Below are 288,358 nucleotides of genomic sequence, written 5' to 3' on the forward strand. Positions count from 1 at the left end.
TCTAGAGGGTTCTGCTGTCTTCTCCTCTGGAGTGCTGGGATTAAAGGCAACGTAGCACTGGATTGATTCCCTGTAGCTTTATGTGGTGCTGGGTATCGAACCCAAGGCTTCCTGCACGCCAGGCAGTCACTTACCAACTGGGTCACATCTACCCAACTCACCCCTTTTAAATGTGTGTTTCCCCTAAACCTTAATTCTGCCCCTTCGAGTCACTTCTCCCCGTACTACCCTGGAGGTCAGGGTCACTGTGCAGGGGCAGGGCAGGGAAGGAAAAGGGTTGAGAGGCTGAGGGAAAACATTCATGCACCAGGTTCCACTGGGCTATTTTACCCCCAGCAAACAGGTCCTGTTGGTTTGACATTTGAAGAGGTTGGCACCAGTTTCCCATAGGTTGGTTAAATGGTAACTTGTCTTGGTGGCAAGGAATGTGGCAGCAGCTCGGACACAGTTCAGTGGCCCCAGCTCACGCTATGAGCACAGGTGGTATTTCTTTCTCATCTCGGTTTATTTTGGCTCTCTTTTCTTGTGGTGTGTGTATGCTCGAGTGAGCGTGTGTGTGTGTGTGTGTGTGTGTGTGTGTGTGTGTGTGCGCGCGCGCGTGCGCGCGCGCACGCACGTATACAGGCATGTGCTCATTCCCACACACGCGGAGGTCAATGGAAGATGTTTTGTGCCTGCTCCATCACTCTCAGCTTTTGTCCCCTGTGCAGAGGCTTTTCTAATTTTTTCTGTTTTTCTATCTATCTATCTATCTATCTATCTATCTATCTATCTATCTATCTATCTATCCATCTATCATCTATTTATCTATCATTTATCTATCATCTATTTATCTATCTATCATCTATCTATATATCTATCATCTATTTATCTATCATCTATCTATATCTATCTATCTATCTATCTATCTATCCATCTATCTATCTATCTATCATCTATTTATCTATCATCTATCATCTATTTATCTATCTATCATCTATCTATCTATCTATCATCTATCTATCTATCTATCTATCTATCTATCTATCTATCTATCTAATCTTTTTGGTTTTTCAAGACAGGGTTTCTCTGTGTAACAGCCCTGGCTGTCCTGGAATTCATTTTGTAGACCAGGTTGGCCTTGAGCTCACAGAGATCCACCTGCTTCTGCCTCCTGAGTGCTGGGATTAAAGGCATGCGCCACCACCGTTTGCTCAGACATTTTTCATTTTTATTTATTTATTTACTGTTAGTCCCCAGGCTTTTCCAGCAAGCACATCTCCCCCCCAACCCCAGCCATCTCACCCGTCCCTTCTTTTCTTTATTTGAAGCAGTCTCAGTAAGTACCCTGTGTAGTCCAGGCTGACACTCCTCCTGCCTCTGGGGTTACAGGCGTGAGCCACCAGCATTCTGTATTCTGCCCCTCCCCCAGGGTTTCCCTTTTCATTGCCTTCCTAGCCCAGCGAGGAAGAGCAAGGAATACTGACCACTTAATGACAGAGCACAAGCACCAAAGGCCTTGCCTTGTGTGATTTCTTAACTGAGAGCTGCGATGCCCATTTTACAGGAGGCACAACCGAGGCGGAGAGTTGTGAGATCACTCTCTGAGTCATTCAGGCCTGGCTAAACATGACTGAGCCGGAAACTGAACAGTCTAGGGCAGAACCTGGGGCTTCCCCTGATGTTGGAGACAAGTTCTGGCTTCCAAACAGCAAATGTTCTTGGTGGGGCCTGGGCTATGGTCACGTGCCAAACAAGAGCCAAGTCTCCCTCTGTTCTGCACCCCAGGGCCTCATCGCCTCCCACCCAGTGTCCTAAGAGACAGGACATCCTTTAGTAGACAAAGGATGACAAATATGGGGGGCTTTGTGCCAAGTGTCACAGAAGGTCAGCCCCAGAGACTTGTCTGGACACAAAACCCAAATTTCCTTTTACATATATATTTGTGGCTGGGCAGTGGTGGCGCACACCTTTAATCCCAGGACTAAGGAGGCAGAGGCAGAGGCAGAGGCAGGCAGATCTCTGAGTCTGAGGCTAGCCTGGTCTACAGAGTGAGTTCCAGGACAGCCAGGGCTACACCGGGAAACCCTGTCTTGAAAACCATGCATATATCGTGGGTGTGGGTGCACATGTGCTCATACATGAGTCTCAGTGTACACACATGAGTCTCAGTGTACAACTCTGCGGAGCCAGCTCTCTCCTTCCGCCTTTATGTGGATGCAGGGCAGTAAACTCGGCTTGCCAGGTTTCCTTGGCAAACATTTTACCTGCTGAACCATCTCTCTGACCCCACCCCTGTTTTTTGAGACAGGATGTTGTCCAGCCCGGGCTGTCCTGGAACTCACTGTAGCTGAGGATGACCCTGAGTTAGCTTCTGATCCTCCTGCCTCCACCTCCTCAGGGCTTGGATAATATACTACATGGTGCTGAAAACTGAACCCAGGGCTTCACCCGTGCTAGACCAGGGCTCAACCCAGGGCTTCACGCTTATTAGACAATCATGCTAGGGGCAGTGTTACAATCCCCTCCCACCTCCTCTCCCTTCCTCTCTTTTCTTTTCTTTTCTCTTCTCTTCTCTTCTCTTCTCTTCTCTTCTCTTCTCTTCTCTTCTCTTCTCTTCTCTTCTCTTCTTTTCTTTTCTTTTTGGGGGTGGGGACACATGTGTGAGCCACAGAGCATTTGTGGAAGTCAGAGGACAGCTTGCGGGAGTTGGTTCTCTGCTTCTACCATGCGGGGCCCAGGGTTCAAACTCGTTCCAAGGATCCAGCTTCAAGCATCAACCTCTGTAGCAGATAGCTTAACTTGCTGAGCCAGCTCTCCCGTCCCTCCTTTCCTTTCTTCTCCTTCTTTCCCTTTTTTCTTTTTCTTTTTTTCTTTTTTTCTTCTTCATCCCCATACATCTCAACGTGGACTCAAACTTGAGAGCTTCCTGCCTTGGCCTCTACTCTCCAGAGCTGCGATTATAGGTGTGTGCTGCCATACTAGGCATGGAATGCCTTTTCTGAACTACAGAGCCACTTGGAGAATAAGCAGCCTGTCTGGACCCACGGAAGGTTGGTGTGCTCCGAGGATGAACAGCAGTCTTAGCCTTGCTGGCTGTGATCAAGCAGCCATTTCTCTGGTAGATACGTCCTGTCACCGTGTACCTTCCTGCCCAGCCTCAGTTGGTGCCAGTCCTATAGTGAGGTGAAAGGGAGAAAGGCTGCCATGCCAGGTGAGCAGAGGACTTTATCCCTGGCACCTTGAGACTTAGAGATGAAGGTGCTGACCCCCCCCCCCCAAACCCCCAGACAATGAGCTCTGAGGCACCTGGGAAGGTAATGCTTGTTACGCTCATCAGCTAGGCCTGGGTCACTATGGTTCCCTCAGAGACCCAGCCGTGACTCACTTTCCTTCTTGATTCCCTGACAATACTAACTTCCTCAGTGGGTCTTGAGAAGGAGCAATAACTTAATGTGTGTGAAAGAGCCCTGGGTGGGTCCTGGCACATACTGGGTACTCGGCAGCTCTGCCCATGCCTCTCTGTGATTCTCTGTCAGCCTCAGAGGAGCAGGTGATCCAGGATTCCCCATGAGAGACAGGGCCCGCGGGGCCCCTGGATGCCATACTGGCTGGCGGTGTCTTTACCGAAGAATTTTCAGAGGCCAGTAGGAGGTGGATCCAGGGTCACAGGGAGGTTGAGCCGAGGACAGCTGCCCACAGCAGGCCGCAGCCTGACCTTCACTATCCTGCAAGCTGATTTGGTTGCCATGTGAGACCTTGTTATGGGGTAAGCTCACTCAAGCCTAAGAAATAGGAATTTCTCCACCCATCCCCACCCCGTGGTTTTTAACCAGCTCCAGGTGCATGGTAAGGCCAGAGCAGGTGGCCTGAGAAAGAAATGTTGGGCTCTCCCCCAGATGTGTTCACGGCGAGGCTACCAGGCCCCACACACCTGGAGCCACCTGTCTGAGGGTGGAGACACAAAGTCCATTACACTATGAGTGGAGAGCCTCCCGCCGCCTTTGACCCAATTCCTCCCTCTCTGAGACAAAGGGAAAGAGTCTGTCTTCCAGAGCCCAAGGCTTGACTACCATCTTTCTATGGGTTCAGTTAGTTCTGGGAGGCAGCCAACAACTCCCTTCCGCTGAGAGAGAGTGTGTGTGTCTCAGGTGTGCAAAGTTTGCTTCTGGGGTCTCGGAAGGGACATTCCTGCACACGAGACTTCTAGTTTTACTGTCCTCCTATGACTGCTTCCTCCAGGGCACCCAGTGGGTGACTCTGCCACCTCCAGGACCCTGGACTGGAGCCACCTTTATAAAACCGGTTTGAAACCAAACAATGCCAGCTGAACCAGAGGTCTCCATGGGCCAAGAAGGGCAAAGGCTGAGGTACCAGGGCAGACCATGGTACCTATCTAGGGAGCTCATCCATGCCCAACAGGGGGCTAGTAGATGACCAATGGGCTGTGAAGGATGGGGGAGCTGGTGTCTTTCCTCACCCTGGAGGTAAAGAAGGGGCTCCCGTGTGGGTCCGGTGGAGGGAAAAGAGAACAACTTCTACAACATTCTGGATGTTTGTGTTGGGGCGGGTGTTCTAGAGTAAATGTCTGCCTTCAATCCCATGTATCCTCTCCCCCAGAGGGACCTGAGGAGGGGGTGGCTCTGGGTAGAAACTGAGGAGAAAGGCAGAAAGGGGGTCAGGCCCAGGCTCAGTTGGTAGAGTGCTTGCCTAGCATGCATGAAGCCCTGGGTTCGATTCCCAGCACTGCATACATTGGGTCTAGTGACTCACAGCTGAAATCTTAGTACTGGGGAGGTAGAAGAGAGAGGTCAGGAGTTCAAGGTCACTACCCTTGGCAACACAGTGAGTTCAAGGCCACCCTGAGCTCTAAATAAAACAGAAAGGCAGCAACCAATCTCCTTACAGATGAACAATTTGAAGAGGTCCCAACCCCTATGAGGACAAATCTAAGGGACAAAATCTGGTGGCAGGAGCGAACTGGTCGGCAGACAGCTCGGTGGGCATTTGAATCTATCTAGACTTGACCCCACCTACGTGACTGAGGACTTGGGGACCCTCACCACCGTGTGTACTGAGGTAGGGAGGGATGGGGATCCTAGTCAGAATTTGGGATGGCATATGGATATACATGTGCAGAAGAAGCCGCCTGGCCTCTCTGCTCCCTTTGCCTGGCACACACCTCAGGCAGACTCCAGACTTGCTGACCTCAGAAAGCCCCGCCCCTCCAGCCTTGTGCTTCTGACTACTTATTTCCTACAGAAGACTCAGGGTTTCACCCACTATGGAGGGAGCAGAGGCGACTCCACCCAGGGGCCCACCCAAAGGCCACAGGGCACCCTTGTTCACATTCCTGTGCCCTCGTAGTGTAATGGATGCACTAGAACCCGACACACCTTCCTTCTGGGTCTGGAATCACCATCTTGGAACCAAAGGTGAAAAACCAGAAAAGCTCTGAGCCACCATCCAGCCCCTAAGGTCCTCTATCTTTGGCACTCCACACCACATTCCACCCCTTCTTCCCCGGTAATGGAGAGGCAAGGAGAAGTCCAAGGATAATTGTGACTTCGCCCCCACCAAGGGATAGACCACCAAGGAGCCCAGCAGTCAAGAGCCCAGTCTGCCATCCCATTTCCCTGGAAATCGTTTAAAGTTGCCAGCCCAGGAAAACGTCACAATGCCCCCTCCCCCACACCCTCAAGCTCCCCCCACTCCCTGCTCCCCCCCTCCCCCTCCCCCGCGCCTGCATAGTATGCACGGTTTTAATCCACCCTCACTTAAGCGCCCTTTGTAGGTGGGGAGACTGACGAGCTCTCCTGGTAAACCAAGGGCAAGCCTGGGTTTGGAATCCTGGGCCGGCCCTCCTACTCCAGCATTGCAGAGTCCCGGATTGCCTTTTTCCAGAGCTCTGCTGTGTGAACACCCAGGCGCCTCCATTCAGGGCCTGACTCTGTAGCCAGACGAGTCTAGTGATGTCATCGTTGCCATGGAAACCCTCCCCAGGCGTCAGGCAGGACCAACCTCCCCTGTGCAGTTTCCCTTTGTGTGGACTTTGCAATGCGTTGCCAAGGCAGTGAGGCCTGCTGGGTGAGTTGGCACAGGGCAGGGAAGTCAGACAAAACCCCCACACTGCATCCCAGCAACCACACTCACAACATGAGAGAGGGGGGCTACAGGCGGCGCTTCCCGGTCTGGGTGGGGTGTGCAGTGAGGGGGCGGGAAGGAGACCTGTTCAGAACCCCATTGAGAATTGCTAGTGGGGTCCTGCCACCTGGATCTGCTGGGCCTGGATCTTGTGAAAGGGACAGACCTGCTTGGCAGGGGGTGGGGAGGAATCGGTGGTTTGGCGGTTTGAGTGTGCCAGTCATTCTGAGAAGCACATTAGCTGTGATTGGTCGTCTGGGCTCTCAGACTCCTCACAGCCACTCTGGGGAAGGGGACAGAAGAAATGGGGTGCCTTTTGTGCTTTGGGTTTTGTTTGGGGTGGTGGTTTGGGATTTGGGTGTCTTTAAAAAACACTGTATAGCTGAAGTTGAACTTGAAATCTCCCTGTCTCACCTCCAGTGCGCTAGGGTTGCAGGTGTGCGCTGCTATCCCTGGCTTGTTTATTGATTTGTATTTCTTATTGTTGATAATCCTCCTTTTGCAGTGGAAGACACCAAAATGCACCACAATGCTCCAGCTTGCCCATGGTCGCCAACTTGAGCCTAACACGGTCTAGATTCAAAATGGGGGTGGAGGGTGGAGGTTTTCAAAGTCCTACCCGGTGACTTCCTCCATCTGGATTGGTTCCACAGCCTGGAACCTGTTGGTTTTAAAGAACGAATACTACAGCACCTTTGTAGAGGGATCCTGCTGTCTACCCAGTGTCAAACTACTGAGATCTAAATGAGGCTTTTGCCAAGGAAGAATCACAGTCTGCCCCTCCCTCTTGACGGCCTACATAGGCTCCAGAAACTATTGGCCAGTAAGGACAGCCAGTGTCCTGGCCGAAGTCTACCGGGCCACCTCCACCACAGCCTTCAAGCCACACCCTCTTTTGTCCTTCCTGCACCAGGGGCCTCTTCGTTCCTTCCTCACTTAAAAGGTTCCTTGTTCCTTCCCTCTGACTGTGGCTAGGTGACCCTTGACTTAGAGCATCAAATTTCCCCTCCCCCTGTGCCCCTGTTCTTAGAAGTCTCCAGGAAGAAACTTAATGACCTTTGCTGGCAAACTGGCAAAGCCTTCTGCTTACAGCTGAAGACCGTGGCCTTCCTGGGTCCACCCCCAGCCTTTCTGCTTTCCCTGCCACCTTCAACCTTCAAGGCTACCTTCCTCTTAACTCCCCAGAGGGCCGAAGCTCTTCAATCTTGTGGGCTAGGCTACCTGTTTAGGCTGGGAGGAGACTGAGACCCTGGAAGACCTGCCGTGCTGGGCCTCGGCTCCTCTTTCTCCGCCTGTGTGACTCTGTTGAAGGTCAAGAGAGTCAAGGGACAGAGTCAAACTCACAGCAGGATGCCAGAAATGGTTGTGGGGTGATTGGTTCTTTCCTTGGTTGGCCGACAACCGGACAGCATCTGGCCTAACCATGCCCCACCTCGGCCTGTCATTCTTTCATGAAGTAAGGATTTCCTTTCATCTGTACTATGGAGGCTTCATTTTTTTTTCCTTCCAAAGGTTCCAAACGAGCCAAAAAGGGTGAAGGGGAAGGTATGAAGACTAGACAACTCACCAAGATATCTGCTCACACAATAGCGAGGGACACACCTTCGGAGCTATTGGCAACTGTGGTGGTCAGCGCCAGTCCAGCCCCTGGCACTGGGACAAACACCTTTGTTCCATTTCCCAAACTTCCTGTACTTTAAGACTGTGTTTTGGTAACAGAGAATCCCAAGGAATGCTAGCTCTCCTCTTAAGGGTGCGAGGCTTCCAGCCCAGCCTACAGGAAGGCAGGCTGGTGCAGAGGTCAGGTGACCATCAAGACCAGTGAAAAGTGTCCCAGTGAGGCAATCAGACAGAGCTCAGAGTCCGAGCCCTGCACCCCCTGGAGACTCAGATCCCAGTGAGAAAGTCCAGGCTGATCAATAGGCCTCAGGGTGATGAAGGGAGAGCCTTGGATAGGCCTCTGCACCTCCTCTTTGGCACAGCAAGCCTGGAAAGCCCAGATTGTCCACAAGGGGTGGAGTAGCCTGTGAGCTGGCTTAGCTGGCCCTCAGTTTAGTCGTCTGGAAATGGGGACAGGAAACCCCTTACACAGGTGACTGGGAGGGAGGATGTTTAGTTATTATTATTATTTTTTTAAAGGGTCTTGTTACATAACCCGGATTGGCCTGGAACTCACTCTGCAGCCCAAGCTGGCATTGGGTTTTCAATCCTCCTGCCTCAGCCTGCTGAGATTATAGACATCCACCACCACATCAGGCTCTGTTAAGGGAATTAAATGACATAAGTGCCCTTAAGCCCCTAGAGGATCATGCCCTACACAGACGGGGTTGGGGGAGGGGGCAGGAAAAGCTGTGTAAAGTCAGATGAATGCACAACCCTGGCTCTTACTGACTGGGGAATCCACTCCACACCAACAGGACTTGTAAGATCTCCCGTGTCGGAGCTGTCTCTGATCCAAAGCTTTGGTACTGGAATCCTGTGGCTTTCTGGATTCTGGACTGTGAGGATCCCTCAGGGGCCCAGGCTGTGGAAACTGCCACAATCTGCCCTGCCACAAGCAAGCAGCAGCCTGCGGGAGCAAGATGGATTATGGCTTTATGAGGAATCAGATGGCTAAAAAGCCTGTGAAGGTCACAAGAGATCCATGTGGGTTGCAGTTTCCCTTCTAAATATTAGCACTGACCTTAATAAAATAACACCTGTGCATGTCTATTGGGGACCTTTTTGTAGACCGATTTCTTCAAAGGGTTTAATGGTTGGAACCGGGGACCCTTTGGGTGACCGTAGGTGGCACCAGGCAGGTGGTGCCAGGTACGTGTATTCTGACTAGCTGGATCTGCCCACAGAGGCATTCTCAGGTCCCTCCCAGTGGATCTATCTGAGCTTTCGTCACCATCTGAGGCAAGGGGTCTTGCCAACAATAAGGAGAGAGTCTGCAGGAGGCAGAGGGTATCCACTGGGTCCTGGACTAGAATGGTAAGCATCTGCCTAAAGCTTTGTGTTTGGGATGAGGAGAGCGCTGTGTGGGGCATTTGCAAAGCACCCCCTCCAGGGAAAGTCTGTGGTGATCAGGGCATCTTGTCCTCACTTGCATTTGATTGCTTTTTTTCCAGACAGGGTTTCTCTGTGTAGCCCTAACCGTCCTGGCACTCACTCTGTAGACCAGGCTGGCCTCGTACTCAGAGACCCACCTGCCTCTGCCTCCATGGGCAGCTTTGTCTTTGACCCTTTAACCAATCAGGAGCCAGGCCGGGTAGACAGGGTCATGATTTGCCATTTAGCAAGACGTGGAGCTATGGCTTTCTTAGTCCTGATCCCATGGAGACTAAGCCGCAGCCCTGAGAGCTGGACTCTCCGTAAAAGCAAGTTTCTCCAGGCACTGACTCCTCTGATAGTCTCTCCGAGGAGCTGGTGGAATTTCTTCCTCTGTAATTTGTCTTGCTTGCTTGCTTGCTTGTTTTCAAATAGGGTCTTGCTATGTGACAAATGCAATGTTTATGTTTGTGGATATGGTTAAATTGCTCTCCAATGACAATACATTTATATCCATACCATCATGGGGAACTCTGAGCAGGGTCTCTCACCTGCCTGCAACTGTTTAGCCTGTCTCCCCATCTCCAGCCCTGGGATTACAAACTGAAGTTACCATGCCTGACACCTTTTCTCTCACATGCATTCTGTGGACTGAATTATGGTTTTCATGCTTGCGAAGCACACACTTTACCAACTGAGCCATCTCCCCTGGTCACTAGTCCCCTTTTTACTTTCCGTTTTGCTTGTTTGTTATTTTTTTATTCATTTTGGTTCTTGAGACATGCTCTCATGCAGCTCCCAGGCTAGCTTTGAACTCAGCTTGTTGGCTGAGAATGACCTTAAACGCTTGACCCTCCTTCTTTAGCTTTCCAAGTGGGATTGCAAGCCTGTGCCATCAGGCTTAACTATATTTTTTTATTTTTTATTTTTTTGTTTTTTTGAGATAGGGTTTCTCTGTATAACAGCCTTGACTGTCCTGAAACTCGCTCTGTGGAACAGGGTGGCCTTGAACTCACAGAGATCCACCTGCCTCTGCCTCCCAAAAGCTGGGATTAGGGGCATGCGCCACCATCACCTGGCAACAGAGACATCTTTTAATGGACATATACACATATGAGAATTGATATTGTTTTTCTACTCACTTCAAAAAAAATCTCTTGGCAAGTAAATGATGAAGCCTAGAACCAAGGTAAGGGGACAAACCACATCGCCAAGATGTATTAAATCATCAGCATGATGTCATGCACTGCCCTTTGGAGCTCTGACAATGGGACAGGTGGCCCTAGGATGAGCCACAATAATTCATAATCCCTGAAGCTGGCCACTCCCGTACAGGCGGCCACTGAGGCTAGCTTTAGTCCAAACCAACACAGCAGTAGCGGTTGCTCTAGAGGTCCTGAAAGGAAAGGGGAGGAAAAAAGTAGTTTAGCGAGCACCTGCTGAGCGCTAGCCTTGTGTGATGGGACTTGAGGCCCCAGATTGAAAGGAAAGCCTAGAATTGGGTGGGGAGGTATAGAGCCGTAACTCCAGTAATGAGACAGAGGATTGCCATGAACTTCAGGCCAGCCTGAACTACACAGCGAGTTTGAGGCTAGTCAAGCCTACATAGCAAGGCCATGTCTCAAAAGACCAAGGAGAGGCAAAGGAGAGGAAGAGGGAGAAGAAGAAAGAAAATAAAGGGGAAGTGGGGGGCGGGGAGAAGCACAGTGGCCATATTTCCATTCTCAGATCAGGGAGAGCTTGAGCCCAGGAGACAAGGCTAGCCTGGGCAACCAGATCGGTTTCCTCCACCTCTGCCACTGAGCACTCAGAGGCAAGAGGAGCTTTCCCAAGCTGTGCCTGGAAGAGGGGGAAGGACACTGTGACCTTGTCCCAAGGAAAAGGAGAGGGGTAGGGGTGAGATTATGTTTCATAGCTCTGAATTCAAGGGATGAATTCAAGGGTTTTCAACTGAAGACGTGAAAATGTCCTAACTTGGTTTTTTTGTTTGTTTGGGTTTGTTTGTTTGTTTGTTTGAGACAGGTTTCTCTGTCTCCAGCTGTCCTGGAACTCGATTTGTAGACCAGGCTGGCCTCGAACTCACAGAGATCCACTTGCCTCTATTAATGCCAAATGCTGGGATTAAAGGCGTGCGATACCACTGCCCAGCTCTAACTTGTATGTTTTTGTTTCTTGACTCTTTGTAATGAATAGGCCAGAGTAAGATTTTTAATTTTTATTTCAAGAAGTGTCTAAATTGAAGGTCTCTTATTTTACACCACTGGTCAGATGTCTGGAGTTCCTAGCATCACAGAGATGGTTGCTCAAATGGTACCAGCCTTACAACCTCCCAGAGGGTTGTCAAAACCCCAGATTGGCCCCACCCTAGGGATTCTGATTCAGTCAGTCTCTGGTGGGTGGAGACCTTGCATTCCTAACCAGCTGCCCCGAGATGTGATGTTGGGACTCCCCTGTGCCTTGGAATTACCTGTGTGACTCTCTTGAGAAGGCTGGTACTTAGCTCCTGCCCAGGCTTAATGAGTCTGGTGCAGCCAGAGCATCAGGATTTCTGAAGGTGCTGGCCAGCGTGAGAACGCTTGGGTTTACAGGAAGAGGCACAGATAAGATTAGGGTCCCTTGGAAGTCACGGACAACCTCCTTGGTCTCTTCTACAGGAGCCTGCCAGACAGGGGATCTCAGAATGGAGGGATGCCTCACCCAGCCATCTTTCCACACTGCGACTTGATCTTATTTATATATCTAGAAATGGTCTCATGCAGCACAGGCTGGCCTAGATGTGTACAATGGGCTGGTAACGGGGCAGGCTGCCCCAGCATACAGCAGAGTTATCGCCGGGAAGGCATTTCACACAGAGCCCCATGAGTTGAAGCCACTTGGTGGGGGAGTAGCCAACAGTCACATTGAAGAGGAGACATTAAGTTGTTCATCTTGCCCAGCCCTGACATGCACATCTTGCTAACAAGGACCCCATTACTGAAGTTCCAATGGAGCCCAAGTCCCTTAAAGAGGAAGTCTGGCCTAAGCAGAGTTTACTGAACTAACATGTGCCCCCGGATCAGGCAGCCCTCTGCCCCTTGCAGTGCCGGATACCCTGAGCCAGACGGAAGATCCTCCCCTGCTGGATAACCTTGGGCAAGTTAATCCTCTGAGTTGTGGTAAAATGGGAATAGCTCCACAGTGCTCTAACTTAAGCCATCAGGATTCAGCCGGCATGAAGTACAGCGTTTGGGCATGGAGTCAGCGATGAGGACCCCCGGATGACACTGTGCTCTCTTGGCTCTGACTCTCTGTATGTCTCTGTTTTGTTCCTGTGCTTCCTTGTGGCTTACCTGTTGGGACACACCCCAGGAAACTGAGACCAGGAGTTACCAGGCCTTTCGTCCTCACTCTTGGCTCCCACCCTCACCTCCCCGGACAGTTGCAGCACCAGACTGCGCCAGGGCTTGTCCCACATCCTCAACTGCTTCATCTACCCAGTCACGCAGTCACCCCACCATCCATTGGCGCACTGTAAGGAGTGGCTGCTGTCGTCTGCTCCTCCCCGGGAGCCTGCCCGAGATCTCAGCCCTCCCTCTCATCAGGGCACTGGGATGTTTCTTCCTGGACCACCTTAACGCTGCAGTGGCCAGCGTGCCCCACCTGGACTCACACTGGCTTCTCCATCAAGGCTTTCTAAGTGGCTGCTGCCCCAACCATCCTACTCACCGGAGAAAGATACCCTAGGCTGAAAGTTGCGCATTACACCCCAGCCAGGCACCCACTCTTGACAGTTCCCCAAATGGTCTTCACACCTTGTCCTTCACAGCCCCTGTTCGGGGACACACAGCCCCTTCTGGTTTCTCCCCTGCACTGGTCCACTGCTCCCTCCATATTTCCCCTGCTGCTCCCAGGAGGTTCCATCCCCTGTCCGTACTGATGCCTCCCAACTGCTGTCAATCTAAGCCCTTGGCCGGCACTCAAGGTTCCCATGGTTTGGGGTCCTGCCATCTACCCAGCCTCTTCTCCAGTTCCATTAAGGCCCCCTCCATGCCCTCTTTGCTGTGCTCACCTTCTAGCTTATTCCTTCCACCCAGATAGGTGACCCTCATCCTTTTACCCAGCAAACCCTTACCTTTCAAAGCCAAACCAAGGTCACCTGCTCCAGGAAAGCCACCCACCCAGCCTAGATTACAGACTCTTCAGCCTGCTGCCTATTACCTGGGTGTGACTCCCTTGTTGAGCTTGTCGTGTTATTTTATAATTATTTGCTCTGTGTCGTGTTTCTCCATTAAATTATTAGTTTACTGGGGTCCCTGAGTCCACGCTTCCTCATTGCTGCACCCCCTGCACAAACACTTTTGCTCTGTGAAGCAACTCCTTCACTTAGTGTCATTAGGGACACTAATTCACTTTGTTGGTGGTCTTGTAGCTCTGAAACTGGGGAAAGCCAGGTGCTTCTCTCTTGGGGTCTGCTATGGGCAGCGGTAACCCTGAGTGTAACGTGGCTAGTGCCAGCAGGGCTTGTCACCAAAGCGCTGTGAGAGGCCCCCGTCCAGGCAATCTCAGAGTACTTGGTCTTCTCACAAAGCCGGTCCCCAACCCCAGTGGACCTCCTACAATAGCTAGAAGGAAGCTTTGGGACGTGGCTTCTTTTTTTCATTTTTTTTTTTTTTTTTTGAGCTAGGGTTTCTCTGTGTAGCCCTGACTTTCTTGGAACTCACTCTGTAGCCCAGGCTGGCTTCTGCCTTCTGAGTGCTGGGTTTAAAGGCGTGCACCACCTTTGACACAGTTTCATCTAGCCTCCTGATTCAAAGGGAGAGGTGTTATGGGATATTTGTACACTGTGTGGAGATATATTGCTGTGATCGGTTTAATAAAGAGCGGAATGGCCAATAGCTAGGCAGGGGGTATAGGCAGGACTTCCGGGAAGAGAGAGGAAGTCGAAGGAGACAACTGAGGCACAGAGGAGATGCCGATGAGACATGGAGGGAGTCGGACAAGCAGAATGAAAGAAAGCGTACGTGAATAGAAATGGGTTAATTTAAACTATAAGAGCTAACTAGTTAGGAACAAGCCTGAACTGTAGGGCAAGCTTTCATAATTAATAAGAATTCTTTGTGTTGCTGTTTGTGAGTTGGTGACTCAAAGAAAAATCCGACTACAGAGAGGGACAGAGATGCCAACTTGGATTAGTATTAAAAAAATTTATAGACACTCTTTGAACCCATCCAGAGCTCCCAACATAGGTTTGGTTAGATTGAAAGATCCCCAAGTTGCTCTCTCCGTTCCATGAAGTCCTAATTGTCCCCTCCTGCCTCTCCAGCATCCCTGTGGCAGGACAGAGCGACCTGGTCACAGATGCACCCTGAACAACAAATCACAGCCTCTGTGTCCTTTTGCCTGAAGGTCACTGGTGTGAGGATCTGGGGCAAACCCCTCTCCCCTGGAGGATTTAGGTTCCTTCTATGGATAGCTGGGTCCCCTGTTCTCCACCACCCTCCTTCCTCTGAAGAGTACCCCCAAAATTCCCACTTGATTTCAGCAAAGGTAGAAGTGCTGTCTGGCCCTAGGCTGCCTCTCAAGCTTCCCTCTCTTTTGGTCTCTGCTTCTTATGGACAGGAGTGCACAGACTCACATGTTATCCAGAAGTAGGAAGGCTGGAGCCTGGAAGTTGCCCTCATAGTGTGGTAGTGTGCTCGCCTAGCGTTCATGATGATGCTGTGTTTCGCCTGTCAACACACACACACACACACACACACACACACACACACACAGAGGAGCATAACCTGAAGTCTCTCCTGACCTCCCTTTCAGGCCTTTTCTGAGGCTCCAAAAGTGCGGGGAGAGGGGGGAAGGATGTGTATGTCGGGGAGTCTGCTTCGGGGTAGGATATCTGTTCCGGGAACGTCCTGGGCCTGCTTTTCTACGTCTCTCCTGGCAGGCTTTGCTGGATAGGCATCTTTGTGTTGTCTCTGAACACCAATGACAGTATGTATCCCTGCTGTTCTCAAACTGGCTTTTGTCTAGTGCACCCTTCGGTCCTCGCTCCCTCCCCCATTCCTTTTTTTCTGCTCTATAATATGCCTTACAACGACTGCCTCATGATGTACTAGAGAGCTATCCACACAACGCCAAACATTTTGGTGGCTTCCAATGACGACTTATTTTGTGCAGTCTTGCAACTGAAACCAAACCGTCAGGGCAGTAAGAATGGAGTGCCCTGGGCTCCCCAGGCGGCGCTCCTACTGAGTGTGCGGCCAGGGCGGTGCTGTGTGCCTGCAGCCCACTTGCACCCCGCCCCGTACCCCCCTCCAGTCCTCTGAGAACGGTCGGGACCGAGGCCGCTGGCTCCAGCCGGCTCGCAGCTACAGATTACGTAACTGAGCCCATGGAACCCAAATTAAAAGAGGAAACCATCTTCCTGCCGCTCAACTCGCCTAATCCCTGTCTCTGCCCTGGGGCCCCCTGCTCGCCTCCAAAGGTCTTGAGCGCAGTACAGATTTCTAATTTCGTTTGCTTATGCAACCAAAAATATGATGGCCGAGTTTCCCGGGGGTGATGGAGTCTGTACTCCCCGCTCCAGGAGCGCTAAAAACGGCAGCACCGAGCTGCTCGAGGCGGGGGGCGACGCGGGCGGAGCCGGGAGCCTGTAGACCGGCACCCGCGGTGCTCAGTGGTCTCCAGCCTACTCTTGATTCTCACTGCCCGCTGACCCTTGCGGTGCGGGACGCGGTAGGATGCATCTTTCACCCGCGTGTCCCACCCCCAGCACCTGCTGGAAGACGTGTGTTACAATATGGTACATTTGGAAATAGAAGAAAAAGAAAAAAGGAAAGGAAAGGAAATAGCACGCCTCTCAACAGGGGAGGGAGGTGTAGAACAGACACGGAATACCGAGCGCTGATTTAAAAGAAAGTAGGAGAGATTGAAATGCGTTGACGTGGATCCGATTGTTATTTTTTTTTTTTAAGCAAGCAGAGGAAATACAGAGACTATGACTGTATCTGTGTCTTTTTATTTAAATCTGTATATGGAGCAGGGAATGTGGCCCAGCTGCTAGAGCGCCTGGAGGCCTGGGTTTCATTCCTAGCACCACATAAACCGAAGGTACTCGTCCACACCTGGAATCCCAGCTAGAGGAAGAGGAGGAGGAGGAAGAAAGAGCATCAAGCAGTCCGAGTCGCCTTCAGCTACATAGTGAGCTCGAGGCCAGCCTGGGCTACATGAATGAGATTCTGTCTCAAAAGGAAAAAAAGAATGGGGGGCTACTAAGATAGAGCATTTAGTAACTAGTTTTGCTGCCCAGACTTGTCCTGTGACCTGCACACAGTTCCTTTGGCATGCATGTGTCCAACACCACCAATAAACGTAAAACAAGTCATTTTTTTAGGTTTTATTTCAGTGGTGTGTGTGTGTATGCCAAAGTATTCACGGGGAAGTCAAAGGCCAGCGTTGGGAATCCAGTTCGCTAACGACTGTCGAGAAGCTCCCTGACTGCTTGAGCCGTCTCCCCACCTGTAAACCCTTACACCAAGTGAGGCATGCCTCTAGTCCCAGCAGCTGAGGCCTTCAGCTTGCAAGGCTGCCTGGGCTGCCTAAAGATCAAGGGCAAGACCTTGTCTTAAAACTAAAACAATCGAAAACAAAACACAAAGAAACAAAAACTGCTTTAGTGACAGAGCACTGTCTGGCATTCCCAAGGCCTTGGGCTCCGTTTCCAGTGGTCCCTTCAAAAGAAGCGATAGTGAACTTTTTATTTTTATCTTTATTTTTTTGAGACAAGGTCTCTTTATACAGGATAGGCCTGGCTGTCCAGCCGCTCCCTTTTTAGACCAAGTTGGCCTTAGATCCACAGAGCGATCCATCTGCCTCCACCTCCTGAGCATTAAAGGTGTGTGCCCAAGATGACATAATGAATGATTAACACGGTAAATTATGCTGTGGGAACTAAGGTGAGGGGTGGTGAGGATAAAATAAATCAGTTTTACTCTTCGTATGATTTCCATCAAAGAGCCTGTGTTTGTATGGTGTTTGCTTAATTTTAGAGATTTATTTTTACAGTTAAGGGAGAAGAGGGAACATGGAGCCATCCCAACCTATTTATTCTCTGGAAGCAGTGGTTAGATTAAGAGTTGACTGGCTGATGCTGGGCATAGTGGCATGTGCCTTTAGTCCCAGCACTCAGGAGGCAGAGGCAGGTGGATCTCTCTGAGTTCTAGACCAGCTTGGTCTACAGAGAGAGTTCTGGGACAGCCAGGGCAACACAGAGAAACCCTGTCTCAAAATAAATAAATAATAATAGTGGATTGGCAGGAAGGCACGGGCTCGCCCTACCCCATTCCTATTCAAGGGGTGTTCTGAGGTCTCCTGCCCATGAGGCTGCCTGGGTCCTGGGACTGGCTAATATCTGAGAGGGCAGATACAATGCTGAGGGGCAGAGGTTCTAGTCCTGGGGGGAGGTGCTTCCATCGCCCTCCTACATGCAGCTCTGGGTCTTGAAGCAAAAAGCCAGTGGCATTTCCTCTTTGAGCCCAGAATATCATCTACCCTGGCATGTCGGCCAGGGCCAGTGGGAGGAGGTGCCATGTCATTTCCTGCTTCTTGGAGGCTTGGGGTAGGCTCTCAATGGTGTCCTTGGTATGGCTCCCCAGGATATGGCCAGGATTCCCTGCTGTCCCAGATGTAGGGAGCCAGGGGGAGCTTCCCAAGCTAGAGGTCCCAATGGCTGAGCTGAGCCTGTCTACACAACAGTGACCAACCAGACTTGGGGACACAACCTTATAGCGGAGGGTGGAGGGCATGGGTTACTGGGCCATCTCCCATGACACTACAGACTTCCCTATTCCACCAAAGTGTTATCATTTCAGATCTGGTTCCGATATCAAATAATCCTGGAAGTCCCTTGCTGAGCTAACTTCACCTGGTCTCTTCACATCAGACCTTCTCGGGAGGCTGGCTGTTCTGGGGAACTTCCAAACACTGAGCTAGGGGTATGGGGGCATAGGCACACAGGTGTGAATTCTGGAAAACTTTGGGTGAGCATGAGTAATTCAAGCTATGAGAAAAGCAGAGGCCAGCTCACCTGTGCGATATGGAAGGACCCAGTCATCCTGCCAAAAAGGATGTGGGGTGGGGCGGCAGGCTTGCCAGAGCAGGTGTGTGGGGCCATTGTGACTATGGGTACAGGCATACATGTGCATATGCCTAGGCACATGACCAAGGAGACACACACTCAAGGTCACACGCAAGCAGATGCAAGCGGACCTGCAGGAGCGTGCACGCATCTTGGGGACATCTCTCCCTCACAAAAACAGAAGAGCAGCCACAGCGCATGCAACACACCCACGCAAACCCATACACCATACAAGCTCACACCTTAAATGGCAAGGAGGCAAATCACAAAAAGCCGTGCAAATGGACACACACATGGGCATAGTTTGGTACCCAGGCAGTACATTGCCTGCAACACCGACCTGTGCACACTGGGGCTCCTTCCAGATGCTGGGGCAAGGGGACACGTGTGGAAATTCAGATAACATGGCTGCATCCTCATAGTGTGTCTAAAGCTGTGGAGACAGGACCCTGGAGTGGGGATGCAATCTTGGCTCCTAGGGGAGCTGGGGGACTCAGGAGCACGTGGCACACTTTCCAGGGGCATTTGCCCTTTGATATTTTTATCCTCAGCGCTGGAATATTGCACACTCACTGGGAAGTTTTCGTATTGCCACCACAAAGGGGGACGGGTGGTTGGATTAAGGGTACCCCTTGTTTGCCCCCACCGCAGACACACCAGTGTTTCCTCCTCCAACACATCAAGTCCCCTAGGGGCCTGCCCAGGCCACCAGCAAAACAGATGGGGTAGAGCACCTGGCCTGTGTAAGGCCCTGGGTTCCGTCCTCCACACTCCAAACCAGACAACAGCAGCTGAGAAACAGCTGACAGGCATCTGGACAGAAGGGCTGACTGCTCCCAGCCGACCGTCTGCCTGCCCTTTCTCAGCTTCTGGCTGGTAGAAGACAAGTCATTGGATTTCCAAATCTATTTAATCCCTGGGTTCTGACGCACCTGGTTCACCACCAAGCAGGATCTAGTGCCCACAGGTCTGATGTCAGAGGGAGGGAGTGGCCTCCGCTGGCCCTGGCACCACTCCAGCCCTCCTGCCCATGTGGCAGCCTGGCAGAGCGAGACAGAGGGAGAGACGCCCTTAAGCCTGTGCCTCTTGAATCCCAACCATTTGCTGGCCTGCCAACATCAGCACAGGCTAGAAAATGACAATGGAAAACAGTAACACGGAAAAGCCATCAGGAGCTAACAAAGAGAGCCGAGCACGGAGACACAATCTTGTGTTTATCTTACAACAGTGGCAATGTATTTAGGCACAGAGGGCACTTGGAAAAGCTAACAGACTATCTGTGGAAATTTATCATTCAACAAATATTTCTTGTCAGATTGGCTGAAGTTCTGGGCACACAGGACAGACAGAAACCCTTAGGGGGTTTAAATCCCAGAGAAGGTCCAGGTCATAGAATACGTGAGGTCAATGCACAGCAGTTTAAATGGTGAAAAGATATAAACAGGAAAAGCCACGGAGGAGCAGGGCAGCTTGGGTGATGTGATTATTTTTTTTTAATTTGCTTTAAGAATATTTGTTTTCTTTACAGTTGTTGTGTGTGTATGAGGTATGGGGCATGCCCGTTCCTTGGTGTGCCTTGGAAGGTCAGAGGGCAACTCTATCGAGTTTATCCTTCACCTTCACAGGGGCTCCAGGGAAGGAACTCAGTCTGGCAGGCTGTTGTAAATGCTTCGCCCTCGGAATCATCTAGATTCAGCTTCTTCGAGACAGGCTTTCACGCTGTAGCCCGAGTTGGCCTCAAGCGCATCATCTTCTGGCCTCTGCCTCCTGAGTGCTTGATTATTGGTGTGTTCCACCATGCCCATCTCTGAGAGTGTGATTTACAAACAAACAAACAAACAAACAAACAGATTGTACCTTTAGGGTAGTTATAGATTCATAGATAAAGAAGAACACAGTAAAGACTTCCCCATGCCCCTCCCCCATCATAGTTTTCTCCATCGATGACATCTTTCATTTATTGCTATGGAGATGTAAGCTCTGTAGACCAGACTGACCTCAAACTCACAGAGATCCGCCTGCCTCTGCCTCCCTTGTGCTGGGATTAAAGGTGTATGCCACCACCACCTGACTGATATATTTATATATATCAGAGTCTATGTAGCTTAAGCTGGTCTCAAACTCACCATCCTCCTGCCTCAGCTTCTGAGTTAGGTAGGGTATAGTGTCACCACACCCAGTAGTAATTATTAGCCATGGAAACTTCTAGAGTCCTTTCACTAGACCTTTGTTCTGCTAATCCCTTTATGTCCCAGGACCCTGCCACACACCACATTCCATTTCATGGTCTGTCCTCTAGAGGCTTCTCTGGGCCAAAGCAGTTCTCACTTTGATGATTCTAGTAGTTTTAAGGGATCCCAGTCAGGTATTTTGTAGATGCCCTTAAACCAAAATTTGCCTGCTGAAAGCTGGGTATGGCAGAACACCCCCATAATTCCAGTGTTTCAGAAGTGAAGGCAGGAGAGTCAGAAGTTCAAGGTTATCCTCAGTTACACAGTGAGTTCAAAGCCAGCCAGGGCTACACAAAACCCTGTCTCAAAATATCAAAAAACACAATTAAAAAAAAATTTTTTTTTTGTCTGCTGTTTCTTCACACGACTAAACTGGGGTTGTGAGCCCTGGGGAGCCAGGTGACAAAGGGACAGTACCATTTTCTTCACACCTTGGTGCACAGTGCTAACTTGTTGTTGGCCTCCATCCTGGCTGGTAAACACTGTGAGGCCTCGGCCATTCTGTGCCACGTGACCCTTGGGCTCTTCTCTCCCATTGATTGGTTAATTCACTTACTGTCCCAAGCTGGCGAATGTGTTTCACCTCTGGATACACCCACATTCGGGGGACTCCTGTCTCCAATTCCTCCTTCCTTTCTGAGGCTTTGAGATACTCTGGTTACATCTGGCCTATTTCCCGTCCTAGTCTAAGAAGCAGCCATTTCTCCAAGAAGCCATGGGTCCTCTCAGCACAGAATGGATTAGAAGGCAAGATCTGGGCACTGCGAGCGATCAGCATGGAGGTCCGGGAGGAAGGAAGGCTGTCTGGAGAAGAACCCTCATGAAGAACTGAAGAAGGTGGCACTTGCCGGGAGGAAGCGCCGAGAGAGAACAGCCAGTGCAAAGGCCCTGGGGCCAGTACATGGGTTGTGTCATCACAGAACAAAGCCAGTAGCTGACCCAAATGAGCAGTATCGGAGATGAGACAGGGCAGGTAGAGGTGGGGAAAGGCCGTCACAGAAGACTTCGGCTTTTCCTCTGAAGGACGGGGGACCAGGTGTGAAGCGTGGCTCCTGGGTGGGGGGGGGGGGTGGAGGGATGGCTCAGTGGTAAGAGCATGTACTACTCTTTCAGACTTGAGTTCTGAAACCAACCAGCAACCACATCAGATGTCTCACAACTGCCTGCAACTCCAGTTCTTGGCGGATCCAATGCCTCTGGCCACTTGGCACCTGCACATAATTAACATTAATCAAGATTTTTTTTTTTTTAAAAAAGAGGGGCCTCCATGTGAATATATGCTTTTGTTATTATTTTCTCTTTTGAGACAGGTTGTTGCTCTGTAACCTTGGCTAGCTAGCCTGGAATTCACTGTGTAGACCAGGCTGGCTTTGAAATTGATGACTGTTCTGCTTTTGCCTTCCAGGCGCTGGGATGATAGGCGTGAGCCGCCACTCTGGGCTCCTCTAAATACACACATGTTAAAGGTAGAGCTGAGGGCATTTTCTGGCAGAGACACCGAGTGAGCAATGAATGGATGACTCTAAGGGGTTTGCCTGACTGTGTAGGAGGAGGTGATTGTGGTTAGCCAGGCAGGGAGCCTTGTGAACACACCAAGCAGTTTGGGGGGACTGCCCTCTGAGCACACCAGGCTTAAGAGGCTGATCACTAACCCAACTGGAGATAGTGAGTTGGCAGAGAGAAGTGAGAGGAGCTGGCCCAGGCTGAGCAGGAGAGGGTGGGGCTCAGGCTCTGTACCCCTGGTCGGACATCGCTTTAGGCATGGAGCAGCTGCTCAGCCTGAGTCCAACCCAAGGAGCCCACCTCAGCCGCCAGGGCAGGGAAGTAGTCTGGAGGACAGCCAGTCCTTGACTGTGCTTCATACTCTGACAGGGTTTTGCATGAACACTGGGTGCTCAGGCACGGGAATGTAGCATACTAGGTCTTCCTTCCTAGGAAAACATACGTCAGCGCAGGTCCTTCTACTGCTGGACGAAAAGGTGAATGAATGAACAGCTCTCTCTGCACTCCTAGGGCTCCCAGGACTGGCTCAGTTCTCCTCAAGTCTAACAGACCAAAGCGGACTCATGTGTATGAAAGACGGGAAAGAAATTCCTCAGCCAGACCTCAGCCAATCGCATCTCCTCCTAGGTCTGCAGTTCCACCCTGCTTCCCTACCCTCCATAAGGCAGAAACCTCCACCACGGCACCACTTGCTTATAACCTGGGTCTTTGTTCTTCTTGTCCCCTGTGCCCCAGAACATCCAGAGAGTTTTCTTGCTAGAGAAACACATTAGTGGCTGCCTGTGGGGGCACAGAAGCTGATGCAGAAGGAGCAAAAGTTCCTTGCTGCCTAGCCTGCACAGCAAGTTCAAAGCCAGGCTGGGTAACTTAGCTGAGACTATATACCTCATAGGCAGAGTGCCCACCTTGTATGTGTGAGGCCCCGGGTTCAATGTCTAGCACTGTAATAAGAGGTTAAGTAAAAAGACCAGTCTCCCTTAAGCCCTTGGGACAGAGGGCAAGGGCCTGTGAGGCCTCCCATCTAGGCAGTCTCCTCCAGAGGGTTGATTCTCACCCCACCTCACTACAGCAGCCCCTGACAATGCTTACTGCCTCCCATGCACCCCCTCTACACCTGCCCCTCCCCCAAATGCAACAAACTCTTCAGACCATCATGCTAACCAGTGTTAAATCCTGGGGTGCTGGCTGCCCCGAGGCCTGGCTCTGCCTTGAATGGCAGGTGCACCGTGAGCCCTGTGATCTGGAGCCCTGCGAGATGGAGGCTGTAGGGGCCAGGAGCCGTAATGGAGGTTATGGAACATGCTGAGGGTGCCTAGAGGCTCCCTGGAAGATGCCATTGCTGGCCAGATGCTGGCCAGACTCCGGGCTGCCTGCTGGGGAAACAAGCTTTCTCTGTCCTGAGTTTGACCTACAAGTGAGATTCAGGAAACAGCCAGGCTGGACTAGTTAGATACCTCTAAATGTAGTAATGGTGATTTTTCCTTTCTTTTTTGCATTTTTGTGCCTTCTACTAAGAAAAAAAAAAAAAGAGGCAAGCTCTCTTTTTAGAATGAAAACCAAAACCTAACATTGGGCTGTTCTGAGACCACGTTGGTGAGAAGTCAGCACTCCCTGAATGATCTGCGCTAAAGACACACGCGTGTCCTATGGATCTCATGGCACAGGCTGCAGTGGGCCCAGCCATGCTCGGAACTGTTGCCAGGAACTGGAACCCACACCAGTGTCCGTCAACAGTAAAATGGGTGGCTAAATTATGAGAGTCACACAGTGACAAGCTCCCAGGAGTGGCCTGGGACTGCCCAAGACAGCGGGCTGGACCTCACAGGACACTGAGCAAAACAAACACCACACTGCATAGAAGGTACTGTGTAACGCCATGCCACACGGACGCTTGTTAAAAACTGACCACAGCCTATGGGGCGGCATGGGGCTCACCCTTAGAGCTGTCGGTGGGCTGGCTCCATGGGGCTCATCCTTAGAGCTGTCGGTGAAAGGAAGTTTTGATGAGCTTTTCTGGTGGTGGTGAGTGCTGACTTGAGGAGTCCTTTTTGTTTGTTTTTGAGCCAAGGTTTCATGTAGTCCAGGTAGCCTCAAATTCTATATGTAGTCAAGGATGACCCTGAACTTCAATCTTCTACTTGTTATACTTCCCGAGTGCTAGGATTAAAGGCCAGCTCCATCAATGGTGCCAGAGGTGGAACCCATGGCCTCACAAGCCAGGCCAGGACTCTGCCAGCTGAGCTGCAATCCCATTACTGTATCCTCCGCCCCGTGCTGTGTTTTGGTCTGGGTACTGGCCAAATGGCTATGTCCCTCGCTGTACATTGTCTAACGGAGGCCTGTGGGCTCTAACCCTACCCTCCACCCCCAAAGAAAGTTTTGTTCTTAAAAATAGAAGGAAAAAAAAAAAAAAAAAAAATAGAAGGCATACCTCCCTTACCCTGTGGGTCAAATCTCCCTCCCTTTTCCATCCATGAGGAGGTAGGGAGCCATGCCTACCTCCCTGGTGCATAGCCAGCTGACAGAATGCTGCCACTACAGTCTTCCAGAGTGAGACAGGGACTCTTGTTCCCATCTAGCAGAGAACACATGCCTCAGGGGTCAACTCCATATCAGATCAGGCCTCTGGAGGCTGGGCGGTCCCTCCCAGGCTGGGACATTCTGGGCCTCCCTCTCTCAGCTGGAGCAGTCTGAGGACTGGCTTGCCAGAGCCCGGTGCAGGATCAGGTACCTGCGTTTGGGGGTCGTATGCTCAAAGACCTCCACCTTCTGGTCTCTTCTGACTGGCAGAGGTACAACTGCCTTAATTTAGGATACAGGGAAGCCCAGGAAGCCTGGCCTGACCTTGTGTGCCACCCCCAAAGGTCAGCTCTCTGGGGTTCAAGTTCCCATGGTGGCTGGGAGGCCAGAAATCAATCCGACTGGTCCGCCAGGGAGGGGTGCGGATCCAGCAAGCTGCCCTCAGCAGCCTGGCACGGTTATTTATAACCGTGGGTCGCCTTACCTCTTGACCTTCAGCCCGGAGCAGCAGCAGCAGCAGCAGCAGCAGCGATCTGTGGCGATTAGCATCTCTCCCATCGCCCACTGCGAACAAACACCCCTCTGTGAGGTCTCCAGGAGGAGGGCCTGCCGGAAGCAGGATGTTGACCGTGCGTGGCTCCTCAGGGTGGATCCAGTCCCGTGTGTGTGTGTGTGTGTGTGTGTGTGTGTGTGTGTGTGTGTGTGTGTGTGTGTGAAGGGGGAGGTGCGTCTGCGGGAAGGTGCTTCAGATACTCCTGTTGCCTGGCTTCCAGGGTTGCGAATGTTCTGGACTATTCTGGGCAGCAGCTTTATTTACAATATAGGACTCCCCAGCCTGGGTCTGCTTCTGCTCTGAGCCAGAGAGAATGAAGCCAGCAGTCCTGGTGTCTGGGGTAACTTTGCAGATGCGACCCCCAGTACCATACTGCATGGAAGCCAGGCCACAGCCATCACAGAGAACCCACAGTGGTCTGGGAGAGGGTAGGGCAGGGGACATCATCCGGTGGGGTCTTTCATCCAGCAGTTCTGTTGGGCCTCTACTAAGCGCCTCCCAGAAGAAGTTACTGCCTGTGGGACTGTCGGTGGAAAGTCCACAGGGAAGCCTAAGGTTGGCGGTGGCCTGGAGCTGGACATCAAGACGGAGGAGGGGCAGGAGGGAGGCTGTCTGGGGAGACAAGGCTGAGTATTTGTCAAGGGCAACAAGGCCAAGCTTAACATCACACTCTAAGCCAGCGAAGGCTGTGGCTCAGCAGCAGGGCCTCCCCGGGATTGCTTCCAATGACCTTGCCCCCAGCACAGAGGGTGAGAGTCTCACCCAGTGCCCATCTGGGTGGTGGGCCTGAGAAGGCTGTGGAGAGGCCAGCTGAAGCTGGTTCTGCCTGTGGAGAGGCTTGGGCACAGTGTGATTGGAGGAAGACTGGATACTGTTTTGAGACCCTGTCTCACTGGACTGCTTTGGCTGGCTTGGAGCTCTGCATAAGACCAGGTTTGTCTGAGTGTCTGAAGGAGAAGGGCAGCCACATCCAGCCTCTGGCACATCCTGAAACACTCACAGAACTTCAGCTGTGCCTTGACCTTCTCTGCCTGCCCTCGCAGGGAAGACATCAACTGACGGTGAAGAGCGGTCTCAGCTCTTGCTGCCTGCTTCTGTAACCTAGTCACCTTCTAGACCAGAGGACCTGCACTCGCCTCCCGACACCCTACTCCACCCCCAATACTCCACACCCCTCCCCCATCCCTCCCCCACCCCCTCTACTCCACCCATCCCCCTCCTCATCCCTATCCCACACCCACTACTCCACCCTCACCCCCTTCCCACACTCTTCCCCACGCCCACTACTCTGCCCCTACCCACCTCCCCACATCCCTTCCCCACCCCCACTCCTCCACCCCATCCCCCTCTGGCTCAGCCCACACGTGTCTTTTGATCTAGGGAAGTTCAAGGGGACAGATCAGGGATAGATGCATGAGTGGCTGTGGCTGTGGCCAAGAAATCATTGCACAGCATGAAGAAATGGTATGTGTGCTGGGCGTGTCCTTTGTGGGAGGCGCTGTGCTTGGGGGGCTGAGAGTAGGATCTTTGGGGGGGGGCTCAAAGAGTATGGGTAAGAGTGCAGGGTGTGGGCTGGAGTTAAAGGGATGTCTTGGCAGGCGAGGCTGGGGGCTTTGGGCCCTGCAAGGGCCTCTCCCTCATGACTAGTGTGTGGCAAGTGGGCCCTGACCAGTCAATGAACTCAGGGTCTGGAAGAGTCAGCGGCTTTTCCACCTTTTTTGCCAAATGGGATGTCAGCATTGGGGCGGGGCAGGGCTAGAGAGGGAAGGGGGATGCCGGCAGGCAGGCAGGCAGACCAGGCTGGGAAGGTGGCAATGACTTCATGACAGCTGGCTGCTGAGCAGCTGGCTGAAGGAGTGGGGAGCTAGAGCCTGACCGGGCCAGGAAACCTGCCCCCTTGGCCACTGGTCAAGGCCAAGGTTACTGTTCCTTTCCAGACAGGGATAGGCAGCCTGGCCTCAGTTCCCTTTCTGGGGCCTCCGGACTGCACACCGGCCATCCTGGGTAAGGACACCTGTCCCCACTTTACAGATAAGGAAACTGAGGCTCACTAAAGTTGTGAGACTGGGGGAGGGGCGGCAGACGTCCCCTACTGCGCCACTAAAGACTGAATGCCTATGTGTGTTAGCACCGGGCCTTCTCTGAAACACACCCAAAGCAGCTTCTTTTTGGGGGAGTGCCACCACCTACTTTCTACTGTTTGGGGGCAGGCAATCAACAGCAATGTCCCCCATCCCTGTAAACCGAATCTTGGGCCCCTCCCTACCACAGGCCAGAATGTTGTTTTCCAGCCAAGACTTCATTGACTGCTGGCTCAGACTGGCTTCTCAGCAGGGCTGGTGGGACACCAGACCACAGACCTGGTGGGTGTGAACCTGGCCTTTGTACCCACAAGCTGAGATCAGCTTTGGGGGTGTTCTTTCTTCCCCCATTTACTAGTTTCCCATAAGAATAATAACTACCCTACATAACCTTTGTAGTTCATAAAGGGCTTTCACAGACATTGTCTGGTCCAGTGTTTACCCTTGCCTTGTGCCGAGCAACTCATGCACCCATTTTATAGAATAAGAAACTGAAGTCAAAGAGGGAAGTTCTGGATGAGTCTCAGATCCCAGGGCCAGGAAGGAGCTGGTGCTCAGGCCTCTCTGACCCGGAGCTTGGCAGTCATGTGACTGAGACCGGGTCCTGTAGCCAACAGTGAGGAGTACAGTGGTCCTTGACATCTCCAGTGGGAATGTGTGAACCTACCCCCTCTCCGCTTGTCCTGTGTGGGGTGGGGGGTATGGCACAGGGAGGAGGCACAGTGAGACAAAGGTGGCCCGTGCTGAGAGCGGGCCATGTGCTCAGGAGGGTCACCCAGAACAGCACTGGCCGATGGTGGTACTAAGCTCTGGCCGAGGAGTAGACCAAGAGTCTAGCAACAGCGCCTGGAGCCAGCAGCTGCCTGTGCCACCTGTCTGCAGCTGGAGGAGAAAGGACAGTACAGTGAGGTGTGCAGTTTCTCAAGTGGAGAGAGGATCCGGAAGCCACTTTCCTCAGTGGGACACTGTCAGTCCCTCCTCCGGGCGTGAGTGCACTCAGCAGAAAAAGGGTGGTGCTGGTGGTAGAGCCCACTTGCTTTTTTGGAAATACTAGTGACCAGAGAAACTGCAAACACTGAGAACCAAAAGCCACCATTCCTTCCGGTGGCTCCTGGGAAACCTGTAATGGAGGAAGTTGTTTTACGTATGTGGCGGGATGGTCCCATTTTCACTTATTTTTCAGACAGTCTCATCTTCTGAGACAGCACTGGCTGGCCGGGATCTTAGGATCCTCCTGTCTTAGCCTCCCAAGTTTGGGGACTATTGGTGCATCCTACATAAAGGGATCTGGTTTTTAATTGAGGAATGGTACCTGATTAGCTAGAAAACGTCTAGGCCCTAAGGGATGGGGTTGGGATCATATCCCACCTACCCCTGCCACTGCAGAGAGTAGGCTTCCTTGGGGAACCTGAACAAAAGGAACATTCTAGTAAGCGTACTGGGAATTCTGAGAAAAGTTTCAGGGCCAATTCTCTATGCCATCTACCCTTGACTCCTTTCTGACTGGGGGCTGGGAGAGAATGTTCCCTTAAACCTCTCAGCCCTCCTGGGTTGTGGCTGCCTCCCCCTTCAGAACCCTCAAATAATCCAGATCCTGCAAAGAGACATCATGGGTACGGCTGGCTGGCTGCCCCTCTGAGAGGGCATGTCCGTAATGCTGAAGCCAAATATAGAGGGAACCAGACACCTCACGGACCCAGGGCCCAGGGAGCCCCAAGGACTCCACAGTGCATGCCCCACCCCTGGCTTTTCTGAGCCTTGCAACCACCACCACCCCCAGCCTGGGCAAGCAGCCAGGAGACTGGCATCCCCTTTTCTGGCCCCAGCTCACTTGGGTACATGTCCCAACAAGTCCAAACACAGAGGAGGCTGGCTCAAGGGGGTGGGGGCAAAGTTTGCGCTGGGCGTGAGCGTGGGGACACCTTTCTAAGCCCTTTTACAAGCGTACCTTCCCACAGGGCTCTCGGCACCAGGAGACCAAGAAACCACTCTGCCTTCTGTTCTTTAGCTTCCCCAGGAGACCAAGACCATAAAGTTGGGGTGCGGGAGACCAGAAAGCCAGGCCAAACCCCAATAAACTGCTGGCCAAATCGAACTGCAAATAATTAGTCCCAATTGCCTCCACCCTCCTCTCTGGGGAGGGACAAGTCAAAGGGCAGAGTTGCTGACGCAAATGTCAGGGGAGACATGTGGAGGCTTGAAACAGCTGGGCTCCTGCTCCCAGAGAGGTCACTGGAGCCCTGAACACTGTGTCCCCCAGGGTGCCTGGGAGAATTGTTCTCAGAGCGCTTGAGGTGAGGGGGCTCTGTGGCTTTTCCTTCCCAGTTCCAAGGTCATTAGAGCCAGATGGAGAAGGTTAATCAGACTCTTGGGGGAAGACCTCTGTCTCCTGTGAACGGGATCCTGGCTCTAAACTCTCTTCTAGGCTGTCCGTCCGGTGAGCATGCCTTGGCAGCTCCACCAAGTCTTTGCAAAGTGGTGACCCCCAGCGGCCAGTGCATGACTTGAATTTGGGCCTAGGTGGCTACCATTCAAACACTGCAGCCTCAGCCCCAGGCCAGGGAACCTTGGACACAGCAAGAGTAGCTTTGGGGATTTGGCTTTGGTCAGGGATATTTACCAGGTCTTAATTTTTCCTCACTGAATTGTGGCTAGACCTCAGCTGAAATATCCCACTGTTAGCAGATCAGGGTCAGCATGTCTAAGGATGAACTCATCATCTCCTGGCCCCAATCCTGCTCCTCCTCCGGACTTCCCTGTTTCCATTAATAGCACTGCCACCACCCAGTCCCTGGAGCTCCAAACTTGTCATCTTCAACCCCTCCTCTCTGGATTGGGCACCTGCCCTGCCCTTCCATCCTCTAGTTAGTTGGTCTTTTGCAGAGTCGCTGGCGTGCTCAACAGCGCCACCCAGAGGCCAGGCCTCATCACATGACCCACCACCTGCTGACTGTGTCTGGGGCAAATCTCAGCCTTCTCGGCTATAACCTAGCGAGAATAATCATTTTATAGGGTAATGTGTGACTCAACTGGCAGAAATGACCCCAAAAACCCTATCATCTAAGTTCCTAGACAAGGGAGGATTTTATACATCATGTCCCCCAAAGCCTACACTTTACAAGGAAACTGAGGCCCAGAGAGCCAGGGTAGGAACTAGCAGAGGTGTTAAACACTAAGTGTCTTGACAATCCACTGCAGAGCTATCCACAGACCCCGAAGATTCCTGCTAGTTCTAGTGCTTCTCCCTCCCCCACCATTCCGTTCTAGAACCCTGAACTGAAGGCTGCCTCCGAGTTCACTAGGCCCATCCCCTGCCTTCAGGCACAGTACACCTGGCAGGTGTTGAGGTCATTTAGCTACAGGAAATAATTCTGCGATGTGACAGTCACAGGCCACACACAACAGTCTGAGTCAGGGCAGCCCATCTGCAAGGTTCTAAGCGAGGGTGAGCACACAGCAGCTTGCCTGCGGGGCATGGCCTCATGTCAGATGTCCAAACGGGTAGGGGTCTTCCCCCTGTACTCCTGTTGTCCCTGTCACTCCTACACCAGTGTCCATGTAACTTTTAGAGACAGGAGGCTGACCCAGCTTGCTGCTATCCAGTTCTGGGTCCCCATGGGCAGATGTTTCTTTCATTCACCTTCAAATGAATGGTAGGAGCCACATCCTGGGAAGAGGGTTAAAATCATTACCCCTTTCCCAAAGGGGACTTTTACCCCTGAAGAGGCCACAGCAAGACCATCAGGTGGCACCTGGCGGTGGTGGTGCACGCCTTTATTCCCAGCACTTGGGAGGGCAGAAGCAGATGGATCTCTGTGAGTTCAAGGCCAGCCTGGTCTACAGAGCGAGTTCCAGGACAAGCGCCAAAGCTACACAGAGAAACCCTGTTTCATAAAACCAAAAGAACATCAGGTGGCCTGCAGAGATGGCTCAGAAGTTAAAAACACTGACTGCTCTTCCAGAGGACCTGGGTTCAATTCTCAGCACCTATATGGCAGCTCATAACAGGGGACACAACATCCATGGCAATACACTAATAATAGTAATAAATAATAATAATAATAATAATAATAATAACGATAATGATAAAAGAACATCAGGTGGAAAGGCTTTCAGAATGAGGAGGATGGGCCATCCTAGTGTCCTTGGTCACCTGTCTTCTAACACCATGGTTCTCGAATGGATGGAAGCTTTTGTTCCCAGGGGCCATTTAGAACATCTAGAGAGAGTTTCTGTTGTCATAACTGGGGAGTGGGGACTACTAGATGTTTTTAGTGGGTCAGGACAAAGACGTTGTTATGCAGCCTATTAGTGCTCAGGTCAGGGCACAGGACAACCAGCTGATGGACACAGACCTGACCTTCACAGTTTTTGTAATGATCTCGATGTTCTTGTCCCCCTGCCCAGCCTGGGAAACTTTCTAGAATAGTCCTTGCTGACTTCTCGACTCTTTCAACAAGGACAAATAGGCCCTGGAAGGTCACCCAGGCCTGGGCACTCACAATCCCGTTTCTTGAGCCTTGTGTCCACCGGATTTGCATGTAGTCCTTGCTGCTGAATTCATGAGGGGAAAGATGAGGGCAGTGAAGAGCAAAATAGCTCTCTCAGCTCTCTTCAGAACCAAACTACAACCCCAGGGGGAGATAGACTTGCAGAGGAAGCAGAGGAAGCTTGGCAGGGCCAGGAAGCTTCTGCCACTCAGCCTAGCGGGTCACATGTTCTTCTTCAGCCTCTACAAACACCGTTCCTATATAATAACCACTGCCTTCTCCCTGGGACTGGTTAGTGTTCCCAAATGGAACTTCTTCCCCTGACCCCTAGAGCTCTGCCATCAGGGCTTCTCACACTATCCAAGGATCTGCTCAAGGTAACCGACAGCAAGAGACCCTGAGATTCCATCTGGCACTGATTAACTTATAGGGCAGAAGACTCACCAACATGCCCACCCTCTGTCTCATCTTAACAGAGGACACAACTTTCCCCATCATGGTGTCAAGCTATTGGGTAGTGGCCCTGGGCCTGGCTCTGATAAGCTCAGGCAGGTAGATTTCCAAGAGAGATGCAGCAATGGTGGCAGAGTCCAGCCCTGCAGGAAGGAGTCCTCTGAGTTCCTAAGTGGAGGTGAGGCCCTGAGGGATCCGGGGCTACATAAAAGCCACCACTTGGCTCAGGGGCCTGCTGTGGGAAAATTGTCTTCTATTAGTTTAATAAAGCACTGACTGACAGAAGCCAGGCAGGAAGTATGGGCAGGGTGACCAGAACAGAAAAATTCTAGGAAGAGGAAAGGCTCAATCTGAACTTGTCATCCAGACACAGAGGAAGCAAGATGAGAATGTCTTGCTGATAAAAGGTACCAAGCCATGTGGCTAAACAGACAAGAATTATGGATTAATTTAAGATGTAAGAATTAGTTGAAAAGAAAGCCTGAGCTACTAGGCCAACCAGTTTATAATTAATGCAGACCTTTGTGTGTTTCTTTGGGACTGAAAGGCTGTGGAACTGGGCAGGACAGAAATCTCAGCCAACAGCAGCCACCTCTTTTTGGGATCATGTTCATCTCCTGGAAATCCCTTCCTGCTCCACGACAATGTTTATCTTTCCTTCCAGTATGTTGTTACTCTGGGGAGGGGGTGGCGTGGCTGCCAGCCTGCCCCACTACCCAGCAGGTCACCCTCCCCTTTTAGCATTTGTCTATTGTTTGAGCCCCAGAATTGGGGAGGGGCAGTGATGGCTTGGCCTTCCTGCCCAAAGGTTATTTCTTGCATTCCTGTACTGGGCCAGGACGCCCCAAAGAAGGGCTGGGAATTTGACTGCTGCTTGAAAAGGGTCTTTGCATGAACCCTCAACTCCCTGGCTAATGCAGCCCCTCCCCAGCTTTTCCCAAGGCAACTTTGCCTGCTCTTCCCTTTCTTTACCCACTGTCTAGCCATGTCAGCTGGTGGAGTCTACACTGCAGTGCTGTGCACGATGCTTTCAGTGTGGGGACGCTACCTCCCTAGGAGCACTTCGGCTGGAGTTCGGGGCATTCGTGTCCACCCTTCTGGAGTAGAAGTGAATCCTTGGAAGTATTAAGCCCCCGAGCTAGAGGCTGGCAGTCACCCCTGCTGAGGTGCCCCATCTGTCAGGCCTGTGTCTGCTTTAGGTAGATGTGTGGCTCAGGTGAGCTCTCATTTGGCTGGACTGTGCCCAGACCTCAGGGAGGCTGCAAGTGCTTCACCTACAGTTCCTGATTACTTCACACAGTCTCCACCCTCTGATCCTCTCCTGTGTCAGCATCCTGGATGGGGAGTGTTGGTCAAGCTTGTCTCTCTCCATGGGTCTCATAGTCAGAACCTCACCTGTACTAGCCTTCAGTGACATTTGCTTGTGTTTTTCCTTAGGAAGAGCCACTAACACATAACTGACCCTGGTCACAGATGGTGGAGACCTGCCCCCCACTCCCCAAACTTATATGTACTCCAGCTGCTGAGAATCCTGGGGCAGAAAGCTATCCTATGAACCCATCTGGTCCAGCACTGTTGTGTTTTAGAATGGAAATCAAGACTCAGAGAGAAAACAGCCAGGCTAAAGCTGTGGTCACACAGAACAGCTTGGGAGGGAGTTGTGAGCTTCCTGGAGGCAAGTGCAGTGGACTAGCAGGTCCCTGAGAGTAAGCCGAGGAGGGAGTGTAGAGGAGAGGGGTGTGTAGCCTTGGAGGTTTATTCTGGGCACACAGATGTTCTCCCTCTAATCCTTACCCCCTCCTTTCTTTTCCAGCAGCAGCTATAAAAGCCAGGAAATAGATGTGGATTGATGGCCTATAATGGGCTTAGTTAGTGCTGTGACCTGCTGAGTTATGTAAGTCCTATTTATTATCGGCTTGGATGAAGTGTCCATTGAAACAACTCACTAAGCTGATTCCATGACATTTCCTTTAGCTTGCCCAAAGGCAGCAGCAGAAATTCCTTTGCAACTTCAAAGAACAGAAATTATGGTGTGGACGTTTTCAAAAACCCTTAGGCCGATGTTTCTCTTATCCATCTCAAAATCTTTAGCACCAGTCCCAGTTTGGGTCTCCTGGACTTCTAGGCTATAGACTGCCTTGGTGGAGCTGAACAAGGTATTTTCTGCCCCTAGTGAATGGGTGAGGAGATCCAAGGCAGTGAGAAAGCACAGCAGCCTGGTGGGAAAGGTGCTGAACTAAGAGTTCCAGACTCATCTCTGTTGCTGCTCTTGGTGTTGATGCTTGCCCAGTTTCTGCCCATCTCCAAGGCCCCCAGGAAATGTAAGTGCTGGAGAGCCCCAGAGTCAGAAAAGCATGCTTTTAGTGAAGAATGCTTTATGGTGCTGCTCCTAGTTCTTTGTGAAGAGCCCTAGGTAGCTTCTCCAAGGAGGAAACACAGATGCAGACTAAACCAGAGAGCATGGAAGGCCAGTAGCTGAAAATTCACTCCCAAACTTGGAACTCAAAGCACAGACCTTGTCTGGGATGAGCCAAAGGTAAAAGAAGGCAGGCTTGTTTGAGAAGGGCAGTAGGAAAAGAAACAAGCAGCTGCATGGAAGGACAGGTGTCCTGCTGATTGTTGAGTAATGCATGATATCTCATGAATTGTTGCAACAAAGAATCTGGAGAGCATCACTGTGATGCTGACAGGAAAACCCAGTTTCTGAACAGTTACTCCACTTTGGGTTGTCTGCACCTGCGATGCCCTACTAATATCTCCAAAGATTCAATTTTGGCCCGGTGGTGGTGGCACACACCTTTAATCCCAGCATTTGGGAGGCAGGTAGATCACTGTGATTTCGAGGCCAGCCTGGTCTACAGACCAGGACAGGCTCCAAAGCTACAGAGAAACCCTCTCTCGAAAACACACAAAAAGATGCAATTTGCCTTCTTGCTTGGGAAGAGTAATGCTAAGCTTTACATCCTATCAAAAGCATAGATGACTCCGGGACCCCACTTCCTGCTCTGTTGTGCATTTGATGTTACTGTTTTACTAAGTTCTTTTTCTGTTCTCTGCTCATTTGTAAGTGCTCAGCTTGGTTTTGTTATAAAGCATTATAAGCAACAGGTATCAAGTATGCTTCAATGGTTATTGTCAACTTTACCACTATTTCCATGCTCCTGTCTGTCTTCATAGAAATAAAATTAACTCTTAGATGTAAAACAGTCTTTCTGTGTTTCATTTTCAGGATCAATCTCCTTTTCCTTAAATTGGGGGTGCAAGGCAACAAGAAAAGGTCTTTGACAGGGTCAAGGTACTGCTGCTTCTTTGTGGTCCTAAGATTTAGGTGATTAGGATCACAAAGGCCTCAGAACACTGACGAACAGATGGGAATTCCTGCAGCCAAATGTCCTTATTTTTTTTAAAAAAATATTTATTTATTTATTATGTATACAATATTCTGTCTGTGTGTATGCTTGCAAGCCAGAAGAGGGCACCAGATCTCATTACAGATGGTTGTGAGCCACCATGTGGTTGTCGGGAATTGAACTCAGGACCTGTGGAAGAGCAGGCAATGCTCTTAACCACTGAGCCATCTCTCCAGCCCCTAAATGTTCTTATTTTAAGGGGACAACACTCAAGTGTTCAACCCCTGCTTTGAATGTCCAGTCACAATACTTGATTACATGTCACCATTTCTCAGTCAGCTTTCCCCATCAACCTATATTCCCTGAAGGGGTCTTACTGATCTACATACCTGACCTCTGGGACCCCCAAAAGCTAGCTTCTGAATGTCCTGCAGGGTTAGGGTGTGTTGCACTGTACACATTACCTTATTTGGCAAGTGAAGAATTATGGGGTGTTACAGCAAGGGCACACAGCAGTTATATAACTATTAGAGGGTCATAAATTAGCAACCAGTGGACCAGGATCCAACGCAGGCCTTACCCTACATGTGCAGCTGCCTCCATGTCTGGTTAGACTGGTTTCAGTATTTGCTGAGGTACCCTCTCATCTGTCAGACCTGTCTATCAAAAGGGAAGGTATTTTCTATGGCCAGGCCTCTGGATCACTGGGGTCGGTGATGTTCTCCACAGGGGATCTCCGTAGAGCACTTGTGAATTTATGGGCACACACTTGGAAAGACTAGATGATATGAAAATGACCCTAGGTATAACAAGATAAGCTAATGGGCCGGGCAGTGGTGGTGTTCGTCTTTAACCCCAGCACTTGTGAGGCAGAGGCAGGTGGATCTCTGTGAGTTCAAGGCCAGCCTGGTCTACAGAGCGAGTTCCAAAACACTCAGGACGACAGAGAAACACTAGACAATCAATCAAACAAAAAATAAACAACAAAAAAAGGCTAATAGCCTCTTTCTACGAAAACTAAGAGAAATTGTCTTGCCAAGCAAATACAGGCTCATGAGAGGAAATATCACTTACCCCTTTAAGGTGGCAGTAAGTTTAAAGTACCCTAATTTTCAACTGCCCAAGCCTGAATCAGAAAAGGAGGATTATGAAGCTGAGGTGGGGGTAACCTCACAGTTACCACACAAAGACCACAACAGCCAGTAATGAATGAAACTTTGTCTCCTGGGAAACAAGATGTTTGGGACTGCAGCTGGGCTGCTCTCATTCTTGTAAGTAAATGTTACCAGACTGAAGATCAGAATCACCTGGGTAACTTGAGATGGGCAAAAGAAGGGAAAACCTTACTTTACGGTAGCTCCCAGGGCAAATCATGGCCATAGCTCCCTCTTCTGGTCCGACTGAGAACTATAGTTTATGGCTGAGATTCCTGTTCCCAGAATCAGGGTATATATTGTCCTCCTATATTTTTAGGGCCTAAACTCGGATCATAACAGTTTTATCTCTGTGGGTGGAAGCTATTTTGTTGCTTTTAGCATGCCAAAAAATTAAAAATTTCAGTTATTTGGATTCAGTGTCTTTTTGATAAATTTTTAATTCTAAATATTCCAACATCCACTCCCAAGGATGACCTTGAACAAGTATATCAACACGTCATTAAAATCTACACTCGGCTAGGCGCTGGTGGCACACTCCTTTAATTCCAGCACTTCAGAGTCATTGGCAGCCTGGTCTACAGAGTGAGGTCAGCCTGGTCTACAGCCAAGGCAGTTACACAGAGAAACTCTTGTCTCAAAAAACAAAACAAAAGAAAGAAAGAAACAAACAAAATCCAAACTGCCACATATCTCATCACACTGGGTGTAATCAACTGCAGGAGGCTGAGGGCAGGTTTTACTCAGCACTGCTACCTGTCACCTGAATGCCCTGACACTGCCATGTGTCATCTGTACCGTGAGTCACACTGCTCACTTTTTAGCCAGTGCCAAAAAACAATCTTGGCTCTCAGAAATGACGTTTCATGGGACATATTATTGGACATTCTGATAAAAACCAAGTCCAGAGCCCTAAGAAAGATAAAAACAAAGCACACTGAACCTCACACATGTTTCATATACATATTTATATATATTTCATGTACAAAGTTACATTCTGAATCCCAGGGATTCCGTAATAGAAATAAATACTGAAATAACTACATTGCTAATGAGCTTTTTACTCAGAGAAACGAAGCCTCGGCCTCTAAGAGACAGCAAATGGGACACTCTAGAACCCAATCTTATGAGGCAAGTAAAGTTCTGATGTCTAGGACAAAAAGAAATTTAGGACATAAACAGTTAAAACATATTCAAATATTGAGAAATAAATGACAAAATTATTAATAAAACTTCATTTTTAAGAGAAAAAACACAATTAGTGTTACAGAATAGCACAACCCTGTTAGAAAAGCATTTATGATTTCAACATTTATTTCCTTCTCTTCCCATGCGTCCAAATGGGATACCATCAACCCCTTTCCTAACATGATCAATTAAGAAGAACCCTAAATCTGGTTGAGTCCTTTGGTAATAATCATAATACTTACTAGGAAATAAATACCCATCTCCATGGCATTTGCAAGACACACATTCTTTTTAGGTTAATATGAGGCATTTTGTTTTGTTGCAAAGGCTGCATGTTATGTCTCCTCTCAAATTCATGAAATGAACAATGCTACAACTGAGCCTATACTGTAACCTTTCCACTCACACACATTCCAGCTGAAGAGAGGTGTGCTACGCCCTCTGTGCTGGAATGTTTTACACTCCCAGCAAGCTGCAACTTGTAAGAGATACATTATTATTTTATCAGTTTGGATCTACACCAGTTAGAGAAACATAGTCTCAATACTGACTTTCTAGAAAACAGTTTCCTTTAGCCTCCTAGAGATTTTAACCTGCATTCCTAGTGTCAGGTTGAGACATATGCTCTTTTTATAGACCAGCTATGACTGTGCATTGATAATTTCATATAGTTCACCTTCATATATAACCCAGATGTAACAAAATGAGAACTCTCAGTACTCTGCCTTCTTCCTCTAAGATTCTTACAAGGAAGACTGCCCAGAGGCACTCAACTTCCTCTGCCTTGTAGAAGCTATGATAGCTTATACCCCTTTACTGACTGTGAACAGCTTACATCCTGGTATTTCTTCCAAAGATTACCCCCTTGACCAAAATAAACATCACAAGAATATATGTGTTATGGGGGGAAGAAGAGAGGCAAAACTGTCAATACAAGCACAGCCCTTAAAACAAGCTGCACAGTGCATCTGCTCTCTCCGGTCCCTGAAATGAGTCCACAGGGCCACGGTGATTTGGATCATTAGCTAAAATCACCACACACCTACAGCCTGTGAGTGAAGTCAACCCCACTAAGTTTGAAAGAAGCAATTCTAACCAGGGTACCAACACATTTGCATGTTTCTTCTTAAGCTCCCAGTTTCCTGGTTTCCACTGGACCACACAAACATGTGAAGAGCTTCTGAACAATAATAAGGGTGTCTGACTCTAGGACACTGACTTCGTGGGATTAAAAGTTCCAGAAACTTTGGTGTCTCTTTATAAATTTTTACAACATTTCCAATAAAGGCTAATCATGCTTTTTTAAGTATTTGCCTCAAATGATTCATATTTAAAATAAAGATATAGCAAACAAGTGATGGAAAAGTGGTCAGCTCTGAAGAAAAAATAATATGTAGATCAAACAAAGTATTATCCTCTATACAGCTTTATCAAAACAGGTGTTTTTCTTTTAAAACATACAGGCCACAATTTTAAAGTGTGCCCAATGTGCTTATTAATACAAAAGCCTCCCAGGCTCATTAAGTCTCATGTGTTTTAGGATCTAGCCTAACCACATATATGCAAAAAAATCACTGTTATACTTTTTTACAGATATCTCTGTGTCACAGTCTGGGGAAAAAGTTCCTTGGAGTTCCTTGGTACTTAAGAATGCTTAGACAATTAGAGACTTGTGTCTGATATCTTGTCTATGAAGTGGTCTGGTCCTTCCAAGAAAACCGAAGAACCTGTTTCCTGTATGTTTTTATTTTTAAAATAGCACATAAAATTATGTTTAACTTTGTTTGTAGCAGTGGGTAAGAAATGGTAAATCATACATTTTAGGAATTTCAGGAACTTTCCTTGATAGAGGAAAAAACCATATAGATCACGGTCTTTGAAAACTCAAAAGGTTATTAGTTAAAATTAGATTTAAACCCACTTTTTCAAATGGATACCATGAATAAAAAGATTAATGCTGACTTTGCTGGCTGTGCAGCATTTCCCTTTGAAGATGCCGTGTTAAGCCGACAAGGATGCAAACGCTGAAGCGTTATTGATACCAAGCAAACACTAGCTGCTTGGTAGTCTTATACAGAACAAAATAAACCAATCTTCCTAATCATTCTGCTGTCAGCTAATTAGGTCGACTCCACAGTCACCACAGTGTCCCCTCCTTAACAGTGTAAAAGCAGCCTAATATCTGGCTAACAGGTACATTTTTTTCCATGGAAAAACCTGAATCAACTACCACCATCCTCTAGGACAAGAGTACATAACACAATCTCCTTGGAGAACATCCCCCAGTACTGAAGTGCTCTCTATGCTTCCCAGAATAGTTCCTAAACTTCAAATAATACATTACTTAAATGTCAGTATGAAAATGGGTAAAACCAATCTAAAAAAATGAGAATATTCAGAGAAGCAGGCTTCATAAACTTTAGAGTTCTAATGAGATAGGAACAAGAAATTTTATTTAAATAGTGTAACCTTAATTTCTTTAATATAAAACCCCACCAAACCTGATGAAAACAAAGTATTATATACCATATAAACAAGATTTGTCAGAATTGAAATTGAAAGTTAAAGTAATTTACAGTTAGCTTTTAGCCCTCTTGGGGTTAAAATAGATAAATCCTGATAAATCCTGATAATCCATCTGTTATTAGTGTGTCAATTCTATAATACACTGGGGAAAACTCTATACTCTGTACTTCATGGTACAGTTTCATTTATTAAGTCTTTTCCATTAGTTCCATTATTAGTGACAGCTAAAAAGTGACCTTATCAATTAAGTGAGTGACATTAGACTGTGGCAGAGCAAACCACATCTGGATTGCTTTCTGTAATTCACCAGTTTGCAGAAAGTAAACATCCTTTGATTTGTTCATGATATACTGAAATTGCCTATTAACACTGGTGCAGTAAACTAGCGCGCTCCTCTGTATTGTTACCATAGGACAGATTTTGTAATATAAAGGAAGCAGGGGAAAAAATGCTCACATATTGTGTGGTGAAACGTCTTTCACAAAAAGAGCATTTAAATAAGGGGGAAGGGAAAATAAATCATGCAGAAGAGGCAGCTTCCTCGTCTCCGCCTGTCTCTTATGGACTCATTCATTGCCACACATCACTTGCCACACTATCAGGTGACTCCTTTCTGCTTTGGTGACCGAAGGTTCCAGTGGAAGATCCTCTCCAAGAAGTTCAGATTCTCCACCTTCATCACCTAATGGATCATAAGGAAACTGAAGTTAGCTTAGAAGCAGAAAATACAGAATGATGTGAACTGGACTCACAATTAGCCTATGAAGATGATTTGTTTGACTTCTAGTGCAGAGAACACAGTAAAGAATACCAGGAGGCTGGAGAGGTGGCTAAAAGATTAAGAGCACTTGCTAGTCTTCTGGAGGACCCGAGTTTGGTTCCCAGCACCCATGTTGGGCAGCTCAAAACCATCTGTAACTATAGTTCCTAGGGATCTGACTTCCTTTTCTGGCTTCAGAGGGCATGCATGCATGCAAAAATGAAAAAATAAAAAGTAAAAGAAGAGTTGGGGCCGGTGAGATAGCTTAGTGGGTAAAAACCTTTGCCACCACACGGTGAAAGGATGTAACCTATTCACGCAAACTGCCCTCTGATCTCCACACTGTATACATGCTAAGTGTAATAATGACAAAAAATACCAAAATCTGAATCTTCACTCAAACCACTGCCTGATTTCTGAAATTCCTTTTGCCTTTCATTCATGAAAGCTAGTTCACAATACTATGCTGACAGTCATCACAATATGTCTGTTCACTATGATAACAGAAATGGGAGACAAAAAGAGCGAATGTATCTAGCTCTGTGTTTGTCCAAAACGGATATTCTACTCTTGTTTATTTCAAATTAAGAAAGCATAATAAATATGGAACATACTAAGACCCAGGATGTTGTACTGATTCTTGGAGATCAGGGGTACAGTTCTCCAGCTGAGACACTGAGCACTGAACAGGCACTGCTGTTCCTCTCCACAAGCTTGCAGTAGTCAGCGCTGCTGTGCACAGCAGCGTTATTCTGGTACAATCTAGCTGACAACTTGTTTAGTGGGATGAATTAATTCTTCAGCAGAATCCTAAAAATGTGCACACTAAGAAACAAAGATATTCCACTGATGTACTGGGATTTTGTAAGGTTCCCATTTGATTTTTGCAAAAGGAAATGGCACCACTGACTAGAAACAGAGGAAGGGAGTAACTGAATATATGCACTTTTCTATGCAGTCATTTTCCTTTCCCCCTCCCCGCAATGACTTTTTCACAGCAAAGGCAAAATATGGATAACATGCTCAGGTCAAAAGTCAGTTTCTCCAAAGGCCAGAAGAGGGCATCAGAGCCTATGGAACTGGAGAAAACCTCCATGTGGGTGTCAGGAATAAACAAAGGTTCTCTGGGAGAGCAGTCAGGGCTCTTAGCTACTGAGCTGTTTCTCCCGGCCCATGTTTGTTTGTTTGTTTGTTTGTTTTTTAAAGATTTATTTCCATGTATACAGTGTTCTGCCTGCATGTACATCTGCAGGCCAGAAGAGGGCACCAGATCTAACTATAGATGGCTGAGAGCCACCAAGTGGTTAGTGGGAATTGAACTCAAGACCTCTGGAAGTGCAATCAGCACTCTTAACCTCTGAGCCATCTCCCCAGCCATCTAAGTTTGGATCTTAAATTTAAAAACTTTACAATGAGCCAGGTTTTGTGGAGTTTGCCTTTAATCCTGATACTCTGTGAGCAAAGATGGGCAAAACTTCAGTGAGTTCCAGGCCAACCTAGTCTAGACAATCAATTGCAAGCCAGCAGGGCTACACAATGAAACTGTATTTCAAAAAACAGCAGAAGCAAACTACAATGGTGAAGACTAAGTGGCTGAGACAAAGGCTTCTGGTTTCTTGCTTTCTGAGCTGTTTTGAAAACATAATGTATCTTGTTCCCCAGGATCCCTAAATTGTTTAATTTAACCTAAGTCCTTACTGCTTTGATAAATTCCTTATTGTTAAAACACTATAAAAATGAGGCAGTGGTGGTGGCGCACGCCTTTAATCCCAGCACTTGGGAGGTGCAGGCAGGTGGATCTCAGTGAGTTCACCATGGTCTACAAAGTGAGTTCCAAGACAGCCAGGACTGTTACACAGAGAAACACTGTCTTGAAATACAAACAAACAAATAAAAAACAACAAAACACTATTAAAATGAATAAGAACAACAACATTGAATTCAAGGTGTTTCTGTTGTTATTGTTTTGTTCTTTTAAGACATTGGTTCACTCTGTACCCCTGATGTCCTAGAACTCACTATGCAGCCCAGGCTCTACCTGCCTCTGCCTCCCAGGATGCTGATAGTAAAGGTGTGTGTTACCATGTTTTATTTTTAAAACCAATATATTGACTATTAAAGCTGGCATTTGCTTAAAAACACACACACGCGCACACACACATGCACACACAACCCTCCCATCAAAAAAAAAAAAAAAAAAAAAACAAAGCAAAAAAACACCCAAGTGTATTTTCCAGGCTGGATTGCTAGAGCGGTTGCCAAACCTGGCTAAGCAATTTGTATGCTATTTTCAGAATCTGCAATGGAAAGCATTTAGCGGAGGTGGAAAACTGCAAAAATTTGACTAGAATATCTTCAGTATGATTCCAACTGCCACACAACACTCTGAGAAAAAGCTACAAAAATCACCCTAAGGAGAGTCCCTACAATTCCTTTCCATAAAACATTCCTGTGCCAGTGGTCAATTATTTTAAATGCTTTGAAACTCTGCTGTTTTTGCTGGCAGCAATCACTAAACTTTTCATTAATACCCTGGCCCCACAGAAGTATACTAAGAGCGTTTGACATTATATGTCCTGGTTTATACTGACCACATGCAGCACACCGTCACTGATTAAGACACTACATTTTCTATCATGATAGACATCTTTATTACATTCTCTACAAGCATTTATTAACTTGCGTTTGAGAAATCATTAAATTACTAAGGCTCTTATTAGACTAGCCTTTCTTAGTGGTGGGCAAACATCTATTTTGACAGTACTTCTTTTTCCTTTTCTGTCTTCAGGCTGCTTCCATTTAGGTAGTGCTCTGTGTGAACACAGGACTCTCCACATCTACCAGCTAACAGTTCCTCATCGTGCTGCTTCTGTCTCAGTGGATAGTGATTACCAGCGGACTCAAATATTCCCTTTTTCTAACTTATTTCCATATCTTGTCTTGAACCTAAGTATCTTCTACCCAAACCTAACCGCATTGCTCCTTCATTTCAAGTCCTGCAACCCTCCTTTGCTTGAAGGATAAGCACAAACTTTACTTGGTGTGGTGGTCTGAATGAAAATGGCCCCCATAAATTCATAGGGAGTAGTGTTGGAGGTGCAGCCTTGTTGGAGGGGGTGGGCTCGGAGGTTTCAGATGCTCAAGCCAGGCCCAGTGGTTTATTCTCTCTGGCTCTTGGCTCCTTGTCCAGCAGTGTCATATCTGTTCCCCACCATGACAACAATGGACTAAACCTCTGAACTACAAGACAGTCCCAATTAAGTGTTGCTTCCTTTTTAATAGTTGCCCTGCTCATGGTGTCTCTTCACAGCAATAGAAACCCTACCTAAGGGATACTTAGGAAAATACTTTGTTTCTTTTTTCCTTCTTTCTGTCTAAATACCCACAAGTATATACAGTATATGAAGCTTTTCCTTAACTTATCTTCCTTTCTAGAGAAATTTGTACTCTCTGCTCTCATCTTTTTAAAATATTTTCTTCAACTAAGATGGTTTTACTTTTCTAGATCTTTAGTAGGATGGGGAAATGCTCAGTGTTAAAGCATTTGTTTAAAATGTATAAAGTATTGGTTTCAATACACAACACTGAAAAAAACCAACGAATCTTACACAACAAGCAAATGAAACAAAATCACCTGAATTAAGTCATTTTTTTTTAAAAGCCAGGAGCTGCTAATCTTCACTCTTACCAGTTCCTGTCCCAATGCAACCCTTCAGGCTACCACTATTTGATACTGACTCAGTTCAAGCATTGCTTCTTCTATATTCTCACCATGGGAAGAGCTGACAACTCTCCACCAGAGCATTTGCAACATCTGATCTTGTTAACCGTCTTCGCTCTGTACTGTTCTATAAAACCTATCAGAAGGAGGTGGCCAGTGTGGCACACGCCTTTAGTCCCAGTGCTTGGGAGGCAGAGGCAGGTAGATTCTGTGAGTTTGATTGGGGCCAGCCTAGTCTACATGAGCCAGCTACAGGACAGCATAATAGAGAGACCTTGTCTCAAAAAGACTAACCATCATCATCATCATCATCATCATCATCATCTATTAAAAGGGGACTAGTGACTGATTTGTTTCCACATCTTAAGTTTAAGGCTGATAGACACAAGCTGAGAAGGAGAACAAATAATGTTTTATTAAGTATTGTTATTTCTTCCTTTTGTGGGTGAGAAAAGAGATCCTGGGAGAGTAGACTTGTTCAAAGCCTTATGATTACAATTCTTCAGCTTTTTAGTCAAACCTTAATATATAGCCATTTGCAATTTATAATGCTCTTTCAAATGAATACATCTGATATGAAAGAAACACATACACACACATATACAGTATGTATGTATAGACAGAAAAACATGTGATCCTTTTTCAAGTAAAATATTGAAAGAGAACTTAGAAGTCATTATCAGAGTGCTTTCTTATTCAGTGTGGGTGAAAACCCAACTCACAGAGCACAGTGGAAACTGACCTCCGAGAACCAAAGACTTACCCATCCGGAAGTCAATGTAGCCTTCTCCCCCACTGATGACAAGCATAGACTTCAAGGGTGTCTGGCTATTGGGCTCCTGTGCAGATGACCCTGCTTTGTCAGCTGTTAGATCTGCTCCGCCATTGCCACTCTGTGGGTTAATGACCTGACCTATTTTGTACAGGAATGGAACAGTGAATATTACTTATCACAGACACAGGTAGGGGGTGTTATTTTTTTATTTACCTTTTTGAAGTTAAACAAAAGACAAGGTTGACTCATGCCTGTAATTAATTGCAACACTAGGAAAGGTGTGGCAGGAGGACAGTCATGAGTTTCAGTGTAGACTAACAAAATCTTGATTCAATAAAGTTAAGATGGACAATGTCCTGACTGGGTTTAAAGGCTCAGGAAACAGAGGCAAGATTATCTCTGTGAGTTGAAAGTCAGCCTGATCAATGTAGTGAGTTTGAGGACTTCCAAGGATGCAATAAAAGCCAGCCTCAAAAGTTAGAAAAATAAAAAGGTAAATATTTATTGACACACCCCGCCTTGAGTATCCAGTGTTAGGAACACTGAGACTTTACATTATCAGAAAGCCATTAAATGAAATTTTAATAGACTAATTTAAAAATCTTGCGTAAACTAATTTCATAAGGAACAGATGATCTTCAAAGTCCAATGTGGGACACATGTATGGCAAGGCGGATATTAAATTACCTGCTCCAAACTATATTGTTCTACTTTTTGATCTGAGGGGCAATAGAAAGTTTCCCTCCTAAAGGTAAACATTTGGATTTAAGACAGAAAATCTACACTTAAGCCTAGGAATTGACATATTTGTGGTAGTTTGAATGAAAAATGCTGCTTATAAGGTCAGATTATTTGAATACATGGTTCCCAGTTAGTGGCACTGTTTAGGAAGGGGGTGCAGTCTTGTTAGAGAAAGTCTATCACTAAGGGAAGGAGAGTCCATAGCTTTGCTCTACTTTCAGCTTGTTCTCTCTGCTTCATGGCTGTAGCATGGTGACACATGCCTTTAATCCCAGCCTATTTTATACCACTTCAGGGCAGCTAGTGCCACACAGAAAAACCCTGTCTCAAAAAAGAAAGACAAGCTGTGACTTTCTCAGCTTCCTGATGTCACATTGTCCCTACTGTTATGGTCCCCAATCCTGTAGAACTCTTTCTATAAGTTGTCTTGGTCATGGTATTTTATTACAGCAACAGAAAAATAACATAATATTCATAATATTTTAAATCTATTTCAAACATATGCCCTTTCCTTTACAGTTAAGAAACATTTGTCCTTTTTTTTTTTTTTTTTTTTTTTTTTTTTGTGAGACAGGGTTTCTCTATGTAGCCCTGGCTGTCCTGGAACTAGCTCTTGTAGACCAGACTGACCTCGAACTCACAGAGATCCACCTGCCTCTGCCTCCCTAGTGCTGGGATTAAAGGCATGCACCGCCCAGCGAAAAGTTTGTCTTTTTTTAACTTAAGAGTTTGCAAATAAAATTGCTGCTAAATGGGCCATGTGTTAAATTCAAACTCTAAGGTAGAATGTTTGAGTATCTATTTGTTCTAAAGTTCAAATTCTAAGGTAGAACCTTTGATTATGAAATGGTAGAGGAGAGAGAGACCTTCACATATTATTTATGCTATGAACAACTGAACAATTTCCAAGACATTCCTCTTGGAGAACTTTGACTGTGGGCTGGGAAAGTTCAGAAGCAGAGCGCTTGCCTAGCATGTGTAAGGGCCAATGTCCAATCCCCAGAATTGTGGGTAGTGTGTGCATGTGTGTGAGAGAGGGATAAAGAAAGCTTTGACCAAAGAAAGCCCGCCTACAAACCACAATCCCAGAGAACTTAGACAATAATGCGGACACTAAGAGAGAGTTACATAGATATAATCTACATGGGAACCAGCCTGGTCTACAAGAGCTAGCTCCAGGACAGGCTCTAAAGCTGCAGAGAAACCCTGTCTCGAAAAACAAAACAAAACAAAACAACAACAACAAAAAAAAGAAAGTAGAAAAAGACAAGATCTCCTGAGTAATTTGGGAGCGTGAGGACTTGGGGGAGGGTTGAAAGGGAAGGTGAGAGGCAGGGAGGGGAGCAGAGAAAAACGTAGAGCTCAATAAATACAATAAAAAAAATACAAAAAAAGAGAGAGAGAAAAATCTTTGACTGTGAGATGCTTTTTTTTTCCTTTTCAGAATCTGCTGTCCTTTGGTCAAATCTCAGACCACATGTGTTTGGGAACTAGCAGAACACAGTCATAAGATGACTTTGACTGATATACTGTGACAAAAATATTACCATTGATTTTCAAAAGTAAGCAGTACCCCAAAATATCTGCTTTAGGGAATAGGGAGAGATTGCTAAATCACTCCAAGTAATCTACTTTACTCCAATCACATCTCCATTATAGAACTTCCTGTAACCATAGTTACATGGTTTGTGGGTAACCATAGTAAGTTAGTGTTTGGAAGGGTGGTAAAACACAGAAAGACAGACACAATGACATGGGTGCATCGACGGAAAATCTGACTCACCTGGGACTGCCACAAAGAATTTCACAGCATCCCGGTGTCCATGGAAACAAAGCTGTGCATGTGCCATTGAACAGTAGGGTATAAACGTCCCTGGAGTCACTTTATCACTGTTTTCATCACCATAGACACGGATGACACTTCCAGGACGATTACCTGGAGCCCCTGAGGTTTTATTTGCTGCAACAGAAAAACCAAATACCAAGTATTTTCTTCTAGAAAACAGTACTGATGTAAGAGGTTACTGGTTAATTCTTATGATATTATCTAAGAGCTACAGCCAGTTGAGATAACGTAAGTGCAGCAACGCCAGCTCAAGGCAAAGCTGGAAAGAGATACAGCATGCTAGTTATTTTTAAGTACCTCAGTAATGGAATAGGGGATTTTGCCAGTCTAGCAATAACTAAGCTTTATCAATGTGAGGGAAACCATCATAGTAAACAAAACAGAATTGACTTGTAGTCAAATCTATTTAGTTTTGCTTTTTAGTCCTTATTAAAGGGAACTAGGCATTATATACTAAAGTGTATAAGTATGTTCTTAAATAAGATGTTTACAGTTTATCTTCTGATTTTTTTTTTTTTTTTTTTGCCGTGGGAAGGGGTGGGGAAGCTTTGCTTTGAAGAACCCAGGCATTACCACAAAGAAGCTTGCATTTATGCTAGGCTGACAGTTTGCTGGAGTCCTATAGAATGGCCAGACTTACAAAATGCCCCTGCTTCCATGGGTAAGTGAATGAAAGAAACATGATCGGTAACAAGAGTAAATAATGTAGATTAATGACAGTTTTAAGAGATGTTTCATGTTTTTATTGGAAGGAAAACCAAGTCTGAAAGAAAGTTTAGCTGCAACAAAAGATGATCAATAGACTAAGCTGCTGAGCAGTTGGTGGCTATGTAAGAAACGTTTAAAACAAAACAAAACAAAACAGAACACCTGCTGCAATGCAGTGACTGCAAGTGGTGACACTGGACAACATTCAAGAGGGTGTTCTGGATAGGATAGGAGGAGATAGCCTCACAGTGGCTTCAAGAAGCCAGGAAGGAGAGTTTGGTTCCGGATCTGCACTTACCCCTCAGCCCCAGTAAACGTCCCTGGTGGAGGATTACGGCTAAAGTGAGAGAGGAGGAAAGGGGACATGGGGAGGTGCACGACAGGAAGGAGAAGCGTTACTGTGAGCTGCCACTCAGCTTCTTCTATGTGGCCCTACCGAATCATGGCAACCTGGCAGAACACTAGATAATGTCATGTTCTTGACAAGGCTTCTACAAACGCCTCTATTCAAAAACAATCATTATTTCATGAAGTTATTCCAGTAAAACAGAAAAATGATGTGGAGTGTATACTAAAATTCTCTTTTAGTCTACCCAAAAGAAACCACCTTTAAATAATTATGCTAAAATGCAACTCTCTCTTAAGGCGAGAAGATAATCCAGGCATCTTAGAATGTCTTAAGTTTTAAGAAGGGCTCTGAATATGTAGACCTGTAAGTATCTGCACAAAAACAAGGAGATATTGAGAACATAGATTCTTTAAGGGCTTCAAATCCACCTTCTGGTATTCTTTCTTCTCTTCCACTGAACAAGGGTATTTAATAATGTATTTGATGGACTTAAGGTGCTTTTTTCCCCCAAACTATTCCTTGCCTGTGCAGGTTGCAACACAAAAACACTTAATGGATGATCAGTGTAATGGAACGTCATATGTGGAACATACAAGCTCCAATTTTTTTCTCCGAAATAATAAAGCACATTCCTTTCAAACAGACAACCTGTCTTCAGTATAAGGAAAGGCTCAGTGATCTCCTGAGACTTACACAAGTTAAAACAAAAAATCTCTAATACAACAAATGGGATAGCCATAACTATTAGCCAGAGTGAGTTAAACTATGATGAATGGAATGTAGTGTTTCTGAATATTGGTATAATAAAGCTGAAGAGAAATGGACATTTTACTTTAAAGGTGAAATAGGGCTAACTAACTCCTGACCTGAGAAGAAGAGCTTCCAACAGTGAGAACGCTGAAATATGGGCACTGGTCCAGACACTTATAAGATATACTGTAGTTTGTAAACTGATTTCTGCATTGCCACAGATTTGTCAAAATCTAAATAATTCCTTCAATTATGAATTATGGGCATCACTATTTCTTGCAGTTCTTTGACTTGTGACAGTTATTTTAAAATATACTTACTTTCTGTCAATGGGATGGAGATAATGACACCGTTTCCTGTCCCCACCCACAAACGATTGCAAGACACCATAAGAGCTGTTATCCTCACGAAAGAGAAGCCCAGTTTTCCAGTACCTGTAGGGGAAGGAGAGAAAGAATAGTTTATTGAGAAACTAGAGGGTTTCAGATTCCAAATTCCTAGGAGGCTCTGGCTTAAAAACAACAAAGAAAAAGTTTTCTGGAAAGGTGTACATTAAAGCAGACTCTTTTGTGTGCATGTGTATGACAACTAGGGTGGTTTTGAAAGAACTATGTAGCCAAGGACAACTCTGAACGTGTGATCCTTCTCCCTTTAACTCACAAATGGTGCAATTACAGGTTAGTGCTGGGGCTGTGGGAGGGCACCACTATGCTCAGCGCACAGCAAACTCTTATTTGGCTTTATTATTTGACAAGTCAAGGATAAAGGAAAAAGATGGTTGGCATTACTTTATCGACCAGAAAGAAATACAAAGGAAATAGTGTATCAAAAAATACAGACCAAAGTTTAATTAAGGGAGCTACAGACACAAATCAAACCCAACATAAGACAAAGCAAAGCAACAAGAACCCAAAACTTGGAGTTTGCTAGATTAGGAAATCAAGTCATTTTATAAACGGAAAATTAATTTGCTTTAAATTTCTTTACGTGCATTAAAAAAAAAATCAACCTTTGTTAAAACATACCTTTTCTCTCATTTATATATTTAGGCTCTAATCAGCTTAGAAGTATTAGAATATCATATACAAATTTTAAAAGAATTTTTGCAATTGATTTCATTTTCAGATATTAGAGAAGTATATTGATTAAATAAATAAAACATTTCAGACAAACATCAGTCATTCAAAGAACTAAGGTCCTGATCATACAAATACTGAAGGAAGCAATCTTAACTCCCATTCAGCCTATACTAGGAATCTTTTAAAAAAATTTTTTTAAGATTAATTTTATTTTAGGCATGAGTGTTTTGCCTGCCTGTATATATGTACATCACTCACATGCCTGATACTTGCTGAGGCCAGAGGAGGGTGTCCGAACCCCTAGGACCAGAGTTACAGATGTTTGATGAACTGCTATGTGGGTAGTCCTGGGAATCAAACCCAGGTCCTCTGCAACAGCAGCAAATGCTCTTAACCACTGATTCATCTCTCCAGCTCTAAGCTAGGAATCTTTAACCAATAGTCAAAGTACAACTTTAAAATAAATTGTGCATCTTTCTTTTTGTTGTTGTTTTTGAGACAGGGTTTCTCTGTGTAGAATTGGCTGTCCTGGAACTCACAGAGATCCGCCTGCCTTTGCTTCCTGAGTGCTGGGATAAAGGCGTGTGCCACTACTGCCCGGCTCTGTGCATGTTTCTAACATGCCTGATTCTATGGAGAGAGTATACAGCTAGTCAGCTTCTCTGTGGTCAATGGCCCTATAAGGTTAAAAACTACTGAAAGGAGCCGGGCGGTGGTGGCGCACGCCTTTAATCCCAGCACTCAGGAGGCAGAGGCAGGTGGATCTCTGTGAGTTCGAGACCAGCCTGGTCTACAAGAGCTAGCTCCAGGACAGGCTTGAAAGCTGCAGAGAAACCCTGTCTCGAAAAAACAAACAAAAAAAACCAAAACAAAACAAAAAACCTACTGAAAGGAATAAAACTTTATGACACACCTAGTCATCACACAACACACATTAAGTATTAAAAATACAGAGAGCTAGGCGGTGGTGGCACACGTCTTTAATCCCAGCACTTGGGAGGCAGAGGTAGGCAGATCTCTGTGAGTTCAAGGTCAGCCTGGCTCTAAAGCTACAGAGAAACCCCATCTCAAAAAACAAAACAAAACAAGCCGGGTGGTGGTGGCGCACGCCTTTAATCCCAGCACTCGGGAGGCAGAGGCAGGCGGATCTCTGTGAGTTCGAGGCCAGCCTGGTCTACAAGAGCTAGTTCCAGGCCAGGCTCTAAAAAAGCCGCAGAGAAACCCTGTCTCGAAAAACAAAAAAAAAAAAAAACATGTGAAGGCCCTGAAATGGGAGGAACCTGTCAATGTGGGCAGAAGGATGTAGGCACTGAGATTAGTCTAGACCACGTAAAGTCTCCTGGTGAGATCTAAGTGTCAACTGGCCTAGAGGCTAGAGCCAAAGTACATCAAGATAAATTTTTACATTGTTTACTATGTAGAGAACAGGTTAGTATAGGAACAGGGAGACAATTTAGGAAACAAACGTTATCAAAGGGGAAAAGGACAGTGACCTGGCCTAAGAGGATAGTGATCAAGATAAAGTAATTGACATAAGGCAGTTTCAAACTTGACAGAGTTCTACGTCATCAAAAATGGAAGGAATAAGGAGAAGACAAAACAAAAATTTTCTAGCCGAGAACATTGGAGCATCTGTCTGATACTTCCAGTGATGAACTTATTCAGTGATTTTCTCAGAGCATTAGAAGAGGATGGAGGTGTAAGTCAGTGGTAGCCCATCTGCTCAGCGTATACCACAATACTGCATAAAACAAAAACAGACCATTCTCACTGATTTTCAAAAAGAAAATACTATAGAAGCTTACCTAACATTTTGCTTACATAAGGTTCAATGTCCACATCCTGGAGATGTTGGTATGTGTGTGCATGATAGAGACGGAGTGTGGAATCCAAACGAATGGAGACCCACACACCATCACCCACCCATGCAAGCTGCCGTACTTGGCTCTCCTTCCTGGGGTGTGCATCAAATGATTTCTAGAAGAGATGTTTAATAATGAAATTACTTTTGTTATTGTTTTTAAGACAAGGCTTCTCTGTGCAGCCCTAGCTGTCCTGAAACTCACTTTGTAGACCAGGCTGGCCTCAAATTCAGAATTCCGTCTGCCTCTGCCTCCTAAGTGCTGGGACTAACAGCATGCACCATCACTGCCCAGCAAGTGAAATTACTTTTGTCACACAGGAAGTCACTTAAAAAGTTCATCCACCCAACAAACTGAAGACTGTTTATTAAAGGGCCTAAATTTGCTTATCTTCTATGACTGTTCTTCCCATTAGTTCTTCTACCATAGACTGCAACACACACATATATTCAAATAAGAACAAAAGACCAAACAGTAGTTGGGCATGGTGGCTGACACTTACAATCCCAGCACTTGGAAGTATGGGACAGGAAAGCTGCTGTGAGATCAAGGCCAGAGTGAGATTGTTTCAATAGTGAGACAATAACAACAGAACCAAGTGTTGGTTTTCAGCACTATACAGGACGTTTCCTTATATAAACAATGCTGGCCATGTGCCAGTGTTTAGAAATGATGATTTCAGGATTTGGTGCTGCAGCGAGAAGCAAGATCCTATTGGTAACTAAATGAAAAGGAACCCACACTGTTGTATGAGGAACAGCAGTGAAAATAAATACCAAATGGTTACTTGTGGAATATATTTGGCAGAGGGGGTAGCTATTGAGACAAGGTGTTGTGATATGTAGCCTAGGTTAGTCTCTGATTTGTTGCCATCCTTTTACCTTAGCCTCTCAAGTGCTAGGATTAACAGGGCTGTGCTATCATGTCTAGCTTTAACTGTGAGATTTCTAAGGAAGAAAATGAGACACGGGGCAGGGAGAAATAGAAATTTCACCTTAAAACTTTCCTACTGTAATTTTTTAAATAATCAGAATGGATACATTATGACCAAAATTTAGATTATTTTTTTAACAAAAATTTTCACTATAATGCTATTTCTCAGTTTGTGATACGAATGCAAATGAATCTGAATGTACATGGAGCAGGCAAAGGGAACTAACAGGAATTCTCTCAACCAATCCTTATATAAGTAGACCTATTAAGAACTACATATTCGGGCTGGAGAGATGACTCAGAGGTTAAGAGCACTGACTGCTCTTCCAGAGGTCCTGAGTTCAATTCCCAGCAACCACATGGTGGCTCACAACCCTCTGTAATGAGATCTGGCGCCCTCTTCTGGCGTGTGGGCATATATGCAGGCAGAATGTTGTATACATAATAAAAAATCTTTAAAAAACCCAAACTACATATTTAGGCTGTCATGATATTGCACATCTTTAATTCCAGCACTCAGGAGGAAGAGGCAAGCAGACCTCTGAGTTTCGAGGCCAGTCTGGTCTACATAGTAAGTTCCAGGACAGCTAGCGATATGTAGAAAAATACTCAAAAAACCAAAACCACATCAACAAAAAACATAAATTCAATAAAGTACATACACATATATAAATACATATACAGACACATATAAAACCTTTACATTTGAATCCTGTACTTAAAAACAAAATAAAACCAACAACAACCAAAAAAAAGAAAACAAACAAGCCCCACCATTTCCTACCCTCATAGTCCAAGAGGTAAAGTAACAGAGAAAACTAAGACATCCAAAACTCTATCTGAAGAGCCCTTAAACAGTGATCTGGAAAGCAGTCTCTAAAGAAGCTGGAAATGATTATTTAATCCTGCAGTCTCTGGGAATACCAATTCAGTGTATACACAGAATGGAGATTAACTTGCCTCTATCTTCATAGCCTTTGGCTGAACCACATAGATTTTGTTCCTATAGCCACACCAGACTTTGTCATGCACCACAGTCATGCATCGTATGGAATGGTGAGGACGTCCAAGGTCTAAAAGGTGATAGTTTGACAAGTCCCACTGTCCATCTTTAAAACAAGAAGTAGATGATAGTTAGTCACAGCACTCATTATTGATGCGGCACTCTAGGACCATGTATTAAGGGTGCCTTTACCTGTATAGTATAAGTTACAAACTGGAAGAGATCGCAAGGAATGTCTGCTCCAACTTGCCACCCGCTAACTGGATCCCCTTTCAATCATGTTTTCAAGAGGTAGTGTAGTTTGGTGTGTGTGCACACCTTTAATCCTAGCACTGGGGAGGCAGAGGCAAGCAGATTTTTTTGTGGTTCAAGGTTAGTGTGGTTTATATATTGGTCCAGGCTAACCAAGGTACTTAGTAAGACCTAGCTTGGGGGGGAGGAGGAGGGAAGCCAGGGCCGGGCAGTGATAGTAACTGCCTTTAATCCCAGGTGGATCTCTGTGAGTGTGAGGTCAGTCTGGTCTACAGAGTGAATTCTAGAACAGCCAAGACTGTTTCACAGAGAAACCCTGTCTCGAAAAACAACAAACAAGATAGAATGGTACTATGACAAACTAGTTGTAGGTTATCTGAAAATGACAGTCTTTTTAGAATTAGAATGGATTTAGGGATTGGGGCATAACTTAGAAGTACAGTGCAAATTTTTTCTTAAATGAAGTAGATGAAAATTATTTTTAAAAATAGGATAAGGCTGTGTGTGATGGCCTTTTAATCCCAACTTCCAGGAGGCAAAAAACAGGTGGATTTAAGGCTAGCATGATCTATATAGCAAGTTCTAGGCTAGCCAGGGCTACATAGGGAGACTCTATCTTTAAAAATTAACCAAAAAAAGATAAAAGACAATTATCCTTGCCAAATGTTTTCTAATTAAGTATATGAAAAAAATTGCTGTATTATACTATATAAGGGCACCAAGAGAGTGGGAAGATGGCTCAGTAGACAAAGTGCTTGTTGGTAAGTTTGAGAAACTAAGTTTAGATCCCCAGAATCTATGTAAAACAGGAACTGGAAACAGGAGAATTTCTAGAAACTTGGAGGCCAGCTAGCCTGGCACACACATCAGTAAATAACAAAAGACCCTATCTAAAACAAGGTAAGAAGATAACAACCAACACAAGGTTGGTCTGTCAAACACACACCACATGCATGCCCATATTCACATACATGAACATTTATGTACACGTACCTTAAACATGCACACAAACATGTGTGTTTTTATGTATGAATGTATGTGTGTGTGTGTGTGTGTGTGTGTGTGTGTGTGTAGACACAGAAAATGTTAATTCTTTGCTCATTGTGATAAACACACTTGTCCATTAGGAATACCTAGTGCATACCTCCACAGAGGCATCCATATATTTACTAATGTATATCACCAATATCCCACAACTTCATTCTCATTTTAGGTATCATTTCTTTCAAATATGGTAAGCCAATATACTTCATATGCCCTGCAAAGCAACATGTTGGTGTACAATGTTATAAAAACTCACCAACTCCTCTGTGGAAGATTGCAAGGGTGCCATCAGCTAGGGCCACTAGCACAATTCCTTTCACGTGTCTGCAAACAGAAAAACGAATTTCAGAACCTCCACTCAGGAGCACAGAATGGACCATGTGTTATTGAGCTGGTGCACAGTCTCTTAAAGGGCCGGTTTGTGAGCATCTTGTTATGGAAACATGTCACAGAAGCTAATGCACAGCCTGTGGGTGCTTTGCTTTCTAGCTCAAGGCTCCTCCTCTCATTATACCTTAACCTAACTCTACAGACCAGATACACATCTTAACTGGAACTAACAGAGTCTGTCCTGTAGATTTAGGAACAAACTGTTGGAATTTTGCCAGTCAACATATGAAAAAGGATTAGTAAACCAATGACCTAATCAATGTATTTCCAAGCTATGAGGAATAGTCTGAAACAAATGCAGAACCACTAAAGTGAAGATTCAATCTGTAAAGTTTTCTACTTAAATGTTTTCTAGTCTTCTTTCCATTACTGAATTTCATCCTCAGTTTCTCTAGTTACACTAAAATGGTTGTGGTGGTTTGAACGAGCTGTCTCCCATAGTCATGGGTATTTGAATACTTGGTACCCAGTTAATGGTGGTGTTTGGGTAAGTGTGGTCTTGTTGGAGGAAGTGTATCACTGGAGGCCAGCTTTCGGAGCTTAAACGACTTGCATTGTTGTTAGTTTGCGCTCTCTACTTTCTACTTGCAGTCCAAGGTGTGAGCCCTCAGCATCCTGCTCTAGCCTGCTTGCTGCCATGCTTCCCTGTCATTATGAACTCATTTCTCTGGAACCATAAGCTCAAATGAACCCTTCTTCTGTAAGTTGCCTTGGTCATGGTATTTTATCACAGCAATAGGAAAGTAACTAAGATAATGGTTAAACCAACAAGCAAATAAATCAAGCTTGTATACTGATTTATCATGAGAAACATGTTAACTTTAAAGCCTTAAAATCTATTTTACACCAAAATCAAATCTTTTAAAAGGAATAATTTTAAAAATAAGACTTACACAATACTGAGGATTGAGTCTTTAAGCTTAATTGAATGGAGACATTTCCTCCACTGGGCTACAGATGAATGGACATACAAACTGCAGAAATAAAGTCAGGATTGTTAAGGCACAGGGTATCACCAATGCTTCTATCTAACAATGACTACAGGTACCCCCAAGAAGAAAAATCATTCAATTTTTAGGAAAAGGGTTTGATACTTTTGTATGAAGAGAAAGAACAAGGGGTAGGGAGAGGGAAGGGGGAGAAGGAGAGGGAAAGAGAGATAGAGACAGAGAGGAGGGAGGAAGGGAGGAGAGAGAACAAGTACCTAAGACAGAAGAACAGGCTATTTACATAAACAGAAACATATGAAAACCAAAAATCTAGAATTAGTATTGATACTAGAGTTAACTTTGGCTTCCCCCACACCTTAGCATTTCTGCATAAAACCCTTTACATAAATAATCCAACATCTCCATTACACTAAACTTCTGAATGACAGAGTGATTCACATCAGACAGTGGCTGACTCTACACAGCCTGCAGGCTAAGCCAGAGTCCTAGAGAAAACATACATAAGTGATCCTGCTTAACCTTTGGAAATACTCTGTTCTATAAGAGGCCCCACAGTATTAATAAGTGAATAAACTGTACACGTGTCTTTAATCCTAGCATTTAGGAGGCAGAGGCAGACAGATCTGAGTTCAAGGCCAGCCTCATATTATGGAGAGTGTTCCAGGACAGCCAGGTTACACAGAAAAAAAAAAATCTGTGTAAAAGAGCCCCCCCTCAAAAAAAAGTGAATAAACCATGTAACATAGATCATTCTCTGAGTTTTCAAATCGTGATTTATTCATTTTTAAAAAAGATTTTTAGGGGGCTGGAGAGATGGCTCAGAGGTTAAGAGCATTGCCTGCTCTTCCAAAGGTCCTGAGTTCAATTCCCAGCAACCACATGGTGGCTCACAACCATCTGTAATGAGGTCTGGTGCCCTCTTCTGGCCTGCAGGCATACACACAGACAGAATATTGTATACATAATAAATAAATAAAAAAAACAAAGATTTTTAAAATTTTATGTATTTGCCTGCAAGTATGTCTGTGCACCACGTGTGCACTTGATAACTGTGGAGGCCTGGAACCAGCGCTATAGACAGTTGCTGAGCTGTCACGTGAGTGCTAGGAACTGAACTTGATCTTCTGCAAGAGCAGCAAGCACTCTTAACCAATGAGCCATCTCTGAAGCCCCATTTTTTTTATTTATTCTCTCTCCCTTTTTGTTGGAGAGCCAAGATTTTCTCTGTGTAGTCCTGGCTGTCCAGGAATTTGCTTTGTACACCAGGCTGGCCTGGAACTCAGAGATCTATCTACCTGCCTCTGTCTCCTGAGAGCTAGGATTAAAGGTGTGCACCATCACTGCCCAGCACAATTTATTCTTAATTCTATACCAGATTTAATTTTTTTTTTTTTTTTTAGCTAGGATCTTGTTTTAGTCCAGGCTGTCCTAAAATTTATGATCCTGTCTCAGCATTCTGTGTATTCTAGTACAGGCATACACCACCAGTCTAACTCAGATTTAAAAATCTTATTTACTTTTTCTTTTAAGAATATTACATAAAGAGAACATTCTGTGACAAAGAAAAATAATTTACCATTTAGAACTAATGGAAGTCTAGTTTATGAAAGTTGCAATAAAACTTCAAATTTTGTGTGTATAAAGTCTTTGTATTGATCTACACTTTATGTTTACTACATTTCATTTATCTTTTGCTTAGGGTTTTTGCTTTTGTGAAGAGGGTCTCACTTTGCTGCACAGACAAGGTTAATGTGAAGGTTCCGTGGCCCAAGATAACCTTTAATTTGCAATCCTCCTCCTCAGTTTCCCAAGTGCTGAGATTACAGGCCTGCACTATGATGTCTGCCTCATTTCTTTATTTCAATGCAGACGCAAAATACTAAGGATATTGTCAAATTAGGATGCTAGAACTTACCAGCCATTTTGAGCTCCAAGCCACATGGTTGGTAAAAGACTACTCATTTTCTGAGCTTCTTCTCTCGCCAGGTCTTGCTCATTTGGCAATACTGATATCTGATCTTTGTACACATCTGAGTCATTACTGGGAATGAAGCACAAGGGAAAAACCTGAGTACACCTATTAGCTTTAGTTTTAGTTTTCAGGATTGAACAGTTCTACATTTAAGCTTACCAAAATGAACAAACACCAAGATTCCAGAAAAGCCAATGTTAAATGCTTACACATTAAGTAGTTCACAACTGGACCAGAAATAATAACAAACCAGGAAGTTCAGAGTGGAGAAAGGGGAACAAGATTTAATAATGTTACTCATCAGTTAATAGCCAAGACTTTAATTACAGCTCTCAAAAAGAAGAAAAGCCAAAAACCAACCAAATAAAAACACGATAGAAAAATTTATGGCTTCGTTATTAATTATTTTGAAATTTTTAATAGTTTCTTCTGGGGTGAGATAAAGCAAAATATGTTTATATTCTACCATAAATCCCTTCTTTTGGGTTGTCAGGGCATAAGTAAGTAGACAATAGAACTATCAAATTCAAAATGACTTCATCTGAAGTTAATTGTAAATACTAATAAACACTCGGGAGGCAGAGGCAGGTGGATCTCTGAGTTTGAGGCAGGTCTGGTCTACAGAGAGTTCCAGTACAGCCAGGACAACACAGAGAAACCCTATCTCAAAATCAAATCAAAAGAAAACAAAACAAACAAACAACAACAACAAACAACCAAGACAAAAACAAACAAACAAACAAACATAAATAGAAATGGATGGAAAAAATCTCCAAAGAAAATAAATAGGAGAGAATAAGACTCTCCAAAGTTACTGATTTGGGATGCATACCTTGATTGAAACACTGGGGAGAGGTCTTCTGGGATCTGAACTCCCAAAGGATCTGTAAACACATGCTCTGTGTACACACCAGGTTGGGAGATGTCCACAGCATCTTCAGTAGACCCTGCATTGCCTTCTGTGGCTTCAGTTGCTTCTTCTGCTGTAGGAACATTTTCATCAACCTCACTGTTTTCGGCTTCCATTTCTATAAAAACATAAACACTATGCTGAATGAGTTTTTCGACTCCAATACTTTCGCCACATAAACCTGTCTGGAACTCCACTGACCCCTCCTTGGCACTGCAGTGACATGAAGAACTAGTTCTCACATACAGTCACTACAGAAGAGTCATTCTGGCTCTTTAAGATTGACAAGTCTACAATGTGGCACTTTCAGGATAGGATCAGACTCTCCACACATGTACCTGGTGGCTTTTCTATCACTGGAGAAGCACCGTTGGTACTGGGGGAAGTGGCAGTTCCTGTCACTCCTTCTGTGGAGCACCCAACCACTGTGATGCCTCCCAGTAAGCTGTCCATCTCGGCAGAGCTGTTGCTTGTCATGCTTCCACACAAAGACGCTTTGTCTACCTGACCAGATTCAGAAAGTTCTTCTCCTGCAGGGTAGTCTGTTTCCCGAGCTCCTAAAAAAAGCAACTTTCTCTGAATACCCAGTAAACTAAGAAGTGGCTTTATCTATCCTATTAAAGCAACTCAAGGTATGAAATGCGAGGACACAGGAGAAACATATGGCTACTAGAATATACCAAGAAGGCAGTGTTAAATTTATTTAATCTTGATAAAATGAAAAAGTAAATTTAGAGGTAAAATAATATTTCAATTAGTTCATATTCCAATGACAAAAATGTTAAGAGATAATACCTTTTTTTTTTTTAAATTTTGCTTTGTGTGAGATAGGGCAGGCAACATGGTTAGGAGGTAAAAAGCATCCACTGCACAAACCTGATGACCTAAGTTTGGACCCTGTAACCCACCAGTGAGAAGGTAAAACCTACTCCCAAAAGTTGTCCTCTGGTTTCTATATATGCACTGTGGTATGGGTGCATTCCTACACACAATAATAAATTAATAATATTTATAATATGGGTTTATTAACATTAGACAACAATTAAAAGGTATGTGACTTTTGGAGACAAGGCCTCACTTGATCTACATTGGCCTTGAACTCTATGCAGTCAAGCTGACCTTAGAGATCCTCCTGTCTCCACCTCCCCAAAGCTGGGATTACAGGTATACACCACCACACCTGGCTAAACGATAGTAATACAAAACAGAAAAGATGACAGTGCGATGCTCAGTTGGCAAAGCACCTGCTGCATAAGCTGCTGCCCCAAATCTGATCCTGGTGGAAGAAAAGAATCAATGCTATAATATCTTCTGACCTCTGTACATGTGCCATGACTTATACAGTCTCTCTTACATACCACACACATACACAATAAAAATAAAATTTTTAAAAGACTGAAAAGAGCCTCGTATTTCAGGAATTAGGAACAATTTATACAGTAAGTAAAAAAGAAAACTAAACAGTGGTCAAACAGTCAATATACAATGCAATCAGTTAACAAATAGGACCAAAAAATTAATGTAAATCATGCATCATATTCAACTTAATATCCTGGTTTCACTCCCCACAAACACAAAAAGAGATTGATCCAAATTAACTATTAACTATTTCTATTAATTTATACTTTCATCTGAAAATTTTTCCTTTTTAGGGGGAAGGGTTAGAGACAGAATTTTGCTATATAGTATCAGGCTGGCCTTCAATCAGTTTGCCTCTGCTGCGCAAGGACTAGAATTATAGGAATGTGCCACAACACCTGACCTTCCACCTGAAATGAATATTTAAATAGAAAACATATCACTAGCTCCTATAGTTCTAGTTTTCTACCGACACTTCCAAATTCAGAGCAGTTCTCATATTTGGGCAAAGGTTAAAATTGTAGTGAGCAATATCTTATTAATTGTGTGTGTGGGGGGGTATCGAGACAGGGTTTCCCTAGCTGTGTTCTGGAATTAGCTCTGTAGACCAGGCTGGCCTCAAACTCACAGAGATCTGCCTATCTCGAAAACAAAACAAACAAACAAAAAACATCTTAAGATTATCATGATTACTACTTGAAAGATGGGCTTCTATATACCATCATAAAAAATATAGTGGCTTAAAATACTAGTAAGACATTAAAAAATAAGCATTTACAATGGAAAACCATTATCATTTCTATCACATGAAAAGATATTACGTTTTTCATTATCTTCCCCCCCCCCCCCCCCCCGAGAATATAGCCCTTCTCTATATAGCCCTTGTTGTCCTAGAAGACCTGTAAACCAGCCTGGCCTCAGAGATCCATCTGCCTCTGCTTTTGAGTACTGGATTAAAGGCTTAAAGACATGTGCTACCACCACCTGGCTTTAAAGCTTATTTTAAAGTTGTTTTTTAAGAAGGAGATCAAAGATATCTTCATCCAGTATGATTGCACCCTGCTTGTAGTTGATCCTCATCACTGTGAATCCAAAAAGTTGGGAGGTCCTGATGTCCGTGCTTGATACCAGAAATCCTACTGAAAAGCCCAACTGAAGGATCAGGGTTTACCCTTGTAATAAACATCCTGAGTTCTAATGTTAAAAAAAAAGTAAAAAAATAAAAAGTAGTTTATTTTTTTAAAAAAATAATATAAAAGTTGTCAGTTAAGCCTTTTGTTTCTCTTTTGGAGACAGAATCTCACTATGTAGTTTAGGTTGACTCTGTCTCAATGTCATTTCTTTTATGGCTGACTAATATTTCTGGACTACTGTTTTAATTTTATATATCAATCCCAGAACTTCGGGTGGCCTTCCCATACTAATTAATCTAGGGAGTTCATCAGCCTCTATCAACAAGTTATCTTCTCATACTGCCATTTTTTTATATTCTTTACACTATCTTTCAATAGCTAAAGAACATATGGTTATTCAATGACTTCCGGTTTACTTTAAATCTTCTCTTACTAGGACATAAAATCTGTAACAGCAAGCATGTTAGCATAGTTCTATCGGCCATACCCATTTCTCCCTGGGAGGAGGCAGACACTTGCTTTACCTGGGACACTGGCAATGCACAGAACGTGAGAGTTGCAAGCAGTGAAACTGTCTAGGATGTTGCCAGGCTGAACAGCATCAATGATGATAACCTTTGTAGCTGAATGGGTGCTGGTACAGATCCATACTTGACTGGACAATTCTTCTTGATTTTTTAATTCTTTCTGCTGTTCCTGTGTAGGCAGAGGAGAATGTTTAAAATTATATGAATGTGAAAATATCCCTAAGACTGCGTTCTTAAACTAAAATGAATTATTATTTCAAAATATATTCAGATTGTTTAGAAACTACAATTGTTTATCAGTATTACTACACTAAAACTTAGTTGTTGGGGCTAGAGACATGGCTCAGTGGTTAAGAGCATTGCCTGCTCTTCCAAAGGTCCTGAGTTCAATTTCCAGCAATCACATGGTGGCTGTAAATGAGGTCTGCTGCCCTCTTCTGGCCTGCAGACATACACACAGACAGAATATTGTATGCATAATAAATAAAAAAAAACTTAGTTGTCAAGCACACTGGTGATTAAAAAAAAAGTTGGTATTTTCTTTGTGGTAGTGGTCATACACATTTGGCAATATATTTGAATATATGTAAATAACACTTCAATAAAATGAATGTTAAAGGAACATACGGGGAAAACAGCAAGTTCACAGTAATCCCCACTACAGGATGCCTCAAATAAGTTTTGTATTTAAGAGATGAACTCCTACACTCATAAACCAGAATGTCAAATATTAGTGCGCACTTACCTTGAGTTCCTGATCCAACTTGTCTAAACTACTCTGAGACGCACTTCGTGGTTTACTGCTTTCAGTGTCCAGCCCAGCAACATCCTTGTAAAATACACTTGCTCCAACAACAGAGCCACCGTCTCTAGTCTTGCCACCAGATAAGTTGACTCCTACAGCACACCACAGCTTTTCAGGGGTAGAGGTGGGAAAGAAAGGTATTATGTCACTTTTTATCTCTACACATAAGAAAATTTTCACCTTTTCTTAAAATGGGTGCTTTAATATACTCTAATGTTGTACATTGGTATGGTGGTACACTTAGGAGAATGAGGAAGAGATAAAGGGTTCAAGGCTAAAACAGGGAAGAAAAAAAAGGGAGTTCCAGGCCATCCTGGATTATAATACAGAGATTCTGTCTCAAAATACAAAAAAAGTTTTAAAATGAGTAATCATTTTACTAACAAAACACCTTTTTCCCCTTTTTTTTGAGGGGGGGGGGTCCACCTAGAGTTTAAGAAGTCTGTCCTTCAGTGTCACAATTAGCTTACCTTCATGGATGCATCTTTTTCATCCAGTGGTCTGAGATAAACAGGCACGGGTAGATTTTTCATCTTATTTTCCCCTTGACCATTGGCCACCTAATTCGGGTGGGGGAGGGGAGGGAGAGACACATATTTGCTCCTGAAATCAAGTTCAGCTTGATTCTGTCACTCTGACTAGAAAAATAAGCAAAATCTCAAGTAGCAATTACAGACAATAAGTAGACCAGTTCAAAATGAGGCAGAAGTTCACAATCACACATGCGCACACCTAAGTATGTATTTGTGTACAAAAAATGTTTAGTCATTTAGGAGTGTATAGATCTAGAATATTTTATTTCTATTATAGGGCTTTAGAAAATAGCCTAAAAACCCCTATTCTCTGTATTTCTCTAAATGTGCCAAATCCAATAAAATGAGCAATTTATGATATTTTCAGTTCACATTTTCCAAGCACATGTCACTCAACCTGCATTTTCTGCTGGACGCGCTTTTTTTTGTTTTTGTTTTTGTTTTTCGAGACAGGGTTTCCCTGTAGTTTTTAGAGCCTGTCCTGGAACTAGCTCTTGTAGACCAGGCTGGTCTCAAACTCACAGAGATCCGCCTGCCTCTGCCTCCCTAGTGCTGGGATTAAAGGCATGCGCCACCACCGCCCGGATCTGCTAGACGTTCTTATCACATTCCCAGGTTACCTGTTTATACTTCTGAGGCAGACTCCAGCCAAAAGCTTGCACGCGACCATCTTCCTTCTGAACATGTGCCTTCACCTGCCGATACTGCTCTCTCTTTTGCTCTCTGCGGGAAGCTAAACTAGCCTCAGTTCTAAAAGAAGACATTTGTAGTTTTAATTAAGTGAATGAAACATAGACCTATAATCCCAGCATTTGAGTTGGCCACCCTGGAGTACATGACCCACACACACATACTCCGACACCAGGATTATACCAAAACTGATCTTTCCAGGTTTTTGAAATCAGCCTTCTGTAGGTAGTAAGCATGTTGTATTAAATTATTAGTCACCAAAGTTATGAAATCTCATATGCTATATATAAAAGGGAAAAGTTCTGAAGTAATCAGGGATCTTCTTTTTCTTACTTAACAAATACTAAGAATTTTCTAATGCCAGATATTGTGCTATAGTATGCTTAGGTGAGTGATTAAGTCAAACTTTTAGATTCTACTCTTTCATTTTTAAAAATTTATTTGTTTTAATTTTATGTATTTTGAGTATTTTGTCTACAAGAATGTCTGTGTACCATGTGAATGCCTGGAGCTCTCCGAGGCCAGTAGACAAGAGCCTTGGATTCCCTGGGATAAGAGTTTCATATCATTGCAAGCCACCATGTGGGTGCTGGGAACTAAATCCAGGTCCTTTGGAAGAACATCAGTGTTCTTAACCTCTGAGCCATCTCTTTAGCTCCTAGTCACTTATTTTAGAAGACAAAAAGGCCAACTGACTTAGGTAAGCTTTAAAAATATGGAGTGAAATATAAAAATGATTCTAAAAATAATTTCTCTTTCTTTTGGCCATTTATACTTTGGTGAGGTGACTCTCTGTATAAACCATAGTTTACAAAATTTACTGGTGTGTCAGACACTATACATAGTGTATAATTTTAACCTAACACGTTTGAAATAATCTTTCAGAGAGGAAAAAAATGGGCCCTGAGAGATTAATTTGTTCACATGCAGAGTCAGAAGGGAAAGCCAAGTCCTCCTGACAACCAAAGGAAATGTTAAAACACTTAGGATTAAAGGCTTAAATTAAGTATTCAGTATTTCTGTTGATATTTATCAAAACTGTTGTGTCAATAAAAATTCCCTTTCCTTATGAAAACTATGGAGTGCAGTTTTCTTTCAAAATTGTATTACGTCTTATTTAACATGTGTTTGTGCGTGTGTGTGCATGTGTGTCATTGTGTTCCTAGGAGGTCAGGGGACAACTTGTGGAAGGCAGTCCTCTTCTTCCAACATAGAGGTCCCAGGAATCAATCTCAATTAAGTGCAACTTCAATAAATACTGGCTACAAGTCATTCATTCATTCATTCTTTAATTTTGGGGCAAAGTCTTATGCTGTGACATACGATGTTTTTCAAAAGTGCAATCTGCCTGCCTCAGTTTCCATAGGTTTAGGATTACATTGCTTAGCCCTACAGGTAATTTACTTAAAAGGCATCCACTCATGTTACCCATCCTTCTTTTTTCTTCTCCTCACAACTCCATCCCACAAAATAATTTCCTTTGTTCTTTAAGACGGGATTTAAGTGTGTAGCTGATGCTAGACTGAACTGTCTATTCACATCAGGCTGGCCATGAATTAGGGATGATCCTCTTCTATCAGTATCCTGTGTACTGGGACTACCAGGCTAAGCTATTATGTCTGGCTAGCAATAGTTTCTTTGGAGTTATTAGAAGCCCTGTGAAGTAAGTGGTGAAAGATTCTAACTATGAACTTACTCTGGGCATGACCATTGCTTGGAATACTTACTCCTCACTAAGGAAATCAAATGCCTTGGACTTATCGCCAGGGAGCTGAGATAGGGTGCTGCTCCTTTTCTTTACGGAGGGAGTCACGTGAGAAGTGGGTGCATTGTACTTCAGATTCACAGGGGGTTCAGGCTTCTTTGTTGCATTACTTGAAGAGCTAAAAAGTCGGCTGAAACTAACAAAACAAGCAAACAAAGAAAATCCACAAGTATATCTATTATATGCACTGTTAAAACCAATCCCTGATTTTCTATAAGTTTTTATGCTCAAGAAAACTTCAAAGACTTTACATGGTAGTGAGTTAGACAATAGCAAAACCAGTTTTATAGTTATACTTTAGCCTGAGCAGTCAGTCACAGCTAAACTTGGTCATTCAGGGGAAAGAAACTATTGCTTAGAATGCCAGACACCTAATAAGCAAGTTCCATAATGAAAGAGATGCTCCTGCATATAGAAAGCTTCTACTGAACAAACACAACTAGCTCCTACTGGGGACAATGTCACGGTGGTTGTTAAGCAGCAAGGTAATGACTGTGTGATAACAGCGGAAGCTTAGTGTGCAGCATGTACAACAGTCACTTCATCAGTCAACTCATATCATGAATTTCCTAAGTTCAATTTAAGTAACTATTTTCATGTCCACAGTTTTAAAATATTTATGCTTTCAGTAAACAGACTAATCCTAAAAGAGTAAGTTTTAACTTCGGTAAACACACAGTACTTCTGGTACAAACATAAAATAGCTTAACACACACAGGTAAATAAAGCAGTACAAATACTAAATTTCTCATCTTTTCTTTGATGGGGATTCATGTGACTGTCAATTTTACAAATAATTCCCCACTATTTTATGTAAACTGACAGAAGATTCCACCAAATGCATAGCCAACACAATGCAGCTTACGATAGACAACTTTGGGTCCTCAAGCACAGCCTTACCGAGTTGGCATGCTGTATATTAAAGAGAAGAACTTCTGTTTAGCTATTTCCTCCTAACTGGGAAAAGTCAGTACAATGTCTTGAAGCATCACCTATGCTTACGGTCCTCAGTGTACTTACAACTGCCAGATGCTTGACCTTTTCTTTTCTTGCATGGCTGGATTTTCTCGTGATGCCCTAAATTTTAAAAGTATTATTATTATTACTATTATTATTATTTTATTACATAGGTGTTCTACTCTTTTCTCCAAAGAGCAAAAGACTGACAAAATTCATGGAATATACAGAGTCAACAATTAAATTTAGCAAACAGTTCCTTTGATCTTTCATGAAACAACCTGCTAAATCTAACACTGCTTAAAGCAATTACTAAACCTTCTTAAAACGCTCAGACTCTTGACAAGTTATCCCTATGTTTGATAAATACCCAACAAGCCTCAATGTTGATATAAAAAATGTTTTACTTTTTTGTTGTTAATAAATGAGGTCTCACTATGTTGTATAGACTAGGTCTGAACTCTTGGTCACACACAGTCCCGTTTCAAGTGGCTAGACTACAGGAGCATACCACTATGACTAACAGGATGAAAGTATTTAAGATGGGTATAATGGCACATAACTTTAGTCCCAGAACTCAGGGGGCTGAGGCAGAAGGATCACAAGTTTGGGGCCAATTTGGAGCCAGAACTTCTCTCAAAAAAAAAAGTAAGAAAAAAAGTTGAAAAGATATACTCTAGCTCCTTCTTTACAATACTGTTTTATAAATCCCTGTTCTTACCTGAAGTTTTCTTTCTTTCTTTTCTTTTTTTTTATCTGCACTCTTAACTCACAAAACAGCTTGCAGCCACACTGCAGGCCACATAATAAGTAAGCAGTGCTAAAAATGATATAATTAGAAGGAAGTAAAGTTGGAAGTTAGATTTATAGACTAGTTTATAAATTTGATGTGATAATCCAAACTCAAGAATCTGAGTAAATTAATGGGAAGTCAGGTGGCAAACTTTTCAAGAGCTAGATGCCAGCAATGGATGAGTTTTAAGGCCAATAAAGGAAGGACAGCTATGTGTCCTCTCACAGGGGCAAGTTTAGAAAGGAAGTCAGCTTGAATGCAAAAGAGTAAATTACTAGAGGGTAGCAGTGGGGAGAGTGAATAAAGAGAGGCCGCTGGATTTGATGACTGAACTGTACTGCATGCACACACTGGCACTAAACTCCATCAAATAACATGTTAATGATAAAAACAAGGATCTAATTGGCTGAAAGATGCCAATAGAAGGTACATTTTGCATGAAGAGAAATGAGGGGGAAGTCAAGTGTATTTTATAAGAAGATATTAAATAAAGACAATTTTTTCTATACTGCATGTTAAATTGACAGAAAAAGAAAAAGACACCTAGTCTTTGGGCTATATCTGACCTTGTCCTATGACTAATCTAAATGTTAACTCAGAAAGTTTCTCCTAGTGAACAAATAAAATGGCACGAACCCTCAGGCAGCACTTTAGTTGGCAACAAAGAGTGCATGCATCTAAGGAAACAACAAGAAACATCAGGGAACTCATCATACGGACCGGATCATCTCTGTCCATCGAACAGCTTCTTGAAGCTCCATCAGCCTCTCTTTGTACTGGTTTCTCTCCATGAGAACTCGGGCCATTTCCACTCTAGTAAACCTCTTCCTCTGGGCTGTGGGAATGTCACTCTACGATGATAAGAGGAGGGCAAATCACCCTGAAGTATGTTTTGGTGTTAACCTCATACTGAGACCAAATCTTTAGTTTTTAAACATTTCTTTCAGTTTAATAAAGAAGTGTTTTAACTTAATGACTTTAAAATGTCCTTATAAAATAAGGACACCAGGCACTCAAATTTTTATTTAGGACTAAAAGGAAGTAGGCAATTTAATTTCTGAGTATAAATATTAATACCGGGCATGTAAAAGAATTATTAAAATTACAAATTTTCAGCTAATACCAAATAGATTTAATATGCCCTCATAAATTTTACTTGGAAACATTATTCTAACATTTTAAATTTCTGAATGTGACATTCAGAAAACGGTTACAATTAGTTCCTTCCAAAAGAGGTTCATTTACTTCAAACTATCAATCTATATACATATCCAGAAGTCAACATAAATAGTGAATCTATTATCTATTTGCTAAGGAACCAGACTATAACAGTAAAAATAAAGAACAACGACGAACCACCAGTGGAAACACAAGATTAAGTCAGAATTATTGCTACAGGGAATAGGATATAAATATGGAAGCCATACAGAAGTAAGGTTCCAAAGTGCATATCCAAGTTAACTTCCTTGTGCTGCTAATCTCTCAGTCTTCCTCTGCGGGAGCAGGTAGATTTAATGAAAGGGTTTTGTTTGGTTAAGAGGAGCATGCACATTTTAGATCAAGACTGAAATCTTGGAACATCTCAGCAGTCTTCCACCTTTGTCTTCCTGCCTCAGAACTTAGCCCACTCTTCAAACAAAAACCATCCACAAATAACAAAAGGACTAAATTCTGCCTAGAGGCAGGTGGATCTCTGAGTTCGAGGCCAGCCTGGTCTACAAAGTGAGTTCCAGGACAGCCAGGACTACACAGAGAAACCCTGTCTCTAAAAATAAAACAAAACCCAAAACAAAACAAAACAAAAAAGCAGAAATAAAGAAAGACCCAAATTCAGCAACATAGTAATAATAGTACTACTACATACATACTCTGGGAGGGGAGGGGGTCCACAAGCCTCCATACCAAAGACTTGTGTAGTACAATAAGGTTCTGTTTTCTTTTATTGGAGGGTGTTGGTGTTTAGGTAAGCTCTCACTACATATGTTGAGCCCTGTCTATCCTGGAACTCCCTACGTAGAATAGACTGGATTCAAAGTCACAAAAGACCTCCTGCTTTAAGTGCTGGGATTAAAGGGGTGTACTATTATACCTCGCTGCTTTTTGTTTTAAACAAGATCTCACTATGTAATATAGGCTAGTACAAGTGATCTCCCTAAGCATAGCCCAAACTTCCTACCAGAGTCTTTTGACATGCTGGGATCATTAGTGTAGTAGTTTGAATGTAAACTGGCCCCTATAATCTCAAAGGAAGTGGCACTATTAGGGTGTGTGGCTCTGTTGGAGTGGGTATGGCCTTGAAGAGTGACACTGTGGGGGCGGGCTTTGAAGTTTCCTATGCTCAGGATATCTCCTGTCACCTGCAAGATACAGTACTCTCAGCTCCAGCACCACATCTGCCTGCATGCCACCATGTTCCCTGTGGTGATGAAGATAATGGACTAAACCTCTGAAACTGTAAACGAGCTACCTCAATTAAATGTTTTCTTTAGAAGAGTTGTCGTGGTCATGGTGTCTCTTCACAGCAATAGAAAACCCTAAGACAACAAGCAAATACCGTACCTAGTTTATTATAATGCTTTTTTATAATTTTTTTTTTTTGGTTTTTCGAGACAGGGTTTCTCTGCAGCTTTAGAGCCTGTCCTGGAGCTAGCTCTTGTAGACCAGGCTGGTCTCGAACTCACAGAGATCCGTCTGCCTCTGCCTCCCAAGTGCTGGGATTAAAGGCGTGCGCCACCACCGCCAGGCGCTTTTTTATAATTTATTTTTATTTTATGTTCATTGGTGTTTTGCATGCATGTACGTCTGTGTGAGGGTGTCAGATCCTCTGGAACTGGAATTACAGACAGGTGTGAGCTGCTATGTGAGTGATGGAATTAAACACAGGTCCTTTAGAAGAACAGTCAGTGCTTTTAACTGCTGAACCATCTCTTCATAATGCTTTTAACAACAGCATTATTTGTTGTGATATAATATTTGTTGTGAAATACCCAAATATCCACTAACAAGAAAACAGAAAAACTGTAGCACATTCATATAATGGGATGCTAAGAATGAACTACAGCAGTTATTACAACACAAGAGCATCTCAAAGTATACTTAAAAACCCCAGCAAATCTCCAAGATGGAATATAGTGTTTCTGTGGTCCTAGGGATTAAACCCGGGCCTCAAGCATGCTAGCCAAGTGTTCTACCACAGAGTCAAGCCCTCTGTCCCTAAAGGTGGTATGAAACAAAGCCAGCACCATACTTTGTAGAAATATACAGAAGTAGGTAATAAAATTTCCAAATACAAACATATTATTTTAATTTTTATTAAAGAATTATGATGTTGGGTGTGGTGGTGCAGGTCTTTAATCCCAGAACTCAGGAGGCAAAAAGCGGGCAGATGTCCATGAGTTTAAAGATAGCCTGATCTATACAGTGAGTTCCAAGTCAAACAGGGGCTACAAAGTAGAAATGTTTCAAAAAGGAAAATTAGTGCATTTTTTGGGGAGGAGATAAAAAATTTAGCTGTCATTTACACAGACTTGATATGCTATTTTAAGATCTTCATGGAAATGTCAACTATGTGTGTGTCTCCTCGTTCCCTTCCAGTGCAATGATAAAACAGTGACCAAAGGTAACTTAGGGGAGGAAAGAATTTATTGGGTTCGCTGGGCGGTGGTGGCGCACGCCTTTAATCCCAGGACTCGGGAGGCAGAGGCAGGCGGATCTCTGTGAGTTCAAGGCCAGCCTGGTCTACAAGAACTAGCTCCAGGACAGGCTCTAAAGCTGCAGAGAAACCCTGTCTCGAAAAACCAAAAAAAAAAAAAAGAATTTATTGGGTTTATACTTCCAGGTCAGAGTCCAACAAGGGAATCAAAGGAGAAACATAAGCAGAACTTAAGCAGAAACTATGGAGAAACGTTACTTACTGGCTTGTTTTCTAGTCTATGCTTGGGGAGCTTTCCTATAGAGCCAAGAATCTGCCTAGGGATGGTTCTACCCATGTATTTATTGGCTCTCCTATATCACTTAGCAATCAAGACAATCCCTACAGACCAGCCCAATGAAAACAACCATTCAAGTGAGACCTTTTTTTTTTTTTAGGTGATTGATTATAATCAGCAGCAAGTTGACAGTTCATGAAAACTAGACAAAGGTACACATTTATATGATGAAATTATTTTTTCTTAGTTAAATGAGAAAGGATCATGGATTTCTCAGGGGTGAGGGACATTTCTGGCAACATAACTTAGTGTGCCTATGTGTTTTGTGTGTAATGTGTATCTATGTATGTGTCTATACAAATAGATGCATATATTCTACAACATACATGTAGACAACTTGTGGGAGTCAGATCTTTCTACTATGTGGTCCTGTGGCTTGAACTCAAGTCATCAGGCTTGGCAACAAGTACCTTTACATGCTGAGCCATCTTGTAAGTCCATCTAAAAAATTTAATTAATGCCTTCTGCTGGATTCTAGGGATCAGGTACACATGTGGTATACATACATGTATATATATGTACAAAAACTTAATTTGTGTGTGTGTGCATATGTGTGTATAAACATATGTGTGTCATAGTATGTGTGATGTGTGTGATTAGAGGATTTTAAGTTTGAGACCTGTCTGGGCTACCTAACAAAACCTTACTTATTAAAATCAGAAACAATAGCATGCTAACACAGGTCAGAGCACTGAACCACTGAGGAAAAGCGAGCACAGAGCTCTAGAAAAGACAGCATATAGATATCATATAGAAATGAGAGCCAATTTATTCATGACCCATAATATTAAATATTAGCAAGAAACTCCCAAATATCAAAGAGCTGTAAGAAAAACACCCTAAATCATAAACTTACATCATCATCGTCTTTTGCTTTTTGCCTTGCATCTTCAGCTTCTGCACGAGCTCTAGTAGGGGGACAAACAAAACAAAACATGTTACTAGAATTGAATTAATCTTTAAAAATAATGAGAGAAAATGTAAATAGCTTTAGTTACCACTAAAGAAGTTTTTCCTTTTCTTTTTTTTTAAAGATTTATTTATTTATTATCTATTCAGTGTTCTGCCTGCATGTATCCCTGCAGGCCAGAAGAGGGCACTAAATCTCATTACAGATGGTTGTGAACATATGTGGTTGCTGGGAATTGAACTCAGGACCTTTGGAAGAGCAGGCAAAGCTCTTAACCACTGAGCCATCTCTCCAGCCCCAGGATTATTTTCTCTTTTGCCCAAAGGTTAGCAGACTGCTACCTTTAATTTGGAAAACATTATCATAGCACTTTTTTTTAAAAAGATTTATTTATTTATTATGTATACAGCACTCTGCCTCCATGTATGCCTGCACACCAGAGGAGGGTGCCAGGTCTTATTACAGATGGTTGTGAGCCACCATGTGGCTGCTGGGAATTGAACTCAGGACCTCTGGAAGAGCACCCAGTGCTCTTAACCACTGAGCCATCTCTCTAGCCCCCATCATAGCACTTCTTAAAACAAAATCAGGTTGGCCCAGGTGTGGTGGTGCACATGTATAGGAGGTTCAGACAGGAAGATCAGGAGTTAAAGGTCATTCTCAGTTACACAATAAGTTTAAAGCCAGCCTCGGCTTATATGACCCTGTCTCAAAAAATAAACTAAAAAATACAAACCCAACAAGGTTAGCCATGGCAGCATAGGCCTATAATCTTAGCTTCTTGGAGTCAGAGAACAGGTATTCAAGGCCATTCTCTGCTACACACAATGAATTAGAGGCCAGCCTGAGTTACCTCAAGAACAAGAAACAACAACAAAAACAAATTAAGTAGAGGAAAATAGTGAATTTTAATGTTAATTGGAGATTTAAGGGGTGTTTTTTTTTTGGTTGTTTGATTTTTAAAGATTTATTTCTTTGTATGTGAGCATATGAGTGTACACCAAGTAGTGTGTATCAGGCCATTGTAAGGTGACTAATGTGTATGCTGGGGACTGAACTCTGGTCCTCTGGAAGAGCAGCAAATGCTCTTAACCATTGGAGAAGTCTTTCCAGCCCCAATTTTTTTTTTAAAGATTTACCCTATCCTTTGTTTATCTATTTATTTGAATATGTGTGTGGATGGGACAGATATCTGCAGAGGTTAGAAAAGGGTGTTGTATCCCCGATGCTGGGGTTACAGGCAATTGAGAGCTACTGGTGTGGGTGGTTTCTGGTCCTCTGCAAGAGCAAATAAGTGCTTTTAACTGCTTAGTCATCTCTCCAGTCCAAAGTTACAATTTTTGACACTAAGATGACTAGGAAAAAGAAAAAGAAAAACAAAAACAAAAGCCAAAAAAAAAAAAAAAACCCATAGGACATTTGCGGGGTGGTGGTGGTACATGCCTTTAATCCTAACACTCGGGAGGCAGAGGCAGGTGGATCTCTGTGAGTTCAAGACCAGCCTGGTCTACAAGAGCTAGTTCCAGGTCAGGCTCCAAAGCTACAGAGAAACTCTGTCTCAAAAAACAAACAAAACAACAACAACAACAACAACAACAACAACAACAAAGGTACACAGGGAAACTCTGTATTGAAAAACAAACAAACAAAAAACACCAAAAAACAAAACTAGGCCATTTTTGTTAAGGTACTGGTAAATAGAGAGGCAGCTCATAGCAGAGGTAAATGGCTGAGACACTTTACTTTCTCCAGGTAGCTCTTGGCCCTTCCTGGTTTGTGAGCTGAAGGCCTCAGTCTCAGGGTTATACCTACAATTCTTTGTTGCGCCTTGGCAAGGTGTTTGGTTTACAGCAGAAGTTGTCCCAGGGTAGGCAGCCATACTCTCCCTCCCCCTCCCCACAGATGACAGCTTCAGTGTCAAAGGCTAGAAGTGTCTGGCTTCCAGCAACTGTTGAAACTTACTTCCTGAGCTCCTCCTCCAGCTCTTTGTTCTTTTCTTCTAGCTTCAGCTTGGCCTGTTTCACAGCCTCCAATTCTCCCTGCAGCACATCTTTCTCACAGGTCAGCTCATCCACTTTTGCTATTAAATCATTCTTTACTACATTCAAAGCATTTCTAAAAAAACACATATTTCAAATGTATCATTACAAATAACTTTTCTGTCTTTGAGACTAAAGTAACTGTCAATCATAAAGCTGGACAACTGAGAACTTAACATTCTTCCTGACAGCTTTTTATAGACAAGGCTATAAAACAATAGCTTAATGTTTGCTCTTCATACTTACCAAGCTAATAGTTGATAAAACAAGACATACCACTAATAAATAAAATCAGCATTAAGAAATATTAAACCTAGGAAGGCAGTGGTGGCACATGCCTTTAATTCCAGCACTTGGGAGGCAGAGGCAGGTGGATCTCTGTGATTATGAGATCCTTGCAGTAGCCTTTAGTAACTACTGAGAAAGTAATTTAAGTAGAAATAAACAAAGAAAAGAGTGGAGATATAGTGCATTCAGATATGTTGGGTGTGACCTCATTTACAGTTATTGGCATTCTGCATGGATAGACATTATAAACTGACAAGTGGACCCTATCTGCTTCTTCACATGACAAAGAACCTGCCTGTCCTATTTGCTTGAGGGCCTTAAAATCCCACAAACTACTGAAGAATATACAACTATGAAGAAGAGATCTAAATAAGTGTCTGCGCAGATGCTAAAACCATTCATTACATTCATGCAGAAATATAAAAAATTCGAAAGAGAATTGTGGTGTTATTTGTTTGTAATCTAACAAATAAAGCTTGCCTGAAGATCAGAGCGCAGAGCTAAAACACTAGTTAGCCACAGAGGCCAGGCAGTGGTGAGGCACACCTCTAATCCCAGCACTCAGGAGAGAGAGGCAGACAGATCTCTGTGAGCTCAAGGCCAGCTAATCCAGTCTAAAAGAGAAATAGAGCCTGGCAGTGGTGGCTCACATCTTTAATCCCAGTACTTGTGAGTCACATGCCTTTAATCCCAGCAGTAGGGAGGTAGAGACAGGAAGGCATAGGCCTGGGAGAAGAGAGCAATGTAAGGTGGGAGGAGATAAGAGTGGAGATGCAGTCTGAGGATTAGTAGAAAAAGGATCACGCCTTCAGTCTGAGCATTGATAGAGGTAAGAGCTCTCTAATGGCTGGCCACTTTGTTTCTCTGATCTTTCAGCATTAATCCCTATATTTGACTATGAGTTTTTATTATTAAGAACAATTAGAACTTGTAATACAGAAAATAAAAAAAGGCACCTCTTAGAGGGAAAAATGAGTGCACAACACATCCAGAATATTGAAATGTGTATGGTGGAAAAGAAATAAAAATTACATTTCTACAGAAATACCACAGTAGCCGGGCAGTGGTGGTGCATGCCTTTAATCCCAGCACTTGGGAGGCAGAGGCAAGCAGATCTCTGAGTTTGAGGCCAGCCTGGTCTACAAGAGCAAGTTCCAGGACAGGCTCCAAAACTACAGAGAAACCCTGTTTCAAATGAATGAATGAATGAATGAATGAATAAGTAAATTTCAGAGTAATAAAACCTATCAGGACAATGAAGGGTTCATTACCCATTTCTCTATGTATACAGAGATGTTGAGAAGAGAATGAAATTGGGTAGGGAGACAGCACAAAGCTGTGTTAGATTAACATAAAATCACTGACTTGGACATAAGAAAATATATTTCTTTTATTCCAAGTTAAACTTTCATACTTACTTGGTTTCCAGCAGCTGTGTATTCTCTAGTATGAGATTCTCCACTTCACGACCCATTCCTATCAAAAGAAAAATGATAAAACTTTGAAAATAAGTGTATTAAGAATTACATATAATGCCGGATAGTTGTGGCACACGCCTTTAATCCCAACACTTGGGAGACAGAGGCAGGAGAATCTCTGTGAGTTTGAGGCCAGCCTGGTCTACAGAGCTAGTTCCAGGACAGCTAAGGCTATTACACAAAGAAACCCTGTCTCAAAAAACCAACCCCCCCCCCCCCCGGCCAAAAAAACCCACATAACCTATGGCCCTAAGCTTTATTATTTTTAATCTTTCCTTTAATCATATTTTGCCTGTCATTTATGTATTATTGAAAGGATTATAAATAACTAGTCATTACAGAACAAAGCTGAGGAATTTATCGGCTAAGTCTCTTTGCTAATGTCACTTTTGTTTTTGAGATGTGTCTTGCTCTGTTAGTTTGTTCAGACTGTCTTAATTTCCATTGCTGAAATGATCTTCCTTCCTCAACTTCCCAACAGCTGGTGTTGCAGAAGCAAGCCACCATCTCTGGGCTCTTCTTACCCAGTTCTTTATCTCTGTCAATTACATTTTGTTTTGCATGGATAGGATTTAAGAAGGATCAAGACTTTTCTGCCCAATTTTTGTTTTGTTTTGTTTTGATTTGAGACAAGGTTTCTCTGTGTAACTTGGAACTTGGTTTGTAGAGCAGGCTGGCTTAGAACTCACAGAGATACACCTACCTCTGTCCTGAGTGCTAGGATCAAAGGCATGTGCCACCACCACCCTAGATGTTCTTTAAAAGTATCATTATTTAGGGAGAAAAATGAGCAATGATAGGGATCAAAAATTATTTTTAAATCACAGCTGCTGTTGTAGGCTTCTGCCTATAAAATTATATTTGACTAATAGAGGATAAGCAGAAGTAAGACCAAAGATAGAACCCCAAGGCAGATGAAACCTTACCAAAGAAATTATGGTCTTAAAGCCCATGCATTCCATGTAAAGCAAAAACAAAGAACAAGAAATGTTTTATGTAAAAAACAGCATGAAAACATATCATTAATCTATAAAGTTCTATGCATGATATGAAAAACATCTGGACTCACATGTTAGGACTCAAAGTATAATGATGTACAAAAGGCAGAAATAAAGGTGATTTCCTTCAATCACAAGGATGGTCTCTGATATACTAAAAAATGCTTCACCAATTCTTCCCCACAATAATTTGAATATAATTATAATGAAAACTCCAAGTCAGCACAACTAAGTATTCTACAAAGTGCCACATATCAAATAATTTTCAGTTACCACTTTATAGAATTGTGCTTAATATTTTAACGAGTACTATAAGATACGTAGAGTATTTAATGTAAGATTCGATATAGTCATCCTTCAGAAATTAAGCTATTTGTTTCTCATAAGAGATTGAAGAAATAAAACAGTTCATTGGAGAATGTTGGCAGAAAACAAAACAAAACAAAATACCCCAAGCAAAACAAAGCAAAAAACCCTCTGCTCACTCACCCCAAGATTCATGAGATAATGTTGGAGAATGACACACAGAAGAAGCAATATTTATAATCCAGGAAAACCAAAAGGAAATATTTCTAAAGAATGTTATTTAAGGCCAAGGAGCTAACATATCTTTTTATTATTGGTGTTGCACACCTTTAATCACAGTATTTGGGAGGCAGAGGCAGGAGCATCTCTGTGAGTTTGAGGCCAGCCTGGTCTCTAGAGTGAGTTCCAGGACAGCCAATGCTACACAGAGAAACTCTGTCTCAAAAAAAAAAGTAATATTCCTAATGACTTTTAAATCATTTAAAACAAAACCAGCCTGGGAATGCTAAAAATTTAATGCTGATATATGGATTCCTGTTTTGTCTGTATTATAATTTTTCAAGTATTCTCAAATATTAGAAATGGTAGCACATTCAATCATTTTGTATTCACCACAAACTAGGGTGATGAACCTGAAAGCTTCCAAATTCCATCTCCAAAATGATGCCGAGATATTTTCCTTAAACACTAATGCTAATGTTTTAGTAAGGGTTTAGAGACACGAGAAACAATTCAGACTCTATGAAAAAGTTTATACAGTAACTGTGACAAACTTGCAAACATTTAGAGCAGCATAAAAGCTAAATACAATTGTATGCAGAGAAAAATAAGTCAGGCAGGAAAGAAATAATAAAAAAGTACAAATGAGAACAGCAGCCAAGAACACCTAGCTTAAAAAGCAGTAATAATAAATTATTTAAAACATACACACCAGAATATTCCCCTGGGTAGGCATCCCAAGAGAAAAATGGACAAGAAACTCAATTAGATTGTTTTCGGAAAGCAAGAACTAAACCCATTTATTCTAAAACGAGAACGATCTGACAAAGAAATTGAATCTATATAGCAAAACTATTAACTATATACAATAAAGTATAAATATTATAAAAGAAAAAAATTGGGTATTCCTGAGGAACATACCTTATAATTCCAAAAGTTTCAATTAAACTTACACACAGTCAATAATGAATTCTTTTAAAATGTAGTGTATAAGCAGGATTGTCCAAAACTTTTTATTTTGAAATGTATCAGTAAAACTAATTATAAGAAAAATACAACTTGAAGGAATTCTATCTCTATTCAGAATTGAAATATAAATAATATACACATTTTGATTACAGAAAAATAAGCAAAAATAAAAACAACAACAAACAAAAAAGAAAGAAAAGCACCCCATTCTGCAGTTTTTATTTATAATTGTCAAGTTAGATCCAGAGAAGGGCACATGGCATCTGGATGATCTGCAATTCCTTGACAATGCATATATCATTTTACCTAGTTGTATACATTATTACAAAGACGAACTCTCTTATTTTTTTTTTTATTTTTTTGGTTTTTCGAGACAGGGTTTCTCTGTGGCTTTGGAGCCTGTCCTGGAACTAGCTCTTGTAGACCAGGCTGGTCTCGAACTCACAGAGATCCGCCTGCCTCTGCCTCCCGAGTGCTGGGATTAAAGGCGTGCGCCACCACCGCCCGGCTAAGACGAACTCTCTTTAAAAATCCTCTTAAAGGGGCTGGAGAGATGGCTCAGTAGTTAAGAGCATTGCCTGCTCTTCCAGAGGTCCTGAGTTCAATTCCCAGCAACCACATGGTGGCTCACAACCATCTGTAATGAGGTCTGGTACCCTCTTCTGGCCTTCAGGCATACACACAGACAGAATATTGTATACATAATAATAAATAAATATTTTTAAAAATCCTCTTAAAGGACTCTCCATCTCAAAAGGAAAATCACAGATTTTAAAGTGAGGTAAAACTGTTGGGACTATTTCATATTCCCATTTACCCGAATGGTGTGCTGTGCTAAATCAGCAACAATGGTTAAAAGACACATCTGTGTCTGACGCAGTGAACTTATAGCCTGTCCAGGGAGGCTGCTCATAAACAACAGGGACGTATGAGGAATGGCATAATGAACTTCAGTGCTGCGGGTAGACACTTTAAGGATGACTACGCATAGAAGGTCAAAACAGAATTCCTGGAAAGCATACAACTTAAGTAGAGACGAGAAAATGAATATATGGAAATATTTAGGAGGCCAAACACATAGGAACTGAAGGTTGGTTGTGAGGGAAAAGTGAGAGGTCTAAGACGGACAGTTCAAAGATGGCAAAGAGGTTCACTTTCACTCACAGAGATAGAAATACTGGAGAATTGCATGTTGAGTCTGTTTTCTACTCTGCTATGTCCCAGTATCTAGAATGGTTTGCCGGGTGGTAGTGGTGGTGCACACCTTTAATCCCAGCACTTGGGAGGCAGAGACAGGCGAATCCCAGTGAGTTCAAGGCCAGCCTGGTCTACAAGAGCTAGTTCCAGGACAGCTAGGACTGTTACACAAGGAAACCCTGTCTCGAAAAACCAAAAAAAAAAAAAAAAAAAAAAAAATGGTTGGTAGCTCACAACAGTATGCCATCATCACACAGTAAGAGAAGAGCAGAACAAGAAATGGAAGGATGGTAACAGTTAATTTCAGGATTCACAGAAAGTAGAGTTTTTACTTTTAAAAAGGAAGGAACCAAAAGCCAGGCATGGTGGTGTACACTTGCAATCCCAGCAGTAAGAACCTAAAACAAGAGGAATGCCAATAGTTCCAAAGACAATCAAGGCTCAGGGGCGGGGCTCTTAGTAAAAGATAGTGAAGTTGAAAATCCACAACACTAGTAGGAAAAGCATCCTGGGAGTTGGATGACCAGGTGTATACTTCCACATTATAGAGAGCAGTCATAGAGAAAGAAATTGACAAAGGGGTCATCCAAAATAAGTTAAGAAATATCAATGAAAAGAAAGGAAAATGAAGTCAGGCAGTGGGACACACACCTTTAACCCTGGCACTCGTGGGGCAGAGAGGCAGGCAGATCTCAAGGATGGAGACAAGCCTGTTCTATAGAATGAATTCTAGGGGGCTGGAGAGATGGCTCAGAGGTTAAGAGCATTGCCTGCTCTTCCAAAGGTCCTGAGTTCAATTCCCAGCAACCACATGATGGCTCACAACCATCTGCAATGGGATCTGGTGCCCTCTTCTGGCCTGCAGGCATACACACAGACAGAATATTGTATACATAATAAAATAAATAAATATTTATAAAAAAAAGAATGAATTCTAGGACAACCAGGGCTACACAGAGAAATCCTGTCTTGAAAAACAAACAGGAAAATAATTGGTATTATTTCTTTCAAAGATTAAAGGAAATTTAAAGATCCTTTCAGCAATGAAAGGAAACTTAATTCTAGAACAAGTTTGATAACAAAACTAACAAAATGAATAATGAGAGATAAAGAAATAGACTGCACTTAGTCACCAACACAGGTCTAATTAGGGAAAACCTTGGCTGGCACAAGTACACTCTACCGTATAAGCTTTATTATTGATCCCTGAATTACACAGAAACCATTGATCATCTTTTTAAAGGTGGAGTCTCACGTGTCCTGAAGACAAACTTGAACTGTGATTTTTCTGTTTTTTCCTTCCAAGTGTTGGTGTGTGCTACCACAGCAGGTTTAGCTGTCTGGGGGTGGAAGCCAGGACTTCCTATATACTAGGAAAGCACTCTACTTACTTACTCCATCGCTGGCCCTTATTTACCATTTTTGACTCAAGTATTTATGTAGGTAGATATAAGTCACTCAGTTTAATATATACAATACTATAATCTGGAATGTTCTAAAGCTATACATGCCAATATCTGCAAAGCAGAAAAGAGTAGTTTAAGATAGTCCCTTATCTTCAATAGGGAAAGGAAACCAAAGAATTTTGCTTTTAATATGTAACTAATTTTCTGACTTTCAAAAAGTTAAATCTTTTAGACTTAACTAAAAGACCACCATTATTTCTATCTACTATATGGCTTAATTTATTACAGTAAAAGAAAATTATAGTATCACTGACTTCAAATTTTGTATTACTCACTACTAGGCTTTATAAGGCAATGTACACAAATCATCCTCCTAAGTACTTCATTCAAAGAGCAGTAGAAATGATATAATGATAAGTGATTCTGGTGGTTGTTATACAATTCTAATGTCAAAAACTTAAAATGCTGTGTTTAGCAAGCATGAGTATATTCATCTCCCTCTGTTCACTGAGTGTGAATGCAACATCCTCAGCTGCCTCAGGCTCTCACTCCTGTAACCTTCTTGCAATGACGGATTATAACATGAAACTAACACTTGAGAAAGGCAGCTTCAAGAAGGAAGAATTTATTCTGGCTCCAAATTCACTGAATTAGTGCTCCCAGATCTGAAAAAAGAATCTTCTGCCACACATGATGGCGCACGCCTTTAATCCCAGCACTTTCTCCACAGGCAGAGGCAGGTGGTGAGTTTGAGGCCAGCCTGGTCTACAAAGCGAGTTACAGGACAGCCAGGGTTACAAAGAGAAACCAATAAAAGAATAATTTTCTGAAGAGAGATGCTTCTAATAGTTGCAGAAGGGAAGGATCCTAACTTGTTACAATGACAAGGGTTGAGATTTCAGCCCTAAGTGAAACATCTATATCACCTCCTCTAAGGTTCAGGGACCAAGAGGGAAGAGGGGGACAAGAATATAAGGGATGGAAAATAAGGTGATATGCTGCAAAAAGATGACTCCTGGACATGACGTGGCCATGCACTCATGAACTCATACAGCCATGATGACCTGCATAAGACCTTCATAATGCTGGACCAGTGCTTCATCAAGGAGGGAGCAGGGCACATGAGACTCCACCCCTCTCTCTGAATGTTAATGGCTCCTGGGTGTGGGTGCCATTTTCATCAGTGGTATACCCACTGAAGAGTAGCACGTGCTCCCATCAATAGCCTCTCTCATACGTGCTTATGTAAGAACACACAAAGAACAGGAAAGCAGAAGGGGAGTTTCTTAGGATGAAAAGTTTAGCTGCAGAGAGGGAAATGAGGAAGATGATGGAGTGGAAGTTGTCAAAATACATTATATATATGTAGGAAACTTTCAAAGAATAAGACATTTTAGATTACAAAAAAGGGGTTGTACTCAAAATACAATGAATTTTACTAAGTGTAAATCTTAATATGTATTTTTAAAACTAAATTTTAAATTCTTCCTAGCATTTTTTGAATTTATCTTTAAATGTGCTGAGTTTTCAAAGTCAATAAACTTTTTATTATATTTTTTATTGCATGTGTGCACAAGTAGATGCCATGATGTGCCAATAAAACTAGAGGACCCCTTGCAGGAGCCCATTCTCTCCTTCCATCATATTGGTCCTGGAACTGAACTCAGGTTGTCAAGCTTGCTGATGAGGGCCTTTACTCACTGAGCCACCTTGCCACCTCAATCAACTAAACTTTCAAAGAACTTTTCCATGTGACACTGAAAAAGAAGATATAAATTTAAATATAGTTTCCTCAAGAACTACTCTTTCTGAAACTTCCTTTGAAAAGCAATTCATTTAATTCTTCTAAAATTTTCCTTAAGATTTTAATGTTGGGAGTCTATATTTAACTATAAAGAGTTAAATCGGGGGGGGGGGGGGCTGGAGAGATGGCTCAGGGGTTAAGAGCATAGGCTGCTCTTCCAGAGGAAGAGTTCAATTCCCAGCAACCACTTGGTGGCTCACAACCATCTGTAATGAGATCTGGTGCCTTCTTCTGACCTGCAGGCATACATGCAGGCAGAACACTGTATACATAATAAATAAAAAAATCGTTAACAAACAAACAAACAAAAAAGAGTTAAATTGGCAGACTTTTAAATCTTGATTACTATATATGTTTACATAGAACTTTTATGTGGGGAGATGGATTTAGGGTTATATAATCATGTATTGTCAGTGTGTTACATGCATGCCTACTGCCGTGGACCCTGTGGAACTGGAGGCACAGATGGCTCCTGAGGTTCTAGAAGAGCAGTCATTGTTAACAACTGAGTTATTTCTCCAGTTCCGTGGGGTTTATTTTTTATTTTTTTTATTTTTATTTTTATTTTTTGAGATAGGGTCTCACTGTATATCTCAGGCTGACCTTCTACCTCCTGGGGTACGTGGATTAAAGGTTTATACCGCTACACTCTAACATTTGAATTAGAAGTCTTCCTATGATGCCTGAGCTGGCCTTTCACAGTTCACTTCCCTCCACACCCTGAGGACTAGAATGATAAGAATGTACCACTATGCCTGGCTGAACTTGTCATTTAAAATAAAAGCAAACAAAAACCTTTACAATGCCAAGCACACAACTAATAATCAATAAATTTAACATAAATTAATGAAAGCAATTCACTCATTCTATATTTACCTGACAAGTATAGTCACTAGTATGATGACAGTAAAAGAAACCTTTATTGTTGTTGAAGCTTAGTATCTACCCAAAGCAAATGCCTGAAAATTCTATAGGTTTAAATTTCTACACAGTGTTAAACTACAAGGAAGGTATGATCCCTGGCTGTCTTAGAATTAACTCGGTAGATCTGGCTGGACTCAGAGATTCATCAGCCTCTGCCTCTCTAGGCAGAGGATTAAAGGTGTGCACCACTAATCCATCTGAGGGAGGTCTTTTTCCAATCAAACTTAACTGATGTACAGAAGAGGTTAGCTGGCTTTACTCCACAAATGCATCTTAGAGTTTAACTCCTACATTTACACACAATGAAATATCAAGACAGAAAAAAAGGGTTAATCAATTTGGCAAAGATAATTCAGAAAATTTATAGTGGAAGAGTTGAATACAGTACTTCCCCACCCTCCAGTTATGTGCTCAACAACACAACTTTTTTTTTTGTTTTGGGAAGGAGATGACCCAGCAGCAGTGGCTAGGAACTGGGTTACAACCCTAGCTTAACACAAGCTTTAAAATGACTGCATTTACTAGAGAGGTAAAAATTAATGCTCTAGGAATATGAAAAATGTTCAAGTGTTATATTGCATATTTAATTAAGTTCAACAAAACGCAATGAAATTTATATAAGAACTATTTGCCCTACCAGTCATACATGTACACACACATCGCATTTATTCCTGATGTATAATATCTATTCTTAGAATACAGCAATTCAATAAACTGTGCGATTTGAATTAAAAATATAAATTTTAAAGCAAATTCAATTTTTATCATTTCTATATATAAAGATGTTTTTTATTAATACTTTTACAATATCAAATTATATGTTCTAAGTAATTCCGAAAGTACAATAACCTTGTACCATCAGGCAATCAGGGCATTTTAGACAAATTTTCAATCAAGCCATTAATGAGATCTATTTTTAAACATTATGGTACTTCTCCAGAGGAGCTGTCATACCTAGTAAATCTGCTCCTTCATCCACATCTCCAATGAGGCCTGAGCCAGCTGAAGACAGTTCTTCAAAGAGAGATTCTGTATTTCGATCAAAAGCTTTGTTCTCTATGCCTTTGGTGGGAGTGCTATGCAACAAAAACAATAAAACCAAATCAACAAATTATAAAGACTTTTTGACAATGTATTTTAATGTAAGGATTAAGCAGCAAAGGAATTTCTGACACTTTGCATTTACTATATAACCAACATAGAAAGGTTTCTCAGTGGTTTCCTAAGGAACTCTCCCACAGAAGGAGAGTTATGCTCCTATTGTGAAGTCCCAGGAAACACAAAACAATGGTAGGTAGTTACTTGGGTCTGTATCACACACATTGTTTTATTTACAGGTACTCCAGAAAGCATATGCTACTATTACCTCAGTTTTATAAACAAAGAAACTAAAGAGTTTAAGGAACTTAACAAAATCATTCTGCAATTAGGAAGAAGAATACAAATTAAGGCAATGTTGATTTATTTTATTTTTAAAGACAGGGTCTTACTTCATCCAGGTTGACCCCAATCTTGCTATATAACTGAGGGTGACCATGGGCTTCTGATCCAGTGACAGGCTTGTGTAACTAGCCTGACAAAAATTAAGACAATTTTCTAAAGAGACTGTCTCCCACTCTGACTACTGAGACAATGGGTCTCAAGAAATGTGAATTTTCCCAGGAATTTCATATCAGGAGAAGGGAAAGATACCAGCCAGCAGGACAACTTTTCTCCCTGAAAGGGTTTTCACATAGTGCTAACAACTCATCAGACCACCTTACAGGATGAGACGGAAGCCTAGACAGTGATGGGTCTACAATCTCACTTCAAGTCCACAAAGAAGGTCTTAGGAGTTCCCTGATCTCTCTGTTCCTCTCCCAATGTGGCCACATTGAATAAACCAATACAGTCACCTGCCCCCTTTCTGCTTTCTACTTTTAGTTTGGCTTTTATCTGGCTTACTGAGGACGGGTGGGGGCTGGACAAGACTTGGGGCACAGATTGTGACCCACAAGTTTGATAACACCTACACCATCATTCTGGGTTGATACAGTGCTGAGTGGGGATCAATCCCAGGGTTTCACACCTGCTAGATAGCACTCTGCCAACTGAGTGACGGCCACAGCAGAATCATAGTCATCTTAACTATGAGGTTCTAAACTATCTGGTACAAATTAGCATGGTTTTATGGCTTTTTCTTTTGTTTTTCTAAAAATGACACAAGAAGCCAGACATGGAGGGCACATGCTTTTATTCTCTGCACCTAGTACTCAAGAGGCACAGGCAGATCACTGTGAGTTCCAGGTCAGCTTGGTCTACATACTGAGTGGCAGCCAGAGATACATAGTCAGACATGTCAAGAAAGAAAAGAGGAGGGGAAGGAGAAAATAGGGGGAGGGGAGGGAAAAAGAGAGGAGAAAAGTCCTGGAACTCATGGGCAGACCTAGGCTAGGAATACTGTTGGCTCTACCTCCCAAGTTCTGGGTTTACATGCATGAACTATGATGACCATAATGCACTACTTATGACCATAAGAGTGTTTGACATTTTGCTGCTGTTGCTTTTTTTTAAGATTTATTTATTATTATGCACATAGTGTTCAGCCTGTATGTATGTCTGTATGCCAGAAGAGAGCACCAGATCTCATTACAGATGGTTGTGATCCACCATGTGGTTGCTGGGAATCAAACTCAGGACCTTTGGAAGAGCTGCCAGTACTCTTAACCTCTCAGCCATCTCTCCAGCCCTATACAGTTTATGAAATATATATGTAATATATATGAAATATATATGTAATACATAAAGTAAAAAATTTTTACTTTTTGGTTTAAAACATTAAAGGCTGGGCAGGATAGCCCATGTCTTTAAACCTTTAATCACAGAAGAGGCAGAGGCAGGCAGATCTCTCAGTTCAAGGCCAGCCTGGTCTAGAGAATGAGTTACAGTACATTCAAGGCACACAGAAAAACCATGTCTCAAAAACAAAACAAAAACAAAAAAAACCCAGAGTGGGTTTAAAACATTAAAACAGAACTTTATAAATCATAGAAACTCACTCTACAAAAGCTTTTTTTTTTAAATTGCAAAATAAAGCCAGTGTTGGCACATGCCTTTAATCCCAGAACTCAGGAGGCAGAGGCAGGAAGATCTTTGTGAGTTCAAGGCCAGCCTGGTCTACAGAGTAAGTTCCAGAACAACCAGAGCTATGCAGAAAAACCATCTTGAAAAGCCAAAGGGAGAAAAAAAAGTTGCAAAATAGCATTTCTTGTATACCTCTCTAATAGCTCAAAATCCACCTAAAAATAGATTAGCAAATGCAACTAAATATGAACATACTTGTGCAAGACAGAAACGGGATTCTGGATTAGCAGTGGAAAATAAGGAACCAGAGCAGAAACCAAACCCACCCTCACTTAAGGAATACATGCTGTCAAAACTCCTAACACATGCTTTAAAAATAAGAGCAACTGCAGAAACGGCATACAACATGCTATTGGGACTCATGAACAGAAGAAAAAGCTTCACAGCAAACAGTAGCAGACTTAGATGTGATCTTATAGGTCAGTGAGACTCCCGGCTCCCTGAATAATGGAAACAAAGTCACATCCATACCAATTCAATGCTGGAGCTTCAGGTCAGGAGCTCACACATACCAGGTAAACATTCTGCCACTAAGCTAACTGCAAGCCCTTGGAAGTCAAAGTTAAATGTTATACAAGCAGGAAACCAGGATATCTGCCATTTACCTATGTATGTGTAAAAGCCACAGAGAAGCAGACATTTAAAAACTATCACAAAAGACAGAGCCCAAAACAAGGGGTGGGGAGAACACTCTAACAAAATAGAACTACTAGACAATGTAACTAGTGGCAGCAATAACAGAAAAGAAAGACACCCACCAAAAAAGAAAAGACCACAAATTTCAGAATAAATACATCTATAAATGATATAAAGAGTATCTACGTGTAGAGACCTAACAACTAGCCCTAACCTGATGGTACTGTGTTTTTGCTTGCCCAGAAATAACTGTTCTATCCCAGTCATTGAAGTGCTCAAACCCAAATAATAATTTACACAAGTCCCTGTGATGACTAGAGAAATGTCACGTGGAGCCAGGCATCCCTTAAGGGTTGTTCACCTTTTGCTCTAGAATGCCTGGCAATCCTTGGGGCCAGCAGGTGAAATAAGAATAGAATAACAGGCTGGGAGGTGGTGGTGCACGCCTTTAATCCCAGCACTCAGGAGGCAGAGGCAGGTAGATCTCTAAATTCAAGGCCAGCTTGGTCTACAGAGCAAGTTACAGGACAGGTTCCAAAGCAATAGAGAAACCCTCTCACCCCCCCCCCCCCAAAAAAATAAAAGAATAATGGGCCATGAGGTATTAACAGCTGCCTTTGCTTCTGTAAATCCTGCCTAAGGATATGGGAAAGGGGATGAACGGGTTTTTTTTTTTTTATTACTAGATAGCAGGAAAGTTAAAACAAGTGAGGAAGTAGAACAATTTTCCTGCCCAGCTGTGGGTTCCATGGATAACTGAACACTCACCTTTCTTATGGCCACCTTAAAACTCACCTTAACTCTCCCTCCCGCATGGCATGCTGTATTGGCTCTAAGGCTGTTATCTTCAGCTAGTAGCATGAATAAATTCATTCAGCAAATTTGAATTGAATCTAAGTCTCTGATTTCTCCCAGTAAATTCGAATGCCACAACATAGGAAGGAGCTCAAGAGATGCTCACTGGTTAAAAGAAATCATTACTATTGCAGCAGACTAGGTTTTATTCCTAGTATCCACATGATGGTTCAAAAGCATCTGTAATTCCAGTTCTAGTGGGTTAGATGCTCTATTACCTCTGTGGGTACTAGGCATATGTAGTGTACATACATACACGTTTAGACAAAACATTCATACACACAAAATTTTTAAAAATATAAAGTACAAAAGCAATTATCTAAGAAAAAGGAGAAAACTGTTTTTGTTGTTTTTGTTTGTTTTGTTTTTCGAGACAAGATTTCTCTGTGTAGCATTGGAACCTGTCCTGCAACTCACTCTGTAGACCAGGCTGGCCTTGAACTCACAGAGATCCACCTGCCTCTGCCTCCCCAGTGCTTGGATTAAAGGCACCTGCCACCACTGCCTGAATGAAAACTATTTTTTTAAATCAATAAATTTTATTATAAGAAGTCAGTCGGAAATTAGACCTAAAAATTACAGGGAAAAATATGGTTCGGTTTCATATGTTCAGTATTACCTAACAGGGTATTTAGGAATGGTGAAGAAACAAAATAAGAAAAAAATAGAGAACTATTGGAACTGAGAGATGAATTTTCAGGTGAAAAGACTTACTTCAAAGAAGAAAATACAAAGGACGACCCTGGTGTAGGAGGTCCTTTTGTTTATGTGTTGCTTTCATTGGTTAATTAATAAAGAAACTGCTTTGGCCTGATAGGGCAGAACCTAGGTAGGCGCAGAAGACAGAACTGAATTCTGGGAGGAAGGAAGCAGAGTCAGGAAAGAGCCACCATGGAGCTGCCAAATCAGACATGCTGAATCTTTCCCAGAAAGCTACAACCTTGTGGTAAACACAGATTAATAGAAATGAGTTAAAATCAAGATGTGAGAGTTAGCCAATAGGAGGCTAGAGTTAATGGCCAAGCAGTGTTTTAATTAATACAGTTTCTGTGTGGTTATTTCAGGTGTAAGCTAGCCGGGCGGCAGGGATGAACAAAGGGCCTCCCTCTCCTTGCAACACGACTCCCTACAACCAAATACAGGTTCATAAAGTTTTTAAAAAGAAGAGAAAGTGGCTGGTCAGTGGTGGCACACACCTATAATCATAGCACTTGGGAGGTAGAGGCAGACGGATCTCTGTGAGTTCAAGGCCAACCTGGTCTACAGAGTAGGCTCCAGGACAGCCAAGGCTACATAGAGAAGCCCTATCTCAAATAAATTAAAAAGGAAGAGAACGCTGAATGTGGTAAAAGCCCAGTACTTAGGAGGTAGAAGAAGATCAGGAGTTCAGGGTCTCCCTGGTGAAGTGAGACCCTGCCTCAAAAAGTAAAGCATAAAGAATGAAAATCTATGTTTAAAAAGGGAAATTAAAAAGCTTTAAAAGGTGTGTGAGGATGAGTTCAGTGATAGAGTACCTGACCTAGCACGTATCAGGACCTAGCAATCCTCAGTACTCGACAGAAGAAAAATATGTCAAGCGAAACTGAACTTGGTAGCACGTGTCTGTAATCCCAGAATTTAGGAGGCTAAGGTAGGAAGATCATCAGTGCAAAGCCAGTCAGGGTTATATTGCAAGACTCCATCATAAAACCAACTAAACCAAACAGAACTCTGAGATAAGGAAGCAATACCTTCACAATTTCCAAGCAAAGTGTTTTCTATCCTGCACTTATATATTTAGTCAAATTACCAAATTATGAAGCAGGTCTACATATGATATTTGTTGCATTTAATTTCAGTCCTCAAAAATTACTGCTCATAGACCCTTTAAAGATCCAGAAAGTTGATAAGGAATAAACTCTGTAGAATAAAGGCATATATCAAGAAGCAGATGACATGGGATACAGGAAATAAAGATGAAGATATTCCCAGGTATTACGGGCATGACAGGCCTCTCTAAGTGCCAAGGAGAGAAAAAGTAATAATCAGTCAGTGTCCCTGAGTGTATGTGGTACTTTGCCAGGTCTTTCAGGCAAGCCCCATCCACCCCTTCCTTTGCATTTCAGTGATTTTTAGTATCTCTGCCTGGTAATTAAAAATAACAGTCGGGTAATAGGTCACCATGTATAGCTGTATAGCGCATAAAGAAGCCAAAAATGCACAAAAGACTCAAACTCATTATACACAAGTCTCTGCTTTTGAGAAACTCCTGCAGAGCCTGTGCTAGCACATAACAAAGAGCCTCAGTGTCCTGTTTCTCTGTAGAGAAGGCCTGAAACAATAGGACTAGGTAAACAGCATGCTTTACATGAGAAAGGAACTAGAAAGCAGAGGGGCAGAGTTGTGAAAACATCTGGATTTGGGGTCTGAGCACACTGAAGATCTTACACTTAGGAACTGAACTGCCTATCAATGTTAGTGAAAAGTGCATGGAACACTATAAAAAGGAAATAGATTTAACAACTCAACATTTCACCAATCCCAGAAAAACATAAAGCATCAAAAGAAAGTTTTTTATGGCTAAGATGTAATACTTGTACAGTCATACTAATATCAATAATAAATTCTAATTTAACTAAAATTAAGATACAATAAAATTTAGAGAATGAAAAGATGGATGGTCCTAAGTGTCATTTCTAGCCCTGTTGTAATAGAAAAGAATAGAGAAGCAAGTGATTTGAACCTACATAAGTCTTTTCTTTCTAGGGTTATACTTATCCTGGAGTCCATGCATTTAACCATTACTTCATAGTACTCAATGCTCAGTAGGGATTAATAAATGATGCATGTTTATGGCTGTTGTGGTTTGAAAGAAAATGGCCCCCAAGGGATGTGGCACTAATAGGAGGTATGGCCTTGTTGGAGCAGGTGTGGTCTTGTTAGAAGAAATGCTCCACTGAAGGCAGACTTTGAGTCTCATATACACTCAAACCATGCCCAGTGAGACAGCTCACTTCTTGTTGCCGACAAGATGTAGAACTATTCAGCTCCAGCTCCTGCACCATGTCTGCCTGCAAGTTTCCATGATGAAAAATCTCTAAAACTGTAAGCCACAATAAATGTTTTCCTTTATAAGAGTTGTGATCGTGGTGTCTCTTCACAGCAAAAGGAACCCTAACTAAGACAATGGCCATTATTCATTAAAGGAAAATCTGTTTAGGAAACTCAAAGCTCAGTTCTAATCAATATATTTTGGAAAACTTTGATTATAACAATATCTGGCCATTCTCCTGTTATGATTAAACAGCCTTCCCACATAAATTGAAACTACATTCCTTAGTAATGATATCATTGCAGTTCTAAACAGAATACATTCTGTTCTTCCTCATTTGTGAGGAAAAGAAAAACAGTTTCATCAAATTTTTACTTCCTCTACTTCTCTTTGTTTCCTTAGGCTATAGGAATTACTTCCTGGCTCTTTCTGCCTTCATCTGCTATTGTGTGACTGTATCTCCTATAGAACCAGGTGACACCACGTTATTAAGGGGAGTTATGAGAGTGATTAGGCCATACGAGTTCCTCCCTTGAGGGCTGGAGAGATGGCCCAGAGGTTAAGAGCACTGGCTGCTCTTCCAGAGGTCCTGAGTTCAATTCCTAGCAACTACATGGTGGTTCATAACCATCTATAATGAGATTTGGTTTCCTCTTCTGGCCTGCAGGCAAACATGCAGGCAGAACACTGTATACATAATGAATGAATAAATAAATATTTTTTTTAAAAAGAGCTCTCTCCCTTGTGAGACTGAGGTAAGGTCCCTTGGAAGAGATACTTTCCATACAACATTAAGTTAGTCTGTTCTTCTGCCTTCTATGAAAGGAAATTGTGTCCTCTCCTCCAAGGGATCCAGGAAGAAGGCATCACCTTGGAAACAAAGAGCAGCTTACACTGGGCAACTGAATCAGCAGGGCTTTTGAACTTCTTAGTTTGAGAATTATGGGAAAATAAATCTCTATTCCTTATACATGAATCAGTATTGCATCTATTGTTGCAGTAACATAGACAAAAATATCATCCTCCCTTATGTCCTAATTCCTAATGCTGCCAGATGAATTTCCCCCAAAATTTTAGCACAACATGAACAAGATCAGAATGCTAGTCAGAATGAGAAAAAAGACAGACACTCATCAAATGAGTGTTTAGTACCTTGAACCTTTATATCCACTGAGGTCTTTGTCCATATCCAATTCAGGAGTGGATTCAATGATTGCTTGAACTTCTGATTTCTCTTCATTTTCAGCAGAATCTAAGGGTAGAATATAATGAAATAAGTGCATATATTCTATTTATTTATGAAAACTCTCTTGCCTTTATGGTTTTAAATACAACTACTTGAATAAACATTTTTGAAAACTCTCAAGGCTGTGTTCTAGGAAACATGAAGTTAGAAAATGTCACATATTGAGATTACAGTTAATCTCTAGAACCAGTAAGTAACCAAAGCTAATGTTTTCATCTGTAGTTCTGGGACACATATCACAGGGACTGATACCATTCCTATTTAAAGGGGATGCCAACTGCCCACAATAGTGGTTCATGCCTGTAATCTCAGCATATTGGAAGTAGAGGCAGAGGTACAGGACTTGAATGAAGGTCATGCCTGGTCACACAGTGAGCTTGAGGCCAGCCTAGGCTACATGATACTGTCTCAAAAAAGTAAAACAAATAAACAATAAATAAAGAGGGTCGCTGACTGGCATGATTTGCACATGCCTGCAATCCCAGATATTCAGAAGCTAAGGCATGAGAACCACTTAGTTTAAAGCTACAACACAGTGAGGCTCTATCATAAGCACACAAACCTATTTAAGGCAGGGCATACAACAGACTATCATATTAAAGGTGGAGGACTTTAAGCTCTCTTTTTAGTCACTAACATTTTTCTCTCAAAAACACTGTATAAGCATTACTTCTTTTAAACTTATAATTGAACATTAAAAAATGATCTATTTATTTCATATATTTAGAGCAGGTAATACTTCTAAGAGATATATTTTTTCATCCTTGCATTTTGTGAGCTGACTGAATATTTTGCTAGGAAAAACTTGGAGTCACTTACCGGTAGATACATTCCTAGTCTCTTGGGCAACCTGTACTTCTATGTGTTTGCTTATCTCTGACTTATTTGGTGTGTCTGTGCCTTTTACAGGTCCTTCATTATCTTCCTTTGAGGGAGTATCAGGAGGAATTGCTGACACATCGGAATTTGCTGTTGAAGCTGGAGTGGTAGCTTTAGATCCACCTTGACTAATATCAGAAAGTTCATCCTATAAATAAAAATAATAAAGAAGAAATTTTTAAATAAAGTAGTTTATTCTAAAATACCTTGAACATGAGTTAAGAAATAAACCTGCCCAAAGTTGTATTAAAAACAAAAAACACAGAAAGAATCACTGATGGTAGACTGTCTATAAATAACTGGATAATAGTTAAATAAATCCTACAGAGCCAGCGAGGTAGGTGGCTTAATGCAGCAGTTCCTAACCAATGGGTTGTGACCCCTTTAGAGGACAAACAATCTTTTCACAGGGGTCACATATCAGATAGCATACATATCAGATAAAAGTAGCAAAATTACAGTTATGAAGTAGCAATGAAAATAATCGTATGGTTTGGGGTCACCACAACATTAGAAACTGTATAAAAGGTTGCAGTATCAGGAAGGTTGAAAATCGCGGGTTTAGTGGATTTAAGTGCTTACAGTGTAAATAAGCCTGATGTCCACCTCTGGAACCCAAGCCAAGATAGAAAGACAGACTGCTCCAAAGGTGTCTGCTGACCACTGCATGCGTCCTGTGGTATGTGTGCGCTCCCACACAAATATCACATACACTCAATAATAATAAATACAATTTACTGTTTTGTTGTTGTTTTTGAGACAGGGTTTCTCTGTATATCCCTGGCTGTCCTGGAACTTGCTCTGTAGACCAGGCTGGACTCGAACTCAGAGATCAACCTGCCTCTGCTTCCTGAAGTGCTGGAATTAAAAGCATGTGGCACCACCACCATCACCTGACTATATAATTGATTTTTTAAATTTCTATCTATCTATCTATCTATCTATCTATCTATCTATCTATCTATCTATCTATTTATTATGCAATATTCTGTCTGTGTGTATGCCTGCAGGCCAGAAGAGGGTACCAGACCCCATTACAGATGGTTGTGAGCCACCATGTGGTTGCTGGGAATTGAACTCAGGACCTTTGGAAGAGCAGGCAATGCTCTTAACCTCTGAGCCATCTCTCAGCCCCTATAATTGATTTTTTTTTAAAAAAAGAAAAAGCTTTTTTTAGGTAAACATGAGATTTTTATAGAAAAAAATTGGAGAATAAAAGATTGAAATTATTTATAGGGTGTATATATCAGTGCTTGCCTAACACTTGTGACAAAGGTTTAATCCCTAGCACTATACACATAATTTGAGAGTATCAAAATAAGACAATAAGCTATTTTGTAGTAAATCCATACAACAAAATACTACACAGCATTTAAAAACTGCATTGTAAGGCTGGGCAGTGGAGGCGCACACCTTTTAATACTGGCACTCGGGTGGCAGAGGAAGGTGGATCTTTGTGAGTTCAAGGCCAGTCTGGACTACAAAGCAGATGCCAGAACAGCCAAGACTGTTAAACAGAGAAACCCTGTCTTGAAAAACCACCCACCCCCACACACACCCCACAAATACCAAAACACTGTTGTAGTATCCAAGTACAGTAGCTCATGTCTGGAATCAAGGCACTTAGGAGACTGAGACAAAAGGACTGTTATAAGTTTAAAAGGGGAGAGTGGAGAGGAAAGGAGAAGAAGAGGGAGATCCCTGTATGTAGGGCTGGGGTGTAGCTTAGTGGTAGAGTGCTTGCCTAAGATGCATAATGTTCTCAAATTAATTCCCAGCAACACAAAAACAAGGTTAAAAACAGGGGCTATGTTTGTTATTACTTGTATCATTTGGGGTGTATGTGTTTGCTTTGGTTTTTGGTTGTTTTTTGAGACATGGTTTCACTCTTTTACTATATAATGCAGCTGGGCTAAATCTATGAGACTCAGACAGGCCTTGAACTTGAAATAGCCCTCCTAACTCAGCCACCAGAGTGACAGTATTCTCAGTGTGGAGTACTACACCCAGCTCCAAAGTTTTTCTTTAAAAGCATGTAAAATGACTAAAAGTATCATATAATTTTTCTTATTATGATACCTTGTCATTCTTTCAAAAAATTTTTTTTTTCGAGACAGGATTTCTCTGTAGCTTTGGAGCTTGTCCTGGAACTTGCTCTGTATACCAACCAGGCTGCCTCAAACTTAGAAAGATCCACCTGTCTCTGCCTCCCAAGTGCTAGGATTAAAGGTGTGCATAACCACCATAAGTGCATGCTACTTTTATGATAAAGGAAAAGGTAAATTCTAAACAAATTCAAATGTAAATAATTAGATGAATTTCTCTTTTGGTATGAAAGTTTTGAAAAAAAGAAAGAGAAACCCATTCACATTTATTAGTAACTCAAGGTTATATACACATTATCAAACTGTTTGACATGACCCAGTGTAATATAAATCACATGTAATAAAGTTAGCTGAAACTGTGCTAATTATTTTCTTCTGTGGATCTCAAAAATGCTGGACTCACTTCTAATGGTAATGAAAACAAAAAGGAACAAATAAATTCTTCTGGTTTCCTCCTACTCACCCCAAATAAAGTAATTATGAATTCTGTGGGATGGTGGGTGGCACCTATCATAAAAGCATCTGATAAAAATCTGTAAAGTCAAGCAAATCAGCTCGTTAGGAATAGAATCAGGAAAACTGACTGTCGTTTCTGGATCCAGATGCTCGCAGTGCAACAAGTATGAGCCACCATCATTTCAGCGTGAACTCTTTGTCTTGGCTTTGATGTATACTCCATTAAAAAATAAAATAGCTGGTTAACTTATATTTGTGTTCTCATATGTCTGAGTTCTTACTTGTTAAAGGTTTAAAACATAATACACCTTTAAAAAATAAAAATAATCTGTGTTCCTATGGAGGCTCTCAAACCAATTAAGACTGCAAATTTTAAAAGCTCTATACCAGTGGTTCTCAGTCTTCCTAATGCTATTACCCTTTAATTCAGTTCCTAATGTTATGGTGACCCCCCACCATAAAATTATTTTGTTGTTACTTCACTATTGTAACTCTGTTTTTATTATGAATTGTAATGTAATGCAAATATTTGATATGCAGGATATCTGAGAAGCAACCCCTGTGAGAGGATCATTTGACCCCCAAAGGAGTTGTGACCCACAGGTTGAGAACTACTACTCTAGAGAATTCTTAACCAAGTTCTTCTATACAGAGAAAAAGATTCTATCGCTTAAGTTATTTGGGAAAAAAATTAAGATGAAGAGTTGGGTTTTTGTTTTTCTCCCTCTTAACTTAGCTACTAATACTTTGACCCCCAATGTCTTGTTATTTTCACCTTAAGATTTTTTTTAATCTAATAATTAAAGAGTTCACAATATAAACAGTTTGGCAAAAATCAACCTCCTGAATACATTTGTGTACCTGGAAGCATAAAATCAAAGAATCAAGAAAGCCAAACCTGAGAAAGGAGCAAGCTATGTCAAGGTCCAGGAGACTGGGGAGTTAAAACCACCTCAGAAGAACATCACACATATTAGAGTTGCCCTAGGTTACACAATAGCCTAAGATCTGTAACTTCCACTTCACACTTTCGTCACATAAAAATATCTTACACCCTTTAAAATAGCTCACTGTAAGGACCGTTCTTCTGTCAGCTGGAACTCAGGGATGCAGAATGAGCATCAAGGAGACCTATGCTCTAAATCTGAGGGGAGCATTTTCAAAGGAGCCTTGGCCTTCCAGACAGTGATGACAAAGTTCCTATGAAAAGCAAAAAAGCCCTTTGACTAGAAGCCAAAAATATGCTTGACGCAGCAGAGAGCCTCCTGCAGCTGTCTCATGGAATGCTGGGATTACAGGTAGAAGCTACCTTGTCTAATCCTAGAGTTTTGAGATGTTTTATATGAATATGAACATGCCTAACAATACACATAAAATCACATACTTAAATCTGGGAGTTGGGATGGTGGTTTATACTTTTAATCACAGCACTAGAAAGCTAAGTCAGAAAGATAATGAGCTTAAGATCAGTTTGAGCTACATAAAAATCTTGCCTCAAAACTAAAAAAAAAATAACCTGGGTGGTGGCAACGCATGCCTTTAGTCCCAGCACTCAGGAGGCAGAGGCAGGTGGATCTCTGTGAGTTCAAGGCCACTGTGGTCTACCAAGTGAGTTCCAGGACAGCCAAGAACAGTGAAGGCTACACAGAGAAACCCTGTCTCGAAAAACCAAAAGAAAAAAAAAAAAAAGAAACACAAAACAAAAAATTAAGAGGCCAACCTGTTCTACATGGCAAATCCCTGGCCAGCAAAGGCTACACAATGAGACCTCATCCCCAAAATAAACATACATATATACATACATAAAGTAAATGTTATGCTCTTTTTATTATGAAGTTAAAAAATTGTGTCATTACTTTTGGTCTCATTTGGGGCATCCATAAAAGTAATCTGACCTCTGTAACATTTCCTACTGGATGTTTTTGTTATCAGGCTACTAAAAGTCTAGAAACTAGAGGGATGACCTAGTGGTTACGAGTCATAGCTGTTCTTCCAGAGGATCCAGGTTTAATTCCCAGCACCCACCTGGCAGCTAATAGCCATCTCTAATTCTAGCTCCAGGAGATCTAATGCACTTATCATGGCCTCCATGGGCGCCAGGCACACATATACTGCATAGATATATATTTTTATTTTATATGATATTTCCTGTGTGTATAAGTCTTAAGCTGGGAGTAATAGTGCATGCCTTTAATCCCAGCACTGGCAATGGCAGTACTGCATGGTCTACATAGCAAGTTCTAGGATAGCCAGAACTACATAGAAAGACCCTGTCTCAAAAAAACAAGAACAAACAGGAGGAGGAGGAAGGACTCTGTATAAGTTGGTGTGCATGTATTTGTGTATGTGTGCAGAGAACAACTTCAGGTGCCTTCCCTAGGCATTCTTCACAATTTTTTTTAAGACAGGGTAGCTCATTGGTCTGGCATATATCAAATAAGCTAGTCTAGTTGGTCAGTGAGCCCAAGGGATGGATTTGTCTGCCTATGCCTCCCCAGCACTGGTATTACAAATACCCATCAGCTATCTCCCCAGCCTGTCTGCTTTTCAGATTTAAAGTTTTAAAATAGATGAAGGTAAACAAATAAGCGCTCCTATGAAATCCTCAACCGGAACACCCACCACCTTCTAATTTCATGCTGATATTACTCTCTCCCCAAATAAAACTCAGCCTTGAAAGCAACTGGTATAGACTCTTGGTTCACAACTCTACAGCACACAAGGTGCTGAGAGGATATACATTTTTAAAAAGGAGGAAAAAAAAGGAGTTTTGTGTAATGAGATTCCTACATGACTTGGTGACTTGGGCTGGAGAGATGGCTCAGAGGTTAAGAACACTGGCTAAGAACTGAGTTCATTCCCAGTACCTACATAGTGGCTCACAACCATCATAATGAGATCTGGTGTTGTCTTTCGGTGTGCAGGCAGAACACTATATACATAGTAAACAAATCCTTAAAAAAGGAGACTCTTCATGGCTGTTCCTAGAACAAAGCTGAATGGGGCCCTGAGTAGAGCTGAGAAAACTCTTAAGCTGGGGAAGTAGCCCTTGGTAAAAATGACACCCTGGGTTGTTTCCAAGGCTAGACAAGCAATGTATATACCCTATATACTCTAAGCAAAGAATGTGCTGAAAGTTTCTTACCCAGAGTTGGATAAATGGAAAAGCTGAATTTTTCACAGAATACACTTACATGGTTTAAATTTCAAAATGCTTACTCTGAGGAGGAGCAAGTTATAGTCACAGTAAAGCCCTGGCAACCACTGTAAATTATTTTCTTCTGTATTTCAGAGAATAACATCAATAGTCTTCCAAATTGAGCATGTGATATCTGGAGAATAGCAGTTTGAGAAAGTAACCAATAGTTAATCTCTTCACCATTCTCACCTCCTGCTCTACAGCCTTCAGAGGTTCAGGACTATGGCTGACCTGGGTAGAGGGAAAGATTATAAAAGAAGAAAAAAGATATATGTATTTACTTGCTGTTAACAAATGTGTATTTTTGGTTTACACTATTTCTTAAGCTATAGCTCCATCTATTACCTCCTGTCTTTAAAATGAGGGTTTTGAAAGTCAGGTACAGCATCACTTGCCTGTAGTCCCAGCTCTGGAAAGCTAAGGCAGAAGACTGAAGGCTGAATGCTGGCTTGGGTTTACGGTAATTTCTGGGCCAGCCTTGGAACACAGCGAGTCCCTGTCTAGGGTGGAATGGCTTTCCAAGAAAAGATGCTTGCTGCCAAGACTGACAACCTGAGCTCAATCCTCAGAAGCACATGGTAGAACAGAATCAACTTCTGGAAGCTACCCTCTGACTCCTACATGCACATATGCACACATACACAATGTTTTTCTTTAATGTAAAAGACATTAATACCTTATCTCAAGAAACAAAAATTATATATCAGGCAGTGGTGGTACAAGCCTTTTGTTCCAGCAGAAGGAGGCAGAGGCAGGCCGATCTCTGAATTAGAGAGCAGTTTTATCTATAGAGCGAGTTCCAGAGCAGCCAGGGTTACAGAGAGAAATTCTGTCTTGAAAAAAAAAATTACAAAAGAGAAAGTTTAGTGTTTCTTTGGTTCTGAACCACTACTGACTGCTAAGATTCCAGTTTCATTATATCCTACCTCATATTTTATTATTACTATTATTATTGTGTTGTGTGGTGAATGGGTACGTATATACCACAGCATATGTGCAGAGGTCAAAGGACATCTTTCTAGTTCTTTCCTCTCACCATGTTGAGGCAGGATCTCTGATGTTTCTAGTACTTCCCTGCATACTCCAGCCTAACTGAACCCCACGTTTCTGAACGATTATCTGTTATCTCCATTGTAGCATTGCTGGGATTGCAGGTGTTTTACATGAGAACTAGGGATAACTACCTGCTGAGCCATCCCAGCTTTTATCTTACATTTTTTTGATGTGTTGCTGTTGACAGTGCCTTTACTACAGCTCCATGAAACTCTTCCTAACACCTATGCCAGTCACAACATCCATCATAGCAAAAATTCCAATATAGCACCCTTGACAAAGTTTACTATGACCTTTCTTTTCCCTCACGTTACTGAAACTGTTAAATAACACCAAGGATCATTTTCCCTCAGTCAAAAAGCAAAAACAAAAACAAATAAACAAAAAAACAAACGGACTGTCTTCAATCTAAAGGAACCTTAACTAAATATTCTTGGTTTGAAAATTTATCGAACTCCCCCTTACCACCTGATTTAATTCTTTTATTTGTTCGTTTGTTTATTAAGTATACAGTGTTCTGCCTGTATGCTTGCCTGCAAAAAGTCAGAAGAGGACACCAGATCTCATTACAGATGGTTTTGAGTTTCCATGTGGTTGTTGGGAACTGAACTCAGGATCTTTGGAAGAGCAGGCAGTGTTCTTAACTGCTGAGCCATTTCTCCAGCTCCAAACATTCTTTTTTTTGTTTTGGTTGTTTTTTTGTTTTTTATTTGTTTGTTTTGCTTTTTTTTTTTTTTTAGACAGTGTTTCTTTGTACTTTTGGAGTCTGTCCTGGAACTCACTCTGTAGACCAAGCTGGCCTTGAACTCACAGAGAACAGAGATCAGCTATTAAAGGTGTGATTTAATTCTTAGGTAGGTGTGGGATAATTTATCTATAATCCTAACATTTAGAAGGTAGAGGCAGAAGGATCAGGAGTTCAAGGGCAGTCTCTGTTACACAGGGAGTTGAAGACCAGTCTGGGCAACATGGGGACATGTCTAAAAAAATAAAAGAGCTGGTAAGGGAAGGTTCAATTCTTATTTATATTATCTGCATTATTTATTGCTAGCCTCTACATTTAATTTTTTACACTAGAAACTGAAAGATAAACATAAAAAAATCACGCATACCCATACTAAATATAAAAAAGTTGGCAAAATTTTATTAAAAAATTAAGCTTTGTAATAATACTAGCTACCAGGATAAAGCAAAACTCACTGAGGCCATGTTAAGGTTAGGGTTAGGGTTAACCATGCATGGTGGTGCAGGCCTTTAGTCCCAGTAGGAAATAGCGGCAGGCAGATTTCTTTGAGTCTGAGACCATCCTGATCTACCCACTAAATTCCAGATCAGTCAGGGGAACACGACAACATTCTGTCTCAAAAAAAAAAAAAAAAAGTTTAACTTAAAAAAGAACAAAATCATGTACCGTATAACCTAACTATACCACTTGTGGATATTCAAAAAACTCCAAGAGCCCACAGAGACATCTACACATCACTGTCTATTGAGCTCTAATCACAATAGCTGTGGAGCCCAAAACGAGGTGTTCAACAAGAGGGATAAGGGAATGTAGAGTATATTCAAAGAAAAAAGTAACAAAGGGATTGGAATATAGCTCAGTGATAAAGTGTTGGCTATGAAAGTGTGAAGATCTGAGTGTGAATCTCAGAACCCATGGAAAGCAAGCCAGACAAGGTAGCAGTGTCTAACTCCAGTGCTCCTAAAGCAGAAGCAGGGGGATACCCAGGAGCTTGAACCAGCAGTGAACAAAGATATAACAAAGTCCCTGTCTCAGGCAGAGAAGAGGTAAGGAATGACAGACATCTCAACTCTCATGTTGTAGCACACACGCACTTGTACTCACAAAACATACATACATCTCATATGCCCATAAAAAAAGGTGACTGAAGCTGGGCGGTGGTGGTGCACGCCTTTAATCCCAGCACTCAGGAAGCAGAGGCAGGCGGATCTCTGAGTTCGAGGCCAGCCTGGTCTACAAGAGCTAGTTCCAGGACAGGCTCTAGAAACTACAGGGAAACCCTGTCTCGAAAAACCAAAAAAAAAAAAAAAAAAAAAAAAAAAAAAAAAAAAAAGGTGACTGAAGAGATTAAGAGCCCTGGTTGTGCCAGGCAGTGGTGGCACATGTCCTTAATCCCAGCAATCCAGAGCAGAGGCAGGCGGATCTCTGTGAGTTCAAGACCAGCCTGGTCTACAAGAGCTAGTTCCAGGACAAGCTCCAAAACAGAACAGCCTTCTAAGTGTCAGGTTTGTAGACACACGACATCAGGCCTGGCTTTTGTTACACATTTATTGTAATGCATGTTACCAAGATGCTGATATATATTGAGAATTAAAATTAATAAATATATCCTGGTTGTTCTTCCGGAGGATCAGGATTAGGTTGCCAACACTCACATGTTGACTCACAACAGTCTACAACTCCAGAATTGTGGGATCCAATGTAGTAGATATACACACAAGTAGGCAAAGCACTCATGCATATAAAAAATTAAAAACTATAAATATGTGCTATCAATATGTGCATGTAAAAGCTAAGGTCTTTTTTATAGTTACAATTTTTGTCTGTATATTTTTTTCTACACCTGTATCCCCATTCGATAGGTTCAGAAAAAACCCATAGCTCACGATGGTGTCAAATCATAAAAGGATAGACTTGGTCATGTCCTGGGCATGGTGACACAAACTTGTAATTGTAGCTACTCAGGAGGCTGAGGTAAGGCCCTTGTTTATCCCTTATTTTAAGAGCTTGTTTTAATATTTAAATATCAGTGAGTATTTAATAAACACCTATGTGTCTATGGCATAGAAGACACATATATAAGCTTTAAACACCATTATTTTCAAATACTGTTGTTTACTCAGGTTTTTATTAATTTTAATTCTCAATATATATCAGCATCTTGGTAACATGCATTACAATAAATGTGTAACAAAAGCCAGGCCTGATGTCATGTGTCTACAATCCTGACACTTAGAAGGCTGAGATGGAGGTCTGCTGTAAATTTAAGGCCAGGTTGGACACATAGTGAGTTCTAAACCAGCCTGGGCTAGAGTGAAGTCTGTCTTCAAAACAAAAGGAAGTCAATGTCCACAAAGAAATAATTCTATCTTCTTTTACGCAAGCAAAAGTTTAAATGGGTGACAAGACCAAGTCTATCCTTTTATGATTTGACACCATCGTGAGCTATGGGTTTTTTCTGAACCTATCGAATGGGGATACAGGTGTAGAAAAAATATACAGACAAAAATTGTAACTATAAAAATAAAGAGAAAACAAAAAAAAAGAAAAAAATTGTTAACTATAGGGCAAATTCCTTATGCTCTGTCACAAGCAAGAAGAGTATGCAATCACAATGGATAATCCATTTTCTGCTAAAATTTCATTTTTATTTATTTCTGTTATAGCATAAAATTATCTCAAAAGTTTAAAAAATTTTGCAATTTTAAATTTAAGATAATACATTTCCTAAGAAAAATAAGACAGCAGGAATAAGGTGGGACTACTATCAAGATTCAAGTTTGTGAGGACCATGAAACAGGAACAATTCCTGAACTTTACTAGCCACGAGGACGACAGAAAAACTCTAAGCAAGAATGCTGGCTCTGTTTAGTTTTCTGCTCTGTATGCTAAGCACATCTCCTGAAGAATGCAGCACACACTGACCATTGCCTTTACATACCAGCTCCTGCCAACATGAGCCTCTCACAGTGATTCTATACAAGTAATTTCACACCATAATTTTGTAAAAGGACTCATCAAAACTTTCCTAAGTAGGTACAAATCCAGTCCTTTTAATGATTTTTAAATTGCCTTTTTCTCAGTTCTAAAAATCATATATACTGCTAACAATTAACATCCCAGAATACTATTCAAAGGGAAAACTGTTTGGGGAATATATACACACATATGGGAGGGGCAGTTACAAGCAAATATATTATCCTATTTACTTTTCATGCTCATTTTTCAGACCTTGGTGGTTATTCACTACAGCATTGCTTATAACAACAAAAGCTAGGAAAAACTAAGGTGTCCCATTAAAGGAAGACTGGAACTGCAGTTGAGAATGTAATTGATTTCCCCTTCCCCTGCCCACCTGCTAGCATTTGTATCCATTTCTCTCTCTCTCTCCTCTCTCTCTCTCTCTCTCTCTCTCTCTCTCTCTCTCTCTCTCTCTCTCTTCCTTTCATGGTCAATTCTTCTACTGAATTCTAGGCACACACAAAACTAGTCTTTCCAGTTTGCTTTTCTTTCTACCCTGCCATCTCCACCTCCGTCTTTTGTCTTCTCCCATCACTCTACTTTTCTTAAACAGGTTTTTCCTTTTATGAGTCACATGTACTCCTATTATTAGCACTGCAACTCAAACTCCTTGAACCTACAGCCATAAATTTCCAAATTCGAGCCTCCCTCAGTCTCCTCATTGGCTAAGGCTCAGACACCTGATGCTGGCCATGTTAATGTTTCAGGAATTGAAAAATAAGTCAGGCTGCCCTGCTTAAAGATATCCTTCCCTTACACTGCGGAGCTCTGACTCCATTGCTACGCAGAAGATCTAACTTTGCTTGTTCTGTCCTCCCTAGCGACTGTAGGCCTGACCTGTGCAGAGAAAGGCAGGCAAGATAAAGTAGTGCTACACTAGAGTGCTCAGAGTATGGTTACCATCTGAGGCGCTGCCTATTGTTTGCAAATTCCTCCTTTGTTTCTTCAAATGTTATTCAGTTTGGTGAAGAGGCTTGCCTTGGGTATTTGCTTAATATGAATGAGACCCTGGGTTCTCATGATACCCCAGAACCACTGGGGCTGGGGAGGGAGCAGAAAAAAATTCTCACTTGAAAATTTTCACTCATTTCCATACTTAGCACTTCTATTACACATTTTTTAAAAAAAGAACAGCTTTGCCCATTTGATTCATTTTCACCAACTCACTTTTATCAATTCACTACAGAAAGAAATTTGGGCTAACAATAAAATATAAAACTCCTATTTTCCTCCTTGTACTGGTCTCTAAATTTTAATTTGAGATTATCAATCCAGTGTCCACAGTAGTATAGAGGGTACTGAAATGGAAAGATTGAGAACTCAAGGCCAGCCCTTGAGGGGAAGAGGATGAGGGAAGAATACAGAGTCAAGAGTAAGGCTTCATATAAACTGTGGTACTTGAGAAGGGTATGCTTGTGATAGTAACTAAAGCAAGAAAAACTTAAATGTGGAAAAATCTGGAAGAAACGCAACTGGATGCAGAAACCTAGAGTTTATGAAAGTAGTCATGGTTGGAGATAAGCTTGTGAACAGCAATGTTCAGACAAAGTATACAAATATGGAGCTTGAACCACCTAGATTAGCAGAAGCACGGTATTGACTCTCCAGTGTTTAGAGGACTAAAAGGAACAGAGAAGAGCAAGTGGGAGGTGAGGCCAGCTGCATGTAGAAAACCTTTCAAAAACCTGAATGCACTCAAACTGGGAAATGATGAAAACAGGCGAGAACGGTCCACTAGGTTCACAAAGAAGGCTGTCTGGGGCCAGGTAGACTGGTGCTGTAAGAAGATGTGCTGTGGTGCCCAGCAAAATTCTTCACAGACCTCAAAAGAACAGTACTCAACTTCATATGGAAAAGCAAAAAAGAAAAAAAAAAACCCAGGATAGCCAAAATAATCCTATGCAATAAAAGAACTTCTGGAGGCATCACAATCCCTGACTTCAAACTCTACTACAGAGCTACAGTACTGAAAACAGCCTGGTATTGGCATAAGAAGAGACAAGAGGACCAATGGAACTGAATAGAAGACCCAGATATCAATCCACACATCTTCAAACACCTGATCTTTGAAAAAGAAGCAAAAAATATCAAATGGAAAAAAGAAAGCATAATTTAACAAGTGGTGTTGGCATAACTGGATATCAACATATAAAAAACTGAAAATAGACCCATATCTATCATCATGCACAAAACTCAAATCCAAATGGATCAAAGACCTCAACATAAAGCCAGCCACACTAAACCTTATAGAAGAGAAAGTGGGAAGCACACTTGAACTCATTGGCACAGGGAACTACTTCCTAAATATAACCCCAGTAGCACAGACACTGAGAGAAACAATTAATAAATGGGACCTCCTGTAACTGAAAACCTTCTGTAAAGCAAAGGACACAATCAACAAGACAAAATGACAGACTACAGAATGGGAAAAGATCTTCACTAATCCCACCTCAGATAGAGGTCTGACCTCCAAAATATACAAAGAACTCAAGAAATTGGACACCAAAAGAACACATAACCCAAAAAAAAAAAAAAATGGAGCACAGACCTAAACAGAGAACTCTCAACAGAGGAATCTAAAATGGCAGAAAGACACTTAAGGAAATGTTCAACATCCCTAAGTCATCAGAGAAATGCAAATCAAAACAACTCTGAGATTCCATCTTATACCTGTAAGAATGGCCAAGATCAAAAACACTGATGACAACTTATGCTGGAGAGGTTGTGGGGAAAAGGGAACACTTCTGCATTGCTAGTGGGAATGCAGGCTGGTACAGCCCCTTTGGATGTCAGTGTGGTAATTTCTCAGAAAATTAGGAAATAACCTTCCTCAAGACCCAGTAATACCATTTTTGGGTATATATCCAAATATATATCCAAAGGATGCTCAGTTGTGCCACAAGGACATGTGCTCAACTATGTTCATAACAGCTTTGTTTGTAATAGCCAGAACCTGGAAACAACCTAAATGCCCCTCGACTGAAGAATGGATAAGAAAAATGTGGTACATTTACACAATGGAGTACTACACAGCAGCAAAAAAATAATGACAGCTTGAATTTTGCAGGAAAATAGATGGAGCTAGAAAATACTATTTTGAGTGAAGTAACCCAGACACAGAAAGACAATTATCACATGTACTCACTCATAAGTGGTTTTTAAACAGAAAGCAAAGAAAGCCAGCCTACAAACCACAATCCCAGAGAACTTAGACAACAATGCAGACACTAAGAGAGACTTACGTAGATGTAGAAAAAGACAAGATCTCCTGAGTAAATTAGGAGCATGGAGACCTTGGGGAAGGATTGAAGTGGGGAGGGGAAAGGCAGGGAGGGGAGCAGAGAAAAATGTAGAGCTCAATAAATATTAATAAAATAAAATAAGAAGATATGCTGTGGAATAATACTTCTGTACACTACGAAAATGTGTTCTCGTTGTTAATAAAAAGCTGATTGGCCAATAGCTAGGTAAGATTTTCAGAGAGAATTCTGGGAAGAAGTGTGGAGTGTAAGGAGTTGCCAGGAGATGCAGAGGAAGCAAGACAAGTTGGAGGACAGGTAAAGCCATGAATCACATGGTAATACATAGATGAACAGAAATGGGTTAATTTAAGTTGTAAGAGTTAGCTAGTAACAAGCTCTTACAACTGGTAAGCTTTACTGGGGAGCATTACTGAGGGGCCAGAAATCCCGACATAAAGTCCAACTACAAAGATTTGAAGAGAAATTGCACCCCAAACATTCCCAGGTATAGCCCCACTACAGAACCTTGGTATTGCTATCATGATTTCCTCACAACTATTTCTGCACATTTCCTCTTACTTGCCCATCCTGTTATCTAAAAATAAGCATCTTTCAAAACAAACTACTCTCTAGTTTACCTTGCTTCCTCCCTGTTATTATTATGATTACTACATATTAGTAATGTTAAAGATTTCACTGTAATGCTTTCTTACTTGTACATATCTTGCATGGATAATGCTCAACATCTCTTCTTTTTTTTCTTTTCTATTAAATCTCTGTGTGTATGTGTGTGTGTGTGCATGTATGTGCATGTGTCTACACAGAGCAGTCAGAAAACAACTTGCAGGAGGAATCCATTTTCTCTCCTCACACTATGTGGATCTCAGGTATCTCACAATGTTAGGCTTGTGGAAGGTACACTTTACCTGATGATCTATTTTGTTGTTGTTGTTTTTTGTTTTTGTTTGTTTGTTTTTCAAGACAGGGTTTCTCTGTGTAGTAGTCTTGGCTGTCCTGGAACTAGCTCTTGTAGACCAGGCTGACCTCAAACTCACAGAGATCCACCTGCCTCTGTCTCCTGAGTGCTGGGATTAAAGGTGTGAGCCAACATCACCTGGCTCCGGATGATCTATCTTGCTCTATCTTGTTGACCCTTACTTTACTTTTTGTTTGTTTTATTGTTTCTAGACAGGTGTCACTATGTCAGTCCTGGCTGACCTCCTGAGTGTTGGGATCAAATGTATGTACTACAATGCAGGCTGCTTTTTCCCCTCTTTTCAAGGCAGCGTTCTTATGGTATAGCACTGGTTGGTCTCAAACTTTCCATGACGAACCTGGCCTTAAGCTCATGGAGATCTGCCTGCCTGGCTTCCTCCAAAATGCTAGGATTATAAACAAGCGCCACACCCAGTTTTACTTTGCTTTCTTTTTTTTTTTTTTTTAAAGATTTATTTATTTATTAGGTATACAACATTCCTTCCATGTACATCTGCACACCAGAAGGGGGCACCAGATCTCATTACAGATGGCTGTGAGCCACCATGTGGTTGATGGGAATTGAACTCAGGACCTCTGGAAGAGCAGCAGTCAGTGCTCTTAACTGCTGAGCCATCTCGCCAGCCCTTATTTTGCTTTCTTTCTTTTTTTTTTTTTTTTTTCGAGACAGGGTTTCTCTGTAGCTTTGGAGCCTGTCCTGGAACTAGCTCTTGTAGACCAGGCTGGTCTCGAACTCACAGAGATCCGCCTGCCTCTGCCTCCCGAGTGCTGGGATTAAAGGCGTGCGCCACCACCGCCCGGCTTACTTTGCTTTCTTAATGGCACATAACAACACTTGAAATTCTATCATTTACCTACTTGTCTATATCCACAAAAATATATTAGGAAATATGTAAAGAAAAGACTTGAACAGTTTTTAGGTACATCACTCTCAGAAACCCTTGTAATTCTTGGCACTGTTGACAGATCTCTTACATTAGGATATTTTCAACAATCATAAAAGTTCATAACTTTACAATCATTGGCACATCTCCTTTGTAGCATTCCTCCAAAGTTTTCTGTTGCCTCCTGTTATACTGTTTAAAACTCATCATGGGATTTTTCTCATAGAACATTATCATATATTAATCTTCAAAAAAAGTTGTGCTAGCAAAATTAAGGTTTATAATCATAACTTGATTTTCCTTTTCACAATGAAGTCAAAGCACGCCCTCACTAAACAAAGCTAGGTTTTTATCAAAGTTTTCAGGAGACTGTTCCCAACCTGGGAACAGTGAGTGGCTCACAGCAGCACCCAGTGCATGAACAAACACACAAACACACACACACAACACACACTCATACACACCAATCTGTTCCAATTCCTTTCTGAAATGAAAACCAAGATAAGAGGGCATATGTGACATGCCCAGGACATGGTCCCTGTGGGAAATCAAGCCTTGACAAAGCTAAAGAAAGGCTCTGGATAATTACAAGGACTCAGGTGAGCAATAATGTGGATTCTAATTAGCAGGCATATTTCACAAACTGGACTTTACAATCTACAATGTACCACCTTGTTCCTGAAAACTGTTACCTCCTGAGCCTTTCCACAGATCAAATACATCAAACTGGATTTTGTTTTACAAACTCTTTGGAAAGTGGTGTATCTTTGTATTTCCAGAGTGAACTAAATCCATTAATCATTTTAATTGGTTTATAATTTTTATAATTTTAATTATAATTTTATTTATAATTTTAATTGGTTTATAATTTGCCAATATGGTTGTTATAGCATGTTACTGGATTAATAAAAGAATTACAATAATCTTCCCTTAGAGTTCAGTTTGGATACTAATTAAAACATAGTTGCTACATGGTAAACATTTTTAAAAATTTATTTAACTTTAGTTTGTGTAAAATAGTGTGAGAGCTTCAGATTCCCTGGAACTTACAGACAGTTCTGAGCTGCCATGTGGTTGTTGGGAATTGAACCTGGGTCCTCTGGAAGAGCAGCCAGTGCTCTTAACCCCTGAGCCATCTCTCCAGCCCCTAGTATACATTTTTGGCATGCTGTAAAAACACAGGAAGTAAGCAACTGACAGAGAGGTATTTTGGAAGCTCTACTAAACCTACATTAAAAAAATGTATTATATTTTTTTAGAACAACATTACCATTGACATATTCTGAGTACAAGGAGCTTCTAACAAATTATAAATGAAGCGGGACAGGCAATATTTACTTTTTGAGGGGAGGAGAACTTTCAAATATTAGTGACTGCCTACTGTTTTGAATATATATATCAAAAATCAATGAAATGGTTATGAATATCTCTATCATCTACAACTAAAAGACTGTTCATATTGTCTCAGAAGATTCTAACATCTAGTCCTTATGTTGTTGTTTGAGACAGGGTTTCCCTGTGTAGACCTGGCTGTCCTGGAACTTGCTCTACAGACCAGGCTTGTGTCGAATTCACAGAGATCTGCCTGATTCTGCCTCCCAAGTGCTGGGATTAAAGGCTGGTGCCACCACCACCTGGCAATTCTATCATCTAAACAAATAATTTGGACCTGGAGAGACATCTCATCAGTTAAGAGCCTTTTTGCTTTTCCAGAGGATCCTAGTTTGGTTCTCAATACACATATTCAGGTAGTTTACACCTGTAACTTCAGCTCCAGAACTGATGCCCTCTCCTGGTCTCCTTGGGCACATGCACACAGGTGGCATATACTCATAAATACATATAAAAAGAAAACAGTTCATAAAAACACCAAGACGTAACAAGAAGGAGGAGGTGGAGGGAGGAGGAGGGGGAGGAAGGAGGAGGAGGAGAAGGGGGAGGAGGAGGAGGAGGAAGAAAAAACAAACTGCTAGGCAATGGTGGGTGGCACATGCCTTTAGTCCTAGCACTTAGAAGGAAGGGAGCATGGAGATTTCTTAGTTTGAGACCAGCCTGGTTTATAAAGTGAGTTTCAGGATAGCCAGGGCTGCACAGAAAAACCCTCTCTCAAAAACAAATATGTTCTAGCTGGTTTTGCTGGTGCATGTCTATAATCCTAGCACAAAGAAGGTTGAGACAGGAAGACTACGAGTATAACACTAGCCTAGGATATATAGTGTGACCTGTCACAATACAAAAAAAAAAAAAAAAAAAAAAAAAAAAAAAAAAAAACAAAACAAAAAAACCCAGGTACTAAGTTACTACAATTTGCTGAACATTTTCCTAAATGCTAAGAATGTAACAGTACATAAATTCCCTGTAACTATGTTTTCATAGAAAAGAAACAAAGTAAATAAATAAATGGCTTAGTCTTTTAGAAGATAACAGGCACTTAGATAATGATAAATATTATAGGGAGAAAAGAAGAAAGGATATAAGGAGCTTGGGATGAAGCTCATGAAGTGCTTACCTAGCATGTATGAAGCCTCTGTTCAGTTTCTAGCACCACATTAACCAGGTGTACTGGCACAAGACTACTATAATTCTAGCACTTAGGAGGTTGAGTCATATCAGAAGTTCAAGGTCATCCTTGACTACATATTGAGTAGCTATGTAGAGAAGCTAGCCTGGGATACCTGAGACCATGCTTTACCAAAAAGGAGGAGGAGGAATTCATTTATATATAAATAAACAGGTAGTCTGTTTAATGACACAGTGGATTTTATAAGATACTAAGACTTTTTTTCCCTTTATTATTTTTTTTTTAAATTTCTTTTGGAGACAGGGTCTCAGTATATGGCTCTTGCTGTTCTGAAATTCACCTGCCTCCAATCCAGAGTACTGAAATTGAATTAAAGGTGTGCTCTACCATGTTTGGTTGGCTTTGTTTTAATAAAACAATAATCCCTTTGTAAATATTCTCTTATAAGATATAGAATATAACTTTAAATTTTTATGTGCTTGTTTTTTGAGGTAAGGTCTATGTTGCCTAATGTTGCCCAGGCTGAGTTCACATGACAGCTTTTTCTTCCTCATCCTTTCTCTCTCTCTGATGTTGAGATAGGTTCTCACTCCGTAGACTAAGTTGCTCAAACTCATTATGTAGCCTATGCTACACTCAAACTGACTGCAAATCTCCTGCTTCAGTCTAAATTGAGAAAATGCCTTCATTTAAACTGGGCTATAAGTAAGCCTGTAGGGCATTTTCTTAATTAGTGATTGATGTTGGAGGGCCCAGCCCATTGTGAGGTGGTACCAGCTCTGGATAAGAAAGCAGGCTGAGCAAGCCAATGGAACAAGGCAGAAAGTAGAACTCCTCCATGGCCTCTGAATCAGCTCCTGCCCCCAGGTTCCTGCCTTGACTTTCTTTTTTTTTTTTTTTTTTGGTTTTTCGAGACAGGGTTTCTCTGTAGCTTTGGAGCCTGTCCTGGAACTAGCTCTTGTAGACCAGGCTGGTCTCGAACTCACAGAGATCCGCCTGCCTCTGCCTCCCGAGTGCTGGGATTAAAGGCGTGCGCCACCGCTGCCTGGCCTGCCTTGACTTTCTATGATAATGTTCAACTATCCATAAATCAAATAACCCCTTTTCTCCCCAAGCTGCTTTGGTCATGGTGTTTCATCACAGCAATAGTGACTGTAATTAAGATAAAGATTTAACGGTATTTGGTTTTGTTTTCCTATACAACTTAAAATTAACTAGCAAAACCATAAACCCCTGGGAAGAGCTCATCTCAAGTTTTGTTTTTTGTTCTTTTTAAAATAACTTTCAAACTAAAATGTATATAGACCATTATGTTTCTAAATTTAGATTTTATGTGTGTGGGGTAGGATGAAGTGTGAACTAGGATCGTGTGGTTGTGTAGAGGTTAGAGGATAATCAGAAGTTGGCTTTCTCCTTCTAACATGTGGATCCTGAGGATTAAATTCAGACTGTCAGGGTTGATGGCAAGCACTTTCACCCAGTAAGCTATCTGGCCAACCCTAAACTATTATATTTTAATATCCTTTGGTTTCCTGCTACTTTATTTGGATAACAAAGCTTATAAAATGTAAACTGACAAAAATAAAGCTTACCTTCAGGCTGGTATGAGAACGTGGTTGACTTAATTCCTGAAATTTCCATTGCTCTGATCCTGGGGTCTCGCCTCCTTTCTGAGTATCAGGTGTAAGCAATCCATCTCCAGCAGGTAGCGGAAAAATTCCTAATGATATAGGCCGCTCTTTTCTATTTGAAGAGGGGGGAAATCAAACATTCATTTTAGTTTTTTATTTGTCATGACTCTACGTTAGAAGTCTAGGCTTGAACAGACCTGAAATCCCAGCTACTTGGAAATGAGGCAGGAGGATTACAAGGTCAAGGTCTACCTGGGTCATAGAACGCTTAGTCTTATTAGTTTGCAATCAGCTCTCCTAAACACTGTATGCACTCCTAAATAAATATATACCAAAGAGAAAGGACAGCCTAAAAAGTTTACGTTAGTTCTAGAAATTAAAAAAAAGTGTCAAGAAACTGGACAGTGATTTTTGGTTGGCTCGTTTGGGGTTGTTTAGTGACAAGGTCTCAGTAATCAGCCTAATCTAAACCAGTACTGGAGATCCTCCTGTTTAGCCTACTCTGTCAGGATTACAGGCACACACCTGAATACCTGCCTCTGCCAGGAAGTTGGTGGTGATCTGGTCTGGTGATCTTTGCAAAGAGCTGCTGAGTTTTAACAGTGTAGGTTAGGAGTCATGGGGAGCAGACAAAGGTAACTCTCCAATCCCTGTTCCTAGACTTCCTGTTTCCTCAAATTACAGTCACTGGGTGTTTTTAGGGTAGGGTTTTTCTGCCTAGAGGAAAATGAATATATTCTGAAACAGGGATACTATTCAATAGTAAAAATTCAGAAGTTTTTTTGTTTCTTTTTTTATTTTTTGTTTTTTCAGAAAAAAATCTAGTTTTCAAGCCAGGCAGTGGTGTCGCATGCTTTTAATCCCAGCACTCGGGAGGCAGAGGCAGGCAGACCTTGTGAGTTTAAGGCCAGCCTGTTCTACAAGGGCTAATTCCAGGACAGACTTGAAAGCTGCAGAGAAACCCTGTCTTGAAAAACCAAAATAAATAAATAATTCCAGTTTTCTATAAATCATGCTATATTAGTTCCTTTAGGCAGAGTAAGGAGAAGAAAACCACTGCCAGGAAAATTGGACAGCTCTTTTCCAAAAGGTTTTTTTATTGCGAGCAGTGGCGCATACCTGCAGCCCCAGCTGTTTGGGAGGTAGACAGGAAGAGGATCAGGAGTTCAAGGTCACCCTTTACCACAAAGCAAGAGAGAAGCCTGCCAGTTTTACATTAGACCCTGCCTCAAAAAAAGAAAAAAAAAAAAACCCAACCCAAACCAACCAACCAAACAACAATAAAACCCCCACAGGTCTGGAGTGACGACTGGGGGATGAAGGCAGTTAGTCGCTACCAAGCCTGACAGACTGAGTTCAGTCTCTAGGACCCACACGGCAGGAGAGAACTAACTCTTAAAGGTTGCCCTCTGACCTCCACCTATAAATAGATAAATAAATAAGTAAATAAATAAGTAAATAAATAAATAAGTGCCATTTCAAACAAAACAAACATTAGTCAGATATTTTATAAGTGGAAAACAAAAAGAACTTTTTTCCCTAATGACTAGTATAGCACATATTACATGTTTTTATTCCCAAGCAGCAGAATTTGTTTCTTAGACTTATTAGCTCTTACTTTAAACGACATCATTTTAGTTCCTTTGTCTTAAATCCCAACCCTGTTTTTTCTCATTAAATGATAGTAAGTTTTTGGTTTTCTTTAACTTGAAAAAAATGAAGTTACCAGCCTGATGTCTATTTCCAATTTTGGAAAACATATTTTGGGAACAAAAATTCCCAAACTACTTTTTGAATTTTTTTTCCTAATGAGCCTTCAGGCCTTAAGTAAAAAGAGAGTGGGTATTAATCAGTGTGTCTGATATAAAGCTAAGAAGACAGTAAAATTTCATGAGAATTCATCACATGGATTCTAACAAAAGTCAAACTACTAACTAGCCAGTCATTAGAATTATCTTCCCATATGAACTCCTTTTCATACATATGGAATACTGAACACATTTTTAAACTGTTGGAAAGTCTTCTTTGAACCCAAATTTTACTTTCCTATTTCATCTATGTAATCTAAAACACAAGTAAAATTGCCAACTCTCTATTCTGCTTTTATCAGCTTTTCAAAGAAATAGATTCTTAGGAAGGGGACTTTTAGCCATCTGTCAAATGGGTCAAAGACGCCATGGGTTTCTCTGCTCCAGCTCAGAAAAACAGTTTCACCATATGCTCCTCTCTGTATCGATCAGGTAGACAACTGATGGGGAAAGACACATGGTTATAGAAGTCTGATAGTATCCAACTCTCAAACAAAACTCTCGGGAAGGAAAACACTAGTTTCAGACTTTGTTGGTGTACATTTTTGGTACTGTATGTATTAAACCCTGCAATAAAAGTCACAGAAAAGTTAAAGAATGGAGAATTTGTAGAAAAATAGTAAGTGGCAGATTTAAATCCCTAAACTGAAACATCTGCTATCACTGTCTAGCCATTTTATTCACTAACAGAAGAAAAGCTGTCAAGTATCAGAATCGTTGTTATATTCTCTAACTAGTAGCTTTAGTTCCATATACTGATTTTTAAGTTGGTTACTTAAATATTAGCTTATATGTAGATCTGATTTTTGAAAACATTTATTTCAAATTGTCTCTTGACTATAATCACAACAAAAACAACTGATTAGTAAGATCTATCTTACAGATCAAGAGACAGGCGAAAGATCACAGGCATTGAACAACTCACCACATGGCAAGTCCTGAGCCAGATAACTGATTTACATTACTGATCTAGCCAACCAGGAAACTGGCACTGCTTTCTCAGATTTCAGAATAGGAAAATTGATGTTCCAAGACTTTATGTAATAGTAACTGGCAGGACTGAAATTAAAAGCAGTTCTATTATCAATGTGAGACACACACGACTGTGACTCTGACTGACTGATAGAATGGACCATGGATCTTGTGAGACACACACGATTGTGAATCTGACTGACTGATATAATGGACACACACGATTGTGAATCTGACTGACTGATATAACGGACCATGTATCCTGCAGCTGTAATGAAGTGAAAAACAACGCTCACTTGATTTTTAGATCAAGTCACTGAGGTAAACTTAAGAGGAGACTAAGAGATGAGACAAAATGCCAAAGGCCCAAGGGCTGCACACATGGGACAATGTAGCTCCAAGTTTAGCCACTTCATGGCAATGCCTTCTCCAACAGAGCCTAAGCCTAAGACAGTCCCTTAATATTAGTCTTATATTAATATGATACATATTTTTGAGCTTACAGGTTTTTAATTTCCTTACTTCCTAAGTACACATAACTCGTACACAACTCTTTTGTGTCCTAATACATAATACAGAATAATGAGATTGTCCCTCACTTTTATACAGCAGGAAAGAGCCAAGCAGAAAACAGTAATTCCAGCACTGAGGGGAGTCTGTTCCTGCAGGGCGCAAGGCCAGCTGAGACTACATGACCAAGAAAGAAAGAAAGAAAGGAAGGAAGGAAGGAAGGAAGGAAGGAAGGAAGGAAGGAAGGAAGGAAGGAAAGAAAGAAAGAAAATAAATGATCAAGTAGTTTTAGACCTTAAAGAAATCTGATTTCTGAATGTTAAAACTAAATGGGAGCTAGCCTATGAATAAAAAAAAAAAAAAAAAAAAAAAAAAACATACGGAAGGAGCTACTTCTATTCATCTTGCCTAAATCTGAATGAGGATTTAGGTATTTTTATAATCACTTAAACACTAATGAGTTATATTCTATGAACTTAAAACCATGGACACAAGAGTAATCTGAACAAATCAGATACTTTGGCCTTAGGAGTTAGGAAACAAGAAAACAAATCCATAAACATTTAAGATGTGGAAGATCGCTCAGGATGCAAGTAGAGTGAACAAGAGCAAAACTACACAGGCTGATAACCACCCCCACAAGCAGGCATGGACATTTGTCACCCAGGAGTACAAAGAAAAGAAAAGCAACATCTGACCAAACAATAGTGAATAGGCTTTGTAAAGCTCTCGCTCCCACAACTTTGATGTGCAAATAACGAGGGGAAGGCAAAGGCAGTCTATTTTTATCTTAGGAATTTAGATTTTAGTTTAAAATATATTTTATGGTAGCAGGAAAATACCAGTTTCCACAAGCTGTTATTAAAAATTATAAAACTGATAGCAAACCTTTCACCAGGCAAAGGATAACTGAAACAAAATACGCCTATATCCTGTGGCCAGCCGTATGCAACACCCACAACAAAAGCTATTTGTTCCTCAATGCCCAGAAGCTAAATCCAGAGCTATACAAATGTGGACCTGGTACTTGGCTCCTGCACTTCCTTGTTCTTTAACATTCAGACCACACTGACCTTGTATCTGTGTACAAGTACAACAGAAAATCCCTTTCTTTGGTCTAAAATTTCCAAACACAAAGCAGGGTTCCATTTAGGAACCTATAAAATAAGAACAGACATCCTAGCTTGAGGCCTTTTTCCATTTTCTGAATCTGCAACAGAAATGGTTACAAAGCAGACCCATCGTGCTAAGAATTAAAAAAAGAAAGAAAAAGAGAAAGAAACCGGCAAAGCAGGAGCTTCCAAGAGAGAATGGAGTACCTGAGTATCCTTGGTAGGTTCTGCGTCAGCGCTGGCACGCCGGTAGAAATAGAAAAGTGCACAAGCAGCAAAACAGAGAGAGATACTAAGATAGCAGAATTAATGACCACCGCCCCGCCAACAAAGCCAAACACAAACAGCAGCATGCATCCAGGATTCATGGCGCTGTGCTGGCATGGTGAAACGTCCGAACCAGGAGGCCTACACGGGGGCCAACGGGGTATCTTTGTAGTGAGGATCTGTCATTCAGCTGCCGCCACAAAAACAATGCCATCAGCAGCAGCTTTCCACTCCATCCTGCAGCGGCTCCCAAGTGATGACGTCATTTCGCTCTCCCCACCTCATAACCATAGAGCTGCTTCTAGCTTTTATGCAGCAACCCAGAGGACAGCCAGCCTATTAACTACGTTCCTCTCCACTAAGAGTCTTGGCTTAGCTCATTGGCTACAATACCTAGAGATCTACATAATTTATTCACACGCCTACATCAAACAGATGGCTGGCTAATCCTTTCAAGCCTGCCTCTCTGCAACAGAAAGAACCAATTATATGAGAGAAATCAAAAATTTTCGGCATATCCACAAACTGGAAAATTTCAAACCTACTCTGATTTCCCACCAAGTATCAAAAAATAATTAAAATCCTACAATTTATAAAATTGCTTGCAATTTATAAGGTTCATAATCTAACCTTTTAAATGGCATTTCTATTTTTGCATGCTATTCTTTCCCTTTGCATGCCAATCACAGTAGAGATATTCTGAAAGCAGACTATTGTTTCCAGATTTAAAAAACAGGAAAAACAGAAACAAAAGATTATCGATTTCACATTTTCTCAGGCAAAAATGTATAACAAAGCTTACCTAATTCTACTATGAGCTGTAGCCTCTAGTTGATCACTCCCTGAGAGCTGATGAAGTTTGGTTCTTTCTAAGTGTTCCATATAATTATGAATCATCTATTTTAAGAAAGAAAAAATAGATACAAAATTTTAGGCTATCACCTAAAATAAAACAGAATTATAACAAAGGAAACATTTTGGTACAAAGTTCTATTTACAAGATTACTCAATTTCATGTAAAAGAGTATTAAGGAATGAAAGAATTGCAATGGCAAAGGAATTTGCAAATACTCTTAAGATGCTGGAGTCAGTAAAAATAGCTAATATCTTCCTTTGCATTGCAAAAATGGTTTGTACAGTATGTGATATTATTAAATAATATTGGCATAAATAATACAAATTAGTACACAGACACTGGTAGTTGGTTATAATAGACTGCTGATTAAAAATAATAGCATTTGAGAAACCTGTTCACTTAAAATGGGAAACAAAGAAAATAATGTCAAACTTGAGAAAAAATTCTATATGTTCATCTTTCCACACCAAAAAGGAATCACTGCCATGAAAATAAATTTCAATTTAATTTAATGGCAGTTTTTTGCTTTGTTTTTTTGTTTTTTGAGACAGGGTTTTTGTGTGTAGCTTTGAAGCCTGTCCTGGAACTTGCTCTATAGACCAGAGTGGCCTTGAACTCTCAGAGATCTATCTGCCTGTCTCTACCTCCCAAATGCTGAGATTAAAGGTGTGTGCCACCACTGCCTGGCAATGACAGTATTTTTAATTATTTCTGTAGATTTACAGTTGAAAGAATTACAAAGTACTTTCTCCTGTGTTAATTTACTAACATCAGTATTTAATATAATCATCTATAATAATAGTAAAAAATTGATAGAAATAAGAATACCAGACTACTTTGATTCTGAGTCAGATAAGGAGTCATATGATAGGAAAGCTAAATATGGATGTGAGTTCCATCCCTAGGACTCTCATGGTGGCAAAAAAGAAATGACTCTTACAAGTTGTCCTCTTATTTCCACATATAACACACACACACACACACACACACACACACACACACACACAGAGGTTATTTTTAAAAACATTTTTAAAAAACACTAGTTCAAGTCAGGTGGATCTCTGTGAGTTTGAGGCCAGCCTGGTCTATAAGAGCTAGTTCCAGGACAGGCTCCAAAGCTAGAGAAACCCTGTCTCAAAATAAAACAAAACAACAACAACAAACCCCCCCCCCACACACACACACACAAAACCCATAAAACCAACCAAACAAACAAAAAAAAAAAACTAGTTCAGGAGCTGAAAAGGCTGAGTAACCTCCATGTGAACTCACAGACACCTGGTATACATATATACACATACAAATAAAAACTTACAAAAAAAGGCTAGTCTAAATGAGAAATGTTAACAGTAAAGAAATATGAATACAGTATCAAAAGGCTATTTACATCTTTTATTTTAAATGTATAGTTTTCTCTTCCATACCATTTCAAAAAGAATTTTTCATAAAAAAATTTTTGGTTCTATCAGCAAATCACAAATAGCTGCTTTCTTGTATCAAGAAGAAACTTCAAGAAAAAAATTAAACTAAGACTAATATAGCAAAATGAATGCTAGGCCTAGTATATGTAAATAACATTGTCAAAAAGGTTTTAGAAAGCCTTGGTTGAGTCCTTACACCCAGACAGTAATCATAATAGAGGTAATTTGTTCAAATAGGAGAATGTAAAGAATAAAGATACTTCCTCCAGATTGCTTTATAGTAATTAATTTATTAAATAATATATAATAAAATATAAAGATGGAACCAATTTTACATCCGAATAGCTTACTATAGATTGGTTCTCTATTATCTTTTTAAATACCTGCCAAACAGGGCCATAAAAAAAAATTTAGAAAATGATACATTTGAAATCTTCAAACGACTGATGCCAGGGATGATACCCTGGCATTCCAAATGGCCCAATGTGAAAATACAGATGAGACTAAAGTAGCCCTTACCAGGACAAAGGACCAAAACAGCAGCTATCATAGCAAATGCCAACTATTTTCACTTTAAATATTTTTAATTTAATTTTCACAATATCACAATTTTATAGATAAACCCCAGGTATAGAATAAAATAACTTGCTTAAGTTAAATATCTAGCTAATAACAAAACTGTTTTCTGCCATTAGCTTTAAAGCCAGGACTCAAGAATCTGTTTGATGCAGCTACTCGAGCAGTTACACTGCAGGGCCCATGTTGCATCTGTCCTTTCAGTTAACTCTCCAGGCAAGCAATGAGTTCATTGTCCTTTCCTCCTCGCTCCCACAAGAAAATCCCACACACTAAAACATTTCTGTATATTTAAAACAATCTATATCTCACAAACAGAAGAAAAGGCTACACTGCACATAAAATTTTAATAATGATTCACAGTATGGTTATGATTTTAAAGGAGGGTGATAGGGGAAGGCCAGTACTTCAGATAAAAAAGAAACTTGAGAGTGGAATAAGGCTTTTTTAAGGCAAGGTGCAATTAAGTCTCCCAGTTTTAATCCTCTTCCATCTCAGATAAACTGTCAACTTATCCGGATGCAAATTAATTTGCATAGCTAGAGGTAAATTCTGTGACACCTGAAGTCATCGAGAAGAATTCTAACTATATTGTCTGAAAAACTGTTGCTTGACATAGGTTAACAACTGTCCTTGGCTGAGATATCTTCACAGCAAAGGTAGACTCAGCACTAACAAAACCAAAAAGCAAAGCAATGGTGAAGTTTTACAGAGCATGGGTTCTTATAATTTTGATTACCTTCAATCTTTCTACAAAGCTATTGTCTTTAAACCAATGAGATTCTATGAGACATAGAGGCTCAGAAAGGCACATACAGCATGTAACCTATAAGTTAAGTCAGGTATGGGACACACATCTGTAATGTAGTACGTGGAAATGGAAGCAGAATAATGAGTAGTTTAAGGTCCATCCTCAGCTACATAGCAAATCTGAGGCCAGTCTGAACAACATGACACACATAAAACAACAAAGAGGCTGGAGAGAGGGCTCCGTGCTTAAGAGCCCTGACTGTTCTTCCAGAGAACCTGGGTTTGGTTCCCAGCACCCACATGGCAGCTCACACACAGCCTTCAGTTCCAGGGGATCTGACATCATTCGTCTTATGCTAGAGGGCCTTGTTGAATAGCCGGACTGACGTAGACCTTACTACCCTAGGTTAGTCCCTCAACTTCTGAAGTGCTAAGGTAGCTTATAAGCATAGACTACCACATGTAGCAAGGTATGCATTCTTTGAAGTAAATCCAGTAAAAAAAATTAGTATTTGATTAAAGAGTGGTCATTCACATTTTCAAAAAGAGCCAGAATATTTTTCCCACTGTTAGCAGTAAACAATGTGCTTGAACAAAATACAGTTAAAATAATTTTGTGTCTTTGAAAAATGCTACCTTCTTTGGAAGTAACAAATACCGCTTTCTCTGGAGACTTCCAGAGATTACCTTTAAAAGGTACACTAAGAGATTACAGAGCTATTTATTCTTGCTAAAATGAAGAGGCTCTATAGAGCAGATGGATAAACAGAACATTTTAGGTTATAGTGAACAGACTCACATTTCAAAAGTAGACTTATTTGCATTACATAAGCCTACTTTGTGACAAATAAAATAGTCTGTCAGGGCAGAAGATAGAACCTCTTGTAACTGAAGGAGGGGATCCTATGAAAAAGCTGTCAATCAGCATGAGAAAGTTCTTATGAATGGACAGACCCAGATCACTGACTTAGTAACCATCTTTTTCTTGAGACCATTTTTGTTCCAATAGTGTTCATCTCTGAAGACATGGAAACAGACTGAAAATTTATACCTGCTCATGGGAAGTTGATGGGAGGTTTTTCATAGAAATGTATCTTTACTTTTATTAAATAAATATAAGGAAAATTACATTTTATACATGTTATTTCAAGAATGTGCATATTTAAAAATATAAATAATCTAAATATACTTTAATACTATATCATAATTTAATAGTATCTAATGACTATGAAAGTTAGAACTTTACTATTATTTATGACAGCTAAATATACTTCTCCAACTGTATTTTAAATTATCATCATTGATAAGCAATACAAGTAAATACTGCATACAGGACCTTACACCAGTACTGAAATGAATAGTATAAAAAGCATCAACTGTAGGCTTTTAACAATGAAGTTTTTAAAAATACTTTTACTATCTAGTAAATTATATATTATTAAAACACATTGTTTTCCTGTTTTTTCAAGACAGGATTTCTCTGTGTAGCCCTGGCTGCCCTCTAACTCAGAGATCCAACTGCCTCTGCCTCCCTCCCATGTGCTGGAATTAAAAGTGTGAGCCACCATGCCCGGCCAGCACAGGTATTTTTAAAGAATTTTTTTAAACTAATTTATTCTTATTTTATGTACATTGGTGTTTTCCCTGAAGGTATGTCTGTGTGATGTCATTACACCCCTGAAACAGAAGTTACAGAAAGTTGTGAGTTGCCACGAGGGTGCTGAGAATTGAACCCAGGTCCTCTGGAAGGGCAGCAGTGCTCTTAGCCACTAAGCCACCTCACCAGCCCCAAAACATGGAATATTTTTAATATACTTAAAAACCTGCTACAGCCGGGCAGTGGTGGCGCATGTCTTTAATCCCAGCACTTGAGAGGCAGAGGCAGGTGGATCTCTGTAAGTTAGAGGCCAGCCTGGTCTACAGAGTGACTTCCAGGACAGGCTCCAAAGCCATAGAGAAACCCTGTCTGGAAAAACAAAACAAAGCAAAACAAAACAACAACAACAAAACTGTTACATAACCTACTCTCATCTTTCCAAGGCTCTATGATCCTTTGTGGTCGCTCATTTTCTTCTACTACTGTGTATCAACTCTGTGACAGTTTGTGTTCAGGTAGTAATACTTAACTCCAAACCCATGAGTAGGAAAGAAATTCTACATTATTCAAAAGCAACGAAACTGAGTGTAATGTGATTTTATGGTGCTTCAAAGCAGCAACATTGGTCCCTTCCAGAGGCAGGATAGGTTACACAAGCAATGGGAGAAAACCAGGAACTGAAGGCTACAGACAGGGTTGTGGGAATATCTCAATAATGTTGCTTAGCATGAGCAAGGCCCTGGGCTCAATCACCATCACCTAAATAAACAATAGATTAAAAACTAGAATCAATCCCTGGAACTAGAGTTCCTGGTGTTTGATTATGAGTCACTGTGATGGGTGATGAGAACTGATGTTCTTTGAAAGAGTATAGTGTGTGTTTATCTGCTGGGCCAACTCTAGTCCTATCATTCAAAACTTTAAGAAAAGTTTAGAAGATAGTAAAAAATGTAGTCATTATGTTTAGTTGTATGTAAAGATATGAGCCCTTATGAAAATAAGTATTTATTTTCTGTTTTGTTACTTCTAAAATTAATCTTATTCTGTACATATTAATTATATAAATTTAAGTTATTTGTTTGTTAGGAAAAAAAAACTAGAATCAAGCCGGGTGGTCCAAGTGGCACACATCTTTAATCCCAGGACTTAGAAAGCAGAGGCAGGAGGATCTCTGAGTTCAAGGCTAGCCTGGTAAACAGCAAATTCTAGGACAGTCAGGCTACACAAGAGAAACCTGTTGTCAGATAATGACAAAAAGCAAACTAAACAACAACAACAAAAAAACCACCCTAGAATCAGACATAATATAAAACAGGATTAGTAAAGGGAAAATTGATAGGAGTGGTGGCACATATCTTTAATTGCAGTATTGGAGACAGGGGCATGTATAACTTTACGAGTTCAAGGCCAGCCTGGTTGTATTGGAGTGTATTCCAGGTAAATCAGGGCTACAGAAAGGAGACACAGAAAGAGGGGGGTGGGGGATGAAGGGATAGGAGAGAGGAGAGGGCTGTAAAATTCATTTCAGTATGTGAATTCCAGACTGGAACACACAGAAACAATCATTACAATGACAAGACAGAAATAAATACAATATATTAAAGACTGACAGACTCTTAAAATGAAGGGCTACAAGGGAATTATGTGATATAAATACTAATGTAAAATACTAGAGGAAGCACACACCTTTAATCCCATTACTCAGGAGGCAGAGGCAGGTGAACCTCTGAATTTAAGGCCAACTTGGTCTACAGAACTGAGTTCCAGGACAGCCTATCTCAGAAACCTTGTCTCAAAATAAAAAAACAAAACAAAACAAAAAAACTAAAGGAGGCTCAGCAGTTAAAAGTCTTGGCTGTTTTTCCAGATGACCTAGGTTCAGTTACCAGCATTCACATGGCAGCTAACAACCAGAGGATCTGATGCCCTCTTCTGGCCTCTGGAGGCACCACACTTATACGGTACACAGTCAAAAAATAAAAATATATAAATTAGCATATAAATAAATCTCAAATGCTTGAAAATAAGAATCCCTTTAAACACATTCAAAACACATTCAATGTGTTATAAATCTGATATAAATCCTTTACAACTAGATTATATAAATGTAGAGAGCTAAACCAATATTTTAGCAATGCAACATTTCCCCAACTGGTAGCAAATCAATTTTCTCAGCATTATGCAAACTTTTTACTATATAAACAAAGGTTTTGCTAGCTAACCAAGGAACTCTCTTAAATAACGAAATTATTCTGTGGTATATAAATTTCCTACATGGAAATTTAATTCTAGATTTAAAAAGAATAAAAGTTAACTTTGGTAAATGCCATATGACACCTAGTATTTTCTGGAGATGATGCCTATGAATTATTCTAATTTTCAAAGGAAAATGTAGACATATAAAGTCCATTTCTGTGCTCCAATATCAGCATAGTAAGAACACCCAGCACCCACCTCAGTATGTCTTTGATGTAGTGCATTATATTCCTTCTTCAGTTCTGCTTCTCTTTCTTCAAGTCTGCTAACTGCAATCAAGATACATATACTTAATCAAATACAAGAAATGTACTCTTAGAAGTCAGTCTTTAAAATGTTGTGTGCTATCCAGAATCCTTAGCAACTTTACAGCCCAGTACTCCATGTGAAATTCTGCACAAAGTGACCTCATTTCATCATCTTCACCACCTTCAGAGAAGAGTGTAAAACACCAGACTGGTTCTTTAACACATACATGTCTATCACATCCTTAAAAATGAATACTACACAAGTTTTAACCTTGTGTCAAATCCCAGATGGTTGATTTCAACCATTTTCAAGTATCAAGTTCTTTGTTCAGTACTAGCAGGATGACAACACTTCACTCTTAATCTCTGCTTTGAATCTTCTTGATTTCAGGGACTCATCTTCTTTTACTTAGCTCCCTCTGTTGGTGGATTTTGTGAAGTGCACTGATGTGGAGCAGGCTCACAAAATGCTTTAAATAGCAAAACAAAAAGGAAAAAGTTTAGATTCTGACACATAAAATATCAGGATAGGACTTTAAAGGAGAGTGATAGCAAACAAGAGTGATTTGTAGCGGAGGGTTTTCAGGCAGCCCATGATGAAATGAACAACACTGGGCTGACCTTAAATGGGCTGCTACAGTAACCATGAGTTACAAGCAGAGGGCAACTGAATAAGCCTACCATGGCTAAGGGCAGAACAGCTACAGTGCTGGTGACACTGTCCAGACTCAGTAAGTCTGCTGGAAATCTTCTCTTGTGTAAGGGTAAACTATGAACTGTAACTGCTAAGAGGTTCTGGTAATGTGCAGTTTGTGCCTAAGACGTACAAACACAACTACTGGGAACTCTACTTCAAAAGCAATATACATTTTATACACCGTGTGCTTACATGTGAAGCACCAAATATTAATGTACTGCCCAATTTTGGGTTTGTATATATTTGCCTGCCAGAATTTGTTGGAATGTCTTGGATATGCATCATTATTTAAAAGAACTCCAACTCTGTGTTGTGATTTTTTTTTTTTGTAACTCAAGTCTGTATGTTTCTGGCTCACTAAATTCACATAATGTTCCACAGTACTTGTGGAGTGCATCTTCTTACACCAAGCAGGTAATGATCACATCTCCTGTTCATTCTGTAACATGGTCCAAAGCACTAATAAGCTATTAATAATATACAGGCATTAGGATAACACCAGTGATATTGAAACGTGACAATCTGTGATGCTGCTCATTAAAAAAAAAAAAAAAACAGGAAATTCACCCAAATTGTGGATATTTAGTAACAATTTCAAAGTATATATTTTTGAAAGATTAATAGAAAAAAGTATAATGGCATTTATTTATTCAATGGAGACGACTTGGAAATTAAAAGCACTTGCTGCTCTTGCAGAGGACCCAGGTTCAGTTCTCAACACCTATACTTGGCACTAAGTCCAGCTTCAAGGGATCTGATGCCCTAATGGCCTTCAAAGGAACTTGCATGCAAGGGATGAACTCAAGAGCTCTCCTCTCTCTCCCTCTCCCTCTTTCCCTCTCTCCCTCCCTCCCTCTCTCTCTCTTCTCTCTCTCTCTCTCTCACACACACACACACTAAAATTAAATATTAAAAAAAGTTAAACTTTGCCTACTACTTATTAACTAAGCTTATTTAAAAGTTAAGGAAATCCCAAGACTAACAGACAAAACAATCATTTTTAATTACTCATTTGCATCAATCCATAGTCTCTATTTTTATTTTATTTTTAAAAGAAAACCATCTTTTCTCATTTTATATGCCAAATCCATTTCCCAATTCTTCCCCTCTTCCTCCTCCCTCCATCTTCGTCCTCCTTCTATTCCCCACATCACCTTCTCAGAGAGGGTAAGGCTTCCCACAGGGGAGTCGACAAAGTCTAGCACATTGCTTTTTCTTTTATATTTTTATTACATTTATTTATGTGTGTAGTGGAAGGGGTGGCATGTATACCACAACAGTGTGTACAGAGATCAGAGGACAACCTGCTGCAATTGGTTCTCTCCTTCCACTATGTGGGTTCCCTGGAACTGAACTCAACTCAGGCTTGGTAAGCAAGTGCCTTACCAACTAAGCCAACTCACCAGCCCTGTTAATCAGTATTTTCTAGATAATGTGCAATAAAAAAGAGTGATATAGATACTAAGGTTAAAATAAAAGCCAAATATCATTCATAAACTTCAATTTCAAATGCATTTGAGAGTAGAGTCCCATTATTTCATCAACCCATAAATTTTATATTAAGACTACAATAACATACTGCTTATAGTGTACGAGAACTGTCCTAAGAACTGGACATAAACTGATTTTATTCTCTCATAATGATGGAAGCATCAATATTACATTCAGTTTGGAGAGAAGAAGGATACTATGGCAATACAGCTAACTTACTAAAAGTCACAAACGGGATTCTTTCCTAAGAGTATAGGTACCATGCTATACTGCCTTTCAAGAAATGCTACTTTTAGACAAGCATGTTAGATCACACCTAGAATCCCAGAATTTGGGAGGTGAGGCAGGACATGTATTGTGAGTTTGACATCAGCCTGGGTTACAGTGAATTCCAGGCCAAGCTGGGCTATAAGCCCAGTCTTGACAAAAGCAAGAGAAATACTCCTTTTAATCTGTTTTGTATGATGGAACCTACTTTTAAGGTTTCCTTGGGGGGTAGGGCTGGAGAAATGGCTCAGTGGTTAAGAGCACTCCCTGCTCTTGTAAAGGACTCAGGTTCAGTCCCCAGCACCCACATGGTGGCTCACAACCTCTAACTCCAGTTCCTGGGGATCCAACACCCTCTCCTGTCCTCCACATGCACTAGGCACATGCATAGTACAAAGATTCACAAAAATGCAGGAAAGACACTCATACAAAAGAAAATAAAAATAATTTTGAAAAAAAATTTCCACTGAGGAAAGGGGATAAGAATCAAGCAAAAGTCTCCTCTGTTCTTATGCGATAATCCAGTCCTAGACACTAAAGAAAGCATCAAACTGCCAAGTGAAATGCATGCTCAGCTTTATAAATCATCAGGAAGGATATCCTTGTTTGAATATGGGTTGTTCCCCAAGGGTTTGTGTGTTGCAGGCTTGGTCCCCATGGTGGCAGTGTTGGGGTGGTATTATGAAACCTGAGAGAGGAAAGAACCAGTGAGATCCCTGGGTGACTAAAAAAGTTGTCCTTAGAGGAGATTAAGATTCCTAAACCCTCATAAAAGCAAGTTGTTGGAAGGAATAACCTGATCCCTAATAACCAGATCCCTAATCTGGCTTATTGTTTGGAGATGCTTCCACACATGCTCTTAGCACTGTGATGTCATCTGTCACTAGATCTATACCAGATGTCCAACAAATCCCAACTCCTATGTCTTCCACTGTGGACCTCCAGAACTAAGAACTACACAAATCTTTCTTTATAAAGTTGGCCTGTTGCCAGATGGTGGTGGCACACATCTTTAATCCCAGAACTTGGGAGGCAGAAACACATGGATCTCTGTGAGTTCGAGACCAGCCTGGTCTACAGAGCAAGTTCCAAAATAGGCTCTAAAGATACACAAAGAAACCCTGTCTGGGGGGGGGGGGGAAGAAAAGAAAAGAAAAGCAAAAAAATAACGTCGGCCTACTTCAGATATTTGTTAACAGTAATGAAAACCCATGAATATATATGCTAGGAAGAATAACCAAAATAACCAACATTCTATAGATCAAACTGGTTAAAAGTAAGAAATATAAGATACCAAGTGCTTGCTAAAAATGGGAACAAACAGAACTTTTATAGATTGCTGGTAGGACTATAAGGCTACATAGAAAACAAGCCGGGTGGTGGTGGTACATGCTTTTAATCCCAGTACTTGGAAGGCAGAGGTGGGTAAATCTATATGAGTTTGAGGCCAGCCTGGTCTACAAAGTGAATTCCAGGACAAACAAAATCCAGCCTTGGGGGAAAAAAATAAACTTGCAAACTGTTTGGTAAGAATTAATAAGGTTGAATGCTTTCCAACCCTATGACAAAATACTTCATTGCTAAGAAATATATAGATGTATCCATCGTTATAATTTGGATATGGAATGTACCTTAAAAGACCGTGTGTGTAGACTCTGGAGAAGTGACTGATTGAACTTCATCAACAGAACCTACAAAACCCTCACCTTGGTCCACCCACAGCAATGAAGCCAGTCAAACTGGACTCAGTGAAATGATGAGACGACACAGACCTTTCCTCCACTGACTTGTTTCCATCGAGTACTTTTGTCAGTGATACAAAGCTTACTACCACATACCAAGAGGCATTAAAAATGGTGTTCAATCATCTAAAGCTGAAAAGAACACTCTTGTCAACCCATAACCAAGTGGAGAAAATATTCACATATAGGAATACTATATAAGAATGAATAAATTATTTTCAAACTCATCATAGACAAATGCCGCAAATGAGATAGCAAGAAAAAGAACAGAAATCAAAAATACAAAAATAACACAAAATGTTAAAGAAATTATAGTGGCTACCTTTAGGATGGATTTAGTTGCCTACTAACCATCCTACTCCACTTCAAACAGAATGTGCATCTATTCACCTAGGAACTCCCTTTAGCTTGACTATTCATTTAGTATGTCCTCTAACAATTGCTATGTGTTATGCATAGAGCACAAGATTTAAATAGACCATCTGGAACCATTACAAACTATTTGTGCTGTTCCAACTGAAGAATTTATAGGAGAATGCAAGTGTACTACAATAGTGGAGAATTATAAAGGGATAGGTATGTAAGGATACACCAGAATTATTCTTTTGAAGGTTATGTGGAATCACCAACATAATTTCCACTAAAGTATAATATGTATAAACTTTGATGCAATAGTATTCTTTTTACCCTGATACACTTGCAACAATGCTCAAAGGCATAAAAGTTGATAGTCTATAAAAACGTTTAACAAACTTAAACTGGAGTTACCTAATGCATCATTAGGAAGTTATGAAATGAAAGTCATATGACTGACAGAATATAATGCTTCACTATCTGTCACATGACTCAGTAAATTAACCTCTCTGGGTTTATTTCCTTGTTTAGCAATAAGAGTTCATATTAGAATTAAGTGAGTTAATATTTGCAAAGGACAAAGAATAGTGCTAGCATAAATATATTCCTGAAACAAAATGCAGTAATTAAAGGAGCTTCTTAAAAAGAATGTATTCTACCTGCAAATATCAGTATGGTTGTGCTTACCAGGAAATGGACAAGTGCTAAAAATGTATCATATAAAATAATAATACAAATAATAAATAATACAAAACTAGGCCAAGCTGGACGGTGCTGGTACATGCCTTTGATCCCAGCACTTAGGAGGCAGAGGCAGTCAGATTTCTGAGTATAGGCCAGCTTGGTCTACATAGTTCCAGGACAGTCAGGGCTACACAGAGAAATCCTATCTTGAAAAACCAAAATAAGTAAGTAAATTAGATAAAAAATAAAATAAAACCTATAACCAGGCATCATAGTATATGCTTTTAATTCTAGTACTTGGGAGGAAGAAGTAGGTGGATTGTCATGTGAGGCCAAAGTGGTCTATGTAGTGGAGTTCCAAGCTAGCCAGGGCTACAGAGTGAGACCCTGTCGAAAGAAAGAAAAGGAAGGAAGGAAGGAGGGAGAGAGGGAAGGAGGAAGGAAGGAAGGAAGAAAGAAAGGAAGGAAGGAAGGAAGAAAGGAAGAAAGAAAGAAGGAAGAAAGGAAGGAAGGAAGGAGGAAGGAGGGAGGGAGGGAGGGAGGGAGGAAGGAAGGAAGGAAGGAAGGAAGGAAGGAAGGAAGGAAGGAAGACAATATGAACAGTAAGATGTTTACAAAACCAAAACAATTGTCCCTAAAGCAGCTCTTTCCTATGATCTTAGGCAAAAGTCCTGCAGCCACCCCCCACACCCACACCTGCTCTTTCCTTACTTCCCTTCCTTCCCTTCCTCCACACAATTCCAACTGTTATGTCAAACTGAAATATCTTCCACAAGCTTGTAAGATGAACACTTGGTACCAAGCTGATGTTCTATTTGGGGAGATGGTGGAAATGGTAACTAATAGGAGGAGGTAGGTTACTGGGCCCTGAATTTGAAGGTTATACCTGGTCCCCACTTCTTCCCTCCATCTCTGCTTTCGGTCATATTCTCCCCACACAAAGGATTGAAATCTCTGATACCCGGAGCCAAAATATATTTTTCATTCATCAAGTTGTTCACATAAGGTATTTTGTTCTAACAGTGAAAAGATTTAGCACACCATCTATCAAGTAAAATCAGTGTATCTCATTTTCAAAATCTAAACTAGGCGTAGTGGTGATGGTCTTAATCTCAGCACCTAGGAGGCAGAGGCATGCGGATCTCTGTGAGTTCAAGGCCAGCCTGGTTTACAGAGCAAGTTCCAGGACAGCTAGGGCTATTATACAGGGAAACCCCGTCATGAAAAACAAAACAAAACAAAACAAAAAAGGAAAGGGAGGAAGGGAGGAAGAAAGGGAGGGAGGGAGGGAGGAGGAAGGAAGATCTTGTCTCAAACCAACAATAACAAAAAATAATAAATTTCCATCTCTGCCATCAAATCTTATTCTAGTATATCATCTAACACTTGTACTATTACAATTATCTCCCGACTAGAGTACCACTCTACTTAGCTTTTGTTCTATATTCTCTAAAAAGTGGCCTGTGTAGAACACCATGCTTATGCTGGGCGGTGGTGGCGCACGGCTTTAATCCCAGCACTCGGGAGGCAGAGGCAGGTGGATCTCTGAGTTTGAGGCCAGCCTGGTCTACAGAGTGAGTTCCAGGACACCCAGGACTACACAGAGAAACCCTGTCTTCAACGATTCCTGTTTTGTTTAAAGTAGAGAAACACTCTTACAATAGTCCACAAGATTTTACTACATATCTAGTGTGTCAAGTCACACCACCCTTCATTCCCAAACCCCAAGGAGAACACAGATCTTTTGTTAAGGACTAAATTGTACCTTCATCTCCAAAATGCATAGATAGAGGCCCTAACTCCCAATGCAACTATGTTTGCAATAGTCTTTAGAAATATAATAAATAGGAAAGGACACTAACCCATTAGGACTGGTACCCTTCTAAGACAGAAACACCAGAGCTCTCTCTACACATACACAGCAATGGCCATGTAGGCATGCAGAGAAAAGAAGACTACCTGCAAGCCAAGAAGGGCTTCAAGGGAAAAAAAAATAAAAAAGCAACCTGGTTATAGCTTGATCTTGACCTTTAACTTCCAGATTGTGACAAATAATATTTACATTTGTAGTTAGTAGCTTTCATAAACTAAAACACAACTAAATATGATTAAGCACACCTTAGAGATGCTTAGATATGCATAGTATTTCCTAAGACCAGGCCAAGTTACAGAGCCAATAGCTTCCAGAAACAGCTCCTGACTGATTTTATATTAGCTTGCTAATCAGCTTTGGTTTGCATGCTTTACTAAACTATTTTTCAAGGCTTTTCAGTATTTTTGCAAGACTGTTGAGAACTAGATATTATAACCCCAATATAGGACTAACTTCTGTTATTTCCAATATTTATTTGAATTAATATTGATCATCATTAGGATTAGCAGAAATATTCCTTAAAGGTCAATTGCTTTGTTTTTCTTAAACATTTCAGATTGGGGGATTGAAGAAATGGCTCAGTGGTTAAGCGCACCCACAGACTGATCTTCCAGAGGGTCTGGGTTCAATTCCTAGCACCTATACGGCAGCTCACAACTGTAACTCCAAGATCTAACAAAATACCAATTCACATAAAATAAAAATAAATAAACTTTAAAAAATGCAGATTATCCCTACCGTTCAGAGCTTTCTGGTCATTAGGATTATTTTGTTTCATTCATTTCCACGTGGCACCATTTTCTAATTTTTCTCCAAAACAACATATGAAGCTAGGTAGGATACCAAACACCTGTAACCCTAGCTCTTAGAAAAGTGAGGCAAGACAGTTTGAAATCAGTCTGGCCTCTATAGCAAAAGAGATTGTTGACTGACTGACAGGTAGGTAGGTAGGTAGATGAATGGATGGTTGGATGGGATGGATAGACACATTAGATTAGATAAACGACAAACATACATTCATGCATATGTACGTACGTACAAGATAAATAAATAGGAGTTATAGAATACGGACGACTTGCCCCTCATGTGTTTTCTTTGGAGACAGAATCTTACTATGCAGTCTTGGCTAACATATGTGTCAGGTTTTTTTATGTTGCTTTTGTTTCTTTTATTTGTTTTTGAGGCAGAGTCTTAGCCACTGTGTAGCCCAGGCTGGCCTCAAAACTCATAGTAATTCTCCTCAGTATCTTGAGGGCCAAGATTATAGGTGTGTACTGCATTCAGTATTTCAACTGACTTTTTAAAACTGATATAAAACTGAGCCCTATCCCTTGCCCCAACACAAACACAACTTTTCCTCTACCATCACCCCTAGTAAGAATGGAACATTGTCTCTGATCTCTGTACTGATCTCATAGTTTTTTTCCAGACTATCATATTATTCAGGATCATACAGTATATAGTATTTTCAAATTACTTTTTTTCACTTAGTAGTATGTATTTTACAGTCTTGTAGCTGAAGTATATCCATTATATAGGTTTCAATTATAGTTTATCAGTTATTTTCATAAAAGCTAAATGTCCACTAAGCTCAAAAGTTAATTTTTTAATTAAAATAAATTTTAATACACTTTCAACTAGGTTGGACATGAAAGCACTTGGGAGACAAAGGTAGGAGAATCAAGAGTTCAAGACCATCCTCAGCTACTATCAAGTTCAAGGCCTTCCTGGGTTAAATTTGATTCTGCCTTAAAAAACAAATGAAGGGGCTGGAGAGATGGCTCAGAGGTTAAGAGCACTGCCTGCTCTTCCAAAGGTCCTGAGTTCAATTCCCAGCAACCACATGTGGCTCACAACCATCTGTAATGGGGTCTGGTGTCCTCTTCTGGCCTGAAAGCATACACAGACAGAATACTGTATACATAATAAATAAATTAAAAAAACAAATGAAAAAATAGTCTTCTCTTTCCCAAGTAACCTACAGTAAGAAGAATACATAGGCAGTTGCTAAACTTTAAATACATTCATTCCCTAGGCTCAGCACTTAACCAAAATCACCACCTAACAAAAGCTCCTAAGCTGAGGCAAAGGCCCCTTTATAAACCAAAGTAGTTTCCTACTGCATAGCCCAATCTCTAGTTATGTGTTCTACCCCTATGTCTAACCTGTCCTAAACTGGCCACACCCAATCAATCCTCCCTTTCTGCTCTAGTCTTCCAGCTTGTAAGGTGTTATCAGAAATATTTAACTTCTAAAATTTTACATGAAATAACAAGTTATTATGCAGTCATGTGTCTTAACAATAGAGATATACTCTCAGAAATGCCTGACTATCCAATTTCATCACTGTGCAAAAATGTAGTAAACTCATACAAACCCAGCTATGATTGTCACGAGGTGATAAAACTTCAGAGGACTTTTGTGATAAATGCAGTCCATCAGACTGAAACATTATTATACAATCTGTAGCTGTATAATTTTCATGGCCTGTATGCTACAGCAACCAAAGTTAAGTTTAAAATGTGCTTTAGTTTTTAAATCTATATTAAAGTCCCCATAAAAGGTCTTCCAGGCCATGGAGCCGTGCTTTAGGAGTAGTCAGCTTTGTTACTGGGAGTACACCTCTGGCAGTTATTCTCTCTTCCTAATGCCTATAAAAAGTATCTAGTATCTAGACACAAACAGTTGATAATTCTGTTTCATGTTTTCTTTACCTGTACTATGATCTAAATGCCAATTTTACCTTTTTAGGCACATATACTACAAATCATATATCATACAACATGATCATATAAATACATTAATTATGTACTATATACATATGCTTAGATAATACAATGTACCAGGATTAATAATACAACTTCAGAAGCACTCACTCTTTTCTGAAAATACAATAACTCCATACAACAACATCAAGTACAGATTACTCAAGGCCTAAGTAACAGTAAATGGTAAAACCACTTCTGAAAATATCTTAACACAGGGAAAGCCATCTCAAGAGCCCTGAGTGCCACTAAGAAATCAGTAAAGAGGAAAAAAACAGGGGGAGGGAACAGAAGAAAAGGGAAAGTAGGAAGAAAAACCCCATCTGGGCAAGAGCTGTACACATCCCCCACGGCCTCAAGTACCATAAAATTAGCCAACACCTATGCTGCATTACATCTAGGATATAATAAAAAAATCATTTTCTTTTAATGACTGAATCCAAACTTTAAAAAGATGTCAGGAAAAACAAACTCTTGAGATTATTATACTCATCATCAAGATCAGCTATAAACCTAGCATTCGCTGGAAATAAACAAGAATCTATTCATGATTATCTATCCCCAAACAACAGATAAGCAATGGGCCAGTTTTTAAGTGCTAATTTTCTGGGGGAAAAAAAACAAAATAAAATAGCTGGGTCTAAAAGGGAAAGGGGAAAGGAGCAAGAAACAGAACATCCAAAAAATAATCTAAAACTTCCCCTCTAATAAAAGCTGATGGAAATATTTTAGCTCATTTTGAATGCTCTTTCTATTAGGCTTTCCAAAGAGCATGAGGATATGATTAAGGCAGGAAGAGCCACCTGCTGCTCTGCCGGCTCAAAATCAGAGCTTACCTCCTCAGATTGGTGGCTTTTGCCAAGTTTGGAACACCTTCCATCTCTGTTGTCTTCTGCCCCATCAGATTGCTGATAGGCCTATGGGGGGGAGAAAGAGAAACAGACCCGCTAGAATGCCACATCCGACTATTATTTGCCTTCTCAAAAGGAATCATTAGTTCTTACTGTTCATGAAGGCAGATAATCCAATTGTTACTGGACCTCAAAGAATTAACATTGGCCTTTCAGACTCTCCTTCAAGAATTTAGCGTCAAAAGCCCAAAGAGTAAACAAGAACCAAGTGCTGACTTAGAAGCAAGCAATCTCAGACAACACATCAAACAGTGATAGAAACCTGCCCCTGACCAAGGCCTTCACCACATCTGTCAGAAGATTTTCAGAAAGATATTACATGTCATTAATCAAAAAAACGTACAACGATATTTTTAAACTCTTATGAATCAATGATCCTTAAAACAGAAATGTGATAACTTCAAAAACTTCCAGTATTAAGGACTTCTAACAATCTATGTCACTGCCTTCAAGATGTCTCACATGCCACAACAGAAATCTGGCTTCTCTCCAATGTACAGTCTCAAAGAGGGGCCATGCTTTACCTCGGCATATATACCTGTGTTATCACCCATATGATCACAAAACACTTCCTCATAACATACCAAAACCAACAAAATGATTTCCTTAATTTAATCTTCTGAAATTATAGAAGACAGCTTGGTATCTGCCTTAACCATTCATCCCTTTATATATGTGAAGGGGGAAAAAAAAATCAATTAATTTATTTTCCTGCTCTCTAAATTAAATGAACAGAAATCCTTTAATCTTTATTCTCTGATACCTTTAGTCCTAGATATTGATTATAAATTACACCTTTTAATATTCTCAGTAGAAAACACTAGACTATAAAAGTGGAAGAGTCCAAATACAGACAATAAAACATAAACCAGAGTATAAGAGAGTGTTATCAAATAATGCAGAAGCAGTAACTATTATCATTTGCATAAGTTTTACTGTACTGATTTTCTGCTTTACCTTAGATATAGAGGCTTTTTTTAAAGCCCTCAAAAAAGATTATTAAATACACAGATTTCCAAACCTAAAAGAACTAAATGAATTAAAAATAACCTTCTGCACAATTATTTCCAAGTTCTTTCAATTAAGAAATATAATCTTGAAACTTCTAAAGTTATCTTTTTAAAAAGTGCATGCTTTCAACAAAATCACACATCAGTTACCTAACTCTATTACTCTAAAATTATGTAGAAGAGACTTCTATTGATAAGATGAAACTAAAATGGGTTAAGTTGACTTATTCATTATTATCCAATATTTATTTCTTTTTATTGTAGTGCTGGAGATTGAAGCTTGAGTGTTACACTAGGCAGGCATTCTACCACCAAGCAATGTTCCTGCACTCTCTTCAGAATATTAATATTTATAGTCAAGCACAGCAAAGAAGTTGACAAAGGTTTCATCAGCCTGAAGATTTAAATAAGCTCCCTTCAATATTAACACAGGTATGAAAGCAGACCTAGTAAACTTCTTAAATCTATTTCTTTTTCCTTGGAGGTGTGCAGTTATCAACTACTAACCCCCTCATTAAAAGACCTTGCTTGGAAGGTCTGTTTGGAGCCATGTATTCTTTTAAAACACAGTGTGTTAATGACAATAGTAGTTTTACAGAGTCTCCAACTAATTGAGTGGCTACTGTTAAGACAAAGAAATACTTTCCTTCCAATAACAAAGTTTCAAGATGAAGGCTTAGAGCATCTTACTAGACTAAGATCATCAAACTGAAAAGGTAAATGAATATCTCAGTGAGGTACAGAAAGTGTAGAAAGGTCAAAACAGGTTGTAATACATGTTTTCAACATTTTCTATGGATTTTCAAGCTAAACATGGTAGCACAAGCCTTTAATCTCAACACTGGGGAGGCAGAAGTAGGTAGGTCTCTGTGAGTTCAAGACTAGCCTGGTCCATGTAGTGAGATCCTGTCTCTAAAATAAAGCTGGAGAGATGAATCGCCAATTAAAAACACTGGCTGCTCTTGCAAAAGATACCTGGCTGCTCACATCCATCTATAACTCCAGTTCCAGGAGATCTGATACCCTCTTCTGATCTCCTCTGGCATTAGGCACACAAGTTGTACATAGTCATATATGCAGGCAAAACATCAACCAACTCAGAATTAAAATTTAAAAAGCAAAACAAAGGATTTTCACTCAAAAGCAGCAAGGCAGAGTTAGAGTTTTCAAACAGCTTAAAAATCATTGTCATCTAAATCTTCATCTTCATCATCACAAAAGGCAATTAACACAGTACCTTGGGGAAAGGAATCTAAACTTAGGAGCGGAGTGGAGGGCAATCAGTTCCAGAGCAAGCAGCCTAACAAGAAGTTCTGTATCTGCTCTGAGTGGTGATATGTTGTTAACTAATGTCCCAAATCAGAAACTATGACAGCATTTGACTGTTAAGTAGTACTAAAAATGTCCCTGCTCCTTGATCAGCTTCCTTAAACACATTCTAAGAAAATTATGACAAGAGGGAAAACCAATGGAGTGAAACAGTATCTACTACAATATGCTTCATTTATTAGGAAAAAAAATGTCCAAACAACCAACCAAGAAAGTAAGCAGTAGAGGAAACTTTGGGTTTTGTTTGCTTTAGTCCCCCTGTAAAGTTCCCCAACCAGTGAATTACAATTCCCACTTTAAGCTGGGCAGTGGTGGTGCACATGCTTTTAATCTCAGCACTCAGGAGTCAAAGGCAGGTGGATCTCTGTGTGTTTGAGGCCAGTCTGATCTACAGAGTGAGTTCCAGGACAGGCTCCAAAGCTACAGAGAAACCCTTTCTCAAAAAAACAAAAAAATTCCTACTTGATTGTTAGGCACTTTTTTCTTTCTTTTCCTTTTTGTTTTTGAAACAGGGTTTCCTAGAGCCCAGGTGTTCAAATATGCAGACATTTAAAGAATTGACTAGGGCCGGGCGGTGGTGGAGCACGCCTTTAATCCCAGCACTCGGGAGGCAGAGGCAGGCGGATCTCTGTGAGTTCGAGACCAGCCTGGTCTACAAGAGTGAGTTCCAGGACAGGCTCCAAAGCCACAGAGAAACTCTGTCTCGAAAAACCAAAATAAAATAAAATAAAATAAAATAAAAAATAAAAAAAGGAACCCATTCTACAAAGTTGCCCTCCTAACAATCATGTGTGTTGTTTGCCCAATAAATAAAAATTAAGATAGATATGTTTACATATATGTATGTGTGTATATATGTATATATGTATATATGTATATATGCCATACAGTGAGAAAATACTTAATATAAAAAGTTCAGTGTTGGGAAAAAACAGAAACTTGAAGGCCATAAACCTAAACTTCTTTCCCCCACCTTAATTATGTTTAAATGGCTATATTTACTTGACTCATTCAATATGTGGTTTATAAGATAGAATAGTCATAAGGCAGAAACAAGTAATGTAGTAGGTATTTTCAGATTTTAAATAAAGTTACTGCCACACTATGAATGACAAAGTTCATTAGCTGTAAAGTTCCAAATTAGAATTCTTCAATTTACCTATTTCTTACACACCATATATATTTCAGATTCCTCTTGAAGAATCATGGGATGTTAATCATCAGGAGTATCACTGTTACTTTTGGAAAAGAACATAAAGCATTTTTCAAAATGTTTTGCTTATGTTGAATAAATCAAAGATATTTTAAGTTAGTTCAAAGTTTGAAAGAACCACCAGAAATCTCCAAACTCAAACATTATCACAAAATTGTGAAAAAAGACTGAGCTTTTCAATATAGCTGAGCCATACCACTATCTGATAAAGTTCACACTATCTAAAGCTGTAAGGAAGGCCGTTGAGATGGCTCAGCTAGTAGAGACAACTGCCGCCACGCTGATGGCCTCACATCAACTCCCAGGACCCACATGGGAGATGGACAGAGCCAGTTGCACAAGCTTTTCTCTTCTGCCACATATGTACTGTAGCACACATGCACACCCTATCTATCCAAATAACTGTGATAAAAAAATTTAAGCTCTGAGTACCCTTTAATTCAGATCCTGTTTATTTACCCTTTCTTGCTTTCATGTAGAAAAAAAAAACTACAACCAAAATTTCCCTTTTTAAAAATAGAAAGTGGTTTTCAGAACAGAACTTGGACTTCTAATGACTATTTTTTAAAAGAATACATGCCTTGAAACACACCAACCAGAACTGACACATTCAGCAATTTACAATTAGGGACTTTCCATTGTTCAGACACAAACATAGAAATTGAAGTCAATGTGGTACTACACACCTCTAAACTCAGCATTCAGGAGACTGAGGCTGGAGGGATGGAGAGTTTAGGCCAGCACTGACTATATCTAAAGACCTGTGTAAATAAATAAAATAAAACATAGTATAACAGTGTACAGAAATTTATTTTTATCTCTTAAAAAGCTCTTATTTCCAGACCTGGATTCCCATGAATATAAGACACCAATGACACTAATAATTAGTTCTTGCCACCATCTCTTTAAAAAATTAAGGGGCTTGAAGATAGAGAGATGGCTCAGCAGATAAAGATTATCTGCTACCAAGTCTGATGACTTGAGTTCAATTCCTGGGGCCCACATGGTAGGAGAACACCCAATCCTGAAGTTAGCTCTGATTTCCACATGCATGCCATGGCACATGGGCACAGACAAAGGCACACACATACACATATTTTAAGTAAAATAATGTTTTTCAATTAAGGGTCTGAGCCAGTGAAAGGACTCAGCTGGCAAAATATTTGCCACACGCATCTGACAACCTGAGTTTGATGTCCATAGACGGCAAAAGAGACCTGACTCTCTGACTGCCACATATGTGCAACAAACACCACTCACAGACACAGACACATACAGACACTCAAAAATATTCTTTTTTTAATTAAGAAACTAAGTAAGAGGTGGGGAGACAGCTCAGTGAGTAAAGTGCTTGCCTTTGAAACTTGAATACCTGACTTCAATTTCCAGAACTCAGGTGAAAATGCTGGACATAAAGGTATGTTTATAATTCCAGCACTGGGGAGGCAGAGACAGGCAGATCCTTGAGGCTCTCTGGCCAGTCATTTAATCTAATTGGTAAACTCTAAATCAATAACCCTGCCCCAAAGGAGAAGGATAGCGTTTCTGGAGCCTCCAGAGGTATGTGTAAGCATAAAGGGGAGGTGAAAAAAACTACCAGGTGGTGGCGATATACGGCCTTAATCCCAGCATTTGGGAGGAAAAGGCGGCAGGCAGATTTCTGTGAGTTCAAGGCCAGCCTGATCTACAAGAGCTAGTTTCAGGACAGAATCCAAAGCTACAGAAAAACCCAGTCTCAATAAAGAAAACCCAACAAAACAAAGCAAAAGCAACTTGGAAAGGGTTTATTTGACTTAGTAATCTCAATCATAGTCTATCGCAAAGAGAAGTCAAGATGGGAACTTGAGTCAGGAACTGAAGCAGAGACCATAGAGCAATGAATGCTGCATACTGGCTTGCTCTCCAGGTTCACTCAGTCTGCTTTCTCACACAACCCAGAACAACCTGCCCAGGGATGGCACTGTCCACACCAATCATTAATCAAGAAAATGCCCTACAGGCCAATTTGATGATGGCGTTTTTTTTTCTCACTTGAGGTTCCCTAGATGACTCTAGTTTGTATCAAGCTGACAAAAAACTAGCCAGCACATTCCACCCCTAGTCAACTTGACAAACACATTACTACTAAATCATAACTTTCCCTTTCTTGTTTAACACCAAGATCCCATACTAATATCACAAATATAAAACATAGTAATAAAATTTTCAAAGTTCCAGTCTTTAAAAAAAAAAAGAAACACTTTATAAATTCAGACTAAAGCCGGCGGTGGTGTCGCACGCCTTTAATCCCAGCACTCAGGAGGCAGAGGCAGGCGGATCTCTGTGAGTTTGAGGCCAGCCTGGTCTACAAGAGCTAGTAGTTCCAGGACAGGCTCCAAAGCTACAGAGAAACCCTGTCTTGAGGGGGGAAAAAAGTTCAGACTAAAATATCCAGTGTCTCGTAAAGTTCAAAGTTTTTCAACTTTGGGCCCCTGTAAAATCAAAAATAAGTTCCTATTCCAAGAGGGAAGAGCCAGGGAACAACCACAATCAAATAAAAGTAAAATAAAGATTCAACAGAAAAAAATTAAATCCTGTAACTCAATGAGTGGAATCTGGGATTCACTCATAGTCTTCTGGGTTCCAAAGAGTTTGGGAAGATCCACTTCTCTGGTTTTGCTATTCTCTGCACACACAGCTTGTCTGGAAGGCTCAAGCTGGCTCCAAGTTACATCCGCTACTATCTTTTAATGGCTGTCCATTGTCCTGGAGTCTACAATACGCTGGGGCCTTCACTATAGCTGCACACCTTCACTAATGGCCTCTCCTGGACTCTTTTCAGGGACTAACCCTGCCACATAGTGTCTAGCCTCAGCCTCTCTCTACAACCCCTCCAATCTTTTCACACAACTGAGGCTGTACCTTCAACAATGACCTCTTGTGGCCTCCCTTCAGGGACTCCAACACTAACAAATAGGGACAAGCCTATGATCTCCATGAACCCCCTCATGCCTTCAAAATCAGTACTATGTGGGAAACTTACACATTACCAAGTTCAGCTGCCAACTTAACATACAGCCTTGTACCTACGGATCATCGCAGCTTCTGTGTGCTGGTCATGAGGAAATACTTCCCAGAAGATTTCACCTCAATGATGCTGATTTCTTGTTAGTCACAGCAGTTTTTTACTGTTGCAGATAGTTTCAACTGTGTCAGTGAAACAAAGGTGCAGTTTTCAGCGGCACTAGTTTCTTGTTAGTCACAGCTGATTCTTCAGCCCCAGCTAATCAGAAACCACATATTCGTTGTTTATTTTTCAAGACAGGGTTTCTCTGAATTGCCCTGGCTGTCCTGGAACTCACTCTGTAGACCAGGCTATCTTCGAACTAAAAGCACCTGTCTCTGCCTCCCAAGTGTTACGACTAAAGGCATGCTCCGCCACCACCCAGCAAAACCAGATTCTCAATTCAAATATATCACACAAGCAGCTCTGATGGAAAATTTGTGGTACTCCCAAACTTTTCTTGACACATCACAAACCAAGTCTCTACTGTCTGCATTGCTCTCAGCATTCTTATCCTCCAAATTCTCTTAACAGTTCATTAAGCTCTGAGCACTCAACATTCTAGCCCAACATTCCAAACTCTTTCATGATCCTCCCCAAAACAACACAGCCAAGTCTGTCACTGCAATACCTCATAAGCCTTGTACTAGTTTGCTTTTTATTGCTATGACAAAACACCACAACAAAAGCAACTTGGAGGGAAAGGGTTTATCTGAATTACTCAGCCCAATTACAGTCATCATGAAGGGAAGTCAGCGCAGGAACTCCAAGCAGAGGTCATGGAGGAATGCTGCTTACTGGCTTGCTCGCCATGGCTTCATCAGCTTATTTTGTTATATAACCCAGGGGTGGCAGAAATAGACATAGATATAACAACAACAAAAAAAGGGTCAATGGTAATTCGTGGTCCACATCTACAGTTCCAGCACCCACAAAGTTGAAGTTAGTGCTCAAACTGTTGAGTGTGGTGGCAATGGAATATACCTGTAATCCCAGCACCTGAGAAGGGATGGAAGGTGGGAGCAGATTCCAAGATCAAGGCCAACTAGGGCTAGAATAGTGAAACCATGTCTCAAAGCAAGAAATAAAACTACTTTTAATATTTGTCAAAAAATTCTTCCTTCCCTCTATAGAATATAATTAAAACAGTTTTATAAAATCTTGGAATTAAAATGCAAATATGATAATGAATGCCTGAAGAAAGAAATGAGAACGGATGGATCCCACAGAACATAACAATTCCAAAACGCCGAGTGTGTTCACCAAGCTAGAAAAGAACACCTAGGACAACGAAAAGGTCACAATTTAAGATACTCAAACTTTCTCCTATATTGAGTACTTAAGTATGTTTTAAGGCATAGGCAGATGGATCTCGAGGCCAACCTGGTCTACAAAGCAAGTTCCAGGACAGTCAAGCCATTACACAAAGAAATCCTGTCTTGAAAAACCAAACAACAAAGTTTTGTTTACACTTATTAGAGAGGAGGACAAACAGTTTTGTTTTTGTTTGTTGCTTTTAGTGATAAGACGGCTAATGTACCTAAAGGGGGAAGGGGAGGCCACTGCATCTACCTTTTTGTGGGAAAGCAACCGTTTCTCCTCTCAATGTGAGACAAATCATTAGACAAAAAATTTGATTTCAGAGGCTGGAAAGACTTTTCAGAAGTTAAGAGCACTTGCTTCTCTTGCAGAGGACCAAGGTTGGTTTCCAGTACCTACATGGTGGCAGTTAATCCGACATCCTCCCTCAGGCACCAGGCACAAAAGTGGTGCATATACGTATTATCAAGGCACTCAAACACACATAATATTTTTAATTTAATGCAATCTTAAGCATTTTATAATTTTTGCTCAAATTTCTTATAACAGAAACAGACAACTTGATGTCTAAAAGAATCTTAGATAAGCAATTCCCCCCCCCCCCCCCACACACACCTTTTGTTTTTTTGTTTTTCAAGACAGGGTTTCTCTGTGTAGTCCTGGCTATCCTGGAACTCACTCGGTAGACCAGGATGGCCTCTAACCCACAGAGATCCTCCTGCCTCTGCCTCCCCAGACTGGGATTAAAGGCATGCACTACAGAGCAACTCGCAATTCTTTTCCAATTAATTTTTTTTTCTACTGAAAACTTGATACTTTGTACAAATCAAGAAAAAAATCATTACGATAATAAAATTTAGCTTGGTTCTGCTATGTCTTTACTGTGTAATTTTAGAATACTATATAATTCCTGATGTAGAGATAAAATCAATTTAGGATTAAAATATTATCTTCTAAAATTGTTGTCTTGAATTAAAATTAAGTTGTCTTGAACATGGTGGTTTACAGCTGTATTAATACCCAGGCTGAAAGAACTGCTGTAAGTTCAAGGCCAGCATGGACTACATGAGTTCCAGAAACCTGGGCTACAAAGTAATGACTGTCTCAAAAACAAAACAGCCAAATTTTCTTGAGTATAAAATGTTCAACTCTAGGGAGGAGGAGGGGAGGAGATGGAAATTTTTAATAAAAAAATGAGGAAAAAAAAAGTTCAACTCTTAAAGTGTACCAAACTCTACAGCCACAAACTGTTCTTCCAGATGTGTGGTTCACAGTATGATTCCAGCGTATACTAGAGCCCACCACAAGATCTCTTAGGTGCTCAGCCATCTATAGCAGAGCCTACAGCAGAATCAGAAACCACTGACTTTTTAATTAACCAAGGGAGGCTGCCCAACTCTTACGTATCATCAAGCCTAAATACACGAAGTCATGGAATATAAGTCATTATTTGCTCAAGTTAGGTTTTGAAACAAAATCTCTGTTGGAAATCCATAATATCTGCTAAACAGTCCTGTGAATTTTGGGATTCTAGTGTTTGAGCTCCAAATTCTTACTGCTTTGCATTTAGCTCAGTTAGGCCTTTCTAGAGATCTAGAGCATGCACTTAGTTCCATTCTCCAATATACTTCACCTTCTGTTGTTAAAAGTTATCCATAACAACGGCAGTTTCTTAACAGCACGTATCACAGCTGCGTATGGAGGCACACACTTATAATCTAGCACTATGAAGGAAAATGTTGCAATCAGACTGACTACATATATAATGAGACCCGTCTCAGAAAAACAAAATTCAACAACAGGTGTTGGTATAAAGCCGTAATGAGTATGTGAGAAACATAATATGAAATGGGACATGGGCTGGCAATATGGCTCATTGGTGCTTGTCACCAAGCCTGATAACCCAACTTTGATCCCTAGGACCCCACATGATAGAAAAAGTAATTCTCCCAGGTTGGATATCTTCATGGACACCATGCCATGTGTGCCCTGCCCCCCAAATAATTTAAATTTAAAGAAAAAAGGGATCGTGAAGTTTCTTGTCACTTCTTTTTATAAATTCTATCATTCCTTTTTATAAATTTGTTTTAAATTTGTCCATTTTCACTAGAGAAAGGCAAAATTATCCATGAAAATTGAAATAATTTAAAAGGTCATAAATAGCATAAAATTGCATTTAAAATGAACCTAAGGGGTTGAAGAGATGGTTCAGCAATTAAGGGCACTTGCTGCTCTGGCCAGAGTTGGGTTCCTAGTATGTTTGGGTTCCTATTATTTACAATCATTCCTAATTCCAATTCTAAGGGATCTACTGCCCTTTTCTGACCTGCAAGGACATCAGGTATGACACGATACACATATATGCATGCAAGCAGGCAAATACTCACACACACAAAAATAAAGAAATCTAGATTTTTTAAAATATTTTTTTAAAATGAGATGGGCGGTGGTGGCGCACGCCTTTAATCCCAGCACTCGAGAGGCAGAGGCAGGTGAATCTCTGTGAGTATGAGGTCAGTCTAATAGTCTACAGAGCAACCCTGTCTCAAAAAACCAAAAATATTGTAAAAATAAAATCTGAAAAACGAACATTTGTTACCCCAAATTACCTTTACTTTTTCAACAAAAAGGAACTAAAGAAATTTCAGTCATTTTTCATACATACTTCAAGGCTAGTTTCTCTTATGCAGTAAACTTCAAAGCAATACAGAAACAATGGAACTGTGTGTATTTTATCACCTTCAACAAAACTGCTCCACATATGGGTATCTGCATAACAAGACAGCAGAATACTAACTACAAACAGGCGGACAGCACAACTGAAAAAGTAAGTCTAGCAGGTATCTCTGACTCAGCTTTTTCTACATATATTGATGTCATATGAGATGGGAACAAAAAGGAATTAATACTAGCACCCAGATCTCACACTTGATTCTGTGATGACAATTCCAAGCACATATTTGGTACCCTTGTCAAATGTCAGGGGAGTCACTCGCTGTAGGAGTCCACTCTTAAATGAGTATTTATGAGGAGAAAAGTATTTTACTTACTCTGGTCAGCATAGTTTTTTGCTTTAAGTTCAAGTTGTCTTGTTTGAGATTCTAGAGATTCCACTCGGGTTTGTAAATCCTTTTTTTCCTGTTCTTGAGAGTCTTCAAATTCAATGAATTTCTAATAAAGAATAATAACATACATTTTCAGTATTCAAATATCTTATATTTTCCAACACCCGTATTTCAAAGATAGCTATTAGGGGCTGGAGAGACAGTTCAAGGTTAAAAGCATTGGTTGTTCTTCCAGAGGACCCCGTTCCAATTCTAGTTCCCACACGGCAGCTAACATTCTTCTGTAACTTCAGTCCCAGGGGATTCAAAGGCACCAGGTACGTATGTGGTACACACACATGCATGCAAAAATCTCAACATGAAAACAACAATAAACAAGAGCTGGCAATATGACTCAATAAAGCCATCTACCACCAAGCCTGACAACCTGAATTTGATTCCCGGAACCCTCATGGTAGGAGGAGAAAATTAACTCCTGAAATTTGTCCCTTGACCTGTGCATGTAAACTATCACACACAAAATAAATTTTAAAAAAGTTGTACAGCTGGAGAGATGGCTCAGAGGTTAAGAGCACTGGCTGTTCTTGCTGAGGTCCTGAGTTCAATTCCCAGCAACCACATGGTGGTTCACAACCATTCATAATGAGATCTGGTGCCCTTTTCTGGGCTGCAGACATATATGCAGATAGAACACTGTACATTAAAAAAAAATCTTTAAAAAAATAATTGTACTTGTGTGTATGCATAAAGCAGTATCTAAGATATCTCAAAAATCATGAATTCGGTTGATTTTAAACTTTTCTAAAAATTATACCAAAGTAAAAATTCAACAATTTATTTAGTAAGGTGCTATCATTTCACAAAGCAGACATCCAAAGGAAATACACATATCCCACTACAACTAAATCTTTTTGCAATTCATTGAGTTGATAACAAATCTTTAATCCATAGTATATACAGAAGATAAAAAAATAACAGAATAATTCATATTTGCTAAGTGATTGTTTAACAAGAGATATTGGGGTTGGGGTATAGTTCACTGGTGTTGTGCTTGCCTAACATATAGGAGGTAGGGGTTCTACTTCCAGCACTGCAAAATAAATAAATATGAAAGATCAACAATAAGTAATTTTGTGGATTTATCTAATGATGTAGGTTTCCATTCAAAAAAGAACCTGGGCTAGAAATAACACTACCAATCAAATATAATTTAAGAAAAGATTAGTTAAATGAAATCACTAAATCTCACTCTCCTTAACTGTTACATCAGCAGTGTCTGACAACCAGTTTCTTCTTTCTGTTTGGCTTTTCTTGTTTCCCTTCTATCTTCTGGTTGCTCTTTCTTGGTAGTCTTTACTAGTTACTTCTCAATTTCTTCACACTTAAGTACTCTATCCTTGCCGGGCGGTGGTGGCGCTCGCCTTTAATCCCAGCACTCGGGAGGCAGAGGCAGGCGGATCTCTGTGAGTTCGAGACCAGCCTGGTCTACAAGAGCTAGTTCCAGGACAGGCTCCAAAGCCACAGAGAAACCCTGTCTCGAAAAACCAAAAAAAAAAAAAAAAGTACTCTATCCTTGGACACATTTTTCTGTTCCATTTATTTGTTATAATTTTTAAAACTCACATAAGTTCTTGTACATGTGTCATTGCATGTGTGTTGGAGGTTGGAGAACAATGTTGTGGAGTTTCTTCTCTCCTTCCACCTTTAGATGGGTTTTAGGTCTGGAACCCAGGTCTCCAGCTTGCATTGTTGAGAAGCAATGCCTTTATCCACTAAGCTATCTTAATAGCCCTGTAAATTGTTTTTTGAAGTGGGACCTTACTAATGTTGCCCAGGTGGCCTAAAGCTCACAATCCTCCTGCCTCAGCCTCCCTCCTAAGGAGGTGGGATTACAGTGTGTGCCATAGCAACTGGCTTCCTACTTGTTCACGGTGTAGCTCTGTGTGTGTGTGTGTGAGTGTGTGTGTGTGTGTGTGTGTGTGTGAGAGAGAGAGAGAGAGAGAGAGAGAGAGAGAGAGAGAGAGAGAGCGAGCACATGTATGTTCATGTGTGAAGGCAGGTGCACCTATGGAAGTCAAAGGACAACTTCAGGTATTGGTTCAGGACAATGTTTTGTTGTTGTTGTTGTTCACTACTGTTTGGTGACAGGCTAGCTGACCCATCAGCCTCGAGGGATTCTTTTGTGTATGAACCTGTCTCACTATAGGAACATTGGTATTACCAACCTGTACTATCTTACCTGATTTTATGTGGGCTCTTGGGATTCAAACTCAGGTCCTTATACTTGGTGTGCAGTGTTCTGCCTGCATGTTGCCTGCATGCCAGAGGAGAGCACCAGAACTCATTATAGATGGTTGTGAGTCACTCTGTGGTTGCTGGGAATTGAACTCTGCACTTCTGGAAGAGCAGCCAGTGCTCTTAAGATCTGAGCCATCTCTCCAGCCAGAGCTCATCTATTTACATTGCTTTAAATAATAACTATATGCTGACAGCTTCTAAATTTCTGTATTACAAACCTAAACTTCAAATGTGTATGTTTACAGCCTATTTACATAGCAACATCATTTAGATTCTAATAAACACACCTCAAACTTAGCGTGTTAAAACCTACCTGATCCTCTCTTGATTTCTGGTTCATTAAGTGACTGTAATCATGCCTAAAACTCTAGGGTCAACTTTGACACTTCTCTTTCCTTAATAGTTCTTATCAGATCTATTGGCAAATCTGTCTCGTATGTGACCCCTTTTCATTTTCTCCATTACAAGCCTGATCTGTGGCACCATTTTCTACTGTATGAATTATTGCTCTAGCATAGATCTACTGAATGGTCTCTTCACTTTCTCCCTGATCCTCTACAATGCAGAATAGTGAAGTGCATCCTTTCAAAGCAAGTCAGACTTTCTCTTCTGCTCAAAACCTGATAGTTTAAATTATCTACCACACCCCTTACAATGGGCCTCTTGGAACCCACACAACCTTTTCCCACCATCTTCCTATTTGTTTGATATCAAGCTCCTTGTGAGTGTCTGTAGTATTCTGAAGCTTAGTAGTATTGTTATTTGGAATTCTCCTTCCCAGATAACCAATGGTTTGCTCCCTCTTTACTTGCCCTTCATGCCTTTGTTCAGACATCACCTTCTTACTGAAACCTTCCTCGTCTTCCTATTTACGCTCCTTACTCTTCTTCAGACCAATTATTCCCAAACCCCATACTAAATATTTTAATAATTTACCTTATGTAAATTACATAGTAATATGTGCCTGTCCTTGCCACAATGTAGGTTTCATAAAGGCATTGTTGTACACACAGATATAACACCAGTGAGAAAAGTAATGACAGCATACAGCAGGTTTCAAATGTTTGTTAAGCAAATCAGTAACAAAAGTTGCAGAGTAAAAACTGAAATTTACATAGAAAATGTTATAAATTACAAACAGAAACCTTATGGTTTATTAGCTGAGGAGTATAGCTCAATGGTAGAGTACTTTCCACAGAACCAACCAAAAACAAATCAAAAAATCAAAGAACCACAAACATGAAAAGAGGAAAATTAAGTTTCACTAAATACACTCTGATTCCCACTAGTCCCTTCTTTTCTTCAAGTACTCCCCTTCTGTTTTCATGCCACATGAGTGTGTATGCGGTTAAGTTCATGTTCTGCTGGATAATCTGAGTTTCTTCCTCCTATTCTTTCCTTCCCTGACTTCCTCATCTCCTCTCCTCCAGATCTCTTCCTTTTCCCTCACAGTCCCCTTAGAGTTTCACCTCAGAGATCTGTACATATGTACATATTCACATTTAAATCTAGATTTCACAAATGAAATCTTGAGATATTTATCTCTGTGACTCTGCTTATTTCACTTAACATTATCTTCAGTTCCACATTTCCTGAAAATGACAATTTCATTCTTCTTTATGGCCAAATAAAACTATATTTTACACACACACACACACACACACACACACACACACACACACACACACATTTTCTTATATTTTCATCTACTGACTTGTTCCATAGCTTGGTTATTATAACTGGTACAACCGGTATAACAATAAACATTCATTAGATTTAAAATGTTTTTTGTTTGTTTGTTTGTTTTTTGAGACAAGGTTTCTCTGTAGCTTTGGAGCCTGTCTTAGAACTCACTCTGTAGACCAGGCTGTCTTTGAACTCACAGAGATCTACCTGCCTCTGCCTTCCAGGTGCTCGGATTAAAGGCTTTTTGTGCCACCACCACACAGCCTAAAGTGCCATTTTTTAATCTTTTACTAAATTTATTAATCCTTACATGTTTTCTTTTCTCTTATTCTCTATTTTGTTTGTTTGAGGCAAGACCTAACTCTGCAGCCCTTGATGACACAGAACTACTATATAGTGCAAGCTGGCCTCACACTTGAGGTAGGTCCATTGATTCAGCCTTACAAGTGCCAGGACTGTAAACACAAGCTACCACACCTAACTCAAGCTTTTTTAACCACAACAGAAACACTGTTTTCTGTCTACACACAATGTCCTCCTATGAGAAAATTTCTCTCGTTTCATGGTAATTCTCTTCAGTCCATGCAATCTGATTGGTAGTGATTCCATCTCCCTAGGGAGAGATGAACCAGACTGCCCAAAGTCCTTTCTGGAACACTGGTCGATTATTAGGGAAAATACAACCTGTTTTTTAAAAAAATATATTATTATTATTGTTGTTGTTATAATTACTGGTGTCTGTGTGTGTGTGTGTGTGTGTGTGTGTGTGTATGTGTATGAGACATATGGAAGAGGGAGCTCACATATGTCACAGAATGCAGAGGCCAGAGAAATTAGTGTAATCAATTCTTTCTTTCTACCTTTTCCTAGATTACAGAGATCAAATTCAAATTGAAAAGTTTATTGCAAGCTGGGCAGTGGTGGTGCACACCTTTAATCCCAGAACTCTGGAGGCAGAGGCAGGCAGATCTCTGTGAGTTCAGGACCAGTCTGGTCTACAAGAGCTAGTTCCAGGGTTGGAGAGATGGCTCAGAGGTTAAGAGCACTGACTGCTCTTCTGGAGGACCTGAGTTCAATTCCCAGCAACTACATGGTGGCTCACAACTATCTGTACTGAGATCTGGCGCCCTCCTCTGGCGTGTGGGCATACATCGAGGCAGAATGTTGTATACATAATAAATAAATAAATCTTAAAAAAAGAGCTAGTTCCAGGAAAGGCTCCAAAGTTACAGAGAAAACCAAAAGAAAAAGAGAAAAAAGAAAAAGAAAAGCTTATTGCAGCAAGTGATGAGCCATCTCACCAGCCCTATAATTCTTATAATTTGTATATAACATCATTTTGTCAAAAATAAAATAGGATTTTAGAAGATTCCTTCTAATTCAAGTTGTTATATGCCACCATACCTGGAAGCCAGAGACATCTTAAAAAAAGAAACAACTCTAAATAGATACTTATGTTTAAGGACCTTTGTAACTGAGTTAATATGACTTACCATCTTTCTAATGGCATGATTTTCTGAAGTTGGACACCCTGAAATATACTTGGCTCCTAGCATCAGAACAATAATAGTGAAGTTAGAGATTTGACAAAATCATGGTGAGAAGGAAGCAGTTTTTCTATTTACTAAATGACTAATGACTACCTCTGGAAATTCTGGCTTTCCACCCCAGCATAACAGAGTTTGCTGAACACCTACAATATGCTAAAGCATAAAACCTCTCCCCATTCCTCTCTGCCTCTGTCTCTCTCATACATTCTTTTAAGCAAGACAGGCAGACAATAAGGGCTGGTGAATGGAAATCTTCTATATGTTAAATAGATACATCTTCATTAGACACCCTTTTCCATCTTAACAGCTACCAGGCCAGCAACAATATTGATGTAACGTCAGACAGAAGACTCCTGGGATCAACCAGACACTGCAAAAAAAAAAAAAAAAAAAAGTGGACAATACCAACTTATGTCAGGATCTAAAGAAGAATCAGCTTGGTGATGAAGCAAAATGCTCTGTGTCCAGATGGCTCATAGGGACTGTTTTGCCCTACTGTTCTACAGAAAAACAAATGAATTCTTTGAAAAGGCAAACTCCCAAAGTTTAAAAAGAAAAAATCCTTAGAGGCTGCTGTTCTCTGGTGTAAGATACAGGAGGCCAGCAAAGGTTGGAGAGCCCTTTAAATAGTACTTTGAGTATAGCAATTGTCTAAAAACTAGCACCACTAAATAACAGGCTTACTTGCTTCCAGACAGCCTCCAAGACAAAACACCCTTACTTAGTCTGTAGAGCAGGGGGAAGAAATTATTTCCATTTTTAGTTAATTCCACACAAGCATGAAATATATCATACAACAACAAAGAAGAATCTCAGAATATCAAAACCCATCTCAGAGAACTGGGGAGGTAGTGAGCAAAGTGCTCATTGCATAAACCTGAGGACCTGTGTTCAGATGCTCAGAACTCACAAGAACACCAAGTGCAGAAATTCACGAGACAAGCGATACTCAGAGCTCACTGGTCAGACAGTCTAGACCAATCAGTGAGCTTCAAATTCAGTGAGAAAGTCCTCAAAAGACAAGTCAGAATTTATATTGCTTCAACTAATGTATAACACCTTTCCCCCCAAAAGAGTTTCTGGGTGTGTGTGTGTGTGTATGTGTGTATGTGTGTGTCTGTGTGTATCTGTGTGTGTGTTAATTATTTATTTATTATGTATACTGTGTTCTGTCTGCATGCGTGCCTGAGGAGGGCTCCAGATCTCATTACAGGTGGTGGTGAGTCACCATGTGGTTGCTGGGAATTGAACTCAGGACCTCTGGAAGAGCAGTCAGGCTGAGCCATCTTTCCAGCCTGTATGTTTGTTTTTATACTGGGGAATTTTAAAAAATGTTTTAGTAAGATTTTTGCTTCAGTATCTTTAGGGAAAAAAATCCTAAACTCTGGTGCTATACACAAACAAAAAAGGTGGAGAATGAAGAGGAAGACAGCAACCTCTGACATCAGAGGCCACTAGCCTCTGACCTACACACACACACACACACACACACACGTAAAAAAGTGAGACAATGACTACACATTAAAGAAACTTTAAAAGAATAATTGTATGGGTCACTGTTTTGGATTTGGACTGAAATATCAACTACACATAATTACATTTATTGGACAATGGGGGAAATGTAGACTGATGAACTAACTGTATGGATCCAGCCATGGTGGTTGGGTTGTCCGAATGAAGATGGTCCTCACAGGCTCATATATTTGAATGCTTTGTCATTGGGAGTGGAACTGTTTGGAAAAGGATTACAAAGATTAGGAGGTATGGTCTTATTGGCGGAAATGTGTCAAAGTGTGGACTTTGAAGTTTCAAAAGCCCATGTCAGGCTCAAACTCTCTTCTCTCTCTCTCTCTTTCCAGCTAGTTCTCAGCTACTGCTCCAGTGACATGTGTGTAGCCATGCTACCCACCCTGATGAAAATGGACTAATAACCCTCTGAAACTGTATCAAGTCTCCAATGTTTTCCAACAAAAAAGTTGCCTTGGTCATGGCATCTCTTCACAGCAAAAGAAGAGTGACTAAGAAAGTAGCACTTACCTGTAATCCCGGCACTACGGAAGCTGAGCCTGAAGGATTCTACTGTGTTTGAAGCCAGTTTAGGCTGCATAGTGAGTTTTAAGTTAACACCGACTATTGACTTAGACCTTGTCTCAAGAAACAAAAACGAAAACCAACAGTATACAGGTTGTGCCTAGTGCGAAAGGCCTACAGTTTCAGTTGCCAAAGAGTGTGAGACTAGAAGAATACAAGTTCAAGTAAACCTTGTTCTGTGGTACACAGTGAATTCAAGGCCAGACAGGGCCATTTACTGAGAATCTGTCTAAAACTAGGAAAAAAAGAAAAGAGAAAAAGGTACTTGGGAAATACCTTAGTGGCAGACTGTTTGCCTACCATGTTCATTCAAGGCCCTGGACTGAGCCCAGGTACATAACCCAAACCAAACAATAACACTCTACTATTAACAATAATCATTTCATGTCTAAACTTGTAGGCCTGATAAATGGTACAAGTTATTGTTTTTATACCCTAGAGACACATCAATATGTAGTCTTTGGTAAACTTTTATAGTGGAGTTGAGCTTAGTACCACATACCTATAATCCCAGCACTGGGGAATTTGAGGCCAACATGAGTTACATAATGAGACACTGTCTCGAAAAATTATAGTGGAGATATAAAATATAGTGAGTAGAGGCCCACATAAGGGAATATTAATTTGATGTTAAATTGTTGAAGTTACCAGGTGATGACACATGCCTATAATTATAGCATTTGGGAGGTAGTGACAGTCGGATCTGAGTTCCAGGTCAGCCTGATCTACAACCTGGGCACACAGAGAAATCCTAATCCAAACCAAAGCAAAATAAAAAGCCTGTTGAAGTCAGTCAGATGTGTTGGCACATGCCTTTATCCCAGTACTTTGGCCAGGCAGTGGTGGCGCATAATCCCAGTACTTCAGAGGCTAAAATAGGCGATCTCTGTGAGTTCAAGGACAGCCTACTCTACAGAGTGAGTTTCAGGATAGACAGGGCCACTTAGAGAAACTCTGTCTTGAAAAATAAACCCAAACAAAAAATCCCAGCACTCTGAAGGCAGAGGCAAGTAGATCTCTGAGTTCAAGGACAATCTGGTCTATAAAGTGAGTTCCAGGACAGTTGAAGCTACTTGGTGAGACCCTGTTTAAAAAAACAAAACAAAACAAAGAAAGATAATTAATGGTTATTAGACACTTGAAACTACAACCTGAAAACAAGAGAGACCAAAACTATTAGAAGAGTGGGAAGGGAATTCTGAGGAAAACAGACAAAGCAGGGACAAATGAAAACTATAATTAATATAGTCAAAGACAGGGAAAAGTCACTGTTCCCACAGAACCAGAACAATAGGCTAATTTTAAAAGAGGGAGGGGAAGAGAAAACAAGAATAAGGAGCTCTCAAAAATCTAAAGTACAAAGAAGAACCAAACACTTTTTCTCTCTTAAAAACTATACCTTAGAGTAACCAGTTGATAACAAGAAATACATCTTTATAAGAAAGCCTAGCTATCATGTGCTGAAGGAAAGTAAGTTAGAATAGCACCATTTCCCAATCCTCAACAAACTAACAAGAAACAACTTAGTTACTATTCAGTTTTCTGGCTGTCTCATAAACATTTTTACAATCAGTACTTTAAACCAGATTTTCCAATCCCTTTCACCTGAAATGGAAATTCTATGCCAGGCCAGGCTTGATGGTGAATGTCTTTAATCCCAGTACTCAGGGGGCAGAGGCAGGTGCATTCAGAACAAGTTCCAGAACAGCCAGGGCTACACAGAAAAGCTGTCTCAAGCAACCACAAAGAAATAGAAATCCCTGTACTTCTTTGACAAGCAATGTAGCCATATCTAATTAAATTTACAAACAATATTCTAAAACCTAGAATCCAGCTTCTTTTGGAAGCACTTATGAATTCAAATATGTTATTACAGAAATAATTGTGGGTTATAATGTAATGATAAAGAAAATAGCTTTCATTATCAGAGAAGTGGAGTCAGGCATGGAAGTACATGTCAGTAATCCCACACTTAGGAAGTAGAGGATCACCAGTTACAAGCCAACTTGGACTACACACGTAAAGACTATTTTGTTTGTTTAAAAAATGGGGGAGAGAATTGCTGGACAGATGGTTCAGTGGTTAAGGTGCTGTTGCTTTTCCTGAGTACTCAAGATTCAATATCCAGAATTCACATGGCAGCTCACAACTGCCTGGAGCTCTGTTCCCAGGATATCTGATGCCTTCTACAGGCCTCCACAGGTACTGCAAACTCACAGTGCACAGGAAAAAGTGCAGGCAAAAAAATAAAAATAAAATCTAAAAAACAAACAAACAAACAAAAAAAGGTATAGGGCCAGTGAAGCGGCTCCGTGGGAAAAGGCACTTGCCAACAAGCACGATCACCTGAGCTCAATTCCCAGGACTAACGCCATGGAAGAAGAGAACCAATGTCTTCAAGTTGCCCTCTAACTTCCACATGGGATGTGCCATGGGTTAGTGACAGTCAGAGAAGCAGGTGAAAGAGAAGAAGTGATGCTGAGAGACACGCAACTTGGCTGTACTGAGATAAAGGGCCAGTGTGAGGGCTCAGTGGTAAAGGAGCTTTCCACTAATCCTAGCAACTTAAATTTTGTCTTTGGAAGCCGCATGACTGACTCCCCCAAGTTGTCCTCTCATCTCCACAAACAAGTCTTGCACTCTCACATGTGCGCACACACAATAAAATGTAATAAATAGCAAATAATAAAACAAAACCCACAGAAAAAGGACGGTAATATTTTGAAATGATAAATCTGTAATGTTAGCACTTTGTCCTATTTAAATAGTTCTTCATAGCTGGAGAGAGGGCTCAGCAGTTAAGAGTACTTGATTGCAGCCGGGTGCTGGTAGTACATGCCTTTAATCCCAGCTCTCTGAAGGCAGACACAAGCAGATCTCTGAGTCTGAGGCCAGTCTGGTCTACAGAGTGAATCCCAGGTAGCTAGGGCTACAAGGAGAAACCCTGTCTCAAACAACCTAAAAAACCTTTTTAAAAAAATGCTGGAGAGATGGCTCAGAGGTTAAGAACATTGCTTCCAAAGGTCCTGAGTTCAATTTCCTGAGTTCAATTCCCAACAACAACATGGTGGCTCACAACCATCTATAATATCTGGTGCCCTCTTCTGGTGTGCAGGCAAACATGCAGACAGAACACTGTATACCTAATAAATAAAAATCTAAAAAAAAAAAGGGGGGGGGACTTGGTTGTTCTGGTAGAGAACACAGGTTCAATTCCAAGCACCTATATGGTGACTCACAACTATCTGTAACTCTAGCCCCAGGAGATCCAGTGCCCTCTTCTGACCTCAGTTTTTCTGTCTATAAATAAGTCAAAAGATTTAAGTATGGAAGAACTTTTTGGAAGTTTTAGCTTAACTTGGTAGCAACAGTAAGGGACAAAAATTTGAATGCACAGAGAAAACTTTAAATGCTTAGGCTTAGTAACTTGACCTTTAAATATGTATCCATTTAACCAAAAAGACACTTATTTAGTGCCCACTGAATCCCCAGTTTGGTGGAAAAATAAAAGCACTAGGTTAGTTTGATATGATAGGTGAGGTGCTAAGAGAAGGGAAAGACACTTCGTCGTGGGAAGATATGAAACCACCATAACCCATACTTGGGACCTAAAAGGCAATCCAGAATTGCATCCTGAACAACAAATACAATCAATCAGTCAATAGGTAGAATTGGGATGGAACAATAGCTCAGCAGCTAAGCCTGAGGACTTGAGTTCAATCCTAGGAAGTCAAAAGATGTTACTTTGGAGAAGAAGTTATATGCTTTTATTTTCACAGGAAATGAGAGGCTGTGGATTCATTCCAGGTTGATATGGATCAGGTTTGATAGGAAAAGACCCCCTGAAAATCCTGGCTACAGACATAAAGAAATAAACCTAAAAAAACTACAAAACATATAATGTATATTTTACCTGCTCAAAAGTAAACAAAAAACCATCTTTGACTAACTTGTATTCAACATAGTCTATACTTATACTAATACAGGTATGTATGTTACTTCTAAAAGTTTATGTATTTTCAGAGCAAGGGGACCAAACACCACTGAAAACAAATGGCCCAGGTGATCCAGTATCTCAAAATGCCTCTGTTCTGCATTCAAAACAGCTTCAAGGCTGCTGAGATGGTCCAGCCTCACAAACTACTCCAGCCAAGATTTAACCATTATCCTGAATTTTCTCAGGGCCCCCCAAAGATGCCAATGCCCCCAGACAACAAGAAGTAGTCTAGAGAATGACACCCACATTACCAAAAGATGGTTTATGGGTGTTTATTATCATTTAAGGAGGTTTGGTTACAAATTGTAATTGGTCTTAGCAAAAAAAAAAAAAAAAAAAAAGCTAAACAAAAGATAAATTCAAAGATCTCTTTCCAAAGGAAAAGGGGGATATGATATAGGAATGATAGGAAAAAAGGGTAGATTATTGAATATACTTTAATCCAGAAAACAACTATTAATATCAAAATATTTTATGTTGGTATGGATTTGGACTTATTAATACAAATTTAAAGTTATTTTTATACTGTATGTATGTTTCTACTCTTGTTTGAGGTATTGTACCTGTATACCTCGTACCTATGAAGCTCATTTAATTATTCAATGTGAACTTTTAGTCCTTGAAAGCTATTTAGGATAATATAGAAACATGGGTTTCTATATTTGATATATAGATAGTCACTAATAACTATCAAACGTACAGTCATGTTAGTTGTAGATCCTCCATCAGTTAGTTATGTTTTCTAGATCACACAGAGATATATTTTAGGTATATAATCTTCAAACACTTCAAAGACCTACTAAATATAGAATTTAAAATGTAATAACATAAGACTTTTCTCGACAGTGAGATATGTTTGCTCCTGGCAACACCAATTTACTTCAGAGAAAATGATGGGCACTGAAGAACATCCATACAGATTTTGCTTTCTTTATAGCAAAAGCTAGTCATTTGGGGGGCGGGGGGTAAACTGCCCTTGCTTCAATAGCTGACAGTACACTATCCAAACTGGACCAGCAGGATGCAAAAAAAAAAAAAAAAAAAAAAAAAAAAAAAAAGTAACTACCAAAATTTGGTAAGACAAGGTAGGACAGTCCTTCAAAATTCCCTGTTTCTCAGAAAAGTCTGTCAAATATAGGAGGCCAGTAGGCCAATGATGGATGCCCCAATGTTACAGAACTCTGGATGACTATCCAGGCAGTCAGATATCCCTGTCATGAGGTAACATTTCATCCTTCTGGAGTCTTTGATAGAGTTGAAGACTAGATAGTCAAAAGTTTTCCTTAGTTATTATAAAAGGTAAATTAGGTATAAAACTTGAGATAAAGACAGAGAAGCCCTGTCTCAACCCCCCCCAAAAAAAGATAAGATAAATAATATTTTCTCAAATTTTGCCAAATACAAATGGACTGGATATAGTAACTGTAATTTTTACTTGATAAATTTGTTGTATATAATTTTACTATGTTAAAGTTAAAACCTTCCTTTTTAACTAGACAAAAGAGGGGAAATGCTGTGGAACAATCTTTGTACACTGTAAATATATACTGCCTTCCCTGTTTATAAAAAGCTGATTGGCTGATGGAGGGCAGTATTTTCAGGGCATAAAGAATGCCTGGAAGAAAGAGGGTAGAGTCAGAGGATTTGCCAGCCAAACACAGAGAGGAAACAGGAAGTGCGAGATGTAAGAGATGTAAAGCCACATGGCAAAATGTAGAATATAGATGGGTTAATTTAAGTTGTAAGAGCTAGTTAGGCTGGGCAGTGGTGGCACATGCCTTTAATCCCAGCACTTGGGAGGCAGAGGCAGGTGGATCTCTGTGACTTTGAGGCCAGCCTGGTCTACAAGAGCTAGTTCCAGGACAGGCACCAAAGCTACACAGAAAAACTGTCTCAAAAAAAAAAATTAAGAAAAAATTAAAAGCTGGTTAGTAACAAGCCTGGGTTATTGGGCAAGCATTTATAATTAATCATAAGTCCCTGAGTGATTATTTGGGAGTGGGCTAGCAGAAAAAAGCTAATCAGTAGTCCCAATGAAAAACACTGCTTATAAGTAGTCTGGGATACATAAGATCCTAAAAAGTAAGGCCAGTGAAATGGGTGAAAAATGCTTGCAGCATGAGGCAGTGGTCCCAAGCACCTAGGAGGCAGAGGCAGGTGGATGCCTGTGAGTTCAAGGCAGTCTAATCTACAAAGTGAGTTCCAGATCAGCCAGGACTGTCACACACAGAGAAACCCTGTCTCTAATAACCGGGAAAAAAAAAAGCTTGCTGCCAAGCCTAATGACCCTGGTTTGATTCCATAATCCTTGGAACCAACTGGGTAAATCCAAGGTCTACACCACCCATGGCTGGCAGAAGGTTTTTTCTTATTTATTTATTGGTTTGTTTGTTTGTTTGTTTTTTGAGACAGGATTTCTCTGTAGCTTTGGAGCCTGTCCTGTCCTGGTAGATAATTTTTAAAAATGGGTGGAGCTATAAAGATGACTGTGCAGTTAAAAGTGCTTGCTGCACAATCATGAAGAGTCAAGTTCAAATCCCAGCACCCACATAACAAGCAAGGTGTCACACCTATGACTGTAATTACCGCTAAGAAACTCAAGACAGAATATCACTGGGGCTTGCTAGCTCTAGGCTAGCTGAGAAAATACGCCACAGGTTCAGGAGAAACTCTACCTTAAAAGAATAGGCAGAGCCAGGTGGTGGTGGCGCACGCCTTTAAGCCTTTAATCCCAGCACTCAGGAGGCAGAGGCAGGCGGATCTCTGTGCATGTGAGGCCAGCCTGGTCTACAAGAGCTAGTTTTAGGACAGGCATCAAAGCTACAGAGAAACCCTGTCTCGAAAAACCAAAAAAAAAAAAAAAAGAATAGGCAGAAAGTGTTAGACAACACTGAAGACCTTGTTCAAGCCTCCCGTGCATATACAGACACATGCACTCACACATACTGACAAACAAAAACCAAGCCTGAAATACTGGCATGGTACATGTTTATAATACTAGAAACTTGGGAGGTAGAAGCAAGGAAGATCATTAATTCAAGATTATTCTTGACTCCATAGTGACTTCTGTTTTCCAGAAGTGAAAGGAAGCATTCCAAAATGATGCTGACCTTTTCTAAAGAATAAAGAGGTTAGAACCAGGGCTGGAGAGATGGCTTAGAGGTTAAGAGCACTGGCTGCTCTTCCAAAGGTCCTGAGTTCAATTCCCAGCAACCACATGGTGGCTCACAACCATCTATAATGTGTAAGCAGAACACAGGTATACATAATGTATACACAGAACACTGTATACATAATAAATAAATAAACCAAAAAAAAGAGGTTAGCACCAAAGTTGAGTCTTTGAAAAGAGGGGGACCAACCCTTTGTTCCACTGAAGATACAAAACAGCATTTTATTATACTTATATGAAGCATAGCTCAGGTTTAATAAAGATTTTTTTTTTTTTTTGGTTTTTCGAGACAGGGTTTCTCTGTAGCTTTGAAGCCTATCCTGGAACTAGCTCTTGTAGACCAGGCTGGTCTCGAACTCACAGAGATCCGCCTGCTAATAAAGATTTTTTTAACACATACTTAAGCACGAGGGTTAAGATGAAAAAAGTATCTGAGAAGCCGGGCGGTGGTGGCGCACGCCTTTAATCCCAGCACTCGGGAGGCAGAGGCAGGCGGATCTCTGAGTTCGAGGCCAGCCTGGTCTACAAGAGCTAGTTCCAGGACAGGCTCTAGGAACTACAGGGAAACCCTGTCTCGAAAAACCAAAAAAAAAAAAAAAAAAAAAAAAAAAAAAAAAAAAAAAAAAAAAAAAAAAAAAAAAGAAAAAAGTATCTGAGAGAGTAAGATACACCCAAGAGTATAGATGTGGGCTTCTCTAAGATTGAGTCATAGTGATGGTGGTGCATGCCTTTAATCCCAGCACTCAGGAGACGGAGGTAGGCAGATCTCTATGAGTTTGAGCCTGGTCTACAGAGTGAGTTCCAGGACAGCCAGGGATACACAGAGAAACCCTGTCTTAAAAAACCAAACCAAAAAAAAAAAAAAAAGAGTCCAACCTTTGGATCCAGGCTCTTCAAGAAAGATTCACCCATATACAGTATTTTATTTTTTAAATTTATACATTTTATTTTCATGTGTATATATGTTCCTGAGTGTATGTATGTGTACCACATGCATGCATGAGCTAGAGGATGTCACAAGAGATCATATCCTCCAGAACTGGAGCTACAGGCCAATGTGAGCAGCCATGTGGGTGCTAGAAATCTATCTGACTCACAGAATTTAGAATCACCTGAGGGATAGGCCTCCAGGAATACTGTGAATGAATATTTTGACTACATTGTTAATTAATGTTGGAAGACCCACTTTACTGTGGGCAAGAACATTCCCTAGGCAAGGCTCCTATATAAAATAGAGCAAGCTGAAACTTACAAGCATGCATTCATCCATATGATTCTGACTGTGGGATCACTGTAACCAGCCTGCTGCGGGCTCCTGCTACCTTGACTTTCTTGACATGATGGACTAATAGCCCTTTTAGGTTGCTTTTTCTTTTAATGATTTATGTGTATAAATATTTTGCCTGCATGTTATGTGTGTACACCATATTGTGAACCTGTTGCCCATGGAGGTCAGAAAAGGGCATCCGATCCCCTGAAACAGATTATGTGTGCCACCATGTGGGTGATGGGAATCAAACCTGGGTCCCACGTAAGAGCAAGTGCTCTTACCTGCTGAGCCATATCTTCAGTCCCCCTTAGGTTGCTTTTACCAGAATGGTTTATCACAGAAACAAGAAAAGAAATAGGCATTCAGGTTCACTGAAATTATAAATAAATAAATAAATAAATAAATAAATAAATAAATAAATAAATAAAGTGAAAGCAACTAAAAATGATATCTAGCATCAACCTCTGACAACTTTACCAAAAATGGTAGACTGGAAGAACTGACCTCTCACCTCTGCACATGAGCCTTGGTAAACCCATCCTCAAGCATGCTCACATAAATAAACAGTATATGTTTGAAAAATGAGCCAGACATGGTAATACACTCCTACAATTCCAGAACCCAGAAAGCTAAGACACAATTGAAACTAGCTGGGATGATAGTACAAGCTTGGAAGGCGGAGGCAAGAAGACTTCAAGTTCAAGGCTAATGTGGATACAGAGCAAAAGCAAGTTTACATGTAGAAAGAAAGAACAGGTCAGGACAAAAGGAAGAAGGTAGGGAAGAAGGAAAAGAAAAAAGAAAAGGGAGGGAGAAAAGGAGAGAGGAAGGGAGGACCTAGCCAGGTCAGGCTCTGAGGGGAAGACACTGTATGACAAGGATATAACATGAGCAAAAGCATCTGCTGTGCTTGGGTTAGAGAAAGATGCGTGGCAGAGAACTCAGAGGGAAGAGTGGCAGATGAAAGGCTTTATTAGCATTTGAAGCTGGCAAAACATATCTAAACCCTGCCTCGTGTATTTTGTTTGCTGTTATTTGGTGCTGGTGTTTAACTTTTTGTAACGCCGGGGATTGAACCCAGTTTGAATAGGCAGGCACTCTACCACTGAGCTATGTTCCAGCTCCTAAAACAGCTCCAAAGGAGTCACTGAAACAATGAACTAACCACACACACAATTCAAATAAAAGCAAAAAAGTGGAATATATTCAAATTAATTATAACCATTATGAGAGATTACATTTCTGCGTCCTTCCTGGCAATTTCTGCAGGCAAGACATTACAGTACCTCACAGACTCCTTAACATCCTCTTCGTTTCCATGCCTCCCCAAATTTCCACAAAGGGGCCAGAATTTACTTTACACTCTAGAGATAGACAGTCACCATGCTTTCAAATTACTTTGGCTGTAAATACCCTCCACGGAGCACTTCTGCTATAAGAGCATGCTCTTAATCTCTGAGTTAAAGGCATTGAGCATTCAGGAAGAGAATTAAAGAATCCACTCTGTACATTGGCCTGGAAGAGTAAACTTCTAGGGATAAGCAAAACAGCTTATCATCTTACATGAGTGCTGGTGATAAAGTAGTTTTATGTTTGTGATTTGGGAAGCGGTTCAAATAAATTTCATCAATATTCTCAATTCAAAGGCTTTTTATGGAGATTTGAAATATGTAACTTAAAAAGTATAAACCTTAAAGAAACTCAGTGAATAGCCTATTTTAAGATTATTTACTTAAGAAATTAAATAAGTAGAGTCTAGTACTTTTATTTTCTGATTCTGCACCCTGTGACAGATGGTTTTCTGGCATTTTACCTGTTTACATGGATGACAGGAATTTAAGGCTGATGAGAACACTTCGTTTTACCAGAGGTGATGGGCACATTGGGCCAGCTCTTGACCTCTGTGTATATGTGGCCCCACTCTTCCAATTGCATCCACACCATGGCAAAGGCCTATTTCAGCACCAACAAGTGGCAAGCCACTTCAAAGGCCTTGATCTGTTTTATAAACACAGCTGAGAAACTAACAGAAATTGTGATCTCATCTTTTTTTTTCAACCCTTCCCTACCTGTATATTTTGGACACACTCTTGAAATAAAGTCAATTTTGTTTGGCAAATTCAACGTCATTCTTTTAAGACAGTGGGACTGCAAAATCGAGTAGAGAGCACCACTATAATTGGAATTTCTTTAAAAAAAAGAATCGTTTGCCTGAAGAGATGCATACAACAAAAACTTTTAGAAGGTGCTGCCTACTTAATGCTAGGAAATGATCTGGCAGACAAATTTCACATCCTCCAACCGTGTCATGAATTTTCGAAAAACAACACGTGGTTCCTTCAATAATTAGTCTCCTTCAATCAACATGTATTTAGCTAGGTGTACTAGATGTCTTGGAAGTAAACAAGGAGGGTATTTTGACTGCCAAAGAAAAGTTCCTTAGAAACAATGCCAAGGCACTCAACCCGAAGGCTAAAATCCTTAACTTGCTCAAAAAGCCAGAGGATCATTTACAGCCCAGTGTTCCAAAAGGCTCACATTCAGGTGAGAGGACAAAGGTCACTGCTCAGGTGTTCGAGCTAAGAGCCAGCCAAGTGCACTTGTAAACTGCAGTATGCAAAGCAAACGCAGACAGAAGTGTTGCAACACGCACCCACACCTCCTCAACCCCGCCCCCCAGTCGTCTTTATAAATAGAGGAGGCTGTGAGGGAACTGTCCAAGGTTACCACCTGATACGAAGGGAATGCCTCGGTAAGGAGCATTCATAAAGAAAACGAATGTACTTTATGTTCTTACAGGGCACTGCTATTCGACATCTAAGCGGCCGACAAAGTGTTAAGCAAGGTACATGAGGCATAAAAATAAGGCTTCCTTCTCAAGAGGCTTTAAATGTCAAGAAGCAACTGACCGAAAGAGGGAGATCTCTAACTTCCCAAGGCAGCAGCCCCCTGGAAAGGTACCGGAGGCAGCGGAACTCATAGGCAGGACAGTACTGCCCCCCTCCTCAAAGCTAAAAGTTTAAACCGGCACCCGACAGGCCTACGGTGGTCGGAAACTTCCCTAAACAAGAAGCAACCAGACGCCCGCAAGTCTCCGCCCTCGGGCAGCCCCAGGTGTCCTCCTGCCAGGGTGTCGCTTCCTCCCCGGGCCTTCCCTGCCACTTCACCCCTCTCCTGGACACTCTCTGGCCTGCCTGGGCTTCCAGTGCCGGCCGGGGTCCCGGAGTCCCGAGAGGCCGGGGAGCATCTCCCGGGGCCCTGGCCTCAGGCCTGCCCTTCGGAGGCCACCCCGGCGCGCCCAGCGTCCACAGCCGGGCCGCGACCCCCGCCCCCGCCGCCGATGGCCCTCACCTCCTCGGCGTGCTTGCGCAGCGCCTTCTCCCGCTCGTACTGGGTGATGAGCTGCTCGTTGTCGTCCCGCAGCAGCTCCAGCTCCACCTGGTGCTCCTGGTCCTGCGCGAACACCGAGTCCAGGTTCTCCAGCACGGCCACCACCAGTGGCATCAGCTCCTTGACCACCTCCTCATCGTAGCGCCCGATAAGCCGCTCGAACTCACGGTAGATGGAGCCGGCCAGGCCGGACACCCGCTCTGACATCACGGCCCCGGAGCCGCCGGGCTCCTCCTGGTACACCACACCGTCCTCCAGCTCCATGGTGGCGGGCGGGCGGTCCCGGGCTTCGCCGGCTGAGGGGCGGCACGGGCCCGCACGGGACGGGCACGGCGGAGGCTGGGGCTGGGCCCCGCGGGATGGGGGCCGGGGCCCGGGCCGAGGAGGGGAGGGGTGGGGTAAGCGCACTCACCCCAACCGCCGCTGCACCAACTGCCGGGGCGGCCCGGCCGCGCGCGCTCCGCGTCACCCGTGAGGCGGGGCCGGCGCCGCGTCGCCCCGGTGGGCGGGGCCCCCGCGGGAGGCCAGGCGCGGCCGGGGGCGGGGCCTTGCAGCTGCGTGCGCCGGCTGTGACGCCAACACCCAGCGCCGCGCGGGTTTGAGACGCGAGGTGGAGGGAGTGACAGCGGGAGGGTGGGTTGGCTGGACGCTCCCAAAGGAAAGGGAGGGGCTCTGGAGGGTGACAACTCTGCAGACGAGATGGCGAGCGTCTTCTTCGCCTCCCTACAGCTCACGCAGTGCCTTCAAGGTGCGCCAGACGTTTGTCCCCTGTTTCACAAACAAAGAAACTAGGCCCAGGTTGTGGGTTAGTCAAGGTCACGCAGCTAGAGCAGCGAAGAGAGCCGAGACTGCCACCACTTCCTACGGAGAATTCCAGACTCAGAGAAGAAGGGAAACAATCGCAATTAAGAGAAGGACTGTCTAAAGGATAAGGCTGCCTCGAGTAATCTCATACTGTTTAGGGTTAAAGAGGATTGGAGAGGAGTAGGGATAGCTTTAACCAGAAGTGCAAAGCATCTGGAGAAGCGAAAGTGAGTGTCACTTATAGCATTTTTCCAAACACTGAGTGTCTCTGCTCCCCGCCCACGAAAGGCATTTCTAGGCTGCAGCCAGCCACCCCACCCCCTCTCTGATCTTGAAAAGGAGGCGGAGCCAGTAAGTGAGACGCTGGGAAGCTAGGAGGATATGGGGTGGAGTCAGTGGTGGGAATAGATCCTGTGATACGTGAGGTCACCCGGCTTGGGAGTGCGTCATTTATGGGGAATGCCACAACACCCAAGCCCTGGGCAGACTGAGTCAAAGATCACTTCCCTGTATTCTCATTTCCCATCCTCAAGTTGGCCGGAAAACACTTCTAAAAGCCCCTTCTCTTTGCCATAGGTGACTCAAAAATATACCTACTCCCACTCATCTAAAAATAAGGGAAGTTATTGGGGAGAAAATCGGCCACCTCCTGGGGCTCTAAATACCCTCAATTTAGTGTCTAGAGGATCCAGAAAGTCCCCAAAGCCTCCTACTTTTCTGATCTTCCCGGAAACCACCAAAAGTGCTATGGAGGTTGAACAAGGGCCAATCTATAAACGCAAAAAAGAAAAAGATGAAAACTGGGATCAGGACTAACTTTGTGTCTGTTTTGCCCTCACCACCGCTACACTACCCCTTAGTTTGAGGTCTTCCTGTCTCACCCTTACCCCGTGTGTATATCCAGGTTATAGGAATGCTGCCCAGTTAGGAGAATGTGAACCCAAAATAGCCTATCTCTCTTTTTTTTTTTCCAACTTTTATGTGGGTCTTGAGGAAGGTTGTTTCCTAGTGTTCTGAGAAATCGCCATACTGACATCCAAAGGGGTTGTACCAGCTTGCATTCCCACCAGCACTCCACAGGCAGAGGCAGGCAGATCTCTGTGAGTTGGAAGCCAGCCTGGTCTACAAAGCGAGTTCCAGAACAGCCAGAACAGTTAAACACGTCACTTCCAGCCAATGATTTGTTTCCTTGTTCATAGCTTTTCTGACTATTAATGGAATAATGAGATGGAATCTCAAAATAGTTTTAATTTGCATTTCTGTGGTGGTTAATAATGGTGAACATTTTTGGTGCGCGTGTGTGTGTATGTGTGTGTGTTTGTGCATGTTCTCTGAGTGAGTGTGTGTGTGTGTGTGTGTGTGTGTGTGTACATAAAGGTGTACATTTTGACACTTAGAGACTTCAGGTTGGAGTCGGTAGTTTTCCTTAACTGGTCTCTCCTTATTCATTGAGTCAGGGTCTCTCAGTCATACTCATGGACACTGACAGTCTAGCTAGCCGGCTTGCCCTGGGGGGCTCCTGTCTTCATCTGCCACGGGCTGGCATTATAAGCAGAGTGCCATGTCCTCTCGGTGGTTCCATGGGTGCTGGGGATCCAAACTCAAGCTCACAGAGATCTGCCTGCCTCATGAGTGCTAGGATTAAAGGTGTGTACCACTATGCCTGGTTTTATAGCCAAGTTGTTTTGTTTTTTTTAAAAATCATATTATTTAATTTGTTTCTTTGTTTTTTAGAAAGTAAGCCAGGCTGCCCTGGAACTTGAACTCAATGAAGCTGAGGTTACCTGCACAAATCAGGCACTTGACCTGGATGGGGAAGGGGTTTATAAGGCCACACCCCATACCCTTCCTCAAGCAGATATGGGCAGCTAATGGTTAACGATTAATGGCAAAAGGTTCCAGAAAAGGCAATGCATAAGCCAAAGCCACAACGGAGATCTCAGGGAGTTAAAAATGTCAGCAACGTGGGACATCCGCCATAGAAAGCTCCAGACAGTGGGCAAAGCCAGCCTGAGAGAGGCCTATGGATTGCAACTGTAGACTTTTCAAGTCCCTTGGGTTCACCGGGTGTCACGAGACATTTTCATTCAGATCGTTCCTTTCTAGTTTCGCCTTCAAGTGGAAATGAATGCTACTGCATTTTGGAGGAAAGAAACTTTGTTTTGAATTTACAGGGACTCACCGCTAAGAGTTTGCCTTGATTCTCACAGTAGACTTTGAACTTGGGCGTTTGAATAATAGTAAAACTGTTAAGGGGCTGGAGAAATGGCATAGTGGTTAAGACCTGAGTACTGTTCTTGCAGAGGACCAGAGTTCAGTTCCCAGTACCCATGTGTGGCTTACAACTATCAGTAAATCTAGCTCCAAAGTGATCCAGTGCCCTCTTCTGGCCTCCAAGGACATGCACACTACAAACACACACACACAAACACAGAGATAAAGATAAAAATAAAAATAAATTTTTGAACCTTATAGAAGAGAAATTGGGATGTACACTTGAACGCATTAGCACAGGGAACCACTTCCTAAATATAACCCCAGCAGCACAGACACCCGGTCTGAACCGGCTTGAAACAGTCTTGACTGGTATGTACTGGTTTGAACAGGTCTCAACCTGTTTGAACCAGTTTGAAAGGGTCTCGACCGGTCTGAACCAGCCCGACCCGGTCTGAACTGGCTTGAGCCGGTCTCAACCGGTTTGAGGTGGCCCGAACTGGCCTCAACCGGTCTGAACCAGTCTTAACTGGTCTCAGCCGGTTTGAACCGGTTTTGAACTGGTTTGAATGGGTCTCGACCAGTTTGAACCTGCTTGGGCCGGTCTGAACCGGGCTTTTGAGCCTGCTTGAACCTGTGTTGAACCGGTCTTGACCGGTCTGAACTGGCTTGAACCAGTTTGAACCGGTCTGAACCAGCTTGGGCCGGTTTAAGCCAGTCTCGAGCAGTCTGATCCGGCCCAAACCAGTCTGAACCAGTTTGAACCAGTCTAAAAGAGTTTCGGCCAGTTGGAGCTGGTTTTGATCCGGTCTGAACCGGTCAGGACCGGTTCGAGCCGGTCAGAACTGGTTTGAACCTGTTTGTGCGGGTTTGCGCCGGCAGAAACTGGTCTGAACCAGCTTTAACCAGTCAAAGCCGTTTTGAGCCAGATGGGACAGGTTTGATACGGTTTGAACCGGTCAGGACTGGCTGGAACCGGTTTTATCTGGTTTGAGCCAGTCGAAACCGGTTTTATCCTGTTAAAACCAGCTCGGACCAGTCTCGACCGGTCTGGACCAGTTGGAGCCGGTCCGAGCCAGTGATCCAGTTTAAACCGGTTTGAACCGGTTTGAGCTGACTTGGGCCGGTCTGGACCAGTCCGAACCAGTCCGGTTTGAAGTGATCAGGACCCACTGAAGCTGGTCTGATCCGGTTTGAACCAGTCAGAACAGGTTTGAACTGGTCAGAACCGGTTTGAACCGGTCGAAACCTGTCTGAACCAGTTTGGGCCGGTCAGAACTGGTTTGATCCGGTTTAAACCTGTTTGATCCAGTCTGGACCGGTTTATCGGGTTTGGGCCAGTCAAAGCCGACTTTAGCTGGTCAGACCCAGTTTGAGCCGGTCTGAACCAGTATCAACCGGTTTGATCCGGTCCGGATTTGAACCGGTTTGAAATGGTCTGAACTGGTCTCGACCAGTCTGAGCCCGTCTTGCCCGGTCGAGACCGATTTGAACTGGTTTGAACTAGTCTTGACCTGTATGAACCGGTTTGAACCGGCCTCGACTGGTCTGAGCCTGTTTGAACCAGTCTGACCCGGCCCAAATTGGTCTGAACCAGCTTGAACCAGTTTTATGTGAATGAATGTGTTGCCTGCGTGCATGTCTGGATACTACAAGCCTGCAGTGCCAGAAGAGGGTATCACACAGCTGGAACTGGAGTTTTAGGTGGTTATGAGCACATGAGCACCATGTATGTACTGGGATGGATGGAAGGATGGATGAATGGATGGATACGTGGGGGGGAGAGAACTGGAAAGGAAGCATAATGGTGCTGACTTAGCATACACCAGGCCATAGGTTGAATTGCCAGAAGTACGATAAATAAATAAAACTATATATTTAGAGACAAGTAGTTCCAGTGGAACCACATAACCTGGTGTAAGAGAGTTGAAATAAAATGATTTTGAAGTTAAGAACTTTGTAGTCTCATATGGAATGTCTTTACAAACAACTTAGGTTTGTGAGAACCAACTAATATTTACTGAGCACCTACTCAGTGCCAGTCACCACAGCAAAGACTAGAGAGATATAATTTCTTCATTTGTAGAATACTGGTTTTTTAAAAAATAAATTATTTTCATATGCATTGGTGCTTGCCTGCATGTATGTATGTCTGTGTGAGGATGTTGGACCCTGGAGTTACAGACAGTTGTGAATTGCCATGTGGGTGCTGGGAATTGAACCCAGGTCATCTGGAAGAGCAGTCAGTGCTTTAACTGCTGAGCCATCTCTCCGGCCCTGAATATTGAGATTTGTTAAAGACTGAAGTTTTCATTTGGGTGTGTTGGAGCATACCTTTATTTCCAGCACTCAGGAAGCAGAGGCATTCAGATCTCTGTGAGAGGCCAATCTGGTCAACAAAGCAAGTTCCAGAACAGCCAGGCTGTTACACAGAGAAACCCTGTCTTGAAAAAAAAAAAAAAGATCATCCTAAAATTCTGATTCTATGGCTCAGTGAGTAAAGATGTTGCTGCCAAACTTGGTGTTGTGTATTCTGTTCCCAGCACCCACATGGAAGCAATGAGGCTACTCCCATAGGTTGTCTTCTGACCTCTTCAAACACACACACTAAATGTAATTTAAAAATTAAAATTATAGCTAGAAAGTGGTGTCACATGCCTTTAATCCTAGCACTCGGGAGGCAGAGGCAGGCGGATCTCTGTGAGTTCGAAGCCAGCCTGGTCTAGGACAGACAAGTTTTAGGACAAAGTTCTAGACAAAGCAAATTCTAGGACAGACAAAGCTGTTATACACTGACACCCTATCTTGAAAAACCAAAAAAAAAAAATTAAAATTATGGTTCTGCCAGGTGCAGCGGCACAGGAGTGTATTCTCAGTCCTTGGGAATTTGAAGCAGGAGGATCAAAAGTTCAAGGCTAGCTTTAGGTCAGTTTGGCTACATGAGACTGCACCAAAAATGAATGAATGAATGAATGGAGGTGTGGTTTTCATTGGTCTGTGTTTTTATAAGAGAAGGACAGCATTTGATGATGTGACTTTGACTATGGGAGGAGGATGAAAGAGTAGTCACTTGGAAAATGCTGAGGAAGAGGAGGGTTGGGTCAGAAGATATCGAAACACCCTGGCTTCCCCGCTACTCCATACATGCTCAAATATGAGCGAGCTAGGATGCCCAGCACTCCAGACTATAATTTTTGTCCCTGCGATAGTGGAGCTGGTCAAGGGGACAGACCTTTTGTTCATGGCCATGATAGAACACCACACCTGAAAGATATCCACCACCATTTGTGCGTGCCTGCCAGATGGGAACTGTGTAGGCCAGGCTGGATGATCTCACCATCAACTGAGAGGAGCTGCTGGACTGCAGCAGGATGTTGCAGCTATCCATGTCCACTTCCCACCTTTTACTAATAGACTTCACCCCTTCACTTCCTCTATAAGTAAGTAACTAAATAAGTAACTAGTCGTAGTACACATCTTTGTTCCAGTGCTCCAGAGGCAGAGCCAGGGGGATCTCTGAATTCCAGACCAGACTGGACTATGAATGAAGAATGAGGATATGATCGCTCCTACATATGGTTGAGGTTTTATTGTAGATATGAGGGAGAAAAGCAGAGGCATCTGGAAGGGTCCAGACTGAACCGGGCAGTGAGAGGAGGGGCCTGAGAATGGTAGAGGACGAGAAGAGAGAAGGGGCAGGTGGACCAAGAGAGGACCCAGTGGCCAAGAGCAAGCCAAGAGACCAAAAAGAGTACAAAATCAAAATGACTGGGTTATATAGAAATCAGAGAAGCTGGGGGCAGGAAAGTGAAGTTCATCCCTGGAGTTGCAGAAGTTCAGGGTAGGGAGAGGGAGAAAAGTGCTGGGAGGAGCTGCAGGTGCTAAGATGTATCCCAGGTTTCTTAGAGACAGAACAGACTACATATTGAGTACCAGACCTGTCAGGACTGGATAGTGAGAACCTGTCTCATAACAAATAAAACATTAAAAAATGTTGTAAATAAAGATAAAATGTGCTATTAAGATTGTTGGGAGCAGTGAGACCCTAGATCCTGAATTTCTTGTAATCCCCTGATCTGAGTGCCTACAGCTGCTCTGAGCATGAGACCTTCAGGAGTTCCTGATGGCAGGAGAGTGGTTTCTGGTGGGTTTGGCTGGGGCGTGGCTATCTCTATATAATCTGCCCCTGAACACAATAAAGGGGACATTCATGGGGAATTCAAGGATGACCCGTGTCTCTGTCTGTCTGTGTGTGTTTGTGTATTTTAACCTCCAGCCCCTTGCCCGAAGCTCCGTAACTGGGTTCAAGCACACCTAATGCAGACACGGGGGCGCGGTGCACGACAATTGGAGGTCTGCACCTAGATTTCGGCATAAGATGGCTCAGTACATAAACACTCTTGCCAAGGAAGCCTAAAGACATGAATTTGGCTCCTGGAAACCATAGTGTATGGTTGACTTGGGAAAGTTGTCCTCTGACCTCCCCATGTGTACAGTGGCACACAGATGTCAGAGTCACACAGAGTCAATGTACATCATACACAACATACACAGACACACAGATTAATAATAAATAAAATACTGACTCTGCTTTTAGTAGTAGTAAGAGGAGGCTGGTAGTCAGTTCCTAATTAAGTTCTTATTCCCAGAACTCTAATCCCCATGGCTGAGATTATCATAAAGACCAAGAATTATCAAGGAAAAACAGGTCACAGTGGACTTTGGAGTGTTTACTTTTGATTCCTAAAGGGAAGGAAATTCCATTCTAAGAGATTCCTTGCTCTTGCAAAATTAGTGGAGACAGTTAAGGCAAGTAGTTGGGGGAGGGACCGGGAGTTGATGAGGGAAGGAAGGGAGGAGTTTCTTCCTGAGGCCGCAGTTATAATCAGGGGAAGGCTGGAATTATCAGTCCAGTTGTGCAGCCAGCCTCATGGAGCTGCTACGGTTATTTCTGACTCTTTGTTCCTTGTTTCACACACTTGTGTTCCCACCTAGGGGGAGGGAGAAAGTCACTGAAAGAGGAAGAGAGCTCCCAGGGCTCAGGTCTGCTGGGATGGCTGTATGCAAAGCCAAGTGACTCATCCCTCCATGCAAACTGCAACACGTTTGGAGAGGAAGTTTGGCTATGGAATGTCGGGCTCCTGAAGAGTGTCAGAGTATTTTTGAGAGGGCCTTTTCTTTTGAAAGGCTTGTTGCTGTTGTTGGCAGTGCTATAGAGCCAGCCCAGGGCCTGGGACCAGCTAGGTAAGCACCACTGAACTACACCTGTACCGCCAGCGGTCTTTGAACAGGTATCACGAGGGGTGACCTTCAGGTTCATTCTTGTTAAGATTTTAACTTTTGCGGGGCAGAGTTGCTCATACCTGTAATTCTAGCACTCCAGAGGTCGAGGTGGAAGATTATTTCACATGAGAGGCCAGCCTAGGTTATACAGTGATTCCAGAACAGCCTAGACTCAGAGCTGCAGAGTAAGATCCTGTTTGGGGGAGGTGGGGAGAAAGAAAGATAGAACACAAGTAGGCTAGCTAGAACCTGTCCTCGGGTTGCCACATCACTGGGGGGGGGGGGTGTGTGACTATATGTGAAATCATTCTACAGACTGTAAAGGGCAGTTACAAAGGTTAGGATCCCACACAAACAGCCGACCTGAACTAGTGGGAGCTCACTGTCTCTGGACTGACAGCAGTGGAACCTGACCTGCGTAAAACCATATTAGGCCCTCTAAACGCGGGTGACAGTTGTGTGGCTAGGGCAGTTTGTGGGGTCACTGGCAGCAGGACAGGATTTATCCCTAGTGCTTGAACTGGCTTTTGGAGCCCATTCTCTTTGGAGGGATACCTTGCTCAGCCTCAAACTGATATGCTAGACTTTGTTGACTCTCCATGGGAAGCCTTACCCTCTCTGAGAAGGGGGATAGGAGGAGGACAAAGATGGAGGGAGCAGGAAGAGGGGAAGGAGTGGGAAATGGAGAAAAGATGGTTTTCTTTAAAAAAAATTAAAAATATAAAAGAGAATATGGATTGATGCAAATGAATAATTAAAAATTATTGTTTTGTCTGTTAGTCTTGGGGGTGGGGTGAGGGGAGATGGGGGAGCAGCAGGAGGGGAGGGAGTGGGAACATGGATTGGTATGTAAAATGAAAAAGATTGCTTTAAATATATATATTATATATAATTTTAAAAAAAACAAAGATTAGTATCAACATCTACCCCTCAGAAAAGTAAAAATAAATAAATGAATGGAATCTAAGACAAGGTCAATCCATAAGCAGAAACAGGATATGAGCAAACTGAATCACAATACCTTGCTGTTGAAAACATTTTCTATTTAAGGTATCCAGCTTCTCTGAAAGAAAAAGAAAACAACAGAGAAAAAGAGGGCCTGGTTGGAACAGGGGTGCGTCTGGTCCTAAGGGAAATAGTCCACAGAGCCTTGGTGACCTTTGTCACTTTTCCTCCACATAGTCATGTATGAAAATGACTCAGCTTGTCTGACACCAGTGGCTTATTTTTAGTAGGGACAGCAGAGCCAGATGAAAACCTAAGCGTCGTATGCATCTGCCAACCACCAGCCCCGCACACCAGCAGCAGGGAACAAATACTCATTTATCCAGTTCAGTTTCACAAGGGGCAGAAGAGTCCAGAGCTCCTGCCCTCTGCATTTGCTCTGTTGTTTCCCAGAGGGCCACTAACCCCCAGAAGGACGGTCTACTCCTTGCTTTGTGAGACATATCAGCCTCAGGAGCTTTGTTAGCCTGCACTGAGGGGCACACAAGCGCATCCTTTCACAGTGGAGGGACCAGTCATAGCTTATGGTCATGTAGAAACCGGGGTCTTGAACTAGTGACTCTCAGCTCAGCACCATTACACTTCTTCTGCGTCAAGTTCCCAAGTCAAAGGCCAAGCATGTGGCTCATCAGGTAAAAGTCCTACACTGGACACCGTGGCATTGTGGCACACTGCCAGGCAATGTGGCAGATGACTTTAATTCCAGCAATCGGTAGGCAGAGGCAGGTTGATCTCTCTGCGTTTGAGGCCAGCCTGCTCTACATAACAAGTTCCAGACTGTCAGGGCTATAGAGAGAGACCCTGACTCAAAAAGAAAAAAGTGCTTATCAGGCAAGCCCAATGACCTACACACACACCACATGTCACACATGTATGTGCACATGCGCTTTCAAGTTTCTAAGTCAAAACCAAACAATAGCCCACTGAACATAAATAAGCGCTTGGGTCTGAACAAGAAGGATGTGTGCCCACAGACATCCCTTCTAATGCAACAGAATTTTCTATCTAAGGACAGAGCAAGTTCACCCTGGGGGCATAGGCTTATGAAGCTAGTCATGTGGGTGAATGAAAAGGGAGGACCAAGACTCTGAGGTCAGCCTGGTCTAAATAAGTGAATTGTAAGCCAGCTTGAGCTTTATAGTAAGGTTGTGTCTCAAAGCAATGAAGAAAAGGGGGAAGAGAAAAAGAAAGGTAAGAATTGTTTAAAAATGGTCAATGGAGCTTGAGAAATACTGGGCCCTCGTGACTACAGATGTAAATAGGTAGCATAAACAGCACAAGTCAAGAATATGGCCCCAGGGAAACATGAAATGGGAGTTGGAATAGGTGAATTTTAAGACCTTATTCCCTAAAATCCAAGTGCAGCGGCTCATACCTGTAATCTCTGCATTTGAGAGGCAGTGGCAGGAGGACCACCCAAAGTTTCAGACCATCAGGATCTATGTAGTGAGTTTCAGGCCAGGCCAGTCAGAACTACATAATGAGATCCTCTCTTTAAAATTGTCCACTCAGGAGGCAGAGGCATGCGAATCTCTGTGAGTTCGAGGCCAGCCTGGTCTACAAAAGCTAGTTCCAGGATAGGCTCCAAAGCTACAAAGAAACGCTGTCTCAAAAAACAAAACAAAACAAAAAAAAAGTCTTGGGAGCTAGGTAGTGATGGCACATGGCTTTAATCCCAACACCTGGTAGGCAGAGGCAGGTGGATCTCTGTGAGTTCAGGCCCAGCCTAGTATACAGGGCAAATTCCAGGGCAGGCTCCATAGCTACTAGGAAACACTATCTTGAAAAACCAATAAATAAATAAATAAATAAAAATAAAATAAAATAAAAAGTCTTGGGTACCAGGCATGATAGCACATGACTTTGATCCCAGCACTCAGGAGGCAGAAGCAGGCAGATCTCTATGAATTTGAGGCCAGCCTGGTGGTCTACATAGTGAGTACCAGACCAGTCAAGATTCCAAACTAAGATTCTAACTCAACATACACAAGTCTTGAATTTTCACCAGGTGCCAGCCACAAATCTTGAAACCTCAGAACATCGAAGAATTTTCTGCTCATAGACAGGCAAAAGGATGACAAAGCTATCAAGATCAAGAAAAACAAGAACAAGAATGGAGGCTAGAGAGACAGCTCAGTGGTTAAGAGCACTGACTGCTCTTCCAAAGGACTTGGGTTCAATTCCCAGCACCTCCTGGGAGGCTCACGACCATCTGATGCAACACCCCCTCCCTCTTCTGTGGATGTGGATACTGTGGATACAGGCAAGCAAAACATCCACACAAATGAAAATAAATAAATGTTTAGAAGAAAAGAGAAGCAAGTTTGATGGGAAGTCCAAAGCTCACTACAACAGATACCTTTCTTCACTAAAGCAGACCTTCCCCCTCATTTGGCAGTGAAGAATCTGAAACAAAAAAAAAAAAAAACCCTCCTCATTTGACTAAAAATCTTGAAAAGCCAAGAAAAAAGTCTTGTTTCCTAAATCTATTACCTTAGAATTCTAAGGATTTCAAAATATTTTCTTCAAGCTCACCACTTTCACTATTTTCCCTAAACATACATACATTCATATAGGTTTGTTTGGTTTTGTTTTTTTGAGACAGGGTTTCACAGGCTGGCTTGGAACTCAGATTCCCCCTTCCTTTGCCTCCCAAGCGCTGAGATTAAAGGCCTGTGCCACCATCACCTGGCCTACTTTTCCTAATTTTTTGTTTCGTTTTGTTTTCGAGACAGGGTTTCTCTGTAGCTTTGGAGCCTGTCCTGGAACTAGCTCTTGTAGACCAGGCTGGCCTTGAACCCAAAGAGATCTGTCTGCCTCTGCCAATGAAGTGCTGGGATTGAAGGCGTGCGCCACCACCATCTGGCCTTTTCCTAATTTTAGTATTCTATTCCCATTGGGGCCTTTATTCCCAAAGACTGACTATTTAGCACCATGAGAGACCCCAACCTCTTACGTAGTATGTCACACTGACCCAAGCATTCCCCTATCACTTCTCTTGTGGACCTAACCTTCAATATACTGACCCTGTGGAAGTTTGAAAGAAAATGGTCCCCAAAGGTAGTGGCACCATTAGGTGTGGCCTTGTTGGAGGAAGTGTGTCACTGTGGGGCAGGCTTCGAGGTCTCTTTTGTTCACACGTCCCTTAGTGTGACAGTCAATGGACTGTCGCCTACAACATGTAGCACTCTCAGCTCCAGCTCCACATCTGCCTGTATGCTGCCACGATCCTCCCTGGTGGTGATGATGATGATGGAATGAACCTCTGAAACTGTAAGCGAGACATCCCAGTTAAATGTTTTCTTTAGAAGAGTGTTTGTGGTCAGCTGGGCAGTGGTGGCACATGCCTTTTAATCTCAGCACTTGGGAGGCAGAGAATTCAAGCCCAGCCTGGTCTACAGAGTGTGTTCCAAAGCCACAGAGAAAACCTGTCTCAGAGAGAGAGAGAGAGAGAGAGAGAGAGAGAGAGAGAGAGAGCTGCTGTGGCCATTGTATCTCTTCAGAGCAATAGGAAACCCTAAGACAGACTTCAAGCAATTATTAAAGAAAAAAAGCAATATCTATAAGCAAATTCTTCCTATCTGCTTTATGTGTTCTCTTAGGCACACACAAACTCAGAGGATTTTTTTTTGTTTTGCTAACTGTATATATGGTTATGATAATGAATTTAAAAGCGGCCATGGTTATACATGCTTATACTTCCAGTGCTTTTGAGGTAGAGACAAGAGGATTGACCTAAATTCAAGGCCAGTGTTTCAGAATATTTGAACACACTGTGAAGATGTGTTGCTGTTTTAACTCACCTGCATAGGTACCTCCTGATTGGTTTAATAAAGATCTGAATGGCCAATAATTAGGCAGGAAGATGATAGGCGAGACTTCCAGGCAGAAATAGAAACTCTGGGTTAGACTCTGACTGGGGAATTTCACCAGCCAGACACAGAGGAAGTCAGACATAAGGTACTGAGGATAGGTAATGAGTCATGTGGCAAAACATAAATTAATATAATGGTTCACTTAAGTTAAAGTCTAAGCCAAAGATAAGCTTTAATAATTAATAAGAATTCTGTCATTATTTAGGAGCTGGCAGTCCAGAGAAAGTACAACTAAAGACTTGCCTAGACTACATAGTAAAGTCTAGGCTAGCCTAAGCTAGATATTGAGTGTGTCAGTGTGTGTGTGTGTGTGTGTGTGTGTGTGTCAAACATACGAAGCAATTGTGGTAGTACTTCCCTAAAATTCCATCCTGGGCCACACAGCAAGTACCTACCCAGGCAAGGATATAGAGAAAGATCCTATCACAATAATCAAAACTACAAACAAACAAATAAACCCCCAAACAAACAAACAAAAAGTAATAAAGGTCAGCTCCGGTGACAGGTGACATGTGTTTATAATCCTACCTTTCAGGAAATGGAGGTAGGAGGATCAGGAGACCAGATTCAGATATACATTGAATTTGAGGACAGCCTAGGCTACATGATGCCTTATCTCAACAAAGCAAAACAAAATAAAACAAAACACCGAGGGCTTAGGATGCAGTTAGGAATGGAGTGCTCACATAGCATGTAAAGGCCCTAGGTTTCCCAGTAATGAGATATAATAAAAGACATTTACTGTTCATTCAGATCAGAGTGTGCATGTACTGTGGATGAGTGCGGTTGTTTAAAAGTAATTGGCCACCAAAGGGATTGGCACTACTAGGAGGTGTGATCATGTTGGAATAGGTATGGTTTTGTTGGAGGAAGTGTGTCACTGTGGAAGTGGGCTTTGAAGCTTCTCATACACTCAAGATTCTGCCCAGTGTCTCAGACCACTTCCTGTTGCCTGCAAGATGCAGACTCAGCTCCATCTCCAGCACCATGTCTGCCTGCACACTGCCATATCCCACCATGATGATAATGGACTAAACCTCCAAACTGTAATTGAGCCACCCTAATTAAATGCTTTCCTTTATAAGAGTTGCCATGGTCATGGTGTCTCTTCAAGCAATAGAAACCCTAAAACAATAAGCCTTACCCATTTCTTTTTTTTTTAAATATTTATTTATTTATTATGCATACAATATTCTGTCTGTGTGTATTCCTGCAGGCCAGAAGAGGGCACCAGACCTCATTAGAGATGGTTGTGAGCCACCATGTGGTTGCTGGGAATTGAACTCAGGACCTTTGGAAGAGCAGGCAATGCTCTTAACCACTGAGCCATCTCTCCAGCCCCGCCTTACCCATTTCTACAACAGGCCATGAGATCAGTTTCCCAGAAGTCTTTGAATCTACTGTGTATTTCTCTAACTCCAGGAATGGCCAAAGGACCTGACTCCCAGAGGACTAATGCAACCTGCTTTCATGCCTTCAGTGTTTCCCAGGCACCCGTCTCTGGAGAAAGTTTTCTTGCTCTTTCTGACTCCAGTTGCTGGAAGTCAGGAGGTCTTTCCAGACCACTCTCACCTGAGTAGCTCCTGGAAAACTGGATGTAAAATGAAGCGGAGGCAGGGGAGGGGAGAGAAAACATTGCAAGCATGGGGCATGAGCAAGGAGAAGAGCCAGAGAACAGAGAGGGGATGAAGCAGTGCTTGGCGGGTTCAGAGGTCGAAGGTTAAAGTTTGATGTGCTAAGTGGATGGTTCGCACCTAGCCTTGGGAGAGAGTGTGTGATACACTTGGGGGGAAACACAGACATGTCCAACTCACAGCAAGCCGTGATTTCAATACTTCTTAATCCCCTCAGAGTTTAACAACAGTTTAACTTGCTTTGGTTGATGGACTGGAAAGAACTGAAGGCTGTCACCTCAAAGCCCAATCAAACAGAAATGCCATATGACTAGTTTTCTCCACCCTGCTATCGTGTGCTTAGGTCATGTACAGAGATAGCGGAGATAGTGCAGTCACATGTTGGTATAGCAGGGTCCCAGGGAGAAGTGCTGGCCCTGAAGCCGACTTGAGATGAGTGAGACCATTTGGTTTTGTTTAGTCACGGATGCTTGGGATTTGTTTTTTGTTGTTCCTACATAACCTTGCCTAATATGAGGTACTATAAGGATATGGTTTTCTAGAAATAATAGAGCACATGCCAAACTAGACTCCAAACTAGAGAGGCCAAGAGGAAGTAGAGCTAAATCAGTCTAGCATTGCCCTTGGGGAAGACAAACATTTTCAGAGACTCCAGCGGGCATCCTAGAGAGTCAAACCACATGAAAGCAAGAAGGAAATTAATGCCAAGTCACTGCCCCAGTGGGTGTTGACCTCTTCATCCATATAATCCTTGTCCCTAGAGAGATTTAGCCTGAAAGCCAAAACCAAGGTCAGGGCAGTGTAGAGATCATTACAACCCAAAAGCTCATGGTTTTGCTAAAGGCTTTATTGAATCTAAGCTTGGAAAGTGACAATAAGCTTGTGTATTGATGCACACCTGTAATCCCGGCACTGGGGAAACTGAGGCAGAAGGATCAGAGTTAAGGCTAGCCTGAGCTACATAATGAATTAAATGCCAGCCAGGAATACTCTTCTACCTCAAATCTCTCTCTCTCTCTCCCTCTCCTCTTCTCTCTCTCCCTCTCCTCTTCTCTCTCTCTCTCTCTCTCTCTCTCTCTTTCTGCTTCTCTCTCTCTCCCTCCCTCCCTCCCTTCCTCCCTCCCTCCCTCCCTCCCTCCCTCTCGCTCTCCCTCCCTCCTGCCCTCTATGTATACATGCACGCATGCACTTAAGTTCTGGAGAAATGGAGGAATGAACTCAGAACCAGAACCTTGAGGTTGGGGCAGTTATTTAACCGTCTTACATCTAAGTTTCTCTATTTGTAAAACAGGATTAAGAGTAGTGCCCATAAGTCAGGCATGGTTGTTCATGTATGTAATGCCAGAACTCCAAATGTTAAGGCAAGAGGACTACTGTGAGTTCTAGGCTAGTCAAGGTTTCTTAGCAAAACTATCAAAAATATCCCAGACAGCCAGGTAGTGGTGGTGCATACTTTAATTCCAGCACTCAGGAAGAAGGGGCTGAAGCCAGCCTGGTCTAGAGAGTGAGTTTCAGGGCAGGCTCCAAAGCTACACAGAGAATCGCTGTCTTGAAAAACAAAGAAATGATATTCCAGACAGGCCAAATACATTGATTCATAGTTGTATCTCAGCACTCTAGATTCTAGAGTCTGGAGCAGTGGTTCTCAACCTTCCTAACGCTGTAACCCTTTAATACAGTTCCTCATGTTGTGGTGATTCCCAATAATAAAAGTATTTTTGTTGTTACTATATAACTGTAATTTTGCTACTGCTATGAATTATATTGCACTGTCTGTGTTTTTCAATGGTTTTAGTCAACCCCTGTGAAAAGGTTGTTTGACCCCCAAAGGAGGTCTCTACCCACATGCTGAGAACCTCTGGTCTAGACTTTAAGGCAGGATTGTTGTGAGTTCAAGGCCAGCCTGGGCTACAAATTGAGTACCAAGTCAGCCAGGGTTAGGAAACAAAAAACTGGGCGGTGGTGGTGCACACCTTTAATTAATCCCAGCACACAGGAGGCAGAGGCGGGCAGATCTCTGAGTTCAAGGCCAGCCTGGGCTACAGAGAGAGTTCCAGGACAACCATAGCTACAAAGTCAAAGCCTGTCTGCAGGGAGGATGGGGCGGAGTGGGTGGGAGTGGGGAGCTGAGTGTAGCTGCCTGTGCCTGCCTCTAATCCCTGTGCTGGGCTGGAGGGGTAGGGCAGTCACAGAGACAGAGGATAGTAGGGAGTTCGCTGCCCAGCCAGTTTGCAAGCTCCAGGGTCAAAAAAAAAAAAAAAAAAAAAAACCCTGTCAAGAAAGAAAAGAAAGGGGGGCTGGAGAGATGGCTCAGCGGTTAAGAGCACTGCCTGCTCTTCCAAAGGTCCTGAGTCTAATTCCCAGCAACCACATGGTGGCTCACAACCATCTGTAATGAGATTTGGTGTCCTCTTCTGGCGTGCAGGCATACATGCAGACAGAATACTGAGAATACTGTATACATAATAAATAAACAAATCTTAAAAAAAAAAAGAAAGGGAGGGAGGGAGGGAGGGAGGGAGGGAGGGAGGGAAAGGAAAGAAGGAAGAAAGGGAGTCCCTGCTTCCCATGGTTCTTGCAGTAGACTGTATGTAAACAGTCCCAGTCTCTCACATCTTTTTTCCAGTCTGCAAATAAAAATAATGCAGAGTTCCCCAAAAGCCATCTGCCTCTCTCTTTCAGGAGAGACTGGGGGTAGGGTAGGGAGGGCTGAGGAAGCAAAGGCAGGTGAACTGTGTGGCTCTTGTGAGGCTCAGGCAATTGTCTTCACAAGAAGGCCCTGCTGTCAAAGGTAGTCGGGTTCATATTTTATCCTTGATTATTGGCAATGAAAGTTCCCTAGGGGCTCATTCTCAATTAGTATTATAAATGTCTTGTCTTTGCCCAGCCTCCCAAAGTACCTTTCCGTTTCTCAGGCATGGGCATGTCTTTGTTGCTCTGATTCTTTAAATTATTAATAACCAGACCTCGGTGGCCTAGATCAATTCCATTCTCTACAGTATTACAGCTAGCTGTCTCGTTTGTCTCAAATTCCATTTAAGAACAATTATGTCATCTTCTTGTCATGCCATTATGATTTATTTGCACACTGTTGTGACCTCCTCCAGAAGTGAGACCCAGGAATGACGCCTTGTATAATTATGGAGCACTACACATGTGTTTAAGAGCCAGGATCTGGCAGTATGGAGACTGGCCTGAAACTCTGGTCCTGCTCCTTCCAGGAACCCCCCCTTCAGAAGCCATGTGAGGCTTTAGGTTTCCCCGCCAGAAAAGGAAGGATATCAGTTCCTGTTGTTATTGCTCCTGATTGTGCAGTGCTGGCTTTGGGACTCAAGGCGATCCATCACCTTGACAGATGCTTGGAGAGTGTTCCTCTAATGAGCCACACCTGCCCTTGGTAGCAATAAGAAGGTCAGGTGGTTGTGTGATTAGTTAATACAGGGGAAGTATATAATGTAGGTAACCCCAGCACCTAGGAGGTGTGAAAGAGTTCAAGGCCAGCACCTGAGAGGTGGGGAAGATTAGGAGTTCAAGGCCAGCCTCAGCTGCACAGTAAAAGCTCAGCAAGCTTGGGTTATGAGACTATCTCAAAAACAAATGCAAACAAAACAAACTAAAAAAACAAAACACTTAGTGTTTGGTGTAGCATAACTTTGAAAAATGCAAACTAAGCAGGTGTGGTAGCACAAGCCAGTAATTCCAACACTGAAGCTGACAGGCTGAAGCAGGATCTCCGTGAGTTTGAGGTTAACCTGGGCTACAAAGCAAGATCCTGCTTCAAAATACGGAAACAGGTCCCTCACAACAAAACCCACAAATGAATGCTAATTAACCTACTAATATTGACTTGCTGCCCAGCCTGACCTATGAATGAAAATAAAGACGTGACCGCTCCAAGGAATGGTTGAGGAGGAGGGCTTTATTGTAAATATGGCGGGGCGGGGGGGGGGAGGGAAGGGGGGTTCAGCCAGAGGCATCTGGAAGGATCCAGACCGAACATAGCCAGCAGAATAGATTGGGCCATGAGAGGAGAGATGGGGAAAGCAAAAAAGGAAGAGGAGAGAGGGCAAGCAGACCAAAAAGTCAAGAGAACCAAGGGCAAGCAGAGCCAAGAGTCAAAAGAGCATGTGGACAAAATGGCTAGTTTTACAGGAATCAGAAGCTGGGGGAAGGGAAGCAAAAGCTTCTGGGTGGAGAGGTTTAGGGTAGGGGGGCGGGGCGGGGCGAGGAGCTACAGGTATTGTGTGAGGCTTGTCCAGGGTTTCTCTGGGACCTGACAACCTTGACCTCATAGCAATCCTCCTTCTACTTCCTCCACCTCTTCCTTCGTTTCTGTTCTGTTTTCTGAGACAGGTTTTTTTTCTGTGTAGCCCTGGCTGTCCTGGAGCTCACTATGTTGATCAGGTTGGCCTCGAACTCACAGAGATCCTCCTGCCTCTACTTCCCAAGTGCTGGGATTAAAGGCATGCACCACCATCATATATCTTGCATATCAGATATTTACATTGTGATTTATAACTGTACAAAATTACAGTTAGAAAGTGGCAATGAAACAATTTTGTTGTCAGCATCTGGAATTAACTGATGCCCAGGTGGTTGGGTACACCTGTGAGGAACTTTTTTCTTAATTAAATTGTCGAAGTGGGAAGACCCACTTTTAATCTTTGGCCACATTTTCTGCTGGCAGCCTATATAAAGAACATGGAAGAAGGAAGCTTACTTTGTCTGCTTGTTCTCATTCTCCCTGGCAAGCCATTTACATCACTGGCATTAAAGCCTGACTCTTTTGGATTCTGTATGCCGAAGACCAACCAAGATATCTAGACTCATGGACTGAACAACTACTGGATTCCTGGACCTTCTGTTGGTAGACAGTCATTGTTGGACTAGCTGGAACACAACTTGTAAGCCACTCTAATAAACCTCCTTTTCCTACACATGTATAGATTCATTCTATAGGTTCTGTTCTTTTATAACAGGGGTTCTCAACATTTCTAACACTTCAACCCTTTAATACAGTTCACCATGTTGTAGTGACCCCAACCGTAAAATTATTTCATTGCTACTTCATAACTGTAATTTTGTAGTTATAAATCATAATGTAAATATCTGATATGCAAGATATATGACATGTGACCCCCCCCCAAAGGAATCGCCAGCCACAGTTGAGAACAACTGCTGTAGAGAACCTTGGTCAATACAGCTAGATACGGTGACAAATGCCTATAATCCGAGTACTCGGGAGCCTGAAGGAGGTTTGTAAGTTCAAGACTGGTCGGGCTAAAGAGTAAATTCAAGAATAGCCTGGGTAATGTTAGTGAGACTGACCCTGTCTCAAAATTAAAAAAAATAAAAAAGTAAAAAGGGGTTGGGGACTTAGCTCAGTGGAAAGTGCTTACTTAGCGTTCATGAAGTCCTGGGTTTGATTCCTAGTAACACAAACACACACACACACACACACACACACACAACCACCACCACCAACAACAACAATAACAACAAGAAAAGTTATGTAGGAAATGCTGAAGACCAGTGAGTGGCTGCCAGTGGAGACAGCGAATTCTAAGCTAGGTGTTTCAAGTTACTCTGAAATCCCCTGCTAGGGTTTCTGGACAGGATGTAGGTTAATTAATATGCCAACGATGGCTAATCTTTGTTGTCAGCTTGGCAACATCTAGAGTCAACTAAAACCCAAGCAGCTGAGCGTGCCTGTGAGGGATTGTCTTGACTGGATCATCTAACATGTTATACTTTGATTATCACCGATGCCAGCACCTTCTGTTGGCAGCCCACATTCAAGAACATGGAAATAGGAAGCTTTTGCTTTTTGCCTTCCAGCTCCTGTTGGCCAGTTCATTTAACCTTTGTTGGTACAGGAACCTACTTCTTCAGATTCCAAAATAGACTGAAGACCAGCTTAGTCATCCAGCCTCTTGGACTGAACAACTACCATCTTCCTGGCCCTTCTGTCAGGAGACAGCCATTGTTGCATTAGGTGGGCCAGAGTCTGTAAGTCATTCTAATAAATCATATGCATACCTTCTCTCTCTATTAATTCTACCAATTTTGTTTCTTTAGAGAACCCTCACTAACACTACAGCCACAAAACTTTCTTTTAGTTTTAAATTCTTAGAGCTTTCTGACTTGGGTCATAGAACATTTACCTGGAGAAGATCTCGAGTGTTGTGCAGGGTTAGGAAGGAAGAGGAGGGCGAGTCCTATAATTAGCATGCTTCCAAGAAGACAGCCGGGGACCTTTCTGTTCTCATCCCTTTCTTTAGAGTCTGCAGAGCAAGCCTCCCAACTCCTAGCAAAACTCAAATACTCACTTCAAAAGAACGTGGCTGAAAAACAAAACAAGCCAGTAGGAAACAAAACAGACTCAGTAGGAAAAGGCTCTTGTTGCCAAGCCTGACGACCTTAGTTTGACCTTAGAACTCACAACACGGAAGTAGGGCTCCTTCAAATTGTCCTCTGGTCTCTATATACATGTCAAGGCACATGCTCCTCCACCCCAAACATATTTAAAACAAGACCAAAATATAAAATAACAGCCACTTCACTGTGGCCTCCCTTCCATTCCCCGGCCCCCACCCACATACACAAGGCGAGAACCCAGCTCTGAAATTTCCTTAAAGAGTCTACCAACCAACAGGTCTGCAAACCTCACATTCTCAGGCTTTATGACAGACCTATAGAATGGAACCCCAAGTTTTAGTAAATGTCAAGCAATCTTTTTGTATACAGATGTTGGAAAAGCACAAGTGAAATTCATCCAACCACTAAAAAGGTTTTATTTTGTTTTTGTTTTTTGAAACAGGGTCTTAGGGATCCCAAACGGGCCTTGAACTCACTATTATAGCTGAGGATAACCTTGAACTCTTGGTCCTCCTGCTTCTGGTGCTGGGATTATATATGTGCACTATCGTGTTATGGAATTAGTTTAAGATGTGTTACACTTTGTTTATGCTGTGGAATATTTGTTTAATGAAGCAAAAATGTGTTGCATTTGTTTAACTCTGTAAAGCTGTGTTACTTTATCTGCCTAAAACACTTGATTGGCCTAATAAAAAGCTAAATGGCCAATAGCTAGGCAGGAGAAAGGATAGGCGGGGCTGGCAGGCAGAGAGAATAAATAGGAGAAGAACTCTAGGGAAGAGAGCAAGGAGCGAGAAAAGGAGAAAGAGAGGACTCCAGAGCTGGACACCTAGCCACACAGCTAGCCATGGAGTAAGAAGGAAAAGAAGATATATAGAATAAAGAAAGGTAAAAAGCCCAGAGGCAAACATAGCTAAAAAGAAACAGGATAATTTAAGTTAGAAAAGGTGGCTAGAGACAAGCAAAGCTAAGGCTGGGCATTCATAAATAAGTCTCCATGTATCTATTTGGGAGTTGGGTGGTTCCCCCCCCCCCAAAAAAAACCCTAGCTAACTACAATCATGCAAACCCCCTTTCCAAAAATGGAAATGGAAAAAAAACAAAAACAAAAACAAAAAACCAGGAAGGCCTCATTGATTCCTTCCTTTGCTCATGTTGTACATCTTTCTCTTTGGTTTGGTTTAGTTTTTCCAAGACAGGGTTTTTCTGTGTAGCCCTGACAGTACTGAAATTCACTCTGTAGACCAGGCTGGCCTTGAACTCAGAGAACTGCCTGCCGCTGCCTCCTGAGTGTTGGGATTAAAGGTGTGCAGCACCATGGCTGGGCCCATGTTCTACATCTTAACCATCACCAAGACATGGGCTCAGTGTAAACGTGTGTTCTGAAACTAACTACTGGTATGTAGTTCTTCTGACAGCACTGTTTGCAAAGCACCTTTGTCCCTTGGATTACTACTTTAGTCTCAACTAATTTTTCTTATTCTACCACTGGCAGGAGGAGAATATTTCTTATTTGGCCACTGTCAGCCAACACTCACTCTTGGCTGAGAAACCTGAGGTTTTCTCCTCAGAGACCTCTATTTAGATTTGGCCATGATGTTGGCTTATACCACAGAAAGAGACAGAGGCAGGTGGTCAGTCTGGTCTGCAGAGTGAGTTCCAACATAGCCAGGGCTACAGAGAAATCTACAAAAATGAAACAAACCAACGAACAAAAAAACAAAAGAAAAATTAGAGTATTTGTGGTTCTGGTGATTGAACTTAGAGCCTTGGGCATCCTGCACAAGTGCTCAACTACGGAGCTTACATCCTAGCTGTCTTTGTACTTTTTATTTTGAGACAGGGTCTCACAAAATTGCCTGGACGGGCTTGAAGTCACCCTGTAGCACTGGCGTGCCTTGAGCTTGTGATCCTCTTATCTCAGCCTGCCAAGCAGCTGGGATTAAAAGGCTATGATTGTGTTGCTGTTGCTGCTCTGTGGTTGCTGTTTTTGAGACAATGTGATGGTTTGAATGAGAATGGACCTTCATAGGCTTCTATATTCGAACGCTTGGTCCCCAGTTGGAATGATTTGGGAAGGATTAGGAGCTGTGGCCTTGTTGAAGGAGGTGTGTCACTGGGGGTGGGCTTTGAAGTTCCAAAGCACATGCTAGTCCAGTTAGCTCTCTCCTTCTTCCTTCTTGCAGATCAGGATGTGGGCTCTCAGCTACTGCTCCAGCAGCTCACCTGCCTGCCCGCTGTCATGCTCCCCAGATGATGGCCATGGACTCTAACCCTTGGCCCCAGTGAGCATCAAACTAAATATTTTCTTTTATAAAATGCTTTGGTCACGATGCCTTGTCTTAACAATAGAAAAGTAACTAAAACAGACGGGGTATATTAATTTTTGTTCAAATACCCTTAAAAAGGCAACTTAAGAGAGAAAAGTATTTGTGTATGTGTGTGTGTGTGCGCTCCTAGTTCCAAGTCACAGTCCAACAGAGCAGAGAGGTCACAGCAGCAGAAACTTGAGGAGCTGGTTACACTGCCAGTCAAGAAGCAGATGAATATGTACTTGCTTGTGCTTAGCTCACTTTTTCCATTAAATAGTCCAGGATCCCCTGCCCTTAGATCCCTAGAACCACATAAACTGGGGGTGGGGGCAGACACCTGTAATCCCAGCATTTGGGAAGGAGATGTAGGAGGATTGAAGTTTAAGGTCATTTTTTGCTATCTAGCAGCTTTGAGGCCAACCTGAAACTCTCTCAAACAACAACAACAACAACAACAACAACAACAATATTAACAAAACCTAAAACCAAGAAATTAAGCTAGACCTGGTGGCTCATGCTTATATTCCCAGCATTTGGGGAGCTACGGTAGGACTCCTGTAAGTTGTAGGCTAGCCTCAGCTCCGTAGTGAATTAAATACTACAAAGAACAACTACCTCCAAATAACAAGGAAAACAAAAACCCAAACCAAAGCAAAACATAAACAAATGCAGAGAACTGTAATTCTTGCCACCCACAAGAATTCTGCTCTCATCGGTTCTCCTTATGCTCATTTATGTCACGCGTTTCCCATTGAAACTTTGTTACAAGTGTACACTCAGGTATTTGTAATCCCAGTCAAGACGCAGAAAGAGGCCAGCTACAACATAAACTGGAGGCCAGTCTGAGCTACACAGGGTCCTGTTTCCAAACAAACCACCGACAAACAAAACCAGCAATTAACTAACCATCCAAACAAAAGCTAAATCAAAGCTTGCCAAAACAGACTAGGCATGGTGGCTCCCACCCATTGTCCTAGTGCTCAAGAGATTGAGCAAGAGGTTAACCTGGGCACCACAGTCTCAATACCCCCATACGAAACCATCTGTTGCAGGGTTTCCTTATGGCACCTCTTCATGAACACTTTGTATCCTTTAGATATGCTGCATCTATTTTTACTGTGGACTACTTTAACTGTATTAAGGTGTGTTACTTTTTAATGTTGCATTTGTTTAATGGTGTAAGGTGTGTATTAATTATATAAAGATAAGTTGCATCTGTTTCACCTAGCCTGCCTAAGGCACCTGATTGGTCTAACAAAGAGCTGAACAGCCAATAGCAGGGCAAATAAAGGATAGGTGGACTATCTGGCTGAGAGAGTAAACAGGAGGAGAAATCTAGACTCAAATAGAAGAGAAAGGAAGAAAGAAGTAGAGGAGGAAAGAACAAAAGATACGTGGGGGGGGGGGGCAAGAATCTAGACAGACACCAGCCAATCAGATAGAGAGAAGCAGTGAATGTAAGAGATACAGAAGTAAGAAAGATAATAAGCCCTGAGGTAAAGGTAGATAAACAGATTAATTTAGTTTTAAAAGACTATCTAGAAACAGGCCCAAGCTAAGCAGAGCATTCAAAACTAATAATAAGTCTCTGTATCATGATTTGGGAGCTGGTTTATGTCTCAGCTGCAGATGGATTTTTCCTTTCAGTCTAAGATTGAGCTCAGCTTCTGCATCTGCTAGGATACACTCTGCCACTCTACCACTCTGTATCCCCAGCCAGCAGGCAGATTTTTCAGTCAGAATAATTTAAATTCCTGTTAAGAATCTAGATCCTGTTTTATCACCAATAGTATTTTGTATTTTCAGTACTGGCCTCTTTTTTTAGGAAGTATTTTTTTAATTTTTTTTAAAATAAGGTCTTATGTGACTTAAGCTTTATCATAGCTAGCTTTAAGCCAAGCTCTTGCTGGTGTAGTTCAGGCTGGCTTTGAACTTTCAGTCCTCCTGATTTAGCTTTCTAAAAGCTGAAAGTGCTCACTATTTTTTACTTTTGAATTCTTACAAGTGTATTGATCTCATTATGGTTTTAATTCACGTTTCTCTAGTGGCTAATGAAGTTAAACTGGCCTGGAAATCCCTACATGGGTAAAGCTGGCCTTAAATTCAAAGTGATCCTCTTACCTCAGCCTTCCAGGCTGAGGTTACAGGTGTGAGGCACCACATCTGGTGTTGGTTTTCTTTCCCCTTTTCTTGAGGCAGTCTCACATAATCTAGCCTGACTTCAGACTCACTGTGTAGCTACGAATGATCTTAAGCTCCTGATCTTCTTGTAGCTATCGTGGGAGTGCTGGGATTATAGGCATGTGCCGCTACACCTAACGTAGCTAATGCTGGGGAGTGAGCCCAGGACTCGCACATGCTAAGCAAACAGCTACAGCTAGAGCCTTTCCTTTGACTCCTTTTTCCTCTGTCTTCTGTATATTCTGCCTGTGAAATGTCTATTCTTGTCTTTTGCCCATTTTCTTTTCTTCTTTCTTTTTCTTTTTGGGGTCTGAGACAGGGTTTCTCTGCGTAAGAGCCCTGTCTGTCCTGGAATTCTAGACCAGATTGGCTTCCAATTCTTAGAGATCCACCTGCCTCTGCCTCCCAAGTGTTGGGGTGAAAGGTGTGGTACCGGTTTCTCTCTTATGTCACCCAGGTGGCCTGGAAGTCTTGATGATCCTGCTTCAGCCTTCTCAGTGCTGTGAGTCCATGAAGGCAAGGCTTTTCTCAGTGCGCAACACCGAAGTCTCTCCATTTCATTAAAAAAGAAGAAGAAGAAAAAACCATGGACTGGAGAGATTGTTCAGTGGTTATAGAGCACATTCTGTTCTTTCAGAGAACCGGAGTTTGATTCCCAGCACCCGCATCAGATTTCTTAAAAATTGTGTAACTCTAGCTCCTGGGGATCCGACACCTATCTATCTTAGGGTCTCTATTGCCATGAAGAAACACCATGACAACAGCACTCTTATTAAAGTGGTGGCTTACAGTTCAGAGATTCAGTCTATTATCATTAAGGCAGGAAGCATGGTGATGTACAGGCAGACATGATGCTGGCTACATCTTGATCAGAAGGCAACAGAAGTTGACTGAGACATTAGGTGGGAACCTTAAAACCTGCCCCCATACTTCGTCTAAGAAGACCATACCCACTCCAACAAAGTCATACCGCCTAATAGTGCCATTCCCTAGGAGCTTATGGGGGCTAATTACTTTCAAACTACCACACCCTTTGACCACTTCATACATAGACATACAAATAAACACATAATTAATGAATAATAATGCCTGGCGTGACGCCTTTAATCCCAGCACTCAGGAAGCAGAGGCAGGTGGATCTCTGTGAGTTAGAGGCCAGCCTGGTCTACATAGTAAGACCCTGCCTTAAAAAAACAATAAAAAAAAATCCTCCCACGTCAACAACAAAATTCTCCTACTGCGTTTCCTACCACCCAGTGCTCACTGCAATTTCCAGCTCTCTGGTAATAATAGGTTTGTTCCTTTATAACTAAACTTCATGTAGGTCTATTTGATTATCACTCTGCAGAGATTACTCAGCCTTTTTATCCCCTCTGCCCTGTTCTTTCTTCACAGTACTTACGTAACACCGTGTATTCACTGTGAATTTCTTTTTATTGTTTGTTCTAATTCTCAACCCTACCTGAAGCCTCAGGTGAGCTCACTGCTTTATCCCTAGGTTCTAGAATGGTACCTGCTGCGCACATAGTATTTAGTGTATTTGTTGCTTGACAGGACGAAGGAGAGCCAGAGTGACCATCCTACGCGGGCTCGAGTTTGGACTTCATGCAGTGTGAGCGCCACCTCCCGGGAAACCAAATTTTCTCGGGAGGAAGTGAGTCACACGACAGCAGGACAGGAACAAAACATGGCCGCCAGCGGTGGGGGGAGGGGGTAAAGAAAACAAAAACCACACCCAGTGTCGGAAGGAAGTTAAACACTGGAAGAGTGCTCCCTAGGATGACACCCTACTCACCAGAGGAAGCGGGGCCTGGCGGTGTTCGGCCAAAAGGGTTCTCCGGAATCAGAACTGCACCGAAAGGTTCCGCGCGAGCAGCTGCTGGGAACCACGTGAGCCCGGGGCGCGTTTCCGGTGCGGGCAGTCTCAGCCGGAGTGAGAGACCTGGCTTCTGAAGGGGTGAGAGGAATTCGGGTGCTGAGAGCAAGGGGACGGGTCGTGGGCCTAGGAGGGCGGAGAGCGAGCTGGGTGTTAAATAAAGGGAAGGGTGCATTCTCTGAGAGGCGCTGAAGAAGAAGATCGCGGGCTAGGCTGTGGGCAGGTGCAGACCTGTCAGCCTGACACGCCACGTGTGTGCTCGCCTTTGCGGCCGCAGTTCCTGTCAGACTGCGCCAGCAGGACTGTGTCTTATTCTCTTTCCAGCCCGGTGCTGGGCACAGAGCTGGAGCTCCCACAGTGCTTGCCGAATGAATGAATGAATGAATGAATGATGTGTGTGTGTGTGTGTTTGTGTGTGTGTGATCGATCGGTGTGCAGAGCCTTTCATAGGGGCTGTTTCTGACATGGTAGGCCATTTCTGAGGAATCTGTGCTTGCTCACATTTCCTTCAGAGATTCTCCAGCTAGTCTTCGGGTTCTGTCTCGCTTTGGAAGGCATAATTGAAATTTGAGACATCCTATTTGCTCCTGTTGACTGCGAGGCCCTATGGCTTGGTATCAAAGATAGGGGCTGGAGTAATAGATCAACTCTTTGTGCAGGTCTCAGACCGTGGAGGCGGGAGAGGGGAGGACAGCACCAACAGCGGTGATCATTAAAAGATCATGTATTATTATTTGTGTGTTCTTGTGCATGCATGCCTTAGCATCCATGTGAACACCAGAAGACCACTTTGTCGAGCGGGCTTGGGCCCAAACTCAGGCTTGTGGTACAAAAACCTTCGCCCACTGAACCATCTAGCTGGCTCAGGACCCATTCTTAAGGTATAAAATTAAAGGTTAACTCAGGTTCACCAAGGCAGAGCCAGGAGCTAGTGTTCCTATCCTCTTAGGTATTGTCTTTCAAGGTGGAGTCTCCTTTCATCTTGTGTGATTGTGTTCCCTGGAAAAGGAAGGTTCTGGGACAGATGCTCTCCAGGTGTCTTCCTCCAGTGATAGTGTCCCGTGTCAGGTATTGTGCTGTGGCTAGTCACAATACTCGTTGCACTTTTCCCCTAATGCATGGTGTAATAAATGCTAACTGCTGTTCTTACATAATGGACTTTCATGTTTTGCGTCCTTTATTCTCTGACAATTTTGTGCATGTGTGTATTAGCCGTCCCCCATTACACTCTTCAGCTCTCCTGCCGAACTCCTTGCCACCAGGCCCCCTCCTACCTTCATGTCTTGGATTTCTTTCTCGTGTGTGTAAGTGTGTGATTGAGAGCGAGTTAGAGCTGCTTGCTTCGTGGATGGAGGAATTATTTGCTGAACCATGGACAGTTTACTCTTGGCTGCACCAATGAAGAAAATGATACCCACAGCCATCAATCAGCTGCAGCTCCCCAGGCAGGGGTAAGGCCGTGGGCCTCATGCGTGCCTCCCCATCCGTGATGGAGCATAGTCATTGCATCTCTTATGTAGCTCAGTTCAGGTTGGGACCATTGACATGGGCAACCACATCTAGCCCACTACACTCAGCTCTATTATCATCTTCTTCTTCTTCCTCCTCTTCCTCTTTTTCTTCCTCTCCTCCTCCTTCCCCCCCCCCCCCCCCCCCCCCCCCCCCCCCCCGGACAGCCTGGAATACCTCTGTCCTTTTTGCCTTAGCCTTCTTAGTGGTGGGTTTACTGGCTTGCATTCTCAGACTTGGTTTTTTTCTCATTACATCCTAAGGTGTATCCCAAATTGCATAGGGCTGGGCAAGCTCATTCTTTGTAAAACAAAGATGGTTGCTATGGCATAGCGTTCTAATGCTGTAGCTCACACTGTTTTGTAACAGCTGTGACTTTCACTAGGAAAACCATATCTATACGGTTTCCCCTAACTGGTGTTACTGAAAAAAATGGTGTCTTTTTAATGTGTGGGTCTTAGGTTTGCATCTCCTTTTTTAGTTCCATCACAGTAGAAGGTCAATCGGAGCTTATGGAATCAAGTGGAATAGAAATCACGGTTCCAGCTTTTGAGCCCTTCGCTACTTCAGGATCATAATCCATTGCTGAGTGAACTGGGCAGGGACTGGGATTTTACTAGAGACACTTGGGGTAGACATAATATAGTAAAGCCAGTTTTATAAGAGAGTAATCTGCTTGAGAAGGATCATGATGAGGGTAGAGAGTCAGTCCTGTTTCACTGCCCTGCTTGCCTCTCCCCAGGACCATGGCCAACAGTGAACGCACCTTCATTGCCATCAAGCCTGATGGGGTCCAGCGGGGGCTCGTGGGAGAGATCATCAAGCGTTTTGAGCAGAAGGGATTCCGCCTTGTTGGTCTGAAATTCATGCAGGTGAGTGGAGCTCACGCTTCCTATTTTGATTCTTTGGAGCACAGCAGAATGCTGTGGAATAGCTCTTGTGTCTGCCTTGTTTCCTGTCTAGACATCTCCATGGCAGGGTGCCTTAGAACCCGAAAACCTCTCAGTGATTAAGCATGTTAGCTGAATCTTGGAACAAACCAAGTCATTTGGGGCTTTCAAAAATAGTCTGTCTTTTCCCCTAGCAATGTAGAATCCCACACATTTCTGCAGAGCTATAATTTCTGGCTCAGCTCTGGGTATTTTGGAGCTCTTGGTCTCTAACCTCCTAGGCCATTAATTTTAGAGACTATCCTTTAGCCCTTATCCTCCTTGAGGTAGGTTGTCAGGAAGAAGGTCTTTGCTTCGCTAATTATACCTGATAGATACCGAATATGAGTCAGACATGATGCATGGGGCTTTGTGGGGAAAACTGCAGTTTTGCTTGGGAGGCTCTCCTCATAAAACAGAGAAAAGAAATAATTCTAAAATGCCATATATATATATATATATATATATATATATATATATATATTTGCCATAACTGTTCTGTAACTCTTGGTGATCCTCCTTTCTCAGCATCCTGAGTCCTGAGATTATGTGCATGAACCACCCAGATAACAATATTTTAATAAATACCAAGGATTGATTGCCCAAGAACTCTTCATCAAACAAATCTATAAGATGTGAATTCCAAATATTTTTTTCCCATTAAAGCAATACACTTTTGACTCCTAGTGTATTTTGAGTTTGAGTTTTCAATGTTAAGTTTTTATTTTATTATAATTTTGCTGTTGTTTCTGAGACAGGATCTCACTGTACAGCCCTGGAACTGGAGTTATAAATTTTTATGACCCTCCTGATACGGTACAAGAACCAAACTCAGGTCCTCTGCAAGAGCAGCAAGTGTTCTTAACCTCTGAGCCATCTCTCCAGCCACTAATTTTGTCCTTTTTTTCCCCAAGACGGTTTCTCTGTGTAGTCCTGGCTGTCTTGGCACTTACTCTGTAAATGAGGCTGGCCTTGAACTCACAGAGATCTGCCTGCCTCTGCCTCCTGAGTGCTGGGATTAAAGTTGTGAACCACTACTGCCTGGCGGTTTTGTTCTTATGTAATTTTTTTTTGCTGTAAGGAGTAGACTGTTCTTAATGCTAAGGGGAGAATATGGTGGCATTCTGAGAGTTGGGTGTGGGGTTGCATAGCAGCAAAGTTTCTGAAAGCACAATGAAATGAACCAGTTATTTGTTAAGCACAATAATATATGTGAAGTACACAGTTTTCTTCTCCATCTCTCATGGCAGCTCTGAGAGATACTTATTCCTGTCCCTACAGTTGCTAGGGGGAAACTGAGGCTTAAGGAGGTCAGATAATGTGCCTGCTAGCCCATGCAGGGAAGTGCTGACATTGTAACTTGAGTCTCTGGTCCCTAAGCACATTTTCCTCTCTTACCCAGACATTTCTTTTGAGGATATGGGTTTGGTGAAGAATGGAGAAGAGAGATCTGACATGACTCTAAAGGGATATTCCATCTGCTATAGACTTGAGATTATCCCCCTGCCCCAATAGAAGCTTATGGTCAGTTTTCCAGGGTAAAGATTATTGGAACCAGTGAACAGAATGGAGTATCGTGGGAAAGGAGGAAAGCCAAGTCTGCATGTCTTAGCTGGTACTTCTACCAGCCCTCCATTTGAATGGGCAGGCTCAGACTGCAGCCCTGTTTTATAAAGTTTTGTTTTGGCAAGTGATGACCAACCAGGGGCTGAAGGATAGGACATTCTGAATGTACCTTTTGGCAGCTAATCCTGTGTACCCCTAAAGTGCCAATATGCTTTGTATGATGTATGTAGTTGTGCAGAAATGTGAAAACCAAGGGGAACTACTGTGCCATTGCAAGGCTGCGTAGATGCAGACAGAATGCCCAGCTAGGGTACATGAAGATGGTTTTCTCTGTAGCTAACTTGATTTGTTCCCACATATCAATCTTGCATATGTGTGTTTGAGTTCTCTCTCTCTCTCTCTCTCTCTCTCTCTCTCTCTCTCTCTCTCTCTCTCTCTCTCTCTCTCTTTCTCTCTCTTTGATTTTATTTTGACACAGGGTTTCTCTGTAGCTTTGGAACCTGTCCTGGAACTAGCTCTGTAGATGAGGCTGGCCTTGAACTCATAGAGATCCACCTGCCTCTGCCTTGTTTCCTGTCTAGACATCTCCATGGCAGGGTGCCTTAGAACCCGAAAACCTCTCAGTGATTAAGCATGTTAGCTGAATCTTGGAACAAACCAAGTCATTTGGGGCTTTCAAAAATAGTCTGTCTTTTCCCCTAGCAATGTAGAATCCCACACATTTCTGCAGAGCTATAATTTCTGGCTCAGCTCTGGGTATTTTGGAGCTCTTGATCTCTAGCCTCCTAGGCCATTAATTTTAGAGACTATCCTAATGCTGGGATTAAAGGCATGTACCACCACCCGACTCTAATTCTCTTCTTTCCCTTTGCTTTTCTCCTCTCTTTTGTTCCTTCCCATTCCCTCAACCCTCCTCGCTGAGGTAGGGTCTTAGGTTTCCAAGGCTGGCCTTAAATTCACTGTGCAGCTGAGGATGGCCTTGAATACTTTGGTGTTCCTGCTGTCTTCTGAGTGGTGGAATTATAGATGCTGATACCATACCCTGCTCAAATTCACTCTGGTTTTTTTTTTTGTTGTTGTTTTAAATTTAAACCCTTTAATGTATATGGGTGTTTTGTTTGCACATATGTTTGGTACCTGTGGAGGTCAGAAGGCACTGAATCCCTCAGAACTGGTTGCAGATGGTTGTAAGCTGCCATGTGGATGCTGGGAGTTGAACCTGGGCTGGCCTCATGATGAACAGCCAATGCTTTTAACTATTGAGCCATCTCTTCTTTAGCAAAATTATTTATTGCTCTATGTCATGTACTTTTAGATAGTTTAGGTCCCTCTGGAAATTAATTACGTGGTCACTGCATTGGACTTTTATCCTTTGAATAACTGTCAGGTGCCCCTGGGAGATGGCCATGGTCAGTTTAATGCTCATCCAATACAGAGACTATCTTTCATGTTTCCATCTAACATTTTAGTTGAAGTGGTTTCTGGGAACAGAAAGTCATTGTACTGTTACTTTTAACAGTGGGTTCCCTTTTTTCTCGTTCTTTCTTTTTTTCTCGTTCTTTCTTTTTTTCTTTCTTTCTTTTTCTTTCTTGTGTGTGTTTTTCAAGACAGGGTTTCTCTGTGCAGTCTTGTCACTTCTCCCCGTTAGTGAGGTAGAGGATGAAACCTTGTTATAACTGACCCCCCTAGCTTTGAGCTCATCTTTCCACCATCAGGAGGAATGAGGGAAGCAATTAGCCTACTGGTTCTTAAGGGCTGGGGCCAGTTCTCACTGTCTGTCCTGCGGCAGGCTTCAGAGGCCCTTCTCAAGGAGCACTACGTCGACCTGAAGGACCGTCCCTTCTTTACTGGCCTTGTGAAATACATGCACTCAGGACCAGTGGTTGCTATGGTGAGTGTGTCTGTGTGGGATATCGATGGGAGTGACTCATTTGGGTGTAGAGCAGAGCGAGTGCTGCATTTCCTGCGGTGGGCACCAGACCCTCTTTGTTGCAGAAGGAACAGGCTAGTGGGGTGAAAACTGACTCTCTGAGCCGCCAAAGAAAGTGAGCATTTGCTTTCCCCAGCCCAAGACTGGGAGAAATCAGGAGCGATCTGCTTGACTGCATTCCCATGGAACAGAGGGAGCTTGGTTTATTATAGTACCACATACAGTTTCACCAAGCACCTTTCTAAACACTTTAGATAAAGCTGCAAGACAAAATAGTATCTGTTTTTATTCTTTCTTTCTGAAAATGATTTATTGAGACAGGGTCTTAATCTGTAACCCAGCCTTGTGACCTATAGTTCACTGTATAGCTCAGGCTAGCCTCAAATAGTCCAGGCTGTCTTGGAGCTTTTGAGTCTCCTACTCACTGTACTGGGATTACAGGCGTGCATCACCACACCAGATACAACACTACTTTTCAAAGTACAGAAAGGAGGTTGGGATGGATGGTGGTAAGAAGGAAGATGGGATGAGAAGTGTGCATCATGCCACAGCTGTGCTGTTAGGTCTCACCAGTACTGGGAAGTTATGGGAGGTACCATATTTAGCATTTTATTTACTTATTTTGTTTCTTTGTGACAGGATCTGTCCTAGTCAGTGTTCTATGGCTGTGAAGAGACACTGACCACAGCAACTCTTATAAAGGAAAGCATTTAATTGGGATCTTGCTTATAATTTCAGTGGTTCAGTCCATTATCATCGTGATGGGGATCATGGCTGCATGCAGGCAGACATGTACTGGAGAAGTAGCTAGAGCTCTATATCTGGATCTAAAGGCAGCAGGAAGAGGGAGCCATTGGGCCTGGCTTGTACTTTTTTTCTTTCTTTTTTCAAAGATTGAGTGATTGATTGATTGATTGATTGATTGATTTAGTATTCTGCCTGTGTGTATGTCTGCAGGCCAAAAGAGGGCACCAAATCTCATTATAAATGGTTGGAAGCTACCATGTGGTTGCTAGAAATTGAACTCTGGGCCTTTGGAGACTCTGGCATCGCCAGCATCTTGGGGTCTCCAGCACAGAGTCTTTCTATGTAGGCATGACTGCATCCTGGAGCTTTTTTATATAGAACAGCTGGCTGACTTTACAGAGATCCATCTACCTTCCTCCACCTCTGGAGTGGTGGGATTACCTCAGTGGCAATATTTAGCACTGCTGACTGCCCTGTGAATGGATCTGGGGAGGATAAGGGTCCAGATGAAGGGTGGCCAGCATCCCTAGTACTGGAACATACAGGCATTCTGTTAGTGAATGAGAGGGCCCTATTCTGGAGCCTTTTTCTTTTATTTTGAATCACCAGATGCCAGGTTTTCTACCGAGAGTGTTTTTTTTTTTTTTTTTTTTCCCTTGACCGTGTATTCTTTTGCCCTTGGAGGTCTGGGAGGGGCTGAATGTTGTGAAGACAGGCCGGGTGATGCTTGGAGAGACCAACCCTGCAGACTCTAAACCCGGAACCATTCGAGGAGACTTTTGCATCCAAGTTGGCAGGTAAGAATTGGTGTTTTTTTACCCTTATCCAAAATCTGTGTTAGTTGCCACAAGTATTTGGGCCTCTAAGGCTAGAAATGAACATAATACCATCTGTGGGTCAATTTCTTTTATTTTAAAGATTTATTTATTACATATACAGTGTTCTGCCTACGTGTATGCCTGCGTGCCAGAAGAGGGCACCAGATCTCACCATAGATGATATGTGAAACACCATGTGGTATCTGGGAACTGAACTCCGGACCTCTGGAAGAGCAGCCAGTGCTCTTAACCACAGAGCCACCTCTCCAGCCCCCTATTTATTTTATCTTTTAAAGTTCATTTTTACTCTTTCCTTTTTCTTTATGTATATGGATAGTTTTCCTGCCTGTGTGCTTGTGTACTGCTTTCATTTCTTGGTGCCCGAGGAGGCTAGAAAAGGGCATTGATCCCCTAGCACTGGAGTTACAGATGGTTCTGAGCCCCATGTGGACAGTGGGAACTAAACCCAGGTCCTCTGGAGGACTAGCCAGTGCTTTTAACAACTGAGCCATCTCTTCCACCCCTAGTTTAGGTTTTTTTTTTTTTTTTTTTTGCTTTTATTTTTTGTTTTTGTTTGAGACAGGATTTCTCTGTGTAGCCTTGGCTGTCCAAGAACTCACTTTGTAGACCAGGCTAACCTTGAACTCACAGAGATCTGCCTGCTTCTGTCTCCCAAGTACTAGGATTAAAGACATGAGCCACCATGCCACGCAAGTTTAGTTGTATTTTGAAACAATGTCTCAAGTATGCTAGCTAGCCTCAAAATTGCTATTCTTGAATTCCTGATCTTTCATCCTTCCTTCTTTCCTCCCTCCTTCCTTCCTTCCTTCCTTCCTTCCTTCCTTCCTTCCTTCCTTCCTTCCTTCCTTCCTTCCTCTTCCTGATCATCTTCTCCCTCCCCCTCGCCACCTCCAAGATTTCTCTGTGTAGTCCTGGCTGTCTTCTGTCTTGAAACTTGATCTGTAGACCAGGCTGGCCTTGAGCTCAAGAGATCCTCATGCTTCTGCTTCCCAAGTGCTGGGATCAAAGCAATGTCTGGCTCAGATAATTTTTTTTTTTTTGGTTTTTTTTTTTTTTTTTTTTTTTTTTTTTTTTTTTTTTTTTTTTGAGACAGGGTTTCACTGTAGTTTTAGAGCCTGTCCTGGAACTAGCTCTTGTAGACCAGGCTGGCCTCGAACTCAGAGAGATCCGCCTGCCTCTGCCTCCCAAGTGCTGGGATTAAAGGCGTGCGCCACCACCGCCCGGCTGGCTCAGATAATTTTAAATGGGAGTTTTGTCTTCCTGCTTCTGAAGGTGGAGACTGACTTGGATGGTCCCCTGTGTTTATTTAATCCCATTTCCTATGCCTGCCTGCCTGCCTTTTTTTTCCTTCCTTCCTTCCTTCCTTCCTTCCTTCCTTCCTTCCTTCCTTCCTTCCTTTTCTTTCTTTTTGATTTTTTGAAACAGGGTTTCTCTAGTGTTGGAGCCTGTCCTGGAACTAGCTCTTGTAGACCAGGCTCAAACTCAGAGATCCGCCTGCCTCTGCCTCCCAAGTGCTGGGATTAAAGGCGTGCGCCACCACTGCCTGGCTTCCTATGCCTTTCTTGAATGTAGAACCTGATCAGAGCTTTCCTGAAGTTTGCATTCTGGCAGTGTTTCTGTGGGAGGACCACTCACATATAGTCATCCATTTGACATGTTCTGAAGTACTAGGGACTCTGACTTCTGTTAATGCTTTTGGCTCTCAGCAGTGGTCATGCAGGGGACTGTGGGCAGGGTCGTCATCTGGGTTTTGGTAATGATGCTCTCTCTCCCCACCCAGGAACATCATTCACGGCAGCGATTCTGTGGAGAGTGCAGAGAAGGAGATCAGCTTGTGGTTTCAGCCTGAGGAGCTGGTAGATTACAAGAGCTGTGCACAAAACTGGATCTATGAGTGACAGGAGGGCACCTGCCCTTCGCCTCTACTTACCCTGTTCTCACAGGCAAGGGACCAGAAACTAAATATTTCTGGGACTTCCTTTGACCTGGAAGGAACCTCTGGGAGCTGTGACTCCCCGCGCAGTGTTATGTGCCATTGGTAGATTAAAGTGTTTCATCTCCAGTATTGGGTCAGCTAGTTACTTTGCATGCCTTCCTTCCTCCTCAGGATCCTGGATAACCTGAACCGACAGAATGTAAATGGTATGCAAATGACTTATATTGGCCTCGCATACACAGAGAGACTCTTGTGGTTGTCTTTGAGGTTTGAGCCTCCACCCTGGGATACACAGGCATTTCTTTGCCTGTCTTTCTTCTCATGCCCTGCATTCTTATTCGCTCTTGGCAATGAGCCAGTCAGCAAGGTCTGTGGAGGATGGGCAAGGTTGTTAAACGGCTGGGAACAGAGGGTGCATGAGAAATAAAGATGCCAACTCAAACATGTTGGCTCAGGCCTGTAATCCCAACACTTGGGAGACAGAGGCAGGTGGATCTCTTGAGTTCAAGGTCAGCCTGGTCTACAGAACTAATTCCAGGACAGCCAGAGCTACACAGAAAAATCCTGTTATTAAGAAAATATAATAAATAAAAAGAGGGCAGCTCTGTTGGTGCAAGAAATCCAATTAGGTCAAATCAAGCCAAATTAAAATGCCCATTGTTTTATCAGGTAAGACACTCACAGGTGGCCAAGCGCATGGCGGGGAGAAAGGAAAGCAGGGAGCCCTTGCAGACCCGAAACCACGCTTTCTCCTCTGGGAGCCGCCTTAAATACCCTGTGGGAGGGGTCCTGACCCTCCCCTGAGGAGGGGGTCAAGACCAGGCATGCTGGGATTTGGAGTCCAGAGTAAAGCAACTCCCAGGCCAGGTTGGCTGGAATGGATGCCAGGGGCTGGGGGCTACACTCCCAACTTAACACCTGTCCCCCCAAAGAAAACCAACCAACAGACAAAACAAATAAAAAGAAAAAAATGCCAACTCAAGCATGTTGGCTCAGGCCTGTAATTCCATTCATTACTCAGGAACAGAGGCAGGAGGATTATGAGTTATAGGCCAGTCTGGACTACATAGTGAAACCTTGTCAAAACAAAACCAAACAGCCTAGTGTGGTGGCGCAGGCCTTTTAAGTCCAGCACTCCAGGAGGAAGAGGCAAGGTCAGCCTCCTCTACACAGTGAGACTCAAAAAAATCAAAATGGGGGCCGGGTGGAGGTGGCGCACGCCTTTAATCCCAGCACTCGGGAGGCAGAGGCAGTCGGATCTCTTTGAGTTCAAGGCCAGCCTGGTCTATAAGAGCTAGTTCCAGGACAGGCTCCAAAGCTACAGAGAAACCTTGTCTTGAAAAACAAAACAAACAAAAAAATAAATAAATCAAAATGGGAACCGCTCATTCCCCAGACTGGGCATATAGCTTGGTTGGTAGAGAGAGTGATTGCCTGACATGCATGAAGCCTTGGGTTCTATCCATCACTACATAACTGGGCATGGTGACTCTGTAATCCCAGCACTCAGGAGATGGGATCAGAAGTTCAAAGTCATCCTCAGCTTTATAGTTTGAGGCCAGTTTGGGCTATACAAGAACTTATCTTAAAAAAAAAGTGAAAGATGCCCATCTTGTTCAAGAGCTCTCAGAAGAAATGGGCAATTATAGCTGGGTGTGGTGGTCCAGGCCTTTAGTACAAGTATTTGGGAGGTAGAGGAAGTTCAAGGCCAACCTGGTCTACTGAGGAAGTTCCAGGACAGGCTCCAAAGCTACAGAGAAACCCAGTCTTGAAAAAACAAACAAAACAACAACAAAAGAAATTTTGGGAAGTTGTAGCTACCCACAAATGAGAAAAGCCTTGTCAATGGCCAAGATCAAAAACACTGATGATAACTTATGCTGGAGAGGATGTGGGGAAAAGGGAACACTTCTGCATTGCTGGTGGGAATGCAAGCTCAGTCCCTTTGGAAGTCAGTGTGGCAATTTCTCAGAAAATTAGGAAACAACCTTCCTCAAGACCCAGTAATACCACTTTTGGGTATATATCCAAAGGATGCTCAATCGTTCCACAAGGACATGTGCTCATCTATGTTCATAGCAGCTTTGTTTGTCATAGCCACAACCTGGAAACAACCTAAATGCCCCTCAATTAAAGAATGGATAAGGAAAATGTGGTACATTTACACAATGGAGTACTACACAGCAGAAAAAAATAACGACAGCTTGAATTTTGCAGGAAAATGGATGGAGCTAGAAAACATTATTTTTTTTGTTTGTTTGTTTGTTTTTTTAATTTATTTATTTTGTATACAATATTCTGTTTGCGTGTCTGCCTGCAGGCCAGAAGAGGGCACCAGACATCATTACAGATGGTTATGACCCGCCATGTGGTTTCTGGGAATTGAACTCAGGACCTGTGGCGGCCGCACTTACATTTTGCCATTACAAGATGGCGCCGAGGGCTAAAGTAAACAAGTATGTGGCGCGAACTTTTCGCGCCACATCTGCTTAGCAACAGGTTTCCACCAATCCTTTTCTGCCACGTCACCTAATCAGTAGACACGCCCCGTCCTCCTGTATATAAGCCGCCACCCAGCCCGGCTCGGGGGGGCCCCCTGCTTCCAGCTCTCCCTCAACCAAGCAGCGCTTCATTAAAGTGTGATCAGAGAAGAATCCTGTGTCGGTGGTGATCTTTCCCTGCTGGTCAGGGCTCGCTCGCCGCAAGGACCTTTGGAAGAGCAGGCAATGCTCTTAACCTCTGAGCCATCTCTCCAGCCCTAGAAAACATTATTTTGAGTGAGGTAACCCAGACACAGAAAGACAATTATCACATGTACTCACTCATAGGTGGTTTTTAAACAGAAAGCAAAGAAAGCCAGCCTACAAACCACAATCCCAGAGAATTTAGACAACAATGCGGACACTAAGAGAGACTTACATAGACCTAATCTACATGGGAAGTAGAAAGTAGAAAAAGACAAGATCTCCTGAGTAAATTGGGAGCATGGGGATCTTAGGGGAGGATTGAAGGGGAAAAAGGAGAGGCAGGGAGGGGAGCAGAGGAAAATGTAGAGCTCAATAAATATCAACAAGAAAAGCCTTGTCTTTTGTAGGCCTAGAACCATCAGTTGTCATAGGAAGTGGCAGTGACTGTTACTGTAGGGTAGGGGAAGTATGTGTCCTGACTTGGGGTAAATGGCTTTTTACTGGACAGATACTATAGTTGGTTGTTTTTTATTCTTTGGCTCTTTTGGGGGCGGGGCACCACCAAGCAGCCAAATAAGTCGCACAGAGGCTTATTTCTTATAAATTCCTTGCCTTTGCTTGGCTTGTTTCTTGCAAGCTTTTTTTTTTTTTTTTTTTTTTTTTTTTTTTTTTTTTTTTTTGGTTTTGGTTTTTCGAGACAGGGTTTCTCTGCAGCTTTAGAGCCTGTCCTAGAACTAGCTCTTGTAGACCAGGCTGGTCTCGAACTCATAGAGATCCGCCTGCCTCTGCCTCCCGAGTGCTGGGATTAAAGGCGTGCGCCACCACCGCCCGGCGCCAGCTTTTTCTTAAATTACGGTATCCTTCTTTTGCCTCTGGGCATTTACCTTCTCTATTTCTGTATATCTATCTTTACTTCTTTTTCCTCATCTTGCTGTGTAGCTGGGTGCCTGGCCCCTCCAGTCCTCTTCCTTTTCTTGCTCCTAGATCTACTCCTACATTTCTCCCTCTAATCTCTCTTCCTGGCAGCCCTGCCCTTCCCTCTTCTGCCTAGCTATTGGCCATTCAGCTCTTTATTAAACCAATCAGGTCTTCTAGGCAGGCAAAGTAACACAGTTTCCCAGAGTTAAAGAAATGCAACATAAAAGAATGCAACGCATCATTCATTGTATCATTAAACAAATGTTCCACAGTATAAATGAATGTAACAAATATATATATATTTTTTCTAGACAGGGTTTATCTGTGTAGCTTTGGCTGTCCTAGAACTCACTCTGTAAAGCAGGCTGGCCTCGAATTCACAGAGATCTGCCTGTCTCTGCCTTCTCAGTGCTAGGATTAAAGGTGGGATTAAACTTCTGCTTGGCAACACATCTTAAAATAATATTCCATAAAGATAACATCCAGTCAAGTTTCCAGACTGTCAGGACTGTTGACATTTGTTAACTCTAAAACCAAAGTATGGTGGTACATGCTTGTAATCCTAGCATTTAGGAGGAAGAGGCAGGAAGCTTGCACCAGGTTTGAGGCCAGACAAATATAGTTCAGCCAGGACTACGCAGTGAGACAATCTCAGAAAACTAGCAGACCAACCAGGCAGATAGAGTGGTTTATTTCTGTTTGTTTGTTTTTTAAGATTTATTTATTTATTATGTATACAACATTCCTTCCATGTATGCTTGCATGCCAGAAGAGGGCACCAGACCTCATTACAGATGGCTGTGAGCTACCATGTGGTTGCCAGGAATTGAACTCAGGACCTCTGGAAGAGCAGGCAATGCTCTTAACCGCTGAGCCATCTCTCCAGCCCTGTTTGTTTTTAATGAGCCAACTATAGTGTGCTTCAGACTGAGAATGAAGGAAATGGCTCTAGAGTGAGGGCTGGTGCCAAACATCGCCAGTGTTAACTGAGGTTTGGGATGGTGATGAGCGAGGACGCGCCATTATCCACATGATTAGTTACAGGTGGTTAGCCTGGAGGCCAGCTGACTCCTCACATCCCATCCTCAGGAAGTGAGCGCTGTTGTAGTGATGTCATAGAGAACACGAGAGAAGGGCTAGCTGGTTCCTTCAGAGAAGCAGGGCACCATGAAAGCAGGTTATATCCTCTACGTTAAACCAGCGCCAGAGTCATTCCAAACCACAGTGCTTGATGGGAATAAAAAATGGAAAACGTAGGCAAGGTGCCCAGTGCCAAGTCTGTATTAAGGGAATTTAGAGTATAATTGCTCATCTTAATGGTCAGAGAGCAAAGAGATAATCTGAGCAGGTCTTTAGCCAGAGGGGAGGGGATGCAGTTGGAGGAGGGTTTTAGACATTTTGGCTCATCTGCAGGTCAGTCCCAGTGTTTGGGGGCCACGCGCTAAGGCTCTTGGCGCAGGTATTCATGGCCCCAGCTCAAGCTCTAAGCCTACTGGGAGAAGAAGTAGATGGTTCATAGAGTGCTCGAGGCACTGTATCCTTTTAAAAAATTATTTATTCATTTATTTTATTTTTAGGTCTGGACACAGAAGTGAAGCAGATGTGGACAGGACATTGGGGTGGGGACATTTAGGGTATTGGTAGTTCGCAAAGAAAACAGGAGGTAAGGAATGTCTGCAAGTCGATTGGCCTGGCTTCTCAGAATATAGAGTGTTCAGAATCCTGGAGGTTGGTCCTAAGGCTGTGTGCGTGCCACACAGTGGCTCTACCCCAGAGCTCAGTCTCCAGTCCTCATCCTCGTGTAGTCCAGCTGGCCTCTAATACCAAAGTAGCCAAGGATGTAGCGCCATACCCAGTTTATGTGGTGCTAAGGGTGAACCCAGGACTTGTGTATGCTAGGTAAACACGGAAGGAACTCCGCCTCTAGCCCCTCATTACATATGTATTTCTCAAAGATTTGTTCATTTGTTATTTTGGTTTTCCAAGGGAAGGTTTCTCTGTGTAGCCCAGGCTGTCCTGGAACTCACTCAGAAGACCAGGCTGGGCTCAAACTCGGAGATCCACTTTCCTCTGCCTCCCAAGTGCTGGTATTAAAGGCATATGAACTACTGCCTAGCTAAAAAAAAAAATTATTTCTTATTTTTTTGTTTTTTTGAGGCAAGGTTTCTCTTTGTAACAGTTCTAGTTGGCTTGGAACTCACTTTGTAGACCAGACCATGAAAGCATTTGGCACTATGTCTGGCTTTTTTCGTTTTTCTTAATTATGTGCAGGTGTGTGGGTTGCATTTGGGTATGTGTGTGGGGGCACTTGTCCCTGAGATGAGAGGCATCAGATCCCCTTATACTGGAGTTAACAGTATTGAGTTACCTAAGTGTGTGCATGTCGGGAACTGAACTCTGGTCCTCTGAAAGAGCAGCAAGTGCTCTTAACTGCTGAGCGATCTCTCCAGCACCTCATACTGTATATTTTGAAACATAGACCAGGCTGACTTTGAACTGTGTAGCAGTGGCTGTCCTTGAACTCCTGATCCTCCTGCCTCCCTTCTCCAAAAGCTAGCCTTACAGGCAGCTCTCATCACACCTGGCTTTGCTTCTTTTGAGACGGAGTACAGTGTACTAAACTTACCAGGCTGGCCTTGAATTCTCTCTGAAGTACAGGTAGGCTGTCAACTTTTGGAAACTCTAGTAGCTTGCCAGGAGTGGCTCATGTTTAAGCGGATAGTGCTGGATGGGCAGCGATCCCCGTCTCTGGTTGGGAACAGGGTAGTTGATGGAGGCTGGAAAGATAGGCGGGGAAACAGACAGCAGGGGGCAGATCCTGGTTTCAAAATGGGTTGTCTTAGGAATTGGAAAGTCATTCTGAGACAGAGACCTGAACAGATGGCCTTCTGAGGAGGGGACTGAGGACAGACTGGCTCCTAGGGAAGCTGTCATTTTGGATGAGGAAGGCTAAAAACTCAAGCAGAGAGAGATAGAGGATTGAATCAAAGGTGGAAAAGATTTGCCTCCCTAGGGCAGGGAGGGTTTAGCCGGGCGTTGGTGCCGCAGGGAAGGCTGAAAGCAAACCTCTCCAGTAGCAGGTCCCTGGTGTAGGAGCTTGTAGTAAGCAAAGTACAGGCCGACCTGGGTGGGGAACAAATCACTTCCTGCCTCTCAGTCCTCAACAGCCTTGCTAGGCGAGGGAATGCACCGCGGGCCGCTGGGCGGGGACACAGACGACTGGCAGATCGGACGGACAGAACTTCCCGGGTTGGGCAGCAGGTCCTCCGGGTTGTGACGTTCCTCGTCCCGCCCTGCACCCCTCCTTCCTTGCCCCGCGCCGGCCTGGTGGTCTCTCTACTCTTTCTTCCCATCGCTCATCGCCCACACCGGCCGTCCAGCCAACTAACTTTCGGTAAGGCTGGGATACACTCTCCACTCCAACATCACCCCAGCTTTGGCTACCACGGACCCCTTCCTGGGCCTCTCGGGTGGGGAAGAAGTACCCGGAAAGCCACGTGTCTTCAGCAACGGAGGTCTTGGGAGCCCACGTGGCCTCCCGGCTTGGTTCGGCCCGGCCTCATTGACTGCATTTCTTGCCCTGGCAGGACCATGGCCAACCTCGAGCGTACCTTCATTGCCATTAAGCCAGATGGCGTGCAGCGCGGCCTGGTGGGGGAGATCATCAAGCGCTTCGAGCAGAAGGGGTTCCGCCTGGTGGCCATGAAGTTCCTTCGGGTAACGCACCCCCTCACCCCCTCACCCCTTCCCCTCTGTTGTTGGGTTCCGGATGTTTTGCCCTCCCTCCAGTGGTTTGTCCACGTTGCCTTTTGGAATTGGAGTCAGGCTTCGTGGCTGATTTCGCTCCCAGGAGAGTCCTTTTCACCTTCTCCCCCCACTAGTCGGTAGTGACCCGCTGGCCCTTTCCCAGGCTGGGGAGGACAGACGCCCTTGGGAAGGTTAAGCCGAGGTAACGTGACTCTCTCTGGCTTGGCTTTCCTCCCGCTGTGCGTCCTGGTGCTGCCCAGGTTCTAGCTGCCTTGCAAAGGGCCTCCACTCTTCTTGGGGCGGCAAGGAGTGGAGTCAGCCTGGGGTCCACACTATAGGGAATGGGTGGGTGAGGTCTTGCAATCCTTTGGTGCTTTAGCGGAAACTTAGGGATCACAGAGGTGTTAAGGCTGCATCCCTCCTTGGTCTGGGATAGTAACTATTTTTCATGTATGTGGCCACCAGCTGAAGGTGTAGTTCACAGTTGGTATAGTGCCTAGTATGAGATGCATCCCCAACCCCGCATAAACAGTAGGGTGTGGTGGCACTACGTAATCTTGGCACTCGGAAAGTGGAGTTAAGAGGTTCAGTCGTTCAGGGTCACCCTTGGCTAACACCTGGAGTTTAAGGGCCTGAGACCCAGTCTAAAAAAGAAAAAAAAAATAGTTGCTTTTTTTTTTCCCTCCATGGGGCAAGGTTTCTCTATATAGACCTAGCTATCCTGGAACTAACTCTGTAGACCAGGTTGACCTCGAACTCAGAGATCCCCCATCTATGCCTCCCAAATGCTGGGATAAAGGAAGTGCCACCACTGCCCAGCTAAAAGATTACTTTTAATAAATACCTACTGAAATTTAATAAAGGGCATCAATTTAGTTCTTGGGACTGGAGAGAAGGCTCAGAGGTTAAAACACTTTATTCTTCTGGAGGACTGGTTTAATTTCCATCACGCACATGGCAGCTCAGGCCATCTTCTGGCCTCAGTGGACATGAGACATGCAAAGGATGGAAAGATACTCATTCAGGCAAAACACCTATACACATAATTAGGAAACCCTCTCAGGAGCATAGGCAGGCAGATAGATCTCTGAGTTTGAGGACAGCCTGGACTATACAGCAAGTTCCAGACCAACCAGGACTACATAGAACCTGTCTCCAAAAACAAAACAAAGATTGCTTGGGGTTGGAGAGCTGGCCCAGCAGCTAAGAGTATTTGTTGAGGCCATGGGTTTGATTCCCAGCACTGCATAGTGGCTCACAAACATCTCTAACCAGTTCCAGGGAACCTGGTATCTTCTGGCCTTCTGGGACAGGCACACATGCAGGCAAAACACTCAACCTTAAAAGTTTGTTATCTGAAATGTTTAGAATCACTTGACGAGGGGAACCTGAGGTTATTTGTTATCTGGCATATTTAGCAAACATTTCACTTTCTAAATCTTGCCTCAAACTACTTGTTTAGTGTTCTGTATCCTTAACATCACTGACAATACTAGAGAGTCTGTGTAGTACTGGCTTTCCTGGGACTCAGATCTGCCTGCCTCTATCTCCCAAGTGCTGGGATTAAAGGTGTGCACCACCACTGCCTGGTTGAGTCTTTTAATTTTTTCAGACAAGATCTCTATGTCAGGCTGGCTTTGAGCTTGTGATTCCCCTGCCACAGCCTAGGATTATAGGCATGAGCTATCATGCAGCTCATGTAAACACTTGCTCTTTTTTTGTCTTGTGTATGGTGTGTTATGTATGTTGGTCCATCTTGTTGGCTCTTGCTCATTGCTGCATATTCCAGTGACCTGGCCAATGAGCTTCCAGGGCAACTCCTGTCTTTTTTTTAAAGATTTATTTATTATGTATACAACATTCTGCCTCGATGTATGCCCACATGCCAGAGGAGGGCGCCAGATCTCAGTACAGATGGTTGTGAGCCTCCATGTGGTTGCTGGGAATTGAACTCAGGACCTCTGGAAGAGCAGCCAGTGCTCTTAACCTCTAAGCCATCTCTCCAGCCCTGCAACTCCTGTCTTTATCTCTCATCTCTGGGTAGGAGGTTCTAGAAAATTCAGACTCAGGTCTACTAGCCTGCACTTTTCCCTCACATGCATTCCCATAGTCATCCTCCTTTTAACAACTGGTGCGGAAGACTGAACACAAGGTCTTCCACATGCTAGGCAAGCACTCTACCACTGAGCTGCATTCCCAGCTCAAGGGTATCTTTATGTTTTTTTTTTCTGCCATAATGGTGTCAGTTTCATAGCTTGGATCCTTTCGAATGTACTAAGATACCTACCAAACCTGAAATTAAGAACCTGCCATGTTGGAGCACCTACCCCCACCCACTGGGTGGGACAGTCATATTTAAGCCTTTCCAGTTTGTTTCCTGATGGAATCCTCTATCTGCCAGGCTTCTGAGGAACACCTGAAGCAGCACTACATTGACCTGAAAGACCGTCCTTTCTTCCCAGGGCTGGTGAAGTACATGAACTCGGGGCCTGTGGTGGCCATGGTGAGTGTTTGTGAGGGACTAATGGGATTACTCTGCCCTCTGTGTGGCCCAGACTCACCTAGAAGTCTGCCTAGAGTACTGGGGTTATACATAGTCAGGAGTTAACTAGACATTGTGTTTCGGGGGGCTAAAATCAGACTTTTGAAAGACTCTGGGCTGTATAGTTCAGTAGTAAAGCTCATGCTGCTCTTGCAAAGGACTGGAGTTAGGTTCCTAGCACCCACAGAAGCTGGCTCACACCACCTGTAACACGCCTCTGGCCTCCGGAGGCACCAGTATTTGAATGTGCATGCGTGTACGCACATAGCTAATGGTGGTGTGTGGTAATGGCCTTTAATCCTAGCACTTGGGAGGCAGAGGCAGGTCAATCTATGAGCCTGGTCTACAGAGTGAGTCCCAGAACAGAGAAACCCTGTCTCGAACAAATACGTACTATGAAAAGAGCTTAAGGCAGTCTCTGTAGGCTTTCAAGGAAGCACTGTTTGCGAAGTACTTTTGACTGCAACGTTGCAATGTTTCCTGGACCTAGGTAAGTATTTTTTTTTTTTTTTTTTTAAATTTTTTTTCGAGACAGGGTTTCTCTGTAGCTTTGGAGCCTGTCTTGGAACTAGCTCTTGTAGACCAGGCTGGCCTTGGAACTCACCACCACCGCCCAACTCCCTAGACAAGTATTTCTAAAGTATATAATCTGTAGTGCAAAAGTTCTCTGGTCCTGCACTATGGATGTAGTGTCTTCTTGGTGGTTTTGGTGTCCCCTGGGGATGATCACAGAGTGTAAGGAATGACACTGAAATTGTTTAAGAGTACTTTCAGTTCCAAGGCTAGCCCTTTCCTTCTCTTCCCTACAGTACTTGCCGTCTTGCTTTCCCAGGGAGGCCCTGCCCGATTACTGATCTTTCTCCAGACTTTGCAACTTGTTTATCCTCAAGCTGAGTAGTCTTCCTATGCCCTGCTTGTGAAATGAATTTAAAACAGGTTCTTGCTCTGTTGAGGTTATCTGACCACAATGTCATAAGTCCTTAATGGTTCTGTCTCAGTAACTTTTTTCTTCTGTCAAGGTCTGGGAGGGGCTCAATGTGGTGAAGACCGGCCGAATGATGCTGGGAGAGACCAATCCAGCTGATTCTAAGCCAGGCACCATTCGAGGGGATTTTTGCATTCAAGTTGGCAGGTAAGTGTGTGTGTGTGTGTGTGTGTGTGTGTGTAGAGCGAGGGAAGGGAATAAATACAATTTTAACTCGAAGTGGAGCATTTTGGGCATACCCCAAGTTCACGAAAACCTGAAAATACAACATGGAAATTATCACTAAAAACTTTCATGAATGATTGCTTAAAAATTGTAATTGAGACACTGTACAGAGAGCTGCATGTGATAGTTTCTACGTGGGAAACAGGGTTTAACCTAACCTGTGAAACCTAACCCTCTGAGTTTTCCTAAGCCATAATTTGTACCCAAACTTTGTAGATTCAGATGGAATAAAAGGATTGTTACAATAGCAATGGTTTGCAAATCACTTTAATTAAGACAATGCATGATTTTAGTCCACACTTGGGAGGCAGGCAGATCACGGAGGTCCAGGCCAGTCTGGTCTGTAAGCAGAGTTCTACGACAGCCAGCTAAAGATAATGCAGAGGGCTGAGTCTGTAGCTTAGTTGGTAGACTGCCTGCCCAGCATGAGTTCAATTTCTAGCCTATGTAAATTAGATAAGCTGGCACATTTGGGAGGTGGAGGCAGGAAAATCAGAGAGTTTAGTCATTTTTAGCTGCATAGGAAATTTGAGACTAGCTCCCCCCAAGGGGGGAAAATCAGGATTGACTTTTTTTGACTTGATTTGGAGGCTTGCCTGCTTCTTTTCAGAAGGAACTTTCCTTTGGCACTCGTAGCAATCTTGGGTTATAAATAACTCTTGAAGGGAAAACTTGGAAGTACGGCTCTTTATTTGGGCACTTTTATAACTTTTTTTATTTTTGGTGTGACATTTAAAGATTTTTCTGAGTGTTTTGCTTACATATGAGATGCTTTGGAACTGAGTTATGCATTGTTGCGAGCCACCATGTGAACTGAAACCTGGGTCCTTTGCAACTGCAAGAGCAACAAGTGTTAACCGTTTAATCAGTCTCTTCAGTCCTGTCCAATGGATTTCACAGCCCTACACTCAGCCCTACACTCGGTTTGGGATACTTGGGGGGATGTAATCATTCAGTGTCAGGTGGGCCTTTGACTGAAAAGGTCCGCAGTGTCTGCCCTTTGCTGTTACCTATTAATTGGACTCCGGCACTGTAATATACTATAATAAATGAGCTTTCTTTTTTTAGGAACATCATTCATGGCAGTGATTCAGTGCAAAGTGCAGAGAAAGAGATCAGTCTATGGTTTAAGCCTGAAGAATTGATTGACTACAAGTCTTGTGCTCATGACTGGGTATATGAGTAGAGATGGATAGCTCTGGGTACTTCTCAGCATTACTGATGGATCCCTGGGCACAGCTCTTCATTCCTTCCACAGAATGGATCATCTTTTCTAAAACAATAAAGACTTTGGAACTGGATGCAGAGTCCTTTGCTCATTTGCTAGAACTAAAAGTGATTTTGTCCCATGATTATAATGGCATTAAACAAAGTATTATTTACTGTGAAGAGTGAGCTAGAGATCATTAGCTAATGGGTGTGCATGTGAAAATGTGGGGCAGTGAAACGGTCCAGCAGGTCAGGTTTGTTTCCAGTGCTTAGCAGAAAGTCTCGAGACACAGGTAAAAGGTTAAATAAAGAGAGAGCAATTAATGTAGTTCCCAGCCTGAAGCTTTATTCCCTCTTAAAGACTGCATGTGTGGTCTGGTGTACACAGGTCAGAAGTGGTGTCTTACTGCCTGTTGGATGGTGGGAAATTCCTCTTCTGCTTTACTTTGTATTCTCTCTCTTGAGGCAAGTAATGGCCATCTTGGGGAGCTCAGCTAAAGATCATCCTACTGTTGACTGTTTACACTCTCTCATGGAAAGGTAGGGAGGGAGGCTCATTAGAATGACCTTACTATACAGCCACTCTACCACTTGCTATATAACTCTGCCTAATTGCATGTGGTCTCAGGGAGAGGTTAGAATACATATGGTAAGCCCGACTAGTTAATTCTCGGTTCTCGCAGTGAATAGAATCAGCTGAAAGCTGGGCTTTGAAACACACACACAAAAGGGGCTTGCTGCTGAGACTCACATGTGGAAGAACTGACTTTTGCAAGTTGTCTCCACATGTGCACTATAGCACATCCACCCGCACTCCTTGATAAACAAATGTTGAAAAAACTGATAAATAATGCTTAACTTTAACATTTATTTTGTGTAAAAAAGGGCAAATTTAGTGAATTATTTTCATCTTGTACACAAAGTTATAATTTTAATGCTTTTCACATCCATGCTGAAAATTTGCATTTTGGTAAAAATGAAAGGAACATAAATTTCTCTGAAGGGATTTTTCACGCTATGTACATTTCATGAGAAAGCTTCAAACACTTCCTCAATGATCACAAGTTACCAGAAAATAAAAGATTAAATTTGTCCAGATATTGATCTATATATCAAACGCACAGAAATGATGTAAAAACCTTATGTACTTTACTTTGGCCTCTGTCCTTGAAAAGTTGCCCAGGGACAGATGCATTTTTATTTTATTTTATTTTATTTTGTATAAATGACTGTGGCTTTATTTAAAATATGAAAATCAAAGGAAGATACCCAGTTTAATCACAGTATTTTTAAAATCCCTCCCCAATATTAAAGGATCATTACCAAATATATAGCACCATAATACAAATATTGATGGGCGAGGGTATTCACATCACACAAAATTAATAATAATAAAAACAAACAAACACTGAAAACCCGTGTTAGTATCCGCAGAATAAAAAGTTGATAACAGCTTTAGCTTTCCTCATACACAGCAAGGAAAAGGTTAAAAAGTTAAACTAGTAAAAGTTCCCAGGCTCCTAACAGGAAAACAAAAACAAACCCAAGGTCAGCAGTACATTTTAAACTTTGAAAGAGAACAGGGGTACTGAGCTGTATGACAAACAGTAATTATGGCTACAATGGAAGTCTCCTCTGGTTAACATTCTTTGTTAGCAGCAGGAGCGAGGGTCTTAACAAAGAAGAGGGCTCTGGGTTGTGTTTAGACTCTAACAAGTCCTAACAACCCCTCACTCTTGATGAACATAAACACTTAATGAATGTAGGTGGGGAATTCTAAACACGCCAAGCCTGGTTTTGGTGTAGAATTGGAAGCTTGTAGAACCTGGCTACAAATAAGCATTTCACAGAACTAATTACCAGGACTGGCTGGCATGAAATCACATCTTTCCTGGCTTACAGTTCGTTCTTTGGAGAACTCCTACACCTAAGCTATGAGGAGTGCACCCCATACAACAGGCTTCTTGTGCTGGTACCATGGAAGCACAGTCCTGGATTTAATCCACTGAGCCTGAGAATAAAGACTATAACATTTGCTTTGGACCTCTTCTAGGCTTTAAGTTCCTGGGAAGATCCTTCAAAGATTTGGGAAGTGCGAGGATGTCACATTTACAGTAGGTCCCCCTCAGCAATGTTGTTTAAGATAAATATCCAGTAATTTTACAGCTGAATTCACATATATTTGACACGAGATTCAACTTGCATTGATGTGATCTGCATTTAGCCCCCAGAGTCAGTATTAAGAAATGGTGACATGCGATTCCATACATTTTTACACTATAAAGTAACGCATTTTACTTCCAGTAGCTACTACAAAACCTTACGTTATTAACCCCTCTTGCATAGAATGAGGTAAACCTGTGCGTATTACCAATGCTATTATTCCCAAAAGTAGAGCAATATTTTAGAAAATAAATTGCTGGTTTTTAACGTTCTATGCATTTAAAAGTCAAACAAAAATCTTACCTAAAATGTCTCCTGGGGTTTTCCATTAGCGTTTTTTAAAGCATTCCATAGGCTGTAGGGCTGCAGAGGTTAATCATCTTGATTAATTTCTCATGAGCCCTGCCTATTTTCCAGAGGAGATGGGCAGTGTTACCACTCTGAAGAGGCCAGGCTCAGACCCAGAAGCACTTCTAGAACAGATGCAATGAATTCCTGAGAGTTTAGTATGAACCTCACTGGTAAATTCTAGAGCGCTCATTCAGTCACAACTCGGTAGAAGGGTAGAAAAATGCAGAGAGCAAATCTTTCACCAATTTACCCTTTTATCCTATTTTTTAAAGGAAGTCATATGAATTTTAAAATAGGGAATGTTTAAAATGGTCCAAATCAGATACTGTTAAATTCTGCCTACAATTAAAGATAAGTCAATATGTGTGTGTGTATATGGAATTTTAAGAAAATTAAGTTTTCTTTCAGTAAGTTTCTAACAAATCCAGGACAGTTAAAAGTGGAGCTGGAATGATTTGAAATCTAAACAATTTTTTATCTGTTTTCAGGGGTGGTTACATCAAGTTGCTCTCTCTCAGATGGAGGGAAATGGCAGAGGTTTGATAAGAAAATCTTTTTCATGGGATGTTCTTTATTCTTTAGCAAGGAAAATAGAATAAACTTGGGAAAATATTCATTTTCCCTGACCCCTTATGTAGACTGAGATCCTGGTATCTGTCAACCATTCCAGTTTAACACTCTAGTGTTAGAAAACTTTATCATTTTTACTTGAAGGAGAGCATATAAAAGTATCCAGAGTTCTAGTTTCATATACAACTCCAAATAAATTTTAGCAGAATGAAAAAATTTCTGTACAAACATTTAAATGGGCTGCAATAAAACGTCAGCGAGCACAGTTAATGACCCCTTCCGTGATCTACGTGGTGATGAGCCCTCTGTGAGGGGTTCAGTTGCATATTTCTGCAGCAAAGGAAGCTGGAGATGTGACTGGCCTAACTCTAAAATTCAAAAATCTCCCAACAGGTACCAAGAAGGTTCATTTGTAATGACAGTTCATTCGCATTTACAACTATATCCTTCTTAATCATTTCCTTCAATCCTGCTACCTAAACTTTAATCTTACCAAAAAAGTTAGAATTTCAGTTCTTGTTAACAATGCACATAAATCCAAACTTGGAAAATATTACAAAATTCTTTCAAAAGCTTCAAATACAACACAAAAATCGTCCATCTTTATAAATTGAAAAATTCCCTCCCCACCAAAATAGTTTCCCCTCCCACCTGAAAAATCTGGAACTGAACTTTTCTGTATTTAGCAAAATGTCCCAGTAGAATAGCCTGCTGTACAGCTGGATGACGACAAATCTGTCCTGTAAAAGAGTCCCTCCCACTCCTAGTTTCTGAGCCACTTCATGGCTCTTGTTTGATGTAGAAGGTGGCAGAGCCATTGCTTTCTTGGTCAGATGCTCCTTGGAGGAAGCTATAATCCTCTCCATCTAGCAGCTCCTCCTTCAGCTGTGATGTGGTCACTGTATGAGACAGAAATGCACGGGATGTTACCAAGTCTTCTGGACTGCCCTGGCCGTTCATCTTCATGTTCTATCTATTTTACAGCTAAGAAGATGTCATTTCTTCAATACCTATAAAGATGAAACCACAGAAGGCTAGGTGGAACTCAAGGGTAGAATGCTTGCCTAGCACACATGAGGTGATGGACTTGACCCCAGTACTATAAAACAGACAACAATTAATAAAGGCCTAAAAGATATTAACTTTTTTTTGTGTATGTTTCTAGGATCTTGCATATGTGTAGGCAAGTACTCTACCATTGGGCTACACTATACCTCTCAATTCTAATTTTAAAGTCTACTGTCAATAAATGTTTAGGAAAGGAACAATGATGTACAATGGACACTACAAGTGGATGATCTCCAATAGAATGCTCAAGTAACAGTGTTTAACTAAAATAATTGAAAATTTTTTAAATTAAATATTCACTTTTATGTCAATGCCTATAGAAACCAATATATTTCTTGTACATTTGGAGGTATAATACTCAACATGATAGTGCCTGCCTATGTAGCCCAAGATGGCCTTGAATTTGTGATCTTCCTGCCTCCACCTCCAGAGGGCTGGGATTCTAGGAATATACTACCACATCTAGCTAACATTTCTTTTTTAAAAAATATTTATTTATTTATTATGTATACAATATTCTGTCTGTGTGTATGCCTGCAGGCCAGAAGAGGGCACCAGACCCCATTACAGATGGTTGTGAGCCACCATGTGGTTGCTGGGAATTGAACTCAGGACCTTTGGAAGACCATGCAATGCTCTTAACCTCTGAGCCATCTCTCCAACCCTAGCTAACATTTCTTTAGCCATCTCAGTTTTGATAAATCTGAGGTCACCAGCTCTGCCTCCCTCCTCTTACCTAGGCCCTATGATTTTTTTCTTTTCTTTTCTTTCTTTTTATTGAGACAAGGGCTCATGTAGTCAAGGCTGCCTTCCCGTCTCAGCCTACTACAAGCGCTGAAATTATAGGTATAAGCCAGCACAGTAAACTTATTTTAATATACCTAATTTTCAAATTAGCTTTATTAATATGTATGTACTGGAAAAAATACAGCGTACAGTACACCTCTTTTTTTCTCTACAAATACACACATGCGTTATGTGCGTAGTTTAGTACTATATTAGAACAGATAATTGAATGAAGGGAGCCTGCATGTGAAATAAAAACCTGCTTATACCAAAACCCCCTGAACATAGCCACTTAATTTCCTTCCCTCCTTCTGCCCTCACTCCTTGTGCTGGAAATTGACCCTAGGGCCTTGGGCACATTAGGCAAGTGCTCTACTCAATAGCTTCGGCCCCACCAGGCCCCCTTTTAAAGTTTGAGACAAGGTCTTTCTTTGCTAGGTTTCTCAGATTGACTTAGAATTTGTGATCTTCCTGCCTAGCATTTCCTTAAAAGTGCTAGATTACAGGTGTGTGACATCATTTTGCCCAGCATTATTTTATTTTTTTTTTCATGGTGCTGGGACTGAATTTAGTTTTTTGTATGCTAGGTCAGCACTCTACCTCTGGGCTACACTTCCAGACTGTGTAGTGATTTTAGTTTTGAAGATTTCTTTAAAAATTAATGACCTCTCTCTCAGCCCAAGTGTTCTGGCTCACACCAGTAGTCCCAGCAGTTTGGAGGCTGAAGGAAGTGGATCTTGAGTTTGAGGCCAGGATCGATTACATACTGTATAGTAAGATCAACAAGGATATACAAACCCAGTCTTATCTGTATTCTGAGATGAGCCTTCAATGTAGCTCTGGCTGGCCTGAAACTTGCTATGTTGACGGTAGAGACTAGCCTTGAACTCACACAGGTCCAACTCCTGAAGCTCAGATAAAAGGCATGCACCATCAGCTAGCACTTCTGATGTCTCATTTACCAAGTGTAAGGAATCATGTTTTGAGAGTTGACAATTCATCTTACTTTGGTTCCTATTTTGATATCGATGTTGAAAACTTAATAGTCCAAAGACAAAAAAGTGAATATATTGTGTATAGTAAGAGCAAAAGAAACAACATACTGTTGAAAGGCAAAGCATGTGCAACTGTATAGTTCCTTTGCTTAATAAAAATATGTTTTAATGAACATTAGCAAATATGCAATAGCTATATTTCAGATCTAACCAACATGCAGTAAGTATTACGGACATTTTAGTACTATCACAAGGATAAACACTGAAACAAAACCCCCATTTCATTAAAGGTGCAGTACCCACAATAAAAGGTTGAATGTTATCTTGTTATACGATGATTAGATGGCTAAATGAATGGGAATCACCATGCTTCAAGATCAAAGATGTTTCACTCAAACGGATGTGTTTTTATGTAAGAAAGATAAAGCTGAGGTTCTAAAGCACACCCTAAAGCTGTAAGCATTTATACTCAAAACAAGTATCTGGAGTAGAATCACGCTAAAATATGGAAATGATGTACTTTAAAATTACTCAAGATAAAGGTGAAACATTCACTCAGATATGGAATGTTTTAAATGCAAACTTTCACTTTTCATGAAAACTAAAATAAAGCCCACCTGGTATCATCCTTTCTTCCTAGCCTTTATTCTCAACTAATGATGGATGATCTAGTGGCTCAATGCCATATTCTACACCAATGCGATTTCTAAACCATGCTTTTAAAAGAAATTCATTTTAGTCACACTATTTACGAACATTTCACAAAAGAAACAAATGGAAGTGACATTTCAAAAGCGAATAATCATAAATTCTCCCAACAGCCAACCCAGCGGTGGCTTTCAGACATGAAGGCAATAGTATAGTTTCTATAGTGTTTCATGGAGCAGATTACACCACAGCCCATAGGACACAGCCCAGAGCTCAGAAGACAGGCACTAAAGGAATGAGGAAGTCAGAAGCCACAAGGTTTTTCTTGTAGTATCTTACAAGTCAACTTCAGCTTGTGAATCAGAGCCTCTATCAAAATATGGCATACTCTTCCAAAATTATTCTGTTTAAAATACTGTTTCATAAATAACACATATGAAAAGAGAATAGTTAGTTTTTAGAGGGTGATACATTAAAAGAATAGCTAACATGTTGGCATTTGTTGAGAAAGGGTCTCTCAGGAGGCTGCCTGGAATTCCAATCTTCCTTCTGGGTTTACAGGTATTAACGCCATGCCTGGCCACAGCAGAAGAAATCTGAGATTTGTAATCCAAATCTATTCTTCATGTAAAACAGAGCATGGACATTTCCCTTGACCTAAGGCTACCATAGTGATCATCAGAAAAACTGACTGGTGGAAAACTGGCCACACACACTGTCAGAGCTGTGTGAGCTAAGGAGTACATCTCAAATAGAAGTGAAATAATGGCTAATAATGTCAGGCACAAACATTCTGGCAAACAGAAGAGAAGGGAACAAGGTACTAAAGTTCCATGTAGACTTTCAAACTACAAAGCCATTTAGGAAATGCTGATCAGCTAAAGCTAAAGCAAGTCAGTTGAAAAGCAATCCTTAAGTTGTGGAAGGATAAATGCCGATCAAACATGCACTCTGGCTTTGAAGCTCCAAGATCTTTAATCTAAAGTAAGCTTTGGTTTTAGCAATTACAAGGGGTAAAACCTTGAGCAGCCTTCCTTGGCTCTACAACCCTGGTCTAATCAACTAAACACTGAAAACGTCACTTAATCACTGTGCACACAGAAACATGGAATTATGGAAATAAATTTCAATCTAATTCAATACCATGATATACAGTTAATGTGTTTCAAGTCTGTGATGATGCTCAGCTAGGGTTTACTACCAAAACCAAAATTACTTGAACTCAACACACATTTTCTAAGAATGAATCACTATGGAATGTTATGGAAAATGTCTCATTTTTTGGTCTGTTTAATTAGATGAGTTCTTCAGGATCTCTCCCCCAAGTTAAGTCACATGGATGTCTACAATGTAATATGTTAGCCATTTTAACTAAAGAATGAAATATCAGAAGTTGCCTCATAATTCCTAAAATGACAGCTTTCACAAGACGTAAGGACATCAAAAACTCCTTCTTCTGATGACTCATCTTAGTGAAATGCCTACCAGTGAAAGTGGATATTTTAGTTAAAAAAAAAAAAAAAAGAGGAAAAGATAAAAAGAAAAGCTTGGATGAGTCAGCACTGCCACGCCAGACCATGCTTTGTCTCCCACCACCCTGCCCAGCACCTGACCCTCTGTAGTACCTGTGGTGCTGCCGTCACTAGTTACCTGTTTTGAGGCTGGGCCTGAACTCTCGGCTAGTGCTGGGAGGTGGGAAGGCCTCCAGGGCTGTCTGTGCTGGCAGGGTTCGATATGGAGGAGGAGTCAACTCTTCGTCCCCAGAGAAACTCCTCCGCACCCCGCCTGTCATGGGCAGGCTCGACAAACTGACAGGCTTCTTCCCAACTGGCATCTTCCTCTCTAAACATCAAGTCAGACTGAAGTAAGCTTTGACTTAGGTGTGTGATAAGAAAAGTGCATCGTATTACTAGGGAGGCTGGGTTGTACAGGACACTGCAGTCAGCTGATTGTGGAAGGCTTAACTTATGCACATATGCGTGTGCGTGCACATGTGTCCATGCACAGCAAATGCACATGTTGGGGGCAGGTTGGTTCCAATCTCTCCGGTTTGATAATCCTGGTCTTGACGCTCAAGCTTAAAATGACTAAAGAAGGCAAAACAAACTACAGAGTAGTTAGTGAAAACAACTGCTGGGTGACTTTCACTCAAGAAAATGGAATACTGGGTGAAAAGCCAAGAGAAGGAGAGGGTCTTTATTTACTTTCTTGTAGTAGTGCTGGAGACCAGCAGGCTCTCATGCATGCTGGGCAAATGCTACAGTGATCTACACACTGATCCCAAGAGAAAGTCTCCGAGCATAACTTTGTTTTTTTGTTTTTTGTTTTTTCCCCGAGGCAGGGTTTCTCTGTAGCTTTGGAGCCTGTCCTGGAACTAGCTCTTGTAGACCAGGCTGGCCTTGAACTCAGAGATCTGCCTGCCTCTGCCTCCCAAGTGCTGGGATTAAAGGTGTGTGCCACCACTGCCCAGCCTGAGCGTAACTTTTAAGGCAGCATCAGAGCCCAATTAAGGCCCTTTGGGGGAGAAATCAAACAAAAATAGCTTCCTAAGTCTCAATTGGATGGCACAATTACATTGCTATATAGTGTGCTCCCCTAAGTTTTGTCATTCAGACAGCATTTGTAATTTTGACCCAAAATAGCACTTCTAAAACTCAAAGCTTATTACATACTGCTTACAAGTTTTTAATCTCACATATTTGGACAGGATCTCAGACAGCCCAGGCTAGTTTTGAACTTAACTATGTAGACAAGGCAGAACTTCAACTTCCTGCCTCCATCTCCCAAGTGCTGGAAAGCGCTCAGCTTTCTTAATTTGTTTCAAGGCGAGGTCTCACATAGACTGTGCTGTCCTTAAACTAATTAGGTAGCCCACAAGAAACTTGAGGTTCTGATCTTCCTGTTTTTGCCTCCTATGTGCTAGGGCTAAAGGCATATACCATTTTTAGTTACAGGTTCATAAGTAAACATAAACATTCTAGACTCACAAAATGCTTCTACCAAACTAAAATATGCTTTAAACTTTGCAAACATCGAATCACTAGGCATGGTGCAATAAGGGTGAAAACTGAAAGATACATTTTTATAAATGTACATTTTATCTGTTTCCTCTTACGTGTATAATGACCCAGTAGCCAGCTAAACTTTAGCTAATCAGAATTAAATGCGTAATTTTAAGTCAGCAGCATTCCCATAAAAGATGAATCTGAAAGTGAAGTGAGTTCACACTCAGCTCTCCAATGCCAGAACACTGTCATGTGCAGTGACTATCTGATTTTTTTTCTAATACATTCTAAGTAAAACACCAGGCAAAACCACCAAGTCCTACACAAACAGTACCTCCTGAAAACGGGGAGATTTAAAATGCTCCAGATCACTATGGTTTGAGAAAACGTTCTTTGAGTCTGAACAGCTTATAAGACCCTCCTGGTAAAACTGCACTCTTATTTTCCAAAGGGCTAGTTAACAACTGTCCCCTATGTAACACAATTATAGCACAAACGTGGCTCACTGCTCACCATGCCAGACAATGAAGACAATCAACTATCCTGGTGGACAATAAAGACTACCACAACTACTTTAGTACAGAAGACCACCGAACTTCAAGAAACAACAGAGTCAGAACACAACAATCCACCAGTGAACTAAAGACAGACACCAGGTTCTGAAGCTCATCTGCTATGGGTAAGTCTGCCTGCAGTGAATAACCTAGACTTTCATTTTTATTTACATGTATGTGTGTGTCAGTATGAACATACATGTAGGTGCTATCAGAGGCAAGAGGCTACTGCCTCTTGCTAAAGTTCCAGACAGTAACGAACCAACCAATGTGGGTGGTCAATTCTAACCCGGGTTGGGTCCTCCTCCAGAGCAGCAAGTGCTCTTTCCAGCTCCCAGATAAATTAAGATTTTTCCCTCCCCCAAGACACAGTTTCTCTGTGTAGTCTTGGTTCTTCAGGAACTTGCTCTATAGATTAGGTTGGTCTCAAATTTATCTGCTTGCCTCTGCCTCCCGAGTTGCTGGGATTAAAGGTGTGTGCCATCACTGCCCAGCAACAACTTGGTCCTCCTAGTTTTGTCTTCTAGCACTGACATAAGCATGTGCCACATTACTTTTTTTTTAATTTTTATTTTTTGGTTTTTCAAGACAGGGTTTCTCTGCAGCTTTAGAGCCTGTCCTGGAACTAGCTCTTGTAAACCAGGCTGGTCTCAAACTCACAGAGATCCACCTGCCTCTGCCTCCCGAGTGCTGGGATTAAAGGCGTGCGCCACCACCACCTGGCGCCACGTTACTTTTTATGTAGGTTCAGGGAACCAATTTATGGCCTTCATGATTGTGTTGTAAGTATGTTACCAACTGAACTAGCCATGCAGCACCACTCAATCCCAATCCACCTTTGGGACAGGGTATCATTCTGTAATTTATGTTGACTTAGAACTCACTATACAGTCCATGCTGGCCTTAAATTTGCAGCAATCCTCCTGTTCGCCCCCTCCACCGAAATTATGAACCTAAGATACCACATCTAGCCTTGAGAAAAATATTTCTAATAAAAGTTTGTGTAATAGGGGAAAAATAAAAATTCTGCCAGCAGTGATGGTTAGTGTCTTTAATTGAAGCATGTACTCTGGAGGCAGAGACAGGTGGTTCTCTGAATTCCTGGCTACGCTGGTTTACAGAGTAAGTTCTAGGACAGTCAGGGATACACAGAGAAACTCTGGCTCAAGCCATCCCCTCAAAAAAATTCCTATGGAATAGGAAGCAAATAGTACTTTTATAAAATGATTGCTTACTATATTTCTTCAATTCCAACATTCAAAAAGCATTTCTCTAAGATTTTGGCAATAAAACCATACTCACTTGATGATACACTTATTATCTTTACTTGGTCCACTTACTGCAACATTTGTATTTTGCTTCAGAAAACACTCCAGAGTTTGCAGAGTGTTACATAGTTACATTCCACAATATTTATTTATTTTTTCTGAAATGGGAAAAAATTCTCAATTCCAAAACAAAACATATCTGATTCCAAGGGTTTCTAGTAAGGAATCATCACTTATTGTACTTTCTATATCTAAATAATTGTAAGGCACTAGTCATGATATCATAGTATTAAGAACAAAATGTCAGAGCTAAGGGGTATGTTCCATCTATAGCTAAAGTTAATCTCTAGTTCAGAAACCTGGGAATGTTAAATAGCACTATAATCTGGGCAACTAATATTCTTACTTTGTCAATTCACTTATTTCAAAGATTTAAACATTTAAACCACAAACAAACCGTGCAAGGATCAAAAAGAGGAAAGAAAACTGCATATAATGCTCATTAGTTAGTAAAAAGGATTGTTTCCTTAAAAAAAGATTTAATATTTATGTGTACCTCTCTCTCTCTCTCTCTCTCTCTCTCTCTCTCTCTCTCTCTCTCTCTCTCTCTCTCTCTCTGTGTGTGTGTGTGTGTATACTCCATGTGTGACCTCTGATTCAGAAAAGAACCCGGATCCCTTGGAATTCGAGTTATAAGCATTGTAAACTGTCTGATGTAGGAATGAACCTGGTCATCTGCAAGGGCAGCAAGTGCTGCTAATGACTGAGCCACCTCTCTAGCTCCCTTTCTGTTTTTGAAGTCAGTCTTATTCTATAGCCCAGGCTGGCCTGAAATTTGTGGTAATCCTTTCTGCCTCAGCTTCCTGAGGGCTGGGATTACAAGTATGAGTCACCATACCGAGCTAGTTTTAAAAAAGGCTTTCCATAAGCCATTGGGAATACACCCATACACACACACACACACACACACACACACACACACACACACACAGAATTACACTCATATATACCACATATTTACGTGTGTGTGTATTCTTTCTGCTCTCACGAAGCCTAGGTAGGCCTTGAACTTGCTATGGAACTAAGCATGACCATGAACTCCTGCCTCTGCTTGTTGAGTGCTGAGATTATCGTCACTCGTCTCCACGCCTGGCTAAAACCAGTTAACTTCAGCATCTTAAAATCTTCTGAAATCTTTCTCAAATTCCAATAAAATGATAAGATAGTTTAAACGAGTCTGTTAAATTCACTTTACAGAAAACTAAAATTTTGGGTCTGAGGAGTTTCTGCCCACAGAGGAAAGAGCCAATGATAAGCCTGCTTTACAATGATGTCATGCAAGTCATCACTAGTTGAGGGTATGATTTTGTTCTTTTGCTTTTTCTCTGAGACAGAATTAACCTGTAGCTTTGAAGCCTGTCCTGAAACTCAGTTTGTAGACCAGGCTGGCCTTGAACTCTCCTGAGTGTTGGAATTAAAGATGTGTGCCACCAATGCCTGACATAGATAGTGTTTTATGATGGGAGAAAACTTCATTTTCTTTTTTGAGACAGGGTTTCTCTGCAAAGGGTTGGCTATCCTGGAACTTGCTCTCTAGACTAGACTGGTCTTGAATTCTGCCTCCCGAGTGTTGGGATTAAAGGAGTGTGCCGCCACCACCACCTGACTTGAAAACTTGCTTTTCAAAGCACCAGCATAGTAATTAGGTTTGTCACTTAAAAAAAGTTATAAATAACTGTTAATCAGGAAGAACAGAAAATATTTGGTTAATCTGTAAGCACATTTACTATAAAAAGTATCTTAAACATTTTTTTTTTTTAAATTTTAGAATAAGATATTCTATAACAAGCTCATGAACAGAAAAACTTGTGCCTTTCTATGGTAGTTGAAAAACATTTTTTGTTATTGTGGCTAATAATGACAACCACAATTTATTGTAAGAAAAAAAATACATTACACGAAGCATTTAAAAACTAATTTTGTTAGCTAGATATCAACTTAGATTAGATGATTTCCCCCTTATTTTGATGTGTGTCTGTGACATATGATATACCCATGTATGAGGGAGTCTGTTCTTCTTGTGGAGGCTTATCACTTTGCACCTCAGTGGTTTTTTTCCAGACAGGGTTTGTTTGTTTAGATCTGATTGTCCTGGAACCTGCTCTATAGTCCAGGCTAGCCTCAAACTCAAAAGAGATCGGCCTGGTTCTGCCTGAGTGCTAGGAAAAAAGGTGTGTGCCACCACCTCAGGTTCCCACCTCTGCATTGTACCCACTGAGCTGTCTCCCCAGCCTTTCACTGTTGATTTCTCAGGATTATCATTCGAGACAGAGCGTACATTGTAGGAATGATGGCTATTATAAGCATCAAGCAGTATTTTTTTGCTTCATTAAAAAACGTTTAAAAAGTGATTAACCTTGAATAGGTCAATAATTATTTCAAGAATCATTCTCGGGCTCTGTTCTTTATCTGTGTGCTTTAAACACACAGATAAAGAATATCATTTCTCCTGTCAATTAAAAGTGTTTCTTAGTATCAAAAAGGTTTGCCTTTTATGTTATACTGCACCTTTAAGCATAATACATAATGAACAAACATCAGTTCTCACAGGGATGTAATTTTCTGTGCAAGAATACTGTGACCTCAATTGCTTAACAATTAGAAAACATATACAAACACATCGCGACCCACTTTTCTTATGTCCTTTGTATTGCTGGGACTTAGCCTTTTTCTTCTGTTTTGAAGAAGCTGACTGGCTTTCTCTTGATGCTGAAAAACAAAAGGGAAGAATTGGTAATGGAGAAAGGCTTACAATTCTAGACACAAATTGGATGAATTATCTTTATGAAGATCATTATGCTTTCAGAAGTACACACTGCTTTTAGAGGATATATTTGTCTAACAAAATCATTCCCCGCACTACTCAACATTTATAAATGATACATTTTTAACCTGTAAACTTGACAACAGTGTAGTTTAACTTGGTGACTTGGGGTTTTCTCTATTTACTATATAACCGATACTAGCTTCATATTGCCATGACATTCACAGTCTAATTCTGTGATATTGTTGAGTAACTTACCTGGCAACTCATCAGACATTGATATATTCTTGTCCTGTTAGTTACAAGATGATTCTGGAGAATTAGCTGGTTTTTGTAAAAAGACATGTTTTCTGTATTAGCAACTTACACTGTGATGCTGGAGGCTGTAGTTGATATCCAGTTAATTGACACCACCCTACAGGATAGAGGTCAGGGGACTCACAGTCTACCCACTGATCATACTCTTCTTCCCATCCATCAAAATGTATCCTCAAGAGACGATGGATAATTCGAGTAACTGTAGCTACACATATTAAACGTGGCTCCATGAGATCTACAGCTTCTAATTTCATTCCTACACGAAATCCGTGATTTGGAACATCCTGACAAAGAGAAACAAAGTATGAACACATTGCCCAGGAAAGTGTAGTCGGCTACCACCCAGGACAGCAAATGATAAAATCATTTCCCAAAGTTTACAGCAATTCTTAGTTATGTCACCATATTGCAACAGGGACGCATTTAACAACTAGTCAGGAGTGTTGGGGCAGCTGGCCCCTGAGAATACTCATTTTCATTTCCCTCTGGTTAAAGATCAAATAGTTTAGGGCTGACAAAAATGGCACAGTGTGCAAAGTGCAAGTCTGGTAACCGGAATTAAACCCAGAATCCATGTAAAGGTAGAAGGAGAGATCTGACTCTACAGGTCTGCTGTTTGACCCCTACATATAAGTCTTGGCACAAAGAATCCCCCTACGCTAATTTAAAAAAAAGTTTATAAACATGCCTTTTTCCTGAAAGAAAATACTTATATGTTTTGTTAATTTTCATTAAGAAATTTTTTTTCTTTTTGGTTGACACAGGGTTTCTCTGTGTAAGTTTGGATCCTGTCCTGGAACTCTCTCTGTAGACCAAGCTGCCTCTTCCTCCCGAGCTCTGGGATTAAAGACGTGTGCCACCACTGCCTGGCTTTCACTAAGAAATTCTAATATAAGGCAAAGAACTTTGGCTCAAGAATTCCTCCCATTCTTATGTCATAATCATGCCACAATTCAAATTTACCTTATTAAATAGTTTTACTGGTGCTGCAATGGAGCCGGTTTCCCTGAGGTAGTCAAACCATTTAAAAGGAAGTTTTGTGTAACCTAAAAAATACAACTGGTTTAGGTTAATAGTTCATTTAAAATTAGCATCATCTTAAAATGTAGATAATAACTTACTTAGTACATGAAATCTCAGAATTTAGGTAATATGGTAATTTCTTTTTATTCTGTCTTAAAAATTCTATTTTTGAGATTGCAGTCCCAAATAGCTCAGGCTAGCTCAAACATGTTATGTAGTAGAAGGTTAACCTTATACTCCTTGCTTCTTCATTTCCCAATATGGGATTGAGGGTTTGTACACTTCACTTTGTGATACAAAGAACTCCTACCCCATGCTGTAAGATTACTGAGCATACTGGCTCCATAGTATGAGTTGTCCTTCTTTGCAGACACACGTGCATACTTCCTTACCCTCATGCAGAAATGATTCTTTTTTCATTACTACAAGAACAGACTTTTACCCCTTTTCCCCTTTGGTGGCACTGGAGATCTAGTCCAGGGCCTCAGCATACTGGACAAGGTGCTCCTACCACCAAAAGCTACAACCCTTCCCTGCAATACTAGGCTTTACAACAGTCTAACATTTCACACTCTGAATTATTTCTTTTTTGTGAAGGAAATTAAACTGTCTGAGATAATGTCAACAAATTTTTGCCTTAACACCACATAGAGAAAAAAGCCAAAGGTACTGAAGCTAGAAAGTCACTGGTTAAATGAGAGCTGCTACTCTCTTCTAAGATAGATAGCTCAGCGTGGTCATTCACACCTTTAATTCCAGCATACTGGAGGCAGAGGCAGGACAATGTCTGTGGTTTATATAGTGAGTTCCAGACCAGCTAAGAATACAGGGACCATGTCCCAACAAAACAAAAATAGAAGCCATGTGACAATCTAAAGAGAGCACCTTCATTTCATTTCTATGAAGGCTAAGTATTCACTTAAAAAGTGCTCATTTGGGAGCTGGAGAGATGGCTGAGCAAGTCAGACCAGGGCTATTCTCCCAGAAGACTAGGCTCAGTTCTTAGCACCTACAGGTCCTGTCTGTAACTACAGTTCCAGGGGATCTGATGCCCTTTTTTCTTCCTCAGGTACCTGGCACATAGCACCCAAGTGGTGCACATACATACATACAGACAGACAGACAGACAGGCAAAACACCTACACATATAAAATAATAAAAAATATTTTAAAAAAACCTGTAGTATTATAACATTAAGATCACTATGTTAAGAGGATTTGTAAATATCAATACACATTGTAACATGAGCAGGTTCAGAACAAACTAACACTGTAATTTATTAAAATGAGCTAAAATACAAAGTTTGTGCTTTATTTTAATTAACGTATTAACCTTGAGAAGGGTCTTGTGTAGTCCTGGTTAGTCTGGACTCACTATATAAACTAACTATATATATAAACTATACAAATGTGGAGCAGGCAGGTCTCCAACTTGTGGGTGATCCTCCTGTCTTTGCTCCCAAGTGCTGGGATTTCAGACATGTACCACCACACATAACTTCAGAGTACCCCAAAGCTCTTGCATGTTTTAAGTCTATCTATACACACCCACATATATTGCGTATAAGTACAAACACAAAAAGAAAACTAGGTCTTTGTTAAATGTAAGCAGGTACCACACAGAAACAAAGCAAGACAAAAAATGAGTGTTTATACCGGGATGAAGTACCTCTGGGTGGAGTCAGTTCTATCATATTAATTTCACAGAAACCCACAGGGAAAATAGAAGGAGAGGTTGCATGATAACAGAACCAGTCAGATCCATCTGCTGCTTCTGAGCCATCGATCCCAATCATCAGGAACCCATCAGCCAGCACCTTTGAAATCAAGAGAATTCCAAGTACTTAAACATGAAAACTATTATTTTTAAAAAAAGGTATTTTAAATATTCTGAAAGGAAGAAAAATCTAATACTAAAAACCACTTTCTTATTGGATGGTAAATAGATATAAATAATAAGAAACTGATTGTTAATGTGTACCAGATACAAAAACCATACAGAAGGGATTTCAGAAAAGCAAGTTTATCACAGAGATGATTTCAGATGCCTGAAAAACCAATGTCTTTGACTAATAACGAATTGGAATACTCTTTTCATAATTAGACCATCTAGTGTCCAGTGTATGAAATGTTGATTACCAAGTCTAATGATCAGAGTTCAATCCCCAGGATCTACATGGTGGGAGAAAAAATTCAACTTCCTCAAGTTGCCTCTGATCTCTACACATCTCTCCCCGCCTCTCTCCTCTCTCCCTCTCTGTCTCTCTCTCACACACACACACACACAATAAAGCTAGGCAATAGTGACAAATGCCTTTAATTATGGCACTCCAGAGGCAGATCTCTGTGACTTCCAGGCTAGCCTGGTCTTCAGAGTGAGCACCAGGATAGTTATCGCTACAGAGGAGCTCTGTCTTGAAAAACAACATCATCTCCCACCTCCAAGTCAACAAACAAACAAAACCCAACCAAACTAACAATAATACTGTCCACAAACACCATCTAGTGTTAAGTGTCATGTTTTCAGTCCTAACATGATAAAGCTTTCCTTCTCTTCTGACTTTGCATAGAGAATACCCTTGCTAAACCTCTACCTTCTTGAAATTGCCTTCTTTTACCATGCTCTTCTAAAACACTAGGCTGCTTGGGCCCAACAAAGAGTCCTATTAACTCCACTTTATGCCTCAGACTGCTGTTAATAAATAGCACATCTGCCTCCCGATAACAGAACTTGGAACGTGAGATGCTCTCACTCTAACTTCTCAAGCCTGGACTAATTATAGAGTTGTAGCACCTCATCTAGCTCCTCCCACATTAAAAAAAAGGATTTCCTTCCTCACTTCCTCCCTCCTTCCTTCTTTCCTTCCTTCCACAGTGTTCTGCCTGCATGTATTCCTGCATGCCAGAAGAGGGCACTATATAGCATTAGAAATGGTTGTGACCCACCATGTGGTTGCTGGGAATTGAACTCAGGACCTCTGCAAGAGCAGCCAGTGCATTTTTTTAAACACATAGAACTACATCTTGCTCAATTATCACAAAAAGACCTTGTTCAAACACATCATGTTTTATAGTCTAACATTTCCTAATTTCCATCATTTAAATACATTTTATATCCTGCATAACCACTACAGGCTCAAACATGAAAGGCACAAGGTTACTGCAGTGAATTCATCAGGCTGCATTCTGAGACCTAGGTAAAGGTACATACTATGCAATCTGCTGCTCTTCTATTTCCATCCTTAGCTAGACTGTAAAATTCACTGACAAACCTTCTTTTCCCAACTCAGTGGTCTATTTTCCACAAGACCTACCTCTTCAAATATAACTCTTATTTATTAGTGAGAAAAGGTCTCACAATGCACCTGTCTGGCCTATGCCTCCTGAATGCTGGATTACAATCATTTAACCCAATGTCAAGCTCTGGTCTATTGATTAATATTCACACCTCCATTATTCCTTCTATAACTCTCTTGGTCGTTACCTTTTTACGTCCAACCTATACAGTTCTGATTTTAGCTCTTTGCTTTGTTTTGATGACCTCAGACACTATCAACTTCATGACCAACAGGAGTCTGCCTCCCTTCTAGAGACTGAGTATTCCATTTCTATTCTGAAAGTGTTCTTAAGAGTTAGTTTTGCCTCAAGCTAACAGCTCCTTCCTTTAGTCCTTCAGAAGTAATTAATCACTTAGTTTACAACTTTTATCTCAAACATTTTAGCTCATTTTTAAAAAAAATCTTAAAGTAGTAGTCATTACAGTTTTAAAAAATGTTTTATATATATATGGATGTTTTTGCCTGTATGTATACCTGTACAGCATGTGTGTCCTTGGTGTTTATGCAGGCCAGAAAACAGCATCAGATGGCTTGGAACTAGAATTATAGATGATCATGAGCCACCATATGGATGCTGGGAACCAAACTTAGGTCCTTTTGCAAGAGCAAACTAACCCCGATTCTCACCCGACCATGGAACTGCCCTGTTATCTTTTTGTTTGCACAGGAACCTCAATTAAGGACCTGCCTTTATCAAACTGGCCTGTGGGCATGTCAATAGGACATTTTCTTAATTATTAAATGGTGCAGTAAGATACAGCACACAGTGGGTGGTACTATCCCTAGGCAGGGAGATCCTACCAAGTTTATGAAAAGTAGCTGATGGCTAGGCATAAAAGCACACACTTTTAATTTTTAAGCTCTGCTCAGGAGGCAGAGGTAGGTGGATCTCTGAGTTCCAGGTCAGCCTGATCTACAGAATAGCCAAGGCTAAACAGTAAGACCCTGTCACACACACACCAAAAAAATCTATTAGACAACAAGCATATCCATCACATTAGTACGTAATTTTGATTCTGTCTGTAGGTGTTTAACTTGAACAAGTATTTCATAAATCTATATGCTATGGGTTGCATTGAAGTTCTGGGTGAAAAGGGGTTTTGAAGTCCTGATCTTGACCACAACACATCAACAATTAAAACAGATCTGACAACAGATTTCAAAAATTTATTTAAAAGGTTTTAGTAACTTTCTTCCCAAGATACAGTCATACATAGGCTCCCTTCTGTTTTTAAACCAGGTTCTTCTGATTGAACTTCTCCAATTTAGAATATATTCTCTTACCTTTCTAATGGTTGCAACACATATTGTCGAAAGATTTAATGGGTCTATAGCCTCCAATTTCATTCCTTCTTTGAACCATTCTCCACTCTGGTCTACTTCTTTAACCTGGAGAAGGCATATACATTATACATGTCTTTTAGAATTATTTATTCAGTGTGTGTGTGTGTGCGTGTGCGTATGTGTGCAGGTGCCATTGAGCATGTGTAGGTCAGAGGAGAAATTTTTGGGAGTCAGTTCTTCCTCTCCTGTTGAGGTAGGGTCTCTCTCTTGTGTCTCCTGCACTGTGTACTGCAGGCTGTATGAGCTGTAAGTGTCCAGACAATTCTCCTATCTGCGCTTCTCATTTTGCTGTAGGAGTGTTTAGATTACACATGCACTCCCTGGTAACTGCTCCAGGCTTTTCACAAATGTTCAGAGCATCAGGATGTGCAATGGTATCCAAACCTGCTAAGGTATCTTTTCCTGGTCCTCAACCCACCCTCCCTCCCCCACAGGGTCTTTCTCTGTAGCACAGGCTGGCCTACAAAAACTTGTGGTAAGCCTTCTCCTTCAGCCTCCTAAATGTTTCCATTTTAATAATGAAAATATTTCTGGCCAGGTAAAGGTGGCACATGAATTTAATAGCAGTACTCGGGAGGCAGGGGCAGATGGCTAAAGGCCAGCCGGGTCTACAAAGTGAGTTCCAGGAAACCAGGTATAGAAACCCTGTCTTGAAACACACACACACACACACACACACACACGAAAAGAAAAAACCAAAAAAACAAAAAACAAACCACCAATCCTATCTACCTATGCTATAACTCCCTCTATTTAGGTAATAGAAAGAACTCATATATGTACACATAATTTAGGAATGAGTATAAAGATTTGTGACATCTAAGGATTATAGATTTTAGTGAGCATATGTGATTCCACAACTTTAGGAAAAACTCCACAACCCTATTTCAACCTAATTTATATATGAGGACTCTTATAGAAACTTCTTACCTTAGCAAATAAATGTGGTGGTGTATCAAAATGTCCATCCTGTTTCTTTGTAATATCTACAAGGAAAAGTTACATACATACAAGGAAAAGTTACATCTGTCAGCATTTGTGAGAAGACAAAAGGTATGTAATGCTCTAAAACACAGCAAAAAACAAAAATAATATTAATAATATTAATAGCTTTTTCTGTCTTCAGAGCACATGGACATATGCTATCAAATTTCAGTTAACTATGATGGTAGTAATTCTGAGAATATCAGAAGTTTTTTTTCCTTTTTGGTGTTGTGCTAGCTTGAACAGAGAGCCTCACAAATGCCAAATACTCTCAATACCGAACTAACTCCCCAGCTCTTTTCACTTTTTATTTTGAAGCAGCGGGCTCACTAAGCTGCTGAGGGTGTCCTTGAACTGGTGATGATCATGCCTGACCATCCTGCACAGCCTGCACCAATCAGTAGGCCTTTCTTTTGTGTGTTTAGTCAGGTCCAGTTAAACTTAAACTTGCTATCTAGATGATAAGTAAGTGTAAAGGAGATCCCTTTTCATCTTTCAAATGTCTGGATAATGAGACAATTGTGAGGAAAAAAGAGATTTAAAAAAAATTTATTTTGGGGATGGAGAGATGGCTCAGAGGTTAAGAGCTTTGCCTGCTCTTCCAAAGGTTCTGAGTTCAATTCCCAGCAACCACATGGTGGCTCACAACCATCTGTAATGGGGTCTGGTGCCCTCTTCTGGCCTGCAGGCATATACACAGATAGAATATTGTATACATAATAAATATTTAAAAAAGAAATTTATTTTGGTGCTAGAAATCAAACCCTCATGTATGAAAAGTACATCATTTTAAATGGGGAGGAAGAGGAAGGAACACATGGAATTATATCGGGGACCAACCTCAACAAAAATACCTCTTGCCAGGTTAGAAGTGTGGGAATTTAGGAATATAGGGTGTGGGGATTTAGGGATATAGTAAAGAATATGAAGACGCAAATGAAAATAAAATGGAGAAACACAGAATAGTATCGGGAAAAAATTCCAATGAGTACTGAAATTCGCCCACATTTAATTTCCAATTTCTTTAAATACTCTCGACCCCAAAAGGTAGGAGTAAGACAAAAAAAAAAAAAAATTGCATTAACATGATACAAGGAAAACAGACCAATTGAAAGTTGCAGGCTACAACCACAGTTAAACATTCTATTCTGTTGCCAGAACAAAACAAGTCACCCAAGACCAAAACATTCTAGAGGTAAACCACTCCCTGGGTGGAATCCAAAGTTATCTTCTTAAGGGAACTGGAACTTAGCTGGATCCATAGACTTTTGTTTGAAACATATCTCTATATTTCTCTATTCCTGAAATACAAGGTCTGGCTATTAGCTATCCTGTTGACAATAATCTAGGGAGAACTCTCTGATCTACATGTAGGTGGAGCCTTGTGAAGTAGAAGCACTATCACTTTGAAAAAACTAGAGGTAAGTTCCAATTCTCTGACCTTTGGTCAATGAGGAAATAGGCTCCCATTTTCGGGCCCCCACAGAATCAGTATTCTAATTACAGGAGAATAGTCAAACTAGAATGCTTTCTTTGGTCTATTCTTGTAGAGAGAAACAACCAAGTATTCGACCTCACTGATAAACTTAAATTTTTGTGACAGTTGCTTACCAGATCTTTTGAATCGATGGCCTATGCTTCGAGACCATCCAATATGGTGGATTAAGGGGCTGTGCATGTGGCACCAGAAGTCATCCGTTCTATCTTCACTCTCTTCATACACTAACCTTAATCTTCCTCCAATTACACTTTCCACCACTGCTACTCTTGTTCGACATAAATGCCTCTTGTCGACTACTTCTACTCTCATGCAAGGCTTGAAAGGGTACTGCATACTCTCTGAAACCTTCAAACAAAAGCAGAAAGATCCTGTATGAAACTCACGACAAAGGTCTACAAGTAGTTTCAATATTGCCCTGTCAATACTGTATATATTTATGTATTTGCTTTGTCTTTTTTTTTTTTTTTTTTTTTTTGACACAGTAGCCCTGTCTGTAAGTAGCCCTGGCTGTCTTTAACCCTGCTAGTAGTGGAAGCTGACGAACTCAAGAGATCCACTGGTCTCTACCTCCCAAGTGCAGTGATTAAAATAAGTGCACCCACCATGCCCTGACTCTCATTGTTTTGGGGACTAGAGTTTCACTTTGTAGTCTAGAAGTTAAGTTTACATGGTTGGCCATCTTTCTGCCTTAATCTCCTGAGTACTAAGATTACAGGTATGAGTCACCCTTTCTGAACATGTATTTTGATATTTAACAGATCAAAAATTGTAATTCCTTAAAAACTTCTCTAAGTAATTCTTTTAGGATTCTATTTTTTACCTTTTGTGAGAAATCGGGAGGAAGCGTTTTGGCACCAGTGAGTCTCTTTACTAGAAAAGCTTTCCAGTTTGTGTATTTGTGCTGAACAGCTAAAAGAAAAAAAAAATAATCAGCAAAGAGGATTTCACAAAATAATTAAAACAAAACAGCCGGGTTATGGTGGCGCATGCCTTTAATCCCAGCACTCGGGAGGCAGAGGCAGGGGGATCTCTGTGAGTTCGAGGCCAGCCTGGTCTACAAGAGCTAGTTCCAGGACAGGCTCCAAAGCCACAGAGAAACCCTGTCTCGAAAATCCAAAACAAACAAACAAACAAACAAACAAAAAAACCCAACCCAAACAAAACAAGGTTAACAAGTTTCTCTGGAAGTCATGACTATGAATTAAAGTACTGAAAAGCAGCAAGAATGGAGAAAATAAGTATGTCTTGCCAACATAAAAATATTTTAATTACTGTATCACATTAGGATATTATATTCAAGATTTAAGAAAGTACTAAGATATATACACTGAAAATGACTAAGGAGCTGCAGAGTTGGCCCAGTGGTTCAGAGAACTTGTTGCTACTCTCATGGGGTACTGGAGTTTGATTCCCAGCACCTACAAAATGGCTTACAACTGCCTAGAACTACAGCTCTGGAGGGGGAAGGGCGCTCTACTGCCATCTGTGGGGTCAGGCATGCATGCATGTATATATACACGCAAGCAAAATACTCATACCTATAAAATAGTGAATGTGAAGTTTAAAATAAAATAATAAAATGACAGGGAGGTTACTCACTTCTAGGAGGAACGAGAGGTTTTCCACTGGCTGCACACCAACCAACTGGATGAATATCAGACCCACATATATTGCACCAGAAGTCCAGAGAAGAATCATTTTCAAATCCTTCATATCTCAAAAGGGCATTATAACCTAAAACCAACAAACTGATCATTACATAATAAGATAATAAAACTAAAATGATTCAACCCCTAGGGTGATGGCTGTTAAACTCTGCTTTCCCTCTGTAGCAGAACCACTTGCTGTTGTTTATAAGCAGAGGGTAGTCCCTTTCAGGGACTCCTGCTCATGCCAGGGGTTAGGATTTAGACATGGGGTGGTGTGGGCAATCTACACTTCTAAGTCCTGGGGCAATAATGAACCTGTTGGACTATGATCCAACTTTGAGAATCCCTTGTTAACACAATTTTTCAGTGCAAGGCCTTTCTCTTTGTATTTCAATTAATGTAATTTCTCAACTCTTGGAAGGGGAACACCTTAGCAAAAACAAGGTGCGATAGTTTCATGAGAGCGTGCAGTTTTCTTTTTCTTTTGAGATAGAATCTTATGTAGATGAAGCTGGCACCAAATGGACTATATAGCTGGAGACAACCTTCTGCTCCTCCCTTCACCTACCAAGTGCTAGAATGTTGTGATCAGTAAGTCTGAAACAGTTCTTAAAGTTTTGTTTTTGGGATGCGTGTGTATATGTGTATACATGCATGTGCAGGCCAGAGGACAATCTCAGATGTTGGTCCTTCCCTTCTGCCCCATTTGAGATACGGTCTTTGGCTGTCTGCCACAGTAAACCAGGCTAGCTGGGCCATAAGTTTATGGCAACTTTTCTTGCCTTAACTTGTAGCAGTAGTAGGCCCTGCTTATCTAAGGTTTACTACCAAAATAGTAAAGTGACTTAGAAGGTATGTTCAGATTGGCGTGCCAGCATTGGGCAAGAATTTCCACGTAAAGTCTAAGAAAGTTTTTTTTTTTTTCTTTGAAGGCTTTTAAACCCACAAAAAACAGCAGCCAAGTGCAGCTTCATGGTAACAAGTTTTCAGATAGGCTCTGTTTGCAAGGGAGGTGCAGTAAAAACTGTGGTTTCTTTAAAAAAAAAAAAAAAAAAAAAAAAAAAAAAAAAAAAAAAAAAAAAAAAAAAAAAGCGGCAGCTTCCTGGATTACCAGCACAAAATGCTGGAGCATTTAAATGGGTTCTGTGAGCAGAAAGCTACATAGACTTGCTGTGCACCTAAAAATGGGGCAATGTACGTGGTTCTCAGAAGCAGCAAACATGCTTCTGCTATGTTGGACTGGACAGAGCAAACAGGCAGAGCAGCGTTGTCTTTAGCCACGCCCACTTATCATTAAAAAAGGGGGGCCTTCTGGACAAAAAATAATTACAGATACGGAATAAGGACAGATTCAGATAAAAAAAAAAGACCTCTAAATGCGTCACAGTGGTGGGTAAATGTACATAGGCTTGGGACAGAGAAGAAAATGAGTAAAGAGACAGTGAATATAATAGAAAAAAAGAGTACAGAACTCACAGGCTAAAGGAGTAAAGATAATAAAATATTAAACTTGTAGAAAAAGTAATAGAATAGGAAAAATATGCCATGTAAAGATGGAAAATACAGAGTCTGAATTACGTATATTATTGTGTCTTCTTTGAATTTTTTGACTGTGAAGGAGTTAAGTACAGAGAGACATTCCATTGTATGAGCTGCTAAGCTAAACCAGCACATATATTTTAAAGGTATCTTGATTCCAAAATTTGGGTGTAAGAATTTGTTGCTTTGGAAGAGGTTCTTCTTTTGTTTCCACAGAACATGAGAACCTGTGGATTTCTTCCAGACTAATGTGGTCTGATGGACCAAGACCCCCTTGAAAGGTCACCATGAACACTCCCAAAAATTACTTCGCCCAACAAAAAGAAGGAAGCAGTTTGGAAAGAACTACACCTATATTCCCAAATATTGCCTATAAATGTTTGTATACATTTAAAGGGGGATATGCTATAGAGATTTGCATTGGTATGGATCTTGGTTTATTGATACAAATTTAAGGTCAATTTTCTTATACTGTGTATATGTATTTCTGATCTTGATTAAGGTACTGTGTTTGAACAGCTCATTTAAAAATGTAATGTACAGGGGCTGGAGATATGGCTCAGTGGTTAAGAGCACTGACTGCTCTTCCAGAGGACCCGGGTTCAATTCCCAGCACCCACATGGCAGCTAACAACTGTCTGAAGATCCAGTTGTAGGGAATCTGACACATTCACACCAATGCACATAAAATAAAGTTAAATAAACCATAAAAATATTTAAAAATGTAATGTACAGTTAAGAAATATAAGTTAATAAAGTCATCTAGTCAATAACATAACATCTAGTCATGTTAGGTTTTCTAGATATAGAGAGATATATTTCAGTTAGACAGATGTTCTTCAATTCTTTCAGAGACCTTCAGAATATGGCATTTAAAATGTTTTAATAATTTAGGCCTTTTCATGACATGAGACACATCTGCTCCTGGAATCACCAATCTTCTTCAAGAGGATGGATGACAGGCATCAAAGAAGCTCCTTGCCGGGCGGCGGTGGCGCAAGCCTTTAATCCCAGCACTCGGGAGGCAGAGGCAGGCGGATCTCTGTTAGTTCGAGACCAGCCTGGTCTACAAGAGCTAGTTCCAGAACAGGCTCCAAAGCTACAGAGAAACCCTGTCTCGAAAAACCAAAAAAAAAAAAAAAAAAAAAAAGAAGCTCCTTATGGAATTTGTTAGCCGTTTGGGCTAGAAACTGCTCCTGCCTGGATTGCTTTATGTTATGCTATATGAACTGGATATGCAGGAACCACAGAGAAATAACTGCTGAACTTGCCTAAAGGTGAGACAGTCCTTCAGGGTTCCTACTTCATCCTGTCATTGTACAGGATACAGAAGAAAGTGACTGACAAACTGCCAATATAGGCGAAACTGTCTTTGAAATTTCCTGCTTTGTGGGAAAGTCTGCTGGAAACTATGGGCTTGTAGGCTGAAGATGGATGCTCCAATGTTACAGAAGAACTTTGGGTGACTGTTCAGGTAGCCAGATTATCTCTCTCAATTCTAGTTTTTCAAGTTGCTTACAATGCACTTTCTGTTAACTTAGGTTAACATATCCTTCTGGACTCTTTGATGGAGTCGAAGAATAGATAGTTACAATTATAGTTTTTTTTTAGTTATGATAAAAGATAGATATAAATATTGTTAACTATAATTCTTGCTTAATAACTGTTTTGCTATATGTAATTTTACTATGTTAAAGTTAAAACCTTCCTTTTAATTTAAATAAAAAAGGGGAAATGGTATGGGAGGTTCATATATATATATGTATGTGTGTGTGTGTGTGTGTGTGTTGCTTTTATTGGTTAATGAATAAAAAAACTGGCTTGGCCTGATAGGGCAGAGTAGAATTAGGTGGGGAAAACTAAACTGAATGCTGGAAGAAAGAAGGCAGAGTCAGGGAGAAAACATGTAGCCCAATCAGAGACAGATGCTAAACTTTACCCAGTAAGCCACAGCCTTGTGGCAATACACAGATTAATGGAGATGAGTTAGTTTAGGATATGAGTTAGCTAGAAATGTGTTTAAGCTATTGCCCAAACAATATTGTAAATAGTATGGTTTTTGTGTGATTACTTTGGGGCTGAGTAGCTGAAAACAAAGAAGCAGCCTCCTATAACAAAGATATATGAAGTAAACAGAAAAAAAATAACAACCCAGAAATATAAAACCAGAATTAGTAATCAGGAATAGTAAATGTAATTAGATAGTAAATATGCCCCTTTTGAATTTCTTATATGCAAGTGACTCAAACATCTGGGACATAAAAGCTGTGATGAAGCATTTAAAGAATGCTTATGTAGACAGTTGTCTCAAGGAAAAGACATGGGATTGAAGTAGACAGAAGAAAACAGAGCCTGGGACTCTTGCTTGTCAGTGATTAAATGCATGGATAAGACAAAACAACAACAAAACAAACAAAAAGACCAAACTTTGATTGAAAAAAACCAGCTTCATGTTAACAGATCATTTATGTTGGGGAAGCAATTAAAAAAAAAAAAACAAACAAAAAAACCTGTTCAACACTTCAGAGTGAAGTTGCAAACTGTGGCTCCCTTAAAGGATAAAGAGGCTACTGGTGATGCGTGAAGAGGGAAGTGTAATTGGAATTACTTTTTGTGGGTAGGGATGTAGCTTACTGGGAGAGGTCTTGCCCAGCAGCACACAAGACCTTGGATTCTCTCACCCCTCCAGGATGCTTTGTTTTTCTCTGAAACAAGGTCTTTCTGTTACATAGGCCTGGCTGATCTGCAACATGCTACACAGACCAGGTTGGCTCTAACTCAGAGATCCACCTGCCTCTGCCTCCTAAGAGCTGGGATTAAAGGTGTGGGGCCACCACATCTGACACCAAGGCCACTTTTAGGTAACTCTAGGGGAGGTGTATAGTAAAGCAATACTCAAGTGTTATAGGGAGACAAGCTGGAGATAAAGTCCACACAGCTGGTCTGGCCTACTGCTTGATTTTTTTTTTTTTTTAAATGGCTAGAAAAAACTGAAGGAACACTATTTCCTTCAGATCAAGATGGGATAGCTTTATGAGACTCAAATTTCATGAATAAAATTCTATAGCTAAATCCATTTGTTTATATGTTGCTATAGTTGTTCACTGTTAAAATGGGGGAGATAGGGTAGTGTGATAGACTGCAAACCCCACAAATCCAAGAATACTTATTGTTTGGCTAGTTATAAAATAATTTAAACTTTAAAAAAAATTTTTTTACAGAAGTTTTTGTCACTGGCATTTTCTAGTAAATCATCATGTATGCTTTTCACCTGCTAATTTTATAATTCCAGCAATCCAGAAGACTTTGGTAGGTAGACTGCAGTCTGTATTGGGAACTTCTATTCTTACATTTTCTGAGATATCACCCCAGCAGGTCCCCATAGGTGCCTGTCATACAAAAATTATTAAATTATTATCTTATAACATAAGAACAGAACATCATTCAAAATTAAATATCATCAATAATGGAATATTCAAATAAAATGTCATTTTAATTCATTCATATTTTCTTGAAGTACAGTTTCTAATCCTTGATAAAAAGAATTCTATATGGAGACATACAGAGTTAGGATCAAATTCAAGAGAGAAGACAGAATGTGCATCTATTAGATCCACGTTCACTTTGAAATTCAAGACCAAACGTGACATTTAAGTAATAATTATTCTAAAACCTGAATGATAAACATGGCCAACATCCTAAATCAAGGTAACTTGAGGAAATTCAGTGTTTTTAATGTGTACTGAATGAAAATACTTTAACCCTTAACCTTTAAAGATCTTGCCCAAGAGTAGGAAAAAAAATTTCCAATTAAAAGGTTTCAACATGATCTGCAGAAATAAAACAGGTATCTGTATTTCAAATATAAGCTAAATCCACAGAACATAGTCTATTAAGATGGACAGGAAAAAGCAGTGGGAAAGTCATTAAAGGGGGGAGTTGAAGAGATTTAGAAAATGAGGGCTGCAGTAAATTGTTAAATAACTTATTTCAAAATTTCTCATGCAACAATTACTATGAAAAGAAAACTTCCAATGTTAGAGCTGTTGATCTCTGGCATCCATACTACTGATTAAGATGGCAACTGAGAAAACTACCTCAAAGTATAACAATCACATTCCCCAAAAGGTAATGTTCTCATTTCTATGACTCCCTAAACTGCAAGGCAATACACAATTACTTGGACTTTATGCAATAGTAAATTAAATCAAGTACATGAATTTATAATTATTCATTAGTGCCGGTAATTCTAGTCTCTGTGGCCCTGGATAATCAGGTTTCCATGAAATGTAGAACACTGGACATAAATAAAAGGATAAGGTGAGGATCTAGAAGGCCTGGTAATGTGAATAAATCGGGTGAAAACAAAACAGCTTCAAAATTAAAAGATAAGCAAGCATAGAATGAACTAGCAAATATGGACATTGGGAAAATGTATTCCATAGAAGGAGTGCCCCTTTATAGTTTGATGTAACCCAGAACAGAGTCAGTCTAAAGCAGTATTTCACTCCTGCCCTCTAAACAGTCTATAAATTTCTGAAGGAAACACAATATCAAATAATGGCGAACTAAGATCAAGAAACCAAAGACAGAATCAATTAATGGCTAACTCTTTGGGTAGCAGCAACGAATAGACCTTATTAACTTAGAGACACGCCCAATCTCAATTATTTGTGATTATGGGGAAGGAACACGTATACATCTTCCCAAGAGGGAAGGGGAAAAACAAAACTACCTCCTCCCGTTTTGACACAGAGTTTTGCTATGTAGTTCAGGCTGGTCTGGAATTTGCCATGTATACCACACTGGCCTCAAATTTGCAATGTTCCTGCCATAGTCCCCCTCCCTCCCAAGTGCTAGGGTTATAGGTGTGTGCGCCACCATGCCTGGTTTTCCTTTGTAAACAGGAAGATTGGACCCTTCAGGTTCTGCTACCTCCCCTACATCATTCAAGACTGTAGGGCCATCCCTATTGCCAGCAGATATGATCAGAAAAGGAGAGGCCAGAAGGAAGACAAGTAACACAAACTAAGCTAACATAAATTAACAAAGACCATATATTATTCATTTATTGTAAAGCTTAGCCATCAGAGAAGATAGGTGCAGGTAAATGCATGCATAAAGCTGCATTAAACTCAAGTAGGACAGCTACTCTTTGACTGCCAAATCTGTGAATTCAGTTTTTATTGAGAAGAGCCATGGATATATACTGACGAGCTATATACAAGGTTAGGTGGGCACAATGCTAAGTGAAATTTGCATACAGGACTCCTTTCTGAGCTAGACTTGACAAACTGCTGATTTTTTTTTTTTAAGTTTCAGTATTATCTCTGGAGAAAATACTTTTTAGTGCTATTTATTAAAGAAAAGGAGTGTCAATATTTACTTAAACAAACAAACAAAAAAGGTAATGCTCACTTGAGTGGGAGATCTTTGGTTTGATCCCTATAGTCTGGATTGGTATAGGAGAAAGTAGCAGAAAGTGACATTTGTTCTTGCCTGTAAGGTTGTGGTTCTGCTAGGCCCTCTTAAACCAATCCATATGGTTCACTCTATGAAAAAAAATGAAGGAATAAACATCAACAAGATAGAGCACTACAGTTATAACAGAGTAAGTGCTCAATGTGTTGAAATGATAGTGATTTCATAGATATATCTGCCCTTTTTAAAAAAATAAACATCGTTTTAAGTGTGGAAGACGGAATGACCCAGGGCTTGACAGCCATCTTCATCCAAGTCATCTGTCTTCTCTTGCTGGCAGGAGGGATACCTTTGAAGTCTGGATTGGTATAGCATGAACTAGCAGAACCATCATTTACAGGTAACAACAAATTTACCTTCCAGACTCAGGATGCGAGGTCTACCTCAGGCTCCTCCCAAACAAGGAAGATCTGCTCCACCACTTCCTGCTCCAGGGCCACTCGTGAGAGCTATCTGGGAGCGACTCTCCTTCCCTGCAAAGTAAGCTGTCATCAGGTCCTGTAGAGATGGCCAAATCCAAATGCTGAGGGGGTCCCCAACACAAATGTATTATAACCTCCACCTACCTATCTGAAAGAAAATAACCTGGCAGGAAGTCTTACATCCTTCACTCTCAGAACATTCCCAGATAGTTCAAAAGCCCAGATGTCTGGTATTCAGACGCTAAGAGGGCATACATGATGCACACAGAAATAAAGATCTCCTTCTATAGCACTGCTAACCTCGAACTTTTGATAACTGCAACCAACTTTTAGAGAGTGTAAAGGGGCAGAGGTTAGATCTGAAGTTACAGGTAGGAAACCAAGAAAGAATTTATCCCCATGATAAAGCAAAATCCACCATTACTATACCTCAGAACACGATTGCTAAAGTGTTCCTATTAGAGAAAGATGAAATAATATTCGATCAAAAAAAGACAAGGGAAGAAGCCAGGCACAGTGCTGCACGTCTGTAATCGCAGCACTTGGGAGGCTGAGGCAGGAACTGAAAGCTAGCTTGGGATACACAGCAAGGACCTCTATCTCAATTTCCGCCTTGATCCAACAAAACAAAACAAAACAAAACAAAACAAACCCTTCCAACCTATTCTCTCCAGAAAGTGTACTCACCTTTCGATCTGATACCAGAATCTATTAGGGAGTGGGGTGGGGGTGATGATAACATAGAGATGGGGAGAGCAAGAAAAATACAAAAGGAAAATGGAATGTTTGAGAGCACTTGAGAAAAATGCTACACATGTGTTAAAAAAAAGTATAAGTCACCAATTTGAAGGCTTCTTTTTTGGGGGGGAGGTTAGACAAGGAACCTGTAGCCCAAGCAGTCCTAGAACGCACAATGTAGACCAAACTAGCCTCATACACGCTGTGATCCTCCTGCCTCAGCTTCCCAAACAAGGAAGCCTTCTATGTGAATACAGGTATGCAGCTACTTGATGACAGGTAAAATATGCAAAACATATTTTAATCATTAGGAGATACCAAAAGAAAAACAAAATCCACTCTGTGACAGAGTCCGAAGTTAAGACATTCATTTAGATTTATTTAGGTTTCCTTTTAAATTAGGTTTTCCTGAAAAACCTATTGTAGGTGGGTTTCATAATGGGGGCTCCCTGCCTTTGTAGAGAGAATGCATTGTGTATTAGTGTTAGTGCGGTTGGAGGACCAAGTGTCAGAAACCAACTCAAGTTTTCCTTTCTTAAAGATTTATTTTATGGCTGGGCGGTGGTGGCGCACGCCTTTAATCCCAGCATTTGGGAGGCAGAGGCAGGTGGATCTCTGAGTTCGAGGCCAGCCTGGTCTACAAGAGCTAGTTCCAGGACAGGTTCTAGAAACTACAGGGAAACCCTGTCTCGAAAAACCAAAAAGATTTATTTTATGCACACAACACTATCTGCATATATGCCTTTATGCCAGAAAAGATCATCAGATCTCATTATAGGCAGTCGTGAACCACCGTATGATTGCTGGATATTGAACTCAAGATCTCCGCAAGAACAGCCAGTGCTCTTAACCTAACCACAGAGGCATCTCTGTAGTCCCAAGTTTTATTTACATTAGAAATTAATTTTATAATCTAAGATGACACATAGAGGTTCTATCTTTAATTATAAAGGAGATGAATTATCTTATGCATTTTGCAGAGTCTTCTTTCTGTAGGTCAAGGACAGAGGGGGAAACACCCTAAAAGGTAATTTTAATAACATTCCTAATAAATATAACTGAGAAATCATATCTTGAATTTTACTAAAAAGTCAAACTATTGTTATAACTCATATACAAACAAGAGGGCTTCTCTTTTTCTGTTTTCTGAAATTTTATTTTCTGTGCATTGGTGTTTTGTCTTCATTCATGTCTATGTGAGGGTGTTGGATCTCTTGGATCTGTAGTTGTAGACCACGTGAGCTGCAATGTTGGTGCTGGGAATTGAACTCTGGTCCTCTGGAAGAGCAGACAGTGCTCTTAACAGCGGAGTCATCTCTCCATTAAAACAAAGTAAGTATGTATGATACATGCTACAAATAAATAAAAACTTATTTCTTCAGAAAAGCTGAACTTAGGTCAGGGATAAAAACAACAGAAAGACTGTATATGTGACAGATACTGGGTGTATTCACGGAGGCAGAATGAAAAGGTCAAACTCATCCAGCAGGGCACATACAACACCCATGGAGAAAAAAGAAAAAAAAAAAAAAAAAAAGAAAAGGTCAAACTCAGCTTTAAAGTCATAGTATGTAAGTGTTGCAGATCATGTTTCTAATCCCAACATATAAGAAGCTGAGGCAGGAGAACTGCCATGATTTCCAGAGTAGTCTTGTCTATAGAGATCCTGCTTTGAAAACCAACCAATCAACAAATCATCTCACCTCCTACTACAAAACCCAGCACCACCCTCCCAATCCCAAGTCACAGTATAGCTATACATGATGGCACACCGTTATAATCCCCTTGAGGAGTCCGAGGCAGGAAGATTGAGTTCCAAGCCAGCCTGGGCTACATAGTAAGAGACCCTATTTCAATTCTCTGTCAACTCCCCCCCCACCTCCTTAGATAAGTATCTGTGAATTTGATAAACCTATATAGTATATATAAGCGGTATATGGTAATATGATTAATAATTTTTTGTTTGTTTTTGCCTTTTGTGGATACTACTAGCTAAGAACTAAGAAAGGGCTGGAGAAATGGCTCAGTGCATTCTGCTTTTGTAGGATTTTAGTTTGTTTTTCGACACCCCTATCGAGTGTTTCACATCCACTTGTAATTCCAGCTTCAAGTGCCCTGACATCTTTGGCCTCTATGGGCACCTGTACTTATGTGCGCATCCCACACACAGACATATACGAAATAACAAAAGTAATCTGAAAAATAACTAAAAACTTCAAATTCTGAAAAAAAAGTTTAAAATTATAACCCAATTTCTCAAAAATGTAGTAAAGCTTTAAGAAATGGTCTAGGTTGAGCTAAAGGATTCTGAAGAAGCTGCCAGCTTTGTGACTACACATTAAAGAACACATTTCTCGAGGTTTCTGACAGAGTCTTACACTGTAGCCAAGTTGGCCTGGAACTCAGTGCTCTTGCCTCAGCTTCCTGACTCCTGGTCTAACAAGTATGTATCACTGTATATGGTTAATTTAGGATTAACTAAAATTTTTATTAGTCAATTCAGTGATTGCCAAAGAAAGGTAGACAATGGTTGGAGACCAATTTGCTCTGCCAAACCAATCAATATAGTTTTTTGCTGTGATTGAACCAGACTTTATTAGGTAAGAAATAATATGGAAAAGGACAAAAGGAACTCAATTTTCACTGTAGACTTATCTTTCTTTTTGGTAGTAATGAGGTCTTATCAAATTGCCCAGGCTGGCCTTAAACTTGTGGTCCTTTTGTAGCTGAGATTGCAGGGCTACAGCACTAGGGTTGGTTCCAAAGAGTTTTTGCTTGTTAGTTTATTTATTAGACAAAGTCATGCTAATGTCACCTCGTTGGCCTGGCACTAAGTACATATCTTAGGCTGACTGCAGACACAAAGGCCACCTATGTGGCTTATTCTTCTGAGTGCTGGGTTACAGGTATATACCACCAATGTTTGACTCTGATAGATACCTTTAGTTTTCCTAAATTTTATTTTTATTTTAAATTATGTTTATGTATGTGTGTCTGTGGCTTTGTGTACGTCTATGTAGGTGTTCATGGAGGTCATAGGCATCATATCTCTGTGGAGTTGGATTTATAGGAAGTTCTGAACCACTCAACATGGGTGCTTGGAACAGAACTTGATTCCTACCAGAGCAGTGTATGAGCTTAACTACTGAGCCATTTCTCTACTAGTACAACGTATGTTACGGAACTTCATTTCCAGAAATTATACAGTTTCACACTTGAAAATGTATGACTGTTTTAAGTGTTGAGAATAGTGTATTTGGACCTTGACTTGAGAAAAAGATGGATAAACTGGAGAATCCAGGCAGTCAGGATTCTTACAACATACTCACAACAACTCCTGTTTCAACCCAAACAGCTTTGCTTCTGCATCATGCATTACAGATGAGTGTTTGTAAATTAGGTTTGAAAAAGAACCTCTATCAGCAAGAAGGCTCCTATTTGATACCCAAGTGGGCAAGAGGACAGACGTGGGTGTCTAAGAAGAAAACCCTTCCAGAGAATGCATTAAGTCTTAGAGGTATGATGTTATGAGATAGGGTCTTCTGCTCCCAGTAATTCCTGGTAAAAGACTTCCCACAGTCCAAACCAGTAACTTTTCTTAGAGACAAGAAAGAAAATGATCTCCAGGGAAAGACTGGAGAACCATCTCTGAAGAAAATAAAGGTTAGCATGAGTTCTACCTCTTAAATCAAATGGCTTCAACTAAAAATCTTGACTGAAGCAGCAGAACAAATTCACTGTACTAAGACAAAGCTTTTCCTCTTTGATAAGCAGGAGGCAGTAAAGAAAAGTGAGTGGAACAGGAATGATGGGTTTCACATAACCGACAGATGCTTCATTCTGAGTGAGAAAGGGAAGGTGCCACATTACATTAATAAGTTAGCTGCTCCATTCTATGCCACAGAATATCCTTTATTGCTAGTCTTGAACTCCCTATGTAGCTGAGGCTAGCCTTAAACTCTTGGATCCTCCTGCTTCCACCTCCCAAGTGCTGAGATTATAGGTATATGCTACCATACCCAGATCTTGACTGAATTTAAATTATAAAATAAATATTTTCATTGTTAAAAAAAGCAAAATATTACAAGTCTAAAGATCCTTTATTACTATCTCCAACACGATTCAAGCAGTTCCCTTGACATAACCACAACTCTCAGTTTAGTATTTATTTTTCCAGTCCTTTCTGGAATTGTACTTATTTCCAAGGTAAAATTAGCTGCTCTACGACCATTTCAATCCTAAAAATAGCAAAGCTGTAAGCAAAATCAACCAATATAATTATTGTAAGAGATGTACTACAAGAACTTTAGTCAGTATAATTGTTCAAAGATATGGACAGGAACTTAAATACACTTTCAAGACCTTGAAATGCTATTTTTAAAATATTCTGGCTACTTATATAAAAAGGTTTGACCTAGTTTACAGCATAAAACATTAAAAAGATGATCTAGATAGAGAAAGATGAAAGCCATTTAAAAAGAGACAACAGACAAATGTGCCAGGAATCTGGGATGAAGACTTACTATGGAATTCTGAGCATCTCAGCACCACAGAGCAACACTGTGAAGTTTGTGCTTCATGCTCTGCAGGGCTAAGTATTGGACCTTTAGTGTGTGGCTGGGTAGGTGTACTACCAGTGAGTGACACCCAAGTTCTGGAGTTCTCTTTCTAGCTGTTATACATAATGCAACCATATACATTACACAGTTATTCCCTAGTATGTCAGTATTACCAACAGTATAGCATAAAGCACCTCAGATAAGCACCTAAAGGTTGCACTTTAGTTTTCTTAGCATGTCACAGACAAAGGGCTTAACATTTGTACACTAAGGGAAGAAAACCAACAAATTAATGCATCGGGCTTTAATATACATTTATACTAGTGAAGTAGTTAGTATGCTTCTGATAAAAATCCTTCACTTACAGGATGAGTGGGAACTCCTTTGGATTTCATGGTAAGAAAGTATGTGCAGTTTGTTCATAAGTTATTATTTAATAAAGCCCTTAGCAAAAAGTGTGAACAAAACTGCATTAATTTCTAACTTTTCTGCTTATGTATACACAGAAGTAGACAGTTGTTAAATATAAATTAATCATATCAGGTTAAGAAAATTAGGTCAAATTACCAAAGATAAATCAAACCGAAACGACATAGCATCTGACACACTGTTTTTACATCAGATGCTCTGAAAATGACATCTTTCAAACTGTTTTTAATGACACAGATTACTTCCTCCAGCTCACAAGAAATCATTCCTGCTGCTTCTTTGTGTGTGCTTTTACATTTGGAGGCAAAAACAGCTCTTAGAAATGACCTGTTCAAATCAAAAAGTTCTTGGGATATGTTAGGCTGAGCCACACTGTTAGCAGCCAACCAGCTCTGTTACAAGAACTTCTCCCATATATTTCATGTTTATATGGTTTAACATGGAAACCGGATGAGACAGTAAATTGTTTTTAAAATTTTTTCCCATTTTTTCAAGACAGAGTATTTCTGTAGTTTTGAAGCCTGTCCTGGAACTAGCTCTTGTAGACCAGGCTGGCCTCAAACTCACAGATAATCTAACTGCCTCTGCCTCCCAAGTGCTGGGATTAAAGGCATGCGCCACCACTGCCCGGCTGAAATAGTAATTTTTATTGTTCAAAATAATTCATAATGCAACTAAAAAACTTTTTTCAAATTTTATGATTGGTATTTTGCCTGCATGTATATCAGAAGCCCTGTAACTAAAGTTACACACAAGTGTGACCTATCATTGGGGTGCTTGGAATTGAACTGCCCTCTGGAAGGGCAGCAAGTGCTCTTAACTACTGAGCCATCTCACCAGCTTGCAACTAAAACTCTTTTATTAATGTTGAAGGCAAAACACAGGATCTTGAATATTCGAGGCAATCACCTTGTCACTGAGTTACAATACTTAAGAAGCCCTCAATAAGAGCTCTTTTGTTGGGCTAACATTACTTGTAAAACACAAGAAATTACTCTTAGCTATTAAGAATAATAAGACTTTTTTTTAATGGTATAAACAAAAAGTTTCTAAGGATAAGATGATGAGCTGTTAGCGTATCTTCAGATTTAAAGATCACACATTTCATGGTAAGGGGAAAATTCCATACTCACATGCTTAAAACAAGCAACTGGAGCTGCTATGAAGCTATTGCTGTTGATGTAGTTACCCCAGCTGAAGCCTTCCACGGAGACTGCTGAAATAAAGTAAACTTAGATGTAACTAACTCTCCAGCATTTTATTTCCAAAACAATTTTTCTTATTTCTAGACTTATACAGGCTGAACCAAATCTTGCTAGCCTGAAAGCTATTATTACTATTTTATTTGTTTATGGTTTTTCATTTCAAGACAGGGATTTTCTGTGTAGGTCTGGCTGTCCTGGAACTCACTCTGTAGTCCAGGCTGGCCTCAAACTCACAGAGATTCACCAGTCTTTGCCTCCCGAGTGCTGGGATTAAAGATATGGGCCACCAGTTGGGCTGTGGTGGCGTACACCTTTAATCCAAGGACCTGGGAGTCTCAGGCGACAGAGGCGGTGGATCTCTGAGGTTGAGGACAGCTTGGTCTACAGAGTGAGTCTCAGGCCAGTCAAGGCTATACAGAGAAACCCTGTCTCAGAACCTCCTCCCTCCAACCCCCCCAAAAACCCACAACCACATACACACACACAAAAAAAAAACCCCAACCAACCAACCAACCAACCAACCAACCAACCAACCAACCAACCAACCAACCACAAAAAACCCACCAATAAAAAACTAAACTAAAACCAAAATCTCCAGAACAAAGTTTTCGGGGAAATGTGATGACACAAGCACTTGAGAGATGATGGCAGGGACAAGAGTTAGTTCTATAGAATAAGACCCTCTTTTCAAACCCACTCTCATCAAAAGCTTTTGTTTTCACATAATGATTAAAGAACTTGACTAAATAACATGGACTTTTACTGGTTAAGCACCCTTTCTAACTACTTATTAACAAAAGTATATTAGATTTCAGAGTTTCATGGATTTTCAGCATGGACTTTATTGATACTTAAACAACACATATTTCAAAACATTTTGGATTTCAGATTTTCTCTTTTGGTAGTGCTAGGAACTGAATGAGGGCCTTATGTACTGGGTGAGTAATCTACCAGCAAACAAATGCCTTCCTCAGATCATATTTTGTATTTCTAATTAGGGATGTCCCACTTTTATTTACAAACACATTACTACCACCACTAGAACATCTTTGTGTGTCAACTAGTCCCTTCTACAACAGTTACCAATGAACCACCTGACACCAGGAAGCACATAGTGTAATCAGAAAAAATATAGTTTAAAACACAACCCAAGGTCAGATGAGTATATTCTTTTTTATCATTCACGAGAATTACCCTGCTTTTGTCTTTGCTTGATTTTGCAAGGTAGCTTGATACTGAGCATAGGCAGCTAATTTAGCAACTAAAGGTTGTTTCTGAAGGACTTTTGCTTTCTTTGTTGGAGGCTTACCCTAAAACAAGAAAAGTTAAGTAAATAGAAATCTTCACCCCCTCCACAACTGAAATTTAACATGACTGTATACTATTCATTTTGCTTAAATATTGAGGGTTTAGATAATTATTAAAGCAGAGGAAACATCCAAGGAATTTTAACATGAGAGTTTTTTCTTTTTGTTCTGCTACAACGTAGTTATCTAATATGGGCTGCAGAGCTGGCGCAGACTAACAACAGCAATATGCGAATTAATATGTTAATAAAAATTATATCCCATAAGATGTTAAAATATAGGTTGTGGTGGATACTTGACCTCTTCTTAGAGTAGAAAGAATCAGTGTTATTCACTCATGCAGCTGCGAAGCATTGCTACTGATATGGTAAGAGAAGACAACTCAATGTTCAAAGAGCAAGTGACTGAGGTTTATACCTTTAGTGCTAATGCAAAAGGTCAATGACATAATGATCATGGCCAAATTCAGTGTGACAAACTGCCATCCATTTGGGTACAGACCACTGCTCAGGATCTTTGGGAACTGTCTGTCTGAAATATAGAAATACATCTAAGTGATGTATTTCCTTCATCTGGGGCTTTAGATAACCTTTTCAGTGCTATGCAATGATCACCATCAGTTAAATAAGAAAAGCAAACTTGTGACCATACAGAAGATAATCACGAAAATCAGTACTCTAATGCCTTAAGATATTTTAAGTTGGTATGGTAACAACTTAGTCAAGTAGTCAATACTCCAGGATTCTATAAGCATTTATATACATTTTTAAAAAGATAATTTTTCTTTTCATTTCATGGATGCTTTAAAAAAGGTGAATTATATTAGCAAACATATTTGGCTAAGGTATCAAACTGGTTGTACTCAAAAGTACAAAGTTGAATTTGCCTATCACGCACAAGGCTGGGGTTCATCACCAGCAACTAAAATCAAAGTACAGAGCACGATGGGGGGGGGGGGGGGGAGTAAAGAAGAAAAGAAAAAACAGAAAAACTCGAAGAATAAATCATTTTCACCAAAATGGCAATTCTACCTTGATATTAACTCAAGGAAACATTGGGGAGGGAGCAGAAGAGAAAATGGCTATATTTTCTACATATAGCAAGGTGTTTAATTACACTTATGTGAAAAAAGGTCTTTTATTTCATTTATAAAGATAATTTACAGCTTATTTTGGATAGCCTGTCTTAACCATGTAAGATAATCCAGTTTATATTACTTGTGGTTTATACATTTCCTAAAAGTGCAGGATGACATTTCCTAAAAGTGCAGGTTGTAAATCACTGGCCAGATGGACAGAGGCGGAGTGTTGTGAACCACATCAGATGACAAAAAACAACGGGAAACAGGAAGAATAAGAAGGTTTCTGTACCGTTACCTGAAGTCTGGCCAGAATGCTTGCCTTCTTAGAGTTCGACGAGTAACTTCTTGAACAAGAAACACTGCAGAAACGTTTTGTTTTAGAGTAAAAAGCGTCTCGTACACCGACCATCCCACACATCTCACAGGTAGCTAATTAATAAAATAAAAACATCAGTATGAAAGATCATATAATAAATTCCAATCTCTCCACCTGTTTAGATGTATTTACCTAAAAATCTGCAAAGAACCTTTTCCCTCTCTCTTACAAATGATAGAGAAAAGTTATAGGCAGGACCTATATGATGCTGTGGTGGTGGTGGTGGTGTATAAAATCTGAAAATCTCCTAAAAGCCTTAAAAAGGTCAAGAGGTATGATGATATATGTCATTGTGTGTGTGTGTATGGGGGAGGCTATTTCCAACTATCATTTTAAACGCTTGTTATGTTGTAGGCATTTTCATATACAATGATACATATATAATATAATATTATACATAATATATATTATGAATTTCAGTTTTTAAAAGGATTATGTGCAGAAGATTAAAAGGAGAAAAAAAGATTAAAAGGAATTTAAAAGCCTTAAAATATTGCAAAGGTTGAAACCAAAAAAGAGCAAGTATTTAGAAAAAATGAAGAGTATTCTTTCATTATGTCCAGGGACACAGAAGTAAGGAGCAGGTGCCATGCATGAGGTCAGGGCAAGAGACAACTCGGCCTCTGATGGGTATTACATAATGGCCATGGTATTACATAATGGCCGAGGCAGAAGTGTTAAGAGTTCAAGGTCTGCCTAGGCTATAGAGAAAATTCAAGGCCAGTGTGGGGTAAGTAAATCCCGTCTCAGCAAAAAGTGAGCTTGGATATAGCTCAGTGGAAGAACACTAGCATGTATGAGGCCCTAGGTTTAGTCCTTAGTACTGCCTAAGAGAGAGCGAAAACAAAACAAAAAATCCACAGGTTAATGTTCCACCCAAATGGTTAAAGTGTAACCAGCACTTATACATCCTTGAGAAATGGAAACAAGACAAAACACTAAAAACACAAGGCACTGGCAATGAATATGGTGTGTCCCATACGAGAAAAAAAATGGTTTGTACAAATTATATGTCATTAAAAGATTTGCAATTACCTACATTAAAAAAAAAAAGTCTGCTGTAGTGGTACACTGTTTTGTTCCTAATACTTAGAAGGCAAAAGCAGGCCCTGTCTCCAGGCCAGCCTGGTTTACAGTGAGACCCTGTCTCTCAACAAAACCAAACTAGTCAAGTCGATAATGAATCCTTGACAAGAATTATACAACGTCAACTACAGTGCTCTTTTTAAAAACAGGAATTAGGTTTTTTAACATTTTATTTATTATATATACAATATTTTGTCTGTGTGTCTGCTTGCAGGCCAGAAGAGGGCACCAGATCTCATTGCAGATGGTTGTGAGCCACCATGTGGTTGCTGGGAATTGAACTCAGGACCTTTGGAAGAGCAGGCAATGCTCTTAACTGCTGAGCCATCTCTCCAGCCCAACTACAGTGCTCTTTTGCGGTAAGATTTCCACACTGGTATGATATCACCAAACCACAGCAAGAATATATAGAAATAGGAATAAAGCTTTTTTTTCCCCCTTGAGACAGGGTCTCACTATGTAGCCCTGGTTGGCTTGGAATTCACTATGTATTCTAGGCTGGCCTTAAACTCACAGAGATCTGCCTGCCTCTGCTTTCCAAGTTCTGGGAGTAAAGGTGTATACCACCATAACAAGTTCAGTATTTCTGACAAAAGTTTTCATATAGCTTTGTCGATCATAACTGAGAAATGTCAGATGGAGTAGAACACACCTAGGAAATCCTTCTTTTCTGGTTTGTGGTGCTAGATTTAATAGATTTAACACAGTATCTTTCCATGCAAGGAAAGAACTTTACTCCTGAGCCACACATCTACTTTTCCCTAGGCACATTTTTTTTTTTTCCTTTTTGGTTTTTGAGACAGAATCAAGTGTTAACTGTCATGGGACTTGTGCTGGGATTAAAGGAGTGCACCATCATTCCTGGTTCTAGGCACATCACATTTTAACTGACTGGCCAATCCTTTTGTTTTGTTCCCTAGACAAAGTCTCATTATGTAGACCAGGCTGGCCTCAACCTCTCAATCTGCCTGCTGCAGCCTATCAAGAGCTGGGATTATTGAATGAATTACTACAGATGATCCTAATGGGTGTTGATAAATGAAATTTTGTGCTAGTGTAAGCATTATGCATACATGTGTGTGCACACGCACGTGCATGCCTATGGCGTGTGTGTGTGTAAGCCAACTTCAGCTGTCGTTCTTTAGATGCCATCTACTTTGTTTCTTTGAGACAGTCTGGCTCAAAGCTTGTCAAGTAGGTGAGGCTGACTTGTCACTGAGTTCCACAGATTTACCTGTCTCCACCACCCTAGTGATGGCTGGGATTATGGGTGAACATGATCAGACTTGCATTTTTACATGTCATCTGGAGATCAAACAAGGTCCTCATGGTTATATAGCATGCACTTTACTGACTGAGCTATTGTCGTTGATTTTTATAAAAAATTTCTTTCTGGGATAGCCTCCCTGTGTAGTCCACGTCGATCTTTCTGCCTTTGTCTCTTCAAGTATTACCACTACAGCCACTTTTAGCTAAGTACATTTTTTAATATGGTTTGTAGAACTCTGTACCAGGCTCTACCATTCATTTTCGGCTTCTTAGCTGAAAGACTGTAGGATGTATAAAATAGGATTATCACATCTGTAAATGATACACAGCTGAAAAATTGACATAGCATCCAACATTAGATGACAGAATTAAAAATTTCTACAATCAAAGGTTAGTAAGAAAGAGGCTTCCAAGGGAGATTCAAAGACCCAAGATTGGCTTAGGTTGGTTTACATATGCCATAAAACAACAAACAGCCAGGCAGTGGTGATGCCTTTAATCCTAGCACTTGACAGGCAGAGGCAGGTGGATCTCTGAGTTCAAGGCCAGCCTGGTCTACAGAGTGAGTTCCAGGATTACACCGTGAAACCCTTTATCGAAAAACAAAAATAAGACCCAAACAAACAAAGGCAACAGCAAAAGTGAGCTGGCTCTGTAGGTAAAGGCACTAGTCAAGCAAGTGTGGCAACCTGAACGGTGGAAGAGAACCCACTACAGAAAGTTGTCTTTCTGACCTCTCCTAATGCACTATGGCATGTGTACCAACACGTGCACCTCTATCTTTGTATCCCCACCTCTCAATTAAAAAAAAGAAAAAGAAAAAATGCTAAATATCTATGAACTGAAATTCAGTATTATTTCAGAAAAAGCCATGACTTAACCACAGTGTCCTGAAGAAGACAGCAAGGCTGAACTATCTTTTGGCCCCACCACAGTGTAACCAGCCATTTTTTGGAGGTGATTTTTTTTCTTTTCTTTTTGAGACTGGGTTGTCTTGGAACTCTTTCTGTAGATCAGGCTATACCTTATTACTGGAGGTGGTAACTTATGAACTGGGCATGGTGAGGCAAGTGTAGTATCTCAAGTTCCAGGCCAGCCTCTGATTCACAGTGAAACCTGTTCTGAAAATTAACCAACCAACCCTCAACTACCCTGCTGCTCCCCCCAATCTTGATGAACCGTCACAGAGAAGCCCTATCCTATCTCAGTGTTTCTAAAAACACTATGATCCTTCTCACTTTCAGCTCTATAGGGATAGTCATTAACTGAATTTATGTCTTATAATAAACCGCTTTTGATTTTTTTTTTCTATTTGCTTCCCACAAGAACGGAGGATGGCAGAGATAAACTCAGCGATTTTATCTGGAACTCATATCTTCAAATAATCCTGAAGGAGAGGCCAGGCATGGTGCCACTGTTTATAATCCCAGCACTCTTGGAGACAAAGACAGGATGATAGTGAGTTCTCCACTAGTCTGCCTTACATAGCAAGACACTATCTAAAAATAAAATAACTAAACCAACCTAAAACAAACAAACAAACAAAAAAACCAAACATGAAATGAAACACCCTCAAACACAAAGTCACACAGCAGGTAGATGTGTAGACACTCACCCATGCCAGATTTACCATCTGGGTATGTGTAGACTTGTCCATTATTTTTGATAATTGGGAGATTGGAAGGTAAAGGAGCAACTTCTTCTTCACTCTCTTCAGAGCTGGAGCTGCTACTTGTGTCCTCACTGCAGCTATCATAGCCGTCAAACATCCCGAACAAGTCTTCTTTTTCTTTTGGATTGTGAAGAATGTTCTGTCTTTGTAAAGAAACCAGAGACATATGACAAAGTGCTCACATATAGCTCTTTACAAGCCCTTAACACAAGTTAAGTGAGATTTGACAAATGAAATCTAGAACCGAGAACAGAAATTTTTGTTTGCTCATTGGTATAGGGTTTTTTAACAGCTCAGGTTGGCCTCAAACTCAAGTGATTCTCCAACTTCAGCCTCTCAAGCTGCTGAGATTATAGGTACAGGCCTAGCAGACAATATTATCTTTTAATGAAATATTAAACACTGTGGCAAAATGAACTTCTCTACTATGAGACACAAACTAGTTTGCAAATTTAATAATAATCAGAGAAACTGAGACTGATGTAATGACTTGTGTATTTAACGAGGCATGTTCTGCTTTCCCTCAAAAAAAAAAAAAATCACACCAGATCCATTCTTTTTTTCTTTCTTTCTTTCTTTTTCTTTTTTTTTAAAAAAGAGATACAGTTGGGTGGTTGTGGAGCAGGGACGCAGAGGCAGGTGAATCTCTGAGTTCCAGGACAGTTACGGCTGTTACACAGAGAAATTCTGTCTTGAAAAACAAAACAACAAAAGAGTTACAAACATTATTTCTTAATTTGCCTTTTTTTCCCTAAATTTCTTAAAAAAAAAAATGTGCGTGTTTTTGTCTGCATGTATGTCTGTGTACCAATTGTGTGCCTGATTGTTAGATCCCCTCAAACTGAGTTATATGGACACTTATGAGTTGCCATGTAGGTGATGGGACCTGAACCTGTGTCCTCTGGAAGAGTGTCAACCACTGAGTCATGTTTCCAGCCCTGTTTCTTATTTTGATGTAGGAGGGTCTTCTTTTTTGTGTTGATTTCATTGGTTAAATAAAGAAACTGCCTTGGCTTTTTGATAGGGCAGAAAATTAGGTAGGCGGAGTAGACAGAACAGGATGCTGGGTAGAAGGCAATGTGGCAGATGCCATGGCTCTCTGACCCGAGATGGACGTAGGTTAGAATCTTCCCAGTAAGCCACAACATCGTGGTAAACAAAGATTAACAGAAATGGGTTAATCAAGATGTGAGAGTTAGCCAGTAAGAGGCTAGAGATAATGGGCCAGGCGGTGTTTAAAATGAATACAGTTTCTTCTGTGCTATTATTTCTGGGGCTAAGCTAGCAGTGTGGGAGTCGGGTGGGACAAAAAGCAGGCCTACTTGCCTCATCACTACATTATTTTGAGACAAAGTTTGTTTGTAAGGCTGGCCTCAATCCTCCCAACAGCCCGAGTGGCTGAGATTACACAGGTGTGTCTTTGGTGCCCAATTTGGTTTCTCAGATCATATAATGTAACCTCAAAAATACTGACTTAGGCGCTTCCCTTGGAAAATTTTGCATGCACCAATAAAAGCAACTCCTAATTCCTTTATAGCACTCGTCTGTTGTTCTGAGCAACTTTTGGATAGTTTTATGAATCAAATCTATCTTCAAAGAGTTAAAATTTGATACTATTGGAATATTTAAAGGAGAAATCAGACTGGTAGGGAATAGGCTAATCTTTATTTGATAGTGTGGTACTATGAACACAGAATTCTGACCAACCTGCCAATATTACTTGAGAACTCAGGTTTTTTCTTAGTTACCAGCAACTACTCATCAAACACACGTGTACCTCACTGTAACTGTATACAGCAGACATGGTTCTCATAAATGGTGTCACAGACTGAGAAATGGAGCAGTTATGGACAACAGAATAAGATGGAGCTGATACCATCCTCAGTGAAGTGCTGCATAGTACGTTCTTCTGGAGATAAACTAAAACCAAACCAGAAGATAAAGGATTTGGTGCTATAATAACCTAGATACATTAATAGTGCAGCTATGCCTATCATGAGAGGAATGGAGACAATGTACAGGAGGATTTGCAGTGAGATCATAGTAGTCCTTTTAGGCTAACTCAGGTCAGGATTCTTTTCCTCACAGGGCCAAGAGAAGACCGTGTATGAATGATTTATGCCAGTATATGATTTACAATGTTAATCTCAGCTATACTAGACTGGGAATCTCAAATAAATTCATGCAGAAATATCCATGAAGACATCATGGAGGGGCAGTGAGATAGCTCAGTGCTTGTAGCACAAGCCTAATAACCTGACTTCAGTCCATGGACAACCAGAGTGGAAGGAGAGAATCAACTGCTGGAAAATTGTTCTGTGATCTCCACAAGTGCCATGGCATGTGTGCACTGGTGTTATGTGTACACACACACACACACACAGACCAATAATAAGCCCAGCACTAGCAGATCTGTGATTTTCGGGCCAACCTGAGCTTCAGGACAGATAGGGCTATACAGAGGGACCTTGTCTCAAACAACAACAAAAAAAGACAAAAACAAAATGAAACAACAAAAAAAAATCCCCCTAAACAAAAAAACTACCCAAGTCCCCAAAACAAAAAACTTCTCCCAAAGACCCCCAAAACTTTCATATATGCCTACTACACATCCAGTTCATTTAGCAAGTAATACGTGTCAACTCAATTGTTTATTCTAACCCTACTTTGAGAAATTACTATCTTGAAGTTACAAGATTCCAAATGGAAGTTTTAATAATCCCATTAATATTTTTAAAAGAGTTAATGCCAGATATGCCTTCTAATTTGCCTTTTGTTGCCATGATAAATACTATGACTAAAATCAACTTGGAGAGGAAAGGTTTACCTTGCTTACATTTGAGCCCATCCATCACTGACATAAGTGAGGGTAGGAACTCAAAGTTAGAATTGAAGCAGAGGCAATGGAGGAACACTCCTTACTGTATGGTCCTCTGGTTTGATCCACTAGCTTTCTTACAGAGGTCATGTACACCTACCTGCCTAGGGATGTACCCCCCCTGTACCCCCGCAGTGGGCTGGGTCCTCCTATAACAGTAAGTGTTCCACAGACTTACAACAGGTCAGTCTGACTTGAGCAATTCTTCAACTGAGGTTCCTTTTCCCAAGGTGATTCTAGGCTTGCCAAGTTGACAATAAAGCTAACCAGCTAACCATCTGTTGTTATTCCAACACTGAGGGCTGAGGCAGGAGAATCACAAGTTCAAGGTTAGCATCTGTTACATAAGTAGCACGATCATTTAGGAATTTTTTGGTGGCTTTCAAGGTGTTTAGAGCCTTTAATATGATTACAGACATTATAATCATAAATTAAAGAGGATATACAGTATGAAGGAAACATCTAATTTATTCTGAAGGCTCAGGTTCTAGAGGAATGCTTTCTGACCTTTTCTAAGGTTCTACTCCACACAGAAAAGATTTATAAACATGTGGGAGAATAATTCCCTGGACAAACCTAGGCTGAGAAATCTGGCTATGCCAAATACCATATAAGTATTTGACATATTTGCAAATGTTAAAAATGTTTTTTATTATTATTTTTAGTTATTAAGTATATTGTGTGAGGGTAGTGCCCATGGAGGACAGAAGAGCTCATACCCACTGGAGTTGAACTGCAGGGTGGTTGTGACCTGAACTTGGTTTTTTTTCCAAGTGTAGCAGGTGTTCTTAATTGTTGACATTCTCTGTTAGCCCCAACTTCATATTATTTATGCCACACTTCTTGGGAAGTTGTATTCTTAGGAAAAAGCTATTTTCCAAGAATATTTTCTTTCATTAAGATAGTCTACTGGTGAATTTACATGTAAATGTAACAGATTTACTTTACGTAATTTACCAGCTTTATTACGGCAGCTGCATCTTCAATGAAAGGGCTAATGGGAAAAAGAATCTTGACTTCATGCAAAGAGGACCTATAAAGGAAGTCTTTTCTATGCATGTTCTGAGTGGACAGAAGTTTTGTTTTTGGTTGTGACAAGACAGTGTTCTCTGTAGCTCTGAAGCCTGTCCTGGAACTCACTCTGTAGTCTGTTGACTAGGCGGCCACAAATTCACAGACTCGCCTGTTTCTGCTTCCTGAGGGCTGGGATTAATGGCGCCACCATGTCCAGTTTTTTCAAAAGTTATTTTTATTTTGTATATACGGTATTATTTCATTATTGTTATGCATATATGGGTGTTTTGCACATTTATGCCAAGTACCTGCAGAGTACAGAAGAGGGCACTGGATTCCCTGTAGCTGGAGTTATAGATGGCTGGATGATAGGAATTAAACATGGAAAAGCAGTAAGTGTTCTTAACCACTAAGCCATATCTCTACCCACAGAATTCCTTTTCTTTTTAAAAAATAACTACAGATAGGCCTATCCTGTTGAGTAAGTCTGAGCAATTACTTTATTTCTATTGTATGAAGACCCCTATGGCAAGAAGTGGCTGCAGTCTACCAGTACTTCCAAAGCTGAAACTACTTTAAGTTTTATCAGGTGACAGCGATCTATATTCAGGCAGTTGTAATTTTCAGATTTGTCAAATATTACCAAGTAATCAATTATCAGACATGCAACCACCCGACTATCAGTAGAAACAGAATGCAGGTCAGAAGAGGTTGTTGAATCCCCTGAAACTGGATTTACAGGCAGCTATAAGGGTGCGAGTTAATTGAAACTGGTCCTCTGCAAGAACATTGCCTCTTAACCCAGCGTGGACAACAATGAGTTCAGTCAGGGCCAGTGACAGCCTACCATGTTAAGGTCACGAAGCATGGCACCTGAAATAGATTCTCAGACTGAGCAGTGGAAGGAGAACAACTCCTGTGCACTGTTCTCTGATTTCTACACAGTCAGAGGCATGCATGTATCCCACGCTCTTCCTCTCAAAAGAGTTCAAGACAGAGTATCCAAAATCCAATTAACAACACATTCAGAAAACAAAGTAAAACAGATGGATGAAATACCATTTCTGTACTCTAAAAGGGCATGTAACTCCAGCCTAATATATACTACATGAAAAGATTGGTAGAAAACTGGAAATTGAAATGCAAAAATACAACTTACAATATTATCAAAAGTTATGAAATACTTAGAATAAATGTGGTAAAAGAAAATGAGAAAATAGTACTAACAAAATAAAGATCTAAATGGAGAGGAGGATCATGTTCTTGAACTAGAATTAATATCACTAAAAGGCCAACTGTTTTTCTTTTGGATTTTTGAGACATAGTCATACCTGGTAGACCAGGAGCTCATGACAATCTTTCTGCCTCAGTCTTCTGAGTGCTGGAACTACAGGCTAAGTCCCTATATAATTTCAAAACTGATTTACAGATTTAATTCAGTCTAATCATAACCTTACCATACTGATAGAAACTGACAACCTGATTATTACGCTACAGTGATGTAGACAGCAGGGATTTTTGCCACAACCACAGACTGAGAGATCAATAAATAGACTAACCGAGAAATTGACATGCAGTCAATGAAATGAGATACCTTTATCCACATTCCACATCCAACTACATGTTGGAAGCTGCCCATCCACATAATATTAAAAATAGTTAAGAGAATAAGAGTAAGGCAATCAGCGACTGGGAGGAAGTATTTGTATATCGCGTACACGACAAGGATTTGTACTTAGATGACAACACCAACGAGTATTGAAACTCAGAGAGCTCAGTCGGTGGAGAGCTTACCTAGCACGCACAAGCCCTGGGTTTGGAGGTGAAGTCAAGAGGATGTTAGTCCAAGGTCATCCTGGACCACAATCCAATTTGAGGCCAACCTGAACTAAATAAGACCCTATCTCAAAAAACAAAACAAAAACACCCCCAATCTCCTTAATGGCTGGTGACATAAACTGTAATCCCAGCTACTTGAAAGGCTAAGGCAGAGAACTCCAAATCTGAAGACAGCTTGGGTAATTTACCAAGACCTTGCCTTACATAAAAGAATTAAAAGAAAAAAAGGTCTGATAATATAGCTGAACTGTGCACAGGGCCCTACCTAGTACTGAAAGATCAAGCAACAAATAAAAAATACAAATCAAAACAGAACAGTATGGGCCCTCCCAGCACTTAGGTTAGAGGTGGCAGGAATTCAAGGTCATCCTCTTCAACAAAATGATTTCTGGGTCAGACAGCTTAGAGTACAAGAAACATTATCTAAAACAAAACAAAACAAACTATACACAGAACAAAACAAACACACTCCCAAAATGATGAAGGAAAAAACAAAATCACTTAGTGATTAAAACAATCTATTTTAAAAATGAGGCAAAATACTTAACAGACATTTCAAAAGTTACTCAGATGGCAAATAAAGACATAAAAAGCAGCTTAATATTTTAGGTATTGTAAAATGTAAGTTAAAACCATGAGACAGACTGGCCGGATTGCAAAGCCTGTAATCCCAGCATTTATGCCTTTAAGACCAACCCCGTAGAAGGCAGAGGAAGACCAATGCTTGAGGCTACTTCGGGCTACACAACAAACTTCTGTGTGAAAACAGCTAGAGATAGGGCTCAGTGGTTAAGAGCACTGGCTTCTCTTGAAGATGGATCTGGGTTTGATTCTTAGAACCCACTAAGTGGTTCACAAGCCATTTGTAACTCCAGCTGTAGGGGATCCAGTGCCGCCTTCTGACCTCCACAGGCACCAAGGATATACATGGTGCATTTATATATGCAGCACACATGAACAAACTGACTTTAATTCCTGCAGAGGTAGGTGGATCTCTGAGTTTGAGTTGCAGGACAGCGGGGCTACACAAAGAAACCCTGTCTTGAAAAGACAAAATCAAAAAAAATTCTCTCCTCAAAAAAACCCAGAAAATGGATAGGAGTTGTAGCCTAGCTGGTAGAGTGCTTGCTTAGGAAGACCGAAGTCCTGGGTTTGATCCTTAGGAAAGCATAAACTGGGTGTTGTGTCACATGTCTGTAATCCCAGCATTGGGAGGGAAAAATGGTCACTATCATTCTTAAGGATGAATCCTAGACTCTGTCTCTTCAAAACACCACTACCACCTTCACTTCTGAGCCCCTTCAGGAATCCAGTAGTGAAAGACCTAGATAAATCCAGACCCCCCCCCCCCCCCCAGCAGGAAAAAAATAGAGCCAAAAAATCTAAGCAGGAAGAGAAGAATCAGAAATCTAGGAATAGCTGGTTCAGTTTCAGGAACTAGCTGAAGATAAAGTTAGATTATAATCTTGAGAAACAGGGAGTTGCCCCCTTGTGATCATCACTGGTATTTTTGGAATTTTTCCAATGATGCCCTCCCTACACCTTTTGGATTACTGGGCTGTGGTTTCTTCCCTTAAAAACCCCTTCTCCCAGTGAACTCTTCCCCTTTATGGGTTATGAGTCTTGGCCCCAGTGCACTGGTTCCTGTCTTGTCGATTAAACCTTGTGTGATTGCAGCAAGGTCGGTCTCTTGTGAGTTATGGGGGGGTCGTGTTATCCCGAGACTTAAGTGAGAGTCTCCCCACACTGGGGGGTCTTTCAGTAGGAATCTATACACACACACACACACACACACACACACACACACAAAAACACAGAAGTATATACACACGCACATTTAAGGTAATTGTGAATCTATACTTTTACTTCCAATCCTTAATTTTACCCCCCTAAAGACTTTCCCTTCTCTTCCCAGTCTATATGCATTTTTCTTCCAAAGAGAGAAGGGTGTCCTGAGATAAAAATCAACTTATTCAAGCCTTTTATTTGGTATGTATGTATGTGGTATATCCATATATTTTTGTTTATGTATGTGAACATGCATGAATCACAAGGTTAATTTGTGAGGTGTCCTCCTTAATCCCTCTCCACCCTATTTGTTGACATGCTATCTCTCACTAACTGATTCAGGTAAACTGGCTGTCCAGAGAGCCCTAGGAATCTGTTGTTTTTTACCTTCCTTAGTGCTGAGATTACATGAGTCTGTGGTGGTATTTTGTTTGTGCTATAACAAATAAAGCTTGCCTGAAATTAAGAGTGTGGAGTTAGCCACTAGTTAGCCAGAGGCCAGACAGTGGTGATGCACAGCTTTAATCTTAATACTCCCAAGACAGAGGCAGGGGATCTCTGTGAATTCAAGATCACCCTTGACTACACAAAACTGAATCAGTCTAAAAAAGAGGCAAGCAGTGGTGGCTCACATTTTAATCCCAGCACTAGAAAGGTAGAGACAGGAAGTGATATGGCTAGGCAGAGAGAAGAATGTAAGGCGGGAAGAGACAGGATCTTACCTCCTTAGGTCTGAGGTCTCCATAGAGGTAAAAAGTCGCCTTTACTTCTCTGATCTTTCAGCATTTACACTGAGATCTGACTCCAGGTTTTTATTATTAAGACCAATTGGAATTCGCGCTACAGGCGTCTATTACCATGCTTGGCTTTTTACAGAGAGGTGGGGATCCAAACTCAGGCCTTCTTTTGCAATGCAAGCTCTTTATCAATAGGGGTATCGCTCCAGCCCCTCCTTTCTCTTTTAAACACAAAATTTCATAAATGATAATCTACATAGAATATATCATTCCTTTCTTTGTAAAAATATCTAGCTTTTGATATTTTGTATGCTCCAATAAACTTATATGTGTTTTATATTATGGAAAGTAAACCACTAGTATATAACACAGTTGCAAAAGACTGAAACTTGGACAGAAAGCATTAGTACATGCAATCGTGTTATACATAGTCCCTTCAAAAGAAATTTGACCAGATCTGTTTTTGTTCCAACAATATCTAGAATGCTATCACAGGGGGATATATTCTCATTCTTGTTAAACAGATGGATGAAAATAATCTGTCAGTATAGTCCTTTACACTTCTTTGGAAAGAAATAATGTCAAACTTTCAGGAAGACTGGAAGAACTGCACAACAAATGCCCGTGTGCTCAAATTTACTAGTAACATTCTGCCCCATTTATTTGTTTTTCTCTCTGAATATGTAGTTTAAATCACATACACTACCCCTAAGAATAAAAACATTCTTTCATACCTACACTTTATTTTTCAGCTTTAGGAAATTTATTAATAATTTATATTAATAATATATTAATAATGTTGTATTTTTCTGTCAGGCCTAATCTAGCATTTGGGAAGCTGAGGCAGGAGGAGCTGAGTTTGAAGTCAGCATGGGTTACACACATAGCAAGTTCCATGCTGACTTGAGTTACGCAAAAAAAATTAAATAAAAAATAACTCAAATAACAAAAACAAACAACTATATCACCACCTCCAGAAACAAACCTAGCCATTAGGGCACTAATTGCTAATCCATTATCCATATTCTGACTGACTTAATTAATAATGTCTTTGGAAGTTTATTTATTTTTGAGAACACAGGTTCTTGGGCTGGAGAGATGGCTAAGAGGTTAAGAGCACTGGCTGATCTTCCAGAGGTCCTGAGTTCAATTCCCAGCAACCACATGGTGGCTCACAACCATCTGTAATGAGATTTGGTGTCCTCTTCTGGCTGGCAGGCATACAAGGGAGGCTGATCACTGTGTACACAACAAATAAATCTTAAAAAAGAAAAAAAAAAAAACAGAACACAGGTTCTTCCATTTTTTTTATAGGATTTTCTTTCAGTTTGGGGTTTAGCTGATATTTCTCTTCATTAAGTTATACACTGCTATAATAATGATGACCTGTTTACAAAATATTGCACCTTGAGGCACAGGATGGCACCTAATGGCACCTCACTGGTGATATAATTCTGAATAGCTGGTAAAGGGTCTAGTCTAAGTTTTCTCATCCTTCCCCAGGACACTAACAATGCAGATATTTTTTAAAGGTTTGTTTGTTTGTTTTTTGAGACAGGGTTTCTCTGTAGCTCTGACTGTCCTGGATTTTACTATGTAGACCAGGTTAGCATTGAACTCAGAGATTTGCCTGTCTCTGCCTCCCGAGTGTTGGGATTAAAGGTGTGGACCACCATGCCAGCTAATACCGTTCTTTATAGTCATCTCACATCTAGTTTAGTATGTGATAATTTTTGACAAATAAAATTAAAATTATTTCTCAATTCTAGTACTTTTAAATGTTGAAAAGGCAGGATTTGCCCAGAGTTGAATTAACTGCTAACTCTGAGGGAGTGAACAGAACCCATGCTGAATTTCAAGAGCATGGCCCTGTCATTAGTGACAAATGACTATAGGGTAAAGTTCAGAACATATAAGCACATGATAGAAACCTAGTACTTACATGTGTTATTTCAAAATCAGAGGTAGATTTCATAATGATGTTACACAAAGCAGTTAGGTAACCATTTAAAACATGATAGATCTTTCTAATCACTCATGAGAATGAAGTCTAAATGACTCAGAGACTTAAAGATACAGAGAAACTGTACAACCTAGGAGAAAATGGAGGTGAATTTTTCTAAATTACAATTTAGGGAATTTTTTCTGATGTTGCTCACAGAGATAAGGGAAGGAATGCTGGTCCAGTGATTATACTCACCATGCCCAAGACCCTGAGTTTGATCTCCAATAGTAAAAAAATAAATAACTTGGTACATTTGTCACACACCACCCAACAAAAAAAGGGTCTTACTACGTAACTATGACTGATTTAAACTTTGTAGAATAAGTTGGGCCGTGAACTCATAAAATCTATTTCTCGGCCGCTTAGTTCTGGGGTTAATCAGATTTTTTTAAACTCCATGCTAAAAAGTTTCATAATTTTTTATGAAAGCAAGATTTGCATATAAACCCATATTAAACTACAAAACAACCATGGGAGAAAACGTTTGACTAAAAATTCGAAAAAGAAAGGACAAAAGGTATATAAACAAAAGAAAGTATGAAGGTTTTGGTTGACCTGTGAGTGCCTTTGATACCAGATCTAGGGAAGGCAAATCTTTGAGTTCAAGGCCAGTCTGGATCTATGTAGTAAGTTTCCCAGGTCTACATAGGGAGAACCCTGTTTTCCAAAAAAGTGGGGGGTGGGGGGTAACCAGTAAAACTATCCTATGTTGAGATATGAGATACTGGGGTTTTAATAAAGGAGTGTGTGGATAGCATGTAGAGCGTTAACTTTTAGGAAAACTGTTTTTGCAATGGGTCAATTTTAATATTCCTAATAATTTTCTCCCCCACCACACTCATAATAAATTTGTTTACTGACAGAGTAAGACAGATCAAGCTGAATAAAAAAAAATTTAACAGGTATATTGAGCAGGTAATTTTAAATCCCCAAGAAAATGAATTTCAAAGGCAGCAATCCCAGCACTTGGGAGGCAGAGGCAGGCGGATCTCTGTGAGTTCAAAGGCCAGCCTGGTCTATAAGAGCTAGTTCTAGGACAGGCTCCAAAGCTACAGAGAAACCCTGTCTTGGAAAAAAAAAAAAATGAATTCCATAGAGCTGTGAAGTGCAGTGTAAAGTAAACCTGGGGATATATGCTAAAAGTGAGGAATTACCCAAAAAGTATAGATAGCATGTCAATGGGTGTGGGAACCAGTTCAAATCGCGGATCATTTGGACCCCAATGAATAAAGGCGAGCATAAGTTATTGAAACTAATAATGAAAAATGATAGTTAAAAATGCTAGGGACTTACTGCTCATATACCTGTTACATTTTTTTCAATTCAGCTTGATCTGGCTACTCTGTCGTGGACAAATTATTATGGAGGTGTGGTGGGGGGGTGAAAATTATTAGGAATATAAAATGACCCATTGCAAAAACAGTTTCCCTAAAAAATTAATTCTATACATCCTATCCACACAGCTCCTAGGTATTTAACACACCGAGAAATGGTATCAAAAACATCCATATAAAAAAACAGACAGAAATGGTCTAACAGTCCCATACCTGCAAACATCTAATTAGCAATCCCCAGTCTGCAAAGAGTACAAACACACGAACTGAAACCCTTAATTAAATAGCAAGCACTATGTCTATATATACTGACATGTGCTACTTTGCTAGGACCAGCAGCATAGTTTTGTTGATACCAACATTACCAGAGGCACACAGTGCTTCACTATACTGTTTTCAGCTACAGCATGATTGTCACCAGGCAATAGTAATTCTTCGCAGCAAAGGTAGTCTCTCATGCGTACATGGAGCTGATTGAATGTAATACTGTTATAGTGCACATGACTGTGTTTCATCAGTCTTTCATGTGGTATGGTTCTGCTCCCCCCCCCCCCCCCCCCCCCCCCCCCCCCCCCCCCCCCCCCCCCCCCGCTACAGGGTTTCTCTGTGTTGCCCTTGCTGTCCTAGAACTTTCTCTGTAGACCAGGAATTCAGAGCTCCTTCCTGCTTTTGACTGTGGGGATTCAAGGCAAGCACAACCACTGCAAGCCCTTTCTTTGTTTTTGACAAGGGGTTTTGTTTTGTAAATCCAGGCAGGCTTTGAATTACTAGGAGGTTGAAGTTGACCTCCTGGTCCTCCTATCTCTGCTCTGGATGGATAACAAGTGTATACCACGCCTGGCACAGTTCTACTGCCAGTAACTACATGTTTTGGCAGTGCATGGAAATTTATTATTTTATATTCTATCTTGTCCAATTATTTTAAGACAGTTTTGCCATTAATTTTCTAGGGCTTTTCATATTAAACAATCACATTACCACGAAAAAAACTTTATTTCTTCTTTCCCCATTGTTATCTCTTTATTTCTCCTTTTCTGTTTATGGGCTCATACTTTCAGCATACCATTAAACAAAAGAGACAGTGAGAACACTTACTTTGCTCTGTATCATTCTTATTAAATGCTAGCTTTTAAGATTAAGGTGCATATTTATTTGTTTCAGGTAGTGTCTCTAACTAGTTGAGGCCTGGCTTTTAACTGTCAATCTTCCTGTGCCACCAACCAAGTTCTGGATTAACAGGTATGTATTTTTATGAGTCTGGCTATTTCTCTACTCTATTTAGAGACTACTTCATGACTGTCTATAGTCAAACCTAGTTAGTCCATTAATACTGTGTAAGGGTGCCTATTTATTATTAAGACAAAATGTTAATAAATTACCTATGGATCCATTTCTTGCTTTTTCAATGTTTTTATTAGAAAAGGGTGTTTACAGGCCTTTAAACCAAGTAATATGTTAAGTTACACATATTTCTAAATATGGAAACATCTTAAGATGTTATTCCTTAAAAACCAGAGACTACATATTCAAGGTTTACAATCATATTCCTGCCTTATCAGCACTTTTATTTCTTTTGGCTATCTTTATCAATTTAGTTAGAGTTATGTGTTATTTCTGCATTATAAAAACAATTATGTTTTCTTCATTTTGCATACTAATGTAGCATTGGGAATACCTCTACTTTCTACCTTTGTATTTATTTGTTATATGAGCTAGTAGTTTATTTTTATTGATGTGTTTAGGGTTATCAATGTTCCCCTCTCCTCCCTGCTCTGAGCTGCAATCTACAGATTAGGATCACCATAATTTAGCACTTTTTAGAATTTAAGTATGGAGCCAACAAAGGTCCTTGATGGGTCAAAGTATTTACAATGTAAGCCTGAGGACCTGGAGCTTGACATTAGGAATGAGAGAACTGACTTCACAAAGTTGTCCTCTGACCATCATATAGGCACACATTGTGAATATGTATGTACATAAACACACAACTAACTGAATTTTAAAAATTGTAATTTGAAGCTGGGTTTGGTGGCACAGGCCTTTAATCCTAGCACTTGGGAGTCAGAGGCAGGCGGATCTCTGTACAAAGCGAGTTCCAGGACACTCAGGGCTATTACCTCAAAAAACCAAAACCAAACAAAAAAATCCAAATCCCCAAACAACAACAACAACAAATATATAATCGTATTTTCCTCTAAAAAACCCCCATGAAGGCTTTTACTAATTAAAGACACACTTTTGAATGTGTACAAGACTTCCTGTCTAGTCTGAAAAGCTCTCATGTACCTTTCCTATCAATTTCTACTTTTGTTCTAGAGATCTGTTTTTATAAATGTAGGCTGAGAATTCTCTTATCTTTTTTTTCTTTTTATGAGACAGGTTTTTTTTTTTCTTTTCTTTTTGGTACCCTGGTCATCCTGGAACTTGCTCCGTAAACCAGGCTTACCTCCAAATTCAGGGATTTACCTGCTGGGCTTAAAGGTGTTTATCACCTTGTCCCAGAGGGTATTCTTTGTCTTAAATGCTTCAGAGAAGAAGCGTTTAATTCACAAAAGGGAATATATCATATGGTATAGGTTAAAAATATTTATTTAAAATGCTTGGAGCAAATTAAAACAACTCTGAGATTTCATCTTATACATGTAAGAATGTCCAAGATCAAAACCACTGATGACAACTTATGCTGGAGAGGTTGTGGGGAAAAGGGAACACTTCTACATTGTTGGTGGGAATACAAGCTGGTACAACCCCTTTGGATGTCAGTGTGGCAATTTCTCATTAAATTAGGAAACAACCTTCCTCAAGACCCAGTAATACCACTTTTGGATATATACCCAAACAATGCTCAATGGTACCACAAGGACATGTGTTCAACTATGTTTATAGCAGCTTTGTCATAGCCAAAACCTGGAAACAACCTAAATGCCCCTCAATTGAAGAATGGATAAGGAAAATGTGGTACATTTACACAATAGAATACTACACAGCAGAAAAAAAAACATCTTGAATTTTGCAGGAAAATGGATGGAGCTAGAAAACATTATTTTGAGTGAGGTAACTCAGACACAGAAAGACAATTATCACATGTACTCACTCATAGGTGGTTTTTAAACAGAAAGCAAAGAAAGCCAGCCTACAAACCACAATCCCAGAGAATTTAGACAACAATGCGGACACCAAGAGAGACTTACATAGATCTAATCTACATGGGAAGTAGAAAGTAGAGAAAGACAAGAACTCCTGAGTAAATTGGGAGCATGGGGACCTTGGGAGAGGGTTGAAGAAGGGAGGGGAGAGGCAGGGAGGGGAGCAGAGAAAAATGTAGAGCTTAATAAATATTAATAAAAACAAGAGAGAGAGGAAACAATGTTTGGGAGTATAAGAATTTTAAATACAAAAGCAGGCATTGATCTCATTTGCCCTGCTACAGTTTCTAGAATAGCTGGGGTTACAGGCCTGTTCTGTTACAGATGTGTCTCACTCTGTAGCCTAGGCTGGCCTTGGGCTAATCTTCCTAGACTTTGGGTGTGAATACTACACCTAGATTATTTACCCCTTCTTCCTGAAAGACAAAGTCAGATTAGACAGTTAAAACCGGACTTTACCTTGAAACCTCTGCCTTATCCTTTAAATGTTGGTATTATAGCTGAATATCACCGTGCACCAGTCTTTACATATAAGTATTCTAATTTTTGGCCTGGAGAGATGGCTCAGAGGTTAAAGGCCAGGCTCACAACCAAAAATATAAGAAGTATTCTTATTTTCATTACACCTATGTTTTTTTTTTTGGAGACAGGGTCTCACCATGTAGCCTTGTCTAGCCTGGAACTAGCTAGTAAACTAAGATGACCTTGAACTCCTAAGCATCCTCCAGCCTCTGCCTTCTATATGCTGGGATTAAAGGTATGCCAACTTTTCTGTCCCCCTTTTTAAAAATTTATTTTTATTTTATTTTATGAGTGTTTTGTTTGCATGAATGTCTGTCTACTACTTGTGTCTCTGGTGCCTATAGAGTTCAAAAGAGGGTGCTGGATCCCTTGGAACTAGGTGACAGAGGGGCTGTGAGAAGAGCAGCCAGTGCTTTTTTTAACTTTTGTTTTGTTTTTGAAGATAGGGTTTCTCAGATTGGACCTGGTTGTCCTGGAACTAGCTCTTGTAGACCAGGTTCAAACTCAGAGATTCTTTGCCTCCTGAGGACTGGGATGAAAGGCGTATGTCACCACCAAACAGCTAACAACTGGTAAGCCATCTTCTCTCCAGCTACTACACCTATGTTTTGACTATATACTATCACTTCAGGTTAGTCAAATTTTCTGTCTGTGTGGTGTTATACGGTATTCAAAATGTTATGAGTTTTGGGACACTTCAGACTTTAGATTTTTCGGGTCAGGGAAGGTCAACCTAAATTTAAGATTAGGAGCTGGCCACTGGCAGTGCATTCGTACCTATAAGCCCACCATTCCAGAGACTGAGGCAGGAGACTGCAAATACAAGGTCATTTTAGGTGACACACAAATTCTGTCTCAAGAAAATATGAACGTTTCCGTGCCTAAGTTCTTTCAATCAGCATGGCATATTTGAGACCCATCTGTCACTACATCTACAAATGGTAATGGTCCATTGCCTTTTATTACTAAGCAGTATTCCACTTTTATCTATGTATTAGTTTATCTTTTCTCCATCCAGCTTTGACTATGAATAACATTGTCATTGTATAAGGAACAAACACGTTGCATCTCTTTATGGGGATTTCTTCTAAGACCCCCCCCCCTTGCCCCAAGAAGAGGATAGTTCTGAACCCTATGTAGACAACATGTACTCCCGTACAATAAGTACCTAAAAAGAACTTTAATTTATACACTAGGTACATATTATGTATCATTAATAAAACATCACAGCCATATAGTGTAATGAGAGTTATATGAATGTACTTCACAGAATCTTACCGAGCTCCCTCTTCTAGTGACGACACAATGCCTATACAGTGAGGATGATGGAGATTTAGGTTGTTATATACATAAAGGTATTTGAACACAGCCTATGACATCTTGACAGTCAAGCTGATAATCAAGATGGATAAGAAGTAATGGTTGGATATGAAGTGTTCAAAGCATGGATAAGTTGAACAAAGAATAATTCATGACCTAGACAGAGATATGAGACGTTTTCTCAAATCTTTTTTGTTTCATTTTGTTTTTGAGAGAGGATTTCTCTGCTTTGCACTGGCTGTACTGGACCTCTGTAGACCAGGCTGGCTTCAAACTCACAGAGATCCATCCATCAATCTTCCCAAGTGCTAAGATTAAAGGTACATGCCACCACCGCCTGGCTATTTTCTCAAATCTTAAACTTGTGTGATTAAGTTCAGATGAGATTTTAAGAGATTTAGAAGCTAGAAGCTACTTAGCTTTGCTGGCCTGTCTCATTACACCACTAGGACCAAATGCATAATCTGGTTAGTGATTAGGTCCAAATTTCTACACTTGAGTCCAATTTATTGTTCTATTAGTATTACAAATCTGGATGGCACAATCACTTGGACCTCACTTTTTTCTTTCTTTTTTTTTTTTTTAAAAGAAAATATAACTTACTACAAAGGAAGAATGTGTGATAAAACATCTTACAAATGGGCTGTTAGCTCTTCAGGAAAAAAGTTATGAAACTAAGTATGAACCTGAAATGCTAACTAAAAATAACATAGCTTTATAAAAATTAATTAGGAAACACAGTGGCCTAAAAGGTCTTAAAGATCATTACCACTGTTTAATTTTTGTGTGTGTATATATGTTAGGGATTAAACTCAGGGCCTTGCAAATGTCAGCAAGCACAGGCCTTTAGCTACACCCCAGTGCACTTTAAAAATGTATTTGGAACAGGCATGATTGGTGAGATGGGTGGAGAGAAAATTACCACCAAGCTTGATGATCTGAGTTTGATCCAAGCATAGAGAAAGGTTCTAAGCCATTTTCTGACCTCCACACATGTTATGGCATACAAACATGCAATAAATAAAAATTGAATGAAAAATCATATAATCACTGAATAGAAGCTATCCAATACTGAGTTAGAGACATACATGTATACAAGGGGTTATTCTCCCATGCATAACAAAATTTAAGAGATTAAAAAAATTAAAGTCTAAAAGTAAAGTAGCCTTTAAATTACAATGCCAAACACCAGAAATATAAAAATATACTAGACTTAGTATGTCTGCTATTAGACTAGACTACGAAGTAGGCGCAAATAATTGAGCTACAATGCTTTAAATAAATTATAGACAAGCAGCTTTATAATAGGGGTGGCAATTGTACAATGTAAAGGAGATCTGGGAAGATACTGACTGAGGTACTCGATTTTTAAGTGCAGTAACTGTATGGTATTTTGTGTTTAGACAAATAAAGCTTGCTTGGAGATCAGAGGGTGGAGGGAGCCACTAGTTAACCATAGAGGCCAGGCAGTGGAGGCACACACCTTTAATCTCAGCACTTGGAAGGAAGATTCAGAGTTCAAGGCTAACCTGGGTCACACAAGATTGAACCAGGTCCAGCCTTTAATCCCAGCACTAGGGAAGTGGAAACAGGAATTTAAGGCAGGTAAAAACAGGATCTCCCCTAGTCAGTCTAAGGATTCCTAGAGACAGGATTTCCCCAATTTAGCCTGAGACTTTGTAGTGGGAAGGGGCTGGCTGCTTTGCTTCTTTGATCTGTCAGCTTTCACTTGACTTAGGGTTTTTACTGTTAAGACTAATTAGGATTGTGCTTCATGTGATCTTCACATCTCTGGATGCTTACGAAACCCTATGAAAATATTAAGACTTGATTCTCACCCCATATTTCATGTGGAGAATGACACTTAAGGCAACTTGCCTTAAGATAAAATAACAAGCAAACAAAGTCAGAGCCAGAACCCAGACAGCTCGCCCACCCACTTTGTTCAGATCTTACTTCTACTACATCAGAGGAGTTCAAAACCTAACTTAGTGTTTCCCTAACTAATTTGGTAAGAAAAACTTTCTGGGACACACTTTAAACAAATTCTTGGCAGGGCTTAGTGCATACACCTAAGACCCTAGCAATTTGGAAGCCGAGGCAAACACAGGTTCAAAGCCAGCCTGGGCTATGAAATAAGACTTTGTATAAAGAAACCAAACTGGGCTAGGAAGATGGTAGAGTACTTGCTGCCCCAGCACTAGGACCCACATTCAGATTCTCCTACACCACATAAAAGAGGTCACAACAGTGAAATGGAGACAAGCAGATCCCTGAGGACTTTAGTTAGAGACCCTGTCTCAGAAAGTAAGTAGAGAATAATTAAGAAGAAAACACCCAATGCCAACCTTTGGCTTCCAAATACATGTATGCCCTTGTAACACACACACACACACACACACACACACACACACACACACACACACAAAAACCAGACCACCAACAACAAGTTTTCAGATGTTACAATAGAACTAACAACCACCAACTCCAGGAAAGGGGTATTTGTAACTAGTGTTTTCCATAGATGAGCCCAGTGATTACATTGTTCTAATACTTGCACATTCAATTTGTAGAGATATGGCTGTTTAAGTTGACATCAAGTAAAAGCAATATGATAAAATACCGAATGTTTCTGTCCATTAGCTACATTTTAAGTGCTCAACAGCCACTGTGGCTGGTGGTTTCCATACTGGCTAGCACATATAACTGGTATTACCATCACCGCAGAAAGTTCTATTAGATATCAATGAATGATTCTATACCAACCCTTCAACTATGAGGAGAAAATCAAGGCATCTGATGCTGTCCCACAAGGCCACAGGGCTTGACAGTGGCAAAATTGCAACTCAAGCCTCTTCTAACAGTGTTCCCCTATCACTGCCCGTTTCTTACATTCAGGGTTTATTCAAGCAGATTTATAGCCTTTAACTTTTCATTATGCTTTCTAGCAAAGCCAGAAGAGAAACTATAAATTCGTGGCATTGAGGGGTGGGGGTCCTTAATAAAAAAGCTTAAGAAATATTAAGTTCTCGGCTGGAGATGCCATGTAACAGTGCTCGGCACACACGAAGTTCCGGGCTCACTCATCATCACTGCATAAACTGGACATGCTGGCCCACGCCGATGAATCACAGCGAGCTGCAGGCCAGGAAGGGATATTTGAGACCCTACCTCAAAACAAAAATCAAAAATTCCATGACAATCTAAAAGTAAAATATGCATCTTTATTATTAAGGTACTAAGGATACCCTATTAGGACCTATTAAAAGATAAATCTAAGCTTGTAAATACAATCTTTTCTGTCTTTATGATTTTTACTGTCATGTATTTGAAACCCTGAGACAAAGGACAACTTATGGTCTTTGAATTTTATGTGGAAGGCTAATTCTCCTGTTGTTTTTGTGAAATGGGGGGGTTTTACTATACAGCCCTGTATACGCTGCCCCTTGGGTGGTGGGATTAGAGGCTAACACCACTATCTCTGGCCTAGACAGATATGGAAACAATTTTAAAGATGAAAAGGTGAGAAATAAGGAGCAATATAAAACAGTCGATTTCTCTAATTTTAGAATGTGGTTATTCAGATCACTCCTGGCCCTCAGTAATTTAGTACTTTAATGGGTATGACATTAACACACTGTTTTTTATTCATAAACTACAATTATGTTTTAGTTTGAATTCTGTGTTTTAACACAATTTAAAATAATCTGCTTAACTTTTATTTACAAAAGTAACTAAGGGACGAGAGGGAGCACCTGGGTATCGGGAAAAGACCAAGATAATAAGATCTGTGTATATAGCCAGTCATAAAAATACAGTGATGCCCTCTTTAAAAACAAAACCAGTTGTTCCTGTCTAGTATGTTTAGAATGCAAATGCTTCCAAAGTCAGTCAAATTACGTCATGACAGCTCATGTTTAAAGTTAGCAGGAAAAAAAAACAACTTAGAACTCTATAGTGACTCAAATTTCGAAGATGTGAGTACAGAGCTCCGCAAATTTTCACAGCTAGGATTCAAATTTGCATTAAACTTTAGTGACTAGCCCTGCGAGAGGACACTGTATGCTGAAGTTCACAGAAAGTTACAAAATGGCTAAAAACCTTGGCTCACTAGAAGACATTATCAACAGATACTTATTCAAGACAGTTTTTGCCCTAATCTGCAATGCATTTGCAATCCTTGAATATGGGGTTCTGTATAAATAGAAGCTACTTGGTATTCAGAGGAGGTGGTGCAAAAACAGCTATTTTCTTTCTAAACACTCTTTGGTGCTGAGGTAAACAGTCTGAAACAGAAGAGCAAAGCAACAGTCTCTAGCATAGGCTGGAGAACAGAAACAAGTTTGCTTTAACAGTATCAGGAGCTACTGGAAGTTAGGCACATCAGTGGGTGTCAATCTGTGTCTGCAAGTGGACTACGAAGAGACAAATTCTGGTGCATATTAATGCTGGGAGGACTAAAAATACTTAAAACTCAAAAGTAAACATTAAAGTGCTATAAACATTTTCAGTCTCATATAAGATATAATTGTAAGGGGGGAAAAAGATGGCTCAGTAGGTAAAGGTGCTTTCTGCCAACCTTGATGATCTGGGTCTGATTCCTGGGTCCCACATGGCAGAAGATGAGGTGATGACCTCAACCTGTCTTCTGACCTATACACACACAATGTAGTATGCCCTACCCCATAAATAAATTAATGTTAAAAAAGAGCATTTTTGACGTTTTGGAGGGGATACGGGTTTGCAAAGACCACAAGTCAAACTGATGGGAAGGAATAGTTCTGATCATTTGTCTTCCAGGTGTTGCCTTTATCAGCGTCAGTACTATTCCTTCCCCAGGTCTGATTTTAGACCTTTTTAGGAAAAGTGATTCAGGCAACAGGCAAATGTACAATGACAGTACTAAGGGAAAAAATGGGGTTAAAATCTCTAATCTCAAAATGGAATACTAGCGAGACAGTCATGAAGTTCCCACATAGCAATGGTCTGGCTTCCGGGAGAAAAGTACCAACCATCTTTAGCCATGTAAGTAGCACACTTACAACTGACCCAGCAAAGTTTTCAGTTGGCCTTCACTATCTCCTAACTCTCCCCACCCCCTCCTCCACTTCCCTGCTCTTCTTTCCTGGCACACAAAATATAGGCCAATGAGCAGTGGGTGGGTGAGGAGGATGTGAGAACAAATTTGAGAAGTAAAAAAGGGAGCAACTTAACCAGGACATGAATGAGACTGAAGGGTCTAATAAAAGGCAGACGAACAAGTATCAGAAAGACTGGAAATAGTGGAAGGTGCCTTCCTCGGCTGCAGCGCGTGTTCGGTGTGTAGTTTAAGTAGAGGTCAGACTACCTACCACTTGTCGGAAGCTGGACAGGGGCGGCTGCTTTGGGTGACTTCTAGTGTCTCTTCCGACTCTGAAATGTTAGGATTTCTAGTTCACAAAGGAGACCGTGAAGATGAAGGAAGTCCACCGACTTGGAACTCTTCTGAAGCAGCAGCCTTGGCGGCTGACTCCCCAACACCACTCCTACGTCTCCCTCCCACACGTGCCCACCCCGCCCCCTTTCAATAGCAGCACCTCCACGTGCAAAATGCCTCCCGGCCACTGGCCCCCACTCTAGTGGGCTCCTTCCCCTGAAAAGCCCTGAAACTCTGTATGCGCCTGCCCCCACACCCCAGAGAAGTGGGGACACCACTCTACCCACCCTTGGCAGCTAAAAAAGGCAAAGTCTCCCATCTAGACTTTCTCTTCAGCCAGAACAGGGCTGGGGACGGGCAGAGAGAAAACTTTCTTCTCATATTTTTTTTTTTTTCCTTTCCCAGAGACTCGAGAGAACCCCAAGTCAGAGGTCGAGGGGGGAGGGGAACCCCTTGAACGTTTAACGGCCAGTAGGGGGAGGGGAGCTCTGGAGACGGAGGGGGCGTGGGAAGAAGAAACAGCCCGCGCGAGCGGGGTCCGGAGTGGCAGGGCGTCCCCCCCAAACCTGGCACACAAAGCGGCCTGCTGCGCTCGGCTCCTCACCAGATCCTTTGTGTTGTTTCCATCAGGGCCTCATGGGTAGGGGCCGTCCGTGCTCCCCGAGCCCCAGGCGGCGTCCCCTCCCCCCCCCGAGCAGGGGGCGGGCGCCTCTCCCCGGGACTGTGGCGACTACAGGGGGGACCCCCCGGCTTGAGGCCCGGGCCAGTGGCGGCAGTGGCAGCCCCCGGATTTCCCCCCCTTTAACTCGGGTGGCCCCAGGATATCAAACAACATAGCATAGCCCTCCCTCCCCAGCGCGCCTGCGCCGTGACGCCGCGCCCCGATTGGCCCACTTCCCCACGTACCCTCCTCTACTCCCCTCCAGCGTGGGACCCTCTGCAGGCTCCGTCTCCAAGGACCGTACCAAAACCAGCAGGCGATGAGGTAATGAGGGCTCGCGGCAAGTGCGCGGGGCCAGAGTCAGCAGGAAGAGGAGTTTCTGGTCAGCCGCTTTCATTTCTACCCTGGCCTTCTTGAGTCCCTTCCAATATGTTGCCTCTGAGAAGTAGTGTTGGGGGGAAAATTTTCCACTCCAGTCACCGCCGCTTCCCCCTACACCCGGAAGATCGGCCTTCCCAGAGGAACTCCCACACGGGGAGGGGCTGCCGAGCAGAGTGCGAGTGACGTAGCGCGTGAGTTGCGGTCACGTGACTCGAGGCGGCGCAGGCTCCTTCCGGCTCCCGGGGCTGGGCCGCGGCGGTGAGCCAGACGCCCTGGCACATGCGCAGTGGTGCTCCACGTGAACGTCTGCGTTTCTCCTCAGCCCTGGGGATGCCGCCGGAACGCCGGAGCAGGACGAAAGCAAAGCGGAGAGCCGGCACGATGCCGGGGAGGCAAGCCCGACCCGGGAGCGGCGGCACGCCCCGAAAGGCCGCCCGTTCATCCCAACGGGCACCGCAGGCCGGGCAGAAGGCGGCCCCTAGCGCGGTCACTGCGGCGGCGGCGGCGGCGGAGGAAAGCCGGCTTCGGCAGCGGAACCGCCTGGTGCTCGAGGACGACAAGCCGGCCGCCGAGCGGTGTCTGGAGCAGCTGGTCTTCGGCGACGTCGAGGACGACGAGGACGCGCTGCTGCGGCGGCTGCGGAGCTCGCGGGTGAGGGAGGCCCGCTCGCTGAGCGGGCACACGCTCCGGGCCGGGCGCGCGGCGGGAGGCGAGGCCCCGGGGGCGGAGTCTGGGGGACCTGCGGCGGCGGGCGCCCAGGTGGGAGGGACCGGCGACCGCGGGCGCCGAGGGGCATCGAGGCGCCTCCGGCCTGGGCCGCGGGCTGGCGAGGGCGGAGACGCCGCCTTTCTCCGCCCCAAAGGGGCCGAGGCGCTCCGCTGCCTGCAGGCGCTCAACCGCTGGCTTGGTCTGCGGGAAGGCTGTTTGCGTGCTGGAGTCGGGAGCTTCGCGTTCTCTTAGCGTCTGCTGGAACCGCACGGGTGGCCGTTGGATCACCTGTCGCGATTCCGTTTCGTGGATGGAGCCAATACGTGGGCAGAAGGCGTAAAGCTGCGTTTTAATAATTTCCTCGTGTGATGCACACCGCCCAACTTTTGGAAATGATCGGTGTATTCGTGTCTAATTTTTTTTTGGATGCTTTTGGTAGCAATTACAAATCCTTCGTGATTGATAAATTTTGCACTGTCATCACTCACGTTTTATACCTGGCCCGTCGTCTAAGGTATTCTAGGCACTGGAGAGAGATACAGCAATGGAGAAATCGAACCAAAACCCCAGCTGTCTTACAGCTTGTGTTAGTAGTGGTAGAAAATCAAGATGAATGAGCCCACTAGTAAAGTTAAAATATGTTGGTGGAGAGGAAAACTAAAACATTTGGGAAAGGGAATTAAATTTATGTAGAGGCGCTTCTTTAGATAGGGTGGCAAAATGCCTCAATGTCAGCATTTGTTGAATTAATCCGAGCTTTTGTGTAGGGGCTTCGACGGGAGGATGTAGCAGGCTCCTTTGGGAGGATGGAGAATAGTTACCTCCCGAGTTGTGTGACAGACCTGTATCAGAAAGGAGTCCTTGGTGGATTTTAGTGCAGGTGGATACTGTGGTTGACTCCTTGGACGCTGGAGTGAGCTCAGCTCATTTCCAGGGGATTTTATTTTGGGGGGGTGGGGCTAGGTTAGGGTTGAGTGTGGTATAAAGTTCTGAGGAGTTTGAGACCGTGCGCACAGAACAAGAGATCCTCCTTAGGATGGGAGAGATGGATTCCAGACGGC

At 41.7% G+C, this 288,358-nt stretch overlaps 5 protein-coding genes and 1 long non-coding RNA gene across 17 annotated transcripts in view; 3 read left to right on the top strand and 3 right to left on the bottom strand.

The window, feature by feature from the left end:
* Positions 1-20,104: 20,104 nt before the first annotated feature.
* On the bottom strand, positions 20,105-29,269 carry LOC119813242. Its single transcript, XR_005285158.1, has 3 exons — positions 29,105-29,269; positions 25,007-25,086; positions 20,105-21,710 (listed from the first exon to the last, which is right to left on the bottom strand). It is a non-coding gene; the product is annotated as an uncharacterized LOC119813242 (long non-coding RNA).
* An 8,283-nt stretch (positions 29,270-37,552) lies between these two features.
* Positions 37,553-169,092, bottom strand: Spag9 (sperm associated antigen 9). 5 transcript variants are annotated; one of them, XM_038324966.1, is made up of 31 exons: positions 168,627-169,092; positions 149,197-149,317; positions 127,398-127,468; positions 120,546-120,640; positions 115,036-115,186; positions 101,171-101,212; positions 95,162-95,369; positions 94,249-94,348; positions 86,406-86,527; positions 77,569-77,626; positions 75,786-75,938; positions 73,770-73,821; positions 69,645-69,775; positions 68,195-68,251; positions 67,137-67,310; positions 65,340-65,469; positions 64,657-64,746; positions 64,127-64,294; positions 63,379-63,550; positions 60,701-60,919; positions 60,285-60,480; positions 59,396-59,521; positions 57,424-57,504; positions 56,397-56,464; positions 54,802-54,950; positions 52,852-53,023; positions 50,288-50,401; positions 49,167-49,205; positions 48,098-48,274; positions 45,562-45,711; positions 37,553-40,999 (listed from the first exon to the last, which is right to left on the bottom strand). In XM_038324966.1, exons 1-31 carry the CDS (start codon positions 168,927-168,929, stop codon positions 40,884-40,886), a joined length of 4,005 nt encoding a protein of 1,334 aa, XP_038180894.1. In that variant the 5' UTR covers positions 168,930-169,092; the 3' UTR covers positions 37,553-40,883. The 5 variants fall into 5 exon arrangements, with proteins under 5 accessions (XP_038180894.1, XP_038180898.1, XP_038180896.1 ...); XM_038324970.2 differs by lacking the exon at positions 168,627-169,092 and adding an exon at positions 138,157-138,237 and having other exon boundaries at positions 149,197-149,302; XM_038324968.1 differs by lacking the exon at positions 101,171-101,212.
* Positions 169,093-196,157: 27,065 nt separating this feature from the next.
* Positions 196,158-205,809, top strand: Nme1 (NME/NM23 nucleoside diphosphate kinase 1). The gene is made up of 5 exons (XM_038325827.2): positions 196,158-196,308; positions 198,479-198,608; positions 202,021-202,122; positions 203,593-203,705; positions 205,528-205,809. Exons 2-5 carry the CDS (start codon positions 198,483-198,485, stop codon positions 205,643-205,645), a joined length of 459 nt encoding a protein of 152 aa, XP_038181755.1. The 5' UTR covers positions 196,158-196,308; positions 198,479-198,482; the 3' UTR covers positions 205,646-205,809.
* A 6,711-nt stretch (positions 205,810-212,520) lies between these two features.
* On the top strand, positions 212,521-218,088 carry LOC119811790 (nucleoside diphosphate kinase B). Its single transcript, XM_038325825.1, has 5 exons — positions 212,521-212,682; positions 212,876-213,005; positions 215,437-215,538; positions 216,597-216,709; positions 217,856-218,088. The coding sequence occupies exons 2-5, from the start codon at positions 212,880-212,882 to the stop codon at positions 217,971-217,973; spliced, it is 459 nt and encodes a 152-aa protein (XP_038181753.1). The 5' UTR covers positions 212,521-212,682; positions 212,876-212,879; the 3' UTR covers positions 217,974-218,088.
* Positions 218,089-218,844: 756 nt separating this feature from the next.
* Mbtd1 (mbt domain containing 1) lies at positions 218,845-287,254 on the bottom strand. 8 transcript variants are annotated; one of them, XM_038329171.1, is made up of 18 exons: positions 286,152-286,390; positions 285,483-285,543; positions 263,492-263,691; positions 259,435-259,574; positions 257,953-258,067; positions 256,686-256,768; positions 247,195-247,312; positions 242,335-242,469; positions 241,556-241,644; positions 240,846-241,080; positions 239,181-239,236; positions 238,191-238,295; positions 235,238-235,385; positions 233,510-233,592; positions 232,596-232,830; positions 232,096-232,173; positions 226,228-226,419; positions 218,845-221,979 (listed from the first exon to the last, which is right to left on the bottom strand). In XM_038329171.1, exons 3-18 carry the CDS (start codon positions 263,643-263,645, stop codon positions 221,861-221,863), a joined length of 2,085 nt encoding a protein of 694 aa, XP_038185099.1. In that variant the 5' UTR covers positions 263,646-263,691; positions 285,483-285,543; positions 286,152-286,390; the 3' UTR covers positions 218,845-221,860. The 8 variants fall into 8 exon arrangements, with proteins under 8 accessions (XP_038185099.1, XP_038185095.1, XP_038185097.1 ...); XM_038329167.2 differs by lacking the exons at positions 285,483-285,543; positions 286,152-286,390 and adding an exon at positions 286,454-287,254 and having other exon boundaries at positions 256,686-256,765; XM_038329169.2 differs by lacking the exons at positions 285,483-285,543; positions 286,152-286,390 and adding an exon at positions 286,454-287,253 and having other exon boundaries at positions 256,686-256,765; positions 259,441-259,574.
* Utp18 (UTP18 small subunit processome component) overlaps positions 286,831-288,358 on the top strand; it is a 26,643-nt gene continuing 25,115 nt past the window's right edge. The window contains 1 exon segment of the mRNA XM_038329174.2: positions 286,831-287,240. Coding sequence (XP_038185102.1) covers positions 286,869-287,240 — 372 coding nt within the window. The 5' untranslated portion in view covers positions 286,831-286,868.

The sequence above is a fragment of the Arvicola amphibius genome, chromosome 4 (genome assembly GCF_903992535.2).
Source record: "Arvicola amphibius chromosome 4, mArvAmp1.2, whole genome shotgun sequence".
Taxonomy (NCBI): Eukaryota; Metazoa; Chordata; class Mammalia; order Rodentia; family Cricetidae; genus Arvicola; species Arvicola amphibius.

What these genes read in the sequence shown, in the direction of transcription:
- Spag9 (XM_038324966.1), bottom strand. Translation starts at nt 168,929, where the DNA reads ATGGAGCTGGAGGACGGTGTGGTGTACCAGGAGGAGCCCGGCGGCTCC. An exon ending in TACATCAAAGACATACTGAG is followed by an intron (nt 120,641 to 127,397) that starts GTGGGTGCTGGG and finishes TTCTTAAAATAG; the next exon opens with ATGATTCATAATTATATGGA. An exon ending in ACACAGCTGCTGGAAACCAA is followed by an intron (nt 75,939 to 77,568) that starts GTAAGTATGAAA and finishes GTGTTTTTTTAG; the next exon opens with AAATGCTTTGAATGTAGTAA.
- LOC119811790 (XM_038325825.1), top strand. Translation starts at nt 212,880, where the DNA reads ATGGCCAACCTCGAGCGTACCTTCATTGCCATTAAGCCAGATGGCGTG. An exon ending in TGGCCATGAAGTTCCTTCGG is followed by an intron (nt 213,006 to 215,436) that starts GTAACGCACCCC and finishes TCTATCTGCCAG; the next exon opens with GCTTCTGAGGAACACCTGAA. An exon ending in CGGGGCCTGTGGTGGCCATG is followed by an intron (nt 215,539 to 216,596) that starts GTGAGTGTTTGT and finishes TCTTCTGTCAAG; the next exon opens with GTCTGGGAGGGGCTCAATGT.
- Nme1 (XM_038325827.2), top strand. Translation starts at nt 198,483, where the DNA reads ATGGCCAACAGTGAACGCACCTTCATTGCCATCAAGCCTGATGGGGTC. An exon ending in TTGGTCTGAAATTCATGCAG is followed by an intron (nt 198,609 to 202,020) that starts GTGAGTGGAGCT and finishes GTCCTGCGGCAG; the next exon opens with GCTTCAGAGGCCCTTCTCAA. An exon ending in TTTTGCATCCAAGTTGGCAG is followed by an intron (nt 203,706 to 205,527) that starts GTAAGAATTGGT and finishes CTCCCCACCCAG; the next exon opens with GAACATCATTCACGGCAGCG.
- Mbtd1 (XM_038329166.2), bottom strand. Translation starts at nt 286,605, where the DNA reads ATGAAAGCGGCTGACCAGAAACTCCTCTTCCTGCTGACTCTGGCCCCG. An exon ending in CAGTTGCTTGTTTTAAGCAT is followed by an intron (nt 247,313 to 256,685) that starts GTGAGTATGGAA and finishes TTTGTATGACAG; the next exon opens with GCACCTATGGGGACCTGCTG. An exon ending in GTGTTGCAACCATTAGAAAG is followed by an intron (nt 235,386 to 238,190) that starts GTAAGAGAATAT and finishes TTGATTTCAAAG; the next exon opens with GTGCTGGCTGATGGGTTCCT.